Raw genomic sequence first — 255,452 nt, forward strand, 5'->3', positions numbered from 1 at the left:
TTAAGATCTTCCTTTTGTTTAAGGGCTTCTTCAATCACTAATTTTCTAATACTTTCTCTTTCCAGAGAAACACCAAGTTTGGGGGCCATTTCTCCATTAAGAGCAGTAAAAGCTGGTCGTGCCAATAATGTTAATGGTACACCGTCCTTCACAACAAGCTGGAGGAGCTGTCTTTTAGACATAACTGCTGTCATTGTTACAGTAACTTTGTCACTTACAAAATATCTTGTTAATGATGTTTGAGACGCTCTTTCCTCCTCCTTTGCCTGGCAGGAAGTGTTAAGGTACTGTCACACTAAGCAATATCGCTATAACTTGTGACGTTATAGCGATATCGCTGTGTCTGATACTTACCTACAACCCGCTCCCCCGCTGGTTATCGCTGATCGCGCGAGAACGTTCAGGACCGCTTCTCGTCGTCAGCTTCCTGCGGCGCTTCCTGTGGAGAGACGAGCATGGAGCCGGGCGGGAGGACGCAGGATCGCCTAGTGTGACAGGTAAGTAGCGACCCCCGTCCCCAGCGATGTCGCTGGTGAGATCTGCCTGTGTGGCAGCTCACTAGCGACCACTTAGCGATGTACCAGCGATCCTGACCGCGTCATCTCGCTTGTCGGAATCACTGGTGCATCGCTAAGTGTGACAGTACCTTTAGTCTGTGTGCTATCCAGCTTTCATTCTTTTTGGTACAGATATGATATGGATAGACAGATATGGATAAATAGATAGAGCAGATTAGAAATCTGCGTTTGCTATTGAAAACATTATCTATGAGCTCAAAAACCTTTCAGGTGATGCGGTTTTTTAAAAATCTGATTGGCTTTTGCAGCTGAAAAACGTATCCACAAAAAAACGCAGCAAAAACGCTGTGTGTGAATGTAGCCTTAGATCAGGAATAGAACAGTCATTTATAGGACATTTCATAACTTTCCAAAATTCCTATGAAAAAATATTCAGCACATTCTGCATTGAACTACAGTCATGGCCAAAAATTTAGAGAATGACACAAATATTATATTTTCACATGATCTGCTGGCCTCTGGTTTTTATGTGTTTGTCAGATTTTTTTTATCACATACAGAAATATAATTGCAATCATATTATGAGTAACAAAAGGTTATATTGACAGTTAGAATGAGTTAATGCAGCAAGTCAATATTTGCAGTGTTGACCCTTCTTCTTCAGGACCTCAGCAATTCTCCCTGGCATGCTCTCAATCAACTTCTGGATCAAATCCTGACTGATAGAAGTCAATTCCTGCAAAATCAATGCTTTTATTTTGTCTGAATTTGAAGGTTTTTGTTTGTCCACCCGTCTCTTGATGATTGACCACAAGTTCTCAATGGGATTAAGATCTGGGGAGTTTCCAGGCCATGGTCCCAAAATCTCTGTTTTGTTCCCTGAGCCATTTAGTTATCACCTTTGCTTTATGGCAAGGTGCTCCATCATGTTGAAAAAGGCATTGTTGATCGCCAAACTGCTCTTGGACGGTTGGGAGAAGTTGCTCTTGGAGGACATTCTGGTACCATTCTTTATTCATGGCTGTGTTTTTAGGCAAGACTGAGAGAGAGCCCATTCCCTTGGCTGAGAAGAAACCCCACACATGAATGGTTTCAGGATGCTTGACAGTTGTCATGAGACAAGACTGGTGGTAGCGCTCACCTGGTCTTCTCCGAATAAGCCGTTTTCCAGATGTCCCAAACAATTGAAAAGGGGATTCATCAGGGACAATGACTTTACCCCAGTCCTCAGCAGTCCACTCCCTGTACCTCTTGCAGAATATCAGTCTGTCCATGATGTTTTTCTGGAGAGAAGTGGCTTCTTTGCTGCACTCCTTGAGACCAGGCCTTGCTCCAAGAGTCTCCGCCCCACAGTGCGTGCAGATGCACTCACATCTGCCTGCTGCCATTCCTGAGCAAGCTCTGCACTGCTGGTGGCTGATCCCGCAGCTGAAACACTCTTAAGAGACGGTCCTGGCACTTGCTGGTCTTTCTTGGGCACCCTGGAGCCTTTTTGGCAACAAGGGAACCTCTCTCCTTGAAGTTCTTGATGATGCGATAGATTGTTGACTGAGGTGCAATCTTTCTAGCTGCGATACTCTTCCCTGTTAGGCCATTTTTGTGCAGTGCAATGATGACTGCACGTGTTTCTTTAGAGATAACCATGGTTAACAGAAGAGAAACAATGATGCCAAGCACCAGCCTCCTTTTAAAGTGTCCAGTGGTGTCATTCTTACTTAATCATGACAGATTGATCTCCAGCCCTGTCCTCATCAACACCCACACCTGTGTTAATGGAGCAATCACTGAAACGATGTTAGCTGGTCCTTTTAAGGCAGGGCTGCAATGATGTTGAAATGTGTTTTGGGGGATGAAGTTAATATTGACTTTGCAAGTAATTGCTGTTAAGCTGATCACTCTTTATAACATTCTGGCGTATATGCAAATTGCCATTAGAAAAAATGAAGCAGTAGACTTTGTAAAAATTAATATTTGTGTCATTCTCTAAACTTTTGGCTATGACTGTACTGTACCCAATTTATTATATATTTTAGGAGTGGGTGTCGGTCCATTTTATACCGACTCCAACTCCACCAAAATGAGCACCGACTCAGACTCCACAGCCCTGGGTGGAGGCACACACACAAGACTGGTCCCTGAGGGTGGAGGCGCGCGCACACACACACACAAACACAAGACTGGTCCCCGAGGGTGGAGGCACACGCACACACAAGACTGGTCCCCGAGGGTGGAGGCGTGCGTGCGCGCACACACACACACACACACACGACTGGTCCTCGAGGGTGGAGGCGCGCGTGCGCGCACACACACACACAAGACTGGTCCCCGAGGGTGGAGGCGCACACACACACACATGGCTGGTCACCGAGGGTGGAGGTGCACACACACACACACACACACACACACACACACACCTGGTCCCCGAGGGTGGAGGCGCACACACACACACACACACACCTGGTCCCCGAGGGTGGAGACGCACACACACACACACACACACACCTGGTCCCCGAGGGTGGAGACACACACACACAAGACTGGTCCCGGAGGGTGGAGGCGCACACACACACACACACACACACACCTGGTCCCCGAGGGTGGAGGCACACAAAACTTGCAGAAATATTTTTTTTTTCTTGCCTTCATCCCTCACATAGTTTATCTGTATGGGCACAAAGTATGTCCTGAAGCTGTATTAACTCCGCAGAGACACACAGACCCACCCCCACTTCCCGCAGACACACAGACCCGCCCCCCCACTTCCTGCAGACACAAAGACCCGCCCCCCACTTCCTGGGGAGAAAGACTGCCCCCACTTCCCACAGAAAAAATAAAAACAGACCCACAGCACTTACATTGGAAAAAATCCCCGCTTTCACTTCATGCAGAAAAAAATGCCCCACCCACACTTCCTGTAATCCCTGTTGGGGTCTCTGCTGCTGATTATGGATTATTCTTGACAACAGGCAGCAAATTACATAGAACGGAGACCCCTAGTGGCCGACATTGTGGAGGGATTTTTAAGGGGGTTTAGACGATAGTCATTGGGGAAAGTGATTTGCAGCTTCTAGTATAAAAAGAGAATAAATAAAACCTAACGGCTCATGAAAAGGATAATTCTCCTGTCAAAGGGAACCATTCTAATAACCAAGTAATTCCCTATTATACATGATACGCCATGGACGGGTTCACTTTCCATGAGGGGAGTAAACTGCAGCTCTCCAGATTTGGCATAACTCCATTTCTAGATCATGGATCACTATAGAGGAATGTGAGAGACAAGGTGATAACAATAACCAGACACCAGAGCAGGGACAGGGCAGGAGGTAGAAAGCGCCAACAGGTCAGTGCTCCCCAAAGATGGGGCGGCAACAGCCATGTATTATATTAGGACTATAGTGGATTTGTACACTAGCCGTGGTACGCATCTGCTGCCCCCTTCTGGTGGTTTTACGCTATATATATATATATATATATATATATATATATATATATACACAGTGCCTACAAGTAGTATTCAACCCCCTGCAGATTTAGCAGGTTTACACATTGGGAATTAACTTGGCATTGTGACATTTGGACTGTAGATCAGCCTGGAAGTGTGAAATGCACTGCAGCAAAAAAGAATGTTATTTCTTTGTTTAATTTTTTTTTAAATTGTGAAAAGTTTATTCAGAGGGTCATTTATTATTCAACCCCTCAAACCACCAGATTTCTGTTTGGTTCCCCTAAAGTATTAAGAAGTATTTCAGGCACAAAGAACAATGAGCTTCACATGTTTGGATTAATTATCTCTTTTTCCAGCCTTTTCTGACTATTTAAGACCCTCCCCAAACTTGTGAACAGCACTCATACATGGTCAACATGGGAAAGACAAAGGAGCACTCCAAGGCCATCAGAGACAAGATCGTGGAGGGTCACAAGGCTGGCAAGGGGTACAAAACCCTTTCCAAGGAGTTGGGCCTACCTGTCTCCACTGTTGGGAGCATCATCCGGAAGTGGAAGGCTTATGGAACTACTGTTAGCCTTCCACAGCCTGGACAGCCTTTGAAAGTTTCCTCCCGTGCCGAGGCCAGGCTTGTCCGAAGAGTCAAGGCTAACCCAAGGACAACAAGGAAGGAGCTCCGGGAAGATCTCATGGCAGTGGGGACATTGGTTTCAGTCAATACCATAAGTAACGTACTCCACCGCAATGGTCTCCATTCCAGACGAGCCCGTAAGGTACCTTTACTTTCAAAGCGTCATGTCAAGGCTCGTCTACAGTTTGCTCATGATCACTTGGAGGACTCTGAGACAGACTGGTTCAAGGTTCTCTGGTCTGATGAGACCAAGATCGAGATCTTTGGTGCCAACCACACACGTGACGTTTGGAGACTGGATGGCACTGCATACGACCCCAAGAATACCATCCCTACAGTCAAGCATGGTGGTGGCAGCATCATGCTGTGGGGCTGTTTCTCAGCCAAGGGGCCTGGCCATCTGGTCCGCATCCATGGGAAGATGGATAGCACGGCCTACTTGGAGATTTTGGCCAAGAACCTCCGCTCCTCCATCAAGGATCTTAAAATGGGTCGTCATTTCATCTTCCAACAAGACAACGACCCAAAGCACACAGACAAGAAAACCAAGGCCTGGTTCAAGAGGCAAAAAATCAAGGTGTTGGAGTGGCCTAGTCAGTCTCCTGACCTTAACCCAATTGAAAACTTGTGGAAGGAGCTCAAGATTAAAGTCCACATGAGACACCCAAAGAACCTAGATAACTTGGAGAAGATCTGCATGGAGGAGTGGGCCAAGATAACTCCAGAGACCTGTGCCGGCCTGATCAGGTCTTATAAAAGACGATTATTAGCTGTAATTGCAAACAAGGGTTATTCCACAAAAAATTAAACCTAGGGGTTGAATAATAATTGACCCACACTTTTATGTTTAAAATTTATTAAAATTTAACTGAGCAACATAACTTTTTGGTTTGTAAGATTTATGCATCTGTTAATAAATCCTGCTCTTGTGTGAAGTTTGAAGGCTCTAACTTATTTGCATCTTATCAAACCTGCTAAATCTGCAGGGGGTTGAATACTACTTGTAGGCACTGTATATATATATATATATATATATATATATATATATATATATATATATATCAGCAAGTAAGATAAAATATAACTTTTAATACATAACTTAAAAAATCAATCCTAAGGTGTCACCAATTAGTGATTAAAATGAGATGCCCATACATTGGGTGATCCCCGAGGGATAATTAAATACACCCATAAAGCATCAGATAGGAATATAGAATGCAGTTAGTGTAACATCCAAACAGCAATCTATATATATTGGATACAGCATAAAAAACAGCAAAATGCCATAGCCAAATGCACTCATATGTTTATATACTGGCTAGACCAAAAAAAGGGGGAAGAGGTTCATAGCCACAAATAGATGAGAATAATAAAAGGAACAATCTCACCAATATTTTGCAGACGGTCAGGAGTCTCCAGGGATACTCATCATACGTATGGATAAGCAGCAGTGGGAGTACAATACCCTGTCACAACCCTCATAAGCTGCATTACCTGATCCCCAGACTCCTGCCCTGACAAGGGCAGTCCACAATTAGCCCTAGATTGCACAAGCCCTACACTTTCCCTTCAAGGAGCGTCCCAACGCGTTTCATCCAAGTAATTCTTCAGGGGACTAACTTGTTCAAAAGTGCCACAGTGCTAAAGCTAAGAGACATACATCCTCCTGCTCTCAATGCTGTCTTCAGACAGCAGATAGCATTGAGAGCAGGAGGATGTATGTCTCTTAGCTTTAGCACTGTGGCACTTTTGAACAAGTTAGTCCCCTGAAGAAGGTAATGCAGCTTATGAGGGTTGTGTGTATGTACACAGTGACTGCACCAGAATAGTGAGTGCAGCTCTGGGGTATAACACAGGAGGTAACTCAGGATCAGTAATGTATGTACACAGTGACTGCACCAGCAGAATAGTGAGTGCAGCTCTGGGGTATAATACAGGATGTAACTCAGGATCAGTAATGTATGTACACAGTGACTGCACCAGCAGAATAGTGAGTGCATCTCTGGGGTATAACACAGGAGGTAACTCAGGATCAGTAATGCATGTACACAGTGACTGCACCAGCAGAATAGTGAGTGCAGCTCTGGGGTATAATACAGGATGTAACTCAGGATCTGTAATGTATGTACACAGTGACTGCACCAGCAGAATAGTGAGTGCAGCTCTGGAGTATAATACAGGATGTAACTCAGGATCAGTAATGTAATGTATGTACAGAGTGACTGCACCAGCAGAATAGTGAGTGCAGCTCTGGAGTATAATACAGGATGTAACTCAGGATCAGTAATGTAATGTATGTGCACAGTGACTGCACCAGCAGAATAGTGAGTGCAGCTCTGGGGTATAATACAGGATGTAACTCAGGATCAGTAATGGAATGTATGTACAGAGTGACTGCACCAGCAGAATAGTGAGTGCAGCTCTGGAGTATAATATACAGGATGTAACTCAGGATCAGTAATGTAATGTATGTACACAGTGACTGCACCAGCAGAATAGTGCGTGCAGCTCTGGAGTATAATACAGGGTTTAACTCAGGATCAGAAAAGGATAAAATAATGTATTTACAATGTGACTTCTGATTCTGTGTGCAGTTCACCACTGGTTTATTATACTCCAGCGTACAGTGGAGTAAAATGCTACTTATTTATTAAGAAGCCCACCCATCTAGTGCAGATTGTCAATCCCCCTTCAGTTTGCATATCTTGGCTGTGTCTGTGATTGGACCGCCCTTACTGTAGTCCATTTTTCAGTACAATTTTGGGTCAAGTCTGAACATCTTCATGACATTTAACAGCGTCTAATAGTGTTGGTGATGCTATAATCTTATGGGATAACTACTCCCCTCATCCTACAAGCTCCGGGCTGATAACTTTGCCATGAGACAGTGTTGCTGTACACTCCATGTTGGATGACAGCCAGTACATATCTGTGTGGGATGTCTTGGAGGGAATGGCAGAATTTGCTGACAGCTCCACAAGCACAGCAGAGATAAGAGAGGGTCTTAAGAGTGTTTGTTGTGGCGGTTGTGACTCACTTCTAATGGAGCACAGTAAAATTAAGGACCAGGAAACACGCAACCAGTGAATGCTACAAATTGGTGTAATGGAGCAGAGGTCAGGAAAACACCTACGAGGCACAACGGAGAGGACATCTGTGCCCCTGGCCATCAGCCAGCTGACACCTTATCAGCACAACACGAGGCAGAGCGTCAGCTCATGGGGACCAGACCCGGGTATAGAGCAGTCAGGACAGGACAGAACGCCACTGAAAATCCTGTGTCAGTCATGTTACAGATAACAGTCAATATAGAGAAAGGTGGGGTCAAGACATTGCGTCATCTGTCCCTCATCACCATTCACTTTTGACTAGGTCCAAAATTTTGCCACGATCAATTAATATCTTGATAGCGGTCAGTTATTCTCTAAAACAAAAGCTCCAAATCGCCTGCATAGAGATACAAAAATGAAATCATGAAAATCTGTCTCCCTGCAGTATCCACTAGGGGGAGCTAACTGCATGCGGTTAATACATTGAACTCGAAATCAACAGTATGCAAGGAGCCCCCCACCCTCCAGCTGTGGCCCCAGGGAGCCCCCCACCCGTGGCCCCAGGGTGCCCCCACCCCCTCCACCTGTGGCCCCAGGGAGCCCCCACCCCCTCCACCTGTGGCCCCAGGGAGCCCCCAACCCCTCCACCTGTGGCCCCAGGGAGTTGGATTTTTATCATTAAATATGCGGGACAGAAAATAAGGAAAAAAAATGCCACAATTCACACATTTTATTACATGTTCCCTCATCTTTTGCAGAAAATAAATACAAGTGCACATTTTCTGTATATTTTACTCCCAGTGGTGCTTGAAAGTTTATCTGCTAAAAGGTTCACATACTTTTAACACTCACAGACGTTTGATAATGTATCATAAAACATGACGTTAGAAGACGGCATGGATCGCACACCCACGTCACTCATTGTTTTTTTGTTTTGCTTTATCCATAGTAGATCAATAAAACAAAACTGATCGGCATGTGTAAGCCCATTGCCACGTCACGATGAAACGCTCAGTGGGTCCCTAACCTGCCAGGCATAACGCTGTGAGGGGACCTCGGCGTCAGCAGGGAGAATGAGGGACCCAGGAGCCTCACTGTGCCCACACAGCAGAAAAAAAAAAAAAAAAAGTTTTATTTTTGGATCATTTGTTTGCATCGATTGTGTGAAGTCTCACTTGGTCTTCAAATTTATTATGCAGAAAATTCTGAAGAATTCACAAACTTTCAAGCACCACTGAAAAAATAATAATAAAAAAAAAAAAAAAAGTATCACGACGAAGAACCCCATCCCACCTCCCCCACCCCATTAACACGTTGCAGCAGCTCTACTGTTCAGCGCAGGGGGAGGGGAGATGGAGTCAAATTTGGGACAGTAAGGGGCAGAAAATTAAAAATAAAGGGGAAAAAAAAACAAAACAAAAAAAAACAAAACTATAACTCTTGCTTCACACCCTTGTGCTGCTCAGGGGACCTGCAGTACATCGATCCACACATACTACATTGCTCAGCAATGCTTTACAGGCCCCCGCCTATGGCAGTCTATTCCTCGCCCCTCACTACCTGCAGAACATAAGGTCAAAAGCAGCAGTACTAGGTACGCAAAACTGAAGAGTGAAGCTAAGCTCATGGCGACGGTGGCGGTACTCCTGGCACTTCATACCATTGCTCTGCACAGCGGAGGCAGCCACTACCTGACACACGAGGCTCCATCCCAACCCGTCCCCCACCACCCCATTAAGAATTAGGGTGTAGAATAAAACGCAGTGACGGTGGTATGATTGACTGGTAAGACTTCGGAATGGAAATCGTCAACATTGGAAGGGGTTGGGTAAAGGAGCTCGGCATTTATTAAATTAAATCACACATTTTCGACCTTCATCGTTTCCGACGTCTCGGCGCCATTGCAATTTCATACATCAGCCCTGATCAACAGTGGCTTCTAGAGACTGGCCATGATCCCCATCTACATATTCACTGGGTTAAAATAACAGACAAATCTAATAGGCATCTACCCCTAAAAATAAAAAGCAAGAACTAAGAACCCCCCCCAGCAAAAAAAAAAAAAAAAAAGATAAAAAAAAGTGATTAAAACTTTGAAGACTTCGGTGCAAAGCAACATGGCTACTACTCTAATCCTGGCCGAATCAGAGCTACAGCTCCCGATTACCTATCCATATAGAACTAAGTGGTCTTGCCATTTAGGATCCATGGAAAGCTGGATGAGCTATAATGGAGGGGGGAAGGTGAGGGGAAACGATTGACTTAATTACCGGTTTGCTTTTTAGGTTAAAGGGGTGGTCCAGTACTTCAATACCATAAATCATTAATATTAGATCGGTGGGGGTCCAACACCTCAGCAATATCCAAGGTCAAGAGCACCCCTTTAAGTGAAGATATTCTCTAGTATTGCTGCTTTAAGAGACCCTCCCCTAGTGCACATAAAGGCAGATTAGTTTTTTTTCATTTTGCTTGTGAGAATTTTGTTCACAAAAAAAATTTAGCAAAAAAACAAAAAACCTCCAAAGACGTCATTGATTGACGAACCTACGGGTAGATGAAAGAAAAAAAAAAAATGGCTTGTGTGGAAATCTTAAGGTTATCGCTTATACGGCACAGAGACACTGTACAATTCCAGTTTTGGCCCTTGGTATGGTTCCTAAAAAATATATATATTTATATAGACAAAAAGAAAAAAAAAAAAAAAAGACGGCAAATTAAAAAAAAAATAAAAATAAAAGGGTCAATCATCCATTCCTATATTCCTGAAGAGGTAAGACATGGACTCTCCGTTGTGGATCCGGCGGATGGCTTCGGACAGGATCATGCTGATGTCCACCGTCTTGATTTTGGGGCACTGCAGCTTTTGGATTTCGTGGGGGATCGTGTTTGTGACAACTACCTGAAATGGGGGAGAAGAGAAAGTGATAATATGGTTAGGAAGAGCGACCGTCCACATAGTGTTAAAAAAAACATGATGGCGTTGTCTTCCATTGCTCGATGGTCCAGTTCTGGTGCCCACATGCCCCATTATACGGGCTTCTAATTGCGGGCAGCGGTCTGCAGAGCTGTAATATAGGACTGCACATAGTCCGATCTGGTCGGCAAGAGTCGCATGAGTCTGTATAGGAACTGAATGCACCACGCGACAATTTTTTAATGATGACTCGGCACTACAGTGATGTCCTCTTACCTCGTCAATGGCCGACTCCTCTATTAACCTGGGAGCGTCTGAGGACAGGAGCCCATGAGTGGCCATAACAAATATTTTGTAAGCTCCTCGTTCTTTTAACGTTTCGGCTGCGGCTAGAAAACTGTCTACGTCGTCGATGATGTCGTCCTGTGGAAAGGATAAGAATGTGGTGTCAAACAATGGTCGTCCCAACGTGGAGGCTGCAGAAAGATGGAAGCCGCACGGCTAGAATACTCCTCCGATAGATGGAAATATGGCTGAGAGTTCAGAAAGAAAGGGTGCAGCAACGTTCAAGCACAGTGGGGGGGCGGGGGACTTGAGTACTCTCCTAGTCAGGGATCTTATCACCACTTGGGACAGGTCATGATGAAAATATTATATTATATATATACATACATACATACATACACACACATATACATACATATATATACACACACACACAGTCATGGCCGAAAGTGTGTTCACCCTTCTAATTGTTCAAGACAATTAAGTATTTCTCCTCTCAGCCTCGCAGATAATTACACGTTTTGTTGGACAGGTTTATTTGATTTTTGTGTATTGTAACGACACGGGAAAAAAAAAAAAAAAAAAAAAAAAAAAAAGGAAAATTGGACCTAATTTCACACAAAACACCAAAAATGGGCAGGAAAAAAATTGTTGGCATCTTTCCAAAAATGTGGGAAAAAAACTTCATTTCAAGCATGTGATGCTCGTTCACACTCACATGTGGCAAGTAACAGGTGTGGGTAATATGAAAATCACACCTGAAACCAGATAAAAAGGGTATAAGATGACTCAATCTGTGCCTTGTGTGTGTGCGCCACACTAAGCATGGAGAACAGAAAGAGGAGACGAGAACTGCCTGAGGACTTGAGAACCAAAATTGTTGAAAAATATCAACAATGTCAAGGTTACAAGTCCATCTCCAGAGATCTTGATGTTCCTTTGTACACAGGAGACATCATAATAGAGACGATTTACAAACCATGGCACTGTAGCTAATCTCCATGGACGTCAGAGAAAAATTGATTAAACGGTTGCAACGCAGGACAGTCCGGATTGTGGATAAGCTGCCCCAATCAAATTCCTAAGAAATTCAAGCTGTCCAGCAAGCACAGAGTGCATCAGTGTCAGTGCAAACTATCTGTCCACATTTGAATGAAATGAAATTAAAAACTATGACAGGAGGATCATGAGGGCTCCAGTGCTGACACAGACATAAAACAGCTAGACTGCAGTTTGCCAAAAATGTACGCAAGTAAGCCAAAATCTATCTACAGTAGGAAAGCTTGTTGTGGACAAAGGAGGCCAAAATAGAGCTTTTTGGTAAAGTACATCATTCTACTGTTTACTGTAAGAACAACAGAGAGGAAAGAGAAAATTCTAACGCTGTAGTGCTGCCGTAAGTCATAGGTGAACTCGTGTGAACTCCGGCGGAGTGGTACAGCGGCGGAGGGTTATCTCATTCATTGTATCGCTGAGCCCCTGAAGAGCGGTTGCATCAGCTGATGCGGCTGTTCTCCACGGGAGATTGACGTGGGACTCTCGATATTAGTGGACTACGGCGGAGAGGCGAGTATAGGTTGCTTTATTATTTTATGTTCATTACAGGAGACGAAGGCTTTGGGGAATTAGGTGTGTGCGGTGAGTATGTCATGTGTATGTACTGTATGTTATATGTTTCATGTTCTGTTTGTGTTTTTCTTTTTACATTCTCCACAATTGTCGGATGATGGGACTACTTTCCCCATCATCCCTAATGCTGCCACTGTAGCGGGCATAGCCGGAGGAGACAAGTAGTCCCATCGGACCATGCCCGCACAGGCCACACACAGCCCGCATGGGACCCCCCCCCCCCCCCGATCGGCCCGGCAGAGCCCGCACAGACCCCCCCCCCCCCCCCCCCGATCGGCCCGGCATAGCCCGCACAGACCCCCGCCCCCGATCGGCCCGGCATAGCCCGCACAGACCCCCGCCCCCGATCGGCCCGGCATAGCCCGCACAGACCCCCGCCCCCGATCGGCCCGGCATAGCCCGCACAGACCCCCGCCCCCGATCGGCCCGGCAGAGCCCGCACAGACCCCCCCCCCCCCCAAGAAGTCCCCAGAAATGGATGGAAACAAAGCGCGGGAGAGTTCTGAAGTGGCAGAAAGGAGTCTAGATTTAAATCCCATTGATCACCAGTGCAGAGATCTTGTAATTGCTGTTGGGAGATGGCGCCTTCACATAGGAGACCTGGGGCAGTTTGTTAAAGAAGAGGGCTCCAAAATTCCAGTTCCAGTGCAGTCAAATATTAAGCTGAGAATGCCAACAATTTAGTCTGGCCCATTTTTGGGGCTCTAGTGTGAAATCATGTCCAATTTGCCTTTATTTTTTGTGTTGTTCCAACACACGCAAAAAGAAATAAACATGTGTATAACAAAAGCATGTGTAATTGCAATAATATTCTGGGAGAAATACTTAATTTTCTGGAATAATTTCAGGGATGCTAATACTTTCGGCCATAACTGAATAGTCTCAAATATATAATTCAGAAACGTAAAAAATAAAATTCCTTTGTAGTTTACGAATGAAAGCTCTGATCTTTTAAGAGAGAGGGGGGGGGGGGGGGGGGGGGTTCAAGTAGGGCTACCCATTGCCTCACTATGTGGACACCTGTGTGAGACTCCCTACCGCTGAGCTAGGAAATACCACTGTGCGAGTGGACAAATAGATGACAGTGTGCAGCGTGTAAACACAGAGCAGATCTGTGCTGCTGGATTCAGGCTGTAGTGGTTTCCTGTGTATTATGGAGCAGCAGGAAGTACTGAAGGATGGAAGAAACAACTACAGATGTAAAACCTGTCAAAGCTTCTCCTCAGTGTCTGCTGTGGGCTCCGTGTAAGAGAGACTCATTATCTCTTTAGCAGTAAGCCATGTCTCTTCATAGTATATTACCTTTTACTAGCAGCTATTTCCTCTTCTAGAATATGACAGTTTAGAAGCAGATATGTCCTCTTCCTGCATATTAGCTCTATGGAAAAAGCTACACCCTTCTCTTACATCTGGGCTTCAAAATACACAGGAACATCTTATTACATGGCTTTCTGTTGAGCGCTCCTCTGTTAGAAAAAATCACTAATTCATGGAGATTGGAAAAAAACTTAGTGTACATAAAAATCCCCTTAAAAAAAACACAATTTTATTAATGATCATAAAACACACCTTCCCAGTGACGTTGAAAAAATGTCAAAAATTAGACCTAGTATAAGGTGCTGCATAGCCCTACATTAAGGCCTGACTGATACCTTCCTATCCGTGGAGGTTGGCACCCTAATAGTACGATATTGGCGCCCCCACTCAACGAGGACTATCCCTCGCTTCCCTAGTGATCCCTAATATCACAGAGGGGAAAACAATTTCAGGATAGAACAGTAATGAAAAAATCAGAATGCCCTAGGACTTATGCAGACCAAACAGATAATACAGCAATAAAAACATTTCATGATATCATGTGACCCACAAAGATAGAATGACCTCAAAAGAAGGCCAAATCAGCAGCTATTCTCACTTGGAGAGATAAACATCCTCAAATACAATCAACAAATGATAAAAAGGTCACTTATCATGTCTCATGGGGGACCCTCAACGCATTTCCCCGCCGTAGCGGTTCATCAGGAGGAATAGTCCTATCAGAGATATTGTTGCTGCTTCATGCCTGATACCACAATAATGATGGCCATCATTATTGTGGTATCAGGCATGAAGCAGCAACAATATCTCTGATAGGACTATTCCTCCTGATGAACCGCTACGGCGGGGAAACGCGTTGAGGGTCCCCCATGAGACATGATAAGTGACCTTTTTATCATTTGTTGATTGTATTTGAGGATGTTTATCTCTCCAAGTGAGAATAGCTGCTGATTTGGCCTTCTTTTGAGGTCATTCTATCTTTGTGGGTCACATGATATCATGAAATGTTTTTATTGCTGTATTATCTGTTTGGTCTGCATAAGTCCTAGGGCATTCTGATTTTTTCATTACTGTTCTATCCTGAAATTGTTTTCCCCTCTGTGATATTAGGGATCACTAGGGAAGCGAGGGATAGTCCTCGTTGAGTGGGGGCGCCAATATCGTACTATTAGGGTGCCAACCTCCACGGATAGGAAGGTATCAGTCAGGCCTTAATGTAGGGCTATGCAGCACCTTATACTAGGTCTAATTTTTGACATTTTTTCAACGTCACTGGGAAGGTGTGTTTTATGATCATTAATAAAATTGTGTTTAAGGGGATTTTTATGTACACTGAGCGCTCCTCTGTTACCCATGAGAGCCGCTAGCAGACATCTTTGCTGGTGGCATATCTCAAACAGGACAAAATGGAGCGCCAGTCTGAAAATCAGATATCCCGGAAAACCTGCACTGCAGTAATACAGGGAGAAATCATCTGATTTGCAAATGATATATATTTGAGAAAGTCTTATCATTGTGTTTTCTGTCAGTTCTTGTATTTTTCTCAGAAGCCATAGATCCACTTTATATCTGTTCCCATAATGAGAGGATATTACTGACAGTAGAGAGACCTCATTTGGACCATAACGACACAGGTTTGCACTTACTACGATAATGGCTATCCTTCCACCGACATCACCCACGACAGTAATAGGCGGCTTTTCTTTGGGAAACATCACTGCAATAAAGCAGAAATGTCAGAGGCAGTAATCCAGATCGAAGAAATCGCCTTCACCCCAAAACTCATGTCTCAATGTTTCATATAGGCAGAAATGAAAGGAAAGCCCCAAACTGCGGAGACATTAATCCTTATTTGGAATCAAATCTTTCCAATCTGTGATCGGGATTACAGTCTAATCCCTCAGCTTCCAGAGGGGAGAACAAGAGGTTTTCTTATCATAAATGTTGCTGCCCAATTCATGTATCACACTCCGTGGTGCGGGGCACGATGCTGATGGCAGATCCAGTTTGTGCTCTCCGTATATATTGTGCACGCCCTTTATTTGCAAAAATTAAATGGTCACAATCGTGTCATCAAGCATTGCACAAATTAATAGTATAAGTGAAAGTAAAACATTTCCTAATTTATCTTATCCGAGCAATTCTGCTTCTTTCTCCACTTCTCCTTTTACCTCCTGAACCCGTCATTTGCTCTTGTCATACCAAGATGGACTAAAGAGATTACAATACAGCTGCCTATTGAAGCATATAGAGAAAAAGCGCAGAAAGCTGGATGCACATCTACACTGCTCAGTACCACTGTATGTTGTCCTCCTTGCTGCTGTTATTTCTGAACACGTGCCACACGGACACAGGTGAGTAGGAATCATCGGATCACAAAGACTTTATAGCTATAAAATTTGGCACAGTCATTAAGAGTAGACCTGCACTGAAAGATCAGATTGCAGATGCCTATTAAAGTTTATAGAGAGGAGAATGGAAAAGAGAAAGCAGTGCTTGCTCTCAAGTTGGAACTGGATTCACAGCTACATTGCTCAGTACTGCTGTATAATGTGGTCCTTGTTGCTGCTACTTATGAACATGTGCCAGAGACCCAGGAGAGCATCAGTCATTGGATCACAGACTGTATAGCTATAAACAATTTGGCAAGAGAGTAATCATGCAAGTTTTAAAGGGTATCTCCGGAACCACTCACTTTCACATTCAGCAGCAACAGGTGTGGATATCATGCTGTTGACAAATACCTGCCAAGTCAAACGTACATGGTGTGCCAACCATGCACTGTCTTACGAGGCATTGAGATGTCATCAGTGCCAGTGAGTAGTACCGGATTAAGCTTCTTGACAAGACCTCCAGCCTACATATCCATTTACAGGGGCAGCATCGGTAGTCATCAAGTTCACTGCAGCCTGTGCTGTGTGGCTTAAAATATATTAGACCTTACATGGCCTGGACGCAGCGGCACTTGGTGCATGAAAGATTCATATTGCTTGTATTAACCGCTGGCTGATCGCTCCATTAATTTTTTATCGCTCATTTCTCCTGAGGAGTCTGGGAACGCAGCGTCTCCTTCCTTATTTATCATCTCTTTGTAATCTCTACAGATTAGAAACACAAAGAGCAGCTCCCACACTGCCGGACCAGATATTGCATAGCAGTCCATACATCTGATTGTGCTGCAACTAAGGGCCCTATTCTTGTATTTGGATATTAATGGAAGGTCATCTCGGGACCCTCTTATTAGGTCGCAGAGATCTGATAACAGAGAATATTACATTTTTGGTTTTACAGCAACCAGAGAGTCCCAAATTAAAAAAGGGACTTATCCTGCAAAACAATCCCATTAAAGCAGCAGCATAAAAGGACATTATGAAGAATTACTGACCAGTGAAGCTGTGAATCCAGCTCTGGGATATTACTACACACTTACTAAAAACAGCAGCATGAAGGAACTTATAAAGCAATAATGAGCAGTGAAACAGTGACTCCAGCTCTGGGGTTATATAAAACAATTACTAAAAAGCAGTAGTATGGCAACATTAAACAACAGTACTCAGCAGTGAAAATGCGTATCCAGCACAGGGGTGTCTCACTCTGCTTTGCTCTTTAACATCTCAATAAACTTCAATAGTTAGATTTTATAAGCTTGCCATAATGAATTAGTTGAGGGGGGGGGGGGGGGGGAGGAGAAAAAAAAAAATGATTTTTCTAATAAGATATATTCCAAATTTTCTTACATTTGATTGTATGCAAAATTTGTGACCAGGCCAAGCATACACAAAAAAAAAAAACAAGTGTCAGGCAGTTGTCACCTATTATCGCCCAATTAAAATGAACCATCAGTTTGCCTATCACTCTATGAAGAGGGAAGGGAACTAAGGAAAATCAAAGGTGGTCAATTCCTGCATCAGAGTCTGGAGGTTCACAGCGATGCCAGCAGATGGTATTTACTATCATGAGGGAACGGCACAAGATGGCACTTAACAAAGACATGGGCCGAGAATTTAATATAAGGATTGAAATAAATCTGTCGCACTTCATAAAGCTATTCAGGACTTCTGGCGGTTTTCTGCCACTGACTTATCTAGGTCAGCCCTCATGAATAAACCTGTGCGGCGGTTAATAGTGCATGATACCAGGCTGGAACATCTCTACACGGCGGTGAGAGCGGAAGTGGCGGAGTCAGACGTGGGTCCCTATACACTACAGTGACGGCTCAGAATCCTCATCGCTACCCTCATTAACCGCTTAACGATAAGGATAAAACTGGCACTTATACGCAGCAATTATTTTCATTTTTTTTTTCTTCTTAGCATTTCTTCCCCTTTATTTCTCATTTTTGAACGTGCGATCATCTGATCGCTCACATAGCACACTGGAATATTTCTGTATAAGGTCTCCTGCCTCACTGTGTAGTGAAGGTGTGAACCCAGATGTGTGGTGAGATGAAACCCCTACTAGAAAGCAGCAAGCAGGACATTATACAGCAGTAGAGAAGCTGTGAATCCAGCTCGGGGAGGGGGGGGGGATGTAACACCTCCTAGAAAGCAGCAAGCAGGACCTTATACAGCAGTAGAGAAACTTTGAATCCAGATCTGGGGTGAAACGTAACACCTACCAGAAAGCAGCAGCAGGATCTTATACAGCTGTAGAGAAGCTGTGAATCCAGATCTGGCGTGAGATGAAACAACTACTACAAAAGCAGCACCTTATGCAGCATAAATGAAGCTATAAATTCAGTTCTAGGGTCAGATAAGACACTAACTAGAATTCTGGGACAATTTATTTTTCTGCTCCTTCCCTTCACCTCTGCATAGATCTCAATAGGCAGATGTCATCTGTTTCATCAGTGAACTGGTAGATTATCAGTTTTTCAGAATGAATGAGGAGTACAGGAGAAATGGATCATAAGTGGAGAAAAAAGCAGATCCATGTTACATCGGAGATGTTGTAGTACCAGATACCACCTGGGTGTACGGATGTTGCTGGGCACCATATAGCAGGAGCGTATAATAAACACATGCATAAAATGCGGTACAATCCACTGCAATTACCCACTCACAAGCTTCTGTATTTTTCAGTTTCCTGGAGGTACAACCTTACAGGTTTGTTTTATATACTTTTAATGATCATCTGATAATCCAGAAAATCTGATAATCCAGTGACATCAAGAGTAGCTCTACTTACAAGGTATCTCCAATGACGGGTGAATGGCGGCGATATTCTTGACCACCGGAGGTGAATGTCTTCCGTCTACCATGTCTGATTCTGCGTCCTGAGCTTCTCCATGGATGACAGCAATTCCTAGCCGCAACCGTTCAGCAAAGGACTGAGCCCTGCAGGGGGAGCGCAAACACACAAATGATTACATACGGCTAATAAATGATGCTCTGCAGGACAGCACTAAGGTAAAAAACTGACATCAGCTACAAATAAGCAGCGATGTGTAGTCGGCACACAAGGATATTCAATCCTCCATGCAGCTCCCAGCGAATGACGACGACGCGCCTAACACTCCTAATAGGATTCCATTGTCTGCTCTGCTGCGTCTCCACATAGTGGCATGAAATGTTACTACAAGATGAGCGTGATTCCGTTCTTCTGCCTTAGTCTAGAGGCGAAACGTCAGGGGAGGAGGGTGGTGTTCTCACCTTTTTGCAGATGACGGCGATTTGGCTACAATAACTGCATTTCTGTAGTCAGGAATCTGCATAGATAAAACAGAAGGAAAAACAAATCTACATATATACATGTATCGCCTGGAAGACCGGCAGCAACATTATATGTAGTCTGTCTATAGGGGCAAAGGCCTATCCACAGCGCAGACAAAGGCCTATCCACAACGGAGACAAACGCCACAGGACGACTGAACGACTACCATATACACCGAAAACTACATGTCAAGGTTACACTAGTCACATCCGCCATCATTGCAGATATATTCTTATACATAGGGGGCAGTATTATAGTAGTTATATTCTTATACATAGGGGGCAGTATTATAGTAGTTATATTCTTATACATAGGGGGCAGTATTATAGTAGTTATATTCTTGTACATAGGGGGCAGTATTATAGTAGTTATATTCTTGTACATAGGGGGCAGTATAATAGTAGTTATATTCTTGTATATAGGGGCAGTATTATAGTAGTTATATTCTTGTACATAGGGGGCAGTATTATAGTAGTTATATTCTTGTACATAGGGGGCAGTATTATAGTAGTTATATTCTTGTACATAGGGGGCAGTATTATAGTAGTTATATTCTTGTACATAGGGGGCAGTATTATAGTAGTTATATTCTTGTACATAGGGGGCAGTATTATAGTAGTTATATTCTTGTACATAGGGGGCAGTATTATAGTAGTTATATTCTTGTACATAGGGGGCAGTATTATAGTAGTTATATTCTTGTACATAGGGGGCAGTATTATAGTAGTTATATTCTTGTACATAGGGGGCAGTATTATAGTAGTTATATTCTTGTACATAGTGGGCAGTATTATAGTAGTTATATTCTTGTACATAGTGGGCAGTATTATAGTAGTTATATTCTTGTACATAGGGGGCAGTATTATAGTAGTTATATTCTTGTACATAGGGGGCAGTATTATAGTAGTTATATTCTTGTATATAGGAGCAGTATTATAGTAGTTATATTCTTGTATATAGGGGCAGTATTATAGTATATTCTTGTACATAGGGGGCAGTATTATAGTAGTTATATTCTTGTACATAGGGAGCAGTATCATAGTAGTTATATTCTTGTATATAGGGGGCAGTATTATAGTAGATATATTCTTGTACATAGGGGGCAGTATTATAGTAGTTATATTCTTGTACATAGGGGGCAGTATTATAGTAGTTATATTCTTGTACATAGGGGGCAGTATTATAGTAGTTATATTCTTGTACATAGGGGGCAGTATTATAGTAGTTATATTCTTGTACATAGGGGGCAGTATTATAGTAGTTATATTCTTGTACATAGGGGGCAGTATTATAGTAGTTATATTCTTGTACATAGGGGGCAGTATTATAGTAGTTATATTCTTGTACATAGGGGGCAGTATTATAGTAGTTATATTCTTGTACATAGGGGGCAGTATTATAGTAGTTATATTCTTGTACATAGGGGGCAGTATTATAGTAGTTATATTCTTGTACATAGGAGCAGTATTATAGTAGTTATATTCTTGTACATAGGGGCAGTATTATAGTAGTTATATTCTTGTATATAGGGGCAGTATTATAGTAGTTATATTCTTGTACATAGGGGGCAGTATTATAGTATATTCTTGTACATAGGAGCAGTATTATAGTAGTTATATTCTTGTACATAGGGAGCAGTATTATAGTAGTTATATTCTTGTATATAGGGGCAGTATTATAGTATATTCTTGTACATAGAGGGCAGTATCATAGTAGTTATATTCTTGTACATAGGGAGCAGTATCATAGTAGTTATATTCTTGTACATAGGGGGCAGTATTATAGTAGTTATATTCTTGTACATAGGGGGCAGTATTATAGTAGTTATATTCTTGTACATAGGGGCAGTATTATAGTAGTTATATTCTTGTACATAGGAGCAGTATTATAGTAGTTATATTCTTGTATATAGGGGCAGTATTATAGTAGTTATATTCTTGTACATAGGGGCAGTATTATAGTAGTTATATTCTTGTACATAGGGGGCAGTATTATAGTAGTTATATTCTTGTACATAGGGGGCAGTATTATAGTAGTTATATTCTTGTACATAGGGGGCAGTATTATAGTAGTTATATTCTTGTACATAGGGGGCAGTATTATAGTAGATATATTCTTGTACATCGGAGGCAGTATTATAGTAGATATATTCTTGTACATAGGGGGCAGTATTATAGTAGATATATTCTTGTACATAGGAGCAGTATTATAGTAGTTATATTCTTGTACATAGGAGCAGTATTATAGTAGATATATTCTTGTACATAGGAGCAGTATTATAGTAGATATATTCTTGTACATAGGAGCAGTATTATAGTAGTTATATTCTTGTACATAGGAGCAGTATTATAGTAGTTATATTCTTGTATATAGGGGCAGTATTATAGTAGTTATATTCTTGTATATAGGGGCAGTATTATAGTATATTCTTGTACATAGGGGGCAGTATTATAGTAGTTATATTCTTGTACATAGGGGGCAGTATTATAATAGTTATATTCTTGTACATAGGGGGCAGTATTATAGTAGTTATATTCTTGTACATAGGGGGCAGTATTATAGTAGTTATATTCTTGTACATAGGAGCAGTATTATAGTAGTTATATTCTTGTACATAGGAGCAGTATTATAGTAGTTATATTCTTGTACATAGGAGCAGTATTATAGGAGGTATATTCTTGTACATAGGAGCAGTATTATAGTAGTTATATTCTTGTACATAGGGGGCAGTATTATAGTAGTTATATTCTTGTACATAGGGGGCAGTATTATAGTAGTTATATTCTTGTACATAGGAGCAGTATTATAGTAGGTATATTCTTGTACATAGGAGCAGTATTATAGTAGGTATATTCTTGTACATAGGAGCAGTATTATAGTAGTTATATTCTTGTACATAGGGGGCAGTATTATAGTAGGTATATTCTTGTACATAGGAGCAGTATTATAGTAGTTATATTCTTGTACATAGGAGCAGTATTATAGTAGTTATATTCTTGTATATAGGGGCAGTATTATAGTAGTTATATTCTTGATAAAGCCACGGTGGGCGAAACGTACGTTGGAGGGAGCCTGGATATATTGAGCCACACATTACGGGTATATATGATTTGGATTAATATATTAAATATCTTCTATGCACTTTATGAGCAGCTGATTTTTCAGCCCATATATATTATGCACTTTATTATTATCCTTTTCATTTTTGTATGATTATCTATTTATAGTGGTCACTGTGTCTTTTTATATGTATTTTTTATATGTATTTTGCTGTAATTATGGTATGTTACTATGTCTGGTTCTGTATACTCATTTGTAATTATGTAATAAATTTGAGTCTTAATGTTTTGGACTCCGTTTGGTGTATTCATTTTTTGAGTAGGTTATTGTAGTTATATTCTTGTACATATGGGGCAGTATTATAGTAGTTATATTCTTGTACATAGGAGCGGTATTATAGTAGTTATATTCTTGTACATAGGAGCAGTATTATAGTAGTTATATTCTTGTACATAGGAGCAGTATTATAGTAGTTATATTCTTGTACATAGGAGCAGTATTATAGCAGTTATATTCTTGTACATAGCAGCAGTATTATAGCAGTTATATTCTTGTACATAGGGGCAGTATTATAGTAGTTATATGCTTGTACATAGGGGCAGTATTATAGTAGTTATATTCTTGTACATAGGAGCAGTATTATAGTAGTTATATTCTTGTACATAGGGGCAGTATTATAGTAGTTATATTCTTGTACATAGGAGCAGTATTATAGTAGTTACATTCTTGTACATAGGAGCAGTATTATAGTAGTAATATGCTTGCACATAGGGAGCAGTATTATAGTAGTTATATTATTCTTGTACATAGGGGCAGTATTATAGTAGGTATATGCTTGTACATAGGAGTAGTATTATAGTAGGAGCAGTATTATAGTAGCTATATTCTTTTTCATAGGGGGCAGTATTATAGTAGTTATAATCTTGTATTTAGGGGCAGTAGTACATTGGCTATATCCTGGCTGAGATGAAGCAATCATGAAGTAGTCAGAGTGCGCAAACTTCCTTTCAAAGAACTAAAATGTGCTTAAAATAGCTGTCACTTTTCTTTCTCCCTCTTTCGCAGGTTATGTACAGAACATTACTCAGGAGGCTCGAGCTTTTCCCAGGTAATGTAAGTGACCCTGTGCACCTCTCATCTGACACAAAATGATAATTTAGGGAAAAATAAAATAGGGATTTTTGTGTACTCACCATATAATCCTTTTCTCCAAGCCAATCACTGGGGGACACAGACAGTGGGTGTTATGCTGCTGGCCACTAGGAGGACACTAAAGTAAACCAGAAAAAAAGTTAGCTCCTCCCCTGCAGTATACACCTTCTCGCTGGCTGAGATTTCTCCAGTTCGGTGAAAAAAGCAGTAGGAGCATAAACAGTCAATAATAACCATAACTAAGTCAAAGCCTAAGAATGCTACAGTGAGCCAATAGGCTAAATAGGGTGGGTGCTGTGTCCTCCAATGATTGGCTCAGAGAAAAGGATTTTACGGTGAGTACACAAAAATCCCTATTTCTCCTATGCCTCATTGGGGGACACAGACAGTGGGACATTCTAAAGCAGTCCGTGGGTGGGGAGCATACATCTGCTAATACCCCATGTACCACTGAGTCAACAGTGAGGTACTGCCGATTGCAGGCTGCATCCGCAGAGGCCTGAGAATGAATTAGGCGATGTTTGTAAAGGTATGCAGGCTGGATCAAGTAGCAGCCTTGCAGACAGGCCTGAGAATGAAATTGGTAATATTTTGTAAAAAGTACGCAGACTGGACAAAGTCGCAGCCTTGCAGACCTGTTCTGCCGAGGCCTGGTGCCGAATGGCCGAAGAGGCGTCCACTGACCAGGCAGAGTGCACCTTTATCCCCAGTGGGACAGGCGCGTTCCTGATACAGTAGAACTACTGAATCGCCAGGGGAATCCACCTGGCTAGCGTTGGTTTGACACGTCCAGACCCTTCCTATGCCCCTCTGAAAGCATGAACAGGGCTTCTGACTTGTGGAAGGGAGCCGTCCGCGAGATGTACCGTCTCGGCCCCCTAACCACATCCAGGGTGTTGAGGGCCTTCTCAATGCGGTGGACTGGCGCCGGACAAAAGGAAAGGCAAAACAATTTCCTCGTTGAGATGGAAAGAGGAGACGAAATTGGGCAGGAAGGACGGGAACATCCTGAGAACTACCTTTTCCTGATGAAAAATTCAGGTACAGAGAACAGCAGGATAGAGCTGACAATTCCAAAACTCGTCTGATTGACATAATTGCCATTAGAAAAAAAACGACCTTCCAAGAGAGGACGGACAGTGACACTCCCTGCGGCGGTTCGAAAGGAGCCTTTTGTAAGGCCCCGAGAACCAGGTTAAGGTCCCATGATTCCAATGGCCTTCTATAAGGAGTCGCCACATTGGAAACTCTCTGAATGAACGTCTTGACCTGAAGTTTGGTGACAATTTTGCATCGGAAAAGCACTGACAAGGGTGAAATTTGGCCCTTAAGCGAGCTAAGCACGAGGCCTGATTTTAAACCAGATTGAAGGCATTCCAATATGACCGGAATGGAAAAACACCAGAGGTGATTGAACATGATCCTTGCACCACGAAAAGAAGGTTGTCCAGGTGCGGTGATAGATGCACATGGACACAGGCTTCCTTCCTAGCACTAATCATGGTGGAAATCATGTCGTGAGAGAAACCAGCCTGTGCTAAAATCCAGGATTCAACGGCCACGCCGTCAAAGACAGGGCCCCGGAGTTCTGGTGGTAAATCGGACCCTGCGAGTGTAGATCCATGCAATCTGGAAGTCGCCAGGGGACGTCGGCGACTAGTTGTATTAGTTCTGCATACCATGGTCGGCGCGGCCAATCTGGCGCGACAAGGATCACTGGTACTCCCTCCACTCTGATCTTCTTAATGACCCTCGGAAGCAAGGAAAGAGGAGGGAAGAAGTACGGGAGCCGGAACCGATGCCATGGCAGAACTAGGGCGTCCACTCCGATGGCGCATGGATCACGCGATCGGGAATTGAACCGAGGAACCTTGCTGTTTAGTCTTGAAGTCATGAGATCCACATCCGGAGTCCCCCAACGATGCCAAATCTGTTGAAAGACTTCCGGATGAAGAGACCACTTCCCCGAGGCAATGCCTTAGCGACTGAGAAAATCTGCTGGCCAATTTTCTACGCTCGGCCCAACGGAGGATGTGACTCGCTTCGTGCACGGCCATCCTGCTCCGGGTACCTCCCTGGCGGTTGATATACGCTACAGCCGTGGCGTTGTCGGATTGGATCCTGATGAGACCTGCGAGGAGACGGTGGAAACTCCGTAGAGCTAATCTGATCGCTTGCATCTCCAAAATGTTGATGGGGAGGCTGACTCTTGGGTTGACCCTGTGCTGTGTGGCGACGAAAGACCGCTCCCCAGCCGAGGAGACTTGCATCGGTGGTTACTACCAACCATCTTACTGGGAGAAAAGACCTCCCTTGATTCAGGGAGGACCTCAGTGTCCACCACCTGAGGGATTGCCTGATTCGCAGGGACAGAGGGATCCAACGGTCCAGGGAGAAGGGGTACTTGTCCTAAGCTAACAGCAACGTGTGTTGTAAGGGACAGAAGGTAGAACTGTGCAAATGGAACTGCTTCCATCGCTGACACAAACTTTCCTAGAACTCTCATGCCGAAACGAATGGAGTGAGAAAACAGTCGTGCTGCCTTTTGTAAGGCTTGGGTCTATCCTGGAGGGAGACTGACCAACCCGCGGGAAGTGTCCAGATCAACCCTAAAAGGGAAATCTGCTGAGCCGGTTTTGGGAAAGACTTTTCAAAGTTTATCTTTCACTCCAGGCGAGAAAGTGTATTTACTGTTATCCATGGATTCCTCGCAGGCTGGAAGTTACGGACCTTTGATGAGCAGGTCGTCCGGATATGGTAACACCACCACTCCTCGAGAGTGGAGAATGGCCATGACAGCCGCCATGATCTTGGTAAAGACCCTGGGGGCGGTGGCGAGTCCGAAGGGCAAGACAACGAACTGGCAGTGTTCCTTGTAAATTGCCAAACGCAGGAACTGCTGGAGGGATGGGCATATCGGAATGTGAGGGTAAGCGTCCTTGATGTCGATGGATGCTAGGAACTCTCCTTTTTCCATGGAAGCGACAACTGATCGGAGAAATTCCATTCGGAATCGCCGTACCCTGACAAACTGATTTAACAGTTTGAGATCCAGAATGGGTCACATCGTCCCGTCCTTTTTTGGAAACACAAAAAGGTTTGCATATAATCCTCTGAACCTTTCGTGATGAGGGACCGGAATGATGACTGACCCTTAACAGCCCGAAGGAAGGCTCGTCTTTTTTGGGGGGAGAGGAAAGGAAAAACCGAGTTGGAGGGGGAGAAGAAAATTGTATCTTGTATTCGGAGGACAACAGCTCCTTTGACCCACTTGTCATTGGGTAGATCTATGAGATCTGGTTCCCCTAGATCCAGAAGCCCTAGGCCTGGGTTTCCAAGAGCGGTTAGGTCTGCATGAGACCTTGGAGCCTCCGTCTCCACGCGGGGACCGACCTGATCCTGAAGAGAAGGTAGAGGAGTACCAACCGGAATTGTTGCGAGTTGATCGAAAACTCGTCGGCTGTTGATTGCGAAACCGTCGAACAGCCCCTATTGTTGAGGAAGGAATTTACTTTTTCCCCGGTAGTATCAGAAATGAGTTGGCCCAGTTTCTCTCCAAAACAACGACCCGTTTGAAAGGGGAGAGAAGACAACGATCTTTTAGGTGTGGCATCCGCCCACCAGCCGCAGAGCCATAGGGCTCTGCTAATGAAGATCGCATTAGAGGCAATTTGAGCCGCGCAATTGGCGGCATCAAAAGAAGCGTCTACTATAAAGTCAGCTGCGTGAATTATCTACCTGGCGTCAGTGGTTGCCTCCGGAAAAAGATTGGTGCCCTGGAAGAAAGTAATCAAGATTTCAGCCCCAGCGGCCATTGCCTTAGTGACCCAAAATGTCGCAAAAGATGGAAAAAACGCTGCTCCTGAAGCTTCAAAAACTGAACGGGCAAGGTAGTCAATTTGACAATCAGAGGGGTTTCTGACTGAGGAACCCTCAGAAACAGATAGGAGCGTTTTAGAAGCAAGACGCGATACAGGAGGATCCACCGGAGGGGACTGTAACCAATCCTACAATAGGTCTGGATGAAAAGAGTATTTAGCCTGAGTAGACTTTTGCCCTGTGAATCGCTCATGTGGCCGATCCCTATGTTTCAGGACGGCTGGTAAATAACATGCGCACCCGCTAGGTTTTCTTAAATGAGCTAGGGTGTGCTGGAGCAGGAATATTTTTGTCATCCAACCTCAGAATCCTGCTGACTGATTCTATAAGAGAATCAAGCGACTCTTGATCAGTTGGGGGATTCTGAGGGGCCGACGTGTCATTCTAATTCAGATCCGTGCTCGCTGTGAACCTCAGGAGAGGGCGAGCGAGAGACAGGAGTCGCCGATGCTGAGGCGCTGACCGTCCCTTGGACGAGTATGGGCCCCTGCTGGGGGATGGTTCCCGGCCGACGCCAGGCCAGAGCCCTCCTCGGGAGGCAAGGACGCTGTCTGCCTGGGTCAGAGACTCCACCGACCGTGACAGGGACGCAGCCCACTCAGGGTTACTAAACACAGGAGACCCGTCAGCAGCGGCGGCGAGGGACATTGTAGCGCAGGTCTGGGCGCAGTGCGGGTCGCAGTCCGTGCATAACGGATTAGTCTGTGCACTGGGTAAGGCAGGCTTGCAGGTGGTACACACGGTAAAAAACGCAGTGTGCTTTTTAACAGCCCGTTTAGCCTCCTTAGATTGAGGCATAGTGCTCCTGAAAGTGTTAACGGCAGAGTAGCTGCAGGGAATGTGCCGTGAAGGGGTTAAGCTTTAATCTGAGGGCAGATGCAGCTTACCCGATCCTGTGCTGGGTCCCCCCGGGAGGAAAAAACAATGGCCTTGTGGTGTCACCCGGTATCCGGCTGTCCAGAGCAGGCATAGCGTTCATGAAATGGTTAACGGCAGCTGAAGACATGGCCCCCCGAGAATAGAATTGTGTGTCTCGTAAGTAATGAGAGGCGCCAAGAGGAGGGGGCAGCGACGTTAGCGCGGGCGGCGCTAATTAAATTGCGGCCTAGTAGGCTGGAAAAGCCGGGGACTAAATTTTTGGCCTACCCGCGGTACGCGCCGGGGGCGGAGAGAGGGCGGCGCCATTCAAATTGCGGCCTAGCAGGCCGGAAAAGCTGGGGAATAAATTTTTGGCCTTCCCGAGCGCTGCGATGGAGCGCCGATGCACCGCCACTGACGTTAAGTCAGCGCTTCTCCCGGGGGGGGGGGCAGGACCCGACCCCATACCTCCACTCCTGTGCTCAGGCAGGTCGTCGCTGTCCGGGGTCTTCTTGTCTCATCCTCCGGACGATGTAGCAGAGCTGGAGGAGGTCTTAAGGGCCATGCTCAATCGATCCACCCTGTGGTAGGGGGATGGAGAGCTCTGGGGCTGATTCAGGGCATCCGAAAAAGCGCTGCTCAAGTCCATCTCCATGCACTCCTGTGCTACGTCCTGTTGGCTTGCCCTCGTATCTGTGGAGTACCGACCGTAAAGGAACCATCGTCAGAGGAATCAGCCCCACTCGTCGCAGGAAAGTGTACGGGGAGGTATACTCCGCGTACTTGCCTGTTGTTGGTTCGGGGGAGAGCGGGCCACAGAAAGGAACTGTCGCCCCCTTCACTCCGCTAATTAAAAATTTACAGAAAATTCAAAAATAAAATAAAAATGGTGGGGTCTGAAGCCAGACCCAAGTGCCTCCTACAGACACTAAGCAAAGAACTGGAGGAATCTCAGCCAGCGAGAGGGTGTATACTGCAGGGGAGGAGCTAACCTTTTTTTCTGGTTTACTTAGTGTCCTCCTAGTGGCCAGCAGCATAACACTCACGGTCTCTGTGTCCCCCAATGAGGCATAGGAGAAACAAACATTTACACAATTCCATGAATAAAATATTTCAGCGTTTCCAGCAGTTTTGACAATAATATATTGCACTTGTCTGTATAATTTTAATTGTCTTGGCCACGTAATGATGCAAAGAATAAGAACACGACTGGGCTGGGCGGCCGTTTAGATTGAGCTCATTTTGTTGTACTGAATGCATAAATGTAATGTTCATCAGTGACCAGGACGTTCTCTGCCCTGCTGTTGTGGGGGGCAACCAGGACGGACTCTTACTCTTCCCCTTTGCTCCCTCCACACCTCCGGCCGGATCTCTGGTTTGCAGTAAATGAGATGCTCGCTCATTGTTCAGCCAGAAATGTGATCGGCCCCCGGCGTGCCAACCATGACATTTAAAATGCACGGCATCCTATATCTGTGCTGTAATTACGCAGCCGAGATCTTGTGTCATCTCTGGGAAGGAGGCTCGTAATCATCAACAGTAAGCGGTATAACGTATATGCAGAGCCAGATACAAGGCCACCATCAGCCTGCAGGCAAGAGTATAGCAAGGCTGCACTACTGTGGGGCAGTGTGGATCAAGCAACGGCTTCTTATTCTCTGCTACATTCAGACGGGGCTTCACAGAACCCATTCTAAAGATCAGTGGGGGTCCCAGCGGTCAGACCCCAACAATTACGAAGTTATTATCCAAACAATTACAGATTTGTTAAAATGCACTATTTAGTGACCACCCACTGTTTTGAAGGTGGACGATAAGTTCTTCGTTAACAGTGATATCTTTTACTTTGAGCCGGCGAACCCACGGCCCCCGGATGAGCAAACGACACACCATTGCTGCGATGTATTATTACAACATATGACAGGGGTCGGCTTTCGGTACCTTCCTGACCCCTTCCCTGGGGTCCAGCAGGAAGGGGTAACAATTATCCGGTGGCATCTGACAAGTTCATATCAACATACATTGCATTTCATTACACATTATTTTTAGCGCCAGGGCAGCGACTTCACGTCTGCCACTCGCTCACCTCTTCTTGGATGTACTGCAGGAGGAACGGAGACGCTCGAAGATTGTCCACGGGAATATTGAAAAAGCCCTGAATTTCCTTCTGATGCAGGTCCATGGTGATGAAGTGAGTTAACCCTTCGTGAGAGAATAGAGAAATGGTGACAACAGTGGACACCTGGAGATCAGACACAATCCCTCACCAGTCATCAGCTGGGATTTGATTTCCACCCAGCGACTGATTAAACCAGATCTTAAGTTACATAAAGACGAGGAGCCAAGTTTATACAGGGGATAAAGCGAGCAAATAAACAGACACTAATGGACTTTGTCTGTGGAGAATGATGGGAGGATTCCCACGGGTCTACGTGCGGGGTGCTGCAGGAATATCTCCGAAAGTAAAGCTCAACTTTGCCCAAACTCCAGGATAAACTACAATGAACCCAAGCATTGTGCTTCCCTTTAGGAGCTGTATGTGGGGGTACTCGCGCTGTTTTAGCTGCCTGTGACATGGAGTGACTGACGCTGCACGGTCCTGTTCCTCTGTTAATCCTACAGGAAATGCAGATGAGCCGTCTGCATGAAGTGCCCCCTTTCTTTTGTATTTCCCCCCGCTTACCGGCTTTGCACATCATGGAGGCCAGGAGCTTGGAGACGATGGATCCTCTCTTCCTCATCTTGCACTGCTTGCTGTAAGGGAAGTAGGGGATGACGCCGCTGATGGTCTTAGCGCATGAAGTCCGGCAGGCATACACCATGATTAAAAGCTCCATGATTGTCGTGTTCACATCCCTGTAGACGAGATAGCACAATGAATGCAGGTGGCCTGCTCATATTCAGCAGATAATACTGCGGGTGATGTCTGCACTAAAATCATGGTGATAGGGACACAGAATCCAGAGGGGACTTGTGTGCAGGGACCGTTAGGACGTGTCTGTACGGATTCAGGCAAGTTTGCATCCAGATTTTTTTCCTATGCAATAGGTGACTTGTTCTGCTAAAGAAAAGGAGCACAGGGGAACCTTCATTCAGGGCCTTTTTGGATGCACTATGAAGTCTTTTCTTGCTCGGGATGTACCCCGGCCCCCTCCTTGATCACACAATGCCATCTGCTTTGCCCGCTGCTAGATTGGCGCGGGCACATTCCTATATAAGGCTGTATCTGTGCAGTAAAGATGGATTATTACACAACATCTTTATGGGGTGAGCTCATTTCTGATATTCTCCGCAATCCTCTTGGCCAAGGTTCTTGTGAAAATATTAACTCCTAGTGCCCCAGATGAAAGTGGGGTAAGCACTGTCAGCGATCACTTACTTGGAAACTGTCTGTATGATAAAAACGTCTTTTCCTCGTACCGACTCTTGAATCTGAACCCGGGTTTCTGTGCATAGAAGGAAAATAATAAAGATTAGCTATGAATCCGCACGAGACAAAAAGTAAACATGCAAGTAAATATGTGTACATGTATAACCTCCAGCCCCTCACACCTCCCCGGCATACAACCTCCATCCTCTCGCATCCTCCCCCACCCCACCCCGGTGTATAACCCTCGGCCTCTCGCATCCTCCCCCCACCCCACCCCGATGTATAACCCTCGGCCCCTCGCACCCTCTCCCTCCAGCTAGTGCATAACCCTCGGCCCCTCGCACCCTCTCCCTCCAGCTAGTGCATAACCCTCGGCCCCTCGCACCCTCTCCCTCCAGCTAGTGCATAACCCTCGGCCCCTCGCACCCTCTCCCTCCAGCTAGTGCATAACCCTCGGCCCCTCGCACCCTCTCCCTCCAGCTAGTGCATAACCCTCGGCCCCTCGCACCCTCTCCCTCCAGCTAGTGCATAACCCTCGGCCCCTCGCACCCTCTCCCTCCAGCTAGTGCATAACCCTTGGCCCCTCGCACCCTCTCCAGCTAGTGCATAACCCTTGGCCCCTCGCACCCTCTCCAGCTAGTGCATAACCCTTGGCCCCTCGCACCCTCTCCAGCTAGTGTATAACCCTCAGTCCCTCTCCCGCTGATGTATAACCCTCGGCCCCTCGCACCCTCTCCAGCTAGTGTATAACCCTCTGCCCCTCGCACCCTCTCCAGCTAGTGTATAACCCTCGGCCCCTCGCACCCTCTCCAGCTAGTGTATAACCCTCGGCCCCTCGCACCCTCTCCAGCTAGTGTATAACCCTCGGCCCCTCGCACCCTCTCCAGCTAGTGTATAACCCTCGGCCCCTCGCACCCTCTCCAGCTAGTGTATAACCCTCGGCCCCTCGCACCCTCTCCAGCTAGTGTATAACCCTCGGCCCCTCGCACCCTCTCCAGCTAGTGTATAACCCTCGGCCCCTCGCACCCTCTCCAGCTAGTGTATAACCCTCGGCCCCTCGCACCCCCTCCAGCTAGTGTATAACCCTTGGCCCCTCGCACCCTCTCCAGCTAGTGTATAACCCTTGGCCCCTCGCACCCTCTCCAGCTAGTGTATAACCCTCAGTCCCTCTCCCGCTGATGTATAACCCTCGGCCCCTCGCACCCTCTCCAGCTAGTGTATAACCCTCAGTCCCTCTCCCGCTGATGTATAACCCTCGGCCCCTCGCACCCTCTCCAGCTAGTGTATAACCCTCAGTCCCTCTCCCGCTGATGTATAACCCTCGGCCCCTCGCACCCTCTCCAGCTAGTGTATAACCCTCAGTCCCTCTCCCGCTGATGTATAACCCTCGGCCCCTCGCACCCTCTCCAGCTAGTGTATAATCCTCGGCCCCTCGGTCCCTCTCCCGCTGATGTATAACCCTCGGCCCCTCGCACCCTCTCCAGCTAGTGTATAACCCTCGGCCCCTCGCACCCTCTCCAGCTAGTGTATAACCCTCGGCCCCTCGCACCCTCTCCAGCTAGTGTATAACCCTTGGCCCCTCGCACCCTCTCCAGCTAGTGTATAACCCTCAGTCCCTCTCCCGCTGATGTATAACCCTCAGTCCCTCTCCCGCTGATGTATAACCCTCGGCCCCTCGCACCCTCTCCAGCTAGTGTATAACCCTCAGTCCCTCTCCCGCTGATGTATAACCCTCGGCCCCTCGCACCCTCTCCAGCTAGTGTATAACCCTCAGTCCCTCTCCCGCTGATGTATAACCCTCGGCCCCTCGCACCCTCTCCAGCTAGTGTATAATCCTCGGCCCCTCGGTCCCTCTCCCGCTGATGTATAACCCTCGGCCCCTCGCACCCTCTCCAGCTAGTGTATAACCCTCAGTCCCTCTCCCGCTGATGTATAACCCTCGGCCCCTCGCACCCTCTCCAGCTAGTGTATAACCCTCAGTCCCTCTCCCGCTGATGTATAACCCTCGGCCCCTCGCACCCTCTCCAGCTAGTGTATAATCCTCGGCCCCTCGGTCCCTCTCCCGCTGATGTATAACCCTCGGCCCCTCGCACCCTCTCCAGCTAGTGTATAATCCTCGGCCCCTCGGTCCCTCTCCCGCTAGTGTATAACCCTCGGCCCCTCGCACCCTCTCCAGCTAGTGTATAACCCTCGGCCCCTCGCACCCTCTCCAGCTAGTGTATAACCCTCGGCCCCTCGCACCCTCTCCAGCTAGTGTATAACCCTCGGCCCCTCGCACCCTCTCCAGCTAGTGTATAACCCTCGGCCCCTCGCACCCTCTCCAGCTAGTGTATAACCCTCGGCCCCTCGCACCCTCTCCAGCTAGTGTATAACCCTCGGCCCCTCGCACCCTCTCCAGCTAGTGTATAACCCTCGGCCCCTCGCACCCTCTCCAGCTAGTGTATAACCCTCGGCCCCTCGCACCCTCTCCAGCTAGTGTATAACCCTCGGCCCCTCGCACCCTCTCCAGCTAGTGTATAACCCTCGGCCCCTCGCACCCTCTCCAGCTAGTGTATAACCCTCGGCCCCTCGCACCCTCTCCAGCTAGTGTATAACCCTCGGCCCCTCGCACCCTCTCCAGCTAGTGTATAACCCTCGGCCCCTCGCACCCTCTCCAGCTAGTGTATAACCCTCGGCCCCTCGCACCCTCTCCAGCTAGTGTATAACCCTCGGCCCCTCGCACCCTCTCCAGCTAGTGTATAACCCTCGGCCCCTCGCACCCTCTCCAGCTAGTGTATAACCCTCGGCCCCTCGCACCCTCTCCAGCTAGTGTATAACCCTCGGCCCCTCGCACCCTCTCCAGCTAGTGTATAACCCTCGGCCCCTCGCACCCTCTCCAGCTAGTGTATAACCCTCGGCCCCTCGCACCCTCTCCAGCTAGTGTATAACCCTCGGCCCCTCGCACCCTCTCCAGCTAGTGTATAACCCTCGGCCCCTCGCACCCTCTCCAGCTAGTGTATAACCCTCGGCCCCTCGCACCCTCTCCAGCTAGTGTATAACCCTCGGCCCCTCGCACCCTCTCCAGCTAGTGTATAACCCTCGGCCCCTCGCACCCTCTCCAGCTAGTGTATAACCCTCGGCCCCTCGCACCCTCTCCAGCTAGTGTATAACCCTCGGCCCCTCGCACCCTCTCCAGCTAGTGTATAACCCTCGGCCCCTCGCACCCTCTCCAGCTAGTGTATAACCCTCGGCCCCTCGCACCCTCTCCAGCTAGTGTATAACCCTCGGCCCCTCGCACCCTCTCCAGCTAGTGTATAACCCTCGGCCCCTCGCACCCTCTCCAGCTAGTGTATAACCCTCGGCCCCTCGCACCCTCTCCAGCTAGTGTATAACCCTCGGCCCCTCGCACCCTCTCCAGCTAGTGTATAACCCTCGGCCCCTCGCACCCTCTCCAGCTAGTGTATAACCCTCGGCCCCTCGCACCCTCTCCAGCTAGTGTATAACCCTCGGCCCCTCGCACCCTCTCCAGCTAGTGTATAACCCTCGGCCCCTCGCACCCTCTCCAGCTAGTGTATAACCCTCGGCCCCTCGCACCCTCTCCAGCTAGTGTATAACCCTCGGCCCCTCGCACCCTCTCCAGCTAGTGTATAACCCTCGGCCCCTCGCACCCTCTCCAGCTAGTGTATAACCCTCGGCCCCTCGCACCCTCTCCAGCTAGTGTATAACCCTCGGCCCCTCGCACCCTCTCCAGCTAGTGTATAACCCTCAGTCCCTCTCCCGCTGATGTATAACCCTCGGCCCCTCACATTCTCTCCCGCTAGTGTATAATAGTGTATAACCAGGGCTATCGAGTCGGAGTCGTGGAAGATGAGCCCATTTTGGTGGAGCCGTGTCATGGAAATTTAGGAGTTTGAGTCGGAGGTTTGGCTTAGGCTGGTTTCACATTTGCGTTAAAACAACGCTGCGCCCTGCGTCGTTAAGCCCCGCCCCGAGCCGGCTCCCTGCCCGCCCCATCCGGGATCACCGCCTACTTTCGTATTTGCACGCATGCGATCGGCGCACCCTATCTTTAGCATAGGGTGCGCAGATTATGCGCTGCCAGTGTGAAAGTAGCGTGCTGCGCACTTTTTGCAGCATGTTGCATTTCGGCGCGCACGGCGCACCGTCAAAAGAGCGCAGCACGCTACTTTCACACTGGCAGCGCATGATCTGCGCACCCTATGCTAAAGATAGGGTGCGCCGATCGCATGCGTGCAAATGCGAAAGTAGGCGGTGATCCCGGATGGGGCGGGCAGGGAGCCGGCTCGGGGCGGGGCTTAACGACGCAGGGCGCAGCGTTGTTTTAACGCAAATGTGAAACCAGCCTTACCGACTCCACAGCCCTGTGTATAACCCTCAGCCCCTTGCACCCTCACCCGCTGGTGTAGAACCCCTCCTGCCCCTTGCAACATCCCCCGCTGGTGAATAACACCCAACCCGGAATATAACCTCCGGCTCTACGTACTCATCCCCGTTGTATAACCTCTGGCCTCTCGCAGCCACCCCTGCCAGTGAAGAGCCCCCGTCCCGGTGTATAAACCTCCGGCTCCTCGTTACTCCCCCCATTGTATAACCTCTAGCCCCTCACACCCTCCCCCGCCGGTGTATAACCCCCAGCCCCTCACACGCCAGTGTATAACCTCCCTGCCCCACGCAACCTCCCATGCCGGTGAATAACCCCCCATGCCGGTGAATAACCCCCCACCCGGCGTATAACCTCCAGCTACATGCACCCTTCCCTGTTGTATAATCTCTGGCCTCTCGTAGCCATTCCCGACAGTGGCTAACCCCCGAGCCGGCATATAACCTTTGGCCCCGCTTGCCGACGATTAACCCCCAGCACCTTGCACCCTCCTCCTTTGTATAACCTCTGGCCACCAGCGCCCTGGTGTATAACATGATGCACAGTGTGGTGGAAGAGGGATTTAATTGAAGGTCAGAAAAAGCCATGCATTAGGGATGTGGAAGGGGCACGATCTGGAGAAAAGCACCATCAAATCAGAATTAAAAAAAAATAATGAAAAAAAGATGGGGGGGGGGGGGGGATATCTATTTCTTCACATTTGCTGCTGTCTCCTTTTTGCTAAAAAGCAATACAAAAAAAAACCCCTCCCGGGGGCAGAGCAGCGATGGATGGGAGCCGGAGAGATTAGTGCAGATGTTGAGGCCACGCAGCCACAACATCCCAGAGCGCCGGAGGCCATGCTATCATCAAGGTCACAGGGCCCGAGGCCCGATTATCAGAGTTCATATCACACGACTCGGGCACGTCCTGCAGGAGAAATGAAGAGCGACGGGCCGGAGGAGAAGCGCGGATTAATGTTCATTAACTAATGAAGCCGGCCATCAGCCTCATTATAGAAATTATAAATAACCAGCAGACAGCTGCTCATTAGGTGATGCCGGGACACGGGGAGCTCAGCGCCATTGCATATTGATTACACTCAGCAGGACGGTCTCATATGACCTTCCATTCACACCTTTGGATGAAGCCTGACAGTGCTACCGTTATGTGTACACAGCTCCTATGCAGGGCTATGTGCTCCGTCAAATGACACCCTGTATGTGCCCTGTGTTGCCAGGATAGACAACCTACAGACAGGAGAAGAGGAGGAAAATTGAAGACAGGAGCACATGATTAGACATTATATTTAGTCTCATCCTGTGTAAGTGTATATACAGTGGATGAAATAAGGATTGAACACTTCATCAATTTTCAAAGTAACTATTTCTAAAGATGTTATTGACATGAGATTCTGGTCAGAATTTCATGTCAGTAGCATCTTTAGAAATATACGTACTTAGAAACTTGGGGATGTGATCAATACTTATTTCACTGGGATCTCAGATTACACAGCTGCACAGTGGGTGTGAGCCATGGGTGAAGAAAGGGGGGCCGCAGGAGCTGACAGGCAAAAGTCTCCTCTGTAGTTTAGAGAATGGAAGATTCTGGAATGTTCCAAGGAAGTCATATCTTACTTTATCATTACAGACATAATCTATGGAGCATCTTATGGGGGCAGCATATAGGGGCATAATATATGCAGCATCTTATGGAGCAGCATATGGGGCAAAATATATGGAGCATCTTATGGGGCCATAACCTTTATGGAGCATCTTATGGGGCATATTATTCTATGGAGCATCTTATGGGGCCATTATTAACCTTTGTGCAGCATTACATGGGATGTATTTTGTATGGAGCATCTTATGGGGCCCATCATGAACTGTATGGAGCATTATATGGGGCTCCTGATTCAATATGGATATTCAAAAACATTTAACCTACTGATGTCTCAATTTATTTTACTTTTATTGGTATCTAGCTTTATTTTTGAAATTTACCAGTAGCTGCTGCATTTTCCACCCCACCCTAGGCTTATATACTCGAGTCAATAAGTTTTCCCAGTTTTTTGTGGCAAAATTATGGGGGGGTTAGCTTATATTCGGGTCGGCTTATACACGAGTATATACGGTACCTTGTGTCTTATTGCTGTTCTCAGTCTCGCCATGGTGTATAACCGGTGACATTAAATTATCTTTCACAACCTCACCTTTGTGACAGAATTTGTGTGTTCCTCACCAAGTTTTTAGCCTCCTACACAGCTGTTTTTGTTTCAGTAAATGACTTGCATTTTGATAATTGATAAAAATATGAACTATTTTCTAAAGTTTCCTTAAATCGCATTTTTTTTTTGTTTTGTTTTTTTTTTACACACACACAGCACTTTATTTCAGGGGTTAATTCTTTGAATATTGTGAAATTACATAATATAGTGTGTCACAGAAAACAATAACATCCATAACACAACTCCAGTGAGGGACCATTCACCACACTCCTCTCTCTCACAGACTTTCAAAGGAAAAAGAGTTTACATTCTAAACCTCCTTGAAGCAGAATTGCACAGTGTACGGAAAGAGAGAAAATAATGTGTAGCTGAGAAGCGACAACACATATTAAAACTCCTTTTGAAGCCCAGACTCCCTGGTGTGGACAGGTTGTTAAAACCAGTATATTTGCTGGAAATGGAGTCTGTCTGATTAAGGGAGGAGCATTAGGCTCTGCTAGAGGATGTACTGCTATGATGAAAGAACTTTCCCTAGGTTGTGTGTTTACGATGGAAAGTTATGAATATTGAGGTTTGTATAGATCCAATATTGCTGGGATTTATGTTTTTAACTTTGGGACTAACTGACAAAAAATATGCACATTTTTTCATAACTGTGACACATTCCTATAAGCACCAAATCAATAGTGGCCAGATCGCTGACATTACCCAGGCCATGTTTCTTCTCCATCAAAAGGTAAAATCCCAATAAGTATGGCGGCGATATCGAACTCCTGTAATCGTCAGGGGTGAGGATATTATAAATGTTAGGAATATCAATTTTCGAAAACGGAAACCACATCCCAGGACCAGCCCTGTTGTGAAACATCAATGGGAGGTGTGTGGGTATAACTTAGGTGCTGATAAAAAGACAAGGTAAATTATGATCTGTGCTTCATGCAGATAGATACACATCAGTGTATGCATGATTCCCATTCACTGGAAATTTCCAATCAAAGTACTCTCCATTGCTAGCTGAGCCATTTCTATGACAAGAATAGAAGGTTATTTTGCCTCTTTTATTTTACTTAACTGTATATGCTGCACTATTTTGTCCCGTTTGTAAAATTTTTAGTATATGTTTTTTTTTTCTATAAACACTTCCCATCGTTCTGTATTAAATAGAAAATGTAATAGTTCTGTTTCTTTTGTTCTGTCAGCCGCACCACAGAAGCCATACGCTACCAGAACCAGGTGTCTGATTGGCCTGTAAAAAACTATTGGTGTGGTGGCAGCGGGTATTCTTTGGTTATCGTGGAGTTAGTCACTGTACCAGGGTGTGTATATATGTTATAGAGGGTTGTTCTTGATGAAAATATAACAACGTGGTGGGTTCAGCGTGACCCAACCCAGGCTGTGATCTTTGACAATTGGTGGCAGCGTTGGGATCTACGTGATCTCTCCAGTATCACGGACATATTGCAATGCCAAGTTAACGGATTACATGCTGGATTAAAGAAATCTTGCACAAAATCCTACAGAAACTACTGCCAAATCTGTCAAAACCGCTACATAGGATTCATATTGCTCAGCAAGGACATGAACACAGGAAAACGGGCAACGACTGCACCCTTACCTCTGTTGGGTTCCTGGTACACCTGGACCTTGCCGAGCTCAATCCCAAGGCGTCTGCAAAAGTTAAAGAAAACCCAGGTGAGAGATCCATGCCAAGAGGTCACCCAGAGCAATCTGATGCCATACTGTATAATAACAGGAATCAATTCTATTCCAGCCACAGGACACAAGGGAATTGCTTATAAAGCAATTCCTTATTAAACGTCAAGTGTCTACAGAGTACACAAGCAAGGAAGTCTCGTCTGTAGGAAATTCCTGACGCGTTTCTCTGCAGCACGACTGCATATTCTGGAAGCCATCGGAGGTGAACGAGATGATGTCTGATGTATTTGTGTGTCAGGTGGAGACAGTAATTCCTGCTCCGTAATGAAAAGTTTCCAAACACACTCATTCCGGTTAACAAGAGGCAACGTATGGGAGAAGAGGGAGATGGAGCCAAACGTAGAAGGAAAATGTAATCAAGCTGAAGGTCAGACAGAATGACGGGACATGACGTCCCACCAGCCGCATACGTACTCTCCAATCTTCTTGGCCAGCTCGATGCAGGACGCATTGGAGTTGGCAGAAAAAAGCACCAGGCCACCCTTGGTAACGTTCATCTTGGGAGAGGACGGCTGTCACATGCAAACAGCAGGACCGAATGTCCTCCTGCAAGAGAGAACAAGACGGATTTATAGAAAAGAGGAACTCACAACCGATTATACAGAAGAGAAAACATTATATACATTATAGTAGTTATATTCTTGTACATAGGAGCAGTATTATAGTAGTTATATTCTTGTACATAGGAGCAGTATTATAGTAGTTATATTCTTGTACATAGGGGCCAGTATTATAGTAGTTATATTCTTGTACATAGGAGCAGTATTATAGTAGTTATATTCTTGTACATAAGAGGCAGTATTATAGTAGTTATATTCTTGCACATAGGGGGCAGTATTATAGTAGTTATATTCTTGCACATAGGGGGCAGTATTATAGTAGTTATATTCTTGCACATAGGAGCAGTATTATAGTAGTTATATTCTTGCACATGGGGGTAGTATTATAGTAGTTATATTCTTGTACATAGGAGCAGTATTATAGTAGTTATATTCTTGTACATAGGAGGCAGTATTATAGTAGTTATATTCTTGCACATAGGGGGCAGTATTATAGTAGTTATATTCTTGCACATAGGGGGCTGTATTATAGTAGTTATATTCTTGTACATAGGAGCAGTATTATAGTAGTTATATTCTTGTACATAGGGGCAGTATTATAGTAGTTATATTCTTGTACATAGGGGCAGTATTATAGTAGTTATATTCTTGTACATAGGGGGCAGTATTATAGTAGTTATATTCTTGTACATGGGGGTAGTATTATAGTAGTTATATTCTTGTACATAGGGGCAGTATTATAGTAGTTATATTCTTGTACATAGGAAGCAGTATTATAGTTATATTCTTGTACATAGGAAGCAGTATTATAGTAGTTATATTCTTGTACATAGGAGTAGTATTATAGTAGTTATATTCTTGTACATAGGGGCAGTATTATAGTAGTTATATTCTTGTACATAGGGAGCAGTATTATAGTAGTTATATTCTTGTACATAGGGGCAGCATTATAGTAGTTATATTTTCCTATAAGGCGAAAAGAAAGCTCCTTTCTATTTCAATGTAATCTGAAACAAAGAAGATGAAAATCATAAGATGTGATGCTATATTGCAGATCACCGTCTGGTAGTTAGATATCTGCTCTACAGTCCGTGCGTCACATAAAGGGTTAGTTAAATACTCATAGGGAAAATAAACAGATCACAGCATCTGTAAATAATATCCTGCGGCTACACGTGGTACCAAGGTGATGAAATATCTGCCCTTGCCACGTGTATGTCGCTGTTACTTTCACCTGCAACACTTGTTTGTGTTAAATGACATATGTGCAAAGTTTTGGAAAAACTGGAACAAAAGGTGTGTGTGTGTGTGTGTGTGTGTGTGTGTGGGGGAGAGGAGGAGTCAATGATCCAATGGTGGTAATTAACCAACCAACTGTCAATAAGTATTGATATCTTAGACTACCATCATTGGGTTCATGTTATTGGAACTATTGATTCTTCTTGAGTGCAGCTCTGGGGTATAATACAGGATGTAACTCAGGATCAGTAATGTATGTACACAGTGACTGCACCAGCAGAATAGTGAGTGCAGCTCTGGGGTATAATACAGGATGTAACTCAGGATCAGTAATGTAATGCATGTACACAGTGACTGCACCAGCAGAATAGTGAGTGCAGCTCTGGAGTACAATACAGGATGTAACTCAGGATCCCTTTCACAGTACTGCAGTGACCGCTGTCAGACAATGATGGGATTATCTCCAGTCGTTATGACAGTTGTCACCCGTCTCCTACTTCAACACACCGCAGGAGATCTGTTTACAAATTGTCAAACATGTGATACACTGTAACATCAGTGCAGATTATCACTTTTCTTATAACCTCTGAGCACTTGTACAAAAATGATTGTAATGCAGGAAGAAAATGTGTGAATGTATGTGCAGCTTATAGTAAGGAGCAGAAGGTAGAGGACGAGGCTGCGGCCACCAAATCTTCCAGCATCAGCCGTTTACAAGAAGTGTGAACATGTGGAGACGTCCTGGTAGATGGCAGCGCTCCACTACGTGACTCTGCAGGCGCACACTGACACTACACAGACACCCCACACGGTCACCCCGTGGATATAAGCATGTGACTGTTAAGTGGAATCATCCTGTTACACATACAAAGGAACAAAGTGTATTCTGCGCCGGTCACATCCTCCTGCACGACAGAGAGGCAGAAACGTTCTTCTACAGAGCGGAAGTCGGTAGTAGCGCCTTTTCCTGTCCTGACCGCTGCTCCTACAGATGGAGGGGAGCAAAGGTCTGAAACATCATCGATGCTAATCAGTCTACAACTCCGGCACATTAAGGTTCACAGGCTGCAGGTGAAAAGACATTAAAGGAGGTCCTACCATTACTACGACCACAAGAACAGAGAGCATGTGCGACCGCTGCACCTTCCCTTAGAATGCTCACTACTGCTCCATTCGCACAGGGCACCATAATACCCCCAAGTGATCATACATTCGTTTTCTGTGCACAGGTAAATGATATTGATTATAGGACAACCCCTTTGATAATGCAGAACAAAATGGGGGTGGGAATGACATGACACGACTACCATAATACAGGGACAACCCAGCAGATCCCGTCTGAAAACTCCGTTGTCATGGATACAAAAAACAACAATTGAGAGTGTTTTATGAGGGGATATCCAAGAAGTATCATTTCTCCTTGCGGAGAATAACATGCTAAGCATGTCGAGGTGAGGAGACTTAAAGCCGCAATGCTCCTCTGGGAAATATGCTAATTATGCAAATTGTCTCTTCAGAGAAGAAGAGGACTAGAACTCTAGTGCCACCTATTGGAGGTAGCAATCCTAAAAGTCAATGTTGACCCTTTAACGAGCCTAGTTACATGACTTAGGATAAAAGCCAAGCCAGAATCTCCATTTGCAGACACTGTGTTTCGGGGTACTGCCCCTCATCAGTGCAAAGTGGGAGAAGATCTGGTTTGGCTGTGAGAGAGGCGTCTGACCGATATCCAAGAAGTATCATTTCTCCTTGCAGAGAATAACATGCTATGAGGGGATGTCAGGCAACAAATCCCTAAAAACGACTTGTCGTTATCTTAAAGAACATGTATCCTTTCCATAGTATAGATGAAAAACGTTTGATCGTTGGGGGTCCGTCTGCGGAGTCCACCACCGATTCCAAGACTGGGGGGTCCAAATTTGGTTGTACGGCTAGTGACAGTAGAGCTGTGGTCACTCATTACTTCATCTTTGGACCTTGGTTCTCATGATCGGTGGTTGTCCCAAAGAAGTGATGCAACTAAACATCAGCGAAAGAAAAACAAGTGCAATATTTGCAAATAATCAATGTGACCACAACAAATGTCCCTGATACAGGCAGGAAAGAAAACACTGCAGCGCTAACCATGCAGGACCCCAGAGGTCTAGGGGACAGATTACTCGTCATTCCTCGCAGATTGTTTTTCTCCAAGTTCTACCTCCAGCAAAGTTTACAGTAATCATTCAGCAAAAAGTGGTGAAAGCAACTGAGCGACACTAATGTGAATATAAAGTGTCAGCAGCCGGAGACCAGAGACAAACCGGTCCGGACAACCCTATTGTACGCCTGACAGCGGCGGCTACAGAAAGGCAGCAGGTGGAAAGAAGAAGCATTGTTGTGACCGGACCGAAGACGCTTTCTGAGAACAGAACCCTTAGAACAATTACAATTAAAAATAAGTAACCCCCCCCCCCATGTGGAAGCGAATTATCAGAGCAGGAGAGAACCGGCCCTCGCTGAACATAGCAGATTCGCACTGATAAGTGAAATACCAGGTTAATGTATGATCGGTCACCTTGGTCAAAGGGCCGGAAAAATATTGAGCAAACTGGAGACAAAGGAGGAGGGGAAAATTTTCACTATATACAGAAGTGGAATATTAAAAGAAAAGGATAAATACAGACAGAAAACTAATGTCTTCTGTGTGAGCAACATAAGGATTACTATGGCGTCGGCCACCAATGACACACAGGAAAAGCAGAGAGGAAGGAAACAATTCACAGCAAATCTCCACCCAAAGCGAAAAAATTACATCTGCTCATGAGCGGATCAGCGGAGGAAGGACACACGGGACGGAAATCAGGCGGAAGAAATCTGACTCGGATTTTGCAATAAATCTGTAAAAAAGACAATACCGTAGGAATTACTCATACACAGACACAATAACGAGCCGGTGACACAGCTGGATCTCAAAACACCACAGTTTAGAGGGGGAGACGGCCGTCAGCCCCCAGAGACAGAGAGCAGATTGACAAGACGTCATACACTGGAAGAGGAGGAAGCTGCCCACAAATATCAGCAGCCCACCTACCATCTACACATAGTAAAAAGTACAAAGCGAGGAGCACTGTAAATATCTTATATAGACCTCTATTGATCCGGAGTTACCTCCTTTATTAAACCCCAGAGCTGTACTCACTATTCTGCTGGTGCAGTCACTGTGTACATACATTACATTACTGATCCTGAGTTACAGCCTGTATTATACTCCAGAGCTGCACTCACTATTCTGCTGGTGCAGTCACTGTGTACATACATTACATTACTGATCCTGAGTAACATCCTGTATTATACTCCAGAGCTGCACTCACTATTCTGCTGGTGCAGTCACTGTGTACATACATTACATTACTGATCCTGAGTTACCTCCTGTATTATACTCCAGAGCTGCACTCACTATTCTGCTGGTGCAGTCACTGTGTACATACATTACATTACTGATCCTGAGTTACAGCCTGTATTATACCCCAGAGCTGCACTCACTATTCTGCTGGTGCAGTCACTGTGTACATAGATTACATTACTGATGCTGAGTAACATCCTGTATTATACTCCAGAGCTGCACTCACTATTCTGCTGGTGCAGTCTCTGTACATACCTTACATTACTGATCCTGAGTTACCTCCTGTATTATACTCCAGAGCTGCACTCACTATTCTGCTGGTGCAGTCACTGTGTACATACATTACATTACTGATCCTGAGTAACATCCTGTATTATACTCCAGAGCTGCACTCACTATTCTGCTGGTGCAGTCACTGTGTACATACATTACATTACTGATCCTGAGTTACCTCCTGTATTATACTCCAGAGCTGCACTCACTATTCTGCTGGTGCAGTCACTGTGTACATACATTACATTACTGATCCTGAGTTACAGCCTGTATTATACCCCAGAGCTGCACTCACTATTCTGCTGGTGCAGTCACTGTGTACATAGATTACATTACTGATGCTGAGTAACATCCTGTATTATACTCCAGAGCTGCACTCACTATTCTGCTGGTGCAGTCTCTGTACATACCTTACATTACTGATCCTGAGTTACCTCCTGTATTATACTCCAGAGCTGCACTCACTATTCTGCTGGTGCAGTCACTGTGTACATACATTACATTACTGATCCTGAGTAACATCCTGTATTATACTCCAGAGCTGCACTCACTATTCTGCTGGTGCAGTCACTGTGTACATACATTACATTACTGATCCTGAGTTACCTCCTGTATTATACTCCAGAGCTGCACTCACTATTCTGCTGGTGCAGTCACTGTGTACATACATTACATTACTGATCCTGAGTTACAGCCTGTATTATACCCCAGAGCTGCACTCACTATTCTGCTGGTGCAGTCACTGTGTACATAGATTACATTACTGATGCTGAGTAACATCCTGTATTATACTCCAGAGCTGCACTCACTATTCTGCTGGTGCAGTCTCTGTACATACCTTACATTACTGATCCTGAGTTACCTCCTGTATTATACCCCAGAGCTGCACTCACTATTCTGCTGGTGTAGTCACCAGGGCTGTGGAGTCGGTAAGCCAAACATGCGACTCCGACTCCAACTCCGATTCCGACTCCACGACTCCGACTCCCACACATATTGCTTATATTTAAGTGAAAAATTTATTGTAGTACAATGTGAACATCAGACATTTAATCATTTCTATGATCCAAAAATCAAGATATTTAGGTAGAACATAATATCTATTTATTGGAATTCAACTTTAGAACACAAAAAAAACTGTAATAAATTGTAAATATGTAATACACTGTATAATATCGATTACATATATACAGTACAGACCAAAAGTTTGGACACACCTTCTCATTCAAAAAGTTTTCTTTATTTTCATGACTATGAAAATTGTACATTCACTCTGAAGGCATCAAAACTATGAATTACATGTGGAATTATATAATTAAAAAAAAAGTGTGAAACAACTGAAAATATGTCTTATATTCTAGGTTCTTCAAAGTAGCCACCTTTTGCTTTGATTACTGCTTTGCACACTCTTGGCATTCTCTTGATGAGTTTCAAGAGGTAGTCACCAGAAATGGTCTTCCAACAGTCTTGAAGGAGTTCCCAGAGATGCTTAGCACTTGTTGGCCCTTTTGCCTTCACTCTGCGGTCCAGCTCACCCCAAACCATCTAGATTGGGTTCAGGTCTGGTGACTGTGGAGGCCAGGTCATCTGGCGTAGCACCCCATCACTCTCCTTCTTGGTCAAATAGCCCTTACACAGCCTGGAGGTGTGTTTGGGGTCATTGTCCTGTTGAAAAATAATTGATGGTCCAACTAAACGCAAACCGGATGGAATAGCATGCCGCTGCAAGATGCTGTGGTAGCCATGCTGGTTCAGTATGCCTTCAATTTTGAATAAATCCCCAACAGTGTCACCAGCAAAGCACCCCCACACCATCAAACCTCCTCCTCCATGCTTCACGGTGGGAACCAGGCATGTAGAGTCCATCCATTCACCTTTTCTGCGTTGCACAAAGACACGGTGGTTGGAACCAAAGATCTCAAATTTGGACTCATCAGACCAAAGCACAGATTTCCACTGGTCTAATGTCCATTCCTTGTGTTCTTTAGCCCAAACAAGTCTCTTCTGCTTGTTGCCTGTCCTTAGCAGTGGTTTCCTAGCAGCTATTTTACCATGAAGGCCTGCTGCACAAAGTCTCCTCTTAAGGGTATGTGCACACAGAGTTTTTTGTCTCTGCGGATTTTGTAGAGAAAACCGCAGGTAGATCAGCAGGACAAAGACCTGCGGTTTATCTGCGGTTTTGCCCTGCGGTTTTACACCTCATAATGGATGAGGTGTAAAACTGCAGCGTTTCTGCACCAAACAATTGACATGCTGCGTTTTGAAAACCGCAGCAAAACCGCGCGGAAAAAAAACGCAGCATGTGCACAGCTTTTTTTTATTTCCATAGGAAATAAAGGTATTGTACAACGCAGCAGAATCTGCTGCGTTTCTGCAGAGCCAAAAACACTGCGGAAACGCAGCAGAAACTACACAGAGTGCACATACCCTAACAGTTGTAGAGATGTGTCTGCTGCTAGAACTCTGTGTGGCATTGACCTGGTCTCTAATCTGAGCTGCTGTTAACCTGCGATTTCTGAGGCTGGTGACCTGGATGAACTTATCCTCCGCAGCAGAGGTGACTCTTGGTCTTCCTTTCCTGGGGCGGTCCTCATGTGAGACAGTTTCTTTGTGGCGCTTGATGGTTTTTGCCACTGCACTTGGGGACAGTTTCAAAGTTTTCCCAATTTTTCGAACTGACTGACCTTCATTTCTTAAAGTAATGATGGCCACTCGTTTTTCTTTACTTAGCTGCTTTTTTCTTGCCATAATACAAATTCTAACAGTCTATTTAGTAGGACTATCAGCTGTGTATCCACCAAACTTCGGCACAACACAACTGATGGTCCCAACCCCATTTATAAGGCAAAAAATCCCACTTATTAGACCTGACAGGGCACACCTGTGAAGTGAAAACCATTTCCGGTGACTACCTCTTGAAGCTCATCAAGAGAATGCCAAGAGTGTGCAAAGAAGTAATCAAAGCAAAAGGTGGCTACTTTGAAGAACCTAGAATATAAGACATATTTTCAGTTGTTTCACACTTTTTTGCTAATTATAAAATTCCACATGTGTTAATTCACAGTCTTGGTGCCTTCAGAGTGAATCTACAATTTTCATAGTCATGAAAATAAAGAAAACTCTTTGAATGAGGTGTGTCCAAACTTTTGGTCTGTACTATATATAATATATATATATATATATATATATATATATATATATATACACACACATATACACACACACATACATACACACACACTATGACTTATCTCAGCTAAGCCAAACCCTAGATCCTCAGGCTACATTCACACTATGGGCGTAGCCAGGATCAAACCTGGGGGGGGGGGGGGGGCAGAACCTCATGCTGTTCCGCAGAATTTCATACTGCACACCTCAGCTGCTGCAGAACCTCATACTGCACACCTCAGCTGCTGCAGAACCTCATACTGCACACCCCTACCCTTGAAAATAAAGCCTGCACCTTAGGTAGATGTGGTGGTGAATGCAATCTATTTATTCCAACTATCAATTAATGTTGATGTGTTACTGAAAACGAGCAATGCCTGTCCTGGGCGTCCTTTTGGGCAGCTATGAGGTGTCCCTGACTGGTGCTAAAAAAAAAGGAGTGTTAGTCTGTGTGCTACGAGGCTTTCATTCTTTTTGGTACAGATATGATATGGATACAGATATGGATAAATGGATATATAGATAGCAAAAGCAGATTAGAAATCTGCTCTATTGAAAACATTATCTATGAGCTCAAAAACCTTTCAGGTCATGCAGTTTTTTTAAAAAGCTGATCTGCTTTTGCAACTGAAAAACATTCTCAAAATACGCAGGAAAAACGCTGTGTGTGAATGTAGCCTTAGATCAGGAATAGAACAGTCATTTATAGGACATTTCATAACTTTCCCAAATTCCTATGAAAAAATATTCAGTATATTCTGCATTGAACTACTGTACCCAATTTATTATATATTTTAGGAGTCGGAGTTGGTCCATTTTATACCGACTCCAACTCCACCAAAATGAGCACCGACTCCGACCACAGCCCTGGTAGTCACTTTGTACATACATTACTGATCCTGACTTACCGCCTGTATTATACCCCAGAGCTGCACTCACTATTCTGCTAGTGCAGTCACTGTGTACATACATTACTGATCCGGAGTTACCTCCTGTATTATACTCCAGAGCTGCACTCACTATTCTGCTGGTGCAGTCACTGTGTACATACATTATATTACTGATCCTGAGTTACCTCCTGTATTATACCCCAGAGCTGCACTCACTATTCTGCTGGTGCAGTCACTGTGTACATACATTACATTACTGATCCTGAGTTACCTCCTGTATTATACCCCAGAGCTGCACTCACTATTCTGCTGGTGCAGTCACTGTGTACATTACATTACTGATCCTGAGTTACATCATGCATTATACTCCAGAGCTGCACTCACTATTCTGCTGGTGCAGTCACTGTGTACATACATTACATTACTGATCCTGAGTTACATCATACATTATACTCAAGAGCTGCACTCACTATTCTGCTGGTGCAGTCACTGTGTACATACATTACTGATCCCGAGTTACCTCCTGTATTATACTCCAGAGCTGCACTCACCATTCTGCTGGTGCAGTCACTGTGTACATACATTACATTACTGATCCCGAGTTACCTCCTGTATTAAACCCAGAGCTGCACTCACTATTCTGCTGGTGCAGTCACTGTGTACATACATTACTGATCCTGAGTTACATCCTGTATTATACTCCAGAGCTGCACTCACTATTCTGCTGGTGCAGTCACTGTGTACTTACATTACATTACTGATCCTGAGTTACATCCTGTATTATACTCCAGAGCTGCACTCACTGTGTACCTACATTACCATATTACTTGGTCCTGGCTGATCATCCCCGGCTTATTTTCAGTCTGATCTCGGGATGGGTCTTAGGGTAGGAGCAGCTGCAGCACATCAGACATCCTCCTGAATAATACATTTGTATCCTGATGTCAGACTATGACACAAGGATGAAACGCGAGCTATAAAGAGGGTTTGCAAAGAAAATATTGAAATCACCTGTCAGACAAACAAATCTCTACAGAAGTGCTGGTCGTGTACAGGAAAGGCAGGGGTCTGGGCTACAGCCACAGAGACGGGACCTATCATTACACTGTAGGCAGTCTGGACTCTGAGACATCGGAGCACAGACTAGCACTCTAGAGCTCAGCAGCGCCCGGCATCCGATGTGACACGCACTGCATTTCCTGTGGTACATTACGTACCATGGAAAAAAAACGTGACATGTTCCGACAGAAACAACAAAATTGAGGCCCAAGTGTCAGTAATGAACCTTCTGGTCCATGAATAGAAAACCAGGACCGACGAGCGAAATGATATATACACAAACAGGGAGGAAGGAGAGGGGGCCGGAAGATGGTTTATTTTGCAATATTTGTAGTCTCCGTTCACTTGGAGATTGTCCAAAACAGGAACAGAAAACAAAAAAGAAAAAAAAAAAAAAAAAAAATCACAGAAGGAAGCAGAAAATAACACGAGGTCCATTGTACAGGGCGAGGGGAGGTCAGAGTCAAAAATATACAATAAATACAGAACAGGATGAGCCAGAGACGTGTGCTCTACAGCACAAGAAGTCACATGGACACCAGCAGAATAGTGAGTGCAGCTCTGGAGTATAATACAGGATGTAACTCAGGATCAGTAATGTAATGTATGTACACAGTGACTGCACCAGCAGAATAGTGAGTGCAGCTATGGGGTATAATACAGGATGTAACTCAGGATCAGTAATGTAATGTATGTACACAGTGACTGCACCAGCAGAATAGTGAGTGCAGCTCTGGAGTATAATACAGGATGCTCCTGTTCCCGGGGCCCCTCTGTCCCGCTGTGTGAAACCCGCTACCCACCCCGGCTCGGGCCCTGTGGTGGGTCCGCAGCGAGGGAGCGGGGAGAGAGATGACTGTTGTGACCTGACTGTCGCATCTGGTGACAGTTCAGACCAGGGAAGTGACATGGAGGTCGGTGCTGGTTGTGGTCTTGGTGGTGGTGTCCAGGCTCAGCCCTCGGTGGCAGGGGGGGCTGGTCTGGCACCAGGTAAAGTTGGTACAGCCAGGGCCGCACCTCCGGCGGCGAGTGCTGGGGCTTCTGGACCCCCACGTACGGATCCGCTAAGTCTGGATCGCTAGTGGGGGTCCAGAAGCCTAGGAAGGGTGAACAGAACACCAAGCAGCAGCTGAGGCAGTGCAAAGTGCTGGTCGCTCCCATGTCGGCGCCTGTGGTGAAAGCGGGGTCTCCGGCACGTCGACCCAAAAAGGGGTCCGTGCAGGGGGCTCCGCCGCCGCTAGGCGACGAAGGGGAGTGGCCGGCCTTGCCTGACTCAAGTGGTGGACATAGGGTGGCGGCGGTGGTCCGTGAGGGGGGCGTGGCCTCCCCGAGTGTTGCCCGGCCTGCAAAGGCTGCGGCATGCGCGGGGGGGGGGGGGCGTGTCCTCCTCGGCCGTCGTCCCACCCGCTGCGTCCGTGTTACCCGGGGGGGGGGGGGGGGGCGTGGCCTCGCAAGGGGTCACTGCTCTGCCCGTGGTGGCCTTGACTGGTCGCGTCACCCGAGGGGCCGCGGCTCTGCCTGGGGTGGCTGCGACCGGCGGGGGGGGGGGTGGGGGTTTCGCGGCCACCCACCCTTCCAAGTAATGCTGTGCTGCCCCCAAAAGCTGGTGGGGAGTTGTCGGGGTTCCCGGTCCACCTACCTTCATCTGAGGGTGCGGGGACTCTGGCGCTCCCTGGCAAGCCGGCGGCGGGGGTGAAGAAAAGTGCAGGGCAGGGAGTGGTGCCAGTGGCCGTCCCTGCCCAGAGTAATGAAAGCTCAGCAAAAGAAAAAAAAAAAAATGGAGCTGAAACCAGGAGCTGCTGTTGCTCCTAGGCCCAGCCAGGGCAGTGTGCAGGATGTCATCAGCACTGAGGCATTTAAAGGGGCAGCGGCGCTCCTGGACAGGAGCTGGAGTAGCTCCCAGCAAGAGAGCTCGGGGCCCCCAGCAGGCAAAGAGAGGAACTGCACTGGTTCAGGAAAAGTAAATAATGTAAATAATATTGCTATGTACACCAATTGTTCGAGTGAGAACGAAAGCGGAGTGGACATATTTAAGGAGATGTTTGCTGAAGTGAATGGTGATATGAGTGACATGGATGAGGGAGTGAGTGCTAGTGTGAATTTGGGTGAAAGTGCTGGAGTGAATGCTGGGGTGAAAGCAAATAATAGAAGAGTGAATGGGAGAGTGACTGGGAGGACGAATGAGGGTGCTGGCACAAGTGGTGGGATTTCCTCGCCTCCGGGCTCCAGGGACGGCGTTTCGCACTGCCGTTTCCTGGAGGCTCTCAAAAGGGGAGATAGATCAATAGTGGTAGAGGGGAGGACAGTGGACTTGTCTTTCTGGATAGAGAGACACGGCTTTGCTGCCTTCCAAAATCAAAGGGAGGGAGGGACTGTTTGGTCTCTCCCCACAGCCGGGCAGGGGCCGCCAAGAAGGAATGTGGTCCGTCTTAGGTGGGGGGGGGCAGTGAAGCTTTCCCACCTAGGAGCAAGGTAGTGGAGCTCCTCCTTAAGATGAGCTTTGGGGCGAATGACATCTTTGCCCTGATACATCCTTCGGCGTCCAGCTTCTTCGACATCAGCTTTGTGCGGCCAGAGGGGCTTGAGCTCTTCTGGTCGAATTACGAGCTGGTGCGAGAAGAGCCCGGATGGCGAGACTTCGTGGCTCAAGCGGTGTCTCGCCAAAATTCCGTCAAGCGAGTGACCATGGTTACATGTAATGAGTCACTCGCAGGCGTGGACATCATGACGTGGCTTTCCCGTTACGGGGAGGTCACCGAGGTCCCAAAAAAGAACAGGGACGAGTTCGGCATCTGGTCGGGGGGGGGGGGGGCTGGACCTTCATGGTCAAATTGAAGGTTTCCAGCGGCACGGTCACCCACATCCCTTCCTCTGCGTTCCTGGGAAGGGACAGGATCCTGGTCTTCTACCAGGGGCAATCGAAGGTCTGCCAGAAGTGCGGCGACCCCACCCACTTCAGCGCCAACTGCAAGGTGTAGAAGTGCGCATTGTGTGATGGGGTGGGTCACCTGGCCGCCTTGTGTAAGGATACTCGGTGCCACCTGTGTGGTGACCTAGGTCACCCTCTCAGCCGCTGCCCTCGCTCTTTCTCTAATGCCGCCGCAGGCCCGGTGGGGGGAGACCGTGGGGGGGCAACCCCCGGTGGCGCTTCTGCTGTGACAGGTGGTGGCGGAAGGGCTGAGGGGCCAGTGAGGAAGGGCAATGCTGCAAGGGGCCCCGCGTACCAGCGGAGGCAGGAAAAGCGCCAGGGAGGTAAGGGACAGGTGGAGCCTCGGGCCACCGGGGTGATGCCTGCTCCTCCCTCCAGGCCCGTGGCCAAAGCCTCTGAGGCCCTGGGGGAGAGTGCGGTGAGTGAGGAGATCAAGAGGATGGAGAGAGAGGAGAAAGCGGCTGACTCAGACGACTCCTCTCGTTATGAAAGTGTCGACGAGGATGTCAGAGAGCAGCCTACAGCATCAGGTGGCAAAACCAGGCGTGCCAAGCGCAAAACGGGGGGGGGGGGTGGAGAATGCTGACAAGCCTTCAAAGTCTCCCCCGCCCCCGACCACCAGGGTGCACACGGATCAGACTCTCCAACTGGTTCAGCGCCCTCGGAGGTTCAGATGATGAGCCGCAAGACGAGGGTGCGGGGTCAACACTGGAGGGTCCTTCAGGGGATGGCGGAGTCCATCCCTCAGGGGGAACTGTTCCTCCTGAGGGGGGGACAGACCTGGAACCCGGGGGGGCGAGGACACCGAGGGTGGGGGGGTGGGATGGACACGTCGGGAGCTTCCCTGAAAAGGAAGGTGTCTGACCCCTCCCCAGGTGGAGGCGATAGCGGGGCAGGGAAGAAACTGGCCATCCAACTCGATCACCCATGATGGCTGAACTCGCCCCGTTGACGCTGGCGTCCATTAATGTCGCCAGCATTAAGTCAGATGCGGCTCGCTTCACGGCCTTTGATTTTTTTCTCCCGGATTGAGGCAGAAATTTTATTCTTGCAAGAGACCAGACTAACAGACATGGGGGCCATCTATAAAGCACAGAGGGAGTGGAGGTGCGGGCCCTCATACTGGTCTCTTGCGGCCGAGCCGTATAGCGGGGTGGCTTTTAAGACTGCAGCTGTTGAATGCTGACGGGTTACTGAGTTGGAAATGGGGAGGTGCCTGATCCGTCTTCATGAGAGGACAAGAGCTCCGGCTCATCAACATCTACGGCCCGCAATCCAAGTGGGACCACAAATGTCTCTTCCTGAGGATCAAGCCCTTTCTTTTTATGAGCCGGCAGGTGGTCTTCGGTGGGGACTTCAACACCATTACGAGGTCCCGTGACCGGGGGGGTCCCGGAGATCGCCTGGCTTATGATAGCGTTGCGTTGAATAGCATAGCCAGTGAAGCTCGCCTGGTGGATGTCCATATCCGGCACACCCCAGGTCACGGGGGTTTCACCTACCATAGGGGTAGCAGTAGGTCTAGAATAGACAGGTTTTTTTTGAAGGAGGACGCCATCTTTTCTGCTGTGTCCGCCGTTGAGGTGGAGTTCTCGGACCATTGTTTAATTTTCTTTTCTCTGAATGTTGCAGAGACTCCTCGGATGGGAAGAGGGCTGTGGAAGCTCAATTCGTCCCTGCTGGAAGAAGCGGAGGTGAGACAATCCTTCGAGGATTTTCTTCAGAGCCAGGTACCGCTGTTGGATCTCTGTAGTAGTAAGTCAGAGTGGTGGGAGATTTTCAAAAAGCGGGTGGCGGGGTTCTTCCGTCAGCTCTCGAGCCTCAGGAGTCTGAACAGGCACCGCTTGTACCAGGCCCTGGGGAGGAAACTCGAGCAGCTTGTCTCGACTGGAGGTGACCGTGAGGAAATCTCCAGAGTGAAATCTTTACTCAAGAGGTGTCAGTATGATAAACACACATCTTTGGTTTTTGAGAGGGACTTCGGGAAGTACCGCTCGCCCGACCCTTACAGAAACTGTAAGATGTCAGTGAATTGTAAGATGGTGACAGGACTGATCGACAGTACGGGGTCCCTGAACAGATCCAAATCAGGGATCCTGGAGGTGGTCAGATCCTTCTACTCACAACTCTTGGAAAAGAAGGATCTGGATCAGGACAGGATGTCGGCTTTCCTGGCTGAAACCGTCCCTGAGCCAGGGGGTGATCCCTCTCTTGGTGTTTTGGCAAAAGAAATCAGGGAAGAGAAGTGAGACTGGCCATTGATGGGCTTCGGCCCAAGAAATCGCCAGGTCCGGATGGCTTAACATCCGAGTTCTAAAAGACTTTTAGGGACTCCTTGGTCCCCCTCTTGACAGGGGTATTTAATGAGTGTCTATCCTCGGGCACTCTTCCCGACTCAATGAGGAAGTCAGCCCTCATTATTCTGTCAAAGGGTAAGGATCCGTCCCGTATCGAGAATTGGCGTCCCATAGCGCTTCTCGATACGGACCGGAAGGTTCTGGCCAAGGTGCTGTTTAATCGGCTGGTGAAGTTTGCACCCCGGCTCCTTTCAGGGGCCCAGCATTGCTCTGTTCCAGGCCGCAGTACTTCTAGTGCTGTGCTCGGTGTCCGAGAGGCAGTGGAGCAGGGTAGGGCAGGTCACTGGAGGGGGTACTTGCTGTCATTAGATCAAGCGAAAGCCTTTGACCGGGTCAACCACGAGTACCTCTGGTCCGTCCTTTTGGGAGGTTTGTAAAATGGTTAGCGATCTTGTACCAAGGGGCTGACTTTTCCGCTGGTGAACGGTTGGTCAGGTCACCCTTTTGAGGTGGGTTCTGGGGTCCGTCAGGGCTGTCCGCTGAGCCCGCTTTTATACGTGTTCGCGATCGATCCCTTCCTAAGGAGGGTAGATCGTGGACCGTTGGCAGGAGTCGGGATGGACCAGGCGGGCTCTGGGTCCTCTCTGAGGGTGGTGGCGTACGCCGATGATGTTTCCCTTTTCGTGTCCTCGAGAGGGGAGGCGGATTGGGTCATGTCGGAGGTAGTGCGCTACCCGGAGGCATCCGGGTCCATGATCAACCAGGATAAGTGTGAAAGTCTCTGGCTGGGAGGGGGAGATCCCAGGTTTGATCTCCCGGACACCCTTCCAGGGCCCCAGGCCACCGCCAAAATTCTAGGCATCGAATTTGGCCCCGGGGATTACCCCCAGCAAAATTGGGAGGGCAGACTTAAGATCGCCACCCAAAAGGTGGACCAATGGAAGGGTTGGTCTTTAACCCTGAGGGAAAGGGTTGCCCTGGCTAAAGGCTTTCTGCTACCTTTATTAATATACCTGGGCAGTGTGTGCATCTTGCTGGAACCTCTCTGGACACGAGTCTATAGCCTGTTCTTCCAATTGTTATGGGGGAATAGGCTTAACCTAATCAAGAGGGAGGTTACATACCGTACGAGGAGACTAGGCGGGTTGGGTATGGTCAACCCGGTGGTGTTTCTAGTAAACACCTTTCTTAAGACTAACATCTCCAACCTCTGGCTAGAGAGGGCTCCTCCGTGGGTAGTCTCCTGCAAGGGTTGGCTTTGGCCTTTCTTCCAGGAATGGGAGACAGGAGGGCAGGTGAAGGACCTACGCACACCTCAAGGCATCTCCCGGCTTACGCTACCCCGGTTCTGAAGGTGATCCGCCGGTGGGGTCTGGGAATTTGGGAAATCAGGACCATGTCGAGGCAATGCCTTGACAGGAGGGTCCTGTTGACCCATTTCCAGAAGCCCCTGGCCCTTAAGGATTGCCCAGGCCGGGATCTGGAGGTCGGGCTGGGGCTTTTAAATTCTAAGCGGATCCCCATGAAGTTTTGGGACTTGACCTGGCGTTGCTTCCACGGGAGGCTGTATGTAAAGGATAACTTGAAGTGCAGGAAATCCGATGATCGGGGTTGTCCCCGTGAGGAGTGTGGCGACGTGCTGGAAAGCATGGAGCACTTCCTGCTTCAGTGTCCCTTTAATGCAGAGGTGTACAACAGGGTGGGTGCTTCCATACGTTGGCCGCGGCTGGCGTCCCTCTCCTACGCTGAGTGGGCCTATGGAGCGTTCAGATCCCTGGGTGGCCGGGACCCGTGCACTTTATTCCTAGTCAGTGTAGTGGTTAGGTTCTACACTTGGAATGCACGGTGCCTAGTTTTGACGCGGAAAAAAACCCTCCCAAGGGATGAGGTGGTAGGAAACATCTTGGGTGACCTGGTGAAGGTCTGTTCTTTGGAGTTCGAAAGGTTGGGTGTGAGGAAGGCCTCTTGGCTTTGGAGAGGCCTCTCCTTTGAATGAGGGTAGGGATAGCATAAGTTTCACTGGGTGTGTTAGGGACAGAAGTAGGGGCAGATAGGGACAGGGAGGGACAGGCACTGAGGGACAGATAGAGAGTTAGTTATGTTAAGTTAGGTGGAGTAGGGACAGGAAGGGACAGATAAGGACAGTTTCTTTAGGCCTGTTTCACACTTCCGTTTTTGTGTCCGCCAAACGGATCCGTTTCCGTTTTTTTTACGGAAACTGATGCAAACGGATCCGTTTTTAAAAAAACGGATCCGTTTTTTTGACGGATCCGCGGTAACCGCTAATGGAAGTCTATGGGACAAAAAAACGGATCCTGCAAAAAAATGGCGGATCCGTTTTTTTACGGAAACCAACGGATTTTGACGGATTTGAAAAAACGGAAGTGTGAAACAGGGACAGAAGCAGGGACAGTCTTAGTTGTTGAGGGACAGGGTGAATGAGTTAGTGAGGGACGGGGCCTCGAGAACTCCTTTTCCAGGTGGTGGGCTAAAAGCATGCCACTCTAGTCTTTTGTTTTGGAAACATAGAGCATTAATGGATATTGGGCTTGCAGGCACTGAACTTGGGCCTGTAAGAAACGTTTTGAAGGGTATGGTGTATTTAGTAATTAATTATATTTAATTGGTGTTATATTGTATTATGTATTGTATGTTATTATGTGTTGTGTAGGTGTTATTATTTTCTTTTAGTTAGAGGGCAAGGGAGGGTATAGTGAGGTTGGGAGGGGGGTGAATGGGGGAGGTGAGAATGGAAAAATCAAAGGACCCCAAGTCAAAGGGAAGTGGCAAGTGGAGATATACCATGGAGGAAAAAGGCATGCTGGAGCACATCGGAGGCAAATGGTGGAGGGTTTTTTTTTTTCTTGAGGGGCATAAAACTTTCGTGCTCCTCAAGTAGATGTGATAAGGCCACGAACTGTTATGGACTTTGTGGAGTGATAGGCCATGGACGTATATGGACCTGTGGTGAGGAAAAAAGGTGGGGGGAAAAAAATTAAATTAAAAAAAAAAAAAAAAAAATTTTGAAAAAAAAAAAAAAAGGATAGGGGTGTTAAGCTCGGTGGCGGTTCTTTTTGCCAAGTTAATGGCTAAAGCTAATTTTGAGGCAGTATGGGCCGGAAGTATTTCTTTAGTTATTTGTATATAGGTATGGGTGGGAAATGTGAATGGGGTGTGAACGGGTATGCATGAGGATGAATGGATTATATCTGGGGTTTTTTATTTTTACTTTTTAAATTGTATAGTGTTGGAGAGTTCCTGCTGGGGGCCTTCCAAGCTGGAAAGCTTGAGGACCACAAAGGACATTGCAAGTTTTGCACAGGCGTTGTATGTTTCTGTATGGTTTTGTCTTGTTTTTTAGTTCTGGAATGTTGTTTTTGTCTGTATTATGTATTGTGTTTTTGATATTTTCATAATAAAAAAGATACAGGATGTAACTCAGGACCAGTAATGTAATGTATGTACACAGTGACTGCACCAGCAGAATAGTGAGTGCAGCTCTGGAGTATAATACAGGAGGTAACTCAGGATTAGTAATGTAATGTATGTACACAGTGACTGCACCAGCAGAATAGTGAGTGCAGCTCTGGGGTATAATACAGGATGTAACTCAGGATCAGTAATGTAATGTATGTACACAGTGACTGCACCAGCAGAATAGTGAGTGCAGCTCTAGGGTATAATACAAGATGTAACTCAGGATCAGTAATGTATGTACACAGTAACTGCATGCTGTGTGAGATTACAGTGTAAATATATATATTATATAATTTACACACACTAATCTGAAGTGCACAGGTGATCCGTTGCTATATTCTCTTTCTTGCTTTAGGACTCTCTGGATATATACCGCATATTCTAGAAATGTAATAATATCTTGTTTCGCTGCCAGAACAGGATCATGAGTGGAGGGATCATGAATTACAACCACTTCCTTTTAATGCACATCAGGCTGGAGCTGAGCGACGACAATTACAGAATTTACAGAAAATCGAGAGCACAGAAAGTGGCGCAGATAAAAGCCCAAGCGCCTCCTATCACTTAACCCTTACACACACTACATACAGCCTTAACACATAATGCTCCTCCAATCCAGCAGACGCAAAGAAAATCCGCCTCATTACCCGACCTGTCACTACAAGGAGGGAAACTCAGCGACTGATGTTTCTGGGTAAAGGAAAAGTAACAGATGACAGCAGAATCAGACTATGCAGAGTTTGATTTGTATTTTAAGCTGAATAACGGGTGTATAAAATAAAGTAGGTGCAAAAACAACTACACTGATCCCATTCTGTTACAGACTTTTCATATTTGAGTCACACACCAGTAAACAATACAGTTAAAAATCAGTGTCCGCGTAATCCGAGCAACACACAAGATGCAGGGAGCACGATCTATGGTAATTGGGAAATAAAGCGGCCAAAAAAAAAAAACAAATAAAAAAACAGCCCTCACATAATCACGGCTACTTAAAAGTTAATAAAACATGGCAATACAAGATTAAGGGTAAAACACTAAATCCTGCTCGTCTCAAGTTTAGCACCAGGATTAAATTACAAACGTTGCGTCTCACATCGCTCCTGCCTCGCTCACTACAGAAGGATACACCGGTGTGTAATGCACAAGCATCTTACGATGTGGGCGCCGAAAGGGATCATACATGAGCACTGCGAGAGCGTATACCCCAGGGGGCTCGGCGAAGGCCAGACACACGCACTGCACATGGGTCGTTGCTCATCAGTGCTCGAACCTGGTGCACACAGACACTGCACACCCAACTAAACATACGTGCCCAAAGCAATGCGCGCAGCCGGACCCAAGACGCTCCCGAGGGGGGGGGGGGCACGGCCGGATCCAAGGCGCTCACGAGGGGGGGGGGGGGGCACGGCCCGGACCCAAGGCGCTCACGAGGGGGGGGGGGGGCACGGCCCGGACCCAAGGCGCTCCCGAGGGGGGGGGGGGCACGGCAGGATCCAAGGCGCTCCCGAGGGGGGGGGGGGCACGGCAGGATCCAAGGCGCTCCCGAGGAGGGGGGGGCACGGCCCGGACCCAAGGCGCTCCCGAGGAGGGGGGGCACGGCCCGGACCCAAGGCGCTCCCGAGGAGGGGGGGGCACGGCCCGGACCCAAGGCGCTCCCGGGGAGGGGGAGCACAACACGGAGATGGACCAAGGTGCTCCGGAACCCCCACCATGCGCACGATATAACTCGTCACATGACTGCTATATATATTATATATAAAATGATGTAACCAATGTGTGGGCAGAGATGGATAGAGGCGCAGGACACACGCTGCCTGATGATAACAGGTAGCACCGGACACGTGACCAGGGATGTCAGGCTGATAACTGACACAGGGACCGCGGCTCCTGCACCTCACACTCCGCGGCCCTGACACACGTGAGGTAAAGAGATGAGGGCGTCGTGCGTTTCCAGCAGTTACCTGTCCCCCGGCCCTCCTGTGACCTCAGCACCGCCGCTCCCGGTCCCCGGTCTCAGCCTCCTCTCACTTGCTTTGCTTTCAGACACTGAAAATGGCGGCGCCGCAAAAGCCTGGCGAGCACCGAAAGCATCAATCGAAGCCCAGACTTTGCCCTGTGCCCCCCTTCTCATCCGCCCATGTCTGTGACGTCACCCGGCAAGAGAATGTCAATGACAGGGAGGCGAAGAGATGGGGATCGCCGAGCGCATCGATCTGTCAGCGCAATCTGACTCTACAGGCAGCAAATAACTGTACAGAGGGGAAAAAAGTCCGAAATGTGTGATATATACCTGCCCTGTGCGACCGGGAACACCGCTACTAACGGCTGCTGCACACGTCACACAGGCTGCATTATAGCAGGTATATTCCTGTACATAGGGGGCAGTATTATAGTAGTTATATTCTTGTACATAGGAGCAGTATTATAGTAGTTATATTCTTGTACATAGGGGCAGTATTATAGTAGTTATATTCTTGTACATAGGGGCAGTATTATAGTAGTTATATTCTTGTACATAGGAGGCAGTATTATAGTAGTTATATTCTTGTAGATAGGAGCAGTATTATAGTAGTTATATTCTTGTACATAGGGGCAGTATTATAGTAGTTATATTCTTGTACATAGGGGCAGTATTATAGTAGTTATATTCTTGTACATAGGAGGCAGTATTATAGTAGTTATATTCTTGTACATAGGGGCAAGTATTATAGTAGTTATATTCTTGTACATAGGAGCAGTATTATAGTAGTTATATTCTTGTACATAGGGGGCAGTATTATAGTAGTTATATTCTTGTACATAGGGGCAGTATTATAGTGGTTACATTCTTGTACATAGGAGCAGTATTATAGTAGTTATATTCTTGTACATAGGGGGCAGTATTATAGTAGTTATATTCTTGTACATAGGGGGCAGTATTATAGTAGTTATATTCTTGTACATAGGGGCAGTATTATAGTAGTTATATTCTTGTACATAGGGGGCAGTATTATAGTAGTTATATTCTTGTAGATAGGAGCAGTATTATAGTAGTTATATTCTTGTACATAGGGGGCAGTATTATAGTAGTTATATTCTTGTACATAGGGGGCAGTATTATAGTAGTTATATTCTTGTACATAGGGGCAGTATTATAGTAGTTATATTCTTGTACATAGGGGGCAGTATTATAGTAGTTATATTCTTGTAGATAGGAGCAGTATTATAGTAGTTATATTCTTGTATATAGGAGCAGTATTATAGTAGTTATATTCTTGTACATAGGGGGCAGTATTATAGTAGTTATATTCTTGTACATAAGGGGCAGTATTATAGTAGTTATATTCTTGTACATAGGGGCAGTATTATAGTAGTTATATTCTTGTACATAGGGGCAGTATTATAGTAGTTATATTCTTGTACATAGGGGCAGTATTATAGTAGTTATATTCTTGTACATAGGGGGCAGTATTATAGTAGTTATATTGTACATAGGAGCAGTATTATAGTTATATTCTTGTACATAGGGGGCAGTATTATAGTAGTTATATTCTTGTACATAGGGGGCAGTATTATAGTAGTTATATTCTTGTACATAGGGAGCAGTATTATAGTAGTTATATTCCTGTACATAGGGGGCAGTATTATAGTAGTTATATTCTTGTACATAGGGGCAGTATTATAGTAGTTATATTCTTGTACATAGGGGGCAGTATTATAGTAGCTATATACTTGTACATAGGGGCAGTATTATAGTAGTTATATTCTTGTACATAGGGGGCAGTATTATAGTAGTTATATTCTTGTACATAGGGGCAGTATTATAGTAGTTATATTCTTGTACATAGGGGGCAGTATTATAGTAGTTATATTCTTGTAGATAGGAGCAGTATTATAGTAGTTATATTCTTGTATATAGGAGCAGTATTATAGTAGTTATATTCTTGTACATAGGGGGCAGTATTATAGTAGTTATATTCTTGTACATAAGGGGCAGTATTATAGTAGTTATATTCTTGTACATAGGGGCAGTATTATAGTAGTTATATTCTTGTACATAGGGGCAGTATTATAGTAGTTATATTCTTGTACATAGGGGCAGTATTATAGTAGTTATATTCTTGTACATAGGGGGCAGTATTATAGTAGTTATATTGTACATAGGAGCAGTATTATAGTAGTTATATTCCTGTACATAGGGGGCAGTATTATAGTAGTTATATTCTTGTACATAGGGGCAGTATTATAGTAGTTATATTCTTGTACATAGGGGGCAGTATTATAGTAGCTATATACTTGTACATAGGGGCAGTATTATAGTAGTTATATTCTTGTACATAGGGGGCAGTATTATAGTAGTTATATTCTTGTACATAGGGGCAGTATTATAGTAGTTATATTCTTGTACATAGGGGGCAGTATTATAGTAGTTATATTCTTGTAGATAGGAGCAGTATTATAGTAGTTATATTCTTGTACATAGGGGGCAGTATTATAGTAGTTATATTCTTGTACATAGGGGGCAGTATTATAGTAGTTATATTCTTGTACATAGGGAGCAGTATTATAGTAGTTATATTCCTGTACATAGGGGGCAGTATTATAGTAGTTATATTCTTGTACATAGGGGCAGTATTATAGTAGTTATATTCTTGTACATAGGGGGCAGTATTATAGTAGTTATATTCTTGTACATGGGGCAGTATTATAGTAGTTATATTCTTGTACATAGGAGCAGTATTATAGTAGTTATATTCTTGTACATAGGGGCAGTATTATAGTAGTTATATTCTTGTACATAGGGGCAGTATTATAGTAGTTATATTCTTGTACATAGGGGGCAGTAATATAGTATATATTCTTGTACATAGGGGCAGTATTATAGTAGTTATATTCTTGTACATAGGAGCAGTATTATAGTAGTTATATTCTTGTACATAGGGGCAGTATTATAGTAGTTATATTCTTGTAGATAGGAGCAGTATTATAGTAGTTATATTCTTGTATATAGGGGGCAGTATTATAGTAGTTATATTCTTGTACATAGGGGGCAGTATTATAGTAGTTATATTCTTGTAGATAGGAGCAGTATTATAGTAGTTATATTCTTGTAGATAGGGGCAGTATTATAGTAGTTATATTCTTGTACATAGGGGCAGTATTATAGTAGTTATATTCTTGTACATAGGGGCAGTATTATAGTAGTTATATTCTTGTACATAGGGGCAGTATTATAGTAGTTATATTCTTGTACATAGGGGCAGTAATATAGTATATATTCTTGTACATAGGGGCAGTATTATAGTAGTTATATTCTTGTACATAGGGGCAGTATTATAGTAGTTATATTCTTGTACATAGGGGCAGTATTATAGTAGTTATATTCTTGTACATAGGGGCAGTATTATAGTAGTTATATTCTTGTACATAGGGGGCAGTAATATAGTATATATTCTTGTACATAGGGGGCAGTAATATAGTATATATTCTTGTACATGGGGCAGTATTATAGTAGTTATATTCTTGTACATAGGAGCAGTATTATAGTAGTTATATTCTTGTACATAGGAGCAGTATTATAGTAGTTATATTCTTGTATATAGGGGGCAGTATTATAGTAGTTATATTCTTGTACATAGGGGGCAGTATTATAGTAGTTATATTCTTGTAGATAGGAGCAGTATTATAGTAGTTATATTCTTGTAGATAGGGGCAGTATTATAGTAGTTATATTCTTGTACATAGGGGCAGTATTATAGTAGTTATATTCTTGTACATAGGGGCAGTATTATAGTAGTTATATTCTTGTACATAGGGGCAGTATTATAGTAGTTATATTCTTGTACATAGGGGGCAGTAATATAGTATATATTCTTGTACATAGGGGCAGTATTATAGTAGTTATATTGTTGTACATAGAGGCAGTATTATAGTAGTTATATTCTTGTACATAGGAGCAGTATTATAGTAGTTATATTCTTGTACATAGGAGCAGTATTATAGAAGTTATATTCTTGTACATAGGGGCAGTATTATAGTAGTTATATTCTTGTACATAGGAGCAGTATTATAGTAGTTATATTCTTGTACATAGGGGCAGTATTATAGTAGTTATATTCTTGTGCATAGGGGGCAGTATTATAGTAGCTATATTCTTGTACATAGGGGCAGTATTATAGTAGTTATATTCTTGTACATAGGAGCAGTATTATAGTAGTTATATTCTTGTACATAGGAGCAGTATTATAGTAGTTATATTCTTGTACATAGGGGCAGTATTATAGTAGTTATATTCTTGCACATAGGGGGCAGTAATATAGTATATATTCTTGTACATAGGGGCAGTATTATAGTAGTTATATTGTTGTACATAGAGGCAGTATTATAGTAGTTATATTCTTGTACATAGGAGCAGTATTATAGTAGCTATATTCTTGTACATAGGGAGCAGTATCATAGTAGTTATATTCTTGTACATAGGGGCAGTATTATAGTAGTTATATTCTTATACATAGGAGCAGTATTATAGTAGTTATATTCTTGTACATAGGGGCAGTATTATAGTAGTTATATTCTTGTACATAGGGGCAGTATTATAGTAGTTATATTCTTGTACATAGGGGCAGTATTATAGTAGTTATATTCTTGTACATGGGGGCAGTATTATAGTAGTTATATTCTTGTACATAGGAGCAGTATTATAGTAGTTATATTCTTGTACATAGGAGCAGTATTATAGTAGTTATATTCTTGTACATAGGGGGCAGTATTATAGTAGCTATATTCTTGTACATAGGGGGCAGTATTATAGTAGCTATATTCTTGTACATAGGAGCAGTATTATAGTAGTTATATTCTTGTACATAGGAGCAGTATTATAGTAGTTATATTCTTATACATAGGAGCAGTATTATAGTAGTTATATTCTTATACATAGGAGCAGTATTATAGTAGTTATATTCTTGTACATAGGGGGCAGTATTATAGTAGCTATATTCTTGTACATAGGAGCAGTATTATAGTAGTTATATTCTTGTACATAGGGGCAGTATTATAGTAGTTATATTCTTGTACATAGGAGCAGTATTATAGTAGTTATATTCTTGTACATAGGGGCAGTATTATAGTAGTTATATTCTTGTACATAGGAGCAGTATTATAGTAGTTATATTCTTGTACATAGGGGCAGTATTATAGTAGTTATATTCTTGTACATAGGAGCAGTATTATAGTAGTTATATTCTTGTACATAGGGGGCAGTGTTATAGTAGTTATATTCTTGTATATAGGGAGCAGTATTATAGTAGTTATATTCTTGTACATAGGAGCAGTATTATAGTAGTTATATTCTTGTACATAGGGGGAGTATTATAGTAGCTATATTCTTGTACATAGGAGCAGTATTATAGTAGTTATATTCTTGTACATAGGGGCAGTATTATAGTAGTTATATTCTTGTACATAGGAGCAGTATTATAGTAGTTATATTCTTGTACATAGGGGGCAGTGTTATAGTAGTTATATTCTTGTATATAGGGAGCAGTATTATAGTAGCTATATTCTTGTACATAGGGGGCAGTATTATAGTAGCTATACTCTTGTACATAGGGGGGCAGTATTATAGTAGTTATACTCTTGTACATAGGAGCAGTATTATAGTAGTTATACTCTTGTACATAGGAGCAGTATTATAGTAGTTATATTCTTGTATATAGGGGCAGTATTATAGTAGCTATATTCTTGTACATAGGAGCAATATTATATTGGATTTTTTGAACTTGGGTTGAGTTGGCCTTTTAGGCCAGGGTCACACTTGCGTGTGCAATGCGAGAAAGTCCTGTGAGTCTCGCATCTTAATACTCGGGACCGGAGTGTGCGGCCGCATGTATTTCTATGCAGCTGACCGCTCTGGTCCCGAGTGCCGGTGACAGTGTTGGGTATTGAGACACAAGACTCATGCGAGTTTCTCGCAAGTGTGTCCCCGGCCTTATAATCATGTCCTGCCTAGCTTGTTACACCTGTATGTGGATCTGTGTAGTATATATGAAGGTAATGCTGGTGTCTACACACAGCTGTGGTGCTTCCCACAGGGTGCAGGTTAGAGTTATCTGGTCTTTGACTGGCAGAGTTATCGTGGCAGCCATTATGATGATGAAATATCAATTACCACACTCTATATAAGGATTTTGCATGATTTATTAAAGTCAGTGGATATGTCAGAATTCTAAGATGTGCTCTAATAACAGCATATAGTTGACTAGTGTACAATGACTGATAACACCTCTATATACATTAGATAACACAGTATCCACCATTCACAATAGTTGATATCACAGCTCACCTCCTCCTCCTCCTGTACAATGACTGATAATTCCTCTATAAACAGTAGATAACACAGGATCCACCATTCACAATAGGCGATGTAACAGCTCACCTCCTCCTGTATAATGAGTCTAGTATTAGACTTAGTTACTAGTGTGAAAATTGCAAGCTTTCTTCGTGTGGCCCTTCGCTCAGAGTCCTCCAGGCCTCGGACCCCATGCCATCTTCCAGGTGCTGTTTTGGCTTCTTTTGGTCTTTCGACAGCAAAACTTTGTAGGCGGCACAGCGACATCATCGCTCCACCTGCTTGACGGAGCATCGCCACATTGAATTTTACCTTCATTTTAAATATTATTCTCATCTTCATAGATGTTGATGGATAGTGCGTGTAAAAACAAGCACTTTTGCAATTCACTTTTTGTTAAAAATTTTGCAGCCGTTCTTGACATATTAACACTTTTCCTGTTTCCAGTTTGTTGCCTTGGAGACCGACCACCGCTGTTATCTGGCTGAAGCTGTTCAGGATTCGCAGGCAACAGCGGTCTCCAGTGATCCTGACCAGTTTTAAAACAGCGCTGACAAGCTCAATAGAAGAGAGCTTGTAAGTGGTGTTCTCATGTTTGCCTGTCTAGCAGCGGTGGTCGGTGTCCAAGGAAAGAAGCATCAAATAAAGTGTTAATATCTCAAGAACGGCTGGAAACTGTACTATTTACAAGCTCTATCTGACAATATCCATCTATGAAGAGCACTTCCATCAAAGGAGAACATGCTCTAGTGGGAGGTATGTGCGCCTCGCGGAAAAACGTGCTGTAGCCACTGATCTGTGGATGGTCGGGTTCTGAAACCCCGTGTGATGCCCTTAGCTTGTCCTTGGAGAGCGATGCTCGGACATATAAACTAACTTTAGAAAGTCTGTATTTTTATAAAGTTTAGTTATCCTGAGATTTATGAAAAAAAAGTGTAAAAATAAAATGTAGTCTGCACTGCCCCCTGCTGGATAAATTCATGTATAGCAGCACACAGATTGGTTTCTATGGGTTGCTCATCCACTTTTCCTTTCAATGGTTTTGATAATGTGACTGATACTGTTTGTTGTCAGGGGAACTGTGTTTGCCCTGCGTTGTCACGGTAACCACATTTCCTGGGATATGGGTTGTCAGAGATACTGCTTTGGTTCTGAAACACAGGTTGTCAGGGTTACTGCCTCTGTCCAGGGAGCTAGGTTGTCAGGATTATAACCTCTGTCCTGAGGCATAGGTTGTCAGGGTAGCTGCCTTGGTCCTGGGAAACAGGTTGTCAAAATTACTGCCTCAGTCCTTCGACAAAGGTTGTCAGGGTTACAGCACCATCCTGCGACTAAGGTTGTCAGGGTTACCACCCCTGTCCTGTGACTAAGGTTGTCAGGGTTACCGCCCAATTATGTGACTAAGGCTGTCAGTGTTACGGCCCCGTTCCTGTGAGTAAGGTTGTCAGGGTTACCGCCCCTGTCCTGTGAGTAAGGTTGTCAGGGTTACCGCCCCGTCCTGTGACTAAGGTTGTCAGGGTTACCGCCCAATTATGTGACTAAGGCTGTTAGGGTTACGGCTCCATTCCTGTGAGTAAGGTTGTCAGGGTTACCACCCCTTCCTGTGACTAAGGTTGTCAGAGTTACCTCCTCTGTCCTGTGACTAAGGTTGTCAGGGTTACCGCCTCTGTCCTGTGACTAAGGTTGTCAGGGTTACCGCCCAATTATGTGACTAAGGCTGTCAGGGTTACGGCTCCGTTCCTGTGAGTAAGGTTGTCAGGGTTACCACCCCTTCCTGTGACTAAGGTTGTCAGAGTTACCTCCTCTGTCCTGTGACTAAGGTTGTCAGAGTTACCGCCTCTGTCCTGTGACTAAGGTTGTCAGAGTTACCTCCTCTGTCCTGTGACTAAGGTTGTCAGAGTTACCGCCTCTGTCCTGTGACTAAGGTTGTCAGAGTTACCGCCTCTGTCCTGTGACTAAGGTTGTCAGGGTTACCGCCTCTGCCCTGTGACTAAGGTTGTCAGAGTTACCGCCTCTGTCCTGTGACTAAGGTTGTCAGAGTTACCGCCTCTGTCCTGTGACTAAGGTTGTCAGAGTTACCGCCTCTGTCCTGTGACTAAGGTTGTCAGGGTTACCGCCTCTGTCCTGTGACTAAGGTTGTCAGGGTTACCGCCTCTGTCCTGTGACTAAGGTTGTCAGAGTTACCGCCTCTGTCCTGTGACTAAGGTTGTCAGAGTTACCGCCTCTGTCCTGTGACTAAGGTTGTCAGAGTTACCGCCTCTGTCCTGTGACTAAGGTTGTCAGAGTTACCGCCTCTGTCCTGTGACTAAGGTTGTCAGAGTTACCGCCTCTGTCCTGTGACTAAGGTTGTCAGAGTTACCGCCTCTGTCCTGTGACTAAGGTTGTCAGGGTTACCGCCTCTGTCCTGTGACTAAGGTTGTCAGAGTTACCGCCTCTGTCCTGTGACTAAGGTTGTCAGAGTTACCGCCTCTGTCCTGTGACTAAGGTTGTCAGAGTTACCGCCTCTGTCCTGTGACTAAGGTTGTCAGGGTTACCGCCTCTGCCCTGTGACTAAGGTTGTCAGGGTTACCGCCTCTGCCCTGTGACTAAGGTTGTCAGGGTTACCGCCCCTGTCCTGTGACTAAGGTTGTCAGGGTTACCACCCCTGTCCTGTGACTAAGGTTGTCAGGGTTACCACCCCTGTCCTGTGACTAAGGTTCCCCGGGAAGGAACAACCACGGAAAGGGCAGTCTCCAATGAAGGAAACCACCTATGCCAAAACATGGTATCCATCCACAGACAGCTGTTTCGGGGTATTGCCCCTCATCAGTGTGGAGTAGGAAACTGGCCAGTAGGAGCAATGCCTAGTAAAAGACTGTGAAAATGAGGATGAGTGACCTCATGGAGATCAACATCCAACACTGCGGAGACACCATCACATGTTTCTCAACGCAGTGATTCTAGAGCAATGCCCCCATCCCTTATGGGAAATATGCAAAACATGCAAAACAGAAGCCGCGGAGACACCATCACATGTTTCTCAACGCAAGCAATGACCAGCGAGGTCATTCATTCATCCTCATCTTCACAGTCTTTTACTAGGCATTGCTCCTACCAGCCAGTTTCCTACTCCACATTGATGAGGGGCAATACCCCGAAACAGCTGTCTGTGGATTGTTACCATGTTTTGGCATAGGTGGTTTCCTTCATTGGAGACTGCCCTTCCCGTCGTTGTACCTCTTGGGGAAAGACCTGGCTGGTCATTGCTTGCGTTGAGAAACATGTGATGGTGTCTCCGCGGCTTCTGTGACTTAGGTTGTCAGGGTTACCGCCCTGGTCCTGTGACTAAGGTTGTCAGGGTTACCGCCCTGGTCCTGTGACTAAGGTTGTCAGGGTTACCGCCCTGGTCCTGTGACTAAGGTTGTCAGGGTTACCGCCCTGGTCCTGTGACTAAGGTTGTCAGGGTTACCAACCTGGTCCTGTGACTAAGGTTGTCAGGGTTACCAACCTGGTCCTGTGACTAAGGTTGTCAGGGTTACCGCCCTGGTCCTGTGACTAAGGTTGTCAGGATTACCGCCCAGTCCTGTGACTAAGGTTGTTAGGGTTACAGCCCCAGTCCTGTGACTAAGGTTGTCAGGGTTACCGCCCCAGTCCTGTGACTAAGGTTGTCAGGGTTACCGCCACTTCCTGTGACTAAGGTTGTTAGGGTTACAGCCCCATCCTGTGACTAAGGTTGTTAGGGTTACAGCCCCAGTCCTGTGACTAAGGTTGTTAGGGTTACAGCCCCAGTCCTGTGACTAAGGTTGTTAGGGTTACAGCCCCATCCTGTGACTAAGGTTGTCAGGATTACCGCCCCATCCTGTGACTAAGGTTGTCAGGATTACCGCCCCATCCTGTGACTAAGGTTGTTAGGGTTACAGCCCCAGTCCTGTGACTAAGGTTGTCAGGGTTACCGCCCCAGTCCTGTGACTAAGGTTGTTAGGGTTACAGCCCCATCCTGTGACTAAGGTTGTCAGGGTTACCGCCACTTCCTGTGACTAAGGTTGTTAGGGTTACAGCCCCAGTCCTGTGACTAAGGTTGTTAGGGTTACAGCCCCAGTCCTGTGACTAAGGTTGTCAGGGTTACCGCCCCAGTCCTGTGACTAAGGTTGTCAGGGTTACCGCCACTTCCTGTGACTAAGGTTGTCAGGGTTACAGCCCCATCCTGTGACTAAGGTTGTCAGGGTTACTTCCTCTGTGCTGAGCCAGGTTTTCGGGTTCTGGGACGGGGTGTGTGGCACAGTTGGCGGTCTCTGACCCCACCACACTGTAGCATATGGTATTTGGCTCCATCCTCTGAGGATCTAGAAAACAGCGATAAAAAAAGGACAAAAAAAATGTAGAATACAAAAAAGAAAAATTCCTTTCCACCAAGAGAAAAACCCCAAACATATCTGGTATCAGTGGGAGCGTAAAGTCCGATCTGTGGAAATATAACACCGTCATCTGTGCGAAGGAGACCTGTGGCCCCGACGCTCCACGGCCCCCGCAATAAGGACAGAAGAAGCCACCGGAAGACGGTGAAAACATCGGCTGCACAAAGCTCAGGAGATAGGCGCCGGGTTTTTTAATTTTTTTACAAAGTTCAAAATTGTTTAAGACGCAAAATATAAAACCGTCTCACGCCGCCGTCCTGAGAATCCGATCACCAGCCACCGCACCAGACACAGTGGAAACTCAGAGAACCGGGGGATCGGCCCGTTATTCACCGGAAACTCAGAGAACCGGGGGATCGGCTCGTTATTCACCGGAAACTCAGAGAACCGGGGGATCGGCTCGTTATTCACCGGAAACTCAGAGAACCGGGGGATCGGCTCGTTATTCACCGGAAACTCAGAGAACCGGGGGATCGGCCCGTTATTCACCGGAAACTCAGAGAACCGGGGGATCGGCTCGTTATTCACCGGAAACTCAGAGAACCGGGGGATCGGCTCGTCATTCACCGGAAGCTCAGAGAACCGGGGGGGGGGGGGGATCGGCCCGTCATTCACCGGAAGCTCAGAGAACCGGGGGGGGGGGGGGGGGGGAATCGGCTCGTTATTCACCGGAAGCTCAGAGTACCGGGGGATCGGCTCATTATTCACCAGAAACTCAGAGAACCGGGGCATCGGTCCGTCATTCACCGGAAGCTCAGAGAACCGGGGGGGGGGGGGGGGGGGGGGGGGGAATCGGCCCGTCATTCACCGGAAACAGCAGAAACTGAGAGAACCGGGGGATCGGCCCGTTATTCACTGGAAACTCAGAGAACCGGGGGGGGGGAAATCGGCCCGTCATTCACCGGAAACTCAGAGAACCGGGAATCGGCTCGTTATTCACCGGAAACTCAGAGAACCGGGGGATCGGCCCGTCATTCACCGGTAACAGCGGAAACTCAGAAAACGGGGGGGGATCGGCCCATTATTCACCAGTCACTGCACTGGGAGGGTTCCCCACTTTTCACTATATTATAATGGTGGAGTTCAGTAATAATAATAATAATAATAATAATAATAATAATAATATTATATGTCAGTAATAATAATAAATGTCAGTAATAATATTATAGGTCAGTAATAATAATAATAATATATGTCAGTAATAATATTATAGATCAGTAATAATAATAATAATATATGTCAGTAATAATATTATAGATCAGTAATAATAATAATAATAATAATAATATTATAGGTCAGTAATAATAATAATATTATAGGATAATAATAATATATTATAGGTCAGTAATAATAATATATTATAGGTCAGTAATAATATATTATAGGTCAGTAATAATAATAATATTATAGGATAATAATAATAATATTATAGGTCAGTAATAATAATATATTATAGGTCAGTAATAATAATATATTATAGGATAATAATAATAATATTATAGATCAGTAATAATAATAATAATAATAATATTATAGGTCAGTAATAATAATAATATTATAGGATAATAATAATATTATAGGTCAGTAATAATAATATATTATAGGTCAGTAATACAACTTGTCTCCAGACGTACAATCCTCATACAAGTGAAGGGCTGGATAAACCTGTCCCCCGCCGCTGCTCCTCCTCTGTGGCCCCTCTGTGCCGGTGTTCGGGGTCTTCCGCCCCTCTGGGTGGTCTCTCTCGGTTTCAGGGTCTCACTTTCTCCTTCCTGTCACATCTCTTAGACTTTACACAAAGTGCATCCTCCCGCGGAAAATCTGCCGTTCTTTCATTGGCTAGCTTGATGGAGTACTTGGCAGTGATTGGTCATTGATTTTGTGTGCCTCTTGATGATTGGCCTGGCTAAATCAGTGTCTGGCTGTGATTGGTTAGGCTATGTGCCAGATTCTAGCTACAAGTGCGGGCGAGAACGTGGCGTGGTCGGGAGTAGCAGAGTGGACACCGGCTGAGAAACGGAGATCCCGAGGCGGACGGTACCTGCAGGCTGTAGAGAGCGAGCCCGGGCCGCCTGCTATAAGGTCAGGAGTGGGTGTGATGCCTGGTAGATAGTAGTGCTGCCGGCACAAAGGTTGTCAGAAGTGCCACCTCGCTTGGAGCAATGGTTGTCAGAAGAACCCTCCCCTGTGTGTGTCCTGAGGCATTGGTTGTCAGGAGAATCCTCCACCACCTCTGTCCTGGGACCCTGGTGGTCAGGAAGCGCACACCCACCCCCACACCCCTCTCTCTGTGTCCCGGGACGCTGGTTGTCAGGAGAATCCTCCATTTTCTGTGTCCCGGGACGCTGGTTGTCAGGAGAATCCTCCATTTTCTGTGTCCCGGGACGCTGGTTGTCAGGAGAATCCTCCATTTTCTGTGTCCCGGGACGCTGGTTGTCAGGAGAATCCTCCATTTTCTGTGTCCCGGGACGCTGGTTGTCAGGAGAATCCTCCATTTTCTGTGTCCCGGGACGCTGGTTGTCAGGAGAATCCTCCATTTTCTGTGTCCCGGGACGCTGGTTGTCAGGAGAATCCTCCATTTTCTGTGTCCCGGGACGCTGGTTGTCAGGAGAATCCTCCATTTTCTGTGTCCCGGGACGCTGGTTGTCAGGAGAATCCTCCATTTTCTGTGTCCCGGGACGCTGGTTGTCAGGAGAATCCTCCATTTTCTGTGTCCCGGGACGCTGGTTGTCAGGAGAATCCTCCATTTTCTGTGTCCCGGGACGCTGGTTGTCAGGAGAATCCTCCATTTTCTGTGTCCCGGGACGCTGGTTGTCAGGAGAATCCTCCATTTTCTGTGTCCCGGGACGCTGGTTGTCAGGAGAATCCTCCATTTTCTGTGTCCCGGGACGCTGGTTGTCAGGAGAATCCTCCATTTTCTGTGTCCCGGGCCGCTGGTTGTCTAGCGAACCCAACACCAGCACCACCACCTCTTTCCTGGGACACTGGTTCTCACAACAAAAATGGCCAAGGGTTTTTTTTTTTTTTATCTGCCTGTGAAACGTGGGGGTCACCACGGCTGACTAGAGGGGGTGTCTGGTCTTTCTGGCATGTATACTGTTAACCCTCCGTGTGGTGGTTGTTTGTGTCTCCACCGAAGACCTTTGATACTTGGAAGTGACTGAGGCAATTTCGCTCCCAACTTTCTGACGCCCTTGGAAAGTTAATATGTAAGCTTTTGTTTTCACCCTCCATCGGCTGGTGTCAGTGGCGGGCGAGCCTCCTGTTGCAGGCGAGCCTCCGGCACCGATAAGTTTCCATTTAATGTATCTTTGTCAGATTCAGCTGTAAACATGAAGGTTGCCATTCACTGACAGCAAGCCAAGACCTTAAAGGGGGTCTGCAGTCGCTGTACGTGGATCTATTCCCGATTTTCGCCGCTGGTCAAATCTTGCATTTTCACATTACGCTGCCGCGATTTAGCGATCACACAACTTTTGACCAAAGTCCGGACAACCCCTTTAAATGGCTATGAATTCACTGTTTTCATTTTTTATTTTTTTTTTGTTTCAGAAGCGACGTATCTGAGGCAGGACAATGGCAAACTCCCCAGTGATCAACGGCGGGCATGCCGACCTGTGGGCATCTCATAGCCGGATGGTACTGGAGCCTCTTGAAACAAATGATCCGGAGGTAAGAAATCAGGGGGAGACTTAGAGTCGCATGCGACTGAGAATGCAGAGGTGGTGGCACACTTAAGTGGGGTCCTGCTGGCGCCGACGAGCGACGCATGGAGGCGGGCGGGAGGACGTCAGTATCGTGCGCTGCGTCGCTGCTGCATCGCTGTGAGATCTGCCTGTGTGACAGCTCACTAGCGATCATTTAGCGATGCACCAGCGAACCTGACCGGCTCGGATCGCTGGTGCATCGCTAAATGTAAAGGGGGGGGGGGGGGGGCTTTTATATCCTTCACCATTCACTTGGATGGGTGTACTAGATTTTCAAGATTTCTGGACCATCAGATGCCGGACTAAAGGACGTCTACTGCATTAAGGAAATCCCAGGTTATATTTTATACTTTATTTGTAGGTGTACGAGATCATCCGGAAGGAGAAGCGCCGGCAGTGCTACGGGCTGGAGCTCATCGCCTCCGAGAACTTCGCCAGCTGCGCAGTTTTGCAGGCTCTGGGATCATGCCTGAATAATAAGTATTCGGAGGGTTACCCGGGACAGAGGTGAGGGGGCGACAGGAGTGCGCATCACCAAAATATGCAGCATGTCATGTCACATGGGATTGGGGCAATCTGTGGCCTCTACTTATTACGTTTTAAAGGGGTTGTCCAAGATTAGAAACACATGGCGGCTTTCTTCCAAAAAAAAACAACACAGCAGCATCTCTATCCCCAGGTTATGTGTAATGTAGCCCCCAGTCCTTATGACTCTCATAGGCCCAAACTGTGACTCCAGACCCATCCTGTGCACCCGTGTGGCGCTGTCTTTGGAAGAAACAAGACATATTTTTGAGAGAGTCAATATGACCTCACACGTGAGACTCCGTTTTTATGTTGTCACCCCACAGGTACTACGGCGGCACGGAGCACGTGGATGAGCTGGAGCGGCTGTGTCAGGAGAGGGCTCTGGAGGCGTACAGTCTGAACCCCCAGAAATGGGGCGTGAATGTGCAGCCGTATTCAGGTGAGAGATAATAATGCAGATGTCTTGTGGCGCGTCTGCACATTGCAGTGGCTTTTCCTCCAGATTTTGCAGCAAATCTGCATTTATGATTTGTGAATTTTGCTGCCGATTTCGCTCCATGTATTGCCAAAAAAAAGTGTTTTTCGATTCTAGGATCACCTGCAAATTTTGCTGTTTATACTGCCTTGGTGGAGCCTCATGGGAGGATCATGGGGCTGGACCTGCCTGACGGGGGGCACCTCACCCACGGCTTCATGACCGACAAGAAGAAAATCTCAGCCACATCCATCTTTTTTGAATCCATGCCGTACAAGGTGAGCAGTCGTCACATCGCCGTTTGTAAGATCCATGACATCCAGTGATTTGAGCACTCTGTGGACAGTCAGATCATGGGAATGACTATAGCAGCAGGAGAAGAGTGCACTGATCTTGTGGGAGGAAAGTGACCTGATGTTAGTAAGGTCAGAGCTACATGGGCAGGGATGAAATGTAAGAGTAAGGTAATGCCTGTTAAGAAAATGGAAGAATCATCCTCCTCCCTCTCCAGCTGCACAGAGTATTTCAGCATCACATGTTGCTCTGTCTTCACCTTGATCACAGGTGAATCCAGACACTGGTTATATAGACTACGACAGACTGGAGGAAAACGCCCGCTTGTTTCATCCCAAACTTATCATCGCCGGTGAGTACTAAAACCACCATCATCTGGTGACATTCTTTCCAAATATCTGACTGGCATTTTTGCTAAATTTTAAAATAAGGAAAAAAAAAAACTTTATTTTTGTCTAAGGTGTCAGCTGCTACTCCCGGAATCTGGATTATGGCCGAATGAGGACGATCGCCGATGAAAACAATGCAGTCCTCATGGCCGACATGGCGCACATTAGTGGCTTGGTGGCAGCCGGCGTGGTACCGTCTCCCTTTGAGCATTGCGATGTTGTCACCACCACGACACACAAGACCCTGCGCGGATGTCGTGCTGGCATGATCTTTTACCGGAAAGGTGAGTAGTCCTCTACGGGGGGAGAGAATCGGACTTAACGACTGCGGCATTAACTTGATTTGTCTCCGTTAGGAGTCCGAAGCGTGGATCCAAAGACTGGGAAGGAAATCCTGTACAATTATGAGAGTCTGATTAATCAAGCAGTGTTTCCCGGCCTACAAGGTGGACCCCATAATCATGCTATTGCAGGTACGACCCACCCTCGTTGCCATCAAACAACGTATGACAGGATCATGGATCACCTGCCACTGAGCTTTTACAGTTTCATCCTGATTTATTATAGGCATTGCTGTGACCCTAAAACAAACCATGAGCCCGGAGTTCAGGTTGTACCAGAAACAGGTCGTCTCTAATTGCCAGGCGTTGGCAAGTGCATTGGAAGAACTGGGCTATCACATCGTCACCGGTAAGAAAGCTGCAAATGATTTACAAAGCAGAAGTGCTGATGTAAGAAGCCAATGTCCTGGGAAGGATCCTCTGTCCGATATGATGGGGGGAAAGGAACTTGACCCACTGTGTGGCACCGATATTGACTGGTCAGGGGAGATGTCGATCGGCAGACTGAAATCAGACATGTCCAGGCACATTGTTCTCCTGGACATAAGCTGCTGGCCAAGTCAGTCATTGTTTTTCAGAGAACGCTGAAACAATCCATTGTATGGGAGAGACAGCTGACAGCCGAAACATCGCTCCCCTGACAGACATTAATTTGTATGGCCGGCTTAATGAATACATAGCCATGAGGCTGCAGGCTTACTCCACGCGGGGTCCCAACTATGTCACTAGGAAACTTGGTGACCTGATTAAATGGATGATTCCTCAGGTCTCTCTTGGCCTCAGTAATCAAAGGGATGGCCAAAATCAGTGGTTCTTTTTCTGATCCCAGGAGTCACCATGCGTTGTTTCATAAAAGTATATAAACTCTTGTGCAGCCAAATACTTGCGCTGTTTCCAAAACAAACTTAACCGCATCAGTCGGACCCTCACAGGTCTTCAACAGGACTCTTAAAAGCTGCAGTGGCTATGGATGCAGACCACTGCTCCATTAATAGTCTATGGGAATACTGGTAAGAGTGGAGCGCAGTCCCATAGATAATTGATATAGCTGAGATATTTGAGACCTCTTCTGGGATCCCCCCAATGATTAGTAAGTCATTTACTTTCTAAACTGGACTTGTTACTGGACCCCTTTGTAAAGAAAAATTGGCATCTCTGGACGGAAACCTTTTCTGTCATTTTAACAGGCGGCTCCGATAATCATCTCATTCTGGTCAACCTGAAGGACAAGAAGACTGACGGAGGGCGAGCCGAGAAGGTCCTTGAAGCCTGCGCCATCGCCTGCAACAAGAACACCTGTCCGGGTGAGTGCAAGTCTTACTATAGACCTGAAGGCAGAAAATCTGCCTCCGACAGACACTCGAGCAACCGCCACCGCACTAGTAATGGACGTCAGTAAGGCGGTGCGGCCGTCAAATCTAATCTACAGTCTCTGAATATTGTATGTTGACTAGTAAGTGGCCTAATCCATTGTCTGCCCCCCTGTTCTGGCAGGTGACAAGAGTGCCCTCCGTCCCAGCGGCCTTCGATTTGGATCCCCAGCTCTGACTTCTCGAGGGTTTAAAGAAGAAGACTTTAAAAAAGTTGCACACTTCATTCACCAAGGTGGGTGGTGGTGGTGGTTCTAGGCCAGTGTTTCCCAATCACCAGTCCTTATGGCCCCCAACAGATCATGTTTTTAGGATTTCCTTAGTATTGCACAGGTGATGATTTGCAGCTCTGCCCCATTCACTTCAACAGAACTGAGCTGCAATACTAGAGATGACCTCTAGTCGGGGTGGTGCTGTTTTCTGGAAGATGGTTTTTAATTTTTTTTCTTTTTTCATTTTTTTTTTTTTTTTTTTTTTAAATCAGGCATCTTAATCACTCTGGAGATTCAGAACGACATGAACCCAAAGGCGACCCTGAAGGAGTTTAAGGACAAGTTGGCGTCGGACGACAAATACCGAGAGAAGATCTCGTCCCTGAAGGAGGAGGTGGAGCAGTTCTCCGGCTCTTTTCCTCTCCCCGGCTTGCCTGACTTGTGAGTGTTGTGTAGGGATATAACGGAAGAACTTTCGCCATACAAGAGCCAGATATCAAATATCAGCTGCTGAGGAAACATGGCTATAATTAGGAAAAGTGATTTCATTCATCCTGGGCCCATAGTCACACCTCCTCCTCGAGGGTCAGAAACCCCTCGTGATTGTGGCCATGTGGTCCTCAATTTTGCAGCCATTCTGGCAGCATGACGTGGGGGGTGCTATCCGCTGTTCACTTTGTGCCACCGCCAAACCTGCTGGAATAAATGTCTCTGAAAATGTACTAATTTTTTTTTTATTTATTAATTCCCACATTATAAAAGTGATTGGATATGGCACCACTTTATGATTGGGGTGGTCTAAAATGTGAGACCCCCCCCCCCCCCCCCCACTAATCCTGAGAAAGAAGGGCTAGTATAGTAGCTGGACTTATTCAATTCATTAGGGGCAACACTGCACTCTTCTGCCAGGGAATCGCACAGCAGCCGCTCCTTTCTCCGGTGCTTTGAGCGTCACAGCCATCTTGGATCTATTAAAAGATGGTCTCCATATACCAGGGATTAACAACCGCCGGCATTTCAGCTGTTGTAAAACGACCAGATAGCTGCCCAAGGCATGCTGGGAGTTGTAGTTTCACAATATGTGTAGCTGAAAGTTGCCAATCCCCTCTGCATTAGGGCAGAGTCAGACGGCCGTATTTCTCGTGCGAGAATCACATCGTAAAACTTGTCCTGGCTGTTGGCTCTTCTGACCTGAGCTTGACAGCTGTATAGTAATCCATCATGCTGTCTTGCGCAGGTCAGGAGAGGTGCCGGGCCAGTCCATGCAGTGCGATGCGATTCTCGCATGAGTTCCATACGGCTGTCTGACTCTGCCATTATGCCATGACTGCCCTAAATAAACAGAAGGGAAAATGCTGAAAAACCAGCTCTTGCTTTGGGGCAGCTGTGAATAATATGGTTACCGGCTGACTACACTGTTTCCCTTCCCCTGCACTCTCCCAGGTAATTGAGGGGGGTTCTTGCACCCCTGGCCATCTAATCTTTAGCAAAATTCGGATACAAAGAAAATGATGTGGTAGAGATGTGGCAACCAATATGGCTATGGGCACATGCGCGCACACACCCCCACCCCCGTCCGTGGGTTGTCAGACAAGTGTATCAGTCATGCCAACTGTAATCAATCTTTTCCAGCTCTGGATGCAATAATCAGCTGTGTCCATGAGACCAGAGATAAATCTCTCAATTTATTCAAGTGGATTTGACAACAAATTACAGTTTTGGGGTCATGCAGCAGGTTTTTGTGAGCATGGATGGGTCCTCGCATGCACCAATATAACTAGGATATATCTTTGGTACACCAGCTGATCTCCAACTACAACTCCCATCATCATCTGGTGTAACAAAGCTGCAGGAAGCGGAAGGGTTATATTACTGAACCTGCTGTGGTGGTGGTGTGAACCCTGAGTGTTATGGCGGCACCAGAACAGTGGAGTTACCGTGAGACCCCTGCACCTCCAGCGAGCTTCGGCCAAAGGACAAACCGAAATTAAAATGGGGGGGGGGGCCCCCAATCACATCTATGTACGAGGGTTAAATACCAGGAGCGTTCACAGCTTCATAAAACACTTTACATTGAGCTCATTTACAGACCAGACTGAACCGAAACAGCAGCAGTGCGAAGTCAGTGCTGTGGAAAGTCCATTAATAACACCATCTGTGAGGATTATATACATCTCCACTAGAGGGCGCACTGCAGTCGGTTACCATCTGGTCTGCTGAGGGACACTTTTTCCTAAATGCTTCCTGCAGCGCTTGCTGAGACTTTTAGTTCCACAGCAGCCAAGCCACCTAAACGTGTGCAGCCTCTTCAAGAACTTGCAACCGACTGAACACCCCAGACGGACGGACACCGATCTTTCACAGTTGGAGCCGCGAAAGGAAAACTCCCTTCATGGTTCTGTCTGATGGGGCAGAGCTTGCTCCTGGTGTCATGCTCCGCCCACCACTGTGCCCCTCCCAATGGACCTCTATAAAGAGAGGGCGACAATCCATCTGTCTAGGGTTAACAGTCAGCAACACTTTAGCTGTGTTGAAACTACAACTCCCAGCATGCCCTGAAAGTCCTAAACAAAACACTAGAGGTTGTGTAATTTTGTACTGAAAGCTTAACAGGGTTTTCCACATAATCAAAGCAGTTTTGCAATTTACAGTCATTGAGTCCTAGGAGACAGACCACTGCAGCTTGGACGGGATTAGCAGGTAACTGCACGCTCCAGAGATCACAGCAGCGCTTACAAGTTCAATAAAAAGAGATTGTAAGTGCTGGCACATTCTGCTTTCTAGCATCACTCCATTCAGAGATCTGTGAATGCTTTTCTCCCTGATGGCAAGCAGTGCTTTTACCAAATCTTTCCTTAACAGCTGTGGAAGTGGTTCTTCTTGGTAAACGCCCTGCTTGCTGTCAGTAAGTGAAACGATTCATCTGATCGTTTCCACTCACTGCCGGCAAGCAGAGGTGAATCTAGACAAAGAAAATCGGATTGTGGTGATGCAAATCTGACTTCATAAACCTCTATTAGATGAAGCAGAGTGAAAACGTTCTCCAATAATTGATAAATGTTTCCATTCACTGACGGCAAGCAGGGGTTGACCAAGTCAGGCTTAAATGGCAGATGGGATTGTAACTCTGACAAGTCCTGTAACCAAGATTGGACATTATTCACTACACATAGCAAGAGACTATTCCCATTCACTGCCAGGAAGCACAAATCTTACAAGTAAATTACAAAACGCAAACAGAAATAACACTGGGCTGACGGCGAGCGCTGGGGGCCGCTAACTCTAAGGTTTAGCGCTTATAGTGCTGGAGCGTTATAACAGCGGATATCAGCCAGGTCTGATGTAAAGGGAAAAAAAAATCCCCACCCAGGCGATATAAAGGGAGGGGAGGTTCCTGCACTCCTCAGTAATGAAATGGCTGATAACAGGGACTATAGATGATTCAATCCCAAAAAGAGAACGAAGGTGAGATGTACAAAAAAAAACTGTCTCTGACACTGGAATGACTGCTGTAAAGCTGCCCCCTATAGGACGGATCTCTGTAAAAATAAAATCTGGCTAATTACTAAAATGTGCAGTTTTAAAATGTTTTTTGTGCTCCGATACCAGGGTGAAAACTTTCGCTTCTTCTGTAAATATCAGTGCAAAAGCTCTGCATCTGGACCCAACGTTATGGCCGTATTCGCACAATACATTCCCCTGGAAAACCGCAGTGTGTTAACACAGCCAAAGAATGTACAAATGCACCTGTACTGGAAGGATTTTTGTCATGTTTTTTCCAAAACTCTATGCACCAAAGCCGGAAAAAAAAAAAGAATGCAACTGTAAAGCCATACATGGAGGGAAAGGACTTTGAAGATATATGACAAATTAGTGACTATGATTGGGAAAGGGGAGAGGAGATTGCGCTCACCAGCACTAGTAGACGCTAGACCTTAGGGTCAGTGTCCCTCCAGTAGCAGATTCGGCACCTACCGGTCACCGGCTTCTTTTTTTCTTTAATAATCAAACTGTGACTGCTGTTGCGAAACTACAACTCCCAGCATGCCACGAAAGCTATTGGCACCAGATTTGACAACGACTGGCTCCCAGGGCATGCTGGGAGCCTTAGTTTTGCAATGCCAGGACAGCCACAGGTTGAAAGCAACTGACATAGGTCCTCAGTAGTAAAAACTGGCAGAGACAATGTGACAAACCAAAAGGTTAAAAAAGTAAATAAAGCCCCCCCAAGATTCTTCTCTTGGCTGCGGAGCCGACCAAAATGCGCAGTCTTATACACCCACACGTTTCTACAGGGGGCGACCGATGGGTCAAATCTTGTATAAAATGCTGGGGATGTAATCAAATCTGAGCACAGGAAGCAGCTGCGTCCCCGATTCTCTTAGATAATGCATTTTGAGCAGTTCCGAGAGGTATTCTACGATCTTACTGTCCTCGTGGGAGAGGCCGAGGAGCTGCTGCAGGAAGGCGACGCGGCGCTGGGTTATCGACTCCTCGCTCTCCTTCTCCCGGATGGGCAGGTGGACGTGGTGGCAAAAGGTGAAGAGGAAGGCCTTAGCGCTGAGCTGGGTCAGCATGCTCTGCACGTGCATGTAGTAAGTGCTGCCCTTCCTAATCTGTGTGCGGTGGTCTGCCACCCTCTGGAGGAGCGTCCCTCTGTACACAGGGCACCGCAGTGTCTTGTTGTCCGCATCCAATATGCTGGCGTACCGGCTGTATCGGCTCAGGGTGTGCAGAGTGTTGGATCCGGAAGGAGAGACCCCCCTACGAGATGAGAAGAAAAAAAAAAGTTATTAAAAAGTAACAAAGTTCTGAAACTTTTCAACTGCATCTTACCATTTAAGAATTCTGCTTGCTATCAGTGAATGGAAACTCACTTATATAGTCACCGATTCATGATGGACATGACCAGGAAAACGTTTGCATTCCCTGACAGCTAGCAGAAGTCGGCATAACCCCATTTTTTATTTTTTTTTTATGTTAGGCTCCCAACAGCTATCACAGTCCGGGTGGAGCAATAAGTCAGAAATCTAGCTCCTATGTCAGGGTTCCACTCTGTCCTCCTATACTTTACACTGCAGCTCTGCTCGCTCAGATTTTATACCCACAAACCCAGTGGGACTCCATTATGTGGAGAGGGGCTTCAGAGGATTAGAAAGCAGCGAGGACCATTCTCACATTGTCAGTGATGTAGAACAACCGACTCCCTGAAGAGGGGGAAGAAACCAAACAGGAGGTCGAGGACACGGAGTAAATTGTGTAATGGCTTCCGTTACTGCCTCCTAGAAACTGATAATGCAGATATTATCTAATATGGAGAAGACTTGATTCATAATAGTCGGATCCCGAGGATAAAGTGGGAAGCCACCTTTGGGGAAAAAATATTTTTTACCGGTACTTAAAAGCATGAAATTTGAGCTAAATTTTTAGCTCAAATTTCATGCTTTTAAGTACCGGTAAAAAATTGAAAAAGTAATTTTACTTTTGCAATTGGATTTCATTTAAAATCTCTATAGCCTCCGTATTTTTACTGCCTATGAATGAGTTAACTGAGCACGTCCTGATAAGAGTTTTCAGCATGGGAAATATAAATGTACAGGGAAACATCAGCGTGAAAAAGCAAAAGGTATAATGAAAGCCAATTGCAAAAATGATATTTAATCCCAAATACATGCATTTAAAAATGATAGTTCCTGTAAGTGGAAAATCCTTTTAAGGATAACTTCACAAGGGATGAAAATCCACAGATAATCCGCACATATAACAAGAGATTAATTCACTGCACATTTCTCCTCTATATAGGAAGAGATGAAATCCACAGTGAATATTTGCACCAGAGATTCAGAGCGCAGGGCAATTACCGCAGCCGGAGGATGAGATTTCCTCCACACAGCTAGTACTCAGTACCACACAAGTATGGGGACGTTTTTCAGGGTCTTTACCTCTGAAGTCCAATCAGTTTCCACTTCTGGAAATCCATGACGTGCAGGGGGGAGGTCACCCACGTCTTGATGGGTTTGGCTACGTGTCCATTATTAGGGACAAACACGGACAACGCCGTCACAAGTTTTTTCACAAAGGCTTCCTCTTCGCCCAACACAACGAGGGTCCTCCCGCTGAGCAGAGAGTAAATGGCGGGGTGAGAAAAGGGGTACTGCCTGATGAACATCAGAGCATTTTGGCCGGCTTTCCTTTTTTGGCGTTCGGTGATGGTGGCAACGGGGGGAGGGGAAGGTGTCCTATCGGAGCAGGTGGAAGCGCCGCTTCTGTAGCTGGTGGAGTCCTCGTCCACAGTCATTTTTCCAGCGTCCCTGCTACTCAATAGGTAGTTGGACTCAGGAGGAGCGGGGCTTTCCCCGGATGGGTCGTCCACTTGCTCCACGTAGAATTTCACCGAACCGAACATATGGCTGATGTGCCTGCCAGCCTGAGGCGGCATGCTGACTACGACGCCATCGCTTGGCACAAAGTCTCCGGCTAACTCGTCAAGAATGGGAGACTCAGTCCGTATACAACAGGCCGGGTCCACAGTCAGATCGACCTCGTTGGCTTGATCATTGTCCTTGAAATTGGCACAGTCCTCACCCTCGGCAGAGGTCTCCTCTTCGTTAATGGCTATTTGGTAAGAGGCTCGAAAATCTTCAGGGATCACAGTTTCGGATGTACAAGTACTAAGGACTTCAATGCTGTCCTCGCTGATGGTCCTCCGGCTGCCGGATTTCCGTCTGGACTGCGGGCTTGGATGAAGCCTCAGGCACGGCTGACTCTCCGAATGGACGAGGAGCGTAGACTTCTCAGTCTGTAAAACCTCGATGCTGTCTCCACTGCTCACACTCCCTTTGGTCTCTGCCTCGAAACCCTCTGTGTTGCTGGTCGCCTCATCCTGGTCATCGTCGAACGCCTCCTGCTCAATTTTAATCCGCACAGACTCCACGCTGGACTTGTAGGACTCCACACTGACCGAGGGCTTCATGTCTTCTGCCGCTTTAGCAGCACTCGGCTGGTTCAAATATTGCCTAGCGATCGGTTTAAGAGCCAAGGTGGAGACGTCCTCAAAGAGAAAGTTTGCAATGGCTTGCTGCCCTAGGAGGGTTCTGTCCAGGTGGCTCATGACTAAGTAGCTGACGTCGCCCCGATAGCGCTTCTCGATGGCCGTCAGCAGGTCCATCGTCTGGGTGAAAAAGTAGACGTCCACCAGCTCCTCCAAGGTCTTCAGCTTCTTATCGAAACACTTGGAAGACTTGGCTTTGATGAATTTGGGGGTGTAGGAGGAGCGAGGGGTGTAGACCTCCGGGTCATCGTCGTCACCTTCGTGGTCGGAGGTGGTGACTGGGTCCGGCACGTATGGCTGGTAGTCCTCCCCCTTTAGGTGTCGGTATGGGTAGGACTGGATCTGTCGCAGGAGGTCCTGGTGCTCGATCATGGACTTCTCCACGTTGCCCAGCTCGTTGGCCTTCTCGATGGCCTGGGTGGTGTAGAAACCCTGGTGGTCCGTCTTCTCCTGCTCTTCCATCTCGTCCAGGAGGACGCTCCGGGTGTAGTCCAGGTCCTTTAGCTTCTTCTCCAGCTCGTTGGCGAACGCTTTGCGGTTTCCAGTCTTGAGACATTCGGACGCCTTGGAGAAGTCGCCCGAGAGCTGCAGGAACTGCTCCATGATCTTGTCCTCGTCGGTGGAGATGTAGGCCATGCAGAAGGGGCGCACGAAGCCTCGCGCTTCCAGGTCGTACAGCGTCAGGTGGTGCACGTAGGCGAACGCCCCTTCCTTGGAGTCGCCCAGGACCACCTTGGAGTCCTCCACGAAGTTCAGCTTGGGGTACGAAGACCCTGGGGGGTGACCCACGAACGAGGCCTGGTAGTCCACCGACATGATGCGCAGGGAGAAGTAGTTGAGGTCGAAGGCACCGCGGACGCGGGGGTCGTCGGGGACGGTGAGAAGAGGCTGTGGCCCCACCTGCTCCGAGAACTCCGAGATCAGGATGAAGTCCCTGATGAATTTGGCCCCCGAAAGCCGGGACCAGGGGCTGCTCTCTGGAAACAGCGGCACTGAGTACTCCTCTGGGAGCCCCGGGGAGTCCTGCAGGGGGCAGTCATACTCCTCATCGCGGGTAAACGCCACCACATCCGGAGAGCCGATCATCTTGTCACAAACACCTCACAGGGAGGACGCCATCTTGAATTGCGAACCACATGACATGCCAGTGACGTCACGGATTCCCGCTTAAGTAACACAAGTCCGGAACATAAGCGAGAGAAACCCAGCAGCCAGGAAGTTATCGTCCTTCCTTCCTCATCACCGGAGAAACAAGAATGCCGGGAATTGTAGTTCTGACAACGATCACATGACTAGTACGGAGCCTGGAGAGGGTCAGAAGTAGTGATGTGTCGTTCGTGAACGATCCGATACAAAGAGCCGGCTCGCTGCTGTGAACGAAATGAGCCGGCTCTGCAGGGTGAATGAGCCGTTTTTTTTTTTTCTGGCGTCTGGAAGCAGTGAATCCTGACTGTGACTCATCTGGGGGGAGGAGCGGTCAGGAGAGGAGAAGTGGATAAATGCACGTGAGTTAACCCTTCAGTCCCAAATATATCCTGCCAGTTCCTCCATGGCATATATGGTGTGTGACTATGTGTAAGTCCTCTCCTGACCGCTTCACCCTGCAGAGCCGGCTCATTTCGTTCACAGCAGGGAGCCGGCTCTTTGTATCGGATCGTTCACGAACGACACATCACTACTCAGCGCCACTACGGTGAGCGAAGAGGGTCATACTGCAGCAGCAAACGAGTCCCCGCGCGGGAATCGACATGAAGTGTAATTATTGGACAGTTCCTTATTAGTGCGTGGTTCATTATGAGAGAAGACGCCGATTATTTGCCTCCTTCAACAGCTGAACGTTCGGTACAATGTGTCAGGGGGTGGGGTCTTTGATATGGATTCCTTCTGTTATACCGGGGAGAAGTAGAAAATCATGAAACTGAGAGTGTTTCCATTCACTGACAGCAAGCAGAGATGAAGAGAATGGCGAGGAATGGGTCCCCAAGGCCTGGTGTGTGGGGAATCCGTGTGTTAGTCTATTAACCCCTTCCCGGTGTGGGACGTACATGTATGCCCTTTTGTTGTGGGTGTACGGGGACGGCGACACAGTCGCCAGCAGTGACCAGAGCCGACTCTGATCTCGCCTGCCAATGTCAATCCCTTTAATCAGCTCTCTTCAGAGTGCGTCGTGATCGTGGAGCGCCGACGGGTTGCTATGGCAACTGGAGGTTTGCGGAAGGCGCCCGTCGTTGCCGTTTTTATTGCAGTTTTTTTACTATCTACCATAGTATATATTACCGGCAATCACAGGCTCAAATCCTGTGAAGGGGGGAGTCAAAAATAAGTGAACAGAAAAAAATAAAATATTGAAAAAAATAAGTTTCCCCCTCCTCCCAATCCAAGATAAAAGAAATTGATCTGTAAAAATCTAAAAAATAAATTAGCTGTAAAATTAAAAAAAAAACAATACTCAAAGCTCCTGAATTGCTTCTTTTTTTTTTTTGGGGGGGGGGGGGGTCATCTCAGAAAAGTTTAGTGCTCCAAATTGATACCTATAAAAACTACCACTCGAGGTGGAAAATAACAAGACGCCATCAACGGAGAAATAAAAGTTACCTGTCTTAGAGTATGACACATTCATTTATTTATTTTTTTTCTCAAATTTCATTTTGTATTTGGAACCAATAAAATAAATATATTTATAGATAAGTTTGGTATCGAAGTAATCGCATTAACTTGGAGAAAAGTTGATGGTTCTTGAAAGAAAGGGAGGGAGGCAAAAAAAACAAACAAAAGCGCAGAAATGGAAAATCGTCCAGGTATAAAGGATGGGGGGAGTAGAGAGCCGGGGCTGTGCATGCCTGTGAGGTCTGGGTGACTCTGTGACTTAAGTCATGGTTTGATTAGTATTACTTCTTTTACAGGGATGTGTTGACCTCATCCGTTTTCTGTAGCGCTCAGACATGAACACCGCCGTCACCTCGCGTAATGATCCTCCAGAGAAGTATTTTAGTTTTTAGCAGACAACTGACACTTTTCGGCATTCGCTCCTGTTCTGTAAACTCCATCAACATGTCGCTGAGAATCCCCATTCAGAAGGTCCTCTGTGTGGCCGAGAAGAATGATGCCGCCAAGGGGATCGCCGATCTTATGTCCAGCGGGAGAATGAGGAGGGTGAGGTCATTGATTGCAATTTCTTTAATAAAAAGGGGACCGTAATGGGCACGGTCACATATGCCAATATCACACACACCTGCCTACAAGATCCATGGCAGAAATCTTTGGCTCACTATCAGTCACTGGTTTACAGAACACTTGTTTTCGCATCAACCCTGATGTCATTTCTTTAGGTGCGGATGCTCATCCTCCCACATGCAAAAGAAATTTGTTAATTTTCTATTTCATATTTGAATGCATGGGATATAGTTTGTCATTTGAATTGATGCAGATTTTGTAGTGGAATTTTCTCTAAAATTTGTGTAAAATCTGATCCTCATTGCTGCCATCTTGTTTCTTTTGTGATGCTCAACCACTGGATGGGCTTCATGAGATACCGTGATTTCCTCCTTAATTCTGGGTACAAAGCTAAACAGAGATTTGAGTAATGGAGTGGCCATCGTTTAAAAAAAAAAAAAAATAATAATAATATATCTAATATATAACGCGTGTGTGCATGCTACAGTGTTTTAAGTTCATTTTCATGTTTTTCATACATATATATCTACAGAGAGAAGGGTTTTCGAAGTTTAACAAGATCTATGAGTACGAATATCACCTTTTTGGAAGGGTAAGTGATAAGAATGAGAGCGGGAAGAATCTATGTATACCATGATAGGTCATTGTTTGCATCCAGAGGCTGTTTCTATTCGCTGACAGCAGGCAGAGATTTTGATTTGCAGCGTGCTTTGTGATTTGCGCTATTTTACGGACACCAACTATTCGGTCATGTGTGTTCTTGGTTTGGGTGTTTATCTATCTTTTGTATTGTCATATTAGCATATATATATTATCATTTCTCCCCAGGACGTCTCCGTCACTATGACTTCGGTGTCCGGACATTTGCTGGCGCTGGATTTTCAGAGTCACCTGAAGTCCTGGTTGGTTTCTTCTTTGAAAAACTTTAGACCTGATGAAGAGAGATCTGCAATGTTAACGGTGTCACTGCAGCTTGCCAGAGACATCAGATAATTCTAATGAAAAAAAAACAAAAATGTTTTACTTGAAGGGGTTATTCTTATTTTTTCATAGTTAGCACTGACAGACAGAGCTTATAAATACAAGTAATTTTGCAATTTACTGCTTGTTAAAATTTGCAGCCGTTCTTGAGATATTAGCACTTTTCTTTTATTTATTGCAGCAGTGGTCGGTCTCCGAGGCAACGAGCTGTAAATAAAATAAAAGTGTTAATATCTCAAAAACGGCTGCAAATTTTGACAAGCAGTAAATTGCAAAAGTGCTTGTTTTTGCAATCGCTCTCTGAAAATATCCATTTCAGAAGATGGGAATCAACCCTTTAAAAAGATTATCCACTACCTGCCTCATAAAATTGAAACTCAGACGCTTGATTGAAGTGTGAGCGCTGCGTGGTAATGCAGTATTTTGATGGGGTTCAATCACATTTAAGAAGGAGTTGTTTAGTAGTGGGCAGCCTTTTTTTTTTAAGGAAGAGCTCCATTTCTCTATCGCTTCATTGGGGGACACAGAGACCATGGGTGTACGCTGCTGCCACTAGGAGGCTGACACTATGCACAAAAAAGGTTAGCTCCTCCTCCGCAGTGTACACCCCACCGACCGGCAGGAAATTCCTCAGTTTAGCTTAGTGTCAGTAGGAGGTGGACACGGGTCTTTCATTAGACCATTATCTACCTCGATGTGCGTCGTTCCCTTTCAGGTTTCCGGAGGGATACAGTGTGAATAGTCACAACTGTACTCCCACAAAGAGACTATGAGTACGGCGTGTACTGCCACCCCGTATCCTCATAGCTCTCCACAGCGGGACCAAGAGCTCGGCACGGGTGCGTGCCAGCGGTCCAGATGGTCCTCACCCCCCGTCTCCCACCCACTCGCCCACCAGAGCCTGTCGGTTTGGATGAGACGCGGACACAACAAAAGACGGATCAGACAGCGTGGGATAATGAGGTACCTTTATTGAATGCAAGACGGAGGTAAGTATGGGGTCCGAGTCGCGTCCTCCTCATCCCTAGATGAATTTTCTTCAAAGCGGCCACGGCGGCCGCCGCAGTTACTCCTGGCCCTGGCGTCAGTAGGGGCCTTGCCCGGCGGTTTCCCCCCCCGCCTTCAGTCCTAGGCGCAGCAGATATCAGCGGCATTCTTCAGAACGGTTGCCGCGGCAGCACTGTGGGACCTCCGCGCCGCCCTGCACTGACAGGCGGCCGCCGCTATTAATTTAGGCCCCGGCTTCATTTCGGGCCTTCTTCTGTGTCGCGGCCACGCCCCCTGCCCCTTTCTCCTAAGCGGGCTTCTCTCCCGCCCGTTTTAGGCCCGCCCACCGCTCTCTCTTTGATCCTAGCATGTTATGGCCAGCGGGCGGTGCCTCCTTCAGCTTTGGCGGCTAGCTCCGCCCTTCTTCTTCTTCCTCTGAAAGCGCGCGTTCCTCCTGTTCCTCTCAGGCGGCTGCCATCTTCGCAGCCTGTCAGCCGGACACCGCTCTCCGCTGCCCTACATCTTCAGACAAGTCGTGTGGCACGTTTTCTAGGGACACCGGACCGTGAGTAGCTCTGCATCTGCAGACTGACACCCTCCTCTGCCTTTCTATCCCCTAACCTTCCGGCATTTCTTCAGGGTCCTTATTTCCTTCCTTCATTATGCCTAACTCTAAGGCTGAGCGTGGCCGTCCGCCGGCCCCCACGGGCTCTTTAGTCCAGTTCTTCACATGCTCCTCTTGCAATCGCAAACTTCCCTCAGGTCAGCCTACTCCCCTCTGCCTGGACTGCAGCAATCCCATTCAGCAAGACCCCGTCCAGGAGCCATCTATTGCGTCACGTGGAAGCGATCCCCCATTCCTGGTTGGGCCTCGTCTCTTTCACAATCTGTGGCAGACCTCACCAGGGTGTCTCAGTCCCTAGTAGCCGTCCTTGATAAGTTACCCCTGGACGCTTCTGCAGGGTCCAGCAGGTCACATGAAGCTCCATCTGAGCCAGCCAGCAGAAGCCGCAAAAGGCCCAGACAGGATCTCCGGCCGGGATCCCCTCCTGGCCTCACATCCCCAAATAGTCCTTCCCAGCAGTCGCCCTCCCGTGCCTCCTCACCCGAGCCAGGTGAAGCGTTCTCGGATTTGTCATCCGAAGAGATCTTAGAGCTGGATTCGGACCAGGACGCGGACATGAAGGTTACGGTACAGAACCTCATTGCTGCGATTAACCAGACCTTCGAAATCTCAGACTCCCCTGCGAAATCCTCAGAACAGGAGGTTTCATTCAGACGGCCAGAAACACCTTCCAGGGTCTTCGCCTCCCACTCTGAGTTTGGCAAGATCCTTACCAGGGAAAGAGAAAATCCAACCAGGCGCTTTCAAAGAGGGAGGCGCCTCAGCGTGCTGTACCCGTTTGCCAAAGAGCTCACCGACAACTGGTCTGCTTCCCCCTCGGTAGACGCACCCGTGTCCAGACTTTCTAACAACACGGGCCTCCCGATTTCAGGTGTGGCGTCACTAAAGGATTCTAATGATAGAATTATAGAATCTTTAGCAAAGTCAACATTCGAAGCGGCTTCAGCAGTGCTAAGCCCAGCCTTTGCTTCATCTTGGGTAGCGAAGGCCATAGCCACTTGGGCAGAGGATCTCCGCAAGGGCATCGTAGATAAAGCCCAACCAGAGCAATTGGCCGAACTGGCCAACCAGATCTCTCGTGCAGGGGATTATCTGCTCTCTGCCTCCTTGGATGTCGCGTCTTGCGCAGTTCAGGCGTCAAGCAACGTGGTAGCAATCCGACGTACAATTTGTCTCAAGGCTTGGCAGGCGGATTTGTCTTCAAAAAAGTCCCTTACCAATCTGCCTTTTCAGGGAGCGCGTCTCTTCGGATCCTAGCTGAACCAGATTATTAAGGACGCCACTGGGGGCACGAGTTCCCTCCTCCCTCAGTCCAAGCCTCGTAGACCTCTGCTAAGACGTCAGTTTCGGCCCTTTCGGACTTTCCGCCTCTTCAATGCGGCAGACAACTTCTCTAACCAACAGAGACCGCAGGCACGCCAGGATAGAAAAAAGGTGTCCTTCAGACCCACTCCCTCCTGGCGATCTCACAACTCCCAGGGCAGATCCTCCAGATCCAGATCTGGACGGTCCACATCTGCATGACTATCAACGAACTCCCGAGGGTCCTTACCAATTGGGAGGTCAACTCCTTTTCTTCAGAGACGTCTGGCTTGCCTCAGTAGAGTACCCTTGGGTCAGGGAAGTTGTATCATCAGGATACAAGATAGAGTTCGTTTCTCGTCCCCGGGATCGTTTCTTCGAGTCCCGACCTCCAAAAGATCCTGCCTTAGTTCCGGGGTTCTTTGCGTCCATCGCCTCTCTCCTCACTTCTGGAGTGATTGTGCCCGTTCCCGAATCAGAACGTTTCACAGGGTTTTATTCAAACCTGTTCGTGGTGCCGAAAAAAGGCGGTACAGTTCGCCCCATCTTGGACCTCAAGTTACTCAACAAGAGAGTCCGACTGCATCATTTCCGAATGGAGTCTCTTCGGTCGGTAATCGCTTCCATGGAAACACAGGAGTTCATGTGTTCAATAGACATTCAAGATGCATATCTACATGTTCCCATATTCTCCGGCCATCAGAAATTCCTGCGTTTCACCATTCGCCAGGAACACTACCAGTTTGCACTGCCGTTCGGTCTCGCCACCGCACCCAGAGTATTTAAAAAGATCATGGTGGCGTTGATGGCCTTGTTGAGAATCAGAGGTCTCGTTCTTTTTCCGTACCTCGACGCACTGGCGTAGCGCTGGGGGGGGCGGTCCGCCCCAGGCGGCATGTGTGTGGGGGCGGCGCGGCAGCAGCAATTCCACCCTGCAGTGCAGTGCAGCGGTGGGCAGGGAGCGATGCGATCACGGCAGCTCCGCTGCCTGCAAGAGTGAATAGCAGGAGCGGAGCGGCAAGGGTCCGTCCTGCTTCCTGCCCGGAGGCCGCGCTTCCTGTTTCACACAGAGGAGCGCCGATGAATGACGTCATCATTCAGCGGCCGCTGCTGTGTGAGGGAGGAAGCGCTGGCGATGCTGCGGACAGGTGAGAGGAGAGAGGTGGTGTCTTGTGTGTATGTATGTGTGTATGTATGTATGTCTGTCTCTGTGTGTGTGTATGTCTGTGTGTATGATGGAGCAGGCAGTGATGGGAGTGATGGTCTAGAAGGCAGTGATGGGGTGAAGGAGCAGACAATGATGGGGGTGATGGAGAAGGCAGTGATGGGGTGATGGAGCAGGCAGTGATGGGAGTGATGGAGCAGGCAGTGATGGGGGTGATGGAGCAGGCAGTGATGGGGGTGATGGAGCAGGCAGTGATGGGGTGATGGAGCAGGCAGTGATGGGGTGATGGAGCAGACAATGATGGGGTGATGGAGCAGGCAGTGATGGGGTGATGGAGCAGGCAGTGATGGGGTGATGGAGCAGACAATGATGGGGTGATGGAGCAGACAATGATGGGGTGATGGAGCAGGCAGTGATGGGGTGATGGAGCAGACAATGATGGGGTGATGGAGCAGACAATGATGGGGGTGATGGAGAAGGCAGTGATGGGGTGATGGAGCAGGCAGTGATGGGAGTGATGGAGCAGGCAGTGATGGGGTGATGGAGCAGGCAGTGATGGAGCAGACAATGATGGGGTGATGGAGCAGACAATGATGGGGTGATGGAGCAGGCAGTGATGGGGTGATGGAGCAGACAATGATGGGGTGATGGAGCAGACAATGATGGGGGTGATGGAGAAGGCAGTGATGGGGTGATGGAGCAGGCAGTGATGGGAGTGATGGAGCAGGCAGTGATGGGGGTGATGGAGCAGGCAGTGATGGGGTGATGGAGCAGGCAGTGATGGGGTGATGGAGCAGACAATGATGGGGTGATGGAGCAGGCAGTGATGGGGTGATGGAGCAGGCAGTGATGGGGTGATGGAGCAGACAATGATGGGGTGATGGAGCAGACAATGATGGGGTGATGGAGCAGGCAGTGATGGGGTGATGGAGCAGACAATGATGGGGTGATGGAGCAGGCAGTGATGGGGTGATAGAGCAGACAATGATGGGGTGATGGAGAAGGCAGTGATGGGGTGATGGAGCAGACAATGATGGGGTGATGGAGCAGGCAGTTATGGGGTGATGGAGCAGGCAGTGATGGGGTGATGGAGCAGACAATGATGGGGTGATGGAGCAGGCAGTGATGGGGTGATGGAGCAGGCAGTGATGGGGTGATAGAGCAGACAATGATGGGGTGATGGAGAAGACAATGATGGGGTGATGGAGCAGGCAGTGAGGGGAGTGATGGGGGTGATGGAGCAGGCAATGATGGGGTGATGGAGCAGACAATTATGGGAGTGATGGAGCAGGCAGTGATGGGGTGATGGAGCAGACAATGATGGGAGTGATGGGGGTGATGGAGCAGGCAATGATGGGGGTGATGGAGCAGGCAGTGATGGGGTGATGGAGAAGGCAGTGATGGGGTGATGGAGAAGGCAGTGATGGGGTGATGGAGAAGGCAATGATGGGAGTGATGGGGTGATGGAGCAGGCAATGATGGGGGTGATGGAGAAGGCAGTGATGGGGTGATGGAGAAGGCAGTGATGGGGAGAAGACAATGATGGGGTGATGGGGAGAAGGCAGTGATGGGGTGATAATGATGGCAATGATGGGGGTGATGGAGCAGGCAATGATGGGGGTGATGGAGCAGGCAATGATGGGGGTGATGGAGCAGGCAATGATGGGAGTGATGGGGTGATGGAGCAGGCAATGATGGGAGTGATGGGGAGAAGGCAGTGATGGGGTGATGGAGAAGGCAGTGATGGGGAGAAGACAATGATGGGGTGATGGTCGAGAGGGCAATGATGGGGTTGTGGGTGAGAATGCAATGATGGTGGTGGTGGAAAGGGCAATAAATGGGGGTGGTGGAGGAGGAGGAAATGATGGAGGTGGTGGAATGGGCAATGATGGGAGTGGTGGGGGAGAAAGCAAAGATAGTGGTGGAGAAGAAAATGATGGAGGTGGGGGAGAGGACAATAATGGGATGCGAGGGGAGGAGGACAATGAGGGGTGTGGGGTATTGGGATATACATAATAAAGGAGACTATGTAATATATACCTGTATGTGTGTGTGTGTGGCTATATAACATCAATAATCTATATATATATGTATATATACACACACGTAGCTTTGACGCCATAAAAGGAGGGGGGCCCGGACACATTTCTTGCACAGGGACCCCAAGCTGTCAGTGTCCGCCCCCTGTCCGCCAAAATAATTTGTACTTTCTGTTTTTTTTTCTGTCACATTATTAAAAATTAGTATTAAAAAAAGCCATTAGGTCTTCATCCAGCATCATCAAGCTAATACATACATATAGAGAACTGCAAGAAGTTGAAAGTCTAGAAATTTAGAAATAATAGCAGAGTTAGTAGCAGACTAAAAATTAGATCTTTGAGTGTAGTGTGGGCTCTTCGGATGCTTCCGAATTATCAACGACCAAAGGGGCGGCAAATTTTTCGACCGCCCCGGGCGCCACAAACAGTTGCTACGCCACTGCCTCGACGACATCCTGATCAAAGCTCCATCCTTTCATCAAGCTCGCCAAAGTCTTACCATCGTCCTCGACACCCTGTCCAATTTCGGGTGGCTCATCAACAAAAAGAAGTCCTGCCTTGTTCCGACACAACGTCTTGTGTTTCTGGGTCTATTGTTCGACACTCGTCGATCGAGGGTTTTTCTCCCACAAGAAAATATTTGCTGCCTGCAGCGGGATGTACGATCGCTGCAGATCTTACGACTTCCATCTCTCCGGACAACCATGAAAGTCCTGGGAAAGATGGTGGCGGCGACAGAGGCGGTTCCCTTTGCCCAATTTCACTCCAGACCTCTCCAACACGCCATCCTGTCTCGGTGGAACAGGTCTGTTCTTTCCCTGGACCGCCCATTTCGTCTTTCATACCGGGTCAAGCAGTCCCTCAATTGGTGGCTGACGTCTCCTCTCATCTCCCTAGGACGGTCATTCCTTCCCATTCACTGGCAGATTGTGACAACGGATGCCAGCCTTCTCGGCTGGGGGGCAGTGTTCCGCAATCACACGGTTCAGGGTCGATGTTCGACTCAGGAGTCAGCTCTGCCGATCAACGTCCTCGAGATACGAGCGATTTATCTGTTTCTCGTTCACTGGGAGAGACTTCTCAATGGCCTGCCTATCCGGATTCAGACAGACAATGCCACAGCGGTGGCATATGTCAACCGCCAGGGGGGGACACGGAGTGTCTCCGCCCTGGCAGAAGTATCCAAGATTCTTGATTGGGCAGAGGTTTCAGTCCCGGCAATATCCGCGGTGCACATTCCCGGCGTGGACAACTGGGCCGCCGATTTTCTCAGCCGCGAGGGTCTCGCGGCGGGAGAGTGGTCCCTACATCCGGAGGTATTTCTTCAGCTTTGCCGTCGTTGGGGAACCCCGGATGTAGATCTGCTAGCTTCTCGCCTCAACAGGAAAGTCCCACAGTTTGTGTCCAGGGCTTGAGATCCTCTCGCAGTGGGCGCCGACGCTCTGGCCATTCCTTGGTCGCAAATCGAGCTCCCCTACCTGTTCCCTCCCCTGCCTCTTCTTCCCAGGCTGTTGAAGAAAATCAGAGCGGAAGGAATTCCAGTCATCCTCATCGCCCCGAATTGGCCCAGAAGGGCTTGGTTCGCGGACATCGTCAACCTTCTCGCGGACGCCCCCTGGAAGCTTCCAGACAGGGCAGATCTGCTGTCTTAAGGTCCGATTTGCCACCCCAATTCTCGGCCTCTCAATTTAACGGCGTGGCTGTTGAGACCGAGGTTTTGAAACGATCAGGCTTTTCGGATCGAGTTATTCAGACCATGATCCGGGCCAGAAAGCCATTGTCTTCCAAAATTTATTACCGTACCTGGAAGGCCTATTTCACTTGGTGCGAGGCCAATGACATTCCGCCCATGCATTTTTCACTCCCTTCTGTCCTGGCGTTTCTTCAGGCAGGGCTTGATGCAGGCCTTGCCCTCAGCTCTTTAAAAGGTCAAGTTTCGGCGCTGTTCATTTTATTTCAAAAGACGTTGGCCTCCCGTCCTCAGGTCAAAACCTTCCTTCAAGGAGTGACTCATACGGCTTCTCTGTACCGAGCGCCTGTAGATCCTTGGGATCTTAATCTGGTTCTTGAGGTTTTCTGCAAGGTCCTCCCTTTGAACCTCTCAGGGAAGATTCCCTATCCCTCCTTTCATGGAAAGTAGCCTTCCTAGTAGCCATCACCTCCATCCTGCTTGTGTCGGAATTGGCGGCCCTCTCTTGCCGCTCTCCTTTCTTGGTACTCCACCAGGACAAGGTAGTTCTGCGGCCTCCGCCCTCTTTCCTTCCTAAGGAGGTGTCCACTTTCCACCTGAATGAGGATATTGTTCTCCCGTCCTTTTGTCCGGGTCCAACTCATCCTCGGGAGCGCTCCTTGAACAAGCTGGACTTGGTCAGGGCGATGAAGGTCTACCTAGCTAGGACGACTTCTTTGCGGAAGACAGACTCTCTCTTCATCATTCCAGATGGGGCGCGGAAAGGTCAGCCGGCCTCCAAAGCTACTATTGCTCGCTGGATCAGATCGGCAATTTTGGAGGCCTACCGGGTCAAACATCGATTGGCCCCTCTGGGAATTAGAGCTCACTCTACCCGGGCAGTGGGTGCCTCCTGGGCGTTGCGCCACAGAGATTCCGCGCTGCAGCTTTGCAAAGCTGCAACCTGGTCATCGGTTCACACATTTGTGAAATTCTACAAGGTCCACACCTACGCTTCGGCGGATACCAGCCTAGGTAGAAGGATTCTGCAGGCAGCGGTGGTGAGTCCGCAGGCCTGATGGAAGTTTGCTTTCCCTCCCCAGGGACTGCTTTGGGACGTCCCATGGTCTCTGTGTCCCCCAATGAAGCGATAGAGAAAACAGGATTTTTGGGTTGCTTACCTTAAAATCTGTTTCTCGGAGCCTTCATTGGGGGACACAGCACCCTCCCATGTTCTACAACTCCTGTTCTTATGTTTGTTGGTTATTTACAGTTGAGTTGTCTGTTCTGTTTTTTTCAATCTATTCTGTTACTTCTACTACTGCTTTCTCACTAACTGAGGAATTTCCTGCCGGTCGGTGGGGTGTACACTGCGTAGGAGGAGCTAACCTTTTTTGTGCATAGTGTCAGCCTCCTAGTGGCAGCAGCGTACACCCATGGTCTCTGTGTCCCCCAATGAAGGCTCCGAGAAACAGATTTTACAGTAAGCAACCCAAAAATCCTGTTTTTTGTACCAGTGTGAAATGTAGAAATTCAGCACTCTGTGTGTGTGTGTGTATATATATATCCTCTTGTTTAGCTCTGCTGCTTTTCAGCCCTGTTGGTCAGTGGGGGTCCGCATCTTAAGTCCCCCAGTAATTGCACCACTTCAGGTAATGAGTCACTGTCTCGCTTTACAGGCGCAGCTGCAACCCAGTTTCCCTCTTTGATGCAGAAGTGGAGAAATTTTGCCCAAATGATTTCCTGGACATTAAGGTAAGTCTTCCGTCGTGTTTAAATCCATCGTGACCGAGAAATATATATATATATATATATAAAACTTTAATCATTTTTTTTCATCCACTTAACCCAAGTGAAGGCTTGCTTTTGTTTTGCAGAAGGGAGCATCTGGCAAACACTACATCTAAATGCTGCTGTCAGATTGACAGCAGCATCTAAATGGTTAACAGCAGCGATCAGATCTCAACTGCATCCGCTGCTGTAAGACACTGATGACGGCTGAAGCCTATTTGGTATGGTTATTATTTACTACTGATATATTGGTGACCCGTCTTTAGGAGGGATCATCGTTATCAGATGTGTGGTGGTCCGACACCGATAAGTGTGTGTTCCTCCAGCCTCACTGTTTCCACACATGTGGATGAGTCACAGACAACTTCTGACAGTCTCAAGAATTTCAAATGTTTTTTTCAACCGTCACGCCATTTTTTGTCCCCAGAAGAAGCGCTGCGATTTTGGTGCCTGAAACATGTATTGTGTATGCGCTTGCAGAAAACCCTGGAGCGGGAGGTGCGGCAGTGCCAGGCTCTCATCATATGGACGGATTGTGACCGAGAAGGGGAGAACATCGGCTTTGAAATTATTCACGTTTGCAAAGCAGGTACGGCCTCACCCTCCGTGCTGACCTGCCTTTTTTCACGTCTCCAAACATTAACCCCTTCATCACTTTTTCGGACAGTAAAACCCAATCTGCAGGTATTCAGAGCACGCTTCTCTGAGATCACTCTGCGATCCATCCGAACCGCCTGCGAGAACCTCACCCCACCCGACCAGAACATCAGCGACGCTGTGGATGTACGGATGGAGCTGGACCTTCGAATAGGTGGGCAACAGGCAATAGTAGAGGGTCAGCGTTACTCCCTCCCGGCACTGACCTTTCCTGTTACCCCATTGACATTTTCTTTTTTTGTTATTTCCAGGCGCTGCTTTCACCCGCTTCCAGACTCTGCGCCTCCAGAAGATCTTTCCGTCTGTGTTATCCAGCCAGCTCATCAGTTATGGGAGCTGTCAGTTCCCCACGTTGGGGTTCGTAGTCGAGAGATTTAAGGCCATTCAGGCTTTTATTCCCGAAGCCTTTTATAAAATCAAGGGTATGTGACAAGAATGTGTATGTCAAGCTTCTTTATCTAGTCTCTTTTCTTACAGGGAACCTGTCTGCAAGCCACATAATACAAGACTATATTATATGCTGAAATAGGCTTCTTTCTCCACTTATGAGCCCTTTTGTTTTCTATCCACCAGTGCCCCCCCCCCCCCCCCATCCCGGCCTTTAGAACGCTGCATTTAGGCTAGTTTCACACTAGCGTTTGTGAGCGCAGCGACGGCCGCCGCTAAGCCCCGCCCCCTGCTGCGCCTCCGCCGGTAGCTCCGCCTACCGGCGCATGACGCTGCATGCGTCCTGCGTCCCCTATCTTTATCATTGGGGGCGCAGGCCGTGCGCAGTATGCGTTTGGCGGCGCATGCGCCTTTTTGACGGTGCGCCGACCTGCGCCAAACGCAACCTGCTGCAGTTTGGTTGCGTCGGCGCACCGTCAAAAGGGCGCATGCGCCGCCAAACGCATACTGCGCACGGCCTGCGCCCCCAATGATAAAGATAGGGGACGCAGGACGCATGCAGTGTCATGCGCCGATAGGCGGAGGCGCGGCAGGGGGCGGGGCTTAGCGGCGGCCGTGCGCAGGCCGTCACTGCGCTCACAAACGCTAGTGTGAAACTAGCCTAACTCTGAAAAACTGCTAAAATGTGTCTTTGGTAATACAAGATGAATTGACAGCTCAGTGAGGGATCAAATTACAGCTGCCTTTTAAAGTCTATAGGGTGATCAGGAATACAATAAGAAAGACAGACAGCTTGAATATCTGCTTACGAGTGGGTGTTTAATATCAGAATTCACAGCTACACTGCTCAGTACTACCGACTATTGTCCTCAAAGCTTCCACTTCTTTCTAGTAAGTGTTTTATCTCACTTCTGTTCTGGATTCATAGCTACACTGCTCAGTACTGCTGGATAATGTCTTCTCTGCTGATTCTTTCTATTAAATGCAGGATATAGTGGCCAGGATTCATGTTATTGTGTCTGGTATTGAAGCTCATTGAAATATATTACCGTATATCCCTCTTCTTTGGGTTCAGTGACTCATGAACATGAAGACGGGATGGTGGAGTTTAACTGGAAAAGAAATCGTCTCTTCAATCACACGGCCTGCCTGGTTCTCTATCAGATCTGTATGGAGGTATGGTTCTGTCTCTTTATAGGTAGTACATGTAAATACAAGCACTTTTTGCAATTTTTTGCATCTTAAAATTGGCAGCCATTCTAGAGATATTAAAACTTTTCTTTTGTTTACAACTCGTTACCCCGGAGACCGACCACCGCTGCTGTCTTGGCTTGTAAGCGCTGCGCTTAAGCTCTTCGGGATTAGGAGGAAACAGCGCCCTCCAATGATTCAACACAGCATATATAAGAGCCTGTAATCATAATGCATTTTCTGCTGTTAAGCAGCGGCAGTCGGTCTCCAAGGCAATAAGCTGAAAAAAAAAGGGTTAATATCACAAGAACGCCTGACAATTTTATCCCACAATAAATTGCAAAATTGTTTAAGATCTAACAATTTTCATCTATGAAGATGATAAATTACACTTTAATGTCCTTGCAATCTGCTTTCTGTAAATTTATAGGCCTCTAGGCCAAAAGAATTGATTATTTTACAAACGTTGAGCCAGTATATTTTTTCAGCAGTATATCGTTTTCAGCAGGCTCCTTATCATCAGAGGTAAGATTACAATGAACAGTAACACACCTATATACAGCTGATAACACAGGATCCACCAATTAGTACAGGTGATGTCATAGCTCACCACCTCCTCCTCCCTTCACAATGAATTTTGCACACACTCATTAGTTGCTACGATACAAGAGACAGCAGTCTGTTCACTGCTGCTAATGTACGGGTGCAATGTTTAAGTAATATTTAGAGTAAAAATTGCAAGATCTCTCATTTTTATTTCTAATACGGATCGTGATACTAATAGAAAAAAAAACTAGAAAAAATTTGATTTAAATAATGAAACTTTGTTTGTTGCTTTGTCTTCTAGGATCCTACAGCAACTGTTGTTCAAGTCGGGAGTAAACCAAAAAGTAAATGGAGGCCTGTGGCGCTGGACACTGTGGTACGTGGACAGATACGAATACTGCTTTTTACACCTGAGCATTGGGCTCCAATCTGTGACTGTCCAGCTGCCGTAAAACTACAACTCCCAGCATGCTCGGGCAGTTGGCGGTTGTCAGAGCACGCTGAGAGTAGTAGTTTTGCCACAGATTGGAGACCACCACACTAGAGTAATGATGGCTCCGGACAGTGCGCCGCCATTGACAGCGGGCCGTCCCTTAGCAATGAACTGTGTCGCACTCGCTGTAATAAGTCGCTGAGCGTCTCCACGTCATGTCCACTTCTTTCTTCTGTGCAGGAAATGGAAAAATTGGTTTCTCGCAAATTGAAAATCGGAGCTAAAGAAACCATGAAGATTGCAGAGAAACTGTACACGCAAGGGTAAGGGCAGCCACAGAGAGGGGGACCGACCGCAACAGCTGATCGACGTGAACGGAGAAAACTTTTCATTGTATTTTGCTCATCACATGATGTTCTTTTTTTTTCTTACAGTTATATCAGCTATCCCCGCACAGAGACCAATATCTTTCCTAAAGACCTAAACCTCACAACGCTGGTGGAGCAGCAGACGCAGGATGCCCAGTGGGGAGGTTTTGCACAACGTATTCTGGAAAGGGGTGGGCCAACTCCGAGAAATGGGAATAAGACGGATCAGGCCCATCCTCCCATCCACCCCACAAAGTATACCAACAGTCTGCAGGTGAGCGTGTAACAGCAGACCCTTACTAAATAACATAATACTGCCCTCTATGTACAAAAAATATAACTACTATAATACTGCCCCCTATGTACAAGAATATAACTAATATAATACTGCCCCTATGTACAAGAATATAACTACTATAATACTGCTCCTATGTACAAGAATATAACTACTATAATACTGCCCCCTATGTACAAGAATATAACTACTATAATACTGCCCCCTATGTACAAGAATATAACTACTATAATACTGCCCCCTATGTACAAGAATATAACTACTATAATACTGCTCCTATATACAAGAATATAACTACTATAATGCTGCCCCCTATGTACAAGAATATAACTACTATAATACTGCCCCCTATGTACAAGAATATAACTACTATAATACTGCCTCTATGTACAAGAATATAACTACTATAATACTGCCCCTATGTACAAGACTATACCTACTATAATACTGCCCTCTATGTACAAGAATATAACTACTATAATACTGCCCCTATATACAAGAATATAACTACTATAATACTGCCCCTATGTACAAGAATATACCTACTATAATACTGCCCTCTATGTACAAGAATATAACTACTATAATACTGCCCCCTATATACAAGAATATAACTACTATAATACTGCTCCCTATATACAAGAATATGACTACTATAATACTGCTCCTATGTACAAGAATATAACTGCTATAATACTGCTCCTATGTACAAGAATATAACTACTATAATACTGCTCCTATATACAAGAATATAACTACTATAATACTGCCTCCTATATACAAGAATATAACTACTATAATACTGCTCCTATGTACAAGAATATAACTACTATAATACTGCTCCCTATATACAAGAATATAACTACTATAATACTGCTCCTATGTACAAGAATATAACTGCTATAATACTGCTCCTATGTACAAGAATATAACTACTATAATACTGCTCCTATATACAAGAATATAACTACTATAATACTGCTCCTATGTACAAGAATATAACTGCTATAATACTGCTCCTATGTACAAGAATATAACTACTATAATACTGCTCCTATATACAAGAATATAACTACTATAATACTGCTCCTATATACAAGAATATAACTACTATAATACTGCCCCCTATGTACAAGAATATAACTACTATAATACTGCCTCCTATATACAAGAATATAATTACTATACCACTTCATCACTTTTTTCTTGCTGTTGCGTACAGGGTAATGAGCAGCGCATCTACGAGTTCATTGTGCGTCACTTCTTGGCTTGCTGCTCTCAGGATGCTCAGGGCCAGGAGACCACAGTTGAGATTGACATTGCCGCTGAGAGGTTTTTTGCTCATGGATTGATGATCATTGCCAGGAATTATCTGGACGTTTACCCCTATGATAAGTGGAACACCAAGGTAGGGATTGGAGTATTATAGTGTGCTTAAAAGGACCATAATCGATCAGCGCCCCCAGCTGTTGTGTTTCTTTTCCTATCTCAGTAACTGTAGTTTTGCTGTTCTGTTAGATAATCCCAGTGTATGAGATGGGGTCTAGGTTTCAGCCCACCACGGTGGAGATGGTGGATGGAGAGACCAGCCCTCCGCAGCTTCTCACAGAAGCAGATCTCATCTCCTTGATGGAAAAACACGGCATAGGTACGTAGCTGTAGATCAACAGAAACTCTGCACCCACAAGGAATAATCAGCTCCACAAACCCGCTAACCTGCCGGTGTCCTCATTGTCTCCTACAGGGACCGACGCCACCCACGCTGAGCACATAGAGACCATTAAGTCCCGTATGTATGTGGGTCTCACACCGGAGCAGAGGTTCCTCCCAGGAGAGCTGGGGATGGGGTTGGTGGAAGGTGAGTTTCTGATATCAGTGACCTATCAAGGAAATCAGCAGTGATGAAATTAGTAAGATACAGATTTTTCACTGCTATGGATGTGCTGTAAATGTCTGATACGGGTGTCATCTCTTAGACGTATACTTTGACCGCAGTGTCACAGCTTCTGTAAATGGAGAGGTGGTCACAGACTCCATATGCCTCCATCTACAAGGCTTCCAGCAGCTCCTTGTGCAGCCTCACTCTTCTTTGTGCCATCTCCTGTCCTTTCATCACGCCTTACACAGCTTCCTGTCTTATTCCCTTCTCCATGGCTTCTCATGTCGCCTCTCGTCCCCTCCATGGCTCCTTGCACAACCTTTGTTCCCCTCTCCTAGGCTCTTTGCACGACCTCTTGTCTCCTCCCCGGCTCCTCACACAGCTTCCTGTCACCTTACGGTGCTGCATCCCATCCCCTCCCCATCTCTTTGCGCTGCCTCCTGTCCTCACCCCGACTCTTTGCGCTGCCTCCTATCCTCTCCCCGACTCTTTGCGCTGCCTCCTCTCCCCTTCCTGGCTCTTTGCGCTGCCTTCTGTCCCCTCCCCAGCTCTTTGCGCTGCCTCCTGTCCCCTCCCCGGCTCTTTGCGCTGCCTCCTGTCCCCTCCCCGGCTCTTTGCGCTGCCTCCTGTCCCCTCCCCGGCTCTTTGCGCTGCCTCCTGTCCCCTCCCCTGCTCTTTGCGCTCCCTCCCCGCATCTTTGCACGGCATCCCGTCCCCTCCCCTACCCTTTGTGCCATCTCCCATCCTCTGCCCGGCTCTTTTCGCCGCTTTCCCTCAGCTCCACTTCTCGTCCTTTTACTATCTTCTTGTGAAGTCTTCCATCCTTTCCATGGCGCTGGCTCCTCATTCCAAGTCTTGTCCCTTATCCTGCTCTTGTATTTTACTTGCCTCTGTATTCGCCACCCTTCCTCTACCCATCTCTATTGGTCGTTTCCTATGCCCTCCCAGGTAATTTAGTCACCTTCACTGCCTCCACGGGCTGCCTCCTGTGCCCTTCATGGCTCCTCGGGTCACCTCCCATGCCCTCCCTGCCTCCTCTGGTTCCCCCCCGTGCCTTCCCTGCCTCCTTGGGCCTCCTCCTCGGGCCACTTCCCGTGCCCTCCCTGCCTCCCCGGCCCGCCTCCCATACCCTCCCTGCTTCTTCAGCCCTCCTGTGCCATCCTTGCCCCCTCAGCCCTCCTCCCGTGCCTTCCCTGCCCCTTCGGCCCGCCTCTCGTGTCTTCCCTGCCCGCTCGTCCCGCCTCCCGTTCCTTCCTTGCCTCCTAGGGCTACCTCCCTTGCCTTCACTGCCTCCTCGGCCTGTCTCCCGTACCCTCTTTGCCTCCTTGGCCTGCCTCCCGTGCCTTCCCTGCCCCCTCGGCCTGCCTCCCGTGCCTTCCCTGCCCCCTTGGCCCGCCTCCCATGCCTTCCCTGCCCACACGGCCCACCTCCCGTGCCTTCCCTGCCCACTCGACCCACCTCCCGTGCCTTCCTTGCCTCCTAGGGCTACCTCCCTTGCCTTCACTGCCTCCTCGGCCTGCCTCCAGTACCCTCTTTGCCTCCTTGGCCTGCCTCCCGTGCCCTTTCTCCCTCCTCGTCCCACCTCCTGTGCCCTTCCTGCTTCCTCGGGCCATCTTCCGTGCCCTTCATGGTTCCTCGGGATGTCTCCTGTGCTTTTATTACCTCTGGTGAAGCGATGAACCCCCTCCACCCTTAGAGAGTTAAAAACCTAAATCATAATCTTCATCCTACCAATTACTCCATCTCTGTTGCCCCCATTGCTTTACATTGATCATTACCACAGGATACGATTCCATGGGCTTCGAGATGTCCAAGCCGAACCTGCGCGCTGAACTAGAAGCTGACCTCAAGCTGGTCTGTGAAGGCAAGAAAGACAAGTTTACTGTCTTGAGACAGCAGGTTGAGAAATACAAGCATGTCTTCATTGAAGCTGTGGCCAAAGCCACCAAGTGAGTAGTCCTCAGTTTGCCATCATATTCACAGCAGAGTTCCTAGGTCGTTTATTCCGGATCTGTCCCTCTCTACAGGTTGGATGAGGCTTTGTCTCAGTATTTTGGACAGGCAGCGCAACCCGTGGAACAGCAGGAGATTTACGCAGAGACTCCTCTTCCTGTACGAAAATGTCCTCAGTGCAACCGGGATATGGTTCTGAAAACTAAGAGAGATGGCGGGTACGACAATAATATGGTTTATGCCGGTGCTCAACCCTTTTATGAGGTTCCCAGACGTACACCCTAGTTCCCATACAGGCCTTTTCCACAAGGGTTCATAAAGTTTCTCAGTCATCCCAAAACCATCAAGTGGAGGAGAATAAAAGGTAGAAAGTAAGGAGGAGGGGGATGGAGCTGCAGCTTCACTGTGTCTGTGAGACTACATGCTGTCAGAGGGGAGGGGTTGAGTTTGGAGGCTTTTGATTGGTTCAGAGTGTGACGCATCACATCAGGGAGAGCCCACCCACTCAGCCGCCAAAGAGAGAGAGAATATGCATTATCAAAAGGATAGAGAAAGACCCCGAACCACAGGGTAAAAACTCGTGAGTCTCCATCTATAACTGTCTCGTCTCTGTGTTTAGGTTCTACATTTCGTGCCTGGGATTCCCGAGTTGTAAAACATCCGTCTGGTTCCCCAGCTCCGTCTTGGAGGTGTCGCGAGACGAGACTGTGTGTGACGTATGCCGACCCCACCCTGTGCACAAGTAAGCTGACACGTCATATCTGTATATGTCCGAACTGATTATAGGAACTTTGCTGCTGTCGTTGAATGGACACTTTCTGATCTGTAAAGTTCTGCTTACACAGCTTCACTTTGTTACATTGTATCAGTGAAGGCAATCCTCAGCTAAAGTCTAATTTTTTGGGATGTTCTCTCTTATACAAAACTCTTCCTTCTCCCCCCACTAGGCTGAAGTTTAAATTTAAGCGCGGCAGCGTCCCCCCGTTGATGCCTCTTGAGTTTGTTGGGTGCATCGGAGGTTGCGACGAAACGCTGCGAGAAGTCCTAGATCTCAAGTACCTGCAGGGAGGTAACAACAGAGCAGCCCCTCAATCCGGCCCAAGGGAGAGGAACCACCAGTCCATCAACCAAGTGGGAAATTCCAGAGAATGGCAAAGTCGCCAGCCGCCTGCCAAGAAGGAGAGGAATCCAAAACTTGTGACCCCTGCCGTCCGGACATTCGTAACAGCCGGGACTGATCAGAACGAGGTGGTCTGCAATTGTGGGGTTAGCGCTGTGCAGCTGACTGTTCGCAAGGAGGGGCCCAATCAAGGACGCCCATTTTACAAATGCAATGGCGGAAACTGCAACTTCTTTTTGTGGGCGGATCAGGATGATGGTGCTGGCAGAAGTGCCCCGCCCCTGCAGATAACTGGAGGACGTCCCTCAAATTCATTCTCTAGTCCACGGGAGTATGGAGGTAGACGTGGCGACACTGCTTCCGAGGGTCAGGCTTGTATGTGCAATCAGCCCGCTGTCACTCGTACGGTGCAGAAAGACGGCACCAACAAGGGCCGACAATTCCACACATGCTCCAAACCCAGGGAGCAGCAATGCGGGTTCTTCCAGTGGGCGGACGAAAATGCGCCACCAGGTAAGGGGTTGGGGTGGTCCTGGAGTCCCAAGTATTCCAGAGCGACTATCTGCTCACTAAAGGCCCCGTCACACATGACGATTTACCAGCAATCCCGACAACGATATCAACGTGTCAGGATCGCTGGTAAGTCACTATGTGATCGCTGGTGAGCTGTCACACAGACAGCTTCACCAGCGATTAGCACAGCAATGCCGAGCGCGGCGGCATCGCTGTGTTGTGTTAGTTACCAGCGCGCTGATGCAGGCAGCTGGTAACTGACGTACACATCGGGTATCCAAAGGATGTGCGTCCCTTGGCTACCCGATGTGTACGTTAGTTACCAGGTACCTTCATCAGCACGCTTGGAAACTAACTGAACGATCCTCCCACAATCCTCCGCGCACTGCAGGGGGCGTAACCAGAAGATCCCCGGGGAAATTCAGAGGTCCGTTTGCGCCGCTGCGCCTGGTACCATGGCAACTACCAGCACAACCGGCCGCGCGGCCCGGTGCAGGCGTCCATTCCCGGGGGTGGGGGTGTATAGCACAGGCTGGTGCTATACACCCGAGGGAGCAGAAGTCGCAGCCTGCCCGCCAGGCCTGCATCAGCGCGCTTGGTAACTAATGTACGCATCGGGTATCCAAGGGACGCACGTCCCTTGGATACCCGATGTGTACATTAGTTACCAGCTGATTGCTGAGCTCCCGCCGGTCACACGCAGCGATGCGTGCTGGCCAGCGGGAGTCCATCGACCAAAGAAATGTCCTGGGCTTTCCTGCAGCGATCAGCAATACCGGCAGGGGGGCCGGTCGCTGATCGCCGTCACAGCGATCTCGCTGGTGAGATCGCTGTTGTGTCACAAAACTTGTGTGTGACTGGGCCTTAAGACTTTTATTTAACCCATTGTATCTCTTCTTGATCCCCTCCAGGAGGCTCCGGCGACTTTCCCAGCACATTTGGAGGAAGCGTCTCAGCGCAACGCAATTCTGGCACAAAGAGCAAACGTTCTGATCACAACTCTTCAGATAGAGGACCGACAGCGAAAAAACCGCGGACTTGTGGTATATGTCACCAGCCCGGACACAACAGGACCAACTGTCCCCAGAACAGATGAGGAGCGTCCAATATTTTATCTTGTACGTCCCTCCCGGAACAGAGTGCACGAGAATGGAAACCATCATCATCCTCCTCCATCCATTTACTCTTGTTGCGTAGATGTTCTATATTTTAGGACTTAACAACCCCTTGGTTGTCGTGCCGGATTCACATATCCATGGAAGGACTGCCGGCCACAGGGTCTCCTGAGCAAATCATCTCATACCGTAAAACACGGATGTGTGAACCCTTACCAATCAGACTGTCGGAACGGACTCTGGCTTGGCTCCACACCGGCAGTGGTGATGCAGAAAATCATCCTTTATGAAAAGTTGTTATCTCCATCTCAGGAGGTTTTGTGTCAAATTAGGAGATGGGTTTCCCAGTGGCGTCTCTTATATCGAAAACCAAAAAGAAGAAATAAAATATTTTAGGATGGGGTCCAAAGAGCCAGAGTTCAGTTTATACATTAGTTACCAATTTTTTTTTGACTTGCCCAGTCTTAAAAAATAAAAAGTCATTTAATCTATAAGGGAAGGGGATGTCATATTTTACATATATTATCCGGAGTAGTGAGCAGCTCTGCGTCTCTTGATCTGGAGGACCCGATAGTGTAATGCTTCATTTCCCCTGTGGGGGAGCTACAGGGAAATTTAAAACTTGCTTCCAGGTTCCTGCAGACCTCTTCCTATTTGTCTGCATCCCTTCTGATTAGTTATGCTCCGGCGAAACGTCATCACTGAACCAGAGTCCTGCAGTTAGTTCTGCTCAAATCTAGTGATCACTTTATTATTGGAGCACCCTACTAACTTAAAGGAATGGTAAGAATCCCTGTAAAGGAGGTAAATTCACGTAGCAAGTGTGTTATATTGCAGATCACATGACTGAATCCTGTAGGTTTGGACTTTTTTTTTTTATATAAATTATTTTAATATAACGATGCAATATTCTGTGAGATCGTCTAACCCCCCCCCCCCCGAGCGTCTGCAGAAGGTGCCGTCAGAACTATAACCGCTTTTTGTGCGGCATTCGTTCAGTCTCGTGGCGTTTGTAATATAATATTTTTGTTTTAATGTAGTACAAATAAAACTTTTTATTCCTAGGGGTTATCCGCAGAGTAATCGTATCATGCTAATTTCAGCTTTATAATCTACACTGCTCAAAGAAATAAAAACACTTAAGCAGCAGAATTTAACTCCAAGTAAATCAAACTTCTTTGAAATCAAACTGTCCACTTAGGAAGCATCTGTGGACGTCGGGGATGCAGACTTTCCTCATGGAGTCGGTTTCTAATTGTTTGTGCAGACACATGCACATTTGTGGTCTGCTGGAGGTCATTTTGCAGGGCTCTGGCAGTGTTCCTCCTTGCACAAAGGCTGAGGTAGCGGTCCTGCTGCTGGGTTGTTGCCCTCCTACGGCCCCCTCCACGTCTCCTGGTGTACTGGCCTGTCTCCTGGTAGCACCTCCAGCCTCTGAACACTACGCTGACAGACACAGCAAACCTTCTTGCCACAGCTTGCATTGATGTGCCATCCTGGATGAGCTGCACTACCTGAGCCACTTGTGTGGGTTGTAGATTCCGTCTCATGCTACCACGAGTGAAAGCACAACCAGCATTCAAAAGTGACCAAAATATCAGCCAGAAAGCATTGGTACTGAGATGTGGTCTGTGGTCTCCACCTGCAGAACCACTCCTTTACTGAGGGTGTCTTGATAATTGCCAATAATTTCCATCTGTTGTCTATTCCATTTGCACAACAGCATGTGAAGTTGATTGTCAATCAGTGTTGCTTCCTAAGTGGACGGTTTGATTTCACAGAAGTTTGATTTATTTGGAGTTATATTCTGTTTTTTTAAGTGTTCCCTTTATTTTCTTGAGCAGTGTACTTTATGTGTATCAATTCCTTACTGTTTTCATACAGGAAAAATATATAATTTTGTACCTGTTAGTCAGTAGACAGAATTTGAGATTCCTCAGTGGTTGACACCTTTTAATGGCTAACTGCACAGATGGTAAATTACAAGCTTTCGAGATTGCTCAGGTATCTTCACCAGGCAGAGAATAACACAAAATCTGAAGAGTCACACATACACAACAGGACACGGGAATAATGCAATAGATAAGACAAGTGACGTGAAGCAGAACTATAGATGTGGGAGATGGAGAAACAGTTGTTGCCATAAGTATTGGAACAGTTCATAGATAAGGAGTGTGAAAGTTTTATTGTCCTGTGATTTTGGGGTCTGGTCCATGGTTGTGATGCCCCCACAAGGTCTGAGGAGCACATTCCTTAGTCGATGTAGAAAGACATAAAGCCATGCGACACATTTATTCTTGCACTGTGTCACAGGTTGTCATAAGTTTATTCTCCCAGACCTTTCTGACTTGACTTGAAGTTTCCTTTTAATACCAGTAATTTCATGTCCATGTTGCTGTGATCAGGGATACAGAAATTTTTTGCCACAGGTAGATCCATTCTTTTTTCTTGTGTGGTTATGATAATTCATCCTTGTTCTCAAGATTTTGCCCAGTCTCCCCCACATACAGACCCCCCAGCTGGACATTTGATATATATAATTAAGTACACCATATTAGATGTGATCCAGCTGAAATTACCTGGGATCTTGTGGTCCTGATGTGAGTTGGGATCTTATCTTGTCCGTGGTCATTATAAATGGACAGGTGTTATATTTTTCTGGTTGGAAGGAAAGGTTCCTCCAGCTGTTGGAGAGGACAGGGAGCTTCTGACAATGATGCTTCTTAGATTTGGGGGCTGCCTAAAACATAGCAGTTGGGGGTCTGGAAATATGGATTGTAATCGGGCATCTTTTTGTAGTAAAGGTTGGAATTTCCGTGCAGCTCCCCTTAGCACCTCCAGATTTGGATTTTAGGTGACCACTAGAGGCACCCGGGTGGTTTCTTCTTTAGCTTTGTAATGTAGGAGATGATTCCTTGATATTCTGGTGGCTCTTGTAATCTGGTTTTCAATTGTTCCTGGATGGTAGCCTGTTGTGAATTCTTTTTCTGGCCTCCCTCTGGTTATTACTGAAGGTAGTGGAGCTGGTCAGATTGACAGAGGGGTTGCGAGTTCTCTTTCTAGGCTCCCTCTGGTGGTTACTGGAGGTAGTGGAGCTGATCTGATTGACAGAGGCTTGCCACCTGATGAGGAAGACGATTGGAGATCTGGGGTTTCTAACTGGGATTTAAGACAGCTGACTCCCTCTATCCCTGATGGTGATTTTCTTCCTGTGCCTTCTGATGTCTCCTGCTCTGTCCCTGCATGATTCAGCTAAGTGGTTCATTTGCTATTCTGTTTGCATTTGATCTGGTTTTGTCTATCTCTGCTTTGTGCGGGTCAGCCAGCTCCGGCTGTGCTGAATCACCGCCTATATGTTACTGCTTGTGCCAGTTTGTTTTGTCCCCTGTTATATTGGTCTCTTTTTGCTTTGCTTTCAGAATATACCAGTGTGCTGATATAGTGGGGGCGAAGTCGTGCGATTTCAGTGTTTTTTGTGCATCAGACGTGTTGGACTTTTTGCAGGGTTTTTTTGCATGATTGCAGACAGTGTCTTTCCTGTCCTGTCTAGTCAGTTTGGGCCCCATCATTTGCTCAGTATATTTTCCTGCCTGAGTTTGTGTTTTCATCTTGTCTCACAGACAATATATGTTTGGGGGCTATCTATTCCTTTGGGGTCTGCTCCGCGGTAGTTTAGATTTCCCCTTTCTTACTTTAGGCTTAGTTAGCTCTCCGGCTGTGCCGAGGCGTCTAGGGCATCGTAGGTACGCTCCACGGCTACTGCTAGTTGTGTGGCTAGGACCAAGGGTCTGCAATCCGCTTAGTTACCAACCTCTCTGGTTTTCTGTGGCTTAGCCTGGGCCTGCTATCCTCCTCGGTGACCCATTCATAACAGTAGCCCTGATTCAAAAAGGTCTTTCTGAAGCCATCAATGTGTTTGTCTCTATCCATGGGGTTGGAACATATAAAGTTAGGTCCATATATATTTGGACAGAGAGAACATTTTTCTAATTTTGGTTCTAGACTTTACCACAATGAATTTTTAAACAAAATTCAGATGCAGTTGAAGTTCAGACTTTCAGCTTTCATTTGAGGGTATCCACATTAAAATTGGATGAAGGGTTTAGGAGTTTCAGCTCCTTAACATGTGCCACCCTGTTTTTAAAGGGACCAAAAGTAATTGGACAATTGACGCCAAGGCTATTTCATGGACAGGTGTGGGCAATCCCTTCGTTATGTCATTCTCAATTAAGCAGATAAAAGGCCTGGAGTTGATTTGAGGTGTGGTGCTTGCATTTGGAAGGTTTTGCTGTGAAGGAAACATGTGGTCAAAGGAGCTCTCCATGCAGGTGAAACAAGCCATCCTTAAGCTGCAAAATCAGAAAAAACCCATCCGAGAAATTGCTACAACATTAGGAGTGGCAAAATCTACAGTTTGGTACATCCTGAGAAAGAAAGAAAGCACTGGTGAACTCATCAATGCAAAAAGACCTGGGCGCCCACGGAAGACAACAGTGGTGGATGATCGCAGAATAATCTCCATGGTGAAGAGAAACCCCTTCACAACAGCCAACCAAGTGACCAACACTCTCCAGGAGGTCGGCGTATCAATATCCAAATCTACCATAAAGAGAAGACTGCATGAAGGTAAATACAGAGGGTTCACTGCACGGTGCAAGCCACTCATAAGCAATAAGAATCAAAAGGCTAGACTGGACTTTGCTAAAAAAAAACATCTAAAAAAGCCAGCACAGTTCTGGAAGAACATTCTTTGGACAGATGAAACCAAGATCAACCTCTCCCAGAATGATGGAAAGAGAAAAGTATGGCGAAGGCGTGGTACAGATCATGATCCAAAGCATATCACATAATCTGTAAAACACGGCGGAGGCAGTGTGATGGCTTGGGCATGCATGGCTGCCAGTGGCACTGGGTCACTAGTGTTTATTGATGATGTGACACAGGACAGAAGCAGCCGAATGAAATCTGAGGTATTCAGAGCCATACTGTGTGCTCAGATCCAGCCAAATGCAGCCAAACTGATTGGTCGTCGTTTCATACTACAGATGGACAATGACCCAAAACATAAAGCCAAAGCAACCCAGGAGTTTATTAAAGCAAAGCAGTGGAATATTCTTTAATGGCCAAGTCAGTCACCTGATCTCAACCCAATTGAGCATGCATTTCACTTGTTAAAGACTAAACTTCAGACAGAAAGGCCCACAAACAAACAGCAACTGAAAACCACCGCAGTGAAGGCCTGGCAGAGCATCAAAAAGGAGGAAACACAGCGTCTGGTGATGTCCATGAGTTCAAGACTTCAGGCAGTCATTGCCAACAAAGGGTTTTCAACCAAGTACTAGAAATGAGCATTTTATTTACAATTATTTAATCTGTCCAATTACTTTTGGTCCCTTTAAAAACAGGTTGGCCCATGTTAAGGAGCTGAAACTCCTAAACCCTTCATCCAATTTTAATGTAGATACCCTCAAATGAAAGCTGAAAGTCTGAACTTCAACTGCATCTGAATTGTTTTGTTTAAAATTCATTGTGGTAATGTCTAGAACCAAAATTAGAAAAATGTTCTCTCTGTCCAAATATATATGGACCTAACTGTACGATTGTATCTGATGGCTTGGCTGTAGACTGTCCCATTTAAGGTATGTTGGACGGTCGTTTGGCTTCTGGTACAGGGACGTCTCTTTCTTGTTAGTTCATTTCAGTGCTGGAGTAGTTGAGTGTTAAGTTGATGGTGGGATGAAAGTTTTCATGGAACGTCTTTAGCTGTTGCTCAGACTCGGTCCAGATGATAAAAATATCGTCAATGTAACGTCGATAGCTTGGCCATGGAAAGGTTTGCGTTCTGTGGAGCCCTTTTTACTTCCCATCGCTGTTCCAGTATCCTGTACATATATCTTATCAAATTCAAGTTAATTGTGGGTGAAGATGAATTTTGTAAGTTTCAGCACAGAATCAGTATGAGTTCCTAAATTTTACATGAAGACTTTGCAGGCATTTAATCCATCCTGGTGTGGGATATAAAAGCACAAAGATTCTACATTCATGGTGGCCAGGATGGTTCCTTCTGGGAGATGACCTATGGCTGCTAGTTTATTCAATAGGTTAGTGGCGTCCTGAATGTTTCTGGATGGATAGAAGGTATTCTTAAACCCCCTGGTAAAGGATACAACCAGCTACATTCAGGACACAACTTATGTCTTTCTATATCGACTAAGGAATGTGCCCTTCAGACCCTGTGGGGGCATCACAATCATGGACCAGACCTCAATCACAGGACAATAAAACTTTCACACTTCTATCTAGTAAAACTCTTACTGTTTCTCTTATTCATTTTAGTCTCGACTATTGTAACTCTCTTCTAATCGGTCTCCCTCTTACCAAACTCTCTCCCTCCAATCTGTCTTGAATGCTGCAGCCAGGATCATATTCTTCACCAATCGTTACACCGATGCCTCTACCTTGTGCCAGTCATTACACTGGCTACCCATCCACTCCAGAATTCAGTATAAACTTATTACCCTCACCCACAAAGCCCTCCATGGCTCAGCACCACCCTACATCTCCCTTGTTTCAGTATACCACCCTACCCGCGCCCTCCGTTCTGCTGATGACCTGAGGTTAGTATCCTCAATAATCTGAACCTCCCACTCCCGTCTCCAAGACTTTACACGTGCTGCGCCAATTCTTTGGAATGCACTTCTCAGGTCAATACGATTAGTCCCCAATCCCCACAATTTTAAGCGTGCCCTGAAAACGCATTTATTCAGACTGGCCTACAGCCTCAACGCATTAACCTAATCTATCCCTGTGTGGCACAGCCAAAAGGTTTACCATAACCAGGTTCCCCGCATCATGTTCCCACATGCTTTATGCATCCATTAGGCTAGTTTCATATTAGCGTTTACAGCCGCAGCGTCGGGCTGCGCACGGCCGCCGCTAAGCCCTGCCGCGCCTCCGCCGGTAGCTCCAACTACGGACACATGACGCTGCATGCGTCCCCTATCTTTAGCACTGGGGACGCAGGCTGTGCGCAGTATGCGTTTGGCGGCGCATGTGTCCTTTTGACGCGCCGAGCGCACCAAATTGCAACCTGTTGCGTTTGGTGCTGGTCGGCGCAGCGTCAAAAGGACGCATGCGCCGCCAAACGCATACTGCGCACGGCCTGCGTCCCCAGTGCTAAAGATAGGGGACGCAGGACGCATGCAGCGTCATGCATCCGTAGGCGGAGCTGCCGGTGGAGGCGTGGCAGGGCTTAGCGGCGGCCTTGCGCAGCCCGACGCTTCGGCCATAAAAGCTAATGTGAAACTAGCCTTAGCCCTCTGTGTCTGTACTGTTACACACTTAACACTATGGCTGGTCCAAACAATCAGGGCAACTGTTACCACCCACCTGTCGTGTCTCCCTCTTTCCTCATAGACTGTAAGCTTGCGAGCAGGGCCCTCATTCCTCTTGGTATCTGTTATGATCCATGTGATTATTGTTATGCTATTGTCTGTACAAGTCCCCTCTGAAATGTAAAGTGCTGCGGAATATGTCGGCGCTATAGAAATAAAAATTATTATTATTATCTATGACCTGTTCCAATATTTACGGCCACAACTGTTTTGTCCCCGTCCCACATCTATAGTTCTGCTTCACGTCACTTGTCTTATCTACTGCATTATTCCTGTGTGTATAAATTTTGTGTTATTCTCTGCCTGATGGAGACCTGAGCAGTCTCGACACCTTGTAAGGCACCGTCTTTTTACTCAGCCATTAAAAGATATCAACCACTGAGGACTCTCAAATTTACTGTTTCCAAAAATGCCGCTTGTCAGTGAGTGGGGAACACTCCAGTCAACAGCTGATGAATCAGTTGCAGAAATCTCAATATGCAATGGTTAATCAAAAAAAATGTATGATCTATACAGATTCCTTATTCTGCACTGATTAATTTCTTAACCCCTTCAGCCCCCCCTCCCAGCCTGTTTTCACCTTCATGACTAGGCCAAAGTTTACAACTCTGACCATCGTCACTTTGAGTTAATAACTCTGGAACGCTTCAACGGATCCCACTGAATCTGAGACTGTTTTTTTGTGACATATTGTACTTTATAATAGTGGTAAAATTTGTTAGATATGACTTGCGCTTATTTGTGAAAATATCGGAAATTTGGCAAAAATTTTTAAAATGTTCCAATTTTCAAATTTTTAATTCTTATACACTTATACCAGAGTTAGGTCACACAAAATAGTTAATAAATAACATTTCCCACATGTCTACTTTACATCTGCTTTGTTTTTTTAAACTTTTTTTTAGTTAGGAAGTTAGAAGGGTTAAAAGTTGACCACCGATTTCTCATTTTTTCAACAAAATTTACAAAACCATTTTTTTAGGGACCACTTCACATTTGAAGTGACTGGCGGCCTATATAACACAAAATACCGAAAAGTGACACCGTTCTAAAAACTGCAACCCTCAAACTGCTAAAAACCACCTTTCAGGTGCTTCACAGAAATTAATGCCATGTGGAAGGAAAAAAATTAACATTTTACTTTTTTTTCCCAAAAATGTTACTTTAGCCCCAACTTTTTGATTTTCTCAAAGTTAATGAGAAAATGGACCCCAAAATTTGTGCAATTTCTCCTGAGTATGCAGCTACCCCATATGTGGGGGAAAACTACTGTTTGGGTACAAGGAAGGGCTCAGAAAGGAAGGAGCACCGGTTTGACTTTTTGAACATAAAATGGCTTGAACAGAGAGCGGAAGTCATGTCACATTTGGATAGCCCCTGATGTGCCTAAAGAGTGGAAACCCTCCACATCAGACCCCATTTTGGAAACTAGACCCCATAATAAATTTCTCTAGATGTGTGGTGAGCACCTTGAACCCTTACGTGCGTCACTGAAGTTTATAAGGTAGAGCCGTGAAAATAAAAGAAATCCCATTTTTCTGACAAAATAAATGTTCTTTTAACCCCCAAATTTTTATTTTCACAAAGTTAACAGGAGAAAGTTGATACTAAACTTTATTGTTAAATTTCTCTTGAATATGTTGATACCTCATATGTGGGGAAAAACTACTGCATGGGTGCACGGCAGGGCTCGGAAAGGAGTGACATTTTGGAATTCAGACTTTGATGGAATGGTCTGTGGGTGTCATGTCGCATTTGGACAGCCCATGATGTGCCTAAACAGTGGAAACTCCCCCACAAGTGATCCCATTTTGGAAACTAGACCCCTCAAGGAATTTATTTGAATGTGTGGCGAGCACCTTGAACCTATAAGTGCTTCACAGAATTTTACATCGTTGAACTGTGAAAATGAAAAAATATATATATATATTTTTCCCACAAATGTTTTAGCCCCAATTTTTTTAAAATGTTCACAAGGATAGCAGGAGAAAATGGCCCCCCCAAAATTTGTTGTGCAATTTCTCATAAGTACAGCGAATACCCCATATGTGGTCAGGGGTACTGATGATTTGAATCCATGGGTATTTTCCAAAAACAAGCAGTGTTGGATGTTGCTGAGTGAAAATTGCAAATCAGCTATTGCAGTGCCCAGTACGTTGTAGTGACCGGAACATTGTAGTCACCAACACGTTGTAGTGACCAGAACGTTGTGATCAACTCCTGCTCCTGGAGACCTGCACCTGTAAATTAGGCAGCCTCTCAACGCTACAGAAATGCCAAACATGTGGACGCTAACTGTGGTTTAGGCACACTGAGGGGCTCAGAAGTGAGGGAGGCATTTAAATTTGGGAGCTTAGAATTTGCTAAACTTCTTTTGGGGGGTGTGGAGCCATTTCACTTTTACGGAACCTTTGTGCTACCAGTAACGTGGAAGCCCCCTATATTTCTGTTAACAGATGACAGATCTGAGTGGGGCTTGCTTTTTTTTTGTGGATTGAGTTGAAGGTTTTATTGGGAACGTTTCACAGAACATTTAGGATCATATTTATCTGGTGCTCTACACTGAGCACTTACTTTGAGGTTTCCATCTAAATCTTTGAATGACTTTATTCAAATGACACGCACGACCGGTTCATTTACTATAATGAGGCAGCAGAGTTACTATGGCCTCTGTTCAGCAATGTCCTTCTTTTCAGAAGTGCACAAAAGACACTTTTATACTCACCTAAAAAGATGACACCACCAGATCACAGGTGGTCCACAGTGCCTCCATCTACCTCATTATAGGGAATCCTCTGCCGGGAGTTCTGTCTGAATCACGTATTTCACAGATTTACACAAAAACTCCGGTGTAAGCGCTCAGCGTAGAGTGCAGGATAAATGTGCGCAGAGCCTTAGGCTGTGTGCACACGCTGCGGATTCCGCTGCGTTTCCGCAGCGGTTTTGGCCGCTGCGGACACGCAGCAGTTTTAGCTGCGGTGTACAGTACCATTCATTTGAATGGGAAAAAAAAACCGCTGTGCCGACGCTGCGGAAAAAAACGCGCGGATTTGCTGCGGTTTTGAATCCGCAGAAAGAATTGCATGTCAATTCTTTCTGCGGAAACCGGTGCGGGTTCCTATCTCCACCATTGTGGAGATAGTGAATCCGCAGGACCAAACCGCAGGCAAAACCTTTTTGCAAAATCCGTGCGGATTAATCCGCAGCGGATTCCGCAGCGTGTGCACGTACCCTTATTGTGATCTTTGGGAGGCAGAATTAACAAATCACAGCAGGTGAATTGGTTCGATTTATGTTTTAAGCCATTCCTCGTGTGGTATAAGTGATTCGGGTCGGTGCGATTACATCGATAACAGATTTAAATCCATTTTTTGTTTGGCTGTTGTCACGCACTTAAATATGCTTTTTTTGCAAAAACAATTTTTGCATCACCATATTTGGCCTTTGAAATGCTGTAGTGCAGGGTTCCCCAACTCCAGTCCTCAAGGCCCACCAACAGATCATGTTTTCAGGATTTCCTTAGTATTGCTTAGGTGATAATTGCTTCACCTGTACAATACAAAGGAAATCCTGAAAACATGATCTGTTGGTGGGCCTTGAGGACTGGAGTTGGGGAACCCCGCTGTAGTGTATGCCGCTAAATCCCCTTCATAACCATTCTTATGAGATAAGATTCTGTCTGTGGCCACTGCTAGGGGGAGCTCCCTGTATATATACACGATAAGATTCTGTCTACAGCCACCGCTAGGGGGAGCTCCCTGTATATAGAGATACATGATAAGATCCTGTCTGCAGCCACCGCTAGGGAGATCTCCCTGTATATAGAGATACATGATAAGATCCTGTCTGCGGCCACCACTAGGGGGAGCTCCCTGTATATAGAGATACATGATAAGATCCTGTCTGCAGCCACCGCTAGGGAGAGCTCCCTGTATATAGAGATACATGATAAGATTCTGTCTGCAGCCACCGCTAGGGGGAGCTCCCTGTATATAGAGATACATGATAAGATTCTGTCTGCAGCCACCGCTAGGGGGAGCTCCCTGTATACAGAGATACATGATAAGATCCTGTCTGCAGCCACCGCTAGGGGGAGCTCACTGCATACAGAGATACATGATAAGATTCTGTCTTCAGCCACCAGTGGTATACAGGAACTCCCCCTAGTGGTGACTGCAGACAGTATCTTATGTATCTCTGTATACAGGGAACTCCTAGTGGTGACTGCAGTCAGGATCTTATCATATATCTCTGTAAACAGAGAGCTCCGCCTAGTGGTGGCTGCAGACAGGATCTTATGTATCTCTATATAGGGAGCCCCCCCTAGTGGTGGCTGCAGACAGGATCTTATGTATCTCTATATACAGGGAGCTCCCCCTAGTGGTGGCTGCAGACAGAATCTTATGTGTGATGTGGTGCCATATCAGTATGGCTAGAACTCATATTTGAAAAGACTCCCATTTGCCTTTCAATGATATTCACGGCTCTCCACAATGGCTATATGACGGGCTGGGTTATACCATGACAGGAGGGTGCAGCTGAGCTTAGGAAGAAGGCTGGGGCCTAAAACGAACAACTGGTCGAGGATGTTATTTTAGGCTACAGATTGCAGGGTAGCAGTGATGGCCCACGGCAGCTTTCCAGACTCTCTGGCACATGAGGCAAGATCTAGGGCAACAAGAGGTGAGAGTTTAGCGCAGTCAAGTCTCCAAAATAATAAAATCTCCCTATTTGTCCATCTTCATGGAACAAGACGCGTCTAATAACAAACACCTGGAGACGGAACGAGTGAGATCTGCACATCGGATGTTATGGTGAAACATCAGTACATTTTCCATCTTCCATGCACAATGCCTTCATGTCGTCTGCTGCCCGCTAGCCACATTTCTGAAGTCGATCACTTGACCTCTGGGTTCCCTCCCTTCCTTCCTCCTTTTTGGGGCAGGTTCTGTTTGATATTTTAATTTCAATAATAAACATTGATGTTTCTAGATTCTATTGGATCTGTCCTGTTCTCCAGATCCGATCTGTTACCGGCGTGGGTCGATGCTGATACAATGGACACGTGTTGGTTTCTGTACAGATGAGGCACAATGAATCCTCCACTCGCTGAGCTCAGACTCAATCTTTATTATCACAATTAATTAGTTTAAAAAATAGAATTTAAAGCAGCAAAATCCACAACTGAAAGCAGCAGCCGAGGAGAATCCCCCCCGAGAGGACCCCGCCCCGGCGCACACAGCATTCGTCCCCCCCCCCCCCCGAGAGGACCGCGCCCCGGCGCACACAGCATTCGCCCCCCGAGAGGACCGCGCCCCGGCGCACACAGCATTCGCCCCCCGAGAGGACCCCGCCCCAATGCACACAGCATTCACCCCCCGCCCCGGCGCACACAGCATTCGCCCCCCCAAGAGGACCCCGCCCCAATGAACACAGCACTCGCCCCCCCCCCCCCCGAGAGGACCCTGCCCTGTGCACACAGCATTCGCCCCCCGAGAGGACCCCGCCCTGTGCACACAGCATTCGCCCCCCGAGAGGACCCCGCCCTGTGCACACAGCATTCGCCCCCCGCTGTGGTTGGTGGACAACGGTCGATGAGTTTGGCACAAAGGCGACAATTCATAACAGCAGAGACGTCGGGTCGCGGCTTCTATCTGGAGAGCAGAACTGGTGTGTAGCAGGTGGAGTGTTACTTATGACACTACAAATCCCAGCATGACCGCAAAGTCTTCCTTTTACTGAAACTGAGCAGATACTATACTCCACTCACATCCAAAGCTGCTGTCAGAATTCTAGCTGCTTCTGGTATCCAACAGACAGGTGCTGCCAAACACCACTATTGAGATTGCATGCAAATCGTAATGCAGCACTGTATGTGACTAGAGCACACACATCATCCTGCAGCATTGACTGTGACTAGAGTACACAAGGCATCCTGCAGCACTGACTGTGACTAGAGTACACAAGGTGTCCTGCAGCATTGACTGTGACTAGAGTACACGTAATCCTGCAGCAATCACTGTGACTAGAGCTGCAGCAATCACTGTGACTAGAGCACAGACACGTCATCCTGCAGCATTGACTGTGACTAGAGCACAGACACGTCATCCTGCAGCATTGACTGTGACTAGAGCACACCACACGTTATCCTGCAGTATTGACTGTGACTAGTGTACACAAGTTGTCCTGCAGCTCTGGAAGCGATTAGAGTACGGAGCAGCCTGAGCGCTAACTGCAGAGACGCAGAATGCAGCTTTGTATGTGGCTAGAGTATACAATCTGAAGTTATACACAAGTTCCTTCTGCATGTCGCCAGGCGAGACATTCGCCCCAAGTGATGTAAACTGATACCGGGGGAGTTCATGTACATGGAAGGAAAATATAGAAATCTAGTGCCGTGGTCAGTGCCCCGTCGTGCCCATTGTACCCACAGTGACGCCATACTGTGCGGAAAGTCATGTGCTTCGCATATTTCATATTTAGACTGTGCTCAGTGCTGCCCGTAAAACTGACTGGCCGAGCATGCTGGGAGTAGTAGTGCAGGAGAGCGCGAGACCCACCGGGTTACAAAGAGCCTCCATGTTCTTACCGAAGCCTGACCTCAGTAATGGCTGCTCGCCCCTGTATCGGCCTAAGACCCGAGTAATCAATAGCAGACTGGTTACTAGGGAGGTTCTGCCCAGTGACAACAGAAAATCCTGCGGTTGTTAGGGAGAGACTCCATAGCAACCAGATTATTACAGGCCTCCAGGAGGTCGGCCATTAGACAAAGAGGGAAATACTGAGCAGATGAGGCGGATATAACGCACAGCTTATAATTAACGTCCAGAACACAGGGACTAACCAGCTCGAGCCACAAGAGAGTCAAAACCAGTACCGTGCACCCACACCATGCGGGCGGCCATATTGTCACCTTCTTCACAGTGAAGGCTGCCATACTGCCAGCCGAAACATAGCAAGGGCAGCTATATTATCAGCCTATGCAGAGCAAGGGCAGCCAATACTGTCAGCCTATGCAGAGCAAGGGCAGCCATATTGTCAGCCTATGCAGAGCAAGGGCAGCCAATACTGTCAGCCTATGCAGAGCAAGGGCAGCCATATTGTCAGCCTATGCAGAGCAAGGGCAGCCAATACTGTCAGCCTATGCAGAGCAAGGGCAGCCATATTATCAGCCTATGCAGAGCAAGGGCGGCCAATACTGCCAGCCTATGCAGAGCAAGGGCAGCCATATTGTCAGCCTATGCAGAGCAAGGGCAGCCAATACTGTCAGCCTATGCAGAGCAAGGGCAGCCATATTGTCAGCCTATGCAGAGCAAGGGCAGCCATATTATCAGCCTATGCAGAGCAAGGGCGGCCAATACTGCCAGCCTATGCAGAGCAAGGGCAGCCAATACTGTCAGCCTATGCAGAGCAAGGGCAGCCATATTGTCAGCCTATGCAGAGCAAGGGCAGCCAATACTGTCAGCCTATGCAGAGCAAGTGCAGCCAATACTGTCAGCCTATGCAGAGCAAGGGCAGCCATATTGTCAGCCTATGCAGAGCAAGGGCAGCCAATACTGTCAGCCTATGCAGAGCAAGTGCAGCCAATACTGTCAGCCTATGCAGAGCAAGTGCAGCCAATACTGTCAGCCTATGCAGAGCAAGGGCAGTCATACTGTCAGCCTATGCAGAGCAAGGGCAGCCAATACTGTCAGCCTATGCAGAGCAAGGGCAGCCATATTGTCAGCCTATGCAGAGCAAGGGCAGTCATACTGTCAGCCTATATATAGCAAGGGCAGTCATACTGTCAGCCTATACATAGCAAGGGCAGCCATATTGTCAGCCTATGCAGAGCTAGGGCAGCCAATACTGTCAGCCTATGCAGAGCAAGGGCAGCCATACTGTCAGCCTATGCAGAGCAAGGGCAGCCATACTGTCAGCCTATGCAGAGCAAGGGCAGCCATACTGTCAGCCTATGCAGAGCAAGGGCAGCCATACTGTCAGCCTACACAGAGCAAGGGCAACCATACTGTCAGCTTATACATAGCAAGGGCGGCCAATACGGCCAGCCTATACATAGCAAGGGCGGCCATATTGTCAGCCTATGCAGAGCAAGGGCGGCCAATACGCCCAGCCTATACATAGCAAGGGCAGTCATACTGTCATCCTATGCAGAGCAAGGGCAGCCATACTGTCAGCCTATGCAGAGCAAGGGCAGCCATACTGTCAGCCTATGCAGAGCAAGGGCAGCCATACTGTCAGCCTATGCAGAGCAAGGGCAGCCATACTGTCAGCCTATGCAGAGCAAGGGCAGCCATACTGTCAGCCTATGCAGAGCAAGGGCAGCCATAATGTCAGCCTACACAGAGCAAGGCCAGCCATAATGTCAGCCTACACAGAGCAAGGCCAGCCATACTGTCAGCTTATCCAGTACACAGTCCATCTAGATCGTCAGTAATCGTGCCGATACTGAGATGTGGCCTCGTCTTTGAAAACTCAGCCAAGCACTTGTAGGAAAGCTGGATGACATCCAACACGGCCGCCATCACAACTCCTTTCCAGAGAAAAACCCAGCTTTCCCATAGTGCTGTACAATAACAAGACATCCTGTCAGACAAGCTGGGCCACCACTTTAACCATCATGGTGGCCATATTTATATTTCTTAGGACTTCCAACATGGCTGCGGCCGCCCAGAAGACCCGAGAGACTTTTGCACCCAAACTGCAAATGTGAATTAACGAACACAAAGAAATACCTGATTAGTGCAAAAATCCGTAAAGGAAATGTGCAAGAGACATAAAAATGTAGAAAATAAAAATCCATGTACGAATCGATGAGCAGCGGCATCTACTCTCCGGGATTAGTAAAATATCACAGTCGAGATTCCGCAATATAGCAGCAATTACTTATGTACAAACATGGCTTCCAGGTTATTCACATATAAACTACAACTCCCAGCAGGCATTGCCAGGCTGAGAAATCGCATGTTAATAAGATGTTTTTCTTAAAGGTACAGTACCTTTTAAAAGTACCAATTTCAAACGAATAATTAAAGCACACAACAACAAAAGAATTGTCCGATACATTAATGTGCTGACAGAACCGGCTATGTACGCGGATCCGGTCCGTATAAGGGCACATTGGCAAATGAGATCACAGGAAAGGCAGCAAAAAAATAATTATTTCTAGATCTTCTTAAGGTGATTAAAGAGGCACCCCGAATCTGTACAAATAAAGATAATTAATAGGAGGGCGGGCTGCGCTCACCTTCATATTTGCCCATTTACCCTGACAGCAGGGCATCCATGGACGCGACTAACTTTACTGCACATTCCCTTCATCATCCTCATCTAATGAAAAGTTCTCCAACCTCCTAATAAGCTTCCTGCTATAATATCCCATCACTATCCAGATCTCTCCTTGCTGTCAGTGAATGGAGACGCAGTTTTAGACTTCACAAAGTATATCAGCAAGTGGCAGAACTTATTATAGGATGCCAAGAGCAATTCTATGCCAAGTATCCAGCGCCCAGTGGTGCCCGCCGCCAGTCAGACCCGTAAGTCGCGATAATCTCACTTCACCAGTATCGAGCTGGGATCGGAAAATATCTGATACAGTCCATATCCGATCTCGTCAATCTCCTTGTCCGTCAGGCTGGAGAATAAGTTGATTTTTCCATCAAAGTAGCACGGGAGGGTCCCACTCTCCAGATAGCCGATGATCGACGCTATGATCTGAAGGAAACGGTCAGCAAGGCTGGACTCCGACCAATCAGACGCCTCGTTACTGACGTGTAGGAGGACGTGTCTTAACTGGGTTGGGGACAGCGGGCGAAGTTCCGGGCGCTGGTGGCAAACGCTTCTCAGTATGTTCAGACACTTCTGCCGGACGCCGGAATCTCCGCTGTCCAGCTCCTGGAGGCGCAGGGTCTCTTCTCGGTAGTAGCTCCGCCGCCATAAATTTTCAGCCGGGGCTGTGGAGTGGGGGTAAGCCAGCAGGACCACGTCTTTGGTTTCAGCCACTAGGAGGAAGTTGATGGTCCCTGTGAAGTCCTGGTGGACGACCTCCAGCCTTAGGTCATCAGGTGCAATGACTGGGCGCACACAGCACTCCAGCACGGTCCCGATGGCCGGCCAGTTAATGGATCCTACCACAGTCTTGTGCAAAGACTCCACCATCCTCTTGGTGGAGAGGTAGCCCCCCAACATGAACCTGTCCCATGGACTGCTCCCCCGGGCCGTGTACTCCAGGTTAACCCTTTTTATCATCCAAAACTGGGGGTCATTGAGAATGGTGTCCTGTCCTGGGACGAAATTCCATAAATCCCGTTCGAGAGTCAGGGGCAACAAAACGTAAGTCTGGTGTAAACTGGTTACGGGGAGATCATTACCCAGGGAGCCCCCCAACTGCATGGCGGAAAACGGCATTTCGGGGTGTTTCGCTTTCAGGAAGTCCTGCAGTTCGCTAGTAATGTCCAGCACCAGCTGCTTGGCCGCTTGTATCTGGGCTGCTGGCATAATGGCTTGGTGGGTGTAGTAATGCAAGAGGGTCTCCTGAAAGGTGAGGCACAGGGGGGTCTTCTCAGACACAGGGGGCTGCTCAAGTTCACTGCTTGAAGCGGCGACATCTGGAGAAATAGAAAAATCAGGTTCCGTCAGCCCCAATATTCACGCACCTCTGATACCTTCCACATACTTCTGCTTTGTGCCCAACTGCTTTATGTACCCTTAATGGACACTGCTATGTACGGCCTGGGAGTACAAACATGGCAGACCTGGGGGAGCGTCATGTAATCCCCCGTCCCTGGCCGCCACGAAGTCCCCCGTCCCTGGCCGCCACGAAGTCCCCCGTCCCTGGCCGCCACGAAGTCCCCCGTCCCTGGCCGCCACGAAGTCCCCCGTCCCTGGCCGCCACGAAGTCCCCCGTCCCTGGCCGCCACGAAGTCCCCCTCCCTGGCCGCCATGAAATCCCCCTCTTTGACCACCACAAAATTAACTTTGGCAGCAGGTGTGACCAGAGTCGGGATGTGATAAAGCCAACATGGTATCCACATGCGCTGACCTGTGACCGGTTGGGTGGGCTCGGGGGCCGGCAGCGCAGAGCTCAGGTCGGAGCGCTTTGCTTTCCGCACAAGTTTCGGGGAGGCCTTTATCAGCGCGGCTTCCTTCCAGGCTTCCTCTATGGATTTCTGTTCTACTTTCTCATCGGCTTCTTTCTCGCCCGGAGGCGACGCTGCTCGGTCAATCAGCTGCGGAAACATAAGAACGGAATCAAGCACGGACAAGAAGCGCGCGGGATCAGCGTTACAGCAATGGCAGAGTTGGCTGCAGCCCCCTTTATATCCAAAGTTCTAACGGTAAAGTACAGACAGCCGATGAGTCTCACCCGCTTTACTGCCAGCGTGGCGATGCCCAGCATGGCTGCTCCCCCAACGCCGAGGACCAGCCTGGCATTGGCCAGTAAGAAATTCACCATGCTGCCGACGCCATCGTCGGACTTCTTGCCTTTTTTCTGGAGCTGCATTTCGGCCATGATAACCCTGCAGAGGACAGAAGAGCAGATCGCATGTCACGCCTGTAGCTGCGCTCTGACCTGATGATGTCATTGCGTCACATGTGTGATGATGTCATCTCCAGACCGGATCACGTCATCACTACACCAGACTTCAAGAGGACAATCATGGCTAATCGGATGGAAAAAGAGTGGCTAAAGGGAAACCGCAGCAATCGGAGCCGAGCTCTGAACACTGCTGCTAACTCTTTAAATGCTGCCGTCAATCAAATTGACAGCCGCATTTACGGTGCGCGATTCTACCCAGCCAGCTGTTCAGGCGCCCATTGTGACTGCTAAGGGTGCCAAATAATTGCCATGCCATCGAGGGGAGCCCACTTAAGGCCGTTGTGGCCACCATCTTGGTACTCCCATGCAGTCTTACTATAGGCTGAACTTTATATATTCCCACTATAGACTCTATATGCACTGTATGGAACAAGTGTCACCTAGGAAGGCTGAAACACAGAGAAAAACTTACAGAAAAAAATATCTATTTTATTTATAAAGATAAAAAAAATCTTAAATTATGTAAAAATAAGAATATTTGGCATTGCCGCGTCTTTAAAAGTTCAATTAATTAAATTATAGAATTAATTTGTCCAGTATTCTGTAAACAGAAAAAAAAAGATAAAATTATGATATATTTTTTTTTGTTCCGTGCACAAAAAAAAAAAAAAAAAAACCTTTTATGAGTGTTATTGGCTCATTTTTTATTACACAACTAGCTGAAGAGCCCGGCACTGCCCGGGCATAGTAACTAACTACGGTTAGTTATACCAATTATAATGATTATATCTACCTCTATATATAAAGAGGAGTGTAGAGCCCCACCCACTCCGCATAGTCACATTCACTATAATATCCCTCATCATCCCCTCAGCCAGAGCTACCGGACTACTCCCCCTAATATCCCAAATCATCCCGTCAGCCAGAGCCACCGGACTACTACCCCTAATATCCTACATCATCCTGTCAGCCAGAGCCACCGGACTACTACCCCTAATATCCTACATCATCCTGTCAGCCAGAGCCACCGGACTACCACTAATATCCCACATCATCCCGTCAGCCAGAGCCACCGGACTACTACCCCTAATATCCCACATCATCCCGTCAGCCAGAGCCACCGGACTACTACCCCTAATATCCCACATCATCCCGTCAGCCAGAGCCACCGGACTACTACCCCTAATATCCCACATCATCCCATCAGCCAGAGCCACCGGACTACTACCCCTAATATCCCACATCATCCCATCAGCCAGAGCCACCGGACTACTACCCCTAATATCCCACATCATCCCATCAGCCAGAGCCACCGGACTACTACCCCTAATATCCCACATCATCCCGTCAGCCAGAGCCACCGGACTACTACCCCTAATATCCCACATCATCCCATCAGCCAGAGCCACCGGACTACTACCCCTAATATCCCACATCATCCCGTCAGCCAGAGCCACCGGACTACTACCCCTAATATCCCACATCATCCCGTCAGCCAGAGCCACCGGACTACTACCCCTAATATCCCACATCATCCCGTCAGCCAGAGCCACCGTACTACTACCCCTAATATCCCACATCATCCCGTCAGCCAGAGCTACCGGACTACTCCCCCTAATATCCCAAATCATCCCGTCAGCCAGAGCCACCGGACTACTACCCCTAATATCCTACATCATCCTGTCAGCCAGAGCCACCAGACTACTACCACTAATATCCCACATCATCCCGTCAGCCAGAGCCACCGGACTACTACCCCTAATATCCCACATCATCCCGTCAGCCAGAGCCATCGGACTACTACCCATAATATCCTACATCATCCTGTCAGCCAGAGCCACCGGACTACTACCCCTAATATCCCACATCATCCCATCAGCCAGAGCCACCGGACTACTACCCCTAATATCCCACATCATCCCATCAGCCAGAGCCACCGGACTACTACCCCTAATATCCCACATCATCCCGTCAGCCAGAGCCACCGGACTACTACCCCTAATATCCCACATCATCCCATCAGCCAGAGCCACCAGACTACTACCCCTAATATCCCACATCATCCCATCAGCCAGAGCCACCGGACTACTACCCCTAATATCCTACATCATCCCGTCAGCCAGAGCCACAGGACTACTACCCCTAATATCCCACATCATCCCGTCAGCCAGAGCCACCGGACTACTACCCCTAATATCCCACATCATCCCGTCAGCCAGAGCCACCGGACTACTACCCCTAATATCCCACATCATCCCGTCAGCCAGAGCCACCGGACTACTACCCCTAATATCCCACATCATCCCATCAGCCAGAGCCACCGGACTACTACCCCTAATATCCCACATCATCCCGTCAGCCAGAGCCACCGGACTACTACCCCTAATATCCCACATCATCCCGTCAGCCAGAGCCACCGGACTACTACCCCTAATATCCCACATCATCCCGTCAGCCAGAGCCACCGGACTACTACCCCTAATATCCCACATCATCCCGTCAGCCAGAGCCACCGGACTACTACCCCTAATATCCCACATCATCCCGTCAGCCAGAGCCACCGGACTACTACCCATAATCAGGGCTGTGGAGTCGGTAAGCCACAGTTGCGACTCCGACTCCTGGATTTTATCAGGCTCCGGCTCCTTCATAAATGGCCAATTCATAACAACAAATTTACTGTTGTAAAATATTAAACATCGTGCTTATTCAGTTTCTCACCATCATATAAGTAATCAGACCACTTAGAGCAAAAACTACATTTATTAGAATACAATTAGAATATAGCAAATAACTTTTATAAACTTTTCTAAACTGTAAGTAAATATGCAATAAACACTTTTATGCAGTTAATAAGAAGAAATCTATAAATTTGTCCTCAGAAAAAGTATTGCCTCTGTCAGATCCTCCTTCATGGATGCCCTCAAATCTGATCTAATTATGAGAGCAGAGAACAACCTCTCTACACTAACTTGTGTTGGTGGCAAAGCAGTAACCACTCGGGCAACATCTCTGACAATGTCAGGATACAGAGGAATCGCTTGTTGCACTGTTATTTTTGATGAACGGTCAAATTTCTCAATTTCTTTTAGTGCACATGAGAAATTCTGCTGAAATGTACTGGCTGTGTTCCTTGATGGGGATGACTCTTCTTCTATGCGGGAACGCTTTGCACGGTCCTTGTGATCCAAATATTTTTTTAAATTAAATTCTTCATCAGTTGATGATGAGGGTGAAGATGTGGCAGGACGACCAAATTCTTCTTGTTCCTCCTGACTGTTCTGCAACCCTTTCATCCTTACTGCTATTTCAAGCAGAGCTTCTTTTCCTTTACTAAGGCTGGTTTCACATTTGCGTTTTTTAGCGCTGGAAAAAAACGCACACCTGCGCATGCGTTTTTTCCCCTATATTTAACATGGGTGCGCATACCTGCGCGCTGGTAAGCGCATGTATGCGATTTTCATGCGCTGCGTTTTTTTGGGGTGTGCGTTGGGATTTTCCAGACGCAGCATGTTGCATTTTTTGGCCCTGCAAAAAAGCGCATGCGCACATATGCGCACGTTTTGCGCTAAAAATGGCCATTATAGCCTATGGATGCGCATATGTGCGCACTGGCATGCTCATGTATGCGTTTTTTTGCATATGCGTTTTTTTTTTTAAACCATGGAATTTAGGGGTTTGGGTTAGAGTTAGGGTTAGTTAAGGGGGTTTAGGGTTAGGGTTATGGTCAGGGTCAGGGTTGGGGTTTGGGTCAGGGTTAGGGTTAAGTATGGTTTTGTTAAGGATTAGGGTCATGGTTAGGGTCAGGATTAGGGTTAAGTATGGTTTTGTTAAGGATTAGGGTCAGGGTTAGGGTCAGGATTAGGGTTAAGTATGGTTTTGTTAAGGGTTAGGGTCAGGGTTAGGGTTAGGGTCAGGGTTAGGGTCAGGATTAGGGTTAAGTATGGTTTTGTTAAGGATTAGGGTCAGGGTTAGGGTCAGGATTAGGGTTAAGTATGGTTTTGTTAAGGGTTAGGGTCAGGGTTAGGGTTAGGGTCAGGGTTAGGGTCAGGATTAGGGTTAAGTATGGTTTGGTTAAGGGTTAGGGTCAGGGTTAGGGTCAGGGTTAGGGTTAAGTATGGTTTTGTTAAGGGTTAGGGTCAGGGTTAGGGTTAGGGTCAGGGTTAGGGTTAGTTAGGGTTTAGGGTTTGGGTTAGGGTTAAGTATGATTTGGTTAAGGATTAGGGTCAGGGTTAGGGTTAGGGTCAGGGTCAGGGTTAGGGTTAGTAAAGTCATGGTTTGGGTAGTGTGAGGGGCCACCTAAAAATGTTGGAAAAAAACGCAAACGCGGTAAAAACGCGCTAAAAACGCATAAAAACGCTGCGTTTTTTTCATGCATGCTCATAAAAATGCTTGAAAAAAACGCAGCAGTTGTATGCTTATGTATGCGTTTTTTCAATGCGTTTTTTTGCGGGAAAAACGCGCTGCAAAAAAAGCAAGTGTGAAACTAGCCTTAGCTGTTGATCATCTAGAAGAATCCGATGCATTGGGTCTACATAAACAGCTGCCAAAAGAATGTTATTTTGTAATAGTAGCTCCTCTCTCCATTTCATTGATGTAGCAATGCCACTTGCAATTAACCCTCCTCTTTGGGACAGGCGAAACATCAGGTTCTTCCACTCCTTTAAGAAAATACCTGGAGTTAAGTCCTCTGCTTGCAATTTTTTAGTCACTGTAAATGGGTGCTCTAGCAATTTTTCCAGCTCAGTCACCTGATTCCACTGACTTTCATTTAGCGTCAGTTGAGGGTTAGCCATGTCTACAAGAAAGGTTTTCAGTTCAACCAAGCGCTGAATCATTAAGTAAGTACTGCCCCATCGTGTGGCTTGATCAATAATTGCCCCTTTTCCAGCACTCTTCAAAATTGAGTCAACTTTAGGGGTTCTGGCAACAGTAGCCAATTTTCTCACCTTGCCAATCAGTGCAGCAGCATGTCCTTCTTGCAGACTGTCTCTTATAGCCAGCTGTAGCGTATGCACAACACAGCGCATGTGATGAATGAAAGAACATATTGACACAGTTTCAACAAGATCATCTAAACTATCATGTTGCTGTTCATCTGAAGCAACTTCAGTTTGCGCCTCAGTTACAATACTGTGTTCCTCTATTTCAAACATTTCTGTGTCTGTGGACCCAGAATGTTCTTCTAGCTGCTGGTCACCATCATTACACTCATTCATTAGCTTAATAGTACTTATCATATTTGAAGCATTGTCAGTTACGACAGAAAGAACTTGCTCTTTTTTAAGTTCATAGTCTTGCGGAACCTTTTCCACCAAGACCTGGAGAAACTCACTGGTGTGATGAGCTTTGGTGTCTTTTACTGCCAATGTCTTGGTAACTATTTCATTTTTGTCACAAACAAATCGGACATTGATGGCAAAATAGTTCACTATGTGACGTGTGCAGGCATCCATTTTAAGAAACAGAAAGCGTCCCTTGAGAGTTTTTTTTAAGTTCTTCCTTATGTTTAAAAGCTTCTTCGATTACTAATTTTCTAATACTCTCTCTCTCCAGAGAAACACCAAGCTTGCGGGCCATTTCCCCATTCAGACACATAAAAGCTGGTCGTGAAAATAATGAAATAGGCACACTATCCTTTACAACAAGCTCTATGATCTGTTTTTTAAATGTATCTACTGTCATTGTCACAGTAACTTTGTCACTGACAAAATATCGCAACTGATGGCTGCAAAGTTCTCTGCTCCTTTGTTTGGCTGGAAGAGCTGGGCACTGGTTCATTGGTTTGGATGCAGTCTTTCTCATCCACTGCTTTCAGTACTTCTGGATGAAAGCGCTGTAAATGTCTCTTTAGATTAGAAGCTCTGGTAGGCGCATTTTTATCTTTGCCTGAATATGCACTCATCTTGGCTTCACAGCATAATGTTTTCTATCTTGAGTGATGGTGAAATGTTCAAATACAGCTGATTTAACGTGATGCTTCTTTGACATTCTCAGGTTTTTAATTCTGCATTCACAATCCAAATGACAATTGTTTTTCCTAAAAACAATTGTACAAAATTATTGCCAGGTCGTACAACTGATATAGTGGTCAGTAATACTGTTATTATTCCTCATGTACTCACAGTTAACTGATGCAAAGTTTGTTGAAAGGATAATACTTCTTACAGTCTTCCTCTTCTGAGTAGCAGGCAGCTGTGAGATGCTTGGAAGACGCACACCTAGTATGATCTAGTCTAGAGGAGGAGCTTTACTACTAAGAATTTGCAACACATTTTCACTTTCAGTTTCATACATTGTAAGTAGGGGGGTTGGGGCAGCATGAGGTTAACCAAGTATAAGATTAGATAAGGGCAGTGGAGAACAGTGACAAACAAGAAGTAAGAAATGTCTATCTCCAGCAGAACTGCTTATCACTGTTGTTCATAGTTTGATAGAACATATATATTTGAGTAACATTTATAAAATTCATATGAAAGCTCAATTATGAAATATTAATACATTTTTTATTAAAGCTGGAGTCGGAACATTTCTACCGACTCCGACCAAAACTAACTCCGACTCCACAGCCCTGCCCATAATATCCCACATCATCCCGTCAGACAGAGCCACCGGACTACTACCTCTAATATCCCACAGCCTCCTGTCAGCCAGAGCTACCGGACTACTCCCCCTAATATCCCACATCATCCCGTCAGCCAGAGCTACCGGACTACTACCCCTAATATCCCACATCATCCCGTCTGCCAGAGCCACCGGACTACTACCCCTAATATCCCACATCATCCCGTCAGCCAGACCCACCGGACTACTACCCCTAATATCCCACATCATCCCGTCAGCCAGAGCCACCGGACAACTACCACTAATATCCCACATCATCCCGTCAGAGCCACCGGGCTACTACCCCTAATATCCCACATCATCCCGTCAGCCAGAGCTACCGGACTACTACCCCTAATATCCCAAATTATCCCGTCAGCCAGAGCCACCGCACTACTACCCCTAATATCCCACATCATCCCGTCAGCCAGAGCCACCGGACTACTACCACTAATATCCCACATCATGCCATCAGCCTGGGGTCAGAAGCAAAATGCTGAGTGGAACGGTTGTAACTTCCATACCGGGGATCCATTTAAGAGAGGCCTGGGGTCAGTACCAAAGCGCAGGGTGGATTTGCCCTCACTTCCATACCGGGGATCCCTTTAAGAGGGGTCTGTGGTCAGAACCAGAGCGCTGAGTGGATTTCCCCTAACTTCCATACTGGGGATCCCTTTAAGAGAGCCTGGGATCAGAACCAGAGCACTGAGTGGATTTGCCCTGACTTGCATACCAGTGATCCCTTTAATAGAACCCTGGGGTCATAATCAGAGCGCCGAGGGATTTGCCCTAACTTCCATACAGGAGATCCCTTTAAGAGAGCCTGGGGTCAGTATCAGAGCATTTGAAGGCAATTGCCTTGACTTCCATACCGGGGATCCCTTTAAGAGAGGCCTGGGATCAGAACCAAAGCGCTGGATGGATTTGCCCTGACTTCCATACCGGAGATCCCTTTAAGAAAGGCCTGGGGTCAGTAACAATGTGCAGAGTGGATTTGCCCTAACTTGCATAATGATCCCTTCAAGAGACCCTGGGGTCAGAACCACAGAGCTGAGTGGAACGGTCCTAACTTCCATACCGAGGATCCCATTAAGAGAGGCCTGGGGTCAAAACCAAAGCGCTGGATGGATTTGCTCTGAATTCCATACCAATGACTTCACCACATTCAAAACAGGCAACACTCGATTTCAAATCTGCCCTCACCTCTGCTAAACAGGCCTACTTCACAACCCTCTATCGTCCCTATCTTACAACCCAAAACAGTTATTCAAAACTTTTAACTCCCTCCTCCGCCCACCACTGCCTCCTCCAACCTCCCTCATCTCTGCCGAAGACTTTGCCACACACTTCAAAAACAAGGTTGACCAAACAAGGCAAGTCTTCATCACTCAACCACCACAACCCCTTTGTATACCAGACCAATGCCCAAACCCCAACCTCCCTCTCCAACATCACTGAAGGGGAGCTTAATCGCCTCTTCTCCAAATCGCACCTCACAACCTGTGCACTTGACCCCATTCCATCCCACCTCCTCCCCAACCTCACCACCACACTTATCCCATCCCTAACCCACCTCTTCAACCTATCACTAATGTCCGGTACCTTCCCTTCTGCTTTCAAGCATGCCACAATCACGCCTATCCTTAAAAAGCCAACCCTCGACCCAACCGCTATGTCCAGCTATCGCCCAATATCATTGCTTCCATTCGCTTCCAAACTCCTGGAGCTGCACATCCACACTGGACTTTCCTCCCACCTATCATCTAACTTGCTCTTTGACAATCTACAATCTGGTTTCCGCCCCCATCACTCCACTGAGACAGCCCTGACCAAAATTACTAATGACCTACTTACAGCCAAAGCAAACGGACAATACTCTCTACTCCTCCTTCTAGACCGGTCCTCTGCATTTGACACAGTTGACCACTGCCTCCTACTACAGATCCTCTCCTCCTTCGGCATCAAAGGCCTTGCCCTATCCTGGATCTCCTCATACCTCTCAAACCGCACATTCAGCGTCTCCCACTCCCACACCACCTCCTCATACCATCCTCTCTCTGTTGGAGTCCCCCAAGGCTCTGTTTTAGGACCCCTACTCTTCTCAATCTATACACTTGGTCTGGGGCAACTCAAAGTCCCACGGATTCCACTACCACCTTTATGCTGATGACACTCAGATCTACCTCTCTGGCCCAGACGTCACCTCTCTGCTGTCCAGAATCCCAGAGTGTCTATCTGCCATATCCTCCTCCTTCTCCTCTCGCTTCCTCAAACTCAAAGTAGACAAATCTGAACTCATCATCTTTCCTCCATCTCACAGATCTTCTTTACCCGACCTAGCTATAACAATTAATGACATCACACTTTCCCCAGTACCAGAAGTCCGCTGCCTCGGAGTAACCTTTGACTCTGCCCTGTCCTTAAACCGCACATCCAAGCTCTCTCCACCTCCTGTCGCCTCCAGCTCAAAAATATTTCCAGAATCCGTCCTTTCCTCAACCCTCACTCTACTAAAATGGTTGTGCATGCCCTCATCATCTCCCGCCTCGACTACTGCAACATCCTTTTCTGTGGTCTCCCTGCTAACACCCTCGCACCTCTCCAGTCCATCCTTAACTCTGCCGCCCGACTAATTCATCTCTCTCCTCGCTACTACTCAGCTTCTCCCCTCTGCAAATCTCTTCACTGGCTCCCATTCCCTCAGCGTATCCAGTTCAAATTACTAATACTGACCTACAAGGCCATCTATAACCTGTCTCCCCCATATGTCTCTGAACTAACCTCCCGATACCTTCCCTCACATAATCTCCGGTCCTCCCAAGACCTCCTTCTCCTCCACACTTATTCGCTTCTCACCCAACCGCCTCCAAGACTTCTCCCGAATATCCCCCATCCTCTGGAATTTTTTGCCCCAACAAGTCCGACTATCATCCACATTCAGATCCTTCAGACAGAACCTGAAAACCCACCTCTTCAGGAAAGCCTACAGCCTGCAATGACCCCGCTACCCCCTCACCACTACTGGAGCTACCGCCTCACCATCACTGGAGCTGCTGCAACCCCCCAACCTACTGTCTCCTTCCCCACCATCCTGTAGCATGTAAGCCCGAAAGGGCAGGGTCCTCTCTCCTCTGTATCAGTCTGTGATTGTTAGTTTGTTTACTGTAAGTGATATCTGTAATTTGTATGTAACCCCTTCTCATGTACAGCACCATGGAATCAATGGTGCTATAGAAATAATAATAGTAATGATCTCTTTAACAGGGACGATGTGCCTACGGGATGGAAGATGTGTATATAGGCACGGGAGGGGGGATTCAATTCTGTCATGTGCTCTCTGCTCCTTTCATGGGGGCAGACAATGGCTGGGAGCTTATGTTCCCGGGGATGCTAGATTTCTCCCACCATGTCAGTGTCTGCTGAGGTGTTGTCAAGTGGGAAAACTTGCTCATAGCAACCAATCACAGCTCAGCTTCTTTTAACCAGCTCTGGTGAAATGAGAGCTGCTTAGTGATTGGTTGCAAGGGAAACTGTTGCGCATAGTAACCAATCACAGCTCAGCTTCTTTTGAACAGCTCTGTTGAAATGAAAGATGCTTCGTGATTTGTTGGTGATACACACACACATTCAGTTTTATATAGACTACTGGAAGAAAAACTACAAGTTCCAGCATGCCCATCTACAAGCCTCTACGTACTATAGTGACAGGGAATTCTGGGAGTTGTAGTTATCCACAAAGGCCAAACAGGTATTTAAGCGGTGTCCTTTCCTATCTCCCCTGTACTGACCCCCGCACCCCGCCATTATCCCGCCTCCCTGTGTATGATTACACCGATGACCTAGAGATAGAGACCTCACCGGGCTTTCTCGCGGCCCTTGCTGCTGCTCCTTCTCCTTCCGTTCCCAGAGCTCTCTGACCAATCACACGCCTCCATCGCCCCCTGCCGACCAATCACAAGTGTTACTGAAAGGCCTCAGTACTAATTACGGAAGTTCCAACGATCAGCAGCCAATCAAAGGGGAGGCGACGAAGAATTACCCAATCACTGAGAAAGAGGAGAGAGAATGAGCCAATCACTGAGAAAGAGAAGAGAGAATGAGCCAATCATTATCGCAGTAATTTAGAAAAAAAAAATCTTTATCTGAAAATAGAAGCTGCACTGTCCAATCAACGGACTGCCTTCTCCTGACGTCACTAGTTGCCATGTCGAGTCTGAGGGCGGGACTAGTGAATAAACAAGAGACCTCTAGATCCGGTTATTGGCTCCGTCACCTGCCAATCATATCTAGTGGCAGCCATCGTTAGGGGGCGGGGCTGGGATGTGGCCGGGTTAGGGTGTGTGCCGCCAGTGACAGGGTTGTGAGCGCGGAGGGGGCGGGGCTTAGGTGCTTCCTGCTGCTCTGTCTGGTCAGACTCTTCCTAGCAGCGGGACATGGCGGCCACCGGGGTGCTGCCCTTCATCCGAGGGGTGGACCTGAGCGGAAATGATTTTAAGGTGAGGAGGACTGAAGGGTCCGAGAAGACCCCAGAGGGACACTGAGGTTAGGGGAGGGGCCTGGTGGTGACAGAACATAGCAGAGAGCAGTGATGTGTGGCCATACTGTATATAGTGCATCCATGGCCCAGTCATAGGACACCGTCCTGGGGTAATGGCCTCCTGGCACTCACCAAACCTGAGTGGGGATCAGAGGTTATACACCGGGGGGCAAAGACGAGGGGTCGGAGGTTATACACCGGGGCGAAGGGGAGGGGTCCGGAGGTCATACACCGGGGCGAAGGCGAGGGGTCGGAGGTTATACACCGGGGGGGACGAAGGCGAGGGGGCCGGAGGTTATACACCGGGGCGAAGACGAGGGGTCGGAGGTTATACACCGGGGCGAAGACGAGGGGTCGGAGGTTATACACCGGGGCGAAGGGGAGGGGTCCGGAGGTCATACACCGGGGCGAAGGCGAGGGGTCGGAGGTTATACACCGGGGGGGCGAAGGCGAGGGGTCGGAGGTTATACACCGGGGGGGCGAAGACGAGGGGTCGGAGGTTATACACACCGGGGGGGGCGAAGGCGAGGGGCCGAAGGTTATACACCGGGGGGAGAAGACGAGGGGTCGGAGGTTATACAGCGGGGGGGCGAAGGCGAGGGGTCGGAGGTTATACACCGGGGGGGGCGAAGGCGAGGGGTCGGAGGTTATACACCGGGGGGGCGAAGGCGAGGGGTCGGAGGTTATACACCGGGGGGGCGAAGGCGAGGGGTCGGAGGTTATACACCGGGGGGGCGAAGGCGAGGGGTCGGAGGCTATACACACCGGGGGGGGCGAAGGCGAGGGGGCCGGAGGTTATACACCGGGGGCGAAGACGAGGGGTCCGGAGGTTATACACCGGGGGGGGGCGAAAACTAGGGGCCGGAGGTTATACACCGGGGGGGCGAAGGTGAGGGGGCTGGAGGTTATACACCGGGGGGGCGAAGGTGAGGGGGCTGGAGGTTATACACCGGGGGGGGGCGAAGGCGAGGGGGCCGGAGGTTATACACCGGGGGCGAAGACGAGGGGTCCGGAGGTTATACACCGGGGGGGGGGGCGAAGACGAGGGGCCGAAGGTTATACACCGGGGCGAAGGCGAGGGGGTCGGAGGTTATACACCGGGGGGGCCAAGACGAGGGGTCGGAGGTTATACACCGGGGGGGCCAAGACGAGGGGTCGGAGTTTATACACTGGGGGTTGAAGACGAGGGGTCGGAGGTTATGCACCTGGGGCTGAAGACGAGGGGTCGGAGGTTATGCACCGGGGGGGCGAAGACGAGGGGTCGGAGGTTATGCACCGGGGGGGCGAAGACGAGGGGTCGGAGGTTATGCACCGGGGGGGCGAAGGCGAGGGGGCCGGAGGTTATGCACCGTGGGGCGAAGGCGAGGGGGCCGGAGGTTATGCACCGTGGGGCGAAGGCGAGGGGGCCGGAGGTTATGCACCGTGGGGCGAAGGCGAGGGGGCCGGAGGTTATGCACCGGGGGGCGAAGGCGAGGGGGCCGGAGGTTATGCACCGGGGGGGCAGGAGGCCGGAGGCTATACATGTTTGTTCCGCTCTCTCCTCCTCCTCCTCCTCTGGCGTCTGTTCCGCTCTCTCCTCCTCCTCTGGCGTTTGTTCCGCTCTCTCCTCCTCCTCCTCCTCTGGCGTCTGTTCCGCTCTCTCCTCCTCCTCCTCCTCTGGCGTCTGTTCCGCTCTCTCCTCCTCCTCTGGCGTCTGTTCCGCTCTCTCCTCCTCCTCTGGCGTCTGTTCCGCTCTCTCCTCCTCCTCTGGCGTCTGTTCCGCTCTCTCCTCCTCCTCCTCCTCTGGCGTCTGTTCCGCTCTCTCCTCCTCCTCCTCCTCTGGCGTCTGTTCCGCTCTCTCCTCCTCCTCCTCCTCCTCTGGCGTCTGTTCCGCTCTCTCCTCCTCCTCCTCCTCCTCTGGCGTCTGTTCCGCTCTCTCCTCCTCCTCCTCCTCCTCTGGCGTCTGTTCCGCTCTCTCCTCCTCCTCCTCCTCTGGCGTCTGTTCCGCTCTCTCCTCCTCCTCCTCCTCTGGCGTCTGTTCCGCTCTCTCCTCCTCCTCCTCCTCTGGCGTCTGTTCCGCTCTCTCCTCCTCCTCCTCCTCCTCTGGCGTCTGTTCCGCTCTCTCCTCCTCCTCCTCCTCTGGCGTCTGTTCCGCTCTCTCCTCCTCCTCCTCCTCTGGCGTCTGTTCCGCTCTCTCCTCCTCCTCCTCCTCTGGCGTCTGTTCCGCTCTCTCCTCCTCCTCCTCCTCTGGCGTCTGTTCCGCTCTCTCCTCCTCCTCCTCCTCTGGCGTCTGTTCCGCTCTCTCCTCCTCCTCCTCCTCTGGCGTCTGTTCCGCTCTCTCCTCCTCCTCCTCTGGCGTCTGTTCCGCTCTCTCCTCCTCCTCCTCTGGCGTCTGTTCCGCTCTGTCCAACTCCTCCTCTGGCGACTGTTCCGCTCTGTCCAACTCCTCCTCTGGCGACTGTTCCGCTCTGTCCAACTCCTCCTCTGGCGACTGTTCCGCTCTGTCCACCTCCTCCTCTGGCGACTGTTCCGCTCTGTCCTCCTCCTCCTCCTCTGGCGTCTGTTCCGCTCTGTCCTCCTCCTCCGGTGTTTGTTTGTTGTAGTCACTACATTATATTTAGCCCCGTGATGATGGAGGGTGACAGCTGCTGACTGTGAGGGGCCGGGTCCATTTGAGGAGCCAATATCCTCTGCTCATAAAGGGGCGACACAGGACTATAATCTGAATGTGGTCCCCATGACTTATTCCTGGATCTGGGGGGGTGCACAGATGCGGGGCCGTCGCCGTGTGATTCTTGTGCTCCTTCCCACGCTCCATGCACATACTTGAGATATTTAGTTTCCTCCTATGATAAGGGGATTAGATTGTGAGCTCCGCGTATGACACGGCCTGAAATCGACTCCAAGCCTCTTACTGCAAAGGGCTTTCCTGACCTGGGGAAGAGTTTCTTCACCCATGGAGAATATTTTGTTTTGTTTTTCATTGAAATACATGTATTTGGGGCTAAAAATAATTTTTGCTATTTGGTTTCGTAAAAAAATTTGCACCGTTTTGCATTCACAGGTTCTTAGTATTTCTGCCCATTCATCTTTGTTGTGGTCATAAATCAGCTGAGAGGAGCTCAGATAAAGACAGGCGAAAGGCCCGGGAAGACGATCAGAACGAGCTCACTGCTAGAGTCTCAGTTAACTCAGTCTGGAGCCAGTAATGAAACACAAGTGATATGGACGGCTGATAGTGCAAAATTATTAATTAAACTTAGTGACAAACATGATTTTAATACATATATTAAAGATTAAAAAAATTGTCCCCAAAGATGAACAACTCCTTTAAGACTCGGAGTATGAAGTTATGTGCCTGAGTCTGGATACTGATGCTTTGTTGTATCTGGTGCAGGGTCAGGGGGGCGGAACTTGACTCGGGAATCTTCCTTTGGGGTCATGCTCCACCCCCTCCCACCCTGCGCTCAGTAAACTCTGACATGTCCCTTTAAGGGCTTGTCGTAGATGTTGGTCGGAATGATTATTTTTGGTATCGTATCCTGACCTGATACTGTAAAATCACTAATCATTGGGAGCGCGAAGGGCTGACACATTGTGATGCTGCATTGCAGTAGATGGATGCAGCCGGGGGTCCTCTGACTGTTTTTGGACCCTTTTTTTTATTGTTTTTGGGCTGAGCTTAAACGTCGGCTTCATTGCTGGGCTCTACGCGCCACCTCGGCTCTGCTACATGCAGTTTATTAGCATGGCTCATACTGACATTATGAGGCTGGGTTACCACCCCGTGTTATGATCACTACCCTCTTATTATAAGCTCTTGTAAAGCTATCACTCCCAGCATGCCCTGACAGCCTGCAGCTATCGGGGGCATTCTGAGAGTTGTAGTTCTGCAGCAGCTGAAGAGTCACAGGTTGGAAACTATTCCATTGTATGTCTGATAAGGAGATGGGGCGCGCTGGGCTGGTGTGCAACCTCTGGATGTGCAGGATGGGTATCTGGAGGCGACACGTCCCCCCAAACCTCTCTTCTCGGTTTATTTTGCCGTTCCTCCCTGTGACCTCTGTTATTGCACCCACGGCGTCATTAGCATCTCCATTAAACCTCGCCCCCTGACGAGGCATCGGCCGCCTGTAATGCTCCTTATTACATCTGCTCCTCATGTGTCAGAGCCTGATCGTCACGTCGTCAAGAGCTCTAAGCTTCCTAATAGATTTTCAGCACCTCTGCTTGCTGACAGTGAGTGCTGTCTCTCTTTGTCACTCGCACGCTTCTTCTCTCCCCATTGCAGGCTTTTGGCCTCCACTGCTGACCTCCATGTTTTCCCCTCTCTCTTTCTCCAGGGTGGATACTTTCCTGAACACGTCAGGTCTATGTCCAGCCTGCGATGGCTGAAGCTGAACAGGACCGGGCTGTGCTACCTGCCGGAGGAGCTGTCCTCTCTGCACAAGCTGGTAAGATATAAAAGGGCACTCGTACAAGCTGGCTGAGTGGCAACATTGGTAGGGGGCAGACTGCCAGGACCCCCACGGATTGTGGCGATCACTGTGTCTATAGGGGGCGCTCACCCAGCTCTCGTCATTCTCCATAGTTATGCTGGTCCATTCCCCTCCATTCTTCTTTTTTCCCCTACAGCCGTCCTGTTCGTTATTTATTACTGCTATTACATTTGAGTAGGAAGACTTCTATATGTTCAGAGTTTTCTTGCATGCGCAAAAACAATTCTTCATCCAGTCCACAGGGGCTCATTAGAATGCTTCAATGAGAAAGCAGCCAACCTCTGCTTTCTCATTGTTAGCACGTTAGTCCCTCCTTATATTACATATGCTCATATATATCCGGTGCTGGGCATCTCGGGTGTCGGCGCGTAATATCTTGTGCTGGGCGTCTCAGGTGTCGGCGGCGGAATATCCGGTGCCGGGCGTCTCGGGTGCCGGCGGGGGAATATCCGGTGCCGGGCGTCTCGGGTGCCGGCGGGGGAATATCCGGTGCCGGGCGTCCCCGGGTGCCGGCGGGGGAATATCCGGTGCCGGGCGTCCCCGGGTGCCGGCGGGGGAATATCCGGTGCCGGGCGTCCCCGGGTGCCGGCGGGGGAATATCCGGTGCCGGGCGTCCCCGGGTGCCGGCGGGGGAATATCCGGTGCCGGGCGTCCCCGGGTGCCGGCGGGGGAATATCCGGTGCCGGGCGTCCCCGGGTGCCGGCGGGGGAATATCCGGTGCCGGGCGTCCCCGGGCGCCGGCGGGGGGAATATCCGGTGCCGGGCGCCGGCGGGGGGAATATCCGGTGCCGGGCGCCGGCGGGGGGAATATCCGGTGCCGGGCGCCGGCGGGGGGAATATCCGGTGCCGGGCGCCGGCGGGGGGAATATCTGGTGCCGGGCGCCGGCGGGGGGAATATCCGGTGCCGGGCGCCGGCGGGGGGAATATCCGGTGCCGGGCGTCTCGGGTGCCGGCGGGGGAATATCCGGCTCACCTGCTCCTGAAAGGATTTTTCAGCTGTCACCTATTGTATACAACTACAGGACTTTGATCTTTTTTTTGGAATGTTTATTGTGAGGGTCGTCCATGAGACGGCAATCTTCTTTCTTCATGGACGATCTCCAGAATTATGCCAGCATGGTCTAAGCCGCCCTTTACAGCAGCCTGTATTTTGTCTCCGGTGGGCTCAGGCTCTGTACTTGGCATCCATTTGTGATCTGTAAATGTTTGATTGAAGTTGGAAATTGGATCAGAGTATAACTGCAGAATCGGAGTACACAAGGTTTGTAGTCTGTTACCATAGAGACACGTACGTCGGCATAGGAGCTGTATACCCAAAGGGGTAGAAGTTTTGAAGTTTTTGGAAAGTTGCGATGCATTGACCTTTTTGATAAGTTGTGTTCATCTTCTCCAGGAGCACCTGTCAGTGAGTCACAACAACCTGACCACGTTACACGGAGAGCTGTCATCCCTGCCCTGCCTGCGGGTAAGTAGCCCCTGGCCTTCGCCCCGGTATCCTCAAGGGTGGCCTCTCTGCTGATACATCCACTTTCCATCTTATCCATGTGCAGCTCTTTAGTTGCTCTCCTCTCCATTCCTAGGCTATTGTAGCTCGCGCCAACAGCCTGAAGAATTCTGGGATCCCGGACGACATCTTCCAGCTGGATGACCTGTCCGTACTGGTAAGAGACTAATGTCTCTGACATCGAATGCCACGTAGGTGGCTGATGTAAATCCGACTTTTTACTGTAACCACCCCCCCCCCCCAAAAAAAAAAAAAAAAAATGCACTGCAAGAACATGCGCACTGTGAGATATATACTGGTCTGCTGGTGTGTCCCCTAGTGGCCGTCAGTAGGACATGCAGCCAAACATACATTCTGGACTGTCAGAACAGGAAATATAAAATGGCTTGTAAAGGGAAACTGTCAGGAGGAGAGGCTCCCGTCTGTATGATGCTATATGGTCTCTACAGTATATCCCCTGTTCGTTAGAAGCCGTCTTATTAGGGGTAAGCGATACATGTGTCTCCTCCTGGCTCTGCTGAGGCTGAGCGTGCAGAGGGGCATGTTCCCAGCAGCTTCAAAGCCCCTCTGTCAGCAGGTTGGGAGGCCCTATATGGATGGAGCTGCACCCACAAGTTATGAGGATGTGTGATTAATATACTGGGACCTGGAGCTGGTCGGATCCCATATACCAATCTTATACATCTGGTTATTTCTCATTATTTTCCTACCATTGGAAGAGATCATGAACTGAAAAGTAATTAATTAAAAAAAAAAAAAAAAAACCCTCTATTTTTGCCTTCCAGGACCTGAGTTATAACCAGCTGACAGAGTGCCCACGAGAGCTGGAAAATGCAAAGAACATGCTGGTCCTGAACCTCAGTCATAACAGGTGAGCGGTCTCCATGCAGAAAACCCCGAGGTGAGCTGCTATTACAGGAGGTGGCATACAGACCGGCTGTCCGTGTATTACGGGGATAGGGAGCGTGCAGCAGGGTGTGGGCTGCTCTTGTGGATAGGGACGGGCCCATCATTCTAAAGGGATCACACAAACTGTCACCGATCCACAGGATGAGTGGTCACTGTTATTCGGTGAGAACTTTAACAATAGCTGTATTGGAGGACTTTTTTTTTTTTTTTTACCCCCTTTGTTCCCACAGTCTGGAGCAGAGGTGGCACATGTGCCATGCCTCTCTTTTCAAAGTGTCTGGCACTGATGATGACGGCTGAGCAGAGTGTTCTTGTGCCCCCCAGGTGCACAGTTCTGGTGATCAGTGGAGTTCCTATCATGCATAGGTCATAATTTCTGCAAACCGAAATACCACGTTTTAAAGGAACCTGGCATGCATTGTATGTAGGAAAATGTATATTTCCACAGAGATCCAAGCTTCAGAGACTGGTAGCTCTGTAGAAACTGTTTGGGTAAGAATTCAAGGAGAGAAGAACAGAAAGGACAATATTGTAGGAGTTTACTATAGGCCACCTGGACAGACTGGAGATATGGGTGAACTCTTTTTACATCAGATGTCTCTGTTCTCAAAAAATTATGACATAGTGATCATGGGAGATTTAACTATCCAGATATTTATTGCCAATCTCTCTCAGGCAAAAGTAGTGGGTCCAGAAAATTCTTATCTTCTCTTGCTGAGAACTTTATCTTTCAAAAGGTAGAAGAGAAAACAGAGGATCTGCAATTTTGGACCTAATTCTCACCAACAGGGAGGCAGGCAGGAGGCAGAGATCATGCTATGCTCGAATTTTGGATTACAAAAGGAGGAAGACTAGTGATGACTCAGACTTTAAGGTTGGACTTTAGAAAGGCAGATTTTAATGGACTCAAAGAGGGTAGGAAAGGTCCAATGGCTGGATGTCCTAAAGGACACAAATGTCCATGAATGATGGGAGATTTTGTTAAATTAAATTCTCCCCCCATAATCTGTAACAATCCTGAAAAGAAGGAAGAATTGGAAGCATTTAAAGAGACCAGGATGAATGAACACAGAACTTAATCACTTGTTAGAAAGGAAAAAAAAATGTATATTAAATGGAAAGAGGAGGACATATCTAAAGAACAATATAATACTGTTTGCAGAGTGAATGCAGGGCAAGAGTTAGAAGAGCTCAAGCCAGTAAGAAGCGAGGCTTGCATGGGAGACCAAAAATAGCCAAAAAGGATTTTGGGGGTATGTCCAAAGCTAAAGAAAAGTCATTGATGCTATAGGATTTTTACAGGATGAAACGTGTGAAGTGGTCAAACATAATAAGGACAAACTTTTAAATTCCTATTTTGCATCTGTGTTCTCTAAGAAAGAAATTGTAACATCAACTGATCTTCATGATGTTATTGAAAAACAGAGACATCATGGTGAGGGAACACTTAGATAATTGACATGAAATTACATCTCTTGGTCCAGATGAATTACATCCTAAGGTACTGAAAGAGTTAGCAGAGTAAACTACAGAACCACTAGCCAGACTCTTTGAAAAATCCTGGAAAACGGGAGAAGACCCAGAAGATTGAAGAAAGGGACAAAATTTGCCTGTCTTCAAAAAAGGAAAGAAGATGGAGCCAGGAAGTTGCAGGCCAGTGAGCCTTACTTCTATACCAGGCAATATCTGTGAGCAAATTATTAAACAGCATGTATGTAAGTACTTGGATAAGAATACAGTAATTAACCAGAGCCAGCATGGGTTTGTAGAAGACAAGTCATGCCTGATTAATCTAATTTCCTTCTATGATGGAATCACTGACTGGGAGGATCAGGGAAATGTGGTAGATAAAGTATCTATCCCCTTCAGCAAAGCATTTGATAAAGTATCTCATACTATCCTTATTGAAAAAATGACCTCGTATGGGATTGACAAGGCTACGGTTAGGTGGATTCATAACTGGCTCAGTGATCGCACTCAAACAATGGTTGCACAGCCAACAGAAAAGTGTTTCAAGTGGGGTACCACAAGGCTCTGCCGTGGCCCCAGTCTTGTTCAACATTTGTATAAATGAAAGGAACTGAAGGTAAATTAATCAAATTTGCAGACGATGTGCAGCTAGGAGGGATAGCTAACACTAAAGAAGACAGAGAAAGGATTCAGAAGGATCTAGATAAACTTGAACAATGGGCAGTGACTAATAGGAGAAATAAATGCTAGATTCTACATCTGGGCAAGAAAAATGAAAATTACATCTATAGAATGGGAGGATTAGAACTAAGCAGCAGTACGTGTGAAAAAGACTTAGGAATACAAATAGATCACATGCTGCACATGAGTCAACAGTGTGATGCAGCAGCAAAAAAGGAAAACCGTTCTAGGATGTATAAAGAGAAGCATAGAGTCTAGATCACGTGAAGCAATTGTCCCCCTCTACTCCTTGGTCAGGTCTCATCTGGAATACTGTGTCTAATTCTGGGCACCACATTTTTAAAAAAAGGCTTTGAAAAACTGGAGCAAGTTCAGAGAAGAGCTACTGGGATGGTGAGTAGACTGCAAAGTATGTCCTACAAGGAACGGTTACAGGATCTGGGAATGTTTAGCTTCCAAAAATCAAGGCGAAGAGGAGACTTAATAGCTGTCTACAAATATCTGAAGGGATGTCGGTGTAGAGGGATCATCCTTATTTTCATATGCACATGGAAACGTGAGAAGCGATGGGATGAAACTAAAAGGGAGAAGTTACAGATTAGATATTAGAAAAAAACTTTTGACAGTGGGGGTGACCAATGAGTGGAACAGGCTGCCACGAGATGTGAGTTCTCCATCAATGGAAGTCTTCAAACAGAGGCTGGACAGACATCTGTCTGAGATGGTTTAGTGAATCCTGAGCAGGGGGTTGGACACGAGGACCCAGGAGGTCCCTTCCAACTCTATCATTCAAGGATTCTATGAGATTCACGCTTTCCATATTATGGCGGCTGCCATGTTGTAGCTGTGCACAGTTAACTCTGAAACAATGCGAGTTTCAGAGAGAACCTGCACGGCTGCAATAACCCGGCCAGCATGTAGTCGGCACGAGCCCCTGAGCTCACTGATTGGCTGCAGCTGTCTACGTGATGTGACCACTGTAGACAAACAGACCAGGCAGCGTCAGAGAGACGGTGCTGGACCCGGGGAGGGCATGTAATACTTGGATTGTTTTTGGTTTTTTTTATACCTACTGTAGCCCATGATGGTTTTCTGAAATGAGAATTTGGATTGGAACTTGACTAAACATCTATCCAAAAATAAATCTAGGTGGAGCACCCCTTTAATCAGTGAGTGTGGCACGTCTTTCTGTTCTCCTCCGCAGCATCGACAACATTCCCAATCAGCTGTTCATCAACCTGACGGACCTCCTGTACCTGGACCTCAGCGACAACAAACTGGACAGTTTGCCCCCGCAGATGCGGAGACTGGTGCACCTGCAGACCCTCACCCTCAATAATAACCCCCTGATGCACGCCCAGCTCAGGTCCGGATGCCCTGTCACTGCTCTGGTATTTTAGGTAACCAACGGCGTGACGTTTCCTAATCGCCGCTTCTCTATTGTGATAACAGGCAGCTTCCTGCAATGGTCGCCCTGCAGACGCTGCATTTAAAGAACACACAGCGAACACAGAGCAATCTGCCCACGTCCTTGGAAGGACTCCTGAATCTAGCAGGTACGCAGCGGGTATCGTGTCTGGGCACTGACCCTGCATTAGGGGGGGATATGACCTCCACCAAGTACAGTGTGCAGCCTTATGGTGGGAATATTTCTAGTGTGACTTCCTTACAGATGTGGACTTGTCTATGAACGACCTGACCCGGGTCCCGGAGTGCCTGTACACACTCGCCAACCTGAAACGCCTGAACCTCAGCAGCAACCAAATCTCTGAACTCTCGCTGTGCATCGATCAGTGGACCCATCTCGAGACCCTCAACCTCTCCCGCAACCAGCTGACCTCACTTCCGGTATGCACTCTTCTTTCAGGTAGTGGGATGCAAGTGGCAAGAGATCACAGCCAATTTTGCAACTGCATACGAAAGGCAATCATTAAAAGTTATCACTGATCCAAGGGACAGGTGATGTCTTGTGGATAGTTACTGCTGGGACCCTCGCCAATCCCAGCAATGGGCATCTGAAATGCCCCATTGGTCACACATGTGCATTGATTCTCCATGAGTCTGCTAGGAGGTAGCCAAGCGCTTTTCTCCGCCATTCCCCAAAACAATGAATGGAGCATTTCAGAGCTCCGTCCTCAGGATCAGTAGGAGTCCCATCTTTTTGAAAGTTGATTGGTAAATTGCCTTTTAATAGATAATAGGCCATGATTATCCTCTGCCTCCAGTCTGCGATCTGTAAATTATCCAAGCTGAAGAAACTCTACCTAAACTCCAACAAGCTGGACTTCGATGGGATCCCATCCGGTATAGGCAAACTGGGCAATCTGGAGGAATTTATGGCATCTAACAATAACTTGGAGCTCGTCCCAGAGAGTCTGTGCAGGTAATGCAGCCATCTATAGGGGATCCAGGGACTACCTGGGAGACATCAAGGGTTAATGGATCTTATCTGTTCTATTCAGATCAGGTAAATTACGGAAGCTGGTCCTAAATAAAAACCGCCTGGTCACGTTGCCAGAGGCCATCCACTTCTTGCCAGACTTGGAGGTAAGTGTCGCAGCCGCCTGTCCTATCTTCTAGCCTCATTTATCACTGGTTTAATGCATTATTTTTATCTGTCCTTCCAGGTTCTGGATGTAAGGGAGAACCCCAGCCTCGTGATGCCGCCTAAACCCGTGGACCGCACCTCTGAGTTCTACAACATTGACTTCTCCTTGCAGAACCAGTTACGCCTTGCGGGGGCATCCCCGGCCACGGTCGCTGCTGCTGCAGCCGCTGCGGGCAGTAAGTGGACCACTCCAGTGTTTCATCTTCCGGTCCGTAATGATTGTGGGTAGGGTTTATGATCGTGTCTATCCTTTTAGCTGGGAGTGCGACGAAGGACTCCTCCGCGAGGAAGATGCGCCTGAGGCGACGCAAGGACTCCACTAAGGACGACCAGGCCAAGCAGGTGCTAAAGGGGATGTCTGATGTGGCCGAAGAGAAGAACAAGAAGATACAGGTGAGCGCCAGTGTCACTCACGGACCAGATCTCAACCCAAGTAGCCTCACGATTGCTTAATTTACGGTTCCAGCCAAATTTCAAGATTGACAATAACATTGCACCCATTGTAGTCCTTACTGTGACCCCTCACCTAAAGGTCCCGGCATACGGCTGTACATCTTTGCGGTGTAGTACATGAACTTTCCCTGTATTATTATCTTTTTCTCTGCTGATTTATCAACATTTCCTTGCAGGAGAACGGAGACATGAGATACACAGACCTGAAGACTCGGCGGTGGGATCAGGGGCTGGAGAAGCCACATTTGGATTATTCTGAGTTCTTCACGGAGGACGTAGGACAGATCCCGGGTATCACTGTCTGGCAGATTGAAAACTTTATCCCCATCCAGGTGGACGAGGCTTTACATGGGAAGTTCTACGAAGCCGACTGCTACATAGTGCTGAAGGTGAGGTAACACCGTATCCTTGGAGAGAGGGGTCTGTGATACCTTCACATCTGGGCCTTGGGATGTGCCATAAATGTATGATGGAGCCAGTCACACCACAGGGACCCCCTAATCTCGCAGGGGATCCCCTGTCTCACAGCTCATGTGCATCTCCATTAACGCCAGTGGATAGCTGAGCCCTTCCCTTACATCTTGTGGGTATGATATAAATGTCTGAGATGGGAGTACCCCTTTTATCAATGGATTTTTACTATCCAGAATCCATACTTTCTCTCTTGGAGTTAGTAGGGGGTCCCAGGTCACGCACCCTGAGTCACAAATGTCACCCACCCTACATGATTTCTCCTTTACACCCTTAGACTTTCCTGGATGATAACGGTGGTCTGCACTGGGAGATTTATTACTGGATCGGACAGGAGGCCTCGCTGGATAAGAAGGCCTGCTCCGCCATCCACGCCGTGAATCTACGCAACTACCTGGGAGCCGAGTGCCGTACCATCCGGGAAGAGATGGGCGATGAGAGCGAAGAGTTCAGTCAGGTGGGAAAATCTACTGACATATAAATTTCACTATTCTAATAATGAAAAAAAAAAAAAAAAATATATATATATATAATATTTATTTTTTTTTAGGTGTTTGAGAATGAGATTTCTTACATTGAAGGAGGTTCAGCCAGCGGCTTCTACACAGTGGAGGACTCTCAGTACATCACCAGGTGAGGGCAGCCATGTTCTTCGTGTGCAGGGTGTGCTGGGAAGAAGTTTAAGGGCTTGTCCAGAACTCAAGATAGGTCATCAATATCGGATCGGTGGAGGTCTGACACCTGACGTCCCCCATTGATCAGCTGGTAGTTGACTTCAGAGTTGTGCTCAGGGCATCATGGCTCTGTACACTGTGCAATGGTTGTCGTTGGGTCCTGCAGCTCAGCTCCTATTCACTTTAATAGGATTTGCACAGTTCTGTCCAGGAGGAGGTGCTGTTCTTAAAAGCATAGGCTGACATTTCCTGTGTTTTTTTTTTTTTTCTTTCCCTCCAGACTCTACAGAATTTACGGCAAGAAAAATATCCGCTTGGAGCCTGTGCCATTAAAGGGCTCGTCTCTGGATCCCCGGTCAGGGCCTTCACCTCATATTAATGACTTTATCATTGGTAATATCAGGGCTCTCATATCTGACATATCCTCTGTTTCAGGTACGTGTTCCTCCTGGACCACGGTCTGGAAATTTACATTTGGAGAGGAGCACAAGCCTCGCTCAGCAACACGACCAAAACCAGGTACATGCTCAGTGGTGAGCGCTCACTAAGCGTATCGTCAGGAAAACTAAGCGCCATTAACTGTATGATCAGTGTGTGTTCGGTGTGGGCCACTAGATGGCAGCATATAATGCAATAACGCAGGTGATCTATTTTTCTTGTTCATGCTGCCAGCAGGGGGCACACAGTTCTGGCCATATAGTTCTGTGGATGTTTTGCGGCTCATCTGTCATGAATTTACTTTCTTTTCCACAATCGTTTTTTTTTTTTTTCCCCACTTCTAGGCTGTTTGCAGAGAAGATCAACAAAAATGAGCGGAAGGGGAAGGCGGAGATCGTATTACTTGCAGATGATCAGGAGACCCCAGAATTCTGGGAAGTGTTGGGGGGACAGCCAGATGAGATCAGACCTTGGGTACCAGATGACTTCCAGCCACTTCGCCCGAAACTTTATAAGGTATCTGACCAGGACATGAATCACAGAAGTTACTGCTTCACATTCATACTGCATCTGCATAGGCCACGGCGCAGTCCCATGTCAACTGCCTAATAAGTCATCTGTGCTGCCCCCTGCAGGTTGGACTGGGTCTGGGTTATCTGGAACTGCCACAGATTAACTACAAGATCTGCGTGGAGCATAAAAAGAGACCGAAGATCGACCTCGTGCCAGAGATGAGGCTGGTGAGAACATCACACTACACCGCATAGCAGAGCCGACACATCCTCTATATACTGCAAAGCAGATCCGACACATCCTCTATAATACTGCTCAGCAAATCTGACATGTCCTCTATATACTGCACAGCAGAGACGACACGGCCTCTATATACTGCACAGCAGAGACGACACGGCCTCTATATTCTACACGGCACAGCAGAGCCGACACGGCCTCTATATACTACACTGCACAGCAGAGACGACACGGCACAGCAGAGCCAACACGGCCTCTATATACTACACGGCACAGCAGAGCCAACACGGCCTCTATATACTACACGGCACAGCAGAGCCAACACGGCCTCTATATACTACACGGCACAGCAGAGCCAACACGGCCTCTATATACTACACGGCACAGCAGAGCCAACACGGCCTCTATATACTACACGGCACAGCAGAGCCAACACGGCCTCTATATACTACACGGCACAGCAGAGCCAACACGGCCTCTATATACTACACGGCACAGCAGAGCCAACACGGCCTCTATATACTACACGGCACAGCAGAGCCAACACGGCCTCTATATACTACACGGCACGGCAGAGCCAACACGGCCTCTATATACTACACGGCACGGCAGAGCCAACACGGCCTCTATATACTACACGGCACGGCAGAGCCAACACGGCCTCTATATACTACACGGCACGGCAGAGCCGACACGGCCTCTATATACTACACGGCACGGCAGAGCCGACACGGCCTCTATATACTACACGGCACGGCAGAGCCGACACGGCCTCTATATACGGCACGGCAGAGCCGACACGGCCTCTATATACGGCACGGCAGAGCCGACACGGCCTCTATATACTGCACGGCAGAGCCGACACGGCCTCTATATACTGCACGGCAGAGCCGACACGGCCCCTATATACTGCACGGCAGAGCCGACACGGCCCCTGTATACGGCACGGCAGAGCCGACACGGCCCCTGTATACGGCACGGCAGAGCCGACACGGCCCCTGTATACGGCACGGCAGAGCCGACACGGCCCCTGTATACGGCACGGCAGAGCCGACACGGCCCCTGTATACGGCACGGCAGAGCCGACACGGCCCCTGTATACGGCACGGCAGAGCCGACACGGCCCCTGTATACGGCACAGCAGAGCCGACACGGCCCCTGTATACGGCACAGCAGAGCCGACACGGCCCCTGTATACGGCACAGCAGAGCCGACACGGCCCCTGTATACGGCACAGCAGAGCCGACACGGCCCCTGTATACGGCACAGCAGAGCCTATACGGCACAGCAGAGCCGACACGGCCCCTGTATACGGCACAGCAGAGCCGACACGGCCCCTGTATACGGCACAGCAGAGCCGACACGGCCCCTGTATACGGCACAGCAGAGCCGACACGGCCCCTGTATACGGCACAGCAGAGCCGACACGGCCCCTGTATACGGCACAGCAGAGCCGACACGGCCCCTGTATACGGCACAGCAGAGCCGACACGGCCCCTGTATACGGCACAGCAGAGCCGACACGGCCCCTGTATACGGCACAGCAGAGCCGACACGGCCCCTGTATACGGCACAGCAGAGCCGACACGGCCCCTGTATACGGCACAGCAGAGCCGACACGGCCCCTGTATACGGCACAGCAGAGCCGACACGGCCCCTGTATACGGCACAGCAGAGCCGACACGGCCCCTGTATACGGCACAGCAGAGCCGACACGGCCCCTGTATACGGCACAGCAGAGCCGACACGGCCCCTGTATACGGCACAGCAGAGCCGACACGGCCCCTGTATACGGCACAGCAGAGCCGACACGGCCCCTGTATACGGCACAGCAGAGCCGACACGGCCCCTGTATACGGCACAGCAGAGCCGACACGGCCCCTGTATACGGCACAGCAGAGCCGACACGGCCCCTGTATACGGCACAGCAGAGCCGACACGGCCCCTGTATACGGCACAGCAGAGCCGACACGGCCCCTGTATATACTGCACTGCTTGGGACGCCTCCTCTGTATACTGCACCATGATAGTGGTACATAGCTGTAGTTGAGGAGTTCGTCGTTGCTTCTTTTTCTGCAGCTTCAGAGTCTGCTGGACACGAAGGCCGTCTACATCCTGGACTGTCACAGCGACATATTCATCTGGATTGGAAGAAAGTCTTCCCGCTTGGTGAGAGCGGCTGCCTTAAAGCTTGGGCAGGAGCTGTGCGGGATGCTGCACCGACCCAAACACGCCATGGTGATCCGAAACCTGGAGGGCACCGAGTGTCAGGTACGAAGGCCAACATGGCCGACTGCAGCCAAACTTTTCTCTACCCTGAGCAGCAGGAACAGCCTTTATTCATTCTCTTGTTTTAGGTGTTCAAATCCAAGTTTAGAAACTGGGACGACGTCCTGAAGGTGGATTACACCAGGAACGCGGAGAGCGTGGAGCAGACCGGTGGGTTGCAGGGTAAGGTGAAGAAAGATGCAGAAAAGAAGGACCAGATGAAGGCCGACCTCACCGCGCTGTTTCTGCCACGCCAGCCTCCAATGCCGGCTTCAGAGGTGAGCGCCTCATGGCCAACAACTGCTTTACAATCTCCTCTCCTAGATTAATTTTTCGGGTGTGGAACTACAACTTCCAGCAAACTGTCAGATCAGCAATGAATTTGTCTCGTAGGCCGAGCAGCTGATGGAAGAATGGAATGAAGATCTGGACGGGATGGAAGGATTTGTACTCGAGGGGAAGAAGTTTGCCCGGCTACCAGAAGAAGAGTTTGGCCACTTCCACACGGAGGATTGCTACGTGTTCCTCTGCAGGTAACTCGGGAGCCCATATATATGGTTGGTGGACACAGTCCGGTCACGGCAGGAGCTCATGTTCGCTCTGTTCCTTCAGGTATTGGATTCCGGTAGAACGTGACGAAGAAGAGGAAGAACAGCAGCAAAGCAAGAAGAGAAAGATCAACGAAGATGGAGACGAAGAGGAGGAGGACGAGGATGAGGAGAAGCAGCCGGAGGAGGACTTCCAGTGTGTGGTCTACTTCTGGCAGGGTCGAGAGGCCTCCAACATGGGATGGCTGACGTTCACCTTCAGTCTGCAGAAGAAGTTTGAGAGCCTGTTCCCAGGAAAGTTGGAGGTAACCCTCTTATATCAATACTGACTGGATAATGGGCCGTAGAGAAGACCTGCAACTTAAAGGGGTTGTCGACTAGTGGGGGTCTGACCGCTGGGCCCTGCACTGATCGGCTGCATGGGACACTTCAATCCCTGTTGGTGCATGTCTGACGGCTCCATCCATTCCCAATAGGGCATCTAAGCGCTACACCCTTTTTCTGGCAGCCCCAAAGTGGAGAATATTTGGAGCGACGATCAGCTACCATTTTGTAACTGCGCCAATCGTTGTTGTCCCCAGCGGTCGGACCTCTGCCAATCAGCAAGTTATCGCCTACAATCTTTCTGTTCTCCCCTTCTTAGGTCGTCAGGATGACGCAGCAGCAAGAAAACGCTAAATTCCTCTCTCACTTCAAGAGAAAGTTCATCATTCACAAAGGGAAGAGGAAGATGAGGGATGTGGGGCTGCAGCCGAACTTGTACCACATGAGGACTAACGGGAGTTCGCTGTGCACGAGGTGAGGGGGGATGCATCAATATGGCCTTGAGTATCCCATTGCTCAGACGTGCGGCTTCACAGGTCTCATTTTTTTCCCGCAGGGTCATCCAGATCAACACCGACTGCAGTTTGCTGAATTCTGAGTTTTGTTTCCTCCTGAAGGTGAGCCTGCAGCGGCGGCCATTTTGTCTCCTCCAGACCCTTCGCCCCATTCCCCCCTCCTCACCCGCTTGTGTCTTTCAGGTCCCCTTTGAAAGCACTGATAACCAGGGCATTGTCTACACCTGGGTAGGGAGGGCAGCAGATCCCGACGAGGCCAAGCTTGCCGAGGACATCATGAACACCATGTTCGACGACACGTACAGTAAACAGGTGCAATGTTCGAGGGGAAGTTTTGGGGTCTTTCATGATTTCGGACGAGTGAGAAGTGACTGATGAAGCTTTCTTCTATCCGTCAGGTTATAGATGAAGGTGAGGAACCTGAGAATTTCTTCTGGGTGGGCATCGGAGGCCAGAAGTCCTATGATGAGGATGCCGAGTATATGAAGTTCTCTCGGTTATTCAGGTACGTGGTCAGACAAGATGGCAGCGTCTATTCCAGCCACATGGTAGCAATTACCCCATGACCACAAACTGAGTCCCCCCACTTCCTATCATCAATGATTGGATTCTGGCTTCCTGCAGCAGCCACTAGGGGGGCGCTATTAGTGACCGTATTGGATAATTCACTATTTCACTATTAGATGTTTTCTCGGTGCATAATTAACCCTTTCACGCAGATGCTCCAACGAAAAGGGCTACTTCTCGGTGTCTGAGAAATGCTCCGACTTCTGTCAGGACGACCTTGCCGATGACGACATCATGCTCCTGGACAATGGCCAAGAGGTGAGCGAGGGCAGAACAAGTGTCCCGGGATGATGGGGTACCACCCTGGATTGATGCTAATGCTTTCTCTGTCCGCAGGTGTATATGTGGGTCGGGAGTCAGACCAGCCAGGTGGAGATAAAGCTCAGCCTGAAGGCCTGTCAGGTACATGGCTCCACACGGACTCATTGTACACCACACATGGATCTGCCGCCCAGTCCTACGTCACGTCCATTGTGGTGTCACTATGGCAGTTTTGGCTTCATTGTGCTAACATGTTTGGGGGTCTTCTGACTGGTAGCCCAATAGCTGGGATTAGCAAATTATTACCTACCATGGGACTTTCCATAATGGAGGTCTCTGACAGTAAAATCATTTTTTTTTTCATGAAGTAAGGATTGTTTGAAAAATAAATTGAGAATCTAGTGCAGGCCACTCCGGAAGTGGAGTCTGTGCCCTGTTCTAAAATTGCAGGACAACTGTAGCCTGTGATTGGCTGCAGTGGTCAAATGATTAGAAGAGTATGTCATTAAGGAAACATAGCAGCATTGGAGCCTGTGCTTTCCAAATGGAGCTCTGATCGCCTGGTCTAACCTCCTGCAAGATTAGAAGATCTTTCACGCAAGATCTCTGTGGGGGAAGCAGCAACATAGCGGAGTTCAGCTCTGTCACATTTACAATGCCTTCTACCATCTCTCATAGCACTGTCACCTCTGCTGTACTGCTTGTCTGGAGTGGAGTCAAACATGTCTGTTGTGCTCATAAGTGTGATTACTGACACTGCCATGCAATGTGGGGGAAGGGGAAGTACAGCAGAGGTGACAGTGCTGAGAGGCAGAGCGCTGACAGATAAAAGGATTTGTAATGTGACCTAATTAAACTCTGCAGTGCTGTATGTACGCCTTATCTCAGCTTTCTCTCTACAGGTTTACATCCAGCACATGAGAGCCAAGGATCCTGATCGTCCTCGGAAACTGCGCCTGGTCCGAAAGGGAAACGAGCCTCACGCCTTCACTCGCTGCTTCCACGCCTGGGGTGCCTTCCGCAAGCCACCAGCTTAGTCCAATCCAAAAGCAACATGGACTTTGTTCCTGCGCAGCAACAGCTGCTTTTCCCCTTGGGCAGCGCTGGCACAGAGGATGTCAATGTATTTAATACTTCCTGGCCGACTCTTTACTGTACAAGCGCTGGGACAGATCGACGGCCGCCATGACTGCACTACTGCTTCTCTTCTGTGACTCCGTTTCCACAGTGTTAAGGGTTAGTACCGGTTGGGGGACGCACACTAAGGGCAATGTTTCTTCCAAAGCTGCAGCCTGCACTTTGATTAGTTTATGGTGTAGGTTCCTACCTCCACCATGCCAGCAGGGGGCACTGCAGCGGCCATAGCGCTCCTGATGGGAGGGGGCATGCATCGCAATAACTGTAGATTATAACTTATCGTAGTGGTTTGTTACCACAGTACCAGCCACGTGCAGATCACAGGGTTTATCTGCCCCCATCTTCCTGGAGAAGGCACTAATCCGTGTAACGGTGCCAGCCCCCCCCCCCCCCCCCCCCGGGGCAAGACTACACTCCCCAGCGTCCTCTAGTGGAGTGGCTTTGACCCTACAGGCGGGGGAGGGAAGAGACTTTTACTGTATGAGCTTTATATATATATTTTAATAAAATTTGCACTTCACTTTCAAATAGCGCAGCGTGGTGTTATAGAGGGGGGATGTGTCTGATAAGTGCTAGGCGCTAATGATGAGACCCCACTGCAGACCACCAGTGCACATGATCAGCAGTGGGTGACACTACAACGCCCCTTTAAGAATATATTGTCTTGATTCAGAAAACTCTTGCAACTAAAATCAGAAAGAAAACTTTGCAAATTAATGTAATGTGTGCACAGCAACCAATCATCAAACGTCTAAATGACGGGATCAGCAACCTGCAGCGCTCCAGTTTTCCGTCTGCAGTAGCGTTGTAGTTCCAGCAGCTGGTGGAAGGAGGCGCTAATCCTGGCTCTGCTTCATTTACTCACTGCCTCCAGCTGTTGGCCGGACCTGTCAGACCCACCACTAGAGGGAGCCCACTGCAGAGTTTTTTTTTACAGCTCCAGTTGTGTTTTAACACTAAGTGTATACATCGACAGGCAGCGAGCGCCCCCTGGTGGCAGCTGTATATAAATCAGCATCTACAGGCATAGAGCGCCCCCTATAGTGGTGGTTGCATATAAATCATCTGTCAGATCTGGGCAAAGTGCAGTCTGTGGGCTGTCTCTGTCCGGCTCGTGCGTGCCGCACGGTGCCCACCGGCCCGCTTGCTGTCTCCATCTGTGCTGACTGTGTTGGTGGAAGAGGAGCTTCTGGATCCTTCCTTCCACCAATCCGCGTGGGAAACAGCTGATGCGATGACGTCTGTGTACCGCAGAGCGCTGGGGAATGGGACCGAGGGGAGTATATGGTGTTTTTTTTTTTTTTTCACGTGTATGGGATGTTTGGGTGGGCAGGGAGAGGATATGGGGGTGACATGCAGTGTATATGGGGAGGCTGTTGGGGGGGCTCATGCGCTATACAGAAGGGGCTGTACTCGGGTTGAAATGATATATATGGGGATGTCAGCATACTTAATTCTGCTCAATATTAAGTGATAAATATAATCAATAATATAATTTATATTGAGCAGAATTAATTATGGCCTGTTGGTTGGGCCCTTCACAACAGTCAGAAGGGTCTCATGTGGCCCCTCGTGGAAAATTGCCCACCCCTGACATATTTGCATCTACATGAATCAAGCTCCCCCTAATGGCGACTGAATATAAATCGGCATCTACTGTATATGGAGCGAACTCCCCCTAGTGGCGGCTGTATATAAATTGTGTGCATCAAGCTCGCCCTAGTGGTGGATGTATATAAATCTGTGCTGCTCAAAAAAAATAAATGGAACACTAAAATACCACATCCTAGATATCTATCAATGAAATATTCCAGTTGCAAATTTTTATTCATTGCATAGTGGAATGTGTTCAGAACAATAAAGCATAATTATCAATGTAAATCAAAATGAAAATCCCAGGACTGGATTTGGAATGATACTCAAAATCAAAGTGGAAAATCAAATTGCAGGCTGATCCAACTTCAGTGGAAATGCCTCATGACAAGGAAAAGATGCTCAGTAGTGTGTGTGGCCTCCATGTGCCTGTATGACCTCCCTACTGTAAAATGCCTGGGCATGCTCCTGATGAGGCGGCAGATGGTCGGTCTCCTGAGGGATCTCTTCCCAGACCTGGACTAAAGCATCCGCCAACTCCTGGACAATCTGTGGTGCAACGTGACATTGGTGGATGGAGCGAGACATGATGTCCCTGATATGCTCAATTGGATTCAGGTCTGGGGAACGGGCGGGCCAGTCCACAGCTACAATGCCGTCATCTTGCAGGAACTGCTGACACACTCCAGCTTCGTGAGGTCTGGCATTGTCCAGCATTAGGAGGAAACCAGGGCCAAGCGCACCAGCATGTGGTCTCACAAGGGGTCTGAGGATCTCATCTTGGTACCTAATGGAAGCCTGGTGAGCACATGGAGGGCAGTGCAGCCCGCCAAAGAAATGCCACCCCACACCATTACTGATCCACCACCAAACCGGTCATGCTGAAGGATGTTGCCGGCAGCAGATGACTCTCACGGCGTCTCCAGACTCTGTCACATCTGACACATGAGCTCAGTGTGAACCTGAGCATAGAGCACCAATGGCGAATTTGCCAATCCTGGTGTTCTGTGGCAAATGCCAAGCATCCTGCACGGTGTTCGGCTGTGAGCACAACCCCCATCTGTGGACGTCAGGCCCTCAGACCATCCTCATGGAGTCTGTTTCTAACCGTTTGTGCAGACACATGCACATTTGTGGCCTACTGAAGGTCATTTTGCAGGGCTCTGGCAGTGCTGCTCCTGTTCCTCGCACAAAGGCTGAGATAGCGGTCCTGCTGCTGGGTTGTTGCCCTCCTACGGCCCTCTCCATGTCTCCTGGTGTACTGGCCTGTCTCCTGGTAGCACCTCCAGCCTCTCAACACTACGCTGACAGACACAGCAAACCTTCTTGCCACACATTGATGTGCCATCCTGGATGAGCTGCACTACCTGAGCCACTTGTGTGGGTTGTAGAGTCCGTCTCATGCTACCACTGGTGTGAAAGCACAACCAACATTCAAAAGTGACCAAAACATCAGGCAGAAAGCATTGGTACTGAGATGTGGTCTGTGGTCCCCACCTGCAGAACCACTCCTTTAGGGCTCATACTCACTTGCAAGAGACTCGCATGATTCTTGTGCGTGTCTCTCGCATGAAAACCTGGCACTGCCACCGACACTCGGACCGGAGCGTGCGGCTGCATAGAAATACATGTAGCAGCACGCTCCGGTCCCAGTGCCGACGGCAATGCCAGGTTTTCATGCGAGAGACACGCACAAGAATCATGTGAGTCTCTTGCAAGTGAGTATGAGCCCTGATTGAGGGTGTCTTGATAATTGCCAATAATTTCCATCTGTTGTCTATTCCATTTGCACAACAGCATGTGAAATTGATTGTCAATCAGTGTTGCTTCCAAAGTGGACGGTTTGATTTCACAGAAGTTTGATTTACTTGGAGTTAGATTCTGTTGTTTAAGTGTTCCCTTTATTTTTTTGAGCAGTGTAGATGCTGAGAGCTCCCTCTAGTGGCAGCTGGCTATAGATCAGCATCTACAAGTATCAAGTTCCCCCTAGTGGCGGCAGCATATAAATCAGCATCTACATGCATCAAGCTCCCCTCTAGGGGCCAGCTTTATATAAAATCTACATACTGTGAGCTGTAAGCAGCATATGGCCTAATTTAAAATTGGATTAACAAAGAATAAAAACCTTTGAACACAGGAAGTGTTATGCAAACAAGAAGTGTCCCCAGACAGTATGGCACCCTCCACACATGGTATGATGACCCTACCACAGCATGAGTCTCCAGCTGATGTCCCCACACAGCCTTCCATACAGTACAACGGCCACATAAAGTCCTCCCTATAGAAAACCGGGGCCCGGCCTTGCCTTCCTTATAGTCTAGTGGCCCCCACATTTTTTTTTTTTTTTTTTTTTATAAACACCAATGCCCGTTCCCCCGCTTCTCCAGTCTCTTTAGAAGCTTCTGCACATCTCTGTATAGTGGGTGCATTGGAATGACAACACGCTCTCTGCTCCGAGACGTCAGAGGCAGAATGATGCGAGAGGGAGCGTCACCTACCATCATTGCATTCAACTGTATGGGCATCTTTGACGCCAATATAAAGTGCGATGCAGGGAGGGCGATCCGCCTGGTACTGCGGGCCAAATGTACTCTGCGGGTCAGAATTTGACATACGAGATCTACGTGTAGCGAGCTCCCAAACAGCATATGTGTGCAGTGAGCTCCCCCTAGAGCTGAATGCATAAAAACCACTTCACAAAAGATGGTAAAATTTATACACAGCTGCCACTAGGGGGAGCAATCTACACGCAGACGCCGATTTATACACAAATTGTAAGATCTACATGCAGCGAGTGAGCTCCCCTAGTGGCAGCTGTATATCAAGCACCATCTACATGCAGCGAGTGAGCGTCTCACTAGCGGCAACTGTAGATCAAGCACCATCTACATACGAGTAAGCTCCCCTTAGTGGCAGCTGTATATCAAGCACCAGCTACAGGCAGCAAGAGAGCTCCCCCTAGTGGCGACTGTATGTCAAGCACCAGCTATAGGCAGCAAGTGAGCTCCCCCTAGCGGCGACTGTAGATCAAGCACCATCTACATGCGAGTAAGCTCCCCTTAGTGGCGGCTGTATATCAAGCACCAGCTACAGGCAGCAAGAGAGCTCCCCCTAGTGGCGACTGTATGTCAAGCACCAGCTATAGGCAGCAAGTGAGCTCCCCCTAGCGGCGACTGTAGATCAAGCACCATCTACAGACAGCAAGTGAGCTCCCCCTAGTGGCGGCTGTATATCAAGCACCATCTACATGCAGCGATTGAGCGCCCCCTAGCGGCGACTGTATATCAAGCACCATCTACAGACAGCAAGTGAGCTCCCCCTAGTGGCGGCTGTATATCAAGCACCATCTACATGCAGCGATTGAGCGCCCCCTAGCGGCGACTGTAGATAAGCACCATCTACATGCGATTAAGCTCCCCTTAGTGGCGGCTGTATATCAAGCACCAGCTACAGGCAGCAAGTGAGCTCCCCCTAGTGGAGGCTGTGTATCAAGCACCATCTACATGCAGCGAGTGAGCTCCCCCTAGTGGCGGCTGTGTAGCCAAAAATTCTATTATTCAAGGTTTACAAAGCTCAGGATTTTGAGCAGTTGATAGAGAGTTGGTTGACAACTTATTGTCCCCACAGCATGTTTGCCGCGGTCTTACGATTTGTGTACACCCCCCCCACAATAGCCGATACACGACTGGGATTGTCCTGCTCCCACTTACATGCTTCACTTCACAGAGAGACTAACTATTCTTTATTTTAATAAAAAACATTTTATATCTAAACAAAAAAGCTAAACAAAAAAAAAAAAAAAAATAATATGCAATAAAATAAGATTACATCCTAAACAGAAAAATAAAATCCATGTAAATTGGATAAATTCTTCAAAAGAATCTTGTCAAAGACAAAGGTTAGCGATCCTCCTACTCGCGGCAAGATAACCTGTGGCTCCATGCTGCCGTCCAGTGCCACGCTGGGACTAGTAGTTCCTTCCAGAGCCAGACGTTACCAGCGCTTACACCCTCCCCCAATCTCTCGATCTGCCCCGTGTTACAAATCCTAGTAGCTTCACAGAAAAGCGGTACCAAAAATTATCCTCGGAAATGGAAGGCAAAAAACTGCGTACAAAAATAGATCTAATGGTCACAAACGGGGGGGGGGGGGGGGTTGTTGGGGTAGTTGATTAACCCCTCGAATGCTGCAGGGGTCCATAACTCACAGTTGTGTACAAACAAGCAGTCCTCGGCCCGGAGATCACATTCACATTTGCCGCCAAGCAGGGATGACCGGGGAATAGTGGGCGCCGTGGCCATGCCTCGATATCGAGCGAGCGGGGTTATTGCTGGGTTAGGAGAGGGGGACGTTTCTGAACTTTACACAACTTTTTTTGCTTATTTTGTGCAAGATGCGGACTGCGATATAGAGCAAGTCCATAAAAAAAAAAAAAAAAAAAAAAAAAACCCCTCTGGCGTGTCACATGACGGCAATTATCAGCAATGAAGAAAAAAAATGGATTCCAGGCTGCTGTAATACTAAAACATCATATAGTCTTTAGTGGTCCGTGGCTCAAGAGACAGGTGTGGGGGAGGGGGACCCGTCCCAAACAATTCTGGAATCATGAAGAAAATATTTGGACGTATGGAATGAGGCACAAGGCGGTGATCATCCACCGATGCAAAAAGGCAACTTGATGGAGCCGGATATTGGGGGCTCACCAGTGCAGGAGGCGGGGGAGCTGGTGTCATCAGGATGAGGCTTTGAGAAAAAAGGTCCAATGGAGAAGCAGCCGTGAAGACGGATGTAAACCAGGTTGGAAAGACCCTGGAAAAGAAAGATGGGGGATGAACAGGTTTTTTTTCGTTTTTTTTTTTTTTAAAAACCTACAAATCCATTTCTTATACTCAGGCAATTCCACGTCTGCTATGGAGCCCTGAACGGCGCCTTCTCCCCGCCGGAGCCCTGAACGGCGCGCCTTCTCCCCGCCGCGGAGCCCTGAACGGCGCACCTTCTCCCCGCCGCGGAGCCCTGAACGGCGCACCTTCTCCCCGCCGCGGAGCCCTGAACGGCGCACCTTCTCCCCGCCGCGGAGCCCTGAACGGCGCACCTTCTCCCCGCCGCGGAGCCCTGAACGGCACCTTCTCCCCGCCGCGGAGCCCTGAACGGCGCCTCCTCCCCGCCGCGGAGCCCCAGATTATTGATTAGCTGGTCTGACACACACAAGATAATCAAGAGGAGCAGGGATGTCGGCAGGGAGGCGGCGCACATGGTTCCTGCACAAACTATAACCGAGCCCATCACATTATGACATGTGGGCACCAAGGGGCAAGAACTACTGGCACCGACCTCACTTGATCAGGATCTCTGGGGGCCGCGTCTCATCAGTCGAATTCTTCATGTTTTTCTCTGACTCCTCATTGGATCTAAAAGAGAAACGTTGCAGCGTTAAGCCTCAGGAGTATACAGGGTGAGAACAAACGCTTGTAGCGAGCAAGGAGCCCCCCCAGACAGAGAGACAGGCCAATAACGAGTGACATGAGGGAGTCGGACCCCTAGGGCCAGAAGTGTATCCTATAGGAGTAGCACAGTGCCACTCTTGTAGCCGTGGTGGTGTCGGGTATTGCAGATCGCCTACGATGACTATTGAGGATACTCACCCCAGCAGGTCTCTCACATCCTCCACTGTAATGTCCCCAGTTGTGTCCAAAGTGGTGTCTGTGCTGTTTAAGGGCGAGTCCAGAGGCGAGGGAGATAACATGCTGTGCTCACAGGAATTCGCTATAAAAAATTTAAAAAATAAAATTCAACCACACAAATATGAGTACAAAGTTTGCATGGAGCTAAATTGATGGTATGAAGACAGGCCGGGATCACACTCACCTTCAGATACGAGCGGGGTGCTGTCTGACTCACGCGGAACGTGCGTGCCGTTGGCTTGGGTGTTTTTGGGGGATAAGGTTTCCTTATTACTGGAAGAAGTCAATAAGCAGATAAGCTTTCCAAGACCAAGAATAATGACTTTGTGCCCCCCCCCCAGGGTCAACAAATGGGACCCCCAGATCCTTACCCGATATACAAAGGATCGTGGGGACGATCAAATTCCACCAAGCACAGCGGCTCTGTGATATTCTTGGCACTGAGAGAAAAACGCTCAAATTCGGAGGGAGAGATCAGATAAAATCCTAAGAGGGGGAATTAAAATAAATAAAAATCCATGATGGCCAATACTCTGGCGATCCCACCGCTTCCCCTGTATCAGAAGACCTCCGCAATGTCTGACCTTGGCCGTACTTTGTGAATACGCAGGACGCAATCCCGCTAATGTCCTCCTTGCGGATGCAGTCGTAGCGCACCTGTGGCCGCAGACCGGGCACACTGAAGATGTGGATGTCGCCCAGGTTGGTCAGACACGTCAGGCAGTTCTCGGAGTAATCCTCAGATGCAGAGCTGGTGAAGCTGGACAGAGCCACCTTACGCACCCGGCAACCTTCATGCGCCGTCAGCTTGAACTTAGTTTTGGCACTGACTTTGGGCAAAGTAAAGACCTGGAGAAAATAAAAGGCAGAGATAAGGATCAATGCCAGGCGGCTGCTGTGTAAAGCCCGGCGTCTTCTCTAAGTGATCTAGACTGACCTTAAACTGTTCTTCGGAAGCGATGAGCACAGAATGCGTCCCCTGCATGTCAGGAGCTTTCGCCAAGTCACGCGAAACCTCAAAGGGCTCTGGGAGAGGGTTTCCACGCCCGTCCAGAACCGCGATGGAAACAACTGGCGCTCGATGCATGAGTTGGATCTCTTTCCCAAGTATGGCTTCTGCAGAGCGGTCCGAGAACTTCTCCCGAGAAGGGACCTCCAGCGCGTAAGCAAAAACTGAGCCAGAGTTAGTGCCAGCCCACATTGTGGGGCCGTGGTGGACGGCTAAAGAAGAAGATGAAGAGTCACCAACCAAACTGTACATGGGGGCAGTATTATAGTAGTTATATTCTTGTACATAGGAGCAGTATTATAGTAGTTATATTCTTGTACATAGGGGGCAGTATTATAGTAATGTTCTTGTACATAGGAGCAGTATTATAGTAGCTATATTCTTGTACATAGTGGCAGTATTATAGTAGTTATATTCTTGTACATAGGAGGCAGTATTATACAGTCATGGCCAAAAGTTTTGAGAATGACAAAAATATATTTTCACATGATCTGCTGGCCTCTGTTTTTTATGTGTGTTTGTCAGATGTTTTTATCACATACAGAAATATAATTGCAATCATATTATGAGTAACAAAAGGTTATATTGACAGTTAGAATGAGTTAATGCAGCAAGTCAATATTTGCAGTGTTGACCCTTCTTCTTCAGGACCTCAGCAATTCTCCCTGGCATGCTCTCAATCAACTTCTGGATCAAATCCTGACTGATAGCGGTCCATTCCTGCAAAATTATATTCTTGCAGGAATATAATGTTTTGTTCCCCGAGCCATTTAGTTATCACCTTTGCTTTATGGCAAGGTGCTCCATCATGTTGAAAAAGGCATTGTTGATCGCCAAACTGCTCTTGGACGGTTGGGAGAAGTTGCTCTCGGAGGACATTCTGGTACCATTCTTTATTCATGGCTGTGTTTTTAGGCAAGACAGAGAGAGCCCATTCCCTTGGCTGAGAAGCCACCCCACACATGAATGGTTTCAGGATGCTTGACAGTTGGCATGAGACAAGACTGGTGGTAGCACTCACCTGGTCTTCTCCGAATAAGCCGTTTTCCAGATGTCCCAAACAATCGAAAAGGGGATTCATCAGAGAAAATGACTTTACCCCAGTCCTCAGCAGTCCACTCCCTGTACCTATTGCAGAATATCAGTCTGTCCATGATGTTTTTCCTGGAGAGAAGTGGCTTCTTTGCTGCCCTCCTTGAGACCAGGCCTTGCTCCAAGAGTCTCCGCCTCACAGTGCATGCAGATGCACTCACACCTGCCTGCTGCCATTCCTGAGCAAGCTCTGCACTGCAGGTAGCCCGATCCCGCAGCTGAAACACTTTTAAGAGACGGTCCTGGCGCTTGCTGGTCTCTCTTGGGCGCCCTGGAGCCTTTTTGGCAACAAGGGAACCTCTCTCCTTGAAGTTCTTGATGATGCGATAGATTGTTGACTGAGGTGCAATCTTTCTAGCTGCGATACTCTTCCCTGTTAAGCCATTTTTGTGCAGTGCAATGATGACTGCACGTGTTTCTTTAGAGATAACCATGGTTAACAGAAGAGAAACAATGATGCCAAGCACCAGCCTCTTTTTTAAAGTGGCCAGTGGTGTCATTCTTACTTAATCATGACAGATTGATCTCCAGCCCTGTCCTCATCAACACCCACACCTGTGTTAATGGAGCAATCACTGAAACGATGTTAGCTGGTCCTTTTAAGGCAGGGCTGCAATGATGTTGAAATGTGTTTTGGGGGATAAAGTTCATTTTCTAGGCAAATATTGACTTTGCAAGTAATTGCTGTTAAGCTGATCACTCTTTATAACATTCTGGAGTATATGCAAATTGCCATTAGAAAAAATGAAGCAGTAAAATTTGTAAAAATTAATATTTGTGTCATTCTCTAAACTTTTTGCCATGACTGTAGTAGCTGTATTCTTGTACATAGAAGCAGTATTATAGTAGTTATATTCTTGTACATAGGAGCAGTATTATAGTAGTTATATTCTTGTACATAGGAGACAGTATTATAGTAGTTATATTCTTGTACATAGGAGACAGTATTATAGTAGTTATATTCTTGTACATAGGAGACAGTATTATAGTAGTTATATTCTTGTACATAGGAGACAGTATTATAGTAGTTATATTCTTGTACATAGGAGACAGTATTATAGTAGTTATATTCTTGTACATAGGAGACAGTATTATAGTAGTTATATTCTTGTACATAGGAGACAGTATTATAGTAGTTATATTCTTGTACATAGGAGACAGTATTATAGTAGTTATATTCTTGTACATAGGAGCAGTATTATAGTAGTTATATTCTTGTACATAGGGGACAGTATTATAGTAGTTATATTCTTGTACATAGGGGACAGTATTATAGTAGTTATATTCTTGTACATAGGGGACAGTATTATAGTAGTTATATTCTTGTACATAGGGGCAGTATTATAGTAGTTATATTCTTGTACATAGGAGACAGTATTAGAGTAGTTATATTCTTGTACATAGGGGGCAGTATTATAGTAGTTATATTCTTGTACATAGGAGCAGTATTATAGTAGTTATATTCTTGTACATAGGGGACAGTATTATAGTAGTTATATTCTTGTACATAGGAGCAGTATTATAGTAGTTATATTCTTGTACATAGGAGACAGTATTATAGTAGTTATATTCTTGTACATAGGGGGCAGTATTATAGTAGTTATATTCTTGTACATAGGAGCAGTATTATAGTAGTTCTATTCTTGTACATAGGAGACAGTATTATAGTAGTTATATTCTTGTACATAGGGGGCAGTATTATAGTAGTTCTATTCTTGTACATAGGAGCAGTATTATAGTAGTTCTATTCTTGTACATAGGGGGCAGTGTTATAGTAGATCTCTGAGAATGATGCTCACCGTCCCGCAAAAAGGTGTCAGCAAAATACAAGCAGCGCACCACGCCAGAAAGAGAGTCATCTGCAGATCGCGGCTCAATCCTTCTCTGCACGGGCGCTATGTCTAGGTCATGGGGACCCGGCTGCTCTGCTAAGTGTGCATTGGCTTCTTGGAGCTGAAAAGCAAACCAGGTAAGTCGGTCGGGGTCTTGAGTGGTCACATGTACCAGATGCTGTCATCAGTCACATACCCTGCTGTTGGGGTTGGCGGGGTTCAGCCTCTTCTTCCCAGATACTCGGCTCTTCCTGATTCTTCTGAATGACTGTCGGAGAGACTTCTTCAGAGACTTGACCCGGGACAGGGGTCCCTCCATGGCCAGGGAGTCATTGGGGTGTAACGTGCACCTGTAGAGACATCATTCAATATTAGCCGCTCCAGGAGCCATTTATACCCAGACGGGAGCCCCCCCATCCTCATCTCCAGGGATTGGCACAGACAAAACAAGTAATCCTGGCAGGATCCATTACACCGCCGCACTGCAACCGCTAACAAACTGCTCTCAAGTTTAAACAACCTTCAACCATAAACCACTTAATGTATCAAAACATGAGCCATCTCTACGTTCCCAGGACCAACACTGGCACAGAGACAGTGTGGTGCATTATTAAGGAGGACGGGCGGCAGCCGCTGCGTGTGAGAGGGCGAGACCACCGTATCGGCTACGCATCAGTCATCAGCTTGTAAGTAAACCAGGTCGCGCCTAAAATAATGACCATGATCAGTCATTCACCATCCGATTCTATAGGGGGGGGGGGGGGGGGGGGAACGGTTACCTGGCCAGGACAGGACTCCTCCGGTGATAGTCGAAGGCCCCAAATCCATGGCTGGTGCCGAAAGCCACCAGATTCCATTCTGAATGCAAGGAGACAGCAGTGACGGCTGCAGGCGGCATACACTGCACCAACAAGGTAGTCTGGAAGCCAGGTGGGAAAAACAAGGAGCCGTTTCTAGGCGTCAACCTATCGTGCCCCTTCCAGGTGAAGCCCTCTCTGTCTTGTAGGAGGTCGACGGTGGCCACGCTGACCAGGTGATCGGATTTATCATCATTCAGATCCATGACGAGAACCTTGAAGAGAAGATGCCGTCAAACAAAAATTACCCTCCATCTGCATCTAGACCAGATCACGGCCCTTAGAGGGTCCTATAAGATGGCTCATAGTCCTCCCCGCTTAGTGACGGTGGCATTACCTGGCCTGCGGTACCCGCCACCACCAGCTTGCTGCTGTACTTGCAGAGAGCAATCTTCTGGATGCCCAGCCGTGGGTCATCACTGTATGGGTCAAAGCAGCCCACCTGGGGGGGGGGGGGGGGGGAGAAAAAAAAAAAAAAATAAAATACAGTGGAGCGAGATGTAAGGCTAGTTTCACACTAGCGTTTATGAGCGCAGCGACGGCCTGCGCACGGCCGCCGCTAAGCCCCGCCCCCTGCCGCGCCCCCGCCGATAGCTCCGCCCACCAGCGCATGCGCCCCCTATCTTTATCACAGGGGGCGCAGGCCGTGCGCAGTATGCGTTTGGCAGCGCATGCTCCTTTTTGACGGTGCGCCGACGCAACCAAACTGCAGCAGGTTGCGTTTGGCGCAGGTCGGCGCACCATCAAAAAGGACGCATGCGCCGCCAAACGCATACTGCGCACAGCCTGCGCCCCCTGTGATAAAGATAGGGGACGCAGGGCGCATGCAGCGTCATGCGCCGGTGGGCGGAGCTACCGGCGGGGCGCGGTGCTTAGCGGCGGCCGTGCGCAGGCCATCGCTGCGCTCAAACGCTAGTGTGAAACTAGCCTTACAGACTCGTATATACTATAGCTAAAACTCAAAAAAGAATTGCAATTGTATTTTCCGTCTGCAGAGGGCACGGTCGCTACAGGTGGTGGATTGTCAGGACATTTGGGGTGTGGGGGTGCGGAATGGTCTTTGTAAATCCCTCACTGTTCCTATGACAGCAGCTTGGAATCAGCTTTGGGTGTGAGTGGAGAAGAAAATGGCTCAAAAAGTAGAAAAAAAAAAAAAAAAAAAAAAAACTAAAATCAGTACAAGGAAGAAACTTCGAAGTGGTTATGTCAAAGTTGGACTTAGAGGGATGGAGAGCCTCATTTTTCTCAGGGGTTACATTATCTACAGCGCCCCCCGTTGTGTCACGATGCAGATGGATTATGATAGACTAAGTCTGCGGTGCGCACAAATCCAAAACATTACCGCGTCCTCCTCAGAGAGCAGAAGGAGGAGAGGAGTGAATCACAGATGTGAGCAGAACACGCGGCCGGGACGGAACGGAGATCAGGACACGGCACTTGGGGAGAGCTGCGCACCAGATGCTCTGCACACACCCGAGCCAAGAGCAAACACAATCCAGAGACAGGAGAGTCCGGCTGCACCGCCGCCAGCCATGAATGTAACACGTAAACAGCGGAGGGTTCGTTACGTGTATTCATAAAGCAAATTCATTGCAAAACCACAAGTCCCAGCATTCTCTGACAGCGCACAATGCAAGATGTAATACGTTTTGCAACCCCTGACTGTCAAGACATGCTGAGAGTTGCAGTCCTTAGACCATGTGTGTATGCTGGGAGTTGTAGTTTTAGCCACAGGCCTGGTAGCACGCTGGGAGACAAAATCCCAGGGCGGGTACATGGGATTTTTGAGATCTACGATGAAAAAAAAGCAAAATACCAAATTGTGTCACATGGCAACGTAGCATGTGCCAACATGGACGATCTAATGTCTCCATGTGACACCCATCTTCACATCGCACCGTCAGTTTCCGATAAGCCAAATCAAGGCGACAATATAGCAGCATTTTTTGGAAAGCCGCTGTGACTTCTATAATGTCCCACACGTCAGTAAGTCAGAAGGATTTGGGTTGAAATCCCTTTAAATTCGCACCTTGCGGAACGGCGGCCAGTCCTCATCTCCGCTCTGGGTCAAGCTCTCGTTGTGATCACAGTCTGTCTGGAAGATCCCGGCAGTGGAAAGCTTATAGAGCAGCCGCAGAGCGACACCGGAGGCGTCCCAGAAGCGCACGGTGCCATCCTCGTGTCTAGAAGACAAGGGATAATACAAAAATGTAGAAAGCGAAAATGTTGGAGGGGATGCAAGGCAAGGTGCAAATAAGGGGGTCCCCAATAAGCAGATCCGGGATAACAAGAGGCGGCAGGATAAGTCAGCGGCGTGCCCCGCCTGCACTCACTTCTCCCCCGCACATCTGGACTTGTGCTGACCCCCGACTCTACACTCCCAGGGGCGTTGCTCCAGTCGCAGGAGCTGACTTTCCAATGTTCCCATCCAGTTTCTGGCTCAGCTGCTACACAATTGAGGCCCCTGCGAGCCCACACACAAGCCCGCGATCCTCCCCTGCAGCTCCAGATAACACAGGGTGGCCTCCCATCCAGGACGCCGGATTACGAGACCTAACCCAGGATTCCAGCCGCTGTAGTACACAGCGAGACATCCTAAGGGAGCGCACGTGGGGAGTCAGAAAGCAAAAAACTATTTTTTAATATCCCTTCACTAACGCATCTTAAATCCAAATACAACTGGGCCACAAAAATCCCCTCCCCATGGACCAAATTACATCATACACTGAGTGCAACGAAAAACTCGGAATCTCCAACTTCATCTTCCCCGTACCCTGTAAGCAGCAGTCCCCTCTGGGGAGGCTCCTCGGCCAGGCTCTTCCCACCGTCTATGGGCCAGCTCTGGAACAGAAAAGACGCATTTATTAAATATTGGGGAACAGATTCATCCACAAACAAGTAGCAGGAAAAGCCAAAGCATTCTCCCTCCAAAATGGAGGACGACACGGAGAAAGCACCGCACTCACCACAGATGAGAAGTGCGGGTTCTGCTGCTCGCCGGCGAGAATGATCCGCTCCCAAAGCTTCAGTGTGACGTTGGAAATGTGATAGGAGCAGGTGATGGCCGACGAGTGGAGCGGGGCAAGGTAGGGGGCTGGGATGGTGGGCCAACCGGGGGTCTGAAGGTCAATTGTAACCAGCTCTTCCTCCACCAGGACCACCAGGGCTGAGGGGTTGTCATAACCTAGAGACAAGTAGAATAAATGTGAGCAGAAGCTGATAGCATGCTCCTTATCCTTAGGCCGAGCTGTGGATTCTGATAGTTTGACCTTTGTACAAAATTTGGAGCAGAGTTTTCTCCACTCACAACCAAAGCAAAACATTTCTGGTCTATCAAAAAGGGAGGAAATCCCACGGCAATGAGTGTAGAGGATGGGTGAAGGTCTGCCAACCTCTCCGCGGATATTTATGGCAAATCCTATGGATAGTCGAGTGGAGGAGACCCTGGATGTGCCATAAATGTTTCCCCCACATTGGTATCGTACCGTCCTCACTCTTGACTGGCGAGACCGTGAAGAAGTCTATAACGCGAGAGGTGAAGTCCAAGGTCACCAGGTTCTTTCCTTGCATTATGGTGACGCAGTGGCGGTCTCCGTAGCTGGCACGAGGCATGCCGCCGCTGAACATGATGAAGTGATTCCTGCAGCCAAGGAAAAGGAAGCAAGGAAACTATTTCCTATAACATTCTGGTATTAAAGAAGTAAACATCTGTGGCCCCGGCACAGGAGGGACCCTGACGTCACATCCCAGGGAGGAAATAACAGCGGAGGCGATAGTGACCCCCGTATCTCACATCTTAAGACACCTACCCGCAGCTGCTGGACTGCCACTGGATCTTATTAATCGCTTTGCAGGGAAAGGGACCTAGAAGAACAGAGAACACGCTTGTCATCTTACTACTACTCCCAGCGTATTCAGCCGCCTTTTTTTTTCTATGACTTCTTTGCGAGAATGTTGTCCAGTTGGCAAAGTGTGTCCATATAGGCCGTCTGACGTATGGACTGTGGACATTTGGAACGGACCAGTACTGGATAATAAACTGGTTTTGAATTTGTCCTACTGGGGGAGGGTGAACCCACCATATGGTATTGTGGAGGTGACGGGCTGGCACGTTGTGGAGGAGTTGCTGCTTGCGGCCCACACCATGTATCCCCCATCGCTGTGAGAGGTGATGAAGGATGAACCATTGCTCTCGCAGTACAGACTCTCCAGTTGCTGGTGGGAAAAAAAAAAAAAAAAAAAAAATGTAAAAAATAAAAAAACCCGGGCAGAAGAGGCGAAACGTGGCAGGTTGGATTCTCTTAGTCACCTGGTTCCCCAAGAAGTGATGTTCCCCCTTCCGGGAGTCCCGGTCCCATACAGTCACCAGTCCCCTGCTGTATCCAATCAGCATCTTGCTCGGCTGCTGTGGATGCTGCTGCAAAGACTCGACCGGACCCAGGGTCTTCCCACATCTGTATTCTTCTGGAAGGCTGTAGAAGGATGGGATATACAGGTCACAGACGCAGCATTGCATGTAAGGGGGTCTGAGAAAATCTACAGTCAATCCCACCTAGATGCAGGTACAAGGCCCAGCATGATGGCCTCCCAATGCACGGACGCGCTCACCTCTGCAATATCTCGTCTTGTAGCAAGGTCTGATCTTCCAGGAGTCTGAAGGTCGGGATCTGGATGAAGTAGACGCCACCGCCTTCCGTCCCCAGAGCGACCACGTCACAGGAGGCCGCCACCAGGATCACAGTCACACGGGTAACGCTGGGAGGGGAACTGAACACAGACACTGACCATCACCATCTGCTCACCAGGAACGCATCCAATCAGAGTGGACGGTCAGGACTAGAAAAACAGGGCCGCTTTAATTCAGAAACAGCGCCACCTCCGTCCACAGGGTCCAGCTGGTATTGCGGCTCTGCTTCAATGAGCTATAGTGTCACACAACCTGCGGACAGCCATGATAGTTTCCCAACTCTGGACAAACCCATTACACACTGAATTGCATTACTTTTGATAAGTCTCCCCCTTGCGTCATCACCAGCAGCCATAACTATAGATAGATCACACCACGAATAGGAGGCGGAGAAGGACAGTCCATCACCTAATAAAAGAATACCAAGGTCCTGAACAAGGGACACCACAAAGCTTCCATCAAAGTGACCGCCGTCCCCCTCCTTACGCTTCTGTGCTGTCACTATATGCTACACCTTAGGGGGCCAGATCCACCCTACCAGGGGCCAGTCTGACCTCTCGGGGGTCATGGCTTCTAGGATCGATCAAGAATCCACATCCAGAGCAGCTTCCAAACTCTGCAGTTCATGGTGGGAAAATACTTCCAATAACCTTCCCCCCCCCCATCATAGTATTATGCATCGGTGGGCTGCGGCGAGTCCCCGTAGTATAACTACAACTCCCATCATGCTCTGGTACACAGGTGCAGACCATTCTTCCTAACAGACAAGCACAAGAGAAAGAAGGTAGGGGTGTGAGTACTTAGCGCAGTCGAACCCTGGTCGGCTCGGGAGGAGGAAGCTGCGGGTTTCTTCCAGGTAGGAGCAGCCATCTTTCTGCTGCAGCTCCCATAGGTGGATGGTGTTATCGTCCAGCAACGAGAGGAGCCGACCCTGGGGATGAAGAGAAAGGACAGGTTTTTTACCAACGGAGCCGATAACCGAGTATTATTATTATTATGCATTTATATAACGCCACTTATTCCATGGCGCTTTACATGTAAAAAGGGGAAATATAAATGCATTTCTGCAAACAACCAGTAGTTGGCGCTATAGAAACATTAATGCAATACAGAAGGTGGCGCATGACTCATCGCTGGGAAATATGCCCTATGGAAGCATTAATAGGGGTTTTCTGACGCCTCTCGATTCTGCATTAGACGCTGCTAATGTGGCATCAATGGCGCCTGCCAGGTATCAGGCCTCCAAGTCCAGTTTTCAGGACGGGCGCACAAGAACCGCCATGACCCGACAGGCGGCCGTCCACTTCAGCCGCAACTTGCAGAAGCAAGAAGAGTCTATTAACCCCCTAAATCACAAGTTTTGGATTGTTTTTAGAGAGGAGGAAATAATAATAAAAATAAATAAATACTTGTCCGGGTAAGAAGTGCATCTGGGTCACGGTGGCGGTTTCCTTGTGCAGACCGGTAAACTCCACGCCGGGTGCGCCATATCTAGAGGACACCAGGGGTCAAGGAGATGAACTCGTCTACGGTCGGAGGGGATGGATGGGCGCTGGAGAATATTTATAGCGGCGGAAGAGATAATCCACAGAGGATCCAAGGAGCAGCGGGTGATGGGCACCAGATAGACGGGCTCTGAAGAGAAGATCTAACTATGCCTCATCTTTAATATGGTCCCTTTAAATAGGACTATTGATCTCCATCCATGGTTGTAAGTCCTTGACTTTCACTAAACATTTTCATCAACGCAATAATAAATCCCCAGCTGTAAAATAGCAACAAACAAGTCTCCTCCAACTGCAGAGGACCCAACGCTTTCCTGCCCAGAATCTGCCACAGCCAGAGCTGCACCTCGCCCCAATGATTAAACCTCATAAATCAGCGATGAGGACAGGCCTGTGAACACAGAGCGGGACAGGTAGTAAATCAGGAGGACAAACCCATTCATAGTCCAGGGACTAAAGGACCCCTGCCAGCGCCAAGACCCACTGCAGAGAGAGGGAGGTCGAGGAGCGACCAGAGGGGCAGAGACGCCAACACCACTGGCGCAGCAAGAAAACTAAAACTATCTACAAGGGTCGCAAGCCACATCCAGCTCCCACCCCCTTCAAAGTAGTGTCAACCGAAGCCCCTCATTACAGGTATAATGATAACCAAAGCTTTTCCACAGAAATCACTCCAAAGCAGTACACTCAGATCCAGGGGTCCCCACAATCCCCCCATCAAGGACTCCCAACACTGTCACATCCAGCTTTGAGCACCTCCTCCAACAAAAAAACGAATTTTGGCTCATCTTTCATCGTTTTTAAGAAAGAGGCCAGGAGCCATTTGGTGAGCTGCATTTCTTGCTACATGTTCACAGACTTACCAGTGGAAAAGCCAAACTTCACATGCCACAAATGCAAGCTTGTGTCCCTGTTGGAGGAAAAGTTGCAAAATCTCGAAGAGAGGTTAGCTACGTTGAAGATCATTAAGGAAGGTGAAGAGTTCTTGGACAGAGCAGAATTATCTCTTCATGATACAGAAAGAGAAGAAATTCGAAGTGCACCTGAAGAAACAGAGGAATGGAGACATGTGACCCAGAGAAGCAGGAGGATCAGGAGGCAGTCAGCACCCATACTGCTCAGGAACCAGTACCAGGCTCTCACGCAGGAAAATGATGAAGAAATACATCAGGATAAGACTTTGCCAACAAGCAGCAACCTTGTACGCCTTCAGAGTCCTCCTGGATGGAGAAAGAAAAATGTTGTGAAGAAGAAACGGAGAGTGGTGGTCATGGGGGATTCCCTGTTGAGAGGAACAGAGGCCGCTATCTGCAGACCGGATATAACTTCAAGAGAAATGTGCTGTCTTCCAGGTGCAAAAATTAAAGATGTGTCTGACAGGATATCAGGACTCTTCAGACCTACAGATGACTACCCATTCCTGCTACTACATGTGGGGACAAATGACACCGCAAGAAACGACCTGGAAACCATCTGCAGAGACTGAAGACTTAGGCAAGAAAGTGAAAGAACTGGGAGCGCAGGTGGTCTTCTCTTCCATCCTCCCAGTGGATGGCCATGGAACAAGGAGGTGGAATAAGATTCTGCAGGTGAACAACTGGCTACGTCGATGGTGCCGTCAGCAAAGATTTGGATTTATGGATCACGGAGTGAACTACTTATACGATGGACTACTTGCTAGAGATGGGGTGCACCTTACGAAGACTGGTAAGCATGTATTTGGAAGTCGCCTTGCTACACTTGTAAGGAGAGCTTTAAACTAGAACAACATGGGAAGGGAAGCAAAAGACCAGAAAAAGCCATACACCTGACAAATGCTATTGAGAACTCTGCTATTAGAAGTGGAAAGGAAGAACAAAGACGAAAGAATCTAATTAATAAAAATATTGGAGAAAGAGAACCCAATCACAAACTAAAATGTTTCTATACTAATGCACAAAGCATGGGCAACAAACAAGGAGAATTGGAACTACTAACACAGGAAAAGAAATATGATGTCATTGGAATCACTGAAACTTGGTGGGACGATACACATGATTGGAATACAAGACTAGAAGGATACAACTTATTTGCAAGAAACAGACTTGATAAACGAGGAGGAGGTGTCGCATTGTATGTTAGAAACGCATATATCTGCACAGAGATTGAAGCTTCAGAGACTGGGAGTTCTGTGGAAACTGTTTGGGTAAGAATACAAGGACAGAACAATGGAAAGGACACCATTGTAGGCATTTACTACAGGCCGCCTGTGCAAGCTGAAGATATGGATGAACTCTTTATGCATCAAATGGCCAAGTTCTCCAAAACATATGACATAGTTGTCATGGGAGATTTCAACTATCCAGACATTTGTTGGGAATCTCTCTCAGGCAAAACTAACAGGTCAAGGAAATTCTTATCCTCTCTTGCTGACAACTTTATCTTCCAAAAGGTAGGGGAGAAAACAAGGGGAACTGCTACCTTGGATCTAATCCTTATAAACAGGGAGGAAATGGTTGAGGAGGTAAAAGTGGCTGGGACCCTAGGAGGTAGCGACCATGCTATTTTAGAATTTTGGATAACTAGAGGCGGAAGACCTGTGAAGACTCAGACGTCAAGGTTAGATTTCAGAAAGGCAGATTTTAAGGGATTCAGAAAGATAATTGGAGGGATCCAATGGCTGGATATCCTTAAAGACAAAAATGTCCAGGAAGGATGGGAAATCTTGAAAAATGAAATTCTCAAAGCACAGTTGTTAACAATTCCGAAGAGAGGGAAGAATAGGAAGCATTTAAGGAAACCAGGATGGGTGAACACAGAACTTAAGCACATGCTAAAAAGGAAGAAAAAAATGTTTATAAAATGGAAAGAGGGAGGCATATCTAAAGAAGAATATAATGCTGTCTGCAGAATCTGCAGGGCACAAATCAGATTATCTAAAGCTGAAAATGAATTGAGGCTTGCAAGAGATGTCAAAAGCAATAATAAAGGATTTTGGGGATATGTCAAAAGTAAAAGAAAAGTCAAAGATGCTATAGGATTTTTACAGGATGAAAATGATGAAATGGTAAGACAGGATGTTGAGAAGGCTGAACTTTTAAATTCCTATTTTGCATCTGTTTTCTCTCAGAAAGGAAATGTAACACCAACTGTTATTCACTGTCCTATTAAGGGAATAGAAGAATCCAGGATATCTATAAACAGAAAGATAGTGAGGAAACACTTAGCTAACCTAAATGAATTCAAGTCTCCAGGTCCAGATGAATTACACCCCAGAGTACTGAAGGAGATAGCAGAAGAAATTTCTGAACCACTCTCCATAATCTTTGAAAATTCTTGGAGAACAGGAGAAGTGCCAGAAGACTGGAGAAGAGCAAATGTTGTTCCTATCTTCAAAAAGGGGAAGAAGGTGGACCCAGGCAACTATAGGCCGGTGAGTCTGACTTCTATACCAGGAAAGATCTTTGAACAAATTATTAAACAACATGTAAGTCAATACCTGGATAAGAATGAAGTGATCAAACAGAGTCAGCATGGGTTTGTAACTAATAAGTCATGTCAGACTAACTTAATTTCCTTCTATGACGGTATCACTGATTGGGTGGATCAAGGAAATGCTGTAGATATAGTATATCTTGACTTTAGCAAAGCATTTGACAAAGTCTCTCATACAATCCTTATTGAAAAAATTACTAAGTATGGAATGGACAAGGCAACTGTTAGGTGGATTCATAGCTGGCTTAGTGATCGGACCCAAAGAGTGGTCGTAAATGGCTGCACATCCAGTTGGAAGAATGTCTCAAGTGGGGTACCACAGGGCTCTGTCCTGGGCCCTGTACTGTTCAACATCTTTATCAACGATTTAGATGAAGGAATTGAGGGTAAACTGATTAAATTTGCTGATGACACAAAGCTAGGAGGGATAGCTAATACTAGAGAAGAGAGAGAGAGAGGATTCAAAAAGATTTAAATAAACTGGAGAAGTGGGCAGTAACTAACAGAATGGTTTTTAACAGGGAGAAATGCAAAGTACTACATCTGGGCAATAAAAATGAAAAAAGCATATATAGAATGGGAGGAATAGGGCTAAGTGACAGCACATGTGAAAAAGACTTGGGTATACTAATAGATCACAGACTGAATATGAGTCAACAGTGTGATGCAGCAGCAAAAAAGGCAAATGCAGTTCTAGGATGTATTAACAGACGCATACAGTCTAGATCACGTGAAGTCATTATTTCCCTCTACTCCTCTTTGGTCAGACCTCATCTGGAATATTGTGTCCAGTTTTGGGCACCGCATTTTAAAAAAGACATCAACAAACTGGAGCAAGTTCAGAAAAGAGCGACCAGAATGGTGACCGGTCTGCAAACCCTGTCTTATGAGGAAAGGTTGCAGGATTTGGGAATGTTTAGTTTGCAAAAGAGAAGACTGAGAGGAGACTTAATAGCTGTCTACAAATATCTAAAGGGCTGTCACATTGTAGAAGGATCAACTTTATTCTCATTTGCACAAGGAAAGACTAGAAGCAATGGGATGAAACTGAATGGGAAGAGACACAGATTAGATATTAGAAAAAACTTTTTGACAGTTAGAGTGATCAATGAGTGGAACAGGCTGCCACGAGAAGTGGTGAGTTCTCCTTCAATGGAAGTCTTCAAACAGAGGCTGGACAGACATCTGACTGGGATGATTTAGCGAATCCTGCTTTGAGCAGGGGGTTGGACCAGATGGCCCAGGAGGTCCCTTCCAACTCTACGATTCTATGATTCTATGATAAGTAGTATCATCCTCCAGTGTACCATACCCAAAACATCTCTAAACCCCTAAGACCATTATATGTGCATCAAGATCTGCACTTTTGTGCAGGGCTACTCACGTAAATCACTATTTTGTGATGTACTCTTCATACCTGTTTGCCAGCTTGGTGCATTAGGTCCAGGTCTAGCAGACAGTCGCGAGCCACGTGTGGCTCCTGAGCTACAGGTTGGGGACCCCTGATCTACGAGAATATAACTACTATAATACTGCCCCCTATGTACAAGAATATAACTGCTATAATACTGTCCCTATGTACAAGAATATAACTACTATAATACTGCCCCCTATGTACAAGAATATAACTGCTATAATACTGTCGCTATGTACAAGAATATAACTACTATAATACTGCCGCTATGTACAAGAATATAACTACTATAATACTGCCCCCTATGTACAAGAATATAACTACTATAATACTGCCCCCTATGTACAAGAATATAACTACTATAATACTGCCCCCTATGTACAAGAATATAACTACTATAATACTGCCCCCTATGTACAAGAATATAACTACTATAATACTGCCCCCTATGTACAAGAATATAACTACTATAATACTGCCCCCTATGTACAAGAATATAACTACTATAATACTGCCCCCTATGTACAAGAATATAACTACTATAATACTGCTCCCTATGTACAAGAATATAACTACTATAATACTGCTCCCTATGTACAAGAATATAACTACTATAATACTGCTCCCTATGTACAAGAATATAACTACTATAATACTGCTCCCTATGTACAAGAATATAACTACTATAATACTGCTCCCTATGTACAAGAATATAACTACTATAATACTGCTCCCTATGTACAAGAATATAACTACTATAATACTGCTCCCTATGTACAAGAATATAACTACTATAATACTGCTCCCTATGTACAAGAATATAACTACTATAATACTGCTCCCTATGTACAAGAATATAACTACTATAATACTGCTCCCTATGTACAAGAATATAACTACTATAATACTGCTCCCTATATACAAGAATATAACTACTATAATACTGCTCCCTATATACAAGAATATAACTACTATAATACTGCTCCTATGTACAAGAATATAACTACTATAATACTGCCCCCTATGTACAAGAATATAACTACTATAATACTGCCCCCTATGTACAAGAATATAACTACTATAATACTGCCCCCTATGTACAAGAATATAACTACTATAATACTGCCCCCTATGTACAAGAATATAACTGCTATAATACTGTCGCTATGTACAAGAATATAACTACTATAATACTGCCGCTATGTACAAGAATATAACTACTATAATACTGCCCCCTATGTACAAGAATATAACTACTATAATACTGCCCCCTATGTACAAGAATATAACTACTATAATACTGCCCCCTATGTACAAGAATATAACTACTATAATACTGCCCCCTATGTACAAGAATATAACTACTATAATACTGCCCCCTATGTACAAGAATATAACTACTATAATACTGCCCCCTATGTACAAGAATATAACTACTATAATACTGCCCCCTATGTACAAGAATATAACTACTATAATACTGCCCCCTATGTACAAGAATATAACTACTATAATACTGCCCCCTATGTACAAGAATATAACTACTATAATACTGCCCCCTATGTACAAGAATATAACTACTATAATACTGCCCCCTATGTACAAGAATATAACTACTATAATACTGCCCCTATATACAAGAATATAACTAATACAATACTGCCCCTTAGAAGTTATTAATGAACAGTGGCAGCGTCGTCTCCCATACGTCCCGGCTTTGTCTCCTGCCTGGGAACAGATGTGTTTGGGAGACAATACACAGTAGATTTCTGCGCCGCTTGTTACCATGACTACAGAACTTTAACGTAAAGGGAAGAGCAGATGACAGGTCTGGTCCGGCTGACTCAGCAGGTGACTGAGTGGCGCAGAACAAGCCGTTACAGGCGCGTCTCCTGGGAGTTTAATATTTTACATAAAATCCACTTTTCAAGGTACTTTTGGCAATTGCATCATACGCAGTGCTACACACACGGAAGGAGGCCTTGTGTAAGAACAGTATATGGCGTGTGATAAGTAGATCTTCAAAGATTTTTTTTCCTCTTTCCAATGCAAAATCCTAAGGCTGCCTTTTTCTTATGCCCCCACCCAGGAGACCATTGCAAAAGTTCTAACCAGGTTGCAATACAGATGCCAGTTGGGGGCGGTAGCAACTGTTACATGGGACTGACAAGGCTGGATGCTGGAGCCATCATGGGCTGTCAGAGACCCTCACCCCGGCCGTCAGGCCCAGCTGCAGACGCACAATTGTCCTTTTGTGCTGGAGAATAAGCGTCTGTGTGCAGGACGGGTAATGGAAAGCTGACCTGGATATTCCCAGCTCACTGACAGCTGTGCAAGATCCTCAATGCTGCCCCTCATTAATGGGGTGCCTCTCATCCCCCTATGTATACGCCATGTGGAGACACCATGCCAGAGACCGGGATGTTCTCAATAACTATGGCTCAATACAATGAGGAGGATTTGTGCAGAAACTGACATCTGAACGACAGCACCAACACCTGCAGCAGAGGTCACCAAGCTGACCATAAACAGGCATTTGTAGGTGGATCACCCTCCAATCTCGTAGGGATAAGATCTAAGATCCTCTAGGTCTGAACAGTATAGGAGATTTATAATAAATATATATATATATATTTTTTTTTTATAGATAGTCGGCAGCAGCGCACACATCTGGCAGCCCCTTATTGCTTTGGATAGAAGTAACATGCTACCACGACCCGTTGCTTATGTTTATGGCCGGCAAAAAAAAAAAAACTTCTGAAAAACTTTTTTTGGTATTGAATTTTCCATTAAGTCTTTGACCCCGTTTCGCCAGGGCTCATTGTTGCCCATTTCTTGGTGATGGATTTGGCGTGGGCTGCACAGAGTAGGGGGCAGGGGCATAGTGAAGGGACTACTGCATCTTCATTATTTGATGGATGAAGGAACAACAAGACAGCCCCAGGCAAGAAACGGATGTCAGACACAGCGCCCGTTGCAGTGGGCAAAACTCTTAATTGTGCCCCTTCCCTTCAGGTCACATCACTGCCATCATCTTAGCAACAGGCGCTCTGGAGAGGAGAGGGGGCCACTTCCTAGCCCTTGCACAAGGGGCCGAGAAAACCTATTCATAGGGGGATGTTGCTTGGTGACGCTCATCTCCCCGTGCCCTCATCTGAGCGGTCACCCAGAACGATGCCGGGGGCTCAGTACAGGCAAAACCGCCAGAAGGACAGGAGAGAATTCACAGCAAATACAAACTCCAGCACTGCTGTGTACCTAGTATTTTAGGAGAGCTGGGTGATGGGGTCTATAGCGGCTATTTGTTATCATCCAGCTTTCTCAGAAGCAGACAGGGACATGACTCTAGAACCTGCATCTAGTGCTGACAAACGCAGCACATGCACCGATAATACAAGATGTAGCAGAGCTGAACAGACTTCTACGCACACGTGTCTGGGCTATGCATCATGTCGATCCCTTTGTGTACATATGCCAGGAGACAATAGCCTTTACTGTCCGATGGAGAGGTCTGGACTTCCTACCTGTATGACCCCTCTTCTCGCCCCGTAGGACCCGCGAAGTGTCATATGACCAATAATTGTAATAAAAGGATACATTTTAACAGCTCCGGATTTTGCACCGATTGCCATAATCCGTAGTACAGGGTCAAAGGCGAGAGAGCTCGGCTGGTTGGGGAATCCATGTTCTACAGTCTGGAAGGAGAAAAGCGGCAGGTGAGAAGGATATAAACCATAACAATCAGAAGTCTATATACTGTACCATTCAAGTACCACACACAAAAAAAAAAATAAAAAAAAATAAAAAAAAAAAAAGCTAGAGTCATCCCACTTGGCCTCTAGAGTGGAATGAAGTAAAGCAAGTATCTGCAAGACACATCTGGAGCCGCTTATCGACCAAGGAAAGGACCTGGCTGGCTTAAAGGGGTTATTGCCCCATCTCCAGAAATGATATTATTGGACAGAACTTGTAAAAACAAGTAATTTTGCAGATTACTGTTTATTAACATTTTCAACTGTTCTTGAGATATTAACAAATTTAGTTTGTTTACATCTCGTTGCCTTAGAAACCGACCACCGCTGATAGGCAGCAGAACATGCTCAGTACTTACAAACTCAATGGAAAACATCTTGTAAGTGCAAAGGGCCTACAATCTAGACAGCAGCGAAAGTCGGTCTCCAGGGCAGTGTGACACACTTTAAACAAAAAAAAAAAAAAAAGTAATATCTCAAAAACGACTGCAAATTTGAACAAACAGTAAATAGCAAAAGTGATTATTTTTACAAGCTCTATCCGACTATATACCCATTTATAAAGATGTGAAAAAATACTTAAATAAAACGCATTACATGAAGCTATACTGAAAACTACCCAGAACCTTCTTGGCATCTACCCAAGACAAGACCCATCGGCTGAGAAAAAAAAAAAAAAAAAGCCAATACTTCTTGACCTTCCAAGATCTGGGCCCGTTCCAACAAAACAAGGAGCGCAGCCAACAACATGAGGCGACGCCGAAAAATAAATAAAGCGAGTGCAGCATCTCTCCCCCATCCTCAATAAACCCCACCGGTGAGGGAGGTGCTCCTTTAAGAAGCAGGTTGAACGACGTGACTCTTCGCCCCCCTGGGTGAGATCACAAAACAGCTGCATCCGCTATGGATAAATTATCTCTGCCACAATCTGATTTTAATTATGTGCGAGTGATATGTCCGCCCCTCCTTCCCCAGATATGCGCCTTGTAGACGAAAACATGGGGGAGTCTCTCTATCCACCGTGGCACAGCCGATTTTGGATTTTTTCAGTCGCTGGAGGACCCAATTACGTGAACACCTTACCAAATTTCAATGAGAACAGTGTAATGCCTTCTCTCCCCTGGGGGGGCAGTGTTGGCAAACTATACACTTGAAGGCAGATCACAAGGTTATAGCAGGTCAATCTGATTTCTTTAATGGGCAGTAAAAATTTTTGGTAAAACATAGGGCACACATGTAAGGCACCAGTTCAGCCAAGATCTAGAGGGCAGGTGTTAATTTACCAAAGCGAGAGACATTTTATAGGGCAACTGCTCCCTAACTTTTGTTTATCTCCATACTAAGGCGAAGAAAGCCCCATCTCAGTGCACCCGTGTCTTTTACGCCACAACTATGCAATGTAAAGGCTTCAGTTACCAAAACAGGCCTCGTCTCCCATAGCAACCAATCACATCGCAGCTGTCATTTTATTTTATGCTCTGGAAAAATGAAAGAGTCACTGTGATTGGTTGCTATGGGTAACAAGGCCTGCTGTTTCTCCCCCCCCCCCCCCCCCCATCTTCGTTATGATAGGGGAAGGCCCAATGTTCCCAGAAACGGTGATAAAAGGAAAAAATATTCACTCCACAACGTCCCAGTCCATTTATTGTTTAGGGTGGACACAGCCTCAGGGCTATTTTATTTTAAAGACCTCAATGACCTTTTAAAGGGGAAGTCCAGAATAAGGAAACCATAACTGCTGTCGCTCAAAAATGGCACCACACCACAATCTTGACTTCCTCTTCTAGTCGGAGGCGATCAGGTGATCGTTGCAACCATGAATGGGGCAGGTATAAGACTTCCTGCAACCACTCCACGCGATACTGTCCCGTTTCTTTGTTCATACTGTGGCTCCTGAATATAATGTCAGAAATGCAGTAGAGACTGACACTGGTGCACGCAGGAGACAGCCCATCGGTAAAAATTCCCCGAGGTTCATATTAGGGTGGATCCCTTTAAGTCGCCGATATACAGACCTACACTTAGGAGGATCAGGAATGGCTCTATAGAAGGGGTGGATGATCCTAGGCAGCCCCCCACAGCTGGACGGCCAACGCAGTTCCCAAAGGGGCCAGGAATTTCTAAAGAATTTCTTAGGCTTGGCTGAGGAAGTTTAAACTAAAAACAGCGATGTCCATACAATGCAGACTGCGGATACCGCGGGGAGGGGGGGGGACGACGCTGGGATGTACACAGGACATATGGGAAGTATAGGGTGTGCAGAAGTTCCATAAAAACCGCTGCAGCCCTCCCTCCAGATATACGGATCTGCAAGGAGATGGGGGCAAGAGAAGGAGGAGATGGGGAGAAGTTTAGGGACGACCATTGTTCCCATAGAGCATCTAATCCACGACTGGAGAAAAATGGGGCTTTTGTCCTCTATACACAAAGTGCACAATACCCCAAAGAGGAGGGGGACGGTGGGGGTAGTCAGTACTCCGGCTTCAGCCATAGAAAGGAGGGCCAGATCAGAGAGACCGGACCACAATGCCACCCCGGGAAGAGGGGCCTCTGCTCAATGACCGAAGGTAGCCTTTCCCAGGATTAACTGCTTACATGCCGATAGAGGACTGCAATGCAGAGGAGCAATGAAATAGGAACATAGTAGTAAAGAAAGGGTTAAAGAAAAGTGGGGGGGAAAAAACAAAACATTAATTACAAGTATACAAGGAAGGATGAGCACCAAAATCTCTGCTCAAATCTTTATAAACATCATTAAGACCCCCCCCCCCCCCCCCAAAACCTGCAGCAGAGACTGCAAAGCTGACCTGGTACCCTGCAGAGAGCGCTGCACCACACGATGCATACCGCCAACATCTGCACAACATGCACGGAGGCTGATATCATCGGCACAGTGCCCCCAGCTTTATACCCTTGTATCTTCTAGGTTTAAATGGACGGGTCACAATCAGATCAGAAACTCCAAGATCTGCCAGCGAAGAGGTCATATATAATGCAGAGAGGAGCGCCAATCCTTTAATAATTCACATCCTTGCATAATGCACAGAACACAAACTAGACAGAACATGAGAAAATATCAGGGCAGAATTATATACCATAACGTAGGGAGCAGTATTATAGTAGTTATATTCTTGTACATAGGGGGCAGTATTATAGTAGTTATATTCTTGTACATAGGGGGAAGTATTATAGTAGTTATATTCTTGTACATAGGGGGAAGTATTATAGTAGTTATATTCTTGTACATAGGGGGCAGTATTATAGTAGTTATATTCTTGTATATAGGGGGCAGTATTATAGTAGTTATATTCTTGTATATAGGGGGCAGCATTATAGTTATATTCTTGTACATAGGAGCAGTATTATAGTAGTTATATTCTTGTACATAGGGGGCAGTATTATAGTAGTTATATTCTTGTACATAGGGGGAAGTATTATAGTAGTTATATTCTTGTACATAGGGGGAAGTATTATAGTAGTTATATTCTTGTACATAGGGGGCAGTATTATAGTAGTTATATTCTTGTATATAGGGGGCAGTATTATAGTAGTTATATTCTTGTATATAGGGGGCAGTATTATAGTAGTTATATTCTTGTACATAGGGGGCAGTATTATAGTAGTTATATTCTTGTATATAGGGGGCAGTATTATAGTAGTTATATTCTTGTATATAGGGGGCAGTATTATAGTAGTTATATTCTTGTACATAGGGGCAGTATTATAGTAGTTATATTCTTGTACATAGGAGCAGTATTATAGTAGTTATATTCTTGTACATAGGAGCAGTATTATAGTAGTTATATTCTTGTATATAGGAGCAGTATTATAGTAGTTATATTCTTGTACATAGGGGGCAGTATTATAGTAGTTATATTCTTGTACATAGGGGCAGTATTATAGTAGTTATATTCTTGTACATAGTGGGCAGTATTATAGTAGTTATATTCTTGTACATAGGGGGCAGTATTATAGTGGATATTTTCTCCTACATGTGACTGGAGGATTATTACATGGAAGATTACTATAGTGACTGTATATCTCCTATAAGACGTGCCGGGAGGAGGACCTCTTTACAAGTTCATTGTACGGGCCGTTGGCCTCCCAGCTGTCTGACAGGATCCATTACAACACACTGGAGTCTACTCGGCTGAGTCAGGGAAGTGGCACTCTGCTGAGTGTGTAGGAGGGATCCAGCTGCTGCACCCAGGACTAGAAGAAGGAGCAAAAAGGGAAAGAGGGATTATTTTTTTTAAATAAAGGGAGAAACAATGCACCAGGGAGTCCTCAGACGAGGCTCTGCCCGGGCTTGGAGCCCAGGTTCGGTCCCTGCGGGCCACCTCTGGCAATGCACAAGTTTATCATAATATCAGTGAAGTATTTCGGCGCTGCTGCTATCTGACATGATTTGCAGTTTTGTGGACTTCTTATGTTAATGCCTTGCAGCTGTGCAGTCACAGGATGAACAGGGGAGATGTCTGCATGGAGCCCACCTTCCTTTCCATCTGCCCTGACTCCATCACACTAAAGATCAGCAACCTCCAACTCCCAGCAGACAGCAGCCACAGCGAATCAATCACCACACACATCATATCTGGAACCAGGGAAAGCTGAGTGATGAATGTAGCCACAGGAATAACCCAGCCTCAGACATTATGATCCATTATTAAGGCCGACATATTTGCATAACATTGCAGATCAGGAGTCATAGAAAGCTGGGTAAAACAATAATAGGCTGTAGTAGCAGCGACCTTTATCATCACCCAGCTTTCCCAGAAACAGTTGGAGTCATTCCCGATTTACTGGGGGAATATTCTCTTGTCTGCTTATCCAAACACTACATGTTCCACATCCAGCAAATGAGGCGCACAGACAGTCAGCTCTCATTAGCAACACAATAGGATGATACCGGACTAAATCCCCAGCAAGACCGGATGCCATACGGTGCCAGGGGGTTAAGAGCAGAGCTGACCACCACTTAAACAATGCCAGTAGATACACAACATGGAGCAAGAAATCAACGTCACTGTATACACACACACACACACACACACACACACACACACACACATCACTGATCCTGAGTTACATCCTGTATTATACTCCAGAGCTGCACTCACTATTCTGCTGGTGCAGTCACTGTGTACATACATTACAGATCCTGAGTTACATCCTGTATTATACTCCAGAGCTGCACTCACTATTCTGCTGGTGCAGTCACTGTGTACATACATTACAGATCCTGAGTTACATCCTGTATTATACTCCAGAGCTGCACTCACTATTCTGCTGTGCAGTCACTGTGTATATATATATTACTGATCCTGAGTTAAATCCGGTATTATACCCCAGAGCTGCACTCACTATTCTGCTGGAGCAGTCACTGTGTATATATATTACTGATCCTGAGTTAAATCCTGTATTATTCTCCAGAGCTGCACTCACTATTCTGCTGGTGCAGTCACTGTGTATATATATTACTGATCCTGAGTTAAATCCTGTATTATTCTCCAGAGCTGCACTCACTATTCTGCTGGAGCAGTCACTGTGTATATATATTACTGATCCTGAGTTAAATCCTGTATTATTCTCCAGAGCTGCACTCACTATTCTGCTGGTGCAGTCACTGTGTATATATATTACTGATCCTGAGTTAAATCCTGTATTATTCTCCAGAGCTGCACTCACTATTCTGCCTTTTATTCTTGGATATGGTCATCAAGCTGTTCAGCCTCTCTCCTATCCTCTGACCTGATATCTTATAAAGAACAGGTTGGACACTTGGCTGAGATACTAAAATGTGGAAGAAATCAAGCAATTGAGGGTGGGGTTGTCTTACATCAGGCTTGTTGACAGTTTCCAGTAACAAGCAGAATTGCTAATGCAGCTCTGCAAACCATAACGCAGAATCAGTGGACGTCATCTACAAGATCATATTCAAAAGCCGACACACACTTCATATAAATAGTGCAGACTTAGGTTAAAGGACCTTGACAACAAATCATTGGGGTACGGGGTCTCAGAGCTGGAATCAGCCACCTCTGCATGCAGGATTAGCAATTTTTTGCAGGAGTGTTGCAAATCCAGACACATACAGGCTACCTGCATGGATTTCATTTATTTTTACGTCTCTGCTTGCGGTTAGTGAATGGAAACAAAAAAATACATACATTCTTCTGAATTAAAGAGAATGGCATTAAGGCTGATCCATCGCGTCCCCCCCCCCATCAGCACCGCCACACATCCATGATGATCACACTACAGACATTGGGGGGATTCTGTACTTCTGACAAGATCATAGCTGCATGCTTCAGAGGGGGCACAAGCAGGACCCATCAGACACCCAGCTGGATACTCTGCATTTCCACAAGTGCAGTCTGAGTTCAGCTCTGCCAACCTTTGTTTACAGGTGGCAAATGTGCAGCTCGACAGCTTCGGAAATTCCAGGAGCACATTCCCCCTTCTCCACTTCATGAACTTTATTGCTTTTTATATTCTCAAGACTATTTGTAGCTGCACCGCTAAGTTCTACCATTACACCTGTTCACCAGTAGTGAGAACTGTCCGGACCAGGAGCTGACACCGACCTCCAGTCTACAGAGCAGTAAGGCTATGTGCACACGCTGCGGATTCACCCGCGGATTTGTATAAGCGGATCCGCAGGTAAAATGACCTGCGGATTGGCCAGGGGTTTTCCCCTGCGGTTTGACACCTGGACAATGGAATAGGTGGCAAACCACAGCGGAATCCGCAGAATTGACATGTCAATTCTTTCTGCGGATTCAAAACCGCAGCTTTTCCGCAGTTAAAAAACTGCAGCATGTGCACAGCGGAATGTAAATCCCATAAACTTACATTGTTCTGTACACTGTCTGCAGAAGTGCTGCAGGTCCGCAGCAAAAACCGCAGCGTGTGCACATAGCCTAAGGCTATGTGCACACGGTGCGGATTCTGCTGTGGATCCGCAACGTTTCTGGCCCTGCGGGTCCGCAACAGTTTCTGCTGCGTTGTACAGTACCATTCTTTGCAATGGTAAAACCAAAAACGCTGTACACATGCTGCAGATTTTCCCGCGCAGATTTGCTGCGGGTTACAATCCGCAGCATGTCAATTCTTTGAGCGGATTCCGCTGCGGTATCACACCTTCACCATTGTGAGGTGTGAAACCGCAGGCTAATCGGTAGGTAAACCGCACGTCTTTTGACCTGCGGATTTCTCAAAATCCGCGCAGAAAAATCCGCAGCACTTCCAACTACGTTTGCACATAGCCTAAGAGCTCGCAAAGGTTTCTGACACTCCTGGCATCAGTTTCAAATTACACTCCAGAGCAGCACTCACCATTCTGCTTGTCCACTCACTCTGCACATACATTAATGATCCTGTATGATCCTCCAGAGCTGCACTCATTATTCTGCTGGTGCAGTCACTGTGTACATACATTACTGATCCTGAGTTACCTCCTTTATTACACCCCAGAGCTGCACTCACTATTCTTCTGGTGCAGTCACTGTGTACACACATTACATTACTGATCCTGAGTTACCTCCTGTATTATACTCCAGAGCTGCACTCACTATTCTGCTGGTGCAGTCACTGTGTACATACATTACATTACTGATCCGGAGTTACATCCTGTATTATACCCCAGAGCTGCACTCACTATTCTGCTGGTGCAGTCACTGTGTACATACATTACTTTACTGATCCTGAGTTACATCCTGTATTATACCCCAGAGCTGCACTCACTATTCGGCTGGTGCAGTCACTGTGTACATACATTACTGATCCTGAGTTACCTCCTTTATTACACCCCAGAGCTGCACTCACTATTCTTCTGGTGCAGTCACTGTGTACACACATTACATTACTGATCCTGAGTTACATCCTGTATTATACTCCAGAGCTGCACTCACTATTCTGCTGGTGCAGTCACTGTGTACATACATTACATTACTGATCCTGAGTTACATCCTGTATTATACCACAGAGCAGCACTCACTATGTACATACATTACTGATCCTAAGTTACATCCTGTATTATACCCCAGAGCTGCACTCACTATTCTGCTGGTGCAGTCACTGTGTACATACATTACATTACTGATCCGGAGTTACATCCTGTATTATACCCCAGAGCTGCACTCACTATTCTGCTGGTGCAGTCACTGTGTACATACATTACTTTACTGATCCTGAGTTACCTCCTGTATTATACCCCAGAGCTGCACTCACTATTCTGCTGGTGCATTCACTGTGTACATACATTACTGATCCTGAGTTACATCCTGTATTATACCGCAGAGCTGCACTCACTATTCTGCTGGTGCAGTCACTGTGTACATACATTACTTTACTGATCCTGAGTTACATCCTGTATTATACCCCAGAGCTGCACTCACTATTCTGCTGGTGCAGTCACTGTGTACATACATTACATTACTGATCCTGAGTTACATCCTGTATTATACCCCAGAGCTGCACTCACTATTCTGCTGGTGCAGTCACTGTGTACATACATTACTGATCCTGAGTTACCTCCTGTATTATACTCCAGAGCTGCACTCACTATTCTGCTGGTGCAGTCACTGTGTACATACATTACATTACTGATCCTGAGTTACATCCTGTATTATACCCAGAGCTGCACTCACTATTCTGCTGGTGCAGTCACTGTGTACATACATTACATTACAGATCCTGAGTTACATCCTGTATTATACTCCAGAGCTGCACTCACTATTCTGCTGGTGCAGTCACTGTATACATACATTACATTACTGATCCTGAGTTACACCCTGTATTATACTCCAGAGCTGCACTCACTATTCTGCTGGTGCAGTCACTGTGTACATACATTACTGATCCTGAGTTACATCCTGTATAATACCCCAGAGCTGCACTCACTATTCTGCTGGTGCAGTAACTGGGTACATATATTACATTACTGATCCTGTTACATCCTGTATTATACTCCAGAGCTGCACTCACTATTCTGCTGGTGCAGTCACTGTGTACATACATTACATTACTCAGGGCTGTGGAGTCGGAGTCGTGGAGTCGGAGTCGGAGCTCATTTTGGTGGAGTCGGAGTCGGAGTCGGTATAAAATGGACCGACTCCTAAAATATATAATAAATTGGGTACAGTAATTCAATGCAGAATGTGCTGAATATTTTTTCATAGGAGTTTGGGAAAGTTATGAAATGTCCTATAAATGACTGTTATATTCCTGATCTAAGACTACATTCACACACAGCGTTTTTCCTGTGTTTTTTGAGGATACGTTTTTCAGCTGCAAAAGCCGATCAGCTTTTTAAAAAACTGCATCACCTGAAAGGTTTTTGAGCTCATAGATAATGTTTTCAATAGCAAAAGCAGATTAGAAATCTGCTCTATCCATTTATCCATATCTGTCTATCCATATCGTATCTGTACCAAAAAGAATGAAAACCGGGTAGTACACCAATATATATTCTGTTCTATCTAAATATCTTGATTATTGGATCAAAAAATGATTAAATGTCTGAGGTTCACATTGTACTACAATAAATTTTTCACTTAAATATAAGCAATATGTGTGGGAGTCGGAGTCGGAGTTGGAGTCGTGGAGTCGGTGTAAGGGAAATTGAGGAGTCGGAGTCGGAGGTTTGGCTTACCGACTCCACAGCCCATACTGATCCTGAGTTACATCCTGTATTATACTCCAGAGCTGCGCTCACTATTCTGCTGGAGCAGTCACTGTGTACATACATTACATTACTGATCCTGTATTATACCCCAGAGCTGCACTCACTATTCTGCTGGTGCAGTCACTGTGTACATACATTACATTACTGATCCTGAGTTACATCCTGTATTATACTCCAGAGCTGCACTCACTATTCTGCTGGTGCAGTCACTGTGTACATACATTACTGATCCTGAGTTACATCCTGTATTATACCCCAGAGCTGCACTCACTATTCTGCTGGTGCAGTCACTGTGTACATACATTACATTACTGATCCTGAGTTACATCCTGTATTATACCCCAGAGCTGCACTCACTATTCTGCTGGTGCAGTCACTGTGTACATACATTACATTACTGATCCTGAGTTACATCCTGTATTATACCCCAGAGCTGCACTCACTATTCTGCTGGTGCAGTCACTGTGTACATACATTACATTACTGATCCTGAGTTACATCCTGTATTATACCCCAGAGCTGCACTCACTATTCTGCTGGTGCAGTCACTGTGTACATACATTACATTACTGATCCTGAGTTACATCCTGTATTATACTCCAGAGCTGCACTCACTATTCTGCTGGTGCAGTCACTGTGTACATACATTACATTACTGATCCTGAGTTACATCCTGTATTATACTCCAGAGCTGCACTCACTATTCTGCTGGTGCAGTCACTGTGTACATACATTACTGATCCTGAGTTACCTCCTGTATTATACCCCAGAGCTGCACTCACTATTCTGCTGGTGCAGTCACTGTGTACATACATTACTGATCCTGAGTTACCTCCTGTATTATACTCCAGAGCTGCACTCACTATTCTGCTGGTGCAGTCACTGTGTACATACAGTACATTACTGATCCTGAGTTACATCCTGTATTATACACCAGAGCTGCACACACTATTCTGCTGGTGCAGTCACTGTGTACATACATTACATTACTGATCCTGAGTTACATCCTGTATTATACCCCAGAGCTGCACTCACTATTCTGCTGGTGCAGTCACTGTGTACATACATTACTGATCCTGAGTTACATCCTGTATTATACCCCAGAGCTGCACTCACTATTCTGCTGGTGCAGTCACTGTGTACATACATTACTGATCCTGAGTTACCTCCTGTATTATACTCCAGAGGTGCACTCACTATTCTGCTGGTGCAGTCACTGTGTACATACATTACTGATCCTGAGTTACATCCTGTATTATACCCCAGAGCTGCACTCACTATTATGCTGGTGCAGTCACTGTGTACATACATTACTGATCCTGAGTTACATCCTGCATTATACCCCAGAGCTGCACTCACTATTCTGCTGGTGCAGTCACTGTGTACATACATTACTGATCCCGAGTTACATCCTGCATTATACCCCAGAGCTGCACTCACTATTCTGCTGGTGCAGTCACTGTGTACATACATTACTGATCCTGAGTTACCTCCTGTATTATACTCCAGAGCTGCACTCACTATTCTGCTGGTGCAGTCACTGTGTACATACATTACTGATCCTGAGTTACATCCTGTATTATACCCCAGAGCTGCACTCACTATTCTGCTGGTGCAGTCACTGTGTACATACATTACTGATCCTGAGTTACCTCCTGTATTATACCCCAGAGCTGCACTCACTATTCTGCTGGTGCAGTCACTGTGTACATACATTACTGATCCTGAGTTACCTCCTGTATTATACTCCAGAGCTGCACTCACTATTCTGCTGGTGCAGTCACTGTGTACATACAGTACATTACTGATCCTGAGTTACATCCTGTATTATACACCAGAGCTGCACACACTATTCTGCTGGTGCAGTCACTGTGTACATACATTACATTACTGATCCTGAGTTACATCCTGTATTATACCCCAGAGCTGCACTCACTATTCTGCTGGTGCAGTCACTGTGTACATACATTACTGATCCTGAGTTACATCCTGTATTATACCCCAGAGCTGCACTCACTATTCTGCTGGTGCAGTCACTGTGTACATACATTACTGATCCTGAGTTACCTCCTGTATTATACTCCAGAGGTGCACTCACTATTCTGCTGGTGCAGTCACTGTGTACATACATTACTGATCCTGAGTTACATCCTGTATTATACCCCAGAGCTGCACTCACTATTATGCTGGTGCAGTCACTGTGTACATACATTACTGATCCTGAGTTACATCCTGTATTATACCCCAGAGCTGCACTCACTATTCTGCTGGTGCAGTCACTGTGTACATACATTACTGATCCTGAGTTACATCCTGTATTATACCCCAGAGCTGCACTCACTATTCTGCTGGTGCAGTCACTGTGTACATACATTACTGATCCTGAGTTACCTCCTGTATTATACTCCAGAGGTGCACTCACTATTCTGCTGGTGCAGTCACTGTGTACATACATTACTGATCCCGAGTTACATCCTGCATTATACCCCAGAGCTGCACTCACTATTCTGCTGGTGCAGTCACTGTGTACATACATTACTGATCCTGAGTTACCTCCTGTATTATACTCCAGAGGTGCACTCACTATTCTGCTGGTGCAGTCACTGTGTACATACATTACTGATCCCGAGTTACATCCTGCATTATACCCCAGAGCTGCACTCACTATTCTGCTGGTGCAGTCACTGTGTACATACATTACTGATCCTGAGTTACCTCCTGTATTATACTCCAGAGCTGCACTCACTATTCTGCTGGTGCAGTCACTGTGTACATACATTACTGATCCCGAGTTACATCCTGTATTATACTCCAGAGCTGCACTCACTATTCTGCTGGTGCAGTCACTGTGTACATACATTACTGATCCTGAGTTACCTCCTGTATTATACCCCAGAGCTGCACTCACTATTCTGCTGGTGGAAGCCTATGGATAATGCCGGAGACACCATTCACAGCCCCCTGATCCCTCCGCGCTATATCGGGGCTCCGCAGGTCCTCGCAGCCCCCGGGGCCCCAGCTCAGTCTCTCCCGGCCCCGCACCTTGTTGAAGGCGAACAGCTCCTGCTTGATCTTCTCCCGCTGGGGGTCGTGCCCCTGCCGCCTGAAGCGAAACTTCATCATCTTGCCCGGCTCCCGGAGCGCACACGACCGCCGCCGCCACTCTCCGCAGCCAGCGTTCACTCACACAAGCGGCCGGGCAACTTGATCCAGCCCGGGTTGTGATTGACGTGTGGCTCAGCCAATCACAGAAGCCAGATTCTGGCTCGGATTCCGACAGCGTTGCTCAGCTTCACACCGGTCTGTACGCATGCGCGTCTGAGCGCAATACCTTGTGGGAGATGTAGTTTTTCTGGAGAAGTTTAAGTTTGTAAAATCAACATCCTGTGGGGTCTCCTCTCAGGGCTCCTCAGTGTTGCCCAGCAGTGACAGCCTGTACAGGGTCGTTCTGGCCATTTTTTGTGTGTTATTACTCTGATGAGGGCTTGTTTTTTGCTGGACCAGTTGTAGTGTTGAATGGCACCATTAATTTTACCATATAATGTACTGAAAAAGAAATGAGAAAAAAGTCAAGAGGGATGAAAAACAATACATTTCCGACATTTTTTTTTTAGGTTTTGCTTAATGATGTTCCTTGTGCGGTGAATGTGACTCAATAGCCCCAGGACCGAGGGATCCCAGAGGTCGGCAATGTTTTTGCATTTTAGTGATAAAAAAATTCAGAATTCAAAATTTAAAAGCAAAAATGTTTATGTCGCCTTCTTTCCAAGCTTCAAAGTTTTTAACTTTTTTATCTTTCCGTTGATGGAGTTGTTAACAGGCTTGGGGTTTTTTTTTTGTGCCACAAGCCGGCGTTTTCATTGGTACCATTTTGGCGTGGACACGACTTTTCCATCACATTTTATGATATTTTTGGAAGTAGATGCGGTGACTGATAGCAACAACAAAAATTGCAATTCTGGTGTTTTCCTTTTTTTCAGGGTTTAACGTAGTAGTTTAATAATTTTAAAAAGTGGTTAAATAATTTTAAAGTTTGATAGACCAGACCTTCACAGACGCGGCTACAACATAAAAAAATAATACATTTCTTAATTATCAGATGAGAATGATATTAATTTATTTTTTTTATTTTATAAATAAATTATATATATTTAATAGCTAGATAAATAGATAGATAATAGACAGATAAGTAGATAGATAATAGATAGATAAATAGATAAATAATAGATGATAGATCGATAATAGATTGATAAATAGATAGATAATAGATGATAAATAAGAGATAGATAGATAATAGACAGATAAGAGATAGATAATAGACAGATAAGAGATAGATAATAGATAAATAGATAGATAATAGATAGATAGATGATAGATAGATAGATAGATAATAGATAGATAAATAGATAATAGATGATAGATAGATAATAGATAGATAGATAATAGATGATAGATAGATAGATAGATAGACAGATAAAGAGCAAGAACAGCACCAGCAATTTGGAGGCATATATATAAAAAAAGATGGAATCAGCACTCCTTGTTGTATAGAAAAAATCCATGAGTCGTCATTTCGGCTCTGTGCGAGAGCCTTCACACAGAGCTGAAACATTGCCTCATGGGCTATTGGACAGATAGATTTATTGACCCATCATGACCGGACAACATTTTGTTCCAAGTATGGAACTTGGAAAAAAGGCTTGAAAAGTTCCACATATGAAACAACTTGTTGCCCTGGCATGATGGATCAATAAACCACTGATTATTGGACTATGGAGTCCTGCCTTTTTCTCTTTTGGATGGATAGACAGATAGATAGATAGATAGACAGACAGACAGACAGACAGATAGATAGATAGATAATAAAAAAAAAAAAGCAGCAGCAGGCAATAATGTTCCTGGGTGCCGTGCTTTCCAGGCAAATAGCAAGCCTTCAATATAAAATACAAAAAATGGAGGCAGCACACCAGTTAGGCTGGTTTCAGACTAGCGTATTTTACATGCAGCGGACGGCGCCGCTAAGCCCCGCCCCCTGCCCGCCCCGTCCGGTCATCTACTCCTACTATCGCACACGGCCGCATGCGATCTGCGCATCCTATCTTTAGCATAGGGTGCGCTGGCCGTGCGCTAGTAGGATTTTTGCATGCGCTGCACACTTTTGAAGGTGCGCCAGTGTGCGCCGAACGCACCATGTTGCATTTTGTCGCGCTCGGCACACCTTCAAAAGTGCGCAGCGCACGCAAAAATCCTACTAGCGCACGGCCAGCGCACCCTATGCTAAAGATAGGATGTGCAGATTGCATGCGGCCGTGTGCAATAGTAGGAGGAAATGACCGGACGGGACGGGCAGGGGGCGGGGCTTAACGGCGCCGTCCGCTGCATGTAAAATGCGCTAGTCTGAAACCAGAGGTGGGAAAAAAGTGCTATTTAACAGCACAAAACGGCGATGTTTCTGGTCAAGATATTGAAAAAGATTCAAATCTTGAGCCGAAACATTGCCATTTTGTGCTGTTAAATAGCAGTTTTTTCCCACGTCTAACTGGTCTGCTGACTCCATTTTTTGTGTTTTAGATAATAGATAGATGATAGATAATAGATAGATGATAGATAGATAGATAGATAAATAGATATATAATAGATAGATGATTTATAATAGATAGATGATAGATAGATAGATAGATAGATAGATAGATAGATATATAATAAATAAATAGATATATAATAGATAGATGATAAATAATAGATAGATAGATAATAGATAGATGATAGATAATAGATAGATGATAGATAGATAGATAGATAATAGATAGATAATAGATAGATGATAGATAATAGACAGATGATAGATAGATAGATAGATAGATAGATAGATAGATAGATAGATAGATAGATAAATAGGTACCGTAGTTAAATAGATAGACATATAAATTAAACCCATTTTTTCTTTGAAAATACATAAAATATTACATTTGAATTCTTTTTTGTGCTCCCGGGCTCATGTGATTCGTGTGATTCTTTGATTGTACTATGTGCTGATACTTCAGTATATATCAAATTAGCCACCACCTATGAGTGGTCTTCAGAGGGTACCAATATGATGGCAGTAGGGGTCTTGAGAAGGCCCCTGGCTGCAGGGTTAACCCTTTGGGTAGGATCATTGTTTTATTTCCCACCTATTAACCCCTGCACTTGCTCCATACATGTGGATCCGACCTGTACCGGAAATATATATGTCATGGCTCATTAAGGGGTTAATAAGGCTTAATGCAACATGTAAGAAAAAAAAGTCAAATACAGTCATGGCCAAAATTATTGACACCCCTGCAATTCTGTCAGATAATATTCAGTTTCTTCCTGAAAATGATTGCAAACACAAATTCTTTGGTATTATTATCTTCATTTAATTTGTCTTAAATGAAAAAACACAAAATAGAATGAAGCAAAAAGCAAAACATTGATCATTTCACACAAAACTCCAAAAATGGGCCAGACAAAAGTATTGGCACCCTCAGCCTAATACTTGATTGCACAACCTTTAGCCAAAATAACTGCGACCAACCGCTTCCGGTAACCATCAATGAGTTTCTTACAATGCTTTGCTGGAATTTTAGACCATTCTTCTTTGGCAAACTGCTCCAGGTCCCTGATATTTGAAGGGTGCCTTCTCCAAACTGCCATTTTTAGATCTCTCCACAGGTGTTCTATGGGATTCAGGTCTGGACTCATTGCTGGCCACCTTAGAAGTCTCCAGTGCTTTCTCTCAAACCATTTTCTAGTGCTTTTTGAAGTGTGTTTTGGGTCATTGTCCTGCTGGAAGACCCATGACCTCTGAGGGAGACCCAGCTTTCTCACACTGGGCCCTACATTATGCTGAAAAATTTGTTGGTAGTCTTCAGACTTCATAATGCCATGCACACGGTCAAGCAGTCCAGTGCCAGAGGCAGCAAAGCAACCCCAAAACATCAGGGAACCTCCGTCATGTTTGACTGTAGGGACCGTGTACTTTTCTTTGAATGCCTCTTTTTTCTCCTGTAAACTCTATGTTGATGCTTTTGCCCTAAAAGCTCTACTTTTGTCTCATCTGACCAGAGAACATTCTTCCAAAACGTTTTAGGCTTTTTCAGGTAAGTTTTGGCAAACTCCAGCCTGGCTTTTTTATGTCTCGGGGTAAGAAGTGGAGTCTTCCTGGGTCTCCTACCATACAGTCCCTTTTCATTCAGACGATGACGGATAGTACGGGTTGACACTGTTGTACCCTCGGACTGCAGGGCAGCTTGAACTTGTTTGGATGTTAGTCGAGGTTCTTTATCCAACATCCGCACAATCTTGCGTTGAAATCTCTTGTCAGTTTTTCTTTTCCGTCCACATCTAGGAAGGTTAGCCACAGTGCCATGGGCTTTAAACTTCTTGATGACACTGCGCACGGTAGACACAGGAACATTCAGGTCTTTGGAGATGGACTTGTAGCCTTGAGATTGCTCATGCTTCCTCACAATTTGGTTTCTCAAGTCCTCAGACAGTTCTTTGGTCTTCTTTCTTTTCTCCATGCTCAATGTGGTACACACAAGGACACAGGACAGAGGTTGAGTCAACTTTAATCCATGTCAACTGGCTGCAAGTGTGATTTAGTTATTGCCAACACCTGTTAGGTGCCACAGGTAAGTTACAGGTGCTGTTAATTACACAAATTAGAGAAGCATCACATGATTTTTCGAACAGTGCCAATACTTTTGTCCACCCTCTTTTTTATGTTTGGTGTGGAATTATAACCAATTTGGCTTTAGGACAATTCTTTTTGTGTTTTTTCATTTAAGACAAATTAAATGAAGATAATACCAAAGAATTTGTGTTTGCAATCATTTTCAGGAAGAAACTGAGTATTATCTGACAGAATTGCAGGGGTGTCAATACTTTTGGCCATGACTGTATGTCAGTAAGGTGTAAGAGTTTGTTGGCCCTTAGGATCCAAGTCTACAGTCAGTGTATGTGACTGCAGACTTGTGAATCGTTAAGGCACGCGCAGTGTGCGCTGTGAGGAGTCTCCGGAAGCGGGCGGTCATGTGACGGTGCGTGTACGACTTGTATGCTTCCGGCCACATCCCGACTAGACGTGACCGGCCTCCCACCATACACTTGCATTGCGTGAGGCCGTGAACCTCTAGTTGGCATGTGACCACATGTATATAAATCATATAACCCTTACGGTCACGCTCCGGCCGCTGCCATCACCGGGGAATTCACACAATGTGCAGTGCTTGCGCTGAGAGGATTCGCAAGTCTGCAGTCACCTACCGCGACTGCAGACTTGCACCCTTAGGCTGGATAACCCCTTTAAAAACAAAAGATAAAAATCACAGTGAAAACATGAAAAGCCTACACACTAGGCCTCATTTCTCCCAGCTGTCTAAATAAAGAATCTGTGCTTGTTGCCCATAGCAACCAATCAGAGCACAGCTTTCACTTTTTAAACTGCCTTGGTAAAATGTTAGCTGCTCCGTGATTGGTTGCTATGTGAAAAAGCGCAGTTTGAATCAATAGGCTCCTTTGGAACCAATTCCTCACCATTTTTAATACCTCTGCTTGCTGTTCAGGAATGTCAAGTGCCCGTTGTTCACAGTGAAGCTGTTGTTTCCATCTCCCATAAAACGTTTCATTAGACATAACAGCACGCTGAGTCGTTGCTGAGGTAACATTGTGCCGCCAGCGAGTATGGCGCACAGATACGTTTACTGCCTCACGTTGCATTTCTCCGCGCTCGCTGTCAAATCAGAACGAAGAGCGCAACTGAGAGCTCGTTAATGACATGGCTGGCCGTGCAGCCCTGGACCTCATCCCCCTGTCTTCCCAGGCCGTGTATTGTGTCATTATCATAAACAGACCCCTAATTAATCCCAACCCTGCAATCCAGATACTAAGACCCCCCACATCCTCTCACAGCAGATTCATGAGAAACGGATTGCCAGAAAAGGACGCCGCAAAATTGTGGCACATCCGCCATGCTGTGTCCGCCATGGGGTGTGTGTGGAGGGTCCGGGACAGAGAACATGCAATAGACATACCCGGACCCTTCAATGTGGGGGGTCAAAGTCATTTATTGCTCCCTGCTTACAGTATATATAGGAAAGCTGGGTGATAACCTATAAGGCCACCATTGCGGCTCCAAAGGGGTTGTCGCCCGGCTTTCCCAGACCCCTGAATGGTGAATCTGCTTAGTCATATATAACTGGAGATGGTGTGTAACATCCATGAAATGACTTTCTTGTTTGCTTTTTTTTTTTACATTTTTATTTTTCCATCCACATTTTGGCATTTTTTTTCTAGGCAAAAGGGGCCAAAAAAAACCCCTAAACAAACAGTTCTTCCACCCTTTACAGCTTCTAGCGAGGATCTGACATATGCCAGAAGTGTTGATTGTAATATTCTTACCAAACATGAGGCGACCTTCCGGATTTTTAGAAGAGTCGGCAAAGCTCCTAGCAGCCCCTAAAGCCCCTAGGACGCTCCATGAAAGGGCATTCGGAGTTGTAAACCGAGGCATGGCCTGTAAAAATGAGAGCGCTTCGGGGCCAGTTTGGCTCGTCTGAGGAGACCCCCCATTATGAATGGCGCTTGGTAAATTCACGTTATCCTTTCCGTAGCCCGTCCCATGACTTGGCTAGTGACTGGGGATTGTCCAAAGCCAGGTCTTCACCAACGGATTGAGCACGTAGCTGCAGTGTACACAGCGCCCTCCCTGTCGTTTTAGGGTATTGCAGTATATCATCCGCTATATTCTCTGTTATCAGCATATGTCATTGTTGGTGAATCCTCAGTAAATTGTTATACCATAAATAACACGTCCCCTCTAATTGTTCCCGATGGGGGGGGGGGTGAATGATGCCAGCAATATACCCAAGACGTTCACAAATCTGCTTATACTCAGAAAATGCAGGTCCATACAATGGAACAATAGTCTTGTGATTTCCTTCCACGTGTCGCCTTGTGAATCATAGACGCGTCCTGTCTGCAGACGTTCCGCTTTAAAGGGATCCTGGAGAGCAAACTATAGATAAACCATTATTTTGGGAGTTATATATTAAAGGAATTGTCCGGTTTAACCTTATCCTCATGTGCGAGAAAAATTGGCCTGTAAATCTGCAGCAAAATCTGCCTGCTGATCTTCAGCGGAATTCATTCCTCTACATTGAAGAAGGGGGATCTGCAACGAAAATTTGCCCCATAAATTACCCTTTTGCATGTTAGTTTCTGTGCTTAAGATTTGCGCAAATCTCATCCCCGCGTACGGTACCTTATCCAGCTGCGGATTATCCGTGCGCAAATCTACATGGAAAATCCACTGCAAAGTCACATCATGTAGGTGTCTCGTTATGGGGTAAAGAAAGAAGCCATAAAGGGGTTATCGGGCACATTACTTACCCATAGGATAGGTCAATCACCTGGGGGACAATACTGGGGGGCACATACTTTTGGTCATGTATTATGCAAAGCTCCTTGTGGATCAGATATGGTGGAGGCATTAGATTGTCGGCTCCTCTGCCGCAGGGACCTGGCCGACATAGGCGGGGGACGGTAATAGTCCCCCTGGATGATATCATGGGGCAGGATCAGATGTTTGTACGGATCGTCCCTCCTTCTTCCTGTAGTTGTCCCTCGTGAGGTCAACATCTGCAGATGATTAAATGCGATTGGACGAGAAGTAAAAAAAAAAACAAGATAACGAGCTCAGAAAATTCCTTGTGGTTTCATTTAATTTCCAGTTTACCCTCCATGACTTGGATAGGACAGAACATGAAGATCCGCGATTATTAGGAAAGTTGTCAAAAGTAAATCCCCCCCCCCAATAAAGTATCATCCTATTCAGTTAATAGGAACATCCCTTTAAGCTATCAGAGGAGGATATGCAAACGGCTGCTGTCAGTCAATATAAACATTCCAGTCGCTGATCAGTCACCTGGTACAGATGCAGTGATCGCTTCAGTGGCAGCAAACTCGCCTGACCTTAACCCCATAGAGAATCTATGGAGTATTGTGAAGAGGAAGAGGAGAGACACCAGACCCCACAATGCAGACGAGCTGAAGGCTGCGATCAAAGCAACCTGGGCTTCAATAACCCCTCAGCACTGCCACAGGCTGATCACCTCCATGCCACGCCGCATTGATGCAGTAATTGATGCAGAAGGAGCCCGACCAAGAACTGAGTGCATTTACTGATCATACATTGCAGTAGGACAACACTTCGGATTTTACAATCATTTTTCAAGCCAGTGTTATAAAGTATTCTAATTTACTGAGCTAATGACTTTTGGATATTCATTGCCTGTAAGCCATAATCATCAACATTAGCAGGAATAAACCCGTGACATAGATCACTCTGTGTGTAATGACTCTATAGAAAATATATTGTATTGAAGAACTGAAATAAATTCACTATTTGATGATATTCTAATTTTGTGAGATGCAGCTGTATGTGTGTAGTCAGTCGTCTGGTGCCACCTAGTGGAGAGCTGAGGTAATTTCCTCTCAGTGTATGTCTCGCTGCTGTCACAAATCCCCAAGATTACTCCCCATATGCAAATTATCCTTGAGAAAAATGTACTGCACCCAGAGATGTAAATGTCTTGGTGGGCCAAGGGGGCTCCCTAAATAGTGTCTCGTACATTGTATTTAGATATACGGCTAAAGCGGCAAACTGAATTTTTGACCTAGTTGATCTCTGCACAATCACACTGCTGCAGGATCCCAAAAAAAGTCCAGAGCTTTCTATGTAAAGACCAGCGCTGTCTGATGATTGGCGGACTGCGCTATACTTACCATCAGAGGCTTCTACTAATGGCACCAACTCAGGATCAGTAATGTAATGTATGTACACAGTGACTGCACCAGCAGAATAGTGAGTGCAGCTCTGGAGTATAATACAGGAGGTAACTCAGGATCAGTAATGTAATGTATGTACACAGTGACTGCACCAGCAGAATAGTGAGTGCAGCTCTGGGGTATAATACAGGATGTAACTCAGGATCAGTAATATAATGTATGTACACAGTGACTGCACCAGCAGAATAGTGAGTGCAGCTCTGGGGTATAATACAGGATGTAACTCAGGATCAGTAATGTAATGTATGTACACAGTGACTGCACCAGCAGAATAGTGAGTGCAGCTCTGGAATATAATACAGGATATAACTCAGGATCAGCAATGTATGTACACAGTGACTGCACCAGCAGAATAGTGAGTGCAGCTCTGGGGTATAATACAGGAGGTAACTCAGGATCAGTAATGTAATGTATGTACACAGTGACTACACCAGCAGAATAGTGAGTGCAGCTCTGGGGTATAATACAGGATGTAACTCAGGATCAGTAATGTAATGTATGTACACAGTGACTGCACCAGCAGAATAGTGAGTGCAGCTCTGGAGTATAATACAGGATGTAACTCAGGATCAGTAATGTAATGTATGTACACAGTGACTACACCAGCAGAATAGTGAGTGCAGCTCTGGGGTATAATACAGGATGTAACTCAGGATCAGTAATGTAATGTATGTACACAGTGACTGCACCAGCAGAATAGTGAGTGCAGCTCTGGAGTATAATACAGGATGTAACTCAGGATCAGTAATGTAATGTATGTACACAGTGACTGCACCAACAGAATAGTGAGTGCAGCTCTGGAGTATAATACAGGATGTAACTCAGGATCAGTAATGTATGTACACAGTGACTGCACCAACAGAATAGTGAGTGCAGCTCTGGAGTATAATACAGGATGTAACTCAGGATCAGTAATGTATGTACACAGTGACTGCACCAGCAGAATAGTGAGTACAGCTCTGGGGTATAATACAGGAGGTAACTCAGGATCAGTAATGTAATGTATGTACACAGTGACTGCACCAGCAGAATAGTGAGTGCAGCTCTGGAGTATAATACAGGATGTAACTCAGGATCAGTAATGTATGTACACAGTGACTGCACCAACAGAATAGTGAGTGCAGCTCTGGGGTATAATACAGGAGGTAACTCAGGATTAGTAATGTAATGTATGTACACAGTGACTGCACCAGCAGAATAGTGAGTGTAGCTCTGGGGTATAATACAGGAGGTAACTCAGGATCAGTAATGTAATGTATGTACACAGTGACTGCACCAACAGAATAGTGAGTGCAGCTCTGGGGTATAATACAGGATGTAACTCAGGATCAGTAATGTAATGTATGTACACAGTGACTGCACCAGCAGAATAGTGAGTGCAGCTCTGGGGTATAATACAGGAGGTAACTCAGGATCAGTAATGTAATGTATGTACACAGTGACTGCACCAGCAGAATAGTGAGTGTAGCTCTGGGGTATAATACAGGAGGTAACTCAGGATTAGTAATGTAATGTATGTACACAGTGACTGCACCAGCAGAATAGTGAGTGCAGCTCTGGAGTATAATACAGGATGTAACTCAGGATCAGTAATGTAATGTATGTACACAGTGACTGCACCAGCAGAATAGTGAGTGCAGCTCTGTGGTATAATACAGGAGGTAACTCAGGATCAGTAATGTAATGTATGTACACAGTGACTGCACCAACAGAATAGTGAGTGCAGCTCTGGGGTATAATACAGGAGGTAACTCAGGATCAGTAATGTAATGTATGTACACAGTGACTGCACCAGCAGAATAGTGAGTGCAGCTCTGGAGTATAATACAGGATGTAACTCAGGATCAGTAATGTATGTACACAGTGACTGCACCAACAGAATAGTGAGTGCAGCTCTGGGGTATAATACAGGAGGTAACTCAGGATTAGTAATGTAATGTATGTACACAGTGACTGCACCAGCAGAATAGTGAGTGTAGCTCTGGGGTATAATACAGGAGGTAACTCAGGATCAGTAATGTAATGTATGTACACAGTGACTGCACCAACAGAATAGTGAGTGCAGCTCTGGGGTATAATACAGGATGTAACTCAGGATCAGTAATGTAATGTATGTACACAGTGACTGCACCAGCAGAATAGTGAGTGCAGCTCTGGGGTATAATACAGGAGGTAACTCAGGATCAGTAATGTAATGTATGTACACAGTGACTGCACCAGCAGAATAGTGAGTGTAGCTCTGGGGTATAATACAGGAGGTAACTCAGGATTAGTAATGTAATGTATGTACACAGTGACTGCACCAGCAGAATAGTGAGTGCAGCTCTGGAGTATAATACAGGATGTAACTCAGGATCAGTAATGTAATGTATGTACACAGTGACTGCACCAGCAGAATAGTGAGTGCAGCTCTGTGGTATAATACAGGAGGTAACTCAGGATCAGTAATGTAATGTATGTACACAGTGACTGCACCAACAGAATAGTGAGTGCAGCTCTGGGGTATAATACAGGAGGTAACTCAGGATCAGTAATGTAATGTATGTACACAGTGACTGCACCAGCAGAATAGTGAGTGCAGCTCTGGAGTATAATACAGGATGTAACTCAGGATCAGTAATGTAATGTATGTACACAGTGACTGCACCAACAGAATAGTGAGTGCAGCTCTGGAGTATAATACAGGATGTAACTCAGGATCAGTAATGTATGTACACAGTGACTGCACCAACAGAATAGTGAGTGCAGCTCTGGAGTATAATACAGGATGTAACTCAGGATCAGTAATGTAATGTATGTACACAGTGACTGCACCAACAGAATAGTGAGTGCAGCTCTGGGGTATAATACAGGAGGTAACTCAGGATCAGTAATGTAATGTATGTACACAGTGACTGCACCAGCAGAATAGTGAGAGCAGCTCTGGAGTATAATACAGGATGTAACTCAGGATCAGTAATGTAATGTATGTACACAGTGACTGCACCAACAGAATAGTGAGTGCAGCTCTGGGGTATAATACAGGAGGTAACTCAGGATCAGTAATGTAATGTATGTACACAGTGACTGCACCAGCAGAATAGTGAGTGTAGCTCTGGGGTATAATACAGGAGGTAACTCAGGATTAGTAATGTAATGTATGTACACAGTGACTGCACCAGCAGAATAGTGAGTGCAGCTCTGGAGTATAATACAGGATGTAACTCAGGATCAGTAATGTAATGTATGTACACAGTGACTGCACCAACAGAATAGTGAGTGCAGCTCTGGGGTATAATACAGGAGGTAACTCAGGATCAGTAATGTAATGTATGTACACAGTGACTGCACCAGCAGAATAGTGAGTGCAGCTCTGGAGTATAATACAGGATGTAACTCAGGATCAGTAATGTAATGTATGTACACAGTGACTGCACCAACAGAATAGTGGGTGCAGCTCTGGGGTATAATACAGGAGGTAACTCAGGATCAGTAATGTAATGTATGTACACAGTGACTGCACCAGCAGAATAGTGAGTGCAGCTCTGGGGTATAATACAGGATGTGACTCAGGATCATTAATATAATGTATGTACACAGTGACTGCACCAGCAGAATAGTGAGTGCAGCTCTGGAGTATATTACAGGTTGTAACTCAGGATCAGTAATGTATGTACAGTTACTACACCAACAGAATAGTGAGTGCAGCTCTGGAGTATAATACAGGATGTAACTCAGGATCAGTAATGTATGTACACAGTGACTGCACCAGCAGAATAGTGAGTGCAGCTCTGGAGTATAATACAGGATGTAACTCAGGATCAGTAATGTATGTACACAGTGACTGCACCAGCAGAATAGTGAGTGCAGCTCTGGGGTATAAAACAGGATGTAACTCAGGATCAGTAATGTAATGTATGTACACAGTGACTGCACCAGCAGAATAGTGAGTGCAGCTCTGGAGTATAATACAGGAGGTAACTCAGGATCAGTAATGTAATGTATGTACACAGTGACTGCACCAGCAGAATAGTGAGTGCAGCTCTGGAGTATAATACAGGATGTAACTCAGGATCAGTAATTTAATGTATGTACACAGTGACTGCACCAGCAGAATAGTGAGTGCAGCTCTGGAGTATAATACAGGAGGTAACTCAGGATCAGTAATGTAATGTATGTACACAGTGACTGCACCAGCAGAATAGTGAGTGCAGCTCTGGAGTATAATACAGGATGTAACTCAGGATCAGTAATTTAATGTATGTACACAGTGACTGCACCAGCAGAATAGTGAGTGCAGCTCTGGAGTATAATACAGGAGGTAACTCAGGATCAGTAATGTAATGTATGTACACAGTGACTGCACCAGCAGAATAGTGAGTTCAGCTCTGGAGTATAATACAGGATGTAACTCAGGATCAGTAATATATGTACACAGTGACTGCACCTGCAGAATAGTGAGTGCAGCTCTGGGGTATAATACAGGGTGTAATCAAGTTACGCAGAATTATATACATATGTTATGTACACAGTACTGTGCAATAGTTTTAGGCAGATGTGTGAAAGTTGCTGTAAAGTAAGAAACTTTCAAAATTAGAAGCATAGTTTATTTTTGTCAATTAACTAATTACAAAGTGAATGAACAAAAGAGAAATGTAAATCCTTTCAGTATTAGGTGAATACTTGTCTTCTCCGTCATCAGTATCAAGCGACGGACCGTCGCCTCCATCATCAGTACCTGGGGACCGCTCATCACCTCCTTCATGTCCTTTGTATACAGGTTATGGAGCTTTTTGGGAGAACTGATCCCAGATCTTGTGTGGATCCTTCTGTCTCTCGATGTGATCCCAGACAGAAATGTTGGTATCAGCTGGATCATCACCGCAGGACTTCTTCTTAATGGCATTGGTTGGATGCTGGGGATCATTGTTATGCTGCAGAATGAATTAGGACACCTCCCTTATAGTATTACATGATGGATAAGGATCTACCCGGATTTATCAGCACTGGTGACATCATTAATCCTGACCAAATCCACTAGCTCCATTTGCAGAAATGCAGCCGTAAACCTGCAGGACCCTCCACCTGCTCCACTGTTCCCACAGACCCTCATTATTGTGCCGCTCTCCAGCCCTTCAGGAACCATCTGTTCTTTTACAGCCGATCATGTCCCATTGTCGCCTCAGTCCTGACACCTGCTAATATTTTCTTGCACCTCAGCTCCTATGATTTCATGTATCGTTGAATCGTTCACTCTTGAGGGGGATTACGGCTGCAAATCTTCCATGATGACAGCGTGTGGCCAGACTTCTCTGAACAGTAGATGAATGGACAGGAACTTCTCACAAAATCTGCAATAAGTGAATTTCAGTTCTTCAGTACAAAAAGTGACTCTCCTATATTCTATAGAGTCATTACACACAGAGTGATCTATGTCACGGGTTTTTCTGTTAAAGTTGATTATTATGGCTTACAGCCAATGAAAACCCAAAAGTCTTTGAACAGCCGGCTTCTTTAGCAATGACCTTTTGTGGCTTCCACTCCTTGTGGAGTGTGTCAGTGACTGCCTTCTGGACATCTGTCAGGTCAGCAGTCTTCCCCATGATTGTGGAGCCACTGAAACAGACTAAGGGACCTTTATAAACACTTAGGAGCCTTTACAGGTGTTTTTACATATTCTAATTTACCAAGATAATGCCTTTCGGGGTTTCATTGGCTGTAAGCCATAATCATAAACATTACCAGAAATTAACACATGAAATAGATCACTCTGTGTGTAAAGACTCTATAGCATGTAGGAGAGTCACTATTTGTATTGAAGAACCAAAATAAATTCACTTTTTGATATTCTAATTTTGTTAGAACCACCTGTAGATGGTCGCACTAGTTGCCACCAGTCCCGACCTGATAACACTGCTGGATATCTTCCTATTTAGAAGGGAAGTAACATCTCATGTCCCGATCAAAGTTTGCTTAGCTGACCACAGAGTCTACAGCCCTCCACGCTCATTTGGTGCTTCTTCTCAACAGACCATTTTCATACCCCCGTTTGCCTGTAAAATCTTTGCCCAGGAAACACCTTGCTGATGCAGTATAACTACCTTGTGATTTGTCAGGTCATTCACCATGTGACATAACCATTCATCATTCTCACCTTTGTAGAAGGATGGTTGTTCCTCTCCCAATTTTAAGCCTCCTACAAAGCTGTTTCTTTTTCAACCTACACATGAGAAAAGGTGACAATCATCAGTCTGGTATAAGTGGTCACTCATACCCGACCATAATGCTACGTGTACAAGTGATTTAGGAGAATTGATCCTTTCCTGAAGGCGATTGCTTGTCTACTTGTATATATTACGTTCTGAGCAGTTTTGTACAAGTTTTGGGCCGTCCCCATGCTCCGAGATGACGACACAGAGGTTGTTTTCTGCAGAGTTAACATTGGGTCTTATGACCGATGCCGTGAAGGACCCAGCATTGGTTCTAGATAGGGTTGACACTACATGACTGCAGTTACTGCAGCCGATCGAAGGCCGAACACGTGAACGTTTCCGCAGATCGTGGCCTGATCCCCTGCAGAGAACAGATTATCCGCAGAAGCCACCAAACATAGCCCTGCACCCAGCGACTGAGCTGGCAGAAGACTAAAAATACACCCGCCACCTGGAAAAGGTCGATGTAGGGAGCGGCGGGGTTACTGCAGAGCAGAGGTGGCAATGGGGTGTACACAGTAACATCATACGGGGAGTAAACAGCCAGCAGGGTGACAGCAGAGCCTGTCAGCAGGCGTTCAGCATTAACAAAACCATTACATTCACCAAATCTCCAATCAGCTCTGCCTCATTGACAGGTCTGTAGGAAGTGTTGGGGGCAGAGCATTTATGGCAAAACAGGAGCCAGACTGGCACCATGATAGTAAGACAACTGATGGAAGCCCACGTGGCACCGCAATGCTTAGCATTTTCCCACCCCATGACCCAATAAACAGACATTGTAGTATAAATCCAAACATGGCAACCAAGACTGACTCAAAATATCCAGGGAGAGGCGAAAATACCAGAAGGAAGGTCAGATCCTCCATCTGTTACATCAACTAAAAAGTGGTATAGATCAGCAACATATGGGGGTGACGGGGGCACACAAACATGGCAGCCACACAGCCTAGCCTGGAGAGATCATGGGGCTGCGTACAAGCGGTGTCCAGCCGCACCATCCATTCTCTGCACCTAGTAAGAAGGGGCACAGAATAAGGGGACACGTGCTATATTGGTGGGGGTTCACACCACCTACCATGAGTACCCCTGACTGAATCAAGCGACAGTCGGACAGGCGCACTATACTCGACTGCAGCACCATTAAGTCAGGGGAGAGGCCACCCCTTCTAGCGGCCAGCTGGGGTCTCAGTCACAACTGCCACCAGAATACCCCTATAAAAGCGGATTATTTCTGCACTACTGGTAAGGAGCAACAATCCCCTCCAATCAAATTTGGCACCGCAGAGGGCCCATATATATATATATTTGACATGAAGGTCCCAGCGCTCGGAGAGACAGGATTGGTGGAGATTTCAGCAAAACAGAATTTAATTGGATAATTTACAGAGACCTGGAGGTGTACAGAATAAAAGAAATCTGCTCTTATACTTTATTATTAGTGCGTATACTAGAAATAAAAACTTCTGGATTCTTTGTAACTTATTAAATCATCTGAAGACATCAAGGACAATTCTAACAATTTTTTTTTCTTCTTATAATAAGACAGGAGAAAAGAGTGGGGGGGGGGGGGAGGGAAACAGCGGCCTCCACTGCCGCCTCGGAGGATGGTGCGCACACCGGAGAGTGCTTCATCGGGATCTCTCTTTACTCAGGGACAGAAAAATAAAAAGTGAAGAGAAAAAAAAACCCTGTGCTCAATGAGATATCAAAAATAAAAGAAAAAAAAAAAAAAAAAAAGTCAAACCATCCTCCTGTGAGCCTTGGGTTTATGGTCTCCTGGCAGTGAGCGCCGGCCACCACACCAGCGCGGACGCTGAGCCTGGGCCATACTCATGGGAAGCGCTGCCCACACAAATAAAGGGGGTTAAAAGAACAAAACAAAGTGAGACTGGATCCAGAACACGGTGCATACATTTAAAGGAGACAGGACTGGGCTTTCCAATGCAGCCGGAGGAGGAAAATCCTTAAATTTATATAGATCCACAATCCACCGAGCAGGGGGCAGGGTCCGGGAGCAGCGCTCTCAATGGCGCCTCATCTTTACTTTGCGGGCTGGGCTGTCCTCATCATCTGCCATATCTGTATAGCTGTCCACATAATCATAAGGCCTCCGCCAATAGTTCTCAGAGCTGAAGTTGCTTCGTCTCCTCGGTTTTGGTAAAAGCACAGATCTTCTGTTCTCCTCTTTATCCATTTCCAGAACGCGAGGTCTGTGAGGGAAGGCAGGAGTTAGGACAAAACCCAATTCTGTTCTCTCCCTCCCCCCGTATCAATCCTGTCCTGATATTACGTTCTACACATTCTGTAGGTGGTCCGCATTCTCACATTTATAGCAACTCTCAATACCCCACCATTTTTAAAAGATTTTTACTGGCATTGGGTGAGAAAATTCAACTTTACATCAAGGGACCCCAAAAACACCCTCACTGAGGTGCTCCACCAGACGAGTAGGACACGCACCCTGGTGCGCCCCTTGTAGACACAATGTAGTCAGCACCTCTCACTGCAGGAGTGAGGAACAGGAGAAGGAAGGCGGGAGGTCTATTTTAAGTGAAGATGAAGGAGGTCACCGCTGCAGCCCTATACATAAAGGCTAGTGAGGAGGACCCCCAAATAATAAACCCCATTAAGAGGAATTTTTCTTGATACTACGATAATGGCCCATCCTTAAGGGTTTTCCAAATCAACAGAAATACCCTGTTTGAAGCCAGTCGTGTCCCTCCAGCTCAATAGGTGCCACACTACATCCTCTGTGTGATGGAGCCACGCACAAGTCAGTGACGGAGAGACAGTCACTTACCGGTGAGCTGCGTCGGGGTCGGCCTTGCGGTGGGACCGCTTTGGTTTCAGGATGTGTTGTCTGTTACTGCCAGATAGCCTCTCGGGGTGAGAGCTGCTGCCCAGGGACTTGGTTTCCAGCCGCGGAGCTTCTGTTCTTGTTCTGTAATATATTAGGAAACCCCAATATTAAAAACTAATCTATAATATCCTATGCCTCCCAAATCTAAAGAAAGAAAAAAAAGTTAGGATCCAAACATTTGTCGGTCACTGTTGAGCCGCCATGTTTACGGTGAATATTTCCCTCTAGAGCATCATACACGTCGTTCTTTGACCTCAGATCAGAGATTGTTCTGCCTTGGGCCAAGTCTAGACCGATGTGATCGCAGGGAGTCTTGGTACTGGAGACGCACTGCCTCACATCACCGAGGCTGTGGGGCATGGTCTCGCTAGCAGTGATGTGGAGGAGCCTTATAGGCAGGTCTGCGAGCCCCGAACCGCTTCACAGACATCATAACCCACTCCAACTAGGACTGTGCCCGTACCCACCAGTGCCCTCTGTCATCCTGGCACTGCTCTCACTCTCCTGGGCACAGGGGGATTTTATGACCTGTTGCATACAGTTGCCGCCCTCCTGTATGTGACCCCCGTTTGCCCATCTGGTAACATATGAGGTTTGTGCCAGGTACTAATAATGGCACCAACAAGACTTGGCAAATGCATAAGAACAAGACTTACTTCCTAAGTATGACGACGGCGCGACGCTCCTTTATGTCCTGGGGTCGGATGCAGTGCGTGATCTCATCGGCGGCATATCCACTGCAAGAGAAAGAGGACACAGTGAGCCGGAGAAACAGCGTCACATGACAAAGCCGTAATATCAGGGGCGGGCCTCTCGCTGAATCACTGATAGCAGAGAACAACAGCTTGGATCCAAGTCTATGGACGATGGCCATGGCTGACGGTCATCAGTCTCCTCACTCGGCATCTTGGCACTTTTCCTTCCCTATATCGCCACTGCTGCCGGAGCCTCATTTCTTTGCGGGGGAAACACTAGTCATGGCTGGCATTGGCATGCAGTTTACCATCACACAGGCAGGGGGCAGCGCACATCCATGTACTGCTCCTTACATTGGCATCGAGGCCGCAGATCCCATTACACACCCGCAACTTTCCTATTAGGGGCCCCGAGGAGGCGGCGGCGTGTTACCCAAATTGGAAATCACCACAACATGGGGGGCCTGGGGCACAGCGTCATCATAGGGATGAATACAAGCAGAAGCAGTCAGCAGGCAAGGGTTAATAAAGCCCATGAACCCCCCCCCCCCCCTCAAAAAAAAAAAAAAGGAGAAAAGGAAGCCATAATTGTGTAATCGCAGGACCACCACTAATGGCATCACAGCTGCCATGGTACCCAGCCTTCTATATACCCGGGGGCACGGGCTTACAGCACTTCCATCTAACTCAGGAGGCACAGGCAAAGTCATTCAGACGGGGGCATCGGACCCACGTATGGGGGCACCAATCCGCCATATCTTACTCATGATTAATTATGGGGCGAGAAGAAAGACGTCCACCTGAGGCACAGGAACGCCAGGGAGAAGAGGGGCAGGTGTGGGGACAGAATAAAGCGGCATGAGCAGGAAGTGGCATAATCCAGATAAGTGGATTACACAGAGGACACTCGGGCGATGCCACCTGTCAGGTTATGATTGGCCTCAGACTGGCACATGGTGCCCACCCCGGGTCTGGGGGCATCACACACACCTGGCATCTCTAAGGGAAGCACCGGCTCTGAAGATGAAAATAATCTCTTGGCAGCGACGCGGCCCCTGCACCTGGAGCCCACGTGACGCGCGCTCCCCTCCCCCGCACACAGCGGTACAGCTCCAAGTCACTGACACTTGACTGCCCTGCGACCACCGGAGACACGGAGGAGTCACGTGGACGGTGATTGAGGAGGTGATCGGCTCCACCAACGCGCCCAGCAAAATCTGCTAAACTATGTAATGCGGTCAGGACATGCTGGGAGTTGTTGTTCTACACGCTATAGACATGATCAGTGTCTACAGCTGCAACCCAGGGGTTGGAGGAAATTAGGACCGATCATGGCGGATGCCACCGACCGACCCCATGAGATAAGCGGCTTTATACCCGATGTATGAGCCGTGGGACTGAGCCCCATGTGCACGGTACTAGAGGGGTCTGGGGGACAGATGGCGGCTACCACCTGACTCGATCCAGACCCCGTGGGCCGGAGGAGGTGACGGCTACACGCGCCCTAGCACAGGGGCTGTGAGCAACGTAGTGAAGGGGCCATCGACGTGCACAAGCTCAGCACCTCTAGCCCAAAAACCGCAGATTAACACCAACCAATGAAAATCAGGGGCCGCAGAGCACGGGATCGGGGGGGCTACACTAACTGCAGCCGATCATGTGCTCTGCTACATCGGGCCACAGGTGACAAACTAACCAGTGATGCAGGGAGGCGCAGCAGAGGATGAACGACACACAATATGAGGGGTATGGAGTGAACCACAAGTCCCAGAGAGCAGGGAAGGGGCAAAGAAGAAGAAACCTGGAGGGACCACTAATCCCAGGTACCTAGGTGGGTATGGGGGGGGACTACAAGTACCAGCCAGTAAAGTGGGGCAGGCGGAATGGAGGAGGGAGGGGACTAGGAGGCATTTACAGGAGGGAGGTTGGACAGGAGCACAGGTAACAGCTAGAAAGGAGGGAGACACTACAAGTCCCAGCCAGTAAGGTTTGTGTGTGGGGGGGGGGGGGGGGGTATGAGACCACAACGCAGTAAGGCGAGGGATGACTTATGCAAGGAACCACAAGTCCCAGCCAGTAAGGAGGGAGACACTGAGTTCCTGCCAGCAGGGGAGGGAAGAGACATGGAGGAAGCCACAAGTCCCAGCTCCTAAGGTGTGGAGGGGAGCACAAGAGACACTACAAGTCCCAGCCAGTAAGGAGACAGACATGGGGCACTACAAATCCCAGCCAGCAGTGTGAGGGCTGCTGGAGGCCCCACAGGCGCCGGTACCTGAGCACGGTGACGCTGCCCCGGCGGACCGGCAGGAAGAGCACGGGCTCGGACACCCGGATCGGCTTGAACTGGAACTTGCAGCCGAAGCAGAGCGCGGAGTCGCTGAAGAAGGACACGGAGACGATGGGCCGCTCGAAGATGTGGATGGGGTCCACGTGCGACACGATGCAGCCGCCGGGCTGGTAGTCGTTGATGACGGCGCTGTTGACGAAGCCCTCGGGGATGACGCGCCGCTCCACCAGGCGCCGGATCACCAGCTCGTGCACCCACTCCGGGATCTCGTCCACCTCGCCCTTGGGGTAGAGGCGCTCCTGGCCCGGCCCGCGCTTCTGCAGCTGCGCCCCGTACGTGTAGCCTTCCCCGAAGAAGTACTTGTTGCGCAGCGGCGCGCGGTCCACCGTGTGCTCCCGGTACAGCCCCTTCTCGGCGCGGGACACCACCTCGTCTATCTTGGCCTCGATCCGGGAGCATTCCTCCGGGGAGAAGAGCCGCACCTGCCGGATCCCGGAGCGCACCTTCCGGGCTTCCTCCTCCTCCTCCGTGTCGGACGCCGCTCCTTCCTCCTCCTCGGTGTCCGAGGCCGGCTGCTTTCGCTTCTTCATCGCGGCAGGCGGCGGCTCCCGGGACAGAGACTGCAGCTTCTCCCGGAGGTCGCTGTAACCGCTGGAGGACATGGCTCACCCGGGGCTGGAGACGGGCATGGCCGAGGAGTCAGTCAGTCAGGCGGCCGCTTCCATTCACCACAACCGGAGAGCGCCTCTCGCTGCGCAAGCGGCCGCCGCTGTGACAGGGCCGCTGTGAAGAGATCCTTAGTAGGATTGGTCCAATGGACTGCCAATCACGCTGGTAGGCGGGGCAACCGCGTGACGCAGCAATCCTCATGAAGCCCCAGGAAAACGGGGCTGTCCGTCGTACTGCCTGTCCATTTTTTTCGACATTTCCCTCGTCTTTCGCTCAAACACAAAAAACCTCAGCCTGTAGAATAAAGCGTATAATAGGATTAAATTATTTACTGCGCGATTTCTCTGATGACATAACAGTAATAAATGTTTGTTTCGGATCAGGCGCCAGGGGCACCTTTTGTTTTGGTGCTGCACTATAGTGTAGACGTGACTGGAGTAACGTTTTCCAGGGCGAGGAGTACAAATATGGCTGCTGGTGAGCTGCTTTCTGGTTTACCAAGATGGCTACTGATTGGCAAGCCGGCTTTAGGCTCCTATCATTGGTTAACCGCCAAATCAATCACAATAATGGGCGTGGCAGTTTACCGGTAAGGCCGCCGATGGAAGGACCCCAGAGGTCTGCGGCTGTCTAACTATAGTGCCTGTCCGACCTGTTACATATACCTACCGGTTATAATGTGCGGTGCTCGGTCAGAAACATTTCCATGTGATTCCTTTAATTATGACTATGGCACAAATAGAACTTAGGAAATGTTACTCTGGCATCTGGCGCCCGGGACAGCTTTTATTTTGATACCACGTTGATGTAAGGAGGCTCATGGATTGCGATAGGCGGAGTACCAAAATGGCCGCCGCGTTATTTCTGATGTACCAAGATGGCGGCGGCATAGTTTTATAACTTTGTGATTTCCGCATTGTGGGTTTTCGAGACGAATTTGCCATTTTATTCACTAAATACACAAATATGGTTTCCGTTTATTAATTGAGGCTGAGGGCACAGCTATACACCCAGGTAATTGTGGCTGAACTACAGTGACTGTTGTCATGGTGATTGATCAAATCACGAAAGAGAAATGGAGACCTGATCCCCATGAATCCGGCCATGGCTTGTGGTATCTGCAGAAAGAGACTGCGACCAGTGCATAGAGCGCTCTCACATAACCTGTCCCACAAAGAGAGCGCCGCTATAAACTGCCAGAAAGAGAGCGCTGCTATCAACTGCCAGAAAGAGAACGCTGCTATAAACTGTCAGAGAGTTCTGCTATAAACTGCCAGAAAGAGAGCGCAGCTATAAACTGCCAGAAAGAGAGCGCCGCTATCAACTGTCAGTAAGAGAGTTCTGCTATAAACTGCCAGAAAGAGAGCGCAGCTATAAACTGCCAGAAAGAGAACGCTGCTATAAACTGCCAGAAAGAGAGCGCTGCTATAAACTGTCAGAAAAAGAGCGCGGCTATAAACTGTCAGTAAGAGAGCGCAGCTATAAACTGTCAGTAAGAGAGCACTGCTATAAACTGCCAGAAAGAGAGCGCCGCTATCAACTGTCAGTAAGAGAGTTCTGCTATAAACTGCCAGAAAGAGAACGCTGCTATAAACTGCCAGAAAGAGAACGCTGCTATAAACTGCCAGAAAGAGAGCGCCGCTATCAACTGTCAGTAAGAGAGTTCTGCTATAAACTGCCAGAAAGAGAACGCTGCTATAAACTGCCAGAAAGAGAGCGCTGCTATAAACTGTCAGAAAAAGAGCGCGGCTATAAACTGTCAGAAAGAGAACGCTGCTATAAACTGCCAGAAAGAGAGCGCAGCTATAAACTGCCAGAAAGAGAACGCTGCTATAAACTGCCAGAAAGAGAGCGCAGCTATAAACTGCCAGAAAGAGAGCGCCGCTATCAACTGTCAGTAAGAGAGTTCTGCTATAAACTGCCAGAAAGAGAACGCTGCTATAAACTGCCAGAAAGAGAGCGCTGCTATAAACTGTCAGAAAAAGAGCGCGGCTATAAACTGTCAGTAAGAGAGCGCAGCTATAAACTGTCAGAAAGAGAACGCAGCTATAAACTGACAGAAAAAGAGCGCTGCTATAAACTGTCAGTAAGAGAGTTCTGCTATAAACTGCCAGAAAGAGAACGCAGCTATAAACTGACAGAAAAAGAGCGCGGCTATAAACTGTCAGTAAGAGAGCGCAGCTATAAACTGTCAGAGAACGCAGCTATAAACTGACAGAAAAAGAGCGCGGCTATAAACTGTCAGTAAGAGAGCGCTGCTATAAACTGTCAGAGAACGCAGCTATAAACTGACAGAAAAAGAGCGCAGCTATAAACTGTCAGAAAGAGAACGCAGCTATAAACTGACAGAAAAAGAGCGCTGCTATAAACTGTCAGAGAGTTCTGCTATAAACTGCCAGAAAGAGAGCGCAGCTATCAACTGGCAGAAAGACAGTTCTGCTATAAACTGTCAGTAAGAGAGCGCGGCTATAAACTGCCAGAAAGAGAGCGCAGCAATAAACTGCCAGAAAGAGAGCTCTGCTATAAATTGCCAGAAAGAGAGCGCTGCTATAAACTGTCAGTAACAGAGCTCTGCTATAAATTGCCAGAAAGAGAGCGCGGCTATCAACTGCCAGAAAGAGAGCACGGCTATAAACTGTCAGAAAGAGAGCGCCGCTATCAACTGGCAGAAAGAGATCTCTGCTATAACCTGACAGAAAGAGAGCGCAGCTATAAACTGTCAGAAAGAGAGGGCTGCTATCAACTGCCAGAAAGAGAGCACGGCTATAAACTGCCAGAAAGAGAGCGCAGCTATAAACTGCCAGAAAGAGTGCTGCTATAAACAGCCAGAGAGAGAGCGCTGCTATAAATTGCTAGAATGAGAGCGCTGCTATAAACTAGTAGAATGAGAGCGCTGCTATAAACTGCTAGAATGAGAGCGCTGCTATAAACTGCTAGAATGAGAGCGCTGCTATAAACTGCCAAAAAGAGAGCGCTGCTATAAACTGCCAGAAAGAGAGTGATGCTATAAACTGCCAGAAAGAGAGCGCAGCTATAAATTGCCAGAAAGAGAGCGCTGCTATAAACAGCCAGAAAGAGAGCGCTGCTATAAACTGCCAGAAAGAGAGCACTGCTATAAACAGCCAGAAAGAGAGCGCAGCTATAAATTGTTAGAATGAGAGCACTGCTATAAATTGCCAGAAAGAGAGCGCGGATATAAACTGCCAGAAAGAGAGCGCTGCTATAAACTGCTAGAATGAGAGCGGCGCTATAAACTGCTAGAATGTGAGCACTGCTATAAACTGCTAGAATGAGAGCGCTGCTATAAAGTGCTAGAATGAGAGCGCTGCTATAAACTGCCAAAAAGAGAGCGCTGCTATAAACTGCCAAAAAGAGAGCGCTGCTATAAACAGCCAGAAAGAGAGCACTGCAATAAAGAGCCAGAAAGAGAGTGCTGCTATAAACTGCTAGAATGAGAGCGCCGCTATAAATTGCCAGAAAGAGAGCGGTGCTATAAACAGCCAGAAAGAGAGCGCAGCTATAAATTGTTAGAATGAGAGCACTGCTATAAACAGCCAGAAAGAGAGCGCAGCTATAAATTGTTAGAATGAGAGCACTGCTATAAATTGCCAGAAAGAGAGTGCTGCTATAAACTGCTAGAATGAGAGCGCCGCTATAAACTGCTAGAAAGAGAGCACTGCTATAAACTGCTAGAATGAGAGCGCTGCTATAAAGTGCTAGAATGAGAGCGCTGCTATAAACTGCCAAAAAGAGAGCGCTGCTATAAACTGCCAAAAAGAGAGCGCTGCTATAAACTACCAGGAAGAGAGCACTGCTATAAACAGCCAGAAAGAGAGCACTGCAATAAAGAGCCAGAAAGAGAGTGCTGCTATAAACTGCTAGAATGAGAGCGCCGCTATAAATTGCCAGAAAGAGAGCGCTGCTATAAACAGCCAGAAAGAGAGTGCTGCTATAAACTGCCAGAAAGAGAGCACTGCTATAAACTGCCAGCATGAGAGCGCTGCTATAAACTGTCAGTAAGAGAGTTCTGCTATAAACTGCCAGAAAGAGAGTGCAGCTATAAACTGTCAGTAAGAGAGTTCTGCTATAAACTGTCAGAAAGAGAGCGCCGCTGTCAACTGGCAGAAAGAGATCTCTGCTATCAACTGCCAGAAAGAGAGCGCTGCTATCAACTGGCAGAAAGAGAGTTCTGCTATAAACTGTCAGTAAGAGAGCGCGGCTATAAAATGCCAGAAAGAGAGCGCTGCTATCAACTGCCAGAAAGAGAGCACTGCTATAAACTGCCAGAAAGAGAGCGCAGCTATAAACTGCCAGAAAGAGAGCACTGCTATAAACTGCCAGAAAGAGAGCGCTGCTATAAACTGTCAGTAAGAGAGCTCTGCTATAAATTGCCAGAAAGAGAGCGCAGCTATAAACTGTCAGTAAGAGTTCTGCTATAAACTGTCAGAAAGAGAGCGCTGCTATAAACTGTCAGAAAGAGAGCTCTGCTATAAACTGTCAGAAAGAGAGCGCTGCTATAAATTGTCAGTAAGAGAGCTCTGCTATAAATTGCCAGAAAGAGAGCGCTGCTATAAACTGTCAGTAAGAGTTCTGCTATAAACTGTCAGAAAGAGAGCGCTGCTATAAACTGTCAGAAAGAGAGCGCTGCTATAAACTGTCAGAAAGAGAGCGCTGCTATAAACTGTCAGAAAGAGAGTGCTGCTATAAATTGCCAGAAAGAGAGCTCTGCTATAAACTGCCAGAAAGAGAGCGCTGCTATAAACTGCCAGAAAGAGAGCTCTGCTATAAATTGCCAGAAAGAGAGCGCTGCTATAAATTGTCAGTAAGAGAGCTCTGCTATAAATTGCCAGAAAGAGAGCGTGGCTATCAACTGCCAGAAAGAGATCTCTGCTATAAACTGACAGAAAGAGAGTGCTGCTATAAACTGCTAGAAAGAGAGCGCTGCTATAAACAGCTAGAAAGAGAGTGCTGCTGTAAACTGCCAGAAAGAGAGCGCTGCTATAAACTGCTAGAATGAGAGCGCCGCTATAAACTGCTAGAATGAGAGCGCCGCTATAAACTGCTAGAATGAGAGCGCCGCTATAAACTGCCAGAAAGAGAGCGCTGCTATAAACTGTCAGAAAGAGAGCGCTGCTATAAATTGCCAGAAAGAGAGCTCTGCTATAAATTGCCAGAAAGAGAGCGCAGCTATAAACTGCCAGAAAGAGAGCACTGCTATAAACTGCCAGAAAGAGAGCGCAGCTATAAACTGACAGAAAGAGAGTGCTGCTATAAACTGCTAGAATGAGAGCGCTGCTATAAACAGCTAGAAAGAGAGTGCTGCTGTAAACTGCCAGAAAGAGAGCGCTGCTATAAACTGCTAGAATGAGAGCGCCGCTATAAACTGCTAGAATGAGAGCGCCGCTATAAACTGCTAGAATGAGAGCGCCGCTATAAACTGCCAGAAAGAGAGCGCTGCTATAAATTGCCAGAAAGAGAGCGCAGCTATAAACTGCCAGAAAGAGAGCACTGCTATAAACTGCCAGAAAGAGAGCGCAGCTATAAACTGTCAGTAAGAGAGCTCTGCTATAAATTGCCAGAAAGAGAGCGCAGCTATAAACTGTCAGTAAGAGTTCTGCTATAAACTGTCAGAAAGAGAGCGCTGCTATAAACTGTCAGAAAGAGAGCTCTGCTATAAACTGTCAGAAAGAGAGCGCTGCTATAAACTGTCAGAAAGAGAGCGCTGCTATAAACTGTCAGAAAGAGAGCGGTGCTATAAACAGCCAGAAAGAGAGTGCTGCTATAAACTGCCAGAAAGAGAGCGCTGCTATAAATTGCCAGAAAGAGAGCGGTGCTATAAACTGCCAGAAAGAGAGCGCTGCTATAAACTGCCAGAAAGAGAGCTCTGCTATAAATTGCCAGAAAGAGAGCGCTGCTATAAATTGCCAGAAAGAGAGCGTGGCTATCAACTGCCAGAAAGAGATCTCTACTATAAACTGACAGAAAGAGAGCGCCGCTATAAACTGCTAGAATGAGAGCGCCGCTATAAACTGCCAGAAAGAGAGCGCTGCTATAAACTGTCAGAAAGAGAGCGCTGCAATAAATTGCCAGAAAGAGAGCACAGCTATAAACTGCCAGAAAGAGAGCGCTGCTATAAACTGTCAGTAACAGAGCTCTGCTATAAATTGCCAGAAAGAGAGCGCAGCTATAAACTGTCAGTAAGAGTTCTGCTATAAACTGTCAGAAAGAGAGCGCTGCTATAAACTGTCAGAAAGAGAGCTCTGCTATAAACTGTCAGAAAGAGAGCGCTGCTATAAACTGTCAGAAAGAGAGCGCTGCTATAAACTGTCAGAAAGAGAGCGGTGCTATAAACAGCCAAAAAGAGAGTGCTGCTATAAACTGCCAGAAAGAGAGCGGTGCTATAAACTGCCAGAAAGAGAGCGCTGCTATAAACTGCCAGAAAGAGAGCTCTGCTATAAATTGCCAGAAAGAGAGCGCTGCTATAAATTGCCAGAAAGAGAGCGTGGCTATCAACTGCCAGAAAGAGAGCTCTACTATAAACTGACAGAAAGAGAGCGCCGCTATAAACTGCTAGAATGAGAGCGCCGCTATAAACTGCTAGAATGAGAGCGCCGCTATAAACTGCCAGAAAGAGAGCGCTGCTATAAACTGTCAGAAAGAGAGCGCTGCAATAAATTGCCAGAAAGAGAGCGCAGCTATAAACTGCCAGAAAGAGAGCGCTGCTATAAACTGTCAGTAACAGAGCTCTGCTATAAATTGCCAGAAAGAGAGCGCAGCTATAAACTGTCAGAAAGAGAGCGCTGCTATAAACTGTCAGAAAGAGAGCTCTGCTATAAACTGTCAGAAAGAGAGCGCTGCTATAAACTGTCAGAAAGAGAGCGCTGCTATAAACTGTCAGAAAGAGAGCGGTGCTATAAACAGCCAGAAAGAGAGTGCTGCTATAAATTGCCAGAAAGAGAGCTCTGCTATAAACTGTCAGAAAGAGAGCGGTGCTATAAACTGCCAGAAAGAGAGCTCTGCTATAAATTGCCAGAAAGAGAGCTCTGCTATAAACTGCCAGAAAGAGAGCGCTGCTATAAACTGCCAGAAAGAGAGCGCTGCTATAAACTGCCAGAAAGAGAGCGCTGCTATAAACTGTCAGAAAGAGAGCGGTGCTATAAACTGTCAGAAAGAGAGCGGTGCTATAAACTGCCAGAAAGAGAGCACTGCTATAAACTGCCAGAAAGAGAGCTCTGCTATAAACTGCCAGAAAGAGAGCGGTGCTATAAACTGTCAGTAAGAGTTCTGCTATAAACTGTCAGAAAGAGAGCGCTGCTATAAACTGTCAGAAAGAGAGCTCTGCTATAAACTGTCAGAAAGAGAGCGCTGCTATAAACTGCCAGAAAGAGAGCTCTGCTATAAATTGCCAGAAAGAGAGCGCAGCTATAAACTGTCAGTAAGAGTTCTGCTATAAACTGTCAGAAAGAGAGCGCTGCTATAAACTGTCAGAAAGAGAGCTCTGCTATAAACTGTCAGAAAGAGAGCGCTGCTATAAACTGTCAGAAAGAGAGCGCTGCTATAAACTGTCAGAAAGAGAGCGGTGCTATAAACAGCCAGAAAGAGAGTGCTGCTATAAACTGCCAGAAAGAGAGCTCTGCTATAAACTGCCAGAAAGAGAGCGCCGCTATAAACTGTCAGTAAGAGTTCTGCTATAAACTGTCAGAAAGAGAGCGCTGCTATAAACTGTCAGAAAGAGAGCTCTGCTATAAACTGTCAGAAAGAGAGCGCTGCTATAAACTGCCAGAAAGAGAGCGCCGCTATAAACTGTCAGAAAGAGAGCGCTGCTATAAACTGTCAAAAAGAGAGCTCTGCTATAAACTGTCAGAAAGAGAGCGCTGCTATAAACTGTCAGAAAGAGAGCGCTGCTATAAACTGTCAGTAACAGAGCTCTGCTATAAATTGCCAGAAAGAGAGCGCAGCTATAAACTGTCAGTAAGAGTTCTGCTATAAACTGTCAGAAAGAGAGCGCTGCTATAAACTGTCAAAAAGAGAGCTCTGCTATAAACTGTCAGAAAGAGAGCGCTGCTATAAACTGTCAGAAAGAGAGCGCTGCTATAAACTGTCAGAAAGAGAGCGGTGCTATAAACAGCCAGAAAGAGAGTGCTGCTATAAACTGCCAGAAAGAGAGCGCTGCTATAAATTGCCAGAAAGAGAGCGGTGCTATAAACTGCCAGAAAGAGAGCGCTGCTATAAATTGCCAGAAAGAGAGCGGTGCTATAAACTGCCAGAAAGAGAGCGCTGCTATAAACTGCCAGAAAGAGAGCTCTGCTATAAATTGCCAGAAAGAGAGCTCTACTATAAACTGACAGAAAGAGAGCGCCGCTATAAACTGCTAGAATGAGAGCGCCGCTATAAACTGCTAGAATGAGAGCGCCGCTATAAACTGCCAGAAAGAGAGCGCTGCTATAAACTGTCAGAAAGAGAGCGCTGCAATAAATTGCCAGAAAGAGAGCGCAGCTATAAACTGCCAGAAAGAGAGCGCTGCTATAAACTGTCAGTAACAGAGCTCTGCTATAAATTGCCAGAAAGAGAGCGCAGCTATAAACTGTCAGTAAGAGTTCTGCTATAAACTGTCAGAAAGAGAGCGCTGCTATAAACTGTCAGAAAGAGAGCTCTGCTATAAACTGTCAGAAAGAGAGCGCTGCTATAAACTGTCAGAAAGAGAGCGCTGCTATAAACTGTCAGAAAGAGAGCGGTGCTATAAACAGCCAGAAAGAGAGTGCTGCTATAAACTGCCAGAAAGAGAGCGGTGCTATAAACTGCCAGAAAGAGAGCGCTGCTATAAACTGCCAGAAAGAGAGCTCTGCTATAAATTGCCAGAAAGAGAGCGCTGCTATAAATTGCCAGAAAGAGAGCGTGGCTATCAACTGCCAGAAAGAGAGCTCTACTATAAACTGACAGAAAGAGAGCGCCGCTATAAACTGCTAGAATGAGAGCGCCGCTATAAACTGCTAGAATGAGAGCGCCGCTATAAACTGCCAGAAAGAGAGCGCTGCTATAAACTGTCAGAAAGAGAGCGCTGCAATAAATTGCCAGAAAGAGAGCGCAGCTATAAACTGCCAGAAAGAGAGCGCTGCTATAAACTGTCAGTAACAGAGCTCTGCTATAAACTGTCAGAAAGAGAGCGCAGCTATAAACTGTCAGAAAGAGAGCGCTGCAATAAATTGCCAGAAAGAGAGCGCAGCTATAAACTGCCAGAAAGAGAGCGCTGCTATAAACTGTCAGTAACAGAGCTCTGCTATAAATTGCCAGAAAGAGAGCGCAGCTATAAACTGTCAGAAAGAGAGCGCTGCAATAAATTGCCAGAAAGAGAGCGCAGCTATAAACTGTCAGAAAGAGAGCGCTGCTATAAACTGTCAGAAAGAGAGCTCTGCTATAAACTGTCAGAAAGAGAGCGCTGCTATAAACTGTCAGAAAGAGAGCGGTGCTATAAACAGCCAGAAAGAGAGTGCTGCTATAAATTGCCAGAAAGAGAGCTCTGCTATAAACTGACAGAAAGAGAGTGCTGCTATAAATTGCCAGAAAGAGAGCTCTGCTATAAACTGTCAGAAAGAGAGTGCTGCTATAAATTGCCAGAAAGAGAGCTCTGCTATAAACTGTCAGAAAGAGAGCGGTGCTATAAACAGCCAGAAAGAGAGTGCTGCTATAAATTGCCAGAAAGAGAGCTCTGCTATAAACTGTCAGAAAGAGAGCGCTGCTATAAATTGCCAGAAAGAGAGCTCTGCTATAAACAGCCAGAAAGAGAGTGCTGCTATAAATTGCCAGAAAGAGAGCTCTGCTATAAACTGCCAGAAAGAGAGCGGTGCTATAAACAGCCAGAAAGAGAGTGCTGCTATAAATTGCCAGAAAGAGAGCTCTGCTATAAACTGTCAGAAAGAGAGCGCTGCTATAAATTGCCAGAAAGAGAGCTCTGCTATAAACTGACAGAAAGAGAGCGGTGCTATAAACAGCCAGAAAGAGAGTGCTGCTATAAATTGCCAGAAAGAGAGCTCTGCTATAAACTGCCAGAAAGAGAGCGCTGCTATAAATTGCCAGAAAGAGAGCTCTGCTATAAACTGACAGAAAGAGAGCACTGCTATAAACAGCCAGAAAGAGAGTGCTGCTATAAATTGCCAGAAAGAGAGCTCTGCTATAAACTGTCAGAAAGAGAGCGGTGCTATAAACAGCCAGAAAGAGAGTGCTGCTATAAATTGCCAGAAAGAGAGCTCTGCTATAAACTGTCAGAAAGAGAGCGCTGCTATAAACAGCCAGAAAGAGAGCTCTGCTATAAACTGACAGAAAGAGAGCGCTGCTATAAACTGCCAGAAAGAGAGCGGTGCTATAAACTGCCAGAAAGAGAGTGCTGCTATAAATTGCCAGAAAGAGAGCTCTGCTATAAACTGTCAGAAAGAGAGCTCTGCTATAAACTGACAGAAAGAGAGCGCTGCTATAAACTGCCAGAAAGAGAGCGGTGCTATAAACTGCCAGAAAGAGAGTGCTGCTATAAATTGCCAGAAAGAGAGCTCTGCTATAAACTGACAGAAAGCGAGCGCTGCTATAAACTGCCAGAAAGAGAGCGGTGCTATAAACTGCCAGAAAGAGAGCTCTGCTATAAACTGTCAGAAAGAGAGCGGTGCTATAAACAGCCAGAAAGAGAGCTCTGCTATAAACTGTCAGAAAGAGAGCGGTGCTATAAACAGCCAGAAAGAGAGTGCTGCTATAAATTGCCAGAAAGAGAGCTCTGCTATAAACTGTCAGAAAGAGAGCGCTGCTATAAATTGCCAGAAAGAGAGCTCTGCTATAAACTGACAGAAAGAGAGCGCTGCTATAAACTGCCAGAAAGAGAGCGGTGCTATAAACTGCCAGAAAGAGAGTGCTGCTATAAATTGCCAGAAAGAGAGCTCTGCTATAAACTGTCAGAAAGAGAGCACTGCTATAAACTGACAGAAAGAGAGCGCTGCTATAAACTGCCAGAAAGAGAGCGGTGCTATAAACTGCCAGAAAGAGAGTGCTGCTATAAATTGCCAGAAAGAGAGCTCTGCTATAAATTGCCAGAAAGAGAGCTCTGCTATAAACTGACAGAAAGCGAGCTCTGCTATAAACTGCCAGAAAGAGAGCGGTGCTATAAACTGCCAGAAAGAGAGTGCTGCTATAAATTGCCAGAAAGAGAGCTCTGCTATAAATTGCCAGAAAGAGAGCTCTGCTATAAACTGACAGAAAGCGAGTGCTGCTATAAACTGCCAGAAAGAGAGCGGTGCTATAAACTGCCAGAAAGAGAGCTCTGCTATAAACTGTCAGAAAGAGAGCGGTGCTATAAACAGCCAGAAAGAGAGCTCTGCTATAAACTGTCAGAAAGAGAGCGCTGCTATAAATTGCCAGAAAGAGAGCTCTGCTATAAACAGCCAGAAAGAGAGTGCTGCTATAAATTGCCAGAAAGAGAGCTCTGCTATAAACTGCCAGAAAGAGAGCGCTGCTATAAATTGCCAGAAAGAGAGCGCTGCTATAAACTGCCAGAAAGAGAGCGCTGCTATAAATTGCCAGAAAGAGAGCGCTGCTATAAACTGCCAGAAAGAGAGCGGTGCTATAAACAGCCAGAAAGAGAGCTCTGCTATAAACTGTCAGAAAGAGAGCGGTGCTATAAACAGCCAGAAAGAGAGCGCTGCTATAAACTGTCAGAAAGAGAGCGGTGCTATAAACTGTCAGAAAGAGAGCGGTGCTATAAACTGCCAGAAAGAGAGCACTGCTATAAATTGCCAGAAAGAGAGCTCTGCTATAAACTGTCAGAAAGAGAGCGGTGCTATAAACAGCCAGAAAGAGAGCGCTGCTATAAACTGTCAGAAAGAGAGCGGTGCTATAAACTGTCAGAAAGAGAGCTCTGCTATAAACTGCCAGAAAGAGAGCTCTGCTATAAACTGTCAGAAAGAGAGCGGTGCTATAAACAGCCAGAAAGAGAGCGCTGCTATAAACTGTCAGAAAGAGAGCGGTGCTATAAACTGTCAGAAAGAGAGCTCTGCTATAAACTGCCAGAAAGAGAGCACTGCTATAAATTGCCAGAAAGAGAGCTCTGCTATAAACTGTCAGAAAGAGAGCGGTGCTATAAACAGCCAGAAAGAGAGCGCTGCTATAAACTGTCAGAAAGAGAGCGGTGCTATAAACTGTCAGAAAGAGAGCGGTGCTATAAACTGTCAGAAAGAGAGTGCTGCTATAAACTGCCAGAAAGAGAGCGCTGCTATAAACTGCCAGAAAGAGAGCGCTGCTATAAACTGCCAGAAAGAGAGTGCTGCTATAAACTGTCAGAAAGAGAGCGCTGCTATAAACTGCCAGAAAGAGAGCGGTGCTATAAACTGTCAGAAAGAGAGTGCTGCTATAAATTGCCAGAAAGAGAGCGCTGCTATAAACTGCCAGAAAGAGAGCGCTGCTATAAACTGCCAGAAAGAGAGCGCTGCTATAAACTGTCAGAAAGAGAGCGGTGCTATAAACTGTCAGAAAGAGAGCGCTGCTATAAACTGCCAGAAAGAGAGCGCTGCTATAAACTGTCAGAAAGAGAGCGGTGCTATAAACTGCCAGAAAGAGAGCGCTGCTATAAACTGCCAGAAAGAGAGCGCTGCTATAAACTGCCAGAAAGAGAGCGGTGCTATAAACTGCCAGAAAGAGAGCGCTGCTATAAACTGCCAGAAAGAGAGCGCTGCTATAAACTGCCAGAAAGAGAGCGCTGCTATAAACTGCCAGAAAGAGAGCGCTGCTATAAACTGCCAGAAAGAGAGCGCTGCTATAAACTGCCAGAAAGAGAGCGCTGCTATAAACTGCCAGAAAGAGAGTGCTGCTGTAAACTGCCAGAAAGAGAGCTCTGCTATAAACTGCCAGAAAGAGAGCTCTGCTATAAACTGCCAGAAAGAGAGCGCTGCTATAAACTGCCAGAAAGAGAGCTCTGCTATAAACTGACAGAAAGAGAGCGCCGCTATAAACTGCTAGAATAAGAGCGCTGCTATAAACAGCTAGAAAGAGAGTGCTGCTGTAAACTACCAGAAAGAGAGCGCTGCTATAAACTACCAGAAAGAGAGCGCTGCTATAAACAGCCAGAGAGAGAGCGCTGCTATAAACGGTACCATAGTAGAGTGCCCTTATAAATGACACTTCTATTCACAAGTGCAACTAAGTGTTCTCCAAAAACAGCTCCAGAGTGTCCCTATGAAGAGTGCCAGAAAAAGACTCCTCCTGTAAACAGTGACTGCATGAGAGTGCCCCACATATAGAGCCACCAAGAGAGGGTCCCCAAAACCAGTGCCAGAAAGACAGCATCCCCATAAACAGTGCCAGAAGAGAGCGTCCTCCTAACAACCTCAGAGAGTGGAAAGGAAACTCTTCTAATAATCTTGGCAGTAAAAGAGTATCCCCCATAACCAGTGTCACAACAGTCAGTGCCAGCTATAGAGTGCCCCATAAACAGTGCCAGTCAGAGTGACCTCATAAAGAGCATTAGTAGTGAAAGTGCCTTCATGATTAGGTAGAGAGTACCCCCATAAACAGTGCCATACAGTGCTGAGGAGTGTCCCCATAAGTAGCCACAGTCATATCAATATTTGTTTGCACCCCCCTTTCCATAGCTATAGGGGGAACATGGTTGTGACAGGTTTTAGTTCTGCCCAATTGTCTCCGGTGACGGCATACAAAGCAGCTAATTCTCCCCCTTGTTGGTGCCGCTGGCATCGAAGTGCGCCCTCCTGTCCTGCTTTGAACCTCGCCGTTTTTCTCCTCGCTGATCTGCCAGTCTGATTAAGCCGACAGGAGCGGCGCCCCGATCCACTGTGACAGGTTCGCTCTTCACACAAAATATCGCCTTTGTTACCACGTAGAACGCATCGGGCAACACAGGGTTAAACCAGCATGAACGTGCATGTGTCATTACCGCTGCATGGATGATCCCAAACCTCCTTTCCTGACTTTTCCGTGCCAGATTAGTTGCCAATAATATATATATATATATATATATACAGTGCCTTAAAAAAAAAAAAAGTCTTCATACCCCGTGAACTTTTCCACGGTTTTTCACATTACACCCACAAACTTAAATGTATTTTATTGGGATTTTATGCGATACCGACACTAAGTAACAAGTAAGTATTTGTGAAGTGTAAAGGAAATGATACATGGTTTTCTAAATATTTAAAAAATATATATCTAACGATTGTGAGGTGTAATTGTATTCAGCCGCTTGTAGTTTGATACCCGATATATAATCCTGACGGACCAATCACCTTCAGAAATCACATAACTAGCAGGGCTGTGGAGTCGGTAAGCCAAACCTGCGACTCCGACTCCTCAATTTCCCTTACACCGACTCCGACTCCTCAATTTCCCTTACACCGACTCCGACTCCCACACATATTGCTTATATTTAAGTGAAAAATTTATTGTAGTACAATGTGAACATCAGACATTTAATCATTTCTATGATCCAATAATCAAGATATTTAGATAGAACAGAATATCTATTTATTGGAATACAACTTTAGAACACAAAAAACTGTAATAAATTGTAAATATGTAATACAGTGTATAATATCGATTACATATATATATATACAGTGTCGGACTGGCCCACCGAGATTCTCCGGTGGGCCCTGGCATCTGGTGGGCCCTGGCACCTGCTGGCATACAGGGCCAGCAGTTGCCTAGGGCCCCCGCTGCTCCAGGGGCCCCCAGCCAGTGGTGTGTCGCTAATAGCGGCACACCACGCAGCTGCTAATGGGGGCCCTGTGCCAGCAGAGCAGCAGCCAGGAGCCCCTGTCCCCGCTGCTAAAAGGAAATGAATATTCACTGCTTCCCACGCCCACATGGGCGCAGAAAGCAGTGAATATCATTTCATGGTCTGCACTCCGCTCTCCCCCAGGGGCCCCGCCCCCAGCCAAGGAAGCCGCTATGCGGCAGTAAGTGATGGCCGGCGCTGCCCTCAATTGTAATGGGAGAGAGCGTCAGATGACGCCGCTCTCTCTCCCATCAGTCCCCTCTGCTGACTCACACAGCCGGTGCGCGATGACGTCACTACATCGCGCACCCGCTGTGTATCTATCTATCTATCTATCTATCTATCTATCTATCTATCTATCTATCTATCTATCTCTCTCTATATCTATCTCTCTATATATCTATCTCTCTATCTATCTATCCATAGAGCTATCTATTTATCCCATACCTATCTATCTCTATATCTCTCTATCTATCTCTACAGTATATAAAAGCGTTATACCCTATGAGGAGGCAGAATTATACCCTATGAGGAGGCAGAATTATACCCTATGAGGAGGCAGAATTATACCCTATGAGGAGGCAGAATTATACCCTATGAGGGGGCAGAATTATACCCTATGAGGGGGCAACATTTTACCCTATGAGGGGGAAGCATTATATTTTATGAGGGGGGCAGTATTATACCCTATGAGGAGGGCAGAATTATACCCTATGAGGAGGCAGCGTTATACCCTATGAAGGGGCAGCATTATACCCTATGAGGAGGCAGCATTATACCCTATGAGGAGGCAGCGTTATACCCTATGAGGGGGCAGCATTATACCCTATGAGGGGGTGCATTATACCCTATGAGAAGGCAGCGTTATACCCTATGAAGGGGGCAGCATTATACCCTATGAGGAGGCAGCGTTATACCCTATGAGGGGGTGCATTATACCCTATGAGAAGGCAGCGTTATACCCTATGAAGGGGGCAGCATTATACCCTATGAGGCGGTGTAATATACCCTATGAGGGGGGCAGCATTATACCTCATGGGGGGGCAGCATTATATTTTATGAGGGGGCAGAATTATACCCTATGAGGAGGCAGCGTTATACCCTATGAGGGGGGCCGCATTATACCCTATGAGGGGGTGTAATATACCCTATGAGGGGGGCAGCATTATACCCCATGGGGGTCAGCATTATATTTTATGAGGGGGCAGAATTATACCCTATGAGGAGGCAGCGTTATACCCTATGAGGGGGCAGCATTATACCCTATGAGGGGGCAGCGTTATACCCTATGAGGAGGCAGCGTTATACCCTATGAGGGGGCAGCATTATACCCTATGAGGAGGCAGTATTATACCCTATGAGGGGGCAGCATTATACCCTATGAGGGGGCAGCATTATACCCTATGAGGGGGTGCATTATACCCTATGAGGAGGCAGCGTTATACCCTATGAGGGGGCAGCATTATACCCTATGAGGAGGCAGTATTATACCCTAAGAGGGGGCAGCATTATACCCTATGAGGGGGCAGCATTATACCCTATGAGGGGGCAGCATTATACCGTATGAGGGGGCAGCATTATACCCTATGAGGTGGTGCATTATACCCTATGAGGAGGCAGAATTATACCCTATGAGGGGGCAACATTTTACCCTATGAGGGGGAAGCATTATATTTTATGAGGGGGCAGAATTATACCCTATGAGGAGGGCAGAATTATACCCTATGAGGAGGCAGCGTTATACCCTATGAAGGGGCAGCATTATACCCTATGAGGAGGCAGCATTATACCCTATGAGGAGGCAGCGTTATACCCTATGAGGGGGGCAGCATTATACCCTATGAGGGGGCAGCATTATACCCTATGAGGGGGTGCATTATACCCTATGAGAAGGCAGCGTTATACCCTATGAAGGGGGCAGCATTATACCCTATGAGGAGGCAGCGTTATACCCTATGAGGGGGGCAGCATTATACCCTATGAGGGGGTGCATTATACCCTATGAGAAGGCAGCGTTATACCCTATGAAGGGGGCAGCATTATACCCTATGAGGCGGTGTAATATACCCTATGAGGGGGGCAGCATTATACCTCATGGGGGGGCAGCATTATATTTTATGAGGGGGCAGAATTATACCCTATGAGGAGGCAGCGTTATACCCTATGAGGGGGGCCGCATTATACCCTATGAGGGGGTGTAATATACCCTATGAGGGGGGCAGCATTATACCCCATGGGGGTCAGCATTATATTTTATGAGGGGGCAGAATTATACCCTATGAGGAGGCAGCGTTATACCCTATGAGGGGGCAGCATTATACCCTATGAGGGGGCAGCGTTATACCCTATGAGGAGGCAGCGTTATACCCTATGAGGGGGCAGCATTATACCCTATGAGGAGGCAGTATTATACCCTATGAGGGGGCAGCATTATACCCTATGAGGGGGCAGCATTATACCCTATGAGGGGGTGCATTATACCCTATGAGGAGGCAGCGTTATACCCTATGAGGGGGCAGCATTATACCCTATGAGGAGGCAGTATTATACCCTATGAGGGGGCAGCATTATACCCTATGAGGGGGCAGCATTATACCCTATGAGGGGGCAGCATTATACCGTATGAGGGGGCAGCATTATACCCTATGAGGTGGTGCATTATACCCTATGAGGGGGTGTATTATACCCTATGAGGAGGCAGCGTTATACCCTATGAGGGGGGGCAGCATTATACCCTATGAGGGGGCAGCATTATACCCTATGAGGGGGAAGCATTATACCCTATGAGGTGGCGCATTATACCCTATGAGGGGGCAGCATTATACCCTATGAGGTGGTGCATTATACCCTATGAGGGGGTGTAATATACCCTATGAGGGGGCAGCATTATACCCTATGAGGTGGTGCATTATACCCTATGAGGGGGTGTATTATACCCTATGAGGAGGCAGCGTTATACCCTATGAGGGGGAAGCATTATACCCTATGAGGTGGTGCATTATACCCTATGAGGAGGCAGCGTTATACCCTATGAGGGGGGGCAGCATTATACCCTATGAGGGGGCAGCATTATACCCTATGAGGTGGTGCATTATACCCTATGAGGGGGTGTATTATACCCTATGAGGGGGCAGCATTATACCCTATGAGGGGGAAGCATTATACCCTATGAGGTGGTGCATTATACCCTATGAGGAGGCAGCGTTATACCCTATGAGGGGGGGCAGCATTATACCGTATGAGGGGGCAGCATTATACCCTATGAGGGGGCAGAATTATACCCTATGAGGAGGCAGCGTTATACCCTATGAAGGGGCAGCATTATACCCTATGAGGGGGCAGCATTATACCCTATGAGGAGGCAGCGTTATACCCTATGAGGGGGGCAGCATTATACCCTATGAGGGGGCAGCATTATACCCTATGAGGGGGTGTATTATACCCTATGAGGAGGCAGCGTTATACCCTATGAGGGGGGCAGCATTATACCCTATGAGGGGGTGCATTATACCCTATGAGAAGGCAGCGTTATACCCTATGAAGGGGGCAGCATTATACCCTATGAGGGGGTGTAATATACCCTATGAGGGGGGCAGCATTATACCCCATGGGGGGCAGCATTATATTTTATGAGGGGGCAGAATTATACCCTATGAGGAGGCAGCGTTATACCCTATGAGGGGGGCCGCATTATACCCTATGAGGGGGTGTAATATACCCTATGAGGGGGGCAGCATTATACCCCATGGGGGTCAGCATTATATTTTATGAGGGGGCAGAATTATACCCTATGAGGAGGCAGCGTTATACCCTATGAGGGAGCAGCATTATACCCTATGAGGGGGCAGCGTTATACCCTATGAGGGGGCAGCATTATACCCTATGAGGGGGCAGCATTATACCGTATGAGGGGGCAGCATTATACCCTATGAGGTGGTGCATTATACCCTATGAGGGGGTGTATTATACCCTATGAGGAGGCAGCGTTATACCCTATGAGGGGGGGCAGCATTATACCCTATGAGGGGGCAGCATTATACCCTATGAGGGGGAAGCATTATACCCTATGAGGTGGCGCATTATACCCTATGAGGGGGCAGCATTATACCCTATGAGGTGGTGCATTATACCCTATGAGGGGGTGTAATATACCCTATGAGGGGGCAGCATTATACCCTATGAGGTGGTGCATTATACCCTATGAGGGGGTGTATTATACCCTATGAGTAGGCAGCGTTATACCCTATGAGGGGGAAGCATTATACCCTATGAGGAGGCAGCGTTATACCCTATGAGGGGGGGCAGCATTATACCCTATGAGGGGGGGCAGCATTATACCCTATGAGGGGGCAGCATTATACCCTATGAGGGGGTGTATTATACCCTATGAGGGGGCAGCATTATACCCTATGAGGGGGAAGCATTATACCCTATGAGGTGGTGCATTATACCCTATGAGGAGGCAGCGTTATACCCTATGAGGGGGGGCAGCATTATACCCTATGAGGGGGCAGCATTATACCCTATGAGGGGGAAGCATTATACCCTATGAGGTGGCGCATTATACCCTATGAGGGGGCAGCATTATACCCTATGAGGTGGTGCATTATACCCTATGAGGGGGTGTAATATACCCTATGAGGGGGCAGCATTATACCCTATGAGGTGGTGCATTATACCCTATGAGGGGGTGTATTATACCCTATGAGGAGGCAGCGTTATACCCTATGAGGGGGAAGCATTATACCCTATGAGGAGGCAGCGTTATACTCTATGAGGGGGGGCAGCATTATACCCTATGAGGGGGCAGCATTATACCCTATGAGGTGGTGCATTATACCCTATGAGGGGGTGTATTATACCCTATGAGGGGGCAGCATTATACCCTATGAGGGGGAAGCATTACACCCTATGAGGTGGTGCATTATACCCTATGAGGAGGCAGCGTTATACCCTATGAGGGGGGGCAGCATTATACCCTATGAGGGGGCAGCATTATACCCTATGAGGTGGTGCATTATACCCTATGAGGGAGCAGCATTATACCCTATGAGGAGGCAGCGTTATACCCTATGAGGGGGCAGCATTATACCCTATGAGGGGGAAGCATTATACCCTATGAGGGGGTGTATTATACCCTATGAGGAGGCAGCGTTATACCCTATGAGGGGGGGCAGCATTATACCCTATGAGGGGGCAGCATTATACCCTATGAGGGGGCAGCATTATACCCTATGAGGTGGTGCATTATACCCTATGAGGGAGCAGCATTATACCCTATGAGGAGGCAGCGTTATACCCTATGAGGGGGCAGCATTATACCCTATGAGGGGGAAGCATTATACCCTATAAGGGGGTGTATTATACCCTATGAGGAGGCAGCGTTATACCCTATGAGGTGGTGCATTATACCCTATGAGGGGGTGTATTATACCCTATGAGGGGGCAGCATTATACCCTATGAGGGGGAAGCATTATACCCTATGAGGTGGTGCATTATACCCTATGAGGAGGCAGCGTTATACCCTATGAGGGGGGGCAGCATTATACCGTATGAGGGGGCAGCATTATACCCTATGAGGGGGCAGAATTATACCCTATGAGGAGGCAGCGTTATACCCTATGAAGGGGCAGCATTATACCCTATGAGGGGGCAGCATTATACCCTATGAGGAGGCAGCGTTATACCCTATGAGGGGGGCAGCATTATACCCTATGAGGGGGCAGCATTATACCCTATGAGGGGGTGTATTATACCCTATGAGGAGGCAGCGTTATACCCTATGAGGGGGGCAGCATTATACCCTATGAGGGGGTGCATTATACCCTATGAGAAGGCAGCGTTATACCCTATGAAGGGGGCAGCATTATACCCTATGAGGGGGTGTAATATACCCTATGAGGGGGGCAGCATTATACCCCATGGGGGGGCAGCATTATATTTTATGAGGGGGCAGAATTATACCCTATGAGGAGGCAGCGTTATACCCTATGAGGGGGGCCGCATTATACCCTATGAGGGGGTGTAATATACCCTATGAGGGGGGCAGCATTATACCCCATGGGGGTCAGCATTATATTTTATGAGGGGGCAGAATTATACCCTATGAGGAGGCAGCGTTATACCCTATGAGGGGGCAGCATTATACCCTATGAGGGGGCAGCGTTATACCCTATGAGGGGGCAGCATTATACCCTATGAGGGGGCAGCATTATACCGTATGAGGGGGCAGCATTATACCCTATGAGGTGGTGCATTATACCCTATGAGGGGGTGTATTATACCCTATGAGGAGGCAGCGTTATACCCTATGAGGGGGGGCAGCATTATACCCTATGAGGGGGCAGCATTATACCCTATGAGGGGGAAGCATTATACCCTATGAGGTGGCGCATTATACCCTATGAGGGGGCAGCATTATACCCTATGAGGTGGTGCATTATACCCTATGAGGGGGTGTAATATACCCTATGAGGGGGCAGCATTATACCCTATGAGGTGGTGCATTATACCCTATGAGGGGGTGTATTATACCCTATGAGTAGGCAGCGTTATACCCTATGAGGGGGAAGCATTATACCCTATGAGGAGGCAGCGTTATACCCTATGAGGGGGGGCAGCATTATACCCTATGAGGGGGGGCAGCATTATACCCTATGAGGGGGCAGCATTATACCCTATGAGGGGGTGTATTATACCCTATGAGGGGGCAGCATTATACCCTATGAGGGGGAAGCATTATACCCTATGAGGTGGTGCATTATACCCTATGAGGAGGCAGCGTTATACCCTATGAGGGGGGGCAGCATTATACCCTATGAGGGGGCAGCATTATACCCTATGAGGGGGAAGCATTATACCCTATGAGGTGGCGCATTATACCCTATGAGGGGGCAGCATTATACCCTATGAGGTGGTGCATTATACCCTATGAGGGGGTGTAATATACCCTATGAGGGGGAAGCATTATACCCTATGAGGTGGTGCATTATACCCTATGAGGGGGTGTATTATACCCTATGAGGAGGCAGCGTTATACCCTATGAGGGGGAAGCATTATACCCTATGAGGAGGCAGCGTTATACCCTATGAGGGGGGGCAGCATTATACCCTATGAGGGGGCAGCATTATACCCTATGAGGTGGTGCATTATACCCTATGAGGGGGTGTATTATACCCTATGAGGGGGCAGCATTATACCCTATGAGGGGGAAGCATTACACCCTATGAGGTGGTGCATTATACCCTATGAGGAGGCAGCGTTATACCCTATGAGGGGGGGCAGCATTATACCCTATGAGGGGGCAGCATTATACCCTATGAGGTGGTGCATTATACCCTATGAGGGAGCAGCATTATACCCTATGAGGAGGCAGCGTTATACCCTATGAGGGGGCAGCATTATACCCTATGAGGGGGAAGCATTATACCCTATGAGGGGGTGTATTATACCCTATGAGGAGGCAGCGTTATACCCTATGAGGGGGGGCAGCATTATACCCTATGAGGGGGCAGCATTATACCCTATGAGGGGGCAGCATTATACCCTATGAGGTGGTGCATTATACCCTATGAGGGAGCAGCATTATACCCTATGAGGAGGCAGCGTTATACCCTATGAGGGGGCAGCATTATACCCTATGAGGGGGAAGCATTATACCCTATAAGGGGGTGTATTATACCCTATGAGGAGGCAGCGTTATACCCTATGAGGGGGGGCAGCATTATACCCTATGAGGGGGCAGCATTTTACCCTATGAAGGGGCAGCATTATACCCTATGAGGGGGAAGCATTATACCCTATGAGGTGGTGCATTATACCCTATGAGGGGGCAGCATTATACCCTATGAGGTGGTGCATTATACCCTATGAGGAGGCAGCGTTATACCCTATGAGGGGGCAGCATTATACCCTATGAGGGGGAAGCATTATACCCTATGAGGTGGTGCATTATACCCTATGAGGGGGGCAGCATTATACCCTATGAGGGGGCAGCATTATACCCTATGAGGGGGAAGCATTATACCCTTTGAGGTGGTGCATTATACCCTATGAGGGGGTGTATTATACCCTATGAGGAGGCAGCATTATACCCTATGAGGGGGGGCAGCATTATACCCTATGAGGGGGCAGCATTATACCCTATGAGGGGGAAGCAGTATACCCTATGAGGTGGTGCATTATACCCTATGAGGGGCCAGCATTATACCCTATGAGGTGGTGCAATATACCCTATGAGAAGGCAGCGTTATACCCTATGATGGGGCAGCATTATACCCTATGAGGGGGTGCATTATACCCTATGAGGAGGCAGCGTTATACCCTATGAGGGGGTGCATTATACCTTATGAGGGGGGCAGCATTATTCCCTATGAGGGGGCAGCATTATATTCTATGAGGGGGCAGCATTATATTCTATGAGATGGCTGCATTATACTATTTGAGGGGGCTGCTTTATATTCTATGAGGGGGACTACCCCAACTCTTGCTACATAATTAAGATTTGTACTACCTTATATTATACCCGGATATTAGCGTGTTTTACCGCACAATTGGTGGTCTTGTATTTATCTCTATGTAGCTACATAGTGGGCCCCAAGAATGATTTTCTCTGGTGAGCCCAAGGTGCTCTAGGCCGACGCTATATATACACTCACTGGCCACTTTATTAGGTACACCTGTCCAACTGTGTGTTAAGACTTAATTTCTAATCAGCCAATCACATGGCGGCAACTCAGTGCATTTAGGCATGTAGACATGGTCAAGACAATCTCCTGCAGTTCAAACCGAGCATCAGTATGGGGAAGAAAGGTGATTTGAGTGCCTTTGAACGTGGCATGATTGTTGGTGCCAGAAGGGCTGGTCTGAGAATTTCAGAAACTGCTGATCTACTGGGATTTTCACGCACAACCATCTCTAGGGTTTACAGAGAATGGTCCGAAAAAAAAAAAAAAAATCCAGTGAGCGGCAGTTCTGTGGCCGGAAATGCCATGTTGATGCCAGAGGTCAGAGGAGAATGGGCAGACTGGTTCGAGCTGATAGAAAGGCAACAGTGACTCAAATTGCCACCCGTTACAACCAAGGTAGGCAGAAGAGCATCTCTGAACGCACAGTGCGTCGAACTTTGAGGCAGATGGGCTACAGCAGCAGAAGACCACACTGGGTACCACTCCTCTCAGCTAAGAACAGGAAACTGAGGCTACAATTTGCACAAGCTCATCGAAATTGGACAGTAGAAGATTGGAAAAACGTTGCCTGGTCTGATGAGTCTCGATTTCTGCTGCGACATTCGGATGGTAGGGTCAGAATTTGGCGTAAACAACATGAAAGCATGGATCCATCCTGCCTTGTATCAACGGTTCAGGCTGGTGGTGGTGGTGTCATGGTGTGGGGAATTTTTTCTGGGCACTCTTTGGGCCCCTTGGTACCAATTGAGCATCGTTGCAACGCCACAGCCTACCTGAGTATTGTTGCTGACCATGTCCATCCCTTTATGACCACAATGTACCCAACATCTGATGGCTACTTTCAGCAGGATAATGCGCCATGTCATAAAGCTCGAATCATCTCAGATTGGTTTCTTGAACATGACAATGAGTTTACTGTACTCAAATGGCCTCCTCAGTCACCAGATCTCAATCCAATAGAGCATCTTTGGGATGTGGTGGAACGGGAGATTCGCATCAGGGATGTGCAGCCGACAAATCTGCGCCAACTGTGTGATGCCATCATGTCAATATGGTCCAAAATCTCTGAGGAATGCTTCCAGCACCTTGTTGAATCTCTGCCACGAAGAATTGAGGCAGTTCTGAAGGCAAAAGGGGGTCCAACCCCTTACTAGCATGGTGTACCTAATAAAGTGGCCAGTGAGTGTATATATAACACTATGTAATAAACTATGTAAGTGGCAAAAAACAGTTTTAAACAAAAACATACTAAATAACATTTGTGCAGTCTATGAATTTGTCCTAAGAAATAGAATTGCCTCCATCATAGATGACCTAAAATCTGACCTAATAATTTTAAGGCCAGAGAACAACCTCTCTACATTAACTTGGGTTGGAGGCAAAGCCTTAACCACATGAGCAACATCTCTAACAATTTTCAAGTATAAAGGAATTGCCTCGTGCACAGTCAGTTTTGATGAACGGTTGAATTTTTCTTTGAGAACAAGTGAAACATTTTGCTGACATATGGTCAATCTGCTGCGATAGGAGACGGAGTGAAATCTTTTTCCTTGCAGCAACGCTTTGCCTGCTCCATGTCATCCAAATACTTGTCAAAGTAAAACTCCTCATCTGATGAGGATGAAGATATGGCAGCAGTAGCACTGTCAGGACCCAAGTCCTCTTGCACCTGGCAGTCCTCCTGTAGGCCACTAATCCTAACTGCTACCTCAGTCAGAGCTTCTTTTCCTTTAGTAAGCTGTTGATCATCAAGCAGTATACGATGACTTGGGTCCACATAAACAGCTGCCAGAAAAATTTTATTTTCCAATAGCTGTGTCTCTCTCCATTTCATTGAAGCAGAAATGCCATCTGCGATTAAATCTCCTCTTTGGGACAGGCAAAATAGCAAGTTCTTTCACTCCCTTATGAAAATGCCAGGAGTTAAATCCTCAGCTTGTAATTTTTTAGTCATGGTATATAGGTGATTAGGCAATTCCTTCAATTCAGCCACCTGTGTCCATTGACCTTCATTTAGGGTAACCTGAGGGTTCGCCATATCTATAAGTAATTGGTTTAGCCAGGATCAAAACTTGGTGGGGGGCAGAACCTCATACTGTTCCACAGAACCTCATACTGCACACCTCAGCTGCTGCAGAACCTCATACTGCACACCCCTACACTTGAAAATAAAGCCTGCACCTTAAGATGTGGTGAATGCAGGCTATTTATTCCAACTATCAATTGATGTTGATGTGTTCCTGAAGATGAGCAATGCCTGTCCTGGGTCGTCCTTTTGGGCAGCTATGAGGTGTACCCGACTGGTGCTAAAAAAAAAAAAAAAGGAGTGTTAAGGGCATGTCACACTAAGAGATATCGCTAGCAATATCGCTATAACTTGTGACGTTATAGCGATATTGCTAGCGATATCTCTGTGTCTGATACTTACCAGCGACCCGCTCCCCCGCTGGTTATCGCTGATCGCGCGAGAACGTTCAGGACTGTTTCTCGTCGTCTGCTTCCTGTGGCGCTTCCTGCTGTGAGGACGAGCGACGCGTGGAGCCGGGCGGGAGGACGCAGGATCGCCTAGTGTGACAGGTAAGTAGCGATCCCCGTCCCCAGCGATGTCGCTAGTGAGATCTGCCTATGTGGCAGCTCACTAGCGACCACTTAGCGATGTACCAGCGATCCTGACCGCGTCATATGTGTGACAGTACCTTTAGTCTGTGTGCTACCCGGCTTTAATTCTTTTTGGTACAGATAAGACATGGATAGACAGATATGGATAAATGGATAGATAGAGCATATGTCTTATCTGTTTTTGCTATTGAAAACATTATCTATGAGCTCAAAAACCTTTCAGGTGATGCAGTTTTTTAAAAAGCTGATCTGCTTTTGCAGCTGAAAAATGTATCCTCAAAAAACGCAGCAAAAACGCTGTGTGTGAATGTAGCCTTAGATCAGGAATAGAACAGCCATTTATAGGACATTTCATAACTTTCCCAAATTCCTATGAAAAAATATTCAGCACATTCTGCATTGAACTACTGTACCCAATTTATTATATATTTTAGGAGTCGGAGTCGGTCCATTTTATACCGACTCCGACTCCACCAAAATGAGCTCCGACTCTGACACCACGACTCCGACTCCACAGCCATGATAATTAGTACATTGTGTTCCCATGGGTGTAATTTCTTCTCAGTATAACTACAGCTGTTCTGTGACAGCCTCAGAGGTTTGTTTGAGAACATTAGGGATCAAATAGTACCATGAAAACCAAGGAACCCACCAGACAGGTCAGGGATAAAGTTTTCAAGAAGAGTAAAGCAGGGTTACATCCTAGAAAAATAGTCCAAACTCTGAACATCTCAAAGAGCTGTTCAATCCATCATCCAAAAATGGAAGGCGTGTGGCACAACTGTAAACCTAACAATACATGTCCGTCCACCTAACCTGACATCCCAAGCACGGAGAGGACTAATTAGAGAAGCATCCAAGAGGCTCAAGGTCACTCTGGAGAACCTGCAGAGATCCACAGCTCATGTGGGAGAATCTGTCCACAGGACAACTATTAGCCGTATACTCCACAAATATGGCCTTTATGGAAGAGAAGCAAGAAGAAAGTCATTTTTGAAAACCATAGGAAGTCCCGCTTGCAGTTTGCAAAAAGCCATGTAGAGGACATATCGAGCATGTGGAAGAAGGGGCTCAGGTCATATGAGACAAATGAAGAACTTTTTGGGCTAAATGCATAACACTGTAACGAATGGAAGCGGAGGCAGAGATGGTGAAGTTCACATTCGTTTTTATTTTTTAAGTGGAACCTCGGGACCACGGTCCGGGGGGCTCCGAAGGGGGCGTGACTAGTAAGCCCCGGGCACTCGTAGTAAAGCCCCTCAGGCAGGGCCAGAATGGAATACCCAGAGGACACAGGTGCTACCTCCAGTTAGACCCCGAACACGTGGCAGCTGTCCCAGCAGGACCAAAAGGGATAACAAAAGTTACAGCAGAGTCCGTAATGCGCTGGGTCCTGGATCCGGTTAGTTGGTAAGGAGTCGGTTCCAGTGACCTTCACACAGTCCTTGGACTCGGATGGCTGTAGGCGGAACGGGATGGCTTAGGCCCAGATGGTTGCTGATATAACCAGGTAACACAGGATACTGATATGCTGTGGAAACAGAGAGCATTAGACAATGCACAGAGACTGCAGATGCAGCGCAGACAGGTTAGCATGAGAACCGGATGTAGTAATGATAGACACTCGTTGCTCCGGTGCTCTCCCTATGGAGAGGCCAGAAATAGCAGCCAGTGCGCTGCCATTGGTTGATTGCATTTTTTTGAATAATGCACGCCGCCCCTTTAAGAAGGCAAGAGAGCAGGCGGGCGTGCCCTAATAGCCTTAGCTACAGATCTCACAGGATGCCAGGAGGAGGAGGCAGGAGGGAGGACAAAATGCTGAGCAGCAGCATGAGAGGCTCGAGGTGAGTGCCCAGAACGGAGAGCAGCGGCAGGCCTGGATGCAGCGCCAGGACGGGGGCCAGGTGTAACAGCGGCAGACCTGAGCGCAGCGCCAGGACAGGGACCGGGTGTAACAGTATACCCCTCTTTACACCCCCTCTTCTTCAAGCCTGCGTAGAACCGTTTAAGGAGAAGAGGAGCCTGGATGTTCTCTCTAGGCTCCCAAGATCTCTCCTCAGGACCAAAACCCTTCCAGTCCACCAGGTAGTAGGTCTTACCCCTTACTTTTTTTACGGCCAGGATATGTTTTACCTCAAAAACATCATCCTCCGAGACAGGGTCAGGAGTGGTACCCGGATCCTTAAATAAGGGACTCAAAACTACTGGTTTGAGGAGAGAAACATGAAAGGAGTTAGGCACACGTAGGGAAGTAGGCAACTTCAGCTTGTATGAGACTGGATTGATCTGTCTCAAGATCTCAAATGGTCCGATGAACCGGGGACCCAATTTGTAGGATGGCATCTTTAACCGGATGTACTTAGAAGAGAGCCATACCTTGTCTCCGGGACGAAAGATAGGCGCATCCAAACGTCTCTTGTCCGCATGCCTTTTCATACGCTGGGAAGCTTTCTCCAGAGCAGTTTTGGTATCCCTCCAGACCTTAGAAAAATCCTCGGAGAAAGTATCGGCAGCTGGAACGCCAGATGATCCGGAGATGGGAGGAGGTATTCTGGGTTGCAATCCGAAGACAATCTGAAAGGGAGACTTTCCAGAAGACTCACTTATTTGATTGTTGTAAGAAAATTTGGCCAAGGACAGTAAGTCTACCCAGTCGTCATGATGGGCGTTGACAAAGTGACGCAGGAATCCAGCCAGGATTTGATTTGTCCTCTCCACTTGTCCATTGGGCTGGGGATGGTACGCTGAGGAAAAATCCAGTTCAATTCTTACCAGTTTACAAACTGCTCTCCAGAATCATGAGGTGAACTGGACTCCTCTGTCGAACACGATGTGGAGAGGGAAACCATGGAGACGGAAGATGTGCCGGATGAACAGGTCTGCCAACTCAGGAGCAGTTGGAAGACCGGGTAGTGGAACGAAGTGAGCCATTTTAGAGAAGCAATCCACCACTACGCACACCACAGAACAGCCAGATGAGATCGAAAGATCTGTGATGAAGTCCATCGCGATATGTTGCCAGGGGGCAGACGGAATTGGAAGAGGCTGAAGCCTACCTGCGGGTAGATGCTTGGCCGTCTTGTTACGAGCACAGGAAAGACAGGCTGTGACGTACTCCAGAATGTCCTTAGCCATGGCAGGCCACCAGTAGTACCGGGAGATGAGATGCAGAGTCTTTCTCTGGCCGGCGTGACCAGCCAACTTGGACGAGTGTCCCCACCGAAGGACACGAGTACGCTCAGAAGCTGACATGAAAGTCTTCCCGGGAGGCAGCCGGGCAAGATCAGTAGAAGCGACCGCGACTAACCTTGAGTGTTCAATGATGTGCTGCGGTTCTTCTTCTTGATCAGGAGGTAGAAAGGCTCTGGAAAGTGCATCTGCTTTGACATTTTTGTCAGCTGGGCGAAAATGAAGAACAAGGTTAAAACAAGCAAAAAACAAAGCCCAGCGGGCTTGACGAGGATTCAGCCTTTGTACAGTTTGGAGGTAAGCAAGGTTTTTGTGATCGGTGTATACGACTACCTGATGAAGAGCTCCTTCTAGAAGATGCCTCCACTCCTGCAGAGCCAATTTGATAGCCAACAATTCCCGCTCTCCAACAGAATAATTCCTCTCTGCGGAAGAAAAAACCTTGGAAAAAAAACCTCAGGAATGCATTCGCCCGGAGAACGATTTCTGGGTTAGTACAGCTCCCGCACCTACTGAAGAGGCATCGACCTCATGAAAAAATCGTTCATTGGAGTTAGGATGATGAAGAACAGGTGCGACAGCAAAGGCCTTTTTGAGAGAAACAAAGGCCTCCTCAGCCTCAGGAGGCCAATCCTTCGGATTTGTACCTTTCCGGGTTAGAGCTGAGATGGGCGCCACTCGGGTGGAGAAGTTAGGAATGAATTGCCTGTAGTAGTTGGCGAAGCCCAGGAATCGCTGTATGGCCTTCAACCCAGACGGACGAGGCCACTTGAGTACAGCCGATAACATCTCTGGATCCATTTTTAATCCTGCGGAGGAAACAATGTAACCGAGGAAAGGCAAAGAGGATTGTTCAAAGAGGCACTTTTCAAACTTGACGTACAGTCTGTTCTCCCGGAGCCTCTATAAGACCAGGCGCACTTGTCTGCGATGCGAGACCAAGTCAGTAGAAAAAAAATCAGAATGTCGTCTAGGTAGACAACAACACAGGTGTAAAAGCAGATCCCTGAAAATGTCATTGATGAACTCTTGGAAAACAGCGGGAGCATTGCCTAGACCAAACGGCATTACCAGGTACTCGTAGTGGCCATCACGGGTGTTGAAGGCTGTTTTCCATTCGTCTCCATCTCTGATTCGGATCAAATTGTAAGCCCCTCTGAGATCCAGCTTGGTGAAGATCCTGGCCCCTCAGAGACGGTCAAACAGTTCTGAAATTAGAGGCAAAGGGTATCTGTTTTTTACCGTGATCTGGTTCAGTCCTCGGTAGTCGATACAGGGCCACAGGGATCCATCCTTTTTCTTCACGAAGAAGAAGCCTGCTCCTGCCGGTGACGATGATCTTCAGATAAACCCTCTGGCCAAGTTCTCCTGGATGTAGTCCAACATAGCCTGAGTCTCTACCTGGGAAAGAGGGTAAACTCTCCCACGGGGAGGAGATGTTCCAGGAAGAAGATCTATTGGACAGTCATACGACCTGTGGGGAGGAAGTTTTTCAGCCTCCTTTTTCCCGAAGACATCCGAGAAGGACCAGTAAGCGGATGGTAATCCAGGCAGGGTAGCAGGTTGGACCGGGGGTGAAGCTGGTTCAATCCGGGTTAAACAACGGTCCGAGCAGGAATCTCCCCAACGTAGCATTTCGCCTGTTCTCCAATTAAGGACTGGTTCATGTTTCTGAAACCAAGGCAAACCTAGAAGCAAGGGGTGAGACAAACCAGGGTACACATAAAAACGGATTCTTTCAGAATGCATAAGACCTACCCGGAGTTCCACTGGCTCAGTCTGGAACTGGACGGGTTCGGTCAGAGGCTGGCCAGCGACAGCGGTTACCCGCAATGGGTTGGAAAGAGCTTGAACTGGTAAGTGGTAGCGATCCACAAGCGTCTGCTGGATAAAGCTTCCGGCGGCTCTGGAGTCCAACAGAGTCCAGAAAATTTTATTGCTCCGCAGGTCACGGAGACTGAGATCTGCAACGAAGGAGAGTAATGTTCTCTACCTAGGGTGGCCTCTCCTACCGAGCCTAGGCACAGGAGTTTTCCGACTTCTTTGGACAGGAGCGGATCAGGTGTTCGGAACTACCACAGTACAGACAGCTTCCGTTTTTGCCACGTGCCTCCTGGTGGCGGCTGGCCAGACTTACTCGATCCACCTCCATAGCTTCGGGAGAAGAGGATGAGGTAGACATCTTGGAAGAATTAGAGTCCAGGTGGTAGGACCTCCTGTCATGCTTAATCTCCATAGAACGCTCCTGAAAACGCAGGTCAATCCGTGTCGCCAAGGAAATCAGGTCATCCAAGATGGTAGGCCTGTCCCGTCCCGCCAGCTCATCCTTAATTTTTCCAGATAGGCCCTCCCAGAAGGTAGCCAGCAAGGCCTCATTGTTCCAGGATAACTCAGACGAGAGGGTGCGGAACTGAACAGCATCCTGAGCCACTGTGAGGGTTCCTTGGCGTAAGCGAAGCAGGGCAGAAGCGGTCGATGTGACCCGGCCATGTTCATCAAAGGTCCTGCGAAAAGTTTTTAGGAAAGATTGAAGATCATTAACCAGCTGGTCTCCTCTCTCCCATAACGGATTCAGCCAGGCGAGAGCCTCTCCTGCTAGATGTGACATAATGAAGCCCACTTTGGCACGGTCAGAAGCAAACATATGCCCCAAGATTTCAAAGTGTAGGGTACAATGATTGAGAAAACCCCGACACTGAGTGGGATCACCATGGAAGCGGGTAGGAGCCGCCAGGCGGGGGCCCTTGCTTGTCATGACAGCAGGTACCTGGGTGTTGCTAGGTGAATCAGGAGCAGCCGGGTTCTGCAGAGAATCCATGCGGGTGGACAGGTTACGTAGATACATCGTGATCTTATCCTGTTGATCTCTTAAACGGGTCACCTCTTGGCACAACTCCAACGTCGGAGGCCTCTGGGGTCCAGTGGATTCCATGGCCGGAGCAATCTGTAACGAATGGAAGCGGAGGCAGAGATGGTGAATTTCACATTCGTTTTTATTTTTTAAGTGGCACCTCGGGACCACGGTCCGGGGGGCTCCGAAGAGGGCATGACTAGTGAGCCCCGGGTACCCGTAGTAAAGCCAGACAGGCAGGGCCAGAATGGAATACCCGGAGGACACAGGTGCTACCTCCAGTTAGACCGCGAACACGTGGCAGCTGTCCCAGCGGGACCAAAAGGGATAACAAAAGTTACAGCAGAGTCCGTAATGCGCTGGGTCCTGGATCCAGTTAGTTGGTAAGGAGTCGGTTCCAGTGACCTTCACACAGTCCTTGGACTCGGATGGCTGTAGGCGGAATGGGATGGCTTAGGCCCAGATGGTTGCTGATATAACCAGGTAACACAGGATACTGATATGCTGTGGAAACAGAGAGCATTAGACAATGCACAGAGACTGCAGATGCAGCGCAGACAGGTTAGCATGAGAACCGGATGTAGCAATGATAGATACTTGTTGCTACGGCGCTCTCCCTATGGAGGAGAGGCCAGAAATAGCAGCCAGTGCGCTGCCATTGGTTGATTGCATTTTTTGAATAATGCACGCCGCCCCTTTAAGAAGGCAAGAGAGCAGGCGGGCGTGCCCTAATAGCCTTAGCCACAGATCTCCTCACAAGATGCCAGGAGGAGGAGGCAGGAGGGAGAACAAAATGCTGAGCAGCAGCATGAGAGGCTCGAGGTGAGTGCCCAGAACGTAGAGCAGCGGCCGACCTGAGCGCAGCGCCAGGACGGGGACCGGGTGTAACAACACCATGTGTGGCGGAAAAGTAACAGAACATGTCACCCTGAAAACACCATACCCACCATCACACATGGTGGCAGCATCATGCTGTGGGGAGACTTTTCTTCAGCAGGGGCAGGGAAGATTTTCAGAGTTGATGGGAAGGTGGATGGAGCTAAATACAGGGCAATCCTGGATGAAAACCTGTTAGAGGCTGTAAAAAGGTTGTAGGTTCACCTTCCAGCAGGACACTGATCCTAAAATTCTTGACAGCGCTACACTGGAAGGCTTAGATGAAAGCATCCAATCTCAACTAGCGAGAGCGAGTGTGCAAAGAAGGGGCTAAAATATCACCCCTAGATATGCAAGAGACAGACCCCAAAAGACTTGTAGTAGTAATTGCAGCAAAAGGTGGTCCTACAAAGTACAGATTCAGGTCCTGTACTGCAGATTGTTACAATGGAACAGTGTAGGTAAAAGCAATCAATTGCAGAGCTGGAGTGA

The 255,452-nt window shown here is 47.1% G+C and overlaps 8 protein-coding genes across 15 annotated transcripts; 3 read left to right on the forward strand and 5 right to left on the reverse strand.

Annotated features, from left to right (window-relative positions):
• Positions 1–8,362: 8,362 nt before the first annotated feature.
• PRPSAP2 (phosphoribosyl pyrophosphate synthetase associated protein 2) lies at positions 8,363–73,912 on the reverse strand. Of its 2 annotated transcripts, none has more exons than XM_073558474.1 (11): positions 73,758–73,912; positions 40,541–40,672; positions 40,026–40,078; positions 31,833–31,899; positions 31,137–31,309; positions 30,540–30,655; positions 19,444–19,499; positions 18,980–19,128; positions 15,439–15,509; positions 10,838–10,984; positions 8,363–10,546 (listed from the first exon to the last, which is right to left on the reverse strand). In XM_073558474.1, the coding sequence occupies exons 2-11, from the start codon at positions 40,621–40,623 to the stop codon at positions 10,388–10,390; spliced, it is 1,074 nt and encodes a 357-aa protein (XP_073414575.1). In that variant the 5' UTR covers positions 40,624–40,672; positions 73,758–73,912; the 3' UTR covers positions 8,363–10,387. The 2 variants fall into 2 exon arrangements, with proteins under 2 accessions (XP_073414575.1, XP_073414576.1); XM_073558475.1 differs by lacking the exon at positions 73,758–73,912 and adding an exon at positions 61,365–61,520.
• A 147-nt stretch (positions 73,913–74,059) lies between these two features.
• On the forward strand, positions 74,060–80,161 carry SHMT1 (serine hydroxymethyltransferase 1). Of its 2 annotated transcripts, none has more exons than XM_073558472.1 (12): positions 74,060–74,205; positions 75,676–75,795; positions 76,192–76,337; positions 76,682–76,797; positions 76,951–77,111; positions 77,398–77,479; positions 77,588–77,800; positions 77,873–77,989; positions 78,084–78,206; positions 79,045–79,161; positions 79,352–79,462; positions 79,712–80,161. In XM_073558472.1, the coding sequence occupies exons 2-12, from the start codon at positions 75,700–75,702 to the stop codon at positions 79,882–79,884; spliced, it is 1,455 nt and encodes a 484-aa protein (XP_073414573.1). In that variant the 5' UTR covers positions 74,060–74,205; positions 75,676–75,699; the 3' UTR covers positions 79,885–80,161. The 2 variants fall into 2 exon arrangements, with proteins under 2 accessions (XP_073414573.1, XP_073414574.1); XM_073558473.1 differs by lacking the exon at positions 74,060–74,205 and adding an exon at positions 75,373–75,513.
• A 934-nt stretch (positions 80,162–81,095) lies between these two features.
• Positions 81,096–87,916, reverse strand: SMCR8 (SMCR8-C9orf72 complex subunit). The gene is made up of 2 exons (XM_073558470.1): positions 85,382–87,916; positions 81,096–84,203 (listed from the first exon to the last, which is right to left on the reverse strand). The coding sequence occupies exons 1-2, from the start codon at positions 87,574–87,576 to the stop codon at positions 83,750–83,752; spliced, it is 2,649 nt and encodes an 882-aa protein (XP_073414571.1). The 5' UTR covers positions 87,577–87,916; the 3' UTR covers positions 81,096–83,749.
• Positions 87,917–88,050: 134 nt separating this feature from the next.
• TOP3A (DNA topoisomerase III alpha) lies at positions 88,051–111,744 on the forward strand. Of its 4 annotated transcripts, none has more exons than XM_073558468.1 (20): positions 88,051–88,183; positions 89,394–89,643; positions 90,197–90,256; positions 90,493–90,566; positions 100,112–100,187; positions 100,704–100,812; positions 100,891–101,034; positions 101,132–101,302; positions 102,343–102,443; positions 103,306–103,380; positions 103,678–103,760; positions 103,872–104,079; positions 105,323–105,508; positions 105,619–105,748; positions 105,845–105,958; positions 107,763–107,928; positions 108,007–108,150; positions 108,552–108,674; positions 108,880–109,565; positions 110,477–111,744. In XM_073558468.1, the coding sequence occupies exons 2-20, from the start codon at positions 89,458–89,460 to the stop codon at positions 110,659–110,661; spliced, it is 3,021 nt and encodes a 1,006-aa protein (XP_073414569.1). In that variant the 5' UTR covers positions 88,051–88,183; positions 89,394–89,457; the 3' UTR covers positions 110,662–111,744. The 4 variants fall into 4 exon arrangements, with proteins under 4 accessions (XP_073414569.1, XP_073414567.1, XP_073414568.1 ...); XM_073558466.1 differs by having other exon boundaries at positions 88,112–88,245; XM_073558467.1 differs by lacking the exon at positions 88,051–88,183 and adding an exon at positions 88,201–88,332.
• An 11,865-nt stretch (positions 111,745–123,609) lies between these two features.
• MIEF2 (mitochondrial elongation factor 2) lies at positions 123,610–140,220 on the reverse strand. 2 transcript variants are annotated; one of them, XM_073558476.1, is made up of 4 exons: positions 140,075–140,220; positions 129,440–129,593; positions 129,116–129,302; positions 123,610–128,681 (listed from the first exon to the last, which is right to left on the reverse strand). In XM_073558476.1, exons 1-4 carry the CDS (start codon positions 140,149–140,151, stop codon positions 127,627–127,629), a joined length of 1,473 nt encoding a protein of 490 aa, XP_073414577.1. In that variant the 5' UTR covers positions 140,152–140,220; the 3' UTR covers positions 123,610–127,626. The 2 variants fall into 2 exon arrangements, with proteins under 2 accessions (XP_073414577.1, XP_073414578.1); XM_073558477.1 differs by having other exon boundaries at positions 140,070–140,162.
• Positions 140,221–140,520: 300 nt separating this feature from the next.
• Positions 140,521–161,337, forward strand: FLII (FLII actin remodeling protein). Its single transcript, XM_073558478.1, has 30 exons — positions 140,521–140,712; positions 145,076–145,186; positions 146,625–146,696; positions 146,812–146,892; positions 147,521–147,606; positions 151,000–151,161; positions 151,248–151,351; positions 151,468–151,643; positions 152,021–152,178; positions 152,258–152,342; positions 152,423–152,579; positions 152,660–152,796; positions 153,033–153,245; positions 153,605–153,784; positions 153,878–153,960; positions 154,282–154,356; positions 154,437–154,520; positions 154,784–154,955; positions 155,075–155,179; positions 157,269–157,460; positions 157,547–157,735; positions 157,851–157,990; positions 158,070–158,310; positions 158,649–158,803; positions 158,886–158,946; positions 159,028–159,156; positions 159,243–159,349; positions 159,564–159,669; positions 159,748–159,813; positions 160,575–161,337. Exons 1-30 carry the CDS (start codon positions 140,650–140,652, stop codon positions 160,707–160,709), a joined length of 3,825 nt encoding a protein of 1,274 aa, XP_073414579.1. The 5' UTR covers positions 140,521–140,649; the 3' UTR covers positions 160,710–161,337.
• A 4,784-nt stretch (positions 161,338–166,121) lies between these two features.
• LLGL1 (LLGL scribble cell polarity complex component 1) lies at positions 166,122–200,627 on the reverse strand. 2 transcript variants are annotated; one of them, XM_073558481.1, is made up of 23 exons: positions 200,436–200,627; positions 187,551–187,648; positions 178,970–179,051; positions 178,376–178,491; positions 177,482–177,640; positions 177,183–177,345; positions 176,953–177,088; positions 176,683–176,737; positions 176,359–176,513; positions 175,840–176,057; positions 175,647–175,714; positions 174,903–175,056; positions 173,211–173,315; positions 172,796–173,088; positions 172,213–172,366; positions 171,984–172,137; positions 169,021–169,304; positions 168,668–168,932; positions 168,455–168,569; positions 168,268–168,356; positions 168,045–168,165; positions 167,734–167,810; positions 166,122–167,211 (listed from the first exon to the last, which is right to left on the reverse strand). In XM_073558481.1, exons 1-22 carry the CDS (start codon positions 200,514–200,516, stop codon positions 167,735–167,737), a joined length of 3,141 nt encoding a protein of 1,046 aa, XP_073414582.1. In that variant the 5' UTR covers positions 200,517–200,627; the 3' UTR covers positions 166,122–167,211; position 167,734. The 2 variants fall into 2 exon arrangements, with proteins under 2 accessions (XP_073414582.1, XP_073414580.1); XM_073558479.1 differs by having other exon boundaries at positions 178,361–178,491; positions 200,436–200,625.
• Positions 200,628–216,811: 16,184 nt separating this feature from the next.
• ALKBH5 (alkB homolog 5, RNA demethylase) lies at positions 216,812–222,098 on the reverse strand. The gene is made up of 4 exons (XM_073558482.1): positions 221,289–222,098; positions 218,978–219,058; positions 218,262–218,402; positions 216,812–217,671 (listed from the first exon to the last, which is right to left on the reverse strand). Exons 1-4 carry the CDS (start codon positions 221,963–221,965, stop codon positions 217,485–217,487), a joined length of 1,086 nt encoding a protein of 361 aa, XP_073414583.1. The 5' UTR covers positions 221,966–222,098; the 3' UTR covers positions 216,812–217,484.
• Positions 222,099–255,452: the final 33,354 nt, after the last annotated feature.

Source organism: Dendrobates tinctorius, unplaced genomic scaffold (assembly GCF_039654945.1).
Source record: "Dendrobates tinctorius isolate UK_male_01 unplaced genomic scaffold, ASM3965494v1 ptg000257l, whole genome shotgun sequence".
NCBI classification, from domain to species: domain Eukaryota; kingdom Metazoa; phylum Chordata; class Amphibia; order Anura; family Dendrobatidae; genus Dendrobates; species Dendrobates tinctorius.

Bases quoted from the DNA above. Each gene is read 5' to 3' on its own strand.
- PRPSAP2 (XM_073558474.1), bottom strand. From the start codon at position 40,623: ATGAACGTTACCAAGGGTGGCCTGGTGCTTTTTTCTGCCAACTCCAAT. The intron at 31,900-40,025 runs GTAAGGGTGCAG...TTCTATGCACAG, and splicing joins GTACCAGGAACCCAACAGAG to AAACCCGGGTTCAGATTCAA. The intron at 19,129-19,443 runs GTGAGAACACCA...CTCCCCCTGCAG, and splicing joins TCGCCGTCATCTGCAAAAAG to GGCTCAGTCCTTTGCTGAAC.
- MIEF2 (XM_073558476.1), bottom strand. From the start codon at position 140,151: ATGGAGGCGTGTGATTGGTCAGAGAGCTCTGGGAACGGAAGGAGAAGG. The intron at 129,594-140,074 runs GTGAGGTCTCTA...TGTCCTCTGCAG, and splicing joins AAGGGCCGCGAGAAAGCCCG to GGTTATCATGGCCGAAATGC. The intron at 128,682-129,115 runs GTCAGCGCATGT...CTATTTCTCCAG, and splicing joins GCCCACCCAACCGGTCACAG to ATGTCGCCGCTTCAAGCAGT.
- LLGL1 (XM_073558479.1), bottom strand. From the start codon at position 200,516: ATGATGAAGTTTCGCTTCAGGCGGCAGGGGCACGACCCCCAGCGGGAG. The intron at 173,089-173,210 runs GTAATGCCACCG...CTTCTCTTCAAG, and splicing joins TGGCGGGTACCGCAGGCCAG to GTTCTCGTCATGGATCTGAA. The intron at 169,305-171,983 runs GTGAGCATCATT...CTTCTTCTTTAG, and splicing joins TGACACCTTTTTGCGGGACG to CCGTCCACCACGGCCCCACA.
- SHMT1 (XM_073558472.1), top strand. From the start codon at position 75,700: ATGGCAAACTCCCCAGTGATCAACGGCGGGCATGCCGACCTGTGGGCA. The intron at 77,480-77,587 runs GTGAGTACTAAA...TTTTTGTCTAAG, and splicing joins TCCCAAACTTATCATCGCCG to GTGTCAGCTGCTACTCCCGG. The intron at 78,207-79,044 runs GTAAGAAAGCTG...TCATTTTAACAG, and splicing joins GGGCTATCACATCGTCACCG to GCGGCTCCGATAATCATCTC.
- FLII (XM_073558478.1), top strand. From the start codon at position 140,650: ATGGCGGCCACCGGGGTGCTGCCCTTCATCCGAGGGGTGGACCTGAGC. The intron at 153,961-154,281 runs GTGAGGGCAGCC...CTTTCCCTCCAG, and splicing joins GACTCTCAGTACATCACCAG to ACTCTACAGAATTTACGGCA. The intron at 159,670-159,747 runs GTGAGCGAGGGC...CTCTGTCCGCAG, and splicing joins TCCTGGACAATGGCCAAGAG to GTGTATATGTGGGTCGGGAG.
- SMCR8 (XM_073558470.1), bottom strand. From the start codon at position 87,576: ATGATCGGCTCTCCGGATGTGGTGGCGTTTACCCGCGATGAGGAGTAT. The intron at 84,204-85,381 runs GTAAAGACCCTG...CTCATCTCGTAG, and splicing joins AAACTGATTGGACTTCAGAG to GGGGGTCTCTCCTTCCGGAT.
- ALKBH5 (XM_073558482.1), bottom strand. From the start codon at position 221,965: ATGTCCTCCAGCGGTTACAGCGACCTCCGGGAGAAGCTGCAGTCTCTG. The intron at 219,059-221,288 runs GTACCGGCGCCT...TTTCTCTTGCAG, and splicing joins GGCAGCGTCACCGTGCTCAG to TGGATATGCCGCCGATGAGA. The intron at 218,403-218,977 runs GTAAGTCTTGTT...AATATATTACAG, and splicing joins GCCGTCGTCATACTTAGGAA to AACAAGAACAGAAGCTCCGC.
- TOP3A (XM_073558468.1), top strand. From the start codon at position 89,458: ATGATCCTCCAGAGAAGTATTTTAGTTTTTAGCAGACAACTGACACTT. The intron at 101,303-102,342 runs GTATGTGACAAG...CTTTGGGTTCAG, and splicing joins AGCCTTTTATAAAATCAAGG to TGACTCATGAACATGAAGAC. The intron at 104,080-105,322 runs GTGAGCGTGTAA...TGTTGCGTACAG, and splicing joins AGTATACCAACAGTCTGCAG to GGTAATGAGCAGCGCATCTA.